The following is a 288,358-nucleotide window of genomic DNA, read 5'->3' on the forward strand; positions in this document are numbered from 1 at the left end:
GACCTTTGTTGGCAAAGTAATGTCTCTGCTTTTTAATATCCTGTCTAGGGTCTGGAAGATCCACTGGAGAAGGGATAGGCTACCCATGCCAGTATTCTTGGGCTTCTCTTGTGGCTCAGCTAGTAACGAATCTACCTGCAATGTGGGAGACCTGGGTTCAATCCCTGGGTTGGGAAGATCTCCTGGAGAAGGGAATGGCTACCTACTCCAGTATTCTGGCCTGAAGAAGGACAGAGTCTAGGGTAAAACATAGTTCATTAACATAGCTCAAAGAGTTGGACACGACTGAGCGACTGAACTGAACTGAACTGAAGACAAACATTTCCATGAGAAAAACACGTTGGTTAGCTCAAGGTTTGAGGAAAGTTACGTTCAGGTGGAACCAGGTGTCATTATGGCAACACAGAACTTTAAGAGAAACTTCTTTTTAAATTTGTATAGAAGGGGAAAAAATATAACACTAGTAGTTTCTTTCCTCCTGCTGCTTAAGAGAGAGATAAAAAATGTCTGACACTCACAGCCTGTTTCCTCCATTTGGAGACCCCTGGCCTTCCTGCCTGTTACCCTCTCAATACCTTGCTGCTTTCCATGATGGTGTGTGGACTCTTCCTCTCACCAGACCTCACAAGCAAGCCCAGGAATGTACCCTGTTTGACATACTATCTCCATTTCTCTTAACTTTAGCTCAGCCCCAACTCACCTGTCTTGCAGTTCCCTTCCCTGGAGTCATACTCTTGGCTAGATAGCTTAAAAAAATATTACGTATGCAGAAAATATTTCTCTTTTAGCAGAAGATATCTGACTTTCAGTATAGGCTTAACCCAAAGGAATGGTAGGGATTTCAGTGGCCACAGATGATGGGGGAATAGCTTACTCCCAGAAACTTCAGGAATCCCAAATCACACTCATTACCATTTGCCAAAGTGTGAAATCTACTTGTATCTTCAGGGAATTCTACTGAAGAACCATATATCAATCACAGGTATTTGTATTTTCAAAAATTATTTATTTATTTATGGCTCTCCTGGGTCTTCATTGCTGAGTGCAGGCTTTCTTTAGTTGCTGTGACCTGCTTCTCAGTGTAATGGCTTCTCTTGTTGTGGAGCATGGGCTCTAGAGATCATGAGCTTCAGTAATTGTGGTGCCCTGGGCCAGCTGCCCGGTGGCATATGGAATCCTCCTGGATCTGGAATTGAACCCATGTGCCTGCACTGCCAGGCGGACTCCCAACCACTGAACCACCAGGGAAGTCCCAGATATTTTCATTCTATTGTTCTAGACTCCGGCTGGGTGAGAGGTATATCACAAAGGTAAATAGAAGCTTAAGTTTCAGTAGAGCTACAGAATTTTTTTTAATCTTAAAGGATAGCTTTACAGATTTTTTTATTGTGGAAAAATATACAGAATACACAGAAAATTTATCATTTTAACCATTTTCAAGTGCAAAATTCAGTAGCATTAGGTATATTCACATTGTTGTGATAGTAGTTTTATCCACAATTAGTTATTTACTGGGAGCCATAAGTTTGTGTATACAAAAGTAAGTTATAGTTCACACCATGGAGAGCTTATCTGGTAGGGTTAACTTAACTGAACAAATAAACAAGATGTAAATTGGTCTAGAATGTTGAGTCAGTCTGTCTGCCTTCCTACATTCCTTCCTTTCCTCTCTCTCTTCCTTCCATTCCCACTCTGTTCCTGAAATGGTCTCAAGTGGATTATGAAACTACATACAATATAACAGGGTGAAGTAAATGAAAAACTTTTGGGGAACATAAGGGTAGGAAAGTGAGATGAAGCCATGGTAGTTCAGAAAATGTGTGCCTGGGAGTCCTATAAACATGTTAGATATAGACTTCAAAGTTTATTCTAACCCCCCAGAGTCAGTTTAGGAGAGGAATTTGATCCATTACAAGATTCACTGTATCCTGCCTGGGATAGCCAAATATAAACAGGTGCTCAAAAGCACACAGCTTTTCTTGTTACCGAGATCAGAGGAAAGTTCTCCCGTGGGTTGTAGTGGAGAGGATGTGTGTGGTATAATGAACCACATCCATCCGTACCATCTACACAGCAGTGAATTACTATAGACTTATTAATAATCTTCAATGCAGACTAACGGCATTCCCCAAATGGTGAGTTCAGTTTAAAAAAAAAAATAGCATGGTTTCTTTGTTTGGCTCTCTACTGACCTGGCCTAATAGAGGGATGGATTTTAGTGGGTCTATAGTGGACTGAGGTGTTGGTATGCATTGTCTTTAAGGTGGTCTCAGATAGCTGGGGCACCCAGGCACATGCCCAGGTTGAATGCTTGTACTTCAGCAACCATTTTTATTTACCTCAGGTGCCTTGCAGATGTGATCACAGTCCATGGGCCCATGACACGAGAAAAGTAGGGAAGTATTCTTTAAGGTTACTCTGGTTTGTGATGAGGAAGCCCCATCACCTATATCTAAGAGACTGCTGGGTTCTGAATATGTAAGTGGGAAGATCTAGTGCTGTGATGTGCTATTCCCAAAGAGGTATTAAACATAAACTAAAAGGAGAAGAACCAAATCACATGGCATTTTAGCTCAATGGACCAATCTATTTCTTCTCATCTTGAGTCTCAATAGAAGTGCTATCATGGTTTAAGTTCTTAGTCAGTTCAGTTCAGTCGCTCAGTCATGTCCAACTCTTTGTGACCCCGTGGACCGCAGCAGGCCAGGCTTCCCTGTCCGTCACCAACTCCCAGAGCTCACTCAAACTCATATCCATCGAGTCAGTGATGCATCCAACAATCTGACCCTCTGTCGTCCCCTTCTCCTCCCACCTTCAATCTTTCCCAGCATCAGGGTCTTTTCCAGTGAGTCAGTTCTTCCCATCAGGTGGCCAAAGTAATCGAGTTTCAGCTTCAACATCAGTCCTTCCAATGAATATTCAGGACTGATTTCCTTTAGGATGGACCAGTTTGATCTCCTTGCAGTCCAAGGGACTCTCAAGAGTCTTCTCCAATGCCACAGTTCAAAAGCATCAATTCTTCAGCACTCAGCTTACTTTATGGTCCAACTTTCACATCTGTACATGATTACTGGAAAAACCATAGCTTTCAAGAGATGGACCTTTGTCAGCAAAGTGATGTCTCTGCTTTTTAATATGCTGTCTAGGTTGGTCATAACTTTCCTTCCAAGGAGCAAGTGTCTTTTAATTTTATGGCTGCAGTCACCATCTGCAGTGATTCTGAAGCCTAAGAAAATAAAGTCTCTCACTGTTTCCATTGCTTCCTCATCTATTTGCCATGAAGTGATGGGACCAGATGCCATGATCTTAGTTTTCTGAATGTTGAGCTTTAAGCCAGCTTTTTCACTCTCCTCTTTCACTTTCATCAAGAGGCTTTTTAGTTCCTCTTCGCTTTCTGCCATAAGGGTGGTGTCACCTGCATATCTGAGGTTATTGATATTTCTCTCAGAAATCTTGATTCCAGCTTGTGCTGCATCCAGTGTGATATTTTGCATGATGTACTCTACATAGAAGTTAAATAAGCAGGGTGACAATATACAGCCTTGATGTACTCCTTTCCCAATTTGGAACCAGTCTATTGTTCCATGTCCAGTTCTGACTGTTGCTTCTTGACCTGCATACAAATTTCTCAGGAGGCAAGTAAAGTGGTCTGGTATTCCCATCTCTCTCAGAATTTTCCACAGTTTATTGTGATCCACACAGTCAAAGACTTTGGCATAGTCAATAAAGCAAAAGTTGATGTTTTTCTGGAACTCTCTTGTTACTTTGATCATCCAACAGATGTTGGCAATTCGATCTCTGGTTCCTCTGCCTATTCTAAATCCAGCTTGAACATCTGGAAGTTTACGGTTCACGTATTACTGAAGCCTGGCTTGGAGAATTTTTTGAACATTACTTTGCTAGCGTGTGAGATGAGTGCAATTGTGCCATAGTTTGAACATTCTTTGACATTGCCTTTCTTTGGGATTGGAATGAAAACTGACCTTTTCCAATCCTGTGGCCACTGCTGAGTTTTCCAAATTTGCTGGCATATTGAGTGCAGCAGTTTCACAGCATCATCTTTCAGGATTTGAAATAGCTCAACTGGAATTCCATCATCTCCACTAGCTTTGTTTGTAGTGATGCTTCCTAAGGCCCACTTGATTTCTCATTCCAGGATGTCTGGCTCTAGGTGAGTGATCACACCATCATGGTAATCTGGGTTATGAAGATCTTTTTGGTATTGTTCTTTTGTATATTCTTGCCACCTCTTCTTAATATCTTCTGCTTCTGTTAGGTCCATCCCATTTCTGTCCTTTATTGTGCTCATCTTTGCATGAAATGTTCCCGTGGTATCTCTAATTTTCTTGACGAGCTCTCTAGTCTTTCCCATTCTGTTGTTTTCCTCTATTTCTTTGCATTGATCATTGAGGAAGACTTTCTTATCTCTCCTAGCTATTGTTCAGAACTCTGCATTCAAATGAGTATATCTTTCCTTTTCTCCTTTGCCTTTAGCTTCTCTTCTTTTCTCAGCTATTTGTAAGGCCTCCTCAGGCAACCATTTTGCTTTTTTGCATTTCTTTTTCTTGGGGATGGTCTTAATCACTGCCTCTTGTACAATGCCAGGAACCTCTGTCCATAGTTCTTCAGGCACTATGTCTTTTAGAGCTAATCCCTTAAATCTATTTGTCACTCCCACTGTATAATTCTAAGGGATTTGATTTAGGTCATACAATAAACTGTGGAAAGTTCTGAGAGAGATGGAATACCAGACCACCTGACCTGCCTCTTGAGATATCTGTATGCAGGTCAGGAAGCAGTAGTTAGAACTGGACATGGAACAACAGACTGGTTCCAAATAGGAAATGGAGTACGTCAAGGCTGTATATTGTCACCCTGCTTATTTAATTTATATGCAGAGTACATCATGAGAAATGCTGGACTGGAAGAAACACAAGCTGGAATCAAGATTGCTAGGAGAAATATCAATAACCTCAGATATGCAGATGACACTACCCTTACGACAGAAAGTGAAGAGGAACTAAAAAGCCTCTTGATGAAAGTGAAAGAGGAGAGTGAAAAAATTGGCTTAAAGCTCAACATTCAGAAAACTAAGATCATGGCATCTGGTCCCATCACTTCATGGGAAATAGATGGGGAAACAGTGGAAACAGTGTCAGACTTTATTTTGGGGGGCTCCAAAATCACTGCAGATGGTGATTGTAGCCATGAAATTAAAAGACGCTTCCTCCTTGGAAGAAAAGTTATGACCAACCTAGATAGCATATTCAAAAGCAGAGACATTACTTTGCCGACTAAGGTCCGTCTAGTCAAGGCTATGGTTTTTCCAGTGGTCATGTATGGATGTGAGAGTTGGACTGTGAAGAAGGCTGAGTGCTGAAGAGTTGATGCTTTTGAACTGTGGTGTTGGAGAAGACTCTTGAGAGTCCCTTGGACTGCAAGGAGATCCAACCAGTCCATTCTGAAGGAGATCAGCCCTGGGATTTCTTTGGAAGGAATGATGCTAAAGCTGAAACTCCAGTACTTTGACCACCTCATGCGAAGAGTTGACTCTTTGGAAAAGACTCTGATACTGGGAGGGATTAGGGGCAGGAGGAGAAGGGGATGACAGAGGATGAGATGGCTGGATGGCATCACAGACTCGATGGACATGAGTCTGAGTGAACTCCGGGAGTTGGTGTGGACAGGGAGGCCTGGATTGCTGCAATTCATGGGGTCGCAAAGAGTCAGACACGACTGAGCAACTGAACTGAACTGAACTGAATGGTCTAGTGGTTTTCCATACTTTCTTCAATTTCAGTCTGAATTTGGCAATAAGGAGTTCATGATCTGAGCCCCAGTCAGCTCCCAGTCTTGTTTTTGCTGACTATATAGAGCTTCTCCATCTTTGACTGCAAAGGATATAATCAATCTGATTTCGGTATTGACTATCTGGTGATGTTCATGTGTAAAATTGTCTCTTGTGTTGCTGGAAGAGGGTGTTTGCTATGACCAGTGTGCTGGTCAAAACTCTGTTAGCCTTTGACCTGCTTAATTTTGTACTCCAAGGTCTAATTTGCCTGTTACTCCAGGTATGTCTTGACTTTGTACTTTTGCATTCTAGTCCCTCATAATGAAAAGGGCCACGGAGATTGAGCCAGAACTGTGTCTGAGTGTCTCCTGCAGAGGTACGGGTCAGCAGTGGCCTGTCATAGGGGCAGGGGCTCTGGGTGCGGCAGACCTGGGTAAGGCATAAGCCCCCTTGGAGGAGGTCGCCATTAACCCCACCATAGACCCGCCAGAACTTACACAGGACTGGGGAAACAGACTCTTGGAGGGCACAAACAGAACCCTGTGTGCACCAGGACCCAGGAGAAAGGAGCAGTGATACCACAAGAGACGGACCCAGACTTGCCCTTGAGTGTCCAGGAGTCTCTGGTGGAGGCGTGGGTCAATGGTGGCCTGCTGAAGGGTTGGGGCCACTGAGTGTGACAGTGTATGCCTGGGACCTTTTGAAGGAGGTCGCCATTATCTTCATTAACTCTACCACAGTTTGGCTTCAGGTCAAACAACAGGGAGGGAACACAATCCTGTCCTTCAACAGAAAATTGGATTAAAGATATCGGAACAAGACCCAGTTTTCCCCTCAGTCAGTCTCTCCCATCAGAAAGCTTCCATAAGCCTCTTATGCTTATCCATCTGAGGGCACACAGAATGAAAACCACAATCACAGAAAACTAATCAAACTGATCACATGGACCACAGCCTTGTCTAATTCAGTGAAACTATGAGCCACGCCATGTAGGGCCATCCAAGATGGACGAGTCATGGTGGAGAATTCTGACAAAATGGACCCACTGGAGAAGGGAATGGCAAACAAGTTCAGTATTCTTGCCTTGAGAACCCCATGAACAGTATGAAAAGGCAAAATGATAGGACACTGAAAGATGAACTCCCCAGGTCAGCAGGTGCCCAATATGCTACTGGAGATTAGTGAAGAAATAACTCCAGAAAGAATGAAGAGATGGAGCCAAAGCAAAAACAACACCCAGCTGTGGATGTGACTGGTGGTGGAAGTAAAGTCCGATGCTGTAAAGAGGAATATTGCATAGGAACCTGGAATGTTAGGTCCAGGAATCAAGGCAAATTGGAAGTGGTCAAACAGGAGATGCCAAGAGTGAACACTGACATTTTAGGAATCATTGAACTAAAATGGACTGGAATGGGTGAATTTAATTCAGATGACCATTATATCTACTACTGTGGGGAAGAATCCCTTAGAAGAAATGGAGTAGCCCTCATAGTAAACAAAAGAGTCTGAAATGCAGTACTTGGATTGCAGTTTCAAAAACGACAGAATGATATCTGTTCATTTCCAAGGCAAGCCATTTAATATCACAGTAATCCAAGTCTGTGCCCCAACCAGTAATGTTGAAGAAGTTGAAGTTGAATGGATCTATGAAGACCTACAAGACCTTCTAGAACTAACACCTATGGAACTGAAAGCTAAAGAAAAGTTTATGCCTCCAGAAAGTAATAGAGTTCAGCCAACCATGCCTGACATACCTATCCATAACACACAGGCCAAAGAAGTCTAACTTTGTAATAGGGCAAGAAGTATTTGAAATAGAACACTTGGTTAGCCAATAGATTTTTAATTTATGGACTTTAAAAAAATTAGATACCTTCTACTCTGGATTTAACTTAAGAGATTCACATCCACAGAGTTGATAAAGGCAAAACAAACAGTCAAAATTAGGGTCCACATTGACAGTGGTCCTTGAACACCTCTAGGGGGCAGAAGCTCATCCTGCAGAAGACCATGGTCAGTTTGTGCTTAGTAACTGCGTGAAAAATCCTGGCCTGGAGAGCAAGCATCCCAAGAATCTGATGGTGTTTAGGACATGCTACTCCCAAAATACGGCACCTCGGTGAACTGAGTATTTCAAATTGGAGGAATTTAAGGAATGGCAGGTGCAGGAAAGACTTTCTGATCTTCTCCTGAAGTGGGTCATAAAACCCTCCTGCGAGAGCTGCCCTCCACGCTTCAGCAAACCCAGCATAGAACCACTCTGGTTGAACCATTTTTTGGGTCTTCATTTTCTTATAAAGGTTCCCATGTCATGTAAAACTTCAATAAATTTGTCTGTTTTTCTCTTGTTAATCTGTCTTTTGTAATAGGGGTCCCTGCAGAAAACTTAGAAGCATAGAGAAAAAAGATATTTTTCCTCCCCTACAAATTATAACATGCAGATATTAGCTGTAATTTGTGATGCTGGAAGAGCAACCCTCCCAAATATGAGTTTGGACCTTTACTTCTAGGAACTTTCCTGCCATATTACAAATATGGCCCAGGCTACATACCTCCGGTTGATGGCTCTCTTTCCCATAGCCTTCTCCTCTGTTTGTCTCTCTGTCTCCTCTTCTGTCTCTTGTAAGGACATTTGTCCCTGGATTAAGGGCCTCCCCAGGTAGTCCAAGATGATTTTCTCTCAAGATCTTTAATTGTACCTGCAAAGACCCTTTTCTCAAATCCGATCACATTCCCAGGTTCTGGTTGGCTGTCTCTTTCAGAGGGCTTCCCAGGTGGCGCTAGTGGTAAAGAGCCCACCTGCCAATGCAAGAGATATAAGAGACAAGAACAAGTTCTATCCCTGGATTGGGAAGATCCCCTGGAGGAGGGGATGGCAACCCACTCCAGTATTGCCTGGAGAATCCCCTGGACAGAGAAGCCTGGCAGGCTATGGTCCATAGGGTCGCAAACAGTCAGATGTAACTGAAGTGACGGCACACACACATCTTTCAGAGGGACCACTATTCAACCCATCACAGCACCAGTTCATCCCCTAGACCTAGGCCTCCAAGTCAACACTGAGCAGTGTCTGTTGGTGCCTAAGCTGATCTCCAGGCTAAGACTCATTGGTTGCTTGGATTCAAGGGCAGCTCCCAGAGGCTGTTCTTCTGCCTCTCTCTGCAGTCCCTGCTGCGTGGAAGGGTCAGGGAGGCAAAGCACTGGGAGCAGCATAGCTCATCCTGTCTTCATTCCCAACAGAGGTTTTTCATGCTCAACTTCCTGCAATGCAGCGTAGAAAGGAAAGCTCCTTATGTCCCTGTTTTTCTAAAGATACTCATTTCTGCTATTATTCACAGCCTTGAAAATTTCTCTTTAGCTCTTATTTCTATGACTGTTTCTTTTAGAGGTTCCCCATGTTTATGTATGGGAAGAAATTAATTTGGTATCTCAGGCATTTTAGAATTTAATCCCAACTTTCCACTATTATTTCATTTCACATTGTTTATAAGCCCAGTTTCTTTTTGACTTTTCAGCATGATGATGATACTGGCTCTCCTTCTCCTCGATTCCTGGGTCATATTTTTTTCTGATATTGAAACTAACTCTTAAAGAATGAGATTGACTGTAATGTGCACTCACATCCATTTTTTTTTCCCAGAGGAAACTGCAATATCCGATGTCTTACTATGCAATATCAAGTGTTCCTTAAATTATTCTTTCAGGGGGCAGAAGAGGATGTGGAAATAAATTGTCAGCTCTTGACTGTGGACTGCCTGCATTTCCCTGGTCTCCAGAAACTGTCAGGGGTGGCTTGAAGGAGGGAGAGGAATCAAAACTAACTTCAGCCAACTTGGCCACTTGTGAGGCTCTCTGGAAAAATATTTGGGGAAGAAAAGCCTGGAATCATTGACTAACATGAAGTGTTTAGCATGTTCTGTGAATTTCACTCCTTCTGAGCGGTTCAGAACCCATATGTTAGATGACAGTAAAGCATCACTTTGATAATCTAATTTTGAAAGTTCCTGAAAGACTCTAACATCAGAATGTGGGGAAATTAGGAAGGGCATTGGAAATTTTTGAAAGTTTTGTCCATCATTTATTTCCACGCATTCCTGGTTCACATGGGTCTTCCCAGGTGGCACTAGTGGTAAAGAGCCAGCCTGCCAAGTGCTGGAGATGAAAGAGATGGGGGTTGGATCCCTGGGCTAGGAAGATCCCCTGGAGGAGGGCATGGCAACCCACTCCAGTATTCTTGCCTGGAGAATCCCATGGACAGAGGAGCCTGGCGGGCTACTGTTCACATTGTTGCAAAGACTTGGACAACGGGACTGAGGCCACTCAGCAGGCACCCAGGCACTGGTTCACTTGAGACTTGTTACTTTTATTTTACTTCTGGAAGATCATTGTTTCCTGGCATGAAGTCAGAGTCTCTGGGGCTAACACTGAGGAATCACAAAAGTAATGAAAATGCTTTTTAAAATTCACTTTTTAGAATTTTTATTAATATTTTTCAGAACCTTGTTTTTCAATAGGAGGGTGTGTTTATTTCATAATGAAAGTCCAGCTGACAAACCCTCAACTACTTTTCCTCCATACTGCTAAAAGGTAGTCAAATTCAGTTCCTATAACTAGAAAATCTTGTTTCTCTGAGCTTTTTTTCTTCAGACTTTGTCACTGAGAGAAAAGATTCAATCCCAGCCTATTGGATATCAAACTGTCTATGGCAGGACTGTAATGACTGGTCTTGAAAGAACATGCGTGTTTCAGACACTGTTGTTTCCAGAAAGTATACTGTGCTGAGTGTCAAGAGAATCTGAAAGAGCTATTCAATAAGGATATTTCATATTATGTTCAAGAAAAATCCTAGTTATTTTTACATTAAATAACTATAAATTTTTACATTTTTTAAATTCAAAACTAAGTTGCAAGTTTGATATCGACAGAGTTCAGAACTTGCTACCCCAGAACATGGCATGTTGATATGCTGAGTATTTTAAGCTGAAGGTGTATGAGATAAAGTCAGGAAGCAGAAGAGTCTGTTTGACCTCCTCTTGTGCTTCTCCCTCCTGTGAGACATGCCCTCCTCACACGAACATGCTCATCTGTAAGATGGAGAGAGAAAAATCCAAATAAAAAGGACTTAGTAAGTTTCCCCAGCTTATTACATGTAGCTCATACAGCCTTTGTCCTACCATAATTCTCTACAACTGTCCACTGTTGGCCTAATCTAGCCTGAAAACAGTCAGGTTTAACCATTTCTTTAATTCTTCATTTTTTGAGGAAGTCTCCCCTGTCACATAAAACTTACGTTAAATAAACTTGTATTCTTTTCTCTTGTTACCATGTCTTCATCAGTTTAACTTTCAGACTCAGCCAGGGACCCAAGGGAGTCAAGGAAAAGTTTTTCTTCTCCTATAATATCAAAGGTTAGTTCATGTTTTATTAAACAAATATTCGAGTTTATTGCCACCAGGATCAAGATAAATAATTTTTTATTTTCCTTTTTTTTTGAGTTAATGTTCTAGCTGAATCATTTCTCTAAGAGACAGTGTTTACTATCCTTGTTGTCTAACTTCATATTTTCACCCAGGAATTTTTACCACTTCCCTGAAGGCTGTTTTCTTTTTGTCCACACTTGGATAAATGATCATGGATCCACAGTCCAAAGTCACTCATTCACTTTCCTGTATATCTGTGAAGGGGTTGAATATTTTTGAAAACAGTATTTCTCATTTGAAAAAAAAAATTCTTCCCAGTGATTGTAAATCAGGTTTTGTTTACAAAGGTCATACCAGGAGCATAAATGCTATTAAAATTCTACCTCAGAAAATTAGAAACTTTCTCAATGAATTTCTTCCTCCTTAATCTGCTCACCTGATATGAAGAGCTGACTCACTGGAAAATACCCTGGTGCTGGGAAAGATTGGAGGCAGGAGGAGAAGGAGATGACAGAGGATGAGATGGTTGGATGGCATCGCCAACCTAACGGACATGAGTTCAAGTAAATCCAGGAGATGGTGAAGGACAGGGAAGCCTGGCATACTGTCGCAAAGTGTTGGACATAACTTAGTGACCAGACAACACTAATCTGCTCAGAGCCCGTTTATGTTTGGCTCAGACAAAAACAGCTACCTAATATTCCTTCTAGCCTTACAGAGTTTATACTCCAGGAGAGAATATGGCAATACAAGTACAACAAGATGTTAAATAGCAAGAGGTGTGATGAGAAACTAAACCAGGATAATAGAAGGATAAGACTCGGGTGAGGATGATCAAGGCAGGCCCTTCAGGGAGACAGCAGATGAGGTGAGACCTTAAGGACAAGCACATCCGACAGATGGACATGAGGGCCTCGTGGTAGGAACAGGTTTGGTCAATTGGAGAAAGAGACAGGATGTGGTAAGTGAGTGATGGGAGTAGAAAAACATGCGCTTGTAAAGCTTGGGAGGCTCCAGGTCTGGTGAGTCTTGAGAACTAGGCAAGGCAGTTGAGTTTTATTCTAACAGCTATTGGGAGAGAATAGAGGGATTTATGCAGAGAAATAACAGGATGTAATTTACATTTTAGAAGGATTTGGCTGCATTGAGTCTTAGCTGGCACGTGCGCTCTTTCACTCTGGCTTCTCTCTAGTTGGTGCCCTGGCTCTAGAGCTCCTGGGCTTAGGAGGTGCCCTGCAGCATGCGGGATCTTAATTCCCAGACCAGGGATCAAACTTGCATCCCTTGCATTGGACGGCAGACTCTTAACCACTGGACCGCCAGGGACAGCCTGTAATTTACATTTTTAAAAGATTTCTATAAGAGGGTTATAGAGAGAGATGGGAGAGCACTTGGATGGCAGTTTCCACAGCTGAGGCTAGAGAGGGAGGGGGCTTGGACTGGGGCGGCAGGAGCAGCTGTGTTGAGGGGTCAGATTCAGAACACGAGTCGTAGGATTTGACAAGACTTCCCGGTAGGGTGGTCGTGGATGCTGATGAAAGAACAAAATTGAGGATGTCTCTGGGGTGTTTGGCTTGAGTAACTGGGTAGATGATGGGCTAATGAGATGCACAAGACTGGAGGAGGAGCAGATTTGGGGAAAACTGAGTTCGGTTGTGGACAAGTTAGGGTGGAGAGTGTCAACCAAGAAATGCTGAAGGCTGCAAATAAGAAAAAGAGTTTGTTTGCTGCCTTAAGAATGGAAATTCAGGAGGCACTGATTTGAACAGTAAGTCAAAATTGTTCTGAGAAAAATAGGAAATCGTGGGGTTTATAAAGGCAACTGACAAAGACGTTCCAGAGACATTACACAGGTTATTTTTACAGAACTATGATTGGGGCAGGCACTCAGTCACTTGGAAGCAGACTGGTTGCTAAGCTGTGATTTCTAAAGAGTAAATATATTAAAAAAAAAAGTTCCAGAGGGCTTAGGAAGACCGAGTCAAAAGATTCTGTTGCGTCCAAAGTAGATGTAAGTTTCACATCCCTAATGGCCTCCTGGATTCATTCTAGATCCTTTGACATAAGTGACTCCATGTTGTTGTTAATCATTCCCAAGAAGCTCAGTGGACGCCCACGTGGAGACATGGGAGCAGGGAAGAAGAGATCTGGGTTGGGCCTACAAAAGTGAGTTGTTAGCATGAAGCTGGTGTTTAAAGCCATGTGAGTGAGTGCAGATAAAAAGGAGAAGCAAGCTAAAGGCAGAGCAGTGGGCAGCTCTAAGGAAAGGCTTTGTGGACAGAAAGGAGGATCCGGTGAAAGACGCCAAAAAGGAGTGGCCTGCGAGGTGCAGGGATGCCAGGCTAGTGTGGTCCACAAACTTAAAGTGAGAGAAGCACTTCAGGAAGAAGGGCATGGTAGGCTGTGTCAGGTCTCTGGAGAGGAGGGGGCAAGAGGGGTACAGATAAGATGTCCCCCTGGGAGAGGCGGGGGGACTGCTGCCTTGGCAGGTAGGATGCAGCCTTTGGAGGAGAAGTCAAGGACATTGCCCCTGATCTCATCTTTCCACCTCCAGGGTGAGCTAGTATTTCTTCTGTTTTTGTTTATTCTTTTCTTCAGACCAGTGTTGCTGTTGGGATTACACAGGGTGAATCTGCCTGTCACCCATGTCCATATCAAAGGAGAGTCATAAATACAGTTGGCATTGGTTTCTTAGGCTCACTGATTTCATCATTACAATGTAATCTATTCTTTATTTGGTTACAGAGTCACTTCATTCTTCCCCCACATGCTTCTTCTTACCGGATCCTTGTGAGTAGCTCCTCAAAGGCAGGATGAACTTGAACCCTTTTAAAGACAACTTGTTCAATGGGATCTTCCATCTTTGGAGTCAGGCACACCTGGGTTTGAATCCTGGCCTCATCACTTGCTTATTTTGTAAACTTGGCAGCTTTATACAATCCATGTGTGCCTCCATTAACACAACAGAAAACAGGGATACAGGGCTTCCCTGGCTCTCCAGTGGTTAAGACAGCGCTTCCACTGCAAGGGGTACAGGTTGGATCTCTGGTTGGGAAAGTGAAATACCACGTGCCACTCAGTGAGACCAAAAACAAAACAAAACAAAAAACTGGGACACACTTTACAACCCATCCACAGAGCTGTTTTGAGACCATTGCTACAATGCCCAGTGTTTAGCACACAGTAGAATAAATGATATCAGTTGTAGCTTCAGCACCATATAAATCTGTAATAGACTCAAATAAAATGCAATGGCTTTGCTAAACTTTTGAGTCAAGATGCTGCGAGATTAAAGATCTCTTTAGAAGGAGAGACCTTGAGATATGACACTTATCAGTGAGCTTCATCTTCCCCTTGACGATCTTGCACTAATTACTGTAGCTTCAACATTATTCCCCAAGTATTGGGACAGTCTCCATCCATTGTCAATATCAGAGGACTAGGGATTGATTTTATAAAGGGAGCAACAGGGTTTCCCTTACAGATGCAAATGAAAAAGCTGGGTTTCGCCTGTTTGGGGGCTTTCATTTGTCTAACTTTAAAAGGCATTCAGTGGAACCTTGTCCTAACCACAGCTCTAGCTGTATCCAGGAAGAAAGAACGTATTGTAACTACTTTGTTCTCAGGCATTGTCTCATTCTGAACCACATATGCTATGGGATGCTGGGCAAAATCAATGTCTTTGGTCTTATTATTAGCTGCCCTTGGGCTTACCAGAGAAATCTTGGAGGGCTGAGTTCACAGCTTTGCTAGAGATTCACAGCTGGAATAAGAAGTTCAAGCAAGGAACATGAAGAGGAATACATCCCTTTAATGTAAAAGTAGACGAGATGGAGTTGCAAAGAGAAGAGGAGAAAAGATTTTCAAATTTCCTTTCCTGGAGAAAACCACCATCTGAAGTTCGTAACAGGACATAATCTGAAAGCAAGTGGCTGAAAGGTGGTCTGGAGTTCCCACGTGGAGGTAGGTTTTGGAATCCCCTCTGGTGAGTTCAAATAGGAGCATTATCTGGAGCAATCCTGGACTCATACATAGAAGGTGACCTAGATTACTTCATTTAACCTAGATTCTCTTACCATGTCTTGAGTTGGCCTCCTTGTAGGCGCAAAGTTTTGCTGGCACCGCTTTGCCACATTGGCTGAACATGTGAGCTGAACTGTGTCTGTCAAAAATCCTGTCTACATCTGTCCATTTACTGCAAGTGGGTCAGTCAAGGGCAGAACCTGGGTTAGCGCAAAACATCTGACTTTAACTGGAACTTTCACTTAGTTAGATTCAGGGGACCTGAATTTATTGCCTTATTTTTTTATATTTCATTTCCAACATTAATACTTTTATTTGTTATTCTGTTCTTCTAAGGATAAAGTATGTAAGAAAAAAAAAAGCTTTTAGTTCCTTGTAATCAGGCTGCTGCTGCTGCTGCTGCTGCTAAGTCACTTCAGTCGTATCCAACTCTGTGCAACCCCATAGACGGCAGCCTACCAGGCTATTCCATCCATGGGATTTTCCAGGAAAGAGTACTGGAATGGGTTGCCATTGCCTTCTCTGTGTAATCAGGATAACAATGCATTATTTGTGATACATTATTATCTCCACATTATCTACTTGGTCATAACTTCCTCTCAAGAATGTTTCCTTGAGAACATTATGAATAAAAGAACAGTGTAAAAAATTTTTGTTTAATTCTGCTAGTGAAAATGCATTAAAGTAGCTAATAATCCCAATTGAAGAGAATAAGATTGACTCTGCAGGATGGATGGTATGAACCAACTCCACCAGCAGTAAAGCATTTCACAGTGTTTTGCTAATGTGGGGATCTTGATGTGTGGTGTTGACAGGTAAGGACATTAGAAAAAGATAATAATCTTTAATTTAAAAAAAAAAACATGATTTGATTTTAAAATCACTATTATTTAGGACCCAGAATATTTTCATTTAATGACTATGCAGTGTGATAAAAAAATCCAATTCTATTCTATTTAAAAAAAATCAAATATGCATACAGCCTAGACAGTATCTGAGATACTATCATTCCTGCTGTGTGGTTTTGTCCTTTTCTTAAACGATTTTGAAGGCAAAAGATCAAATACAATTGAATTCTGAAGTGAAGAAAACTATTTTCCTGAAATGCTCAAAGGAGGAATGCTCAGCAAGAATGAATTAGTGAAGCAGAAAGAACCAAGCTGAGTAGACGGTAGGAGGCGAGGACCCTGCAGTAAGTAACGCTGGATCAGCCACTTCAGGAGGAGCAGACAGAAATAGTAGGAGGCCCCAAACCAGAAACTGGCGCAATCACAGTAGAAATAGATGGGAATTACATTGTAGCCTGAACAAGAAGGGCTTCCCTTGTGGTGTTAATGGTAAAGAACCCACCTGCCAATGCAGGAGACTTAAGAGATGTGGGCTCGATCCCTGGGTCAGGGCGATCTGCTGGAGGAGGGCATGGCAACCCATTCCAGTAGTCTTGCCTGGAGAATCCCATAAACAGAGGAGCCTGGCGGGCTATAGTTCACAGGGGCACAAAGAGTCAGACACAACTGTATTGATTTAGCATGCACCTCATTCTAAAAAAGAAATTCTACTTTTTCATGATAATGTCAATAATAAAACTTGCATTAGTACATAAAAGTCTATTCTTTTACACTGTCAAGAAGCAAGGAAAGGAGACTGCATTACAAACAGAAGCAATTCATTCAACAGACCACAGAAGAAATAGCAGAGCGGTGTTTTCACTCTATTAACCCAGGAGTAGAGGGTGGTGGCCCCACAGAGCTCTGAGGGTTCTATAGAGACTCTGGTGCTTCAGGATAGGCAGGGGCAAATTTTGCTTCAAAAATTTTTAAATCTCCAGTTACCATGATTTCTTTTCAATAACTTTCAATTTCAATAACTTTCATTTCCCTACATCTTTGCCTCCCAGGGGCCACTGGACTGAGTGGTTTCAATAACTTTCATTTCCCTACATCTTTGCATCCCAGGGGCCACTGGACTGAGTGGTTTCTATTGTGCCAATAAGGAGGAAAATAGAAGCTCCTCCACCTCCAAGTCAAGTTGGTCTCCACTCAGCACAGCTAACTGTTTTCCCAAGGGTGGTGGCCTCACTAGTGACACTGACCTGCCACGGGTCTTTGGAGATTAGAGCAGTGGTAGCTAGTGGGTGTCTGGGAATAAGAAATCCCCCCATGGAAGCAGTGAGCTCTCAACTCTGGCATAGCTATTGCAGATGGTTTTGGGAGTCTCACTCACGGGCATAGTCAGTCCCAAGGAAGCCTTTTACACTTGTGTGTTGAATAGGAGTAGCAGAGGGAGAATTTCCTGTCTGTGTATTCGCCTGGATGGATTCAATCCAAAGAGCAAAGACAGTCAAGCTTGGGTATGCACTGGGTGCTTTTCCTTTCTTCTCCCTTTGGGACCCCACTTTCAGAGTTGGTTGGAAGTAGGAATCCTCCTAAGAATTATTTATCCAAGCTGCCTAACAAGCTGCCCAGCCTCTTAATGGGAAGGATTTGCACTGATCTCTGACCCTGGTCTCCGGTGGTCACAAAGCAGCCTCTTGAATGGAAGTACTGCACATTGTTGTTATCTACAGGATCGTGCCAGTGATGAACAAGGCTATAGCTTCTCCAGGCTAAGTGTCTTTTCTTCAACTAAATTATCTCCACCCTTAGGTGTCATAACGGGACTTGAGATTTTGAACGGAGTGATCGCCAATATTCTGGCTTGCTCTCAAGTTCTGTTGTCTAAGCTTGTGACTGAAATGAAAATGAACATCACAGTTGTTTGGAGGGTATAATTATGAATTGAAAATTGAATGCCAAGTGAAGTCTCAGTCTTCAACTAGGACACAAACTTCCTCACATTAAGTTGTCCTCTATTCCTGATGATTTTCCTTTTAATTAAAATGCAGCCTGATAGGCAGAATCATGGGGCCCATGAAGCAGTTATGTGATTCACTCAACCATTTATATGCATGTGTGACCTATTTAGCTTTTAAAATCCTATTCAGTGCCCAAAAAACAACATCAGAGAATTTAAACAAAAGCTCGCAGGGAGTCCCATAATGAGACTGTTGTGATTATTGCAGTGATTAGCCCATTTCCTCCCTCTTTAGTAATTTCATTTAGAAAAGTAGTCATTTTAAGAACAACTAGATTTTCTTTATTGCTTTTCTAGTTTACTGTGAAACTGGCAAGTGGCCAACCGTCTGTGAAACTGCAATCATTACTATTACTTAAAATTTATCAAACCTCTTGAGGTACTATGGAAGTAATTCTCCTTGCCTACAAAGACAAGGCCAAGAAAGGCAGGAATGAGACCTAACGTTGCACAAAAGCAGGCATCACCCCATGTTTCAATCTTTAAGCCCCATATCCCAGAAATGGAGTTTTTGGACACTGTGGAGGGAAATGTCGGGTGCAGGAGGCTTTCGAGCCGCTGCCAGGAGGTCATGCACACATTTATCTGCCATTCACCATTTCTTGAAATGATGGGTGTGTTGCCCTTGAAAGTAATTTACTTCTGAATAATTCGTATCCTTTAGCCTTGCATATTTCTCTCTTGTTCTTTTACGTTTTTATACACTGAGCAATGACAGTGGAGAAGATGTTCGGGAAATTACCACTGGAACTCCTCTTACTTCACTGCCCGTGGCCACAGATGTTTCCAAGGAAGGAGGCTGAACCGTAGGATGAGAACCTAGGCCAGGGCGGCCCCTCAGGAGTAAGAATCCAATAATGTTATCACCGCAGTAGGCAGGCGGTCATCCTGACGTTTTCCCTCAGACAGCGACATCTAGTGGCCGAGAGTCACAGCCATCCACAGTGCTGCCATAGTTCCCAGGGGCAGGGAGAGAACGGTGTATGCCTCTTACAGCCAGTGTAACCACACAGCCAGGTTCTTCTGCAACAGACTGGGTCTATGGACCCGTTGTCCAGGCATAATTATTAAAACTGCCTGCTTGATGTATTGGATAATGAATTACACAGCCTACTTACTGCCTGATTGTAGTGCTCTCATCTATTCACTGACAGGACACATTTTTAGCCAGTGTCATCACTGTGGGATAATGAGTTTGGGAAGATTACTTCCCATTGTGTAAAGTAATATTTATCGTTATCCATTCTGAAATTATCTTTCAAGCATTATGGGATGGTTCCCAGCTCTAATGCTGAAGCCTGGTGAGCAAGCTCATTTTCACGCTTTTGTAGATTTATCTCCACCAGGCCTTTGTATACCCAGATGGACGCCCCTAATTTTAGTCTATCCCCAGGGACCTCCTCCTTCTGATCATTAGTTTCCCTTGTTAATCAGGCTGCAGTGGTGTTTGGAGGAGACTCGCCTGGCTGTCTAAAAAGTGACACCCAATGCCTTGTCCTTTCAGGCACTAATGAAAGGCCATCTGGTAGGTATGGGGCTTTCCAACTGTATTATAATTTTTTTTGAATTAAACATTTCTGACCACATAGAGAATAAAGGGCAGAGACTGAGTAGGTGGCCCATAGTGAATCCTCTGTTAATGTTTGCAGGGAAAAAAAGAGAAGAAAAGAAATCAAAGTAAAAAGGAAGAGAAGAAAAAAAAGAACAGTGAACATAATTAAGAAGCAATGTTATGAATTCAAAGACACTATTTGCAAGGGAAAAATGAGCTTCACTGTGTGGTTTTTTATCCCAAAGTCAACCTGAAGGAACAGCCTAACGTTTTAAAGGTTTGTTAAAAAATTCAAAGGTGATTTAAGTGAATTTCATAATTTCTGCTTTTCCAGGAATAGGAATTTTTTTTAAAAAAGTACTTAACAGAAGTAGAAGGAAAAAGGGGAACATTTTGTAATACATATCTTACCCTTGTACTTTCTGTTTTTGATTTAGGAGTAAGATTCCATTAAAAAAAAAAGATGTATGAGAGATTTCCCTGTTTTGCATGGGGGACCTGAAAAGAGATTAGCTGGATCTGATTCCAGTCCCGCCTTACTGCAGATGTTACAATCTGTCTTTCTATGAAACATCAAGAGAAGGTAACACTTAACAGGTCCTATGCTGAATCTGCCATGTTTCTCTTTCCCTTCATGCTAATCATCACAAAAACCATTCAAGTACAGCCTGAACTTCCCTTTGTAAGAACTTCCAAGCATTTAGGAAACCAAGTTCCTTCTCTTAAGAAAATTATAATTCACTGGGAACACAATCTAAACATGAGATACATGTTTACTGTGTATACTATTTGGACTCTCATCATTTAGAATTGCTGGACATTTAGACATAGACTAGACTGAAGTTCAACTGTATTTCATCTTTGATCAAAGAATTTACTAAATAAAAATAAAGCATACTTTACAGCAAGAGTTATATTTCTCAAGGAAAAAGCTATTTTTAAACTGAGTCACATTGTTTTTGTTAAGCGCTGTTTTGTACTATACTATTTATAGAAGCAGATCACAATGGATCTCTACTTAAGAGTCCTTTATAAAGGCTGTATGCGACTGTTCCTTTTTTCCTGCAAAGTGAGTTTTTCTTTTAAAAAGATTTTAAATATCTAACTCGGACATACAGTCTTTCAGCTCATTTAATTTTTGAGATCTGATTATTCACGTAAATGACAAAAGTGTAAATTTATATACCACCATCTCTAAGTATTTAAGAGTTATTGGAAGACTACAGTTAGTGGTGGAGGAGGACATAGAAACCCAGTCCAGTATTCTTGCCTGGGAAATCCCATGGACAGAGGAGCCTAGCAGGCTACACAGTCCATGGGGTCACAAGAGTGGGACATGACTTAGGGACTAAACAACAACAACAGTTAGTGGAGAAGTAACCATGACAATACTGTGTAAGTTCAGAGCAGAAACATAAACAGGCCTGCTTTATAAATGTTGTGCTCTTTCTTTATGCCTGGCATTGTGCCGAAGGCAGCATACAAAGAACTTTCTACTTTATGAGAAACAGTTTCTTGAGGGTAAATTTATAATTGCCCTACATATGTTTTAAATGTGGGTTTAGAGGTTGTAGCTGCTGTCTCCTTCAGTACCCATCAAATAATTAATTTTGCAAATTACAAACGTGTTTAATTTGGCTTTTTGAAGCTACAGCTCTGAGACCAACTGTGCCCTTCCTAATTTGGAGATATTTTCTTTCTGATTTTTATTTTGACATGTACCCTGCTATCTACTTTCGTTGCTATTTCTAGCATCCCATGAGAGCTGCTTCCCCGGTTGTCATAGCGCAGACAAACACTCAAGAAAACCAAGAACTTGGTGCTTTCATAAAGCATTTATTTTTATTTGAAAACATTATACAGGCATTACATTGCCACAGCCAGTCCATAGGGGAGCATGCAAATATCAAAAATGGAGAGTTTGTTCAACTTATTGGTGTCAATTTCCTTTTTTGGTTCATATTTTCCATTTGCAGTGTTGGGATTAGTGTGCTTTGTTATTTATGTGGCTTGACAGTAGAATCCTACCCATGGGGTAAAAATCTGTACTGGTAGCTAGCTGGGGACTACTAAGTGGTTACAAATCAAAAACAAACCCCAAACGAACAATACTACACGCTTGTCAAAAGGTTAATAGCACAAGTTAGCAATATCTAAACTAAACATTGAAACATTTTCATGGGACACAGTGGTGCCAATTTTTCCATCGCTTGGTCTTCCTGGTTGTGTATTTCAGAGTGTGGAGCTGTGGGAAGGTGTGACCAAGGTGAGCGCTAGCCCCAGTGCAAGTTGTCATGGAGTAAGTGAGGACCACCACTTCTCTCGAGCGAGATTTAGGAGAGCTATGGTTTGCTTACCCAACCAAATTCTGTACAAATTGCTAAAGTCTCATTTGTGGAAGAGAGAGTTATGGTAGATTGAAAAGCTGAAATTCTTGCTGGTGTCTACTGAGGTTATGAAATTCCAGAAACTCAAACAGCTAGAGTTAATGATGTCCTACTCCCATTTCCTACCCCATTCCCAAAGGGTTGATGTCTTAACACAGAAGAAGAGTTGGTTTCTTGCTATTGTCTTTTTTTTTCCCCCAAAAGGTCAATCTGGAACTCCTGATTCATGGGATGAATCTCAAACAATTCGAGTATGTTATCAGCCGTTCTAAATGGAGAAGAACCAACACAGTGAGGCACCCCAGTGACATGAAAGTCTTGTGTACAAGAACATGGGATGATAAAGGGTATATAGTGAATTCACCTTAACATTCACACTTGGTTTCCATACAATTTGGAGTCAGTTAAAATATCCTAGGAAACAATTCACATGGCAACCTGTAGCCATCCATTGATTGCAAACCTTTTTGAAATTAAAAAAAAATTTGCATCCACTGAGTTGACTTGGAAATACTTTCATCCACTTATTTCTCTTAAGATTTTACTAGGTGTCTACAAATTAGTGTCATAAAAATGAACAAAAAAAGATGAAAATATTTGGCTGAAAATAAATACTAAAAATGCAATAAATCAAACAAATTATGCAAACCAAAGGAATGTAAACACAAAAATAAAACCACAGTCTTTAAAGGTCTTCAGATCTGAATGGACAAAATAGTCAGAGAAAGGTATTTAATTGGTTTGACAGGTAGCAGAGAGCAAACATTGGCAAAGTTCTTTTGATTTGATACAGCTTTAATGTTGATTTTTTTCACCAGAAATAAAACAGGTTTCTAAGTGGGCTGAATGGAGATGAGCATAAAATTTGCATATCAGGAAAGATAACTTGTCTGCTCCAACTCCAAGGCAGGACTACCTGTCCCCAGGGTAGAGGGCAGACAGAGGTGCCACAGGGGTGCTGACTGACAGAATGGGACACTTTTGCAGGTCTATTTAGGGATTGTTCAGGCTAGTATGGGAATCCTGACTAAGCTGCAATCTGTTCTCTACCTTACAGAGACTCCACTGGAGTTTTGCTTTGCTTACTTAACTTGAACTGATTTGAATTGCCGAAAGTTTCATAAACATTTGTTTTTCTTTTATAAATCCTGTAACTCTATCGAGGATCTTTCTGAAAGATACTGAAGCCAGCCAAACGTAAAGACTATTGCATGTACTGATAGGGAGAAAGAGAATCTACTGTAAATCACAGAGCTCTGTGGTGTTTCTCGATTTTCTGCGTTTGAAGGAAGAGCTATAAGGCGACAAAATTAGATTAGTGACATACCCCTCAAAGCCTTATCAGGACCCTGGAATATTCTCTGTATCCATAAGAATGCTGCTATAGAATGGATGCCAGATATGACCAAAAATGCCAGACTTTTCATTGCTGAGATTTTTACTACTACACAGTGGCTGTATCAGGTGAGTTGTCAGAGGCTGTGCCACAGCAGCACCCTGACTTTGTTGGGAGGCCAGACAACCAATGATATCCCACAGTCAAGATAATTTCCATGCCGGTATATTTCAAAAATGGTGTCACACAAAAGGGCAGAGGACCATGGCTTTTTCCAATGCCTTGATTATCTCCATATTATCACTAAAGAAATCTAGGGGGAAAAGGAAAATTAATTTTTTTTTTTTGGAAGAGGGAACATAGGAAGGGGCAGAAAGATTTTTTAAAAAAAGATATTACCCTAAGCACAAGTGATATTACTCTGGGGTTTCCCATAAGCCACAGAAATGGAACATTCCTTATCCTGTTATTACAGGGACTTGATTAGCAGAATCATGAGTTGCAACAGAAAGGCAATGGCCTGGAGTAATCCGAGGTTGAAATATAAAAAGGCTAAAATGTTTGTTTTATATCTATTCCTAGAATAGAGAATTATATGGTCAGTTGCCACTCCCCACAAGGGTCACAGCACGAAACACATATTGAGCAGGCGATCCAACAGGTAAGAGGGAACCATGAGCCCCCAGGTGCCTAGGATAAGGAAGCGTCGCAGGGTGGGGCTCCTGTGGCATGCAGCACTCAGAGAAGGTGCACAAAAATAAAGTGTGATTCTTAAAAAGTGACTTGCCATAGAAAAGTGGGAGTGATGCTAACTGCATGTGGGTCTGGCGAGAGTTCCCATCAGGAGTACAAAACCTCCTCCTGAAAGTCGCTATCATAACAGTAACCATAATCATACAAACAGTAATACTTGCTTTTGATTCAAACATTTTCACAGTAATTAATGTGGACGGGGGGTGGTGTGGGGGGTGTGTGTGTGTGTGACCAGGATACACCCTAGGTAGGCATTCCTCCAGGTGGATCAGAGCCTGCATCTCCAGGATGTTTAGCGTGTGCCTCTTACAGGCTTTCGGATTTGCTACCTTGCAGTCTACCTCTGTAAACCGCACCTAATAAATACCTTTCTCTATGTACAAAACGGAGATGACGGGCGGACACACAGCCGTGGAGGTGTCCTCAGTGGTCAGGGAGGGTGCCATCCTAGGCCAGGCGCACACGGGGCTCATCTTCGGTCTCCTGGCCCAGGCTGGTGTAGGTGACCGAGGGCTCCACCTGAGCTGTGGCTGGTAAGCCCACGACGGGTCCCGAAGGGTTGCGGAACTGCTTGTAAACCCGGGGGTCCTGGGCTATGTACGTGGAGGTGGACGAGTAGAGCACCAGCCCGAGGAGGATGGTGAAGAAAGACAGGAGATACAGTCCTGAAAACTGAACAACACAACAGCCAAGTCACTTAGCAGCCAGAGCCGAACTACGCACACAGGAGTGAGAGGGAGGGAGACAGAGCGGAGCTGTTTTCTCTCGTGACAGGCAGCTTGATGAGTCCACCAATGATCTTAATAGAAGATGAATGTTCTCTTCTACCCTGGCGTGGTCTTATTGATTCTCCTTATCTTTTTTCTTGATTCTGTGGCTAACACAGAGGAACATTTAGCTAATTGTCTCTAAAGCACCCAGCTGAGTTACCTGATGTGGGATAGCTAGTTAATCACGAATTGAAATACATCAAGTTAAAAGCAAAAAACTCTCCAGTATCACTCAATAAAGAGTTGGTTGGTTGTGGCTTCATTAAACACAGAAGAAATATAGATACACCACTTAAGGTTGTAATGAAGCCATAAACACCGAGTCCCTCACTGACACAGCTGCAGCAGGCACTTTGGTTTCACCTTAATCCAATTCAGACACTATTTGTCTTCTGAGTAGGAATTGTTATTGACTTTGGTAACTGTCTTTGCAAGATTAGATTATCCTTGGATAGAAAGAAATAGTATACCCTTTCATTCTTGCTCCACTAACCTAAAACCAAAACCAAACAGGAATGGATATATAGTGTTGTGTTTCTAAACTACTGCTTGACAACTCAGAATTTTGTGGGAAAAAAGAAAGAAAATATTGGTGTATAGAACTTCTCTGAGAATTTGCTTTTTTTTTTTTTTAAACTATACCTTCTGGGCTCTCTTGGGTAGTTATTCTGGAATTACTTGAGTAGTCAGTGGGAGAGAGGGAGGTAACACTATGAGCATTGCCCTGGTAACAACGTGAGTGTTGCCATTTCTGTTGTTTAGTCCTTCATTCACTCCTTCATTCATCCACTATGGCTTCTCTGTATCAAACATTCAACTATGTACTGAGGAAACAGAGATGAAAACATATTGACCTTACTCCCAAAGATTGAGTAGTCTCAGTGGAGAACCAGAGGTACAGATAGAAAAAAATAATACAGTGCACTTATGGCATGCTGATTCTCATTGTAGTTGATGGCAGCTGTCCTAGTCTTGACCACATCCTGCATCTGTTACCCAGTCCAAGCTCACTCTGCTCATTGCACTATAGGCTAATAAATCTGGGTGTTGAGATCTTGAGGCAAGGAATACAACTTTGGACAGCCAGCTGACCCAGAAGATGGCAGACTAATGGCTTGAAATAACCATCTTGTCAGGGCCAGGATGCCAGGTTCTTCTATGGATCAGAGATGGGGGAAGGTTAGATCACAAAGTAAAAATGACCATTTAATTCTTGCAAACGTCTCCTAGAATGGCAAGCCTCAGGCAGGGGGATGTGTGAGTTTCACTTTCTTACAGTCATTTCTCTGGTGGTACGAAATGGAATATCTGCTATTATATCAACAAACAAAGAGGCCACAGCTATCTGCAATTCCAGCTCTCCAAATGTGAACTTCTGAGCCACTCCAGTAAGCAGCAGATGAGGGGCGCCATTTCCCACACAAAGAACTCAGGAAAGTCACAGTCCTTCACAGGTGGGTAGGGTCAGGCTGTCTCCCTGTGAACCAAACAAAGGCATCCTAGCCCAAGGGCCAGGAGGAGGAGGGGCAGGCAGGGCTCCCTGAGGCAGGCCGTTAAGTATGCCTATAATAACAAAAGCAGCAAAATAAGAGTTAAAGTCACAGAAGCAGAGCCAGTATGGATTTAAAATTAACCCTTCCCAATTACACATCCATTTGGAAAAAAAGAATCAATTTGATTTTCCTTTTGGGGGGAGGGGTACCAATTACTTTATTTGAGGGAATGGTACTAAGGGAAGAACTTAAGTAGACATTTTGGTACAACTTATAGAAAAGGTGCAGTACAAATATGCATGTACTGCCTTGGTGATCAGGGACATCACCCCTGTGGCTATAGGAAGCCAGGCTGAGGAGGTTTGGCTTTCATTATCCCTGTTTCCCAGAGTGTGCTTGTCAAAGAGATACTCTGCCATGCCAGATTTGATTTTCCTATTTTATTTTTTTATGCTCATAGTCTAAAACAACCAGGCTTCCCCAGTGGCTCAGATGGTAAAGTATCTGCCCGAAATGCAGGAGACCCAGGTTTGATCCCTGGGTAGAGAAGATTCCCTGGAAAAGGGAAAGGCTACCCACTCCAGTATTCTTGCCTGGAGAATTCCATGGACAGAGGAGTCTGGTGGGCTATATAGTCTATGGGGTCACAAAGAATCAGACACTGCTGAGTGACTAATACTTTCACTTTACTAAAACTAGGAGGAACTGGTAAAAAAAAAAATTAATTGGAAGCTGGAAGAAAATAGGAAAAGGATCGAGAGAGTCTCTAAAGTTGCAATGTTATAATAAAGAGTTATAAGATGGCTGTGTGGTGTGTGTGCTCAGTTGTCTGACCCTTTGGGATCCCATGGACTGTGGCCTGCCAGGCTCCTCTGCCTATGGAATTTTCCAGGCAAGAATACTGGAGGGGGTTGCCATTTCCTACTCCAGGGGATTGTCCCGACTCAGAGATCGAACCTACATCTCTTGTGTCGCCTGCATTGGCAGGCGGATTCTTTACCAGTACCCCACAGTGTTCAATAATAGGAAAGGCAGTTTTGAAAATGGCAGATAGAAAAATTATTCGTGTGGCTAAAAGTCCTTGCTGTAATATTTTGTTGTTTACCTTACTCTCTCTCTCTTTTAGCACCAGCAAGGTAGTTAAGACTAAAGATCACTTTTTTATTTTCTTTCCAGAGCCCATATCACTGCCTTTAATTCCTTTATCGATCACAGTCATATGATAATACTTCTTCAGATGGCTTGTATACTGGATTCAGCTTATAACAGCTTCACTAAACTTGATTAATTCAGTTTTTCCCAATGAAAATAATTCTTTTCCTTTATGAATTTGTTTATAAAATAAGATGGTAGCAAAACAGTATGGAGGTCAAGAAGAAACAGAAACCATGGACTGGTTCCAAATTGGGAAAGGAGTCTATCAAGGCTGTGTATTGTCACCCTGATTATTTAACTTATATGCAGAGTACATCATGAGAAATGCTGGGCTGGATGAAGCTCAAGCTGGAATCAAGGTTGCCGAGAGAAGTATCAATAACCTCAGATATGCAGGTGACACCACACATATGGCAGAAAGTGAAGAGGAACTAAAGAGCCTCTTGATGATGGTGAAGAGGAGAGTGAAAAAGCTCGTTTAAAATTCAGCATTCAAAAAACTAAGACCATGACATCTGGTCCCACCACTTCATGGCAAACAGATGGGGAAACAATGCAAACACTGCCAGATTTTATTTCCTTGGATTCCAGAATCACTGTGATGGTGACTGCAGCCACGAAATTAAAAGATACTTGCTCTTTGGAAGAAAAGCTATGACAAACCTAGACAGCTATTAAATAGCAGAGATATTACTTTGTTGACAAAGGTTCATCTAGTCAAACCTACGGTTTTTCCAGTAGTATGCACAGATGTGAAAGTTGGACCATAAAGTAAGCTGAGTGCCAGAGAACTGATGCTTTTGAACTGTGGTGTAGGAGAAGACTCTTGAAAGTCCCTTGGACTGCAAGGAGATGCAACCAGTCAATCCTAAAGGAAATCAGTCCTGAATACTCATCGGAAGGACTGATGCTGAAGCTGAAGCTCCAATACTTTGGCCACCTGATGCGAAGAACTGACTCATTGGAAAAGACCCTGATGCTGGGAAAGACTGAAGGCAGGAGGAGAAGGGGATGACAGAGGATAAGATAGTTGGATGGAATCACCAACTCAAAGGACATGGGTTTGCGTAAGCTCTGGGAGTTGGTGATGGACAGGGAAGCCTGGTGTGCTGCAGTCCAGGGGGTTGCAAAGAGTTGGACACGACTGAGTGACTGAAGAGCTTCATCCTTTACTTGAAACTTTCCCTGATGTCTCAGAAGATAAAGAATCTGCTTGTAACGCAGGAGACCCAGGTTTGATCCCTGAGTTGGGAAGATCCCCTGGAGAAGGGAATGGCTACCAACTCTAGTATTCTTGCCTGGAGAATTCCATGGACAGAGGAGCCTGGTGGCCTACAGTCCATGGGATCACAGAGTCGGACACAACTGAATGACTAACATTTTCACTTCACTTTCAACAAATGAAATGAGCTTGTTCCTAACAGTAGCAACATTTCAAATATTTTGATACTGACTTTCATTTTCAAAAAACCTTCATGCATCTCCAGTTTCAAGGGAGGTTTTGGGTGTGAGGCTGCCTCTGTTGCAGCAGATGGAGGCAGAGAGATTAAGAATGGGGCTCTGAGATTAGAACTGCATTCTATCCACAAACCGGATTCAAATCCTAGCTCCTCTCCTCTCTGTTGTTTTGGCCAAGTTTCTTTCCAGGTCCAAGTTCCTTATCAGTACAGTGGGGATAATTGTACCTACTGTATAGAGTGGTTATAAGGATAAAATTGGGTAAAGCATGTGAAGCACTTGTCCTAGTGCCTACATCACAGTGAGGATTCAATCCACATTGACTCCATTGTAATCATCAATGACTGTATGTATCCATGTTACCATATTTTTATATAATCATTGAATAAGTTGCCTTTCTTTTATAGGCTCTTGACTACAGGACTGTGTCTTTCTTGACCAGTGTCTAGTACAGAGTCTGGCATAGTGTGAGTGTTGTGAGTCATGTCCGACTCTTTGTGACCCCATGGACTATAGCCCCAGGTTCCTCTGTTCATGGAATTCTCCAGGCAAGAATACTGGAGTGGGTTGCCATTTCCATATCTATTAAGTTTTATTTGCTCTTTGTTTACAGTTTGAATGAACTAATGCATTTATTTATTATTTATTATTTTGGTATTAAACATCTAAGTTGAGATTTAATAATCAAATGACTTTAATGGGCCTAAATCTATATGACTAGAAAACTACATGGTTTGAAAGCCATTTCAATGTACTTTTACAAATATATCGACTAGATTATGTGAGGAAGAGGACAATTTTTAAAGGAGGCATTCTTTTTATATTGACTAAAAGATGACAGGGGTGAGCAGATGGCAAGGGTGAGCAGAAAGGAACATGGGAAACCCTCAGAGAGCTATGCAGTAGGATATGAAGTGACCATGGGCTAAGGCTCTACTTTTACTGGATGTGTGTACCAACCTCCAAGAGGAGGTGGTTTTTCCTTCCTTCCTTGAGCATGAACGTCAAAAGATGTCTTTTACGATGTATGCTTCTTTGTAACATGGCTTTTACAAGGTTCCTGACGTCGGGCTCTGATTGTTTTTGTTCAATGACCCCACTTGGACCTATTAATGATCAGAACTAATTGTGATTTAATAGGTAATGAAAAACTAAAAGATTCTCTTAGCTCTTAAGGAGAGATATATGGTAGTTTTCTCTCCAAAAGCACAAAGATTCAACAGATAGAAACGATCACTTGTGAGAGGTAGAGGAAAGACCTGGAAAAGAACAGTTGTTGATGGGTTTCTTAGGAAAGTGGGGTTCAGGGGAATGAGACTTGCAGCTCTTGCAGCTATCTGAGAAAAAGGAAAGGTTTAGATTTAAATCCAATTTAGGTCTAACTTATAGAGGTGACTGTGGCTCAGATCATGAACTTCTTATTGCCAAATTCAGACTTAAATTGAAGAAAGTGGGGAAAACCACTGGACCATTCAGGCATGACCTAAATCAAATCCCTTATGATTATACAGTGGAAGTTAGAAATAGATTTAAGGGACTAGATCTGATAGACAGAGTGCCTCATGAACTATGGACCAAGGTTCGTGACATTGTATAGGAGATAGGGATCAAGGCCATCCCCAAGAAAAAGAAATGCAAAAAAGCAAAATGGCTGTCTGAGAAGGCCTTACAAATAGCTGTGAAAAGAAGAGATGTAAAAAGCAAAGGAGAAAAGGAAAAATACACCCATTGGAATGCAGAGTTCCAAAGAATAGCAAGGAGAGATAAGAAAGCCTTCCTCTGCGATCAGTGCAAAGAAATAGAGGAAAACAATAGAATGGGAAAGACTAGAGATTGCTTCAAGAAAATTAGAGATACCAAGGGAACATTTCATGCAAAGATGGGCTCAATAAAGGACAGGAATGGTCTGGACCTAACAGAAGCAGAAGATATTAAGAAGAGGTGGCAAGAATACACAGAAGAACTGTACAAAAAAGATCTTCATGACCCAGATAATCATGATAGTGTGATCACTCACCTAGTGTCAGACATCCTGGAATATGAAGTCAAGTGGGCCTTAGGAAGCATCACTACGAACAAAGCTAGTGGAGGTGATGGAATTCCAGTAGAGCTATTTCAAATCCTGAAAGATGATGTTGTGAAAGTGCTGCACTCAATATGCCAGCAAATTTGGAAAACTCAGCAGTGGCCACAAGACTGGAAAAGGTCAGTTTTCATTCCAATCCCAAAGAAATGCAATGCCAAAGAATGCTCAAACTACCACACAATTGCACTCATCTCACATGCTAGTAAAGTAATGCTCAAAATTCTCCAAGGCAGGCTTCAGCAATACATGAACCATGAACTTCCAGATGTTCAAGCTCGTTTTAGAAAAGGCAGAGGAACCAGAGATCAAATTGCCAACATCTGCTGGATCATGGAAAAAGCAAGTGTGTTCCAGAAAAACATCTATTTCTGCTTTATTGACTATGCCAAAGTCTTTGACTGTGTGGGTCACAATAAACTGTGGAAAATTCTGAAGGAGCTGGGAGTAACAGACCACCTGATCTGCCTCTTGAGAAAACTATATGCAGGTCAGGAAGCAACAGTTAGAACTGGACGTGGAACAACAGACTGGTATAAGGAGTACGTCAAGGCTGTATATTGTCACCCTGTTTATTTAACTTATATGCAGAGTAAATCATGAGAAGCGCTGGGCTGGAAGAAGCACAAGCTGGAATCAAGATTGCTGGGAGAAATATCAATAACCTCAGATATGCAGATGACACCACCCTTGTGGCAGAAAGTGAAGAAGAACTAAAGAGCCTCTTGATGAAAGTGAAAGAAGAGAGTGAAAAAGTTGGCTTAAAGCTCAACATTCAAAAAACTAAGATCATGGCATCCTGTCCCATCACTTCATGGGAAATAGATAGGGAAACAGTGGAAACAGTGGCTGAGTTTATTTTGGGGGGCTCCAAAATCACTGCAGATGGTGACTGCAGCCATGAAATTAAAAGACACTTACTCCTTGGAAGGAAAGTTATGACCAATCTAGACAGCATATTAAAAAGCAGAGACATTACTTTGCCAACAATGGTCCGTCTAGTCAAGGCTATGGTTTTTCCAGTAGTCATGTATGGATGTGAGAATTGGACTATAAAGAAAGCTGAGTGCCAAAGAATTGATGCTTTTGAACTGTGGTGTTGGAGAAGACTCTTGAGAGTCCCTTGGACTGCAAGGAGATCCAACCAGTCCAGCCTAAGGGAGATCAATCATGAATATTCATTGGAAGGACTGATGCTGAAGCTGAAACTCCAATACTGTGGCCATCTGTGGGAAGAGCTAACTCATTGGAAAAGACCCTGATGTTGGGAAAGATTGAGAGCAGGAGGAGAAGGGGATGACAGAGGATGAGATGGTTGGATGGCATCACCGATTCAATGGACATGAGTATGGGTAAACTCCTGGAGCTGATGATGGACAGGGAGGCCTTGCATGCTGCGATTCGTGGGGTTGCAAAGTTGGACACGACTGAGTGGCTGAGCTGAACTGTAGAACTGAGGAAGCTTAGTGAAAATACGAGTGGAAAGAGGGAGAAAATAAGGTCCAATTAGAAAGACAAAAGATATAGGAAAAGAAAGTTTCTCAATAGCTCAGAGGAAACAGGACTGAAAAACTTGGATCAGCTATCCCCCCATATAATTCTTTTCTATGTTCACTTAACTTGTATTTTTTCCCTCTTGGTCTCAGTTTGTGTATGTACACACACAACACATATACGTCAGAGCCACTGTGGCTGACCTGATAGGTCCTGCCTTGTGAACTTTTCTTAAAAAAATTTTTTTTACTTTAATTTATTTGAATGATATAAAATATTTAATTAAAACCACAAAAGGCAAAAAAGGAATGAAACATAAAAATAGGGACAAAAATCAAGGGCAAGGAATAGAAAATAGTAACAAACATGGCAGATAATAATTCAATTATATCAATAATCACTTTAAACATCAATGATCCAAATACATTCTGAACTTTTCTTGAGAGAAGCTGAGTAGCCTGAGAGAATAGCATCCCTGAAGGCTTCTCATGTATGGCAAATGAGCAAAGGACAACACTTCCCAGCCTCCTGTGGTTCCAAGGCTACATATGAAGAGTGGAGGAACGAAATACCACGTCAGTCAGTCAATTCAGTCGCTCAGTTGTGTCTGACTCTTTGCGACCCCATGGACTGCAGCACGCCAGGCTTCCCTGTCCATCATCAACTCCCAGAGTCTACTCAAACTCATGTCCATTGAGTCGATGATGCCATCCAACCTTCTCCTCTGTTGTCCCCTTCTCCTCCTGCCTTCAATCTTTCCCAGCATCAGGGTCTTTTCAGATGAGTCAATTCTTCGCACCAGGTGGCCAAAGTATTGCAGTTTTAGCTTCAACATCAGTCCTTCCAAAGAATATTCAGGATTGATTATCTTTAGGATGGAGCGGTTGGATCTCCTTGTAGTCCAAGGGACTCTCAAGAGTCTTCTCCAACACGACAGTTCAAAAGCATCAATTCTTTGGCACTCAGCTTTCTTTATAGTCCAATTCTCACATCCATACACGATTACTGGAAAAACCATAGCTTTGACTAGACGGACCATTGTTGGCAAAGTAATGTCTCTGCTTTTTAATATGCTGTCTAGATTGGTCATAACTTTTCTTCCAAGGAGCAAGTCTCTTTTAATTTCATGGCTGCAATCACCATCGGCAGAGGTTTTGGAGCCCCCCAAAATAAAGTCTATCACTGTTTCCATTATTTCCCCATCTATTTGCCATGAAGTGAGGGGACCAGATGCCATGATCTTAGTTTTCTGAATGTTGAGCTTTAAGCCAACTTTTTCTTTCTCCTCTTTCACTTTTATCAAGAGGCTCTTTAGTTCCTCTTCACTTTGTGCCACAAGGGTGGTGTCATCTGCATATCTGAGGTTATTGATATTTCTCCCAGCAATCTTGATTCCAGCTTAAGCTTTATCCAGCCTGGCAATTTGCATGATGTACTCTGCATAAGTTAAATAAGCAGGATGACAATATACAGCCTTGATGTACTCCTTTTCCAATTTGGAACCAGTCTGTTGTTCCATGTCCAGTTCTATCTATTGCTTCTTGACCTGCATACAGATTTATCAGGAGATAGGTCAGGTAGTCTGGTATTACCATTTCTTTAAGAATTTTCCACATTTTGTTGTGATCCACACAGTTAAAGGCTTTGGCATAGTCAATAAAGCAGAAATATGTGTTTTTCTGGAACTCTCTTGCTTTTTCGATGATCCAGCGGATGTTGGCAATTTGATCTCTGGTTCCTCTGCCTTTTCTAAATCAAGCTTGAACATCTGATCACGGTTCATGTACTGTTGAAGCCATGCTCAGAGAATTTTGAGCATTACTTCGCTAGCATGTGAGATGAGTGCAATTGTGTGGTAGTTTGAGCATTCATAGCTCAAGGACAGCATCACTGGTAAAACTTCAAAAGACAAGTTACCTTGACCAAACAAAGGGGCTCTATTGGATATGAGCCTGCCATGGAAACCTGAGAATGGGTAAGAGTTGAAACTGGTTTCTCAGCTGCGTAAGGAAGCTGCTCAGAAATGAATTCAAGGATATTTCTAGGTCTTAGACATGGTTTCTGACATGGAGGTATTTCAGGTACACAAAGAATATGTGGCCACAATAATCATATCCTCTCTAGTTCTTATTCGTCTTTTATTTTTTTAATTTTTATTTATTTATTTTTTTTAATTTATTTTTTTTACTTTACAATTCTGTATTGGTTTTGGCATACATTGACATGAATCCACCATGGGTGTACATGCATTCCCAAACATGAACCCCCCTTTATTCGTCTTTTAAAGAGATACAGATATAATCAAACTTTTCTACATTAAAAAATTTTTTTAATTGAATTTTTAAAAAGCTTTTTTTTTTTGGGCCACACCATGAAGCATGTGGAATTTTAGTTCCCTGACCAGGGATTGAACCCACATCACCTGCACTGGAAGCATGGAGCCTTAACCCCTGGACCACCAGGAAAGCCCCCACTTTCCACATTTTAAACTGTTAATTAGAAAATGCCTAGGATGGTAAAGTCTGGGAATCTGCAAATTTAGCAGTTGCTTTAGAAGTCAATGCAACCATGGGTAAATGGAATGATGGAGGTTACACAGACAGGCTGGCAAAGGTGAGGTTTAATAGCTGCAGGGAAGAATTTCTGCGTATGGAGACTGGCCTGGCATTTTCAGCAGCAAGTTATGCCTGGGAAGAATTAGACTTTTCATTAAATTTGTGAAACTGACCTGAATATTCTGCACATAAAGCACAGGCTCCTCTCCTTAGTACTACCACTCTCTGTGATATGAAATGCCTATATAAAGATAAAGCTACTGGTACATCTAATTGAGATTTCTAGACCAAAAAAAAAAAACCCAAAAAAACAAAAAACAAAATGAGCCCAATACTATTTCAAACAGAACCAGATTTCATAGTTTGGAGATCTAGGTACCAGGGTAGTTTAAAGATTCATCAGTGACAAAGTCGGGCAAAATACCAATCAAAAGAATGAATCATCATTTACGATAATGCTGCTGCCACGGAATTTTTAAGTCCCAATATTATGCATAGGTAAAATTGGGTTTAATAACTAAATTGCCTGAGGAGCTCAAGGTCTTGAGTCCCCACTTGACATACGGTTAGAAAGGTGGACCCTGAGGACCACAGCCAACCTGAGTATCCTGCGGCAGGAAGGAGAAGATGGAGTATCAATTACGACACGTCTCTTAGCAGCTGCGTGAATCTCAGGGGTCTGTAGACCCCACTTTGAACCTGGGAGTGGAATGGTAGGGAGAGAACCAGAGGCAGCTGGCCATTGCTGGGCAGGCTGCAAACTGTGTCCTCACGGGGATCCTGTGACAAAAGGCCCTGCCTGGTTCTGATCTATTGCTCCTGAGCCTGAGCCAGCTGCTATTCAGGGCAAGGAAACTAGACAGACCTGCCTCCACAGAAACGCCAACATAAGCACGCTGGTACTTGACCTCTTAATTTTGGCTCTGCCCTAGCCTAACAAGATCACTTTTATTATTATTAAGGGCACTAAAAACGCAGAAGTTCTGCTTCTGGGTTTACTGAGCTGGAAATAAACTGCCCACAAAGGCCTGAGCTTTTTCAAATTCTTTGGATCTGCTTCATTATTGCTTTATCTCCTACTCTTGTCTCCTTTTATTTCTCCTCTTTTCTTTTTTCTTCATTTTTTTAAAGAAAAAAAAGGGGGGGCTAAATTTCTCTGGCTACATTTTGCAATACCTCTTTATTCTGAGTCATAGCACAGAAAATATTAAATGTGGCATGGCTCACGACAGACACCAAAATTGGTTGTTTTTAGGGACTAAGAATACTGACCTCCAAGCCTGGTTCCACACGCTTTCTCCAATTGGGAGAAAAGAAATAACCCCAAATTCATGCTAATCTAATCAAGACAGAAAATAAGTTAATAAGTGCCTTAGTTAAAATGCCAAATGGTCTTTCAATCCATATCAGAAAACTAAGACATTACTAAGGTTTAAATATTTGGGAAACAAACTTACCCTCGAAGAATCTTATTGTTAAGAAGAGAAGCAGCAGCCAGGGCCCTTGCCTCTCTGTGGCCTGAGGCTGTCACTCATGTCAAGCCTATACCCCCACTGTAATCTGAGTTCAGTTTATGATGCCTTCTGTTTGGTTTGCAAAACCAATTCATTTGGCAGTGTAATCTGTGCAGCCAATCACATCTAAGGCCAATAAGGGTTCTTTTACACGCAAATCTCTTCCCCTGTGGGTAATTTCACACATGAGTACAGCAATAAGGAGCTAAAAATGGGTTCCTGCCACTATCTTTTATACACAAACAGACATTTTCACTTGGTTTGATGAAGTGATAGAAATCCTCGTTCACGGAGATTCTATTCTCTGCAGTCCAGCAAAAGAAGATCATCATAGCCAAGTTGGAAGTGGAATAAAAGGGGCAATAGTCTGTGGGTAATTGGACCATAAAAAAGGCTGAGCACCAAAGAAGTGATGCTTTCAAACTGTAATGCTGGAGAAGACTCTTGAGCCTCCCTTGGACAGCAAGGAGATCAACCAGTCAATCCTAAAGGAAATCAACCCTGAATATTCACTGAAGTTCCAATACTTCAGCCACCCGATGGAAAGAGCCAAGTCATTGAAAAAGACCCCGATTCTGGGAAAGACTGAAGGCAAAAGGAGAAGAGGGCAGCAGAGGATGAGATGGTTAGATAGCATCATCGACTCAGTGGACATGAATTTGAGCAAACTCTGGGGGATAGTGGAGGACAGGGGAGCCTGGTGTGCTACAGTCCATGGGGCTCACAAAGAATCGAACATGACTTAGGGACGGAAGAGCAACAAGGTTGTGGGAATGTTTAATTATAGGCTCAGTTACAACAAAGCCATCTGATGGCTCATTAGGTCATCCCACCAGGTAAAGAACCACAGGGTCAGCTGAGATACTTGCTGAAACAAGTGGAATACAGAATGGATATTGGAAGAAGGTAGTTCTAAGTTCCAGCTACAGTAATATGATCAGTTGCAGAAATAAGGACAGTAACTGTCATGAGTATTTACTCCTTATTTCATTTTAAATATGCTTGTCTGTGTGTGTGTGTCTGTATAAAATATTTTTGTTTTCTCCCTTCCCTTGTCCCCTTATCAGATAGGATGCATTGACCTTACATCTTAGTGTTTAACTAACAGAATGTCAAGGAGAAGAGCGAACACCCCCCAAGTTGTTTGCATCCTCTTCCAGGGAGAAGGTTACTGTGTTTTCAGTTGTGCACAGGCAAGTTGTGTCATGTTGGGCAAAAGTATGACTTCGTTATTGTCTTTATGTTGAGATTAAGTATGATTTAAGGAGATGTGTGTATATGGGTGCCAAGCTGAGAAGACATAGACTTGTGATAGTTAATTTTACATGTCAGCTTGGCTAAGCCATAGTATCTAGATATTGGTCAAACATCAGTCTAGATGTTGCCATGAAGATATTTTCTAGATGGAATTAACATTTAAATCAGTAGACACTGATTAAAGTAGATTAACCCCCATCATATGGATAGACTTCTTTCAGTCAGTTGATGTCTTGAGATAAAGGACTGAGGTCACTGAGGAAGTAGAAATTATATCTTTCGACTCAGCTTACACCACCAACTCTTCCCCAGGACTCCAGCCTGCCAGCCTGCTCTTCAGATTTCAAGCTTGCCAATCTCTACAACGGCATGTGCCACTTCCTTAAAATAAATCCATCTCTGTATCTCTCTAAATAGGAAGGTAGATAGATAGGAATATGTAGAGATAGAAGGATAGATACACAAACACACACAGACATCCTATTGGTTTGATTTCTCTGGAAAACCCTAATACAATTAACAATGCAAACATTTGTTATACTAAAGGTCTAGATGCTGACGTGAATTTTTATAACAATTTATTCCCAAGGTAAGTTTTCAAAATGGAGTGTTTAATGATATTTTCCAGGTAATATCAGGGGTCCCTGCTGGCTCAGCGATAAAGAATCCAGTTGTAATGCAAGAGATATGGGTTTGATTCCTGGGTCGGGAAGATCCCCTAGAGAAGGAAATGGCAACCCGCTCTACTATTCTCGCCTGGGAAACCCCATGGACAGAAGAGCCTGGTGGGTTACAATCCGGGGGGACACAAGAGTCAGACGTGACTTAGCAACTAAACCATCACTGCCATGCAATATCAAGTGGCAATTCACAGTATGAGCTCTAGAGTCAGAATGTAGGGGTTTGCATATCTGTTTGACACTTCCTTGCTATGGTCTTGGACAAGTTCTTTACTTCTCCACATCTCCGAGTTCTCATCAGTTAATGAAGGATAATAATAGTACCTCCCTGTTGTAAGCATTAAACTAAATACATATATAAAGCTTTTGGTGCAGTGCTTGGCACACAGCAAATGTTCAAAAAATGTCAGCTATATTGTTATCTTTACATCAGAGGGAGTAAGTGCTAAAGCAAAGATAGATATAAAAACCTTGAGTAACTCTTTCTGAAAAGTTCAACACGAATGAAGTTGAACTGCAAATGCATTTATAGAATTGGCAACTTAAAAGAAGAGTGTGACAATCAATCCATATGGAGAGAAGGCTTTTTTGGCAATGAAAATAATAACCCCCTGGCTTATAAGTTCAGTGTCTGGACTTATTTAAGTTTTCCCACAATGGTGATTACATTAGTCCTTATAAATTCCTATTCTGCTTTACCTTGTTTATTAATTGTGAGCAACTACTCCCCATTGACACAAATCATGTTTGAGCAGCCATGAGTATATGTAAGTTTAGCAGTTCACTTTACTTCCTCATTATGTTAAGCTTTGAAGTAGACCCCAAATTACATCCACATCCTAATCCCTGGAATCTGTGACTCTTAGTTACCCTACTTGGAGAAAGGGTCTTTGCAAATGTGTTTGAGGATTTTGAGATGATAGATTAGCCTGGGTGCTGTGGACTGAATTGTGCACCACCCCCCACCCCCAACAAATTAGTATATTGAAGCCATGACCCTCAATGTGTCTGTATTCCGAGATGGGGCCTCTATTAAGGTGAACAGTGAAAGTGAAAGTCACTCAGTCGTGTCTGACTCTTTGCAACCCCATGGACTATACTCTATGGAATTCTCCAGGCCAGAATACTGGAGCAGGTAGCCATTCCCTTCTCCAGCTCTATTAAGTTATTTAAGGCAATGGCACCCCGCTCCAGTACTCTTGCCTGGAAAATCCCATGGATGGAGGAGCCTGGTGGGCTGCAGTCCATGGGGTCACTAAGAGTCGGACACGACTGAGCGCCTTCACTTTCACTTTTCACTTTCCTGCACTGGAGAAGGAAATGGCAACCCACTCCAGTGTTCTTGCCTGGAGAATCCCAGGGACGGTGGAGCCTGGTGGGCTGCTGTCTATGGGGTCGCATAGAGTCGGACACGACTGAAGCGACTTAGCAGCAGCAGCAGCAACAGTCACAAAGAAGAATTAGCGTCCATATAAGAAGTGATCAGAGAACTCTCTCTGACTGCCCCTTACTCTTCCCATGTGTACACACAGAGGAAAGGCCATGTGAAGATGTGAGAAGGCAGTTGTCTGTAAGTCAGGAAGAGAGCCCTCACCAGAAACTGGACCCTGCTGGAGCCTGATCTGGGACTTTCAGCCTTCAAAACCGTGACAATAATTTTTCTGTTTTCTAAGGCACCCAGCCTGTGGTATTTTGTATGGTGGCTAAAGCACAGTAATACATACAAATTATTCAGGTGGGCCCTAAATACAATCACATGTATCTTACAAGAGGGAGCAGAGGGAGATTTCAGACTCACAGAGAAGAAGGGGATATGAAGACAGAGGAGAAAGAGATTTGAAGATGCTGGCCTTTAAGACTGGAGTGACAGAGCCACAGGCCAAGGAATGCTGGCAGCCAGAGAAGCTGGACAGGAACACATTCTCCCCTAGAGCCTCAAGTTGGAACATGGCTCTGCTGAACCTTAGTCTTGCCCTGGGGAAGCTGATTTTGAACATCGGGCCTCAGGACTGTGAGATAATAAATGTCTGTGTGTTTTAAGCCACTGAAGTTTGCAGTAATCTGTTATAGTAGTCCTATGAAACTAAGAGACTCACTAATTAATTATTCATTTAATAACTGAGCTTACCTGTGATCTGAGATCCTAATTATTGCCTCCGCATCCATCCATTCAAGAAATGCTTATTGAGTTCCTATTATGTGTCATGCTCTGGGAATGCAGTGACAAATACTATAAAATGGGTATCATTCTGTTTGGTTTCCAGTTTGTTGTGGGAGACAGATTAAAACTAAGTTGAAGGAATTAATCTGCAATACAACTTTGGGAAATACTGGTGTTGCTGCAGAAACTCATATATATTCTGGCTCCCCGACTTCCTCCTCGGAACAGTTTTCTCAGCATTTATCTGAGAGACTGTCTGCCAGACTTGAAGTCCTAAGAAAGTCTGCCAAATAAAATATAACTCTCAACTTTTAGGTTGTACCTTTTTTTTTTTTTTTCTCAACTGACAGAGCCATAGGACATAGGCATTCAGGAAAGTTATCACTTGATTTTTAAGTTGACCTTAGAGGTCAGGATGGCACCTACATTTTGCTCAAAATGTAATAAGAAAGAAGTATTAAATGGTATTCAGAAGAAGAGAGCATGGTCTGGTTGGTATTTTAAAAGAAACACCCTGGCTTCTGGTGGGCCATTAACTGTAGAGTATGTCAACTGAAAAAAAAGCACAACCTAAAAGTTAAGACTTATATTGATTTGGCAGACAAAACTGAGGACTGAAGCCTGGGATGCAGCTTCTCAGACTGCTCTAAGGGACTGCTCCAAAGAGGTAAGGCAGGAGTCAGACGCATAGGAGTGTGTGAAACAAAGACCAGGTTGTCAGAATATCAAAAGATTCCTATTAATTAAAGAAAAACAGACATCTCAAGCCAAGGAATTTAGCACTTTTCTATGAATGGGAAGATGCAAGAGTATGGGCTCACTGAAATCTGAGTCTCCTCAGGGTGCACCATCAGGAATGGCTGCTGAATTCCCTCAGGGCTCACTGCTGGGGTGGCTGTAAAGTGGGGGCTGTAAAGTGATGCCTGCAACTGCCTTTGCGGGTGTGGCAGGCAGCACGTTTCATTGAATAGAGGTATAAGGGGAAGCAGGAAGACCAAGAGGCTATTGAAATGGCCTAAGTGAGAAATGGTTGTATTCTGAACCAAGATGATGGCAGTGGAAACAGAAGGGAGTCTATTTTGGAGGAGGATGGGCAGAATTTGTTGATGGAGTAAAGTAAAAGAAAGCTGGGGAGTGAAGAAAGAAATTAAGAATCTCAGTTATTGAAGCTGACTGTTCTGAGAGTATGTGATTCTCTTCTAAGCATTTCTCATGGTACTTTTATTCCTCCTGTTGTCACATATCATCTTTTTAAACAGAGACGATTTACATCACATCTTCTATAGTGCAACTATACACCATGCAGTGTTGCAGGTATAATTTCTGCCAATATTTAACCTATAAAGTTATCTCATTTCTCCATTAGTCTATTTTCTCGCCACCTGAGAAGTGTTCTAAGAGGAGAACTATATTTAAGAAAGTATGCATGGGTGTGTGCAAAGTCACTTCAGTCATGTCAGACTCTCTGCGACCCTATGGACCGTAGACCGCCAGGCTCCTCTGTCCATGGGATTCTCCAGGCAAGAATACTGGAGTGGGTTGTCATGCCCTCCTCCAGGGGATCTTCCCAACCCAAGGGTCAAACATGCATTTCTTACATCTCCTGCATTGGCAGCTGGGTTCTTTACCACTAGCACTTCTTGGGAAGCTGTGGGAAACTATAATTCAAAACAATGCTAAATTAAGATTTATAGTTACCAAGCAAAGCTGAGGTCTACTTTCTCCAAAGTATTTTCACGTATATCATCTCATTTGATTTTCAGAAAACTAGTCCCTCAGAGAAGCATGGAGCTCCATGATGAATGACTTGGAGCTGAGGAAGCGGGAGGTGTGAGAAGGTTTAGTAGAGAAGCTAGGGCTCCATCTTGCAGTGACAGCTGACACAGTGCCCAGAGGCCTTGACATTCCACCAATTCTCTTCCCATCTAACTGCATCGCAATGGTTAACTGCACTGCAACATAAATCTTTCTGTTTCTTCCATTCCCTATATCCAAGCTTCTAGGGCAATCCATATCTCTTCCTTAATTCAACATATCTTAGAACAAGTTTAATAGATTATTGATGAATTTGAAAGCTATTCTTTCTCAATTCATAGAAATAAACAATCATCAAGAACTATCCCAGCTGCAGAAGGGGGAAACCCCTTGACAAAATGAAAAATGAACTTTCCTGCAACCGTGTTAGGCTTCCCTGATGGCTCAGTGCTAAAGAATTTGCCTGACAATGAAGGAGATGTGGGTTCAATCCCTGGGTTGGAAAGATTCCCTCAAGAAAGAAATGGCTACCCACTCCAGTATTCCTGCCTGGAAAATCCCATGGGCAGAGGAGCCTGGTGGGGTAAAGTCCATGGGGTCACAGAGAGTTGGACATGAGTGATCACACACACTATCAGAATTCCTCATTCTCTTCTCTCACTTGCGCCTGGTGGTGGCAGGAGAGGCAGAAAAATGAAATGAATTTATCATAAAGAATATCTTGATGTGGCAACTGTCAAGGAAGAAATCATTGTATGGTTTTAATGGCTAATCCATTTTTTTTCTAAATAAGGAGTTTGGTACTGTTGACTGAAAGAAAATGCACTGCCTATAAGTTGAGATTTATGTTTTATTTGGTGAATTTTCTGAGGATTTAAGCCCAAGAGACAGGCCCTCAGGCAGCTATTATAGGGAATGTTCTGGAAAAGTAAGGGAGCAACCAGTATATACAGGAATTTTGCAAAAACAAATTGGGTAAACATCAATAGATTTCTGCTAATTAAACAAAAAATAAACATCTCAGGTTAATAAATTTAATAAATACATAAAGCATTTATGTATGGGAAGATGCAAGAGTCTTGGGTCATTGAAATCATTTCTTTGACATGCTCATTAACTGTCTAGGGTCAGTATCCTGTTTTTCTCCATTCTGAATCCCCTTAAGGTGCATAGTCTTGACTACAATGGCTGATAGCTTGATGGCTGCAACATTCTTTGTTTACTGATAAGGCAGGTAACATTATTCATCCACAGAACCTGATAAACAGCTGCCACCTTCTCTTACATAGCCCTCAAAACTCACCTTTTAATTCCAAAACATCACTGAGAAGTATCAGCAATATGGAAGAATATTTGGTTATTTCATCATAAAATCATATAATTATTGTTACATTTTCCCAGAATTGCATAATACTTGAAATCCATAAAGTGCTTATAAAAAATGTGACAGACATTTAACACTTGTTCTTTTTCCCCCTTTTTAAAAAAAATTAATTTATTTTTTATTGAAGGAAAATTGCTTTACAGAATTTTGCTGTTTTCTGTCAAACCTCAAGATGAATCAGCCATGGGTATACATATATCCCCTCCCTTCTGAAGCTCCCTCCCATCTCCCTTCCCATCCCACCCCATTTTTCCCCTTTTAATTTAAACTTTGTACCTATTATTAGGCATGCATACACTACTGTATTTAAAATGAATAACCAACAAGGATCTACTGCATAGCACATGGACTCTGCTTGGATGGGAGGGGAGTTCAGGGGGAAATGGACACACGTGTATATATATATGGCTGAATTCCTTTGTTGTGCAGGTGAAACTATCACAGCATTGCTTGTTCATCGGCTATACCCCATTACTTTAATTTAAAAAATTTAAAGTAAATTAAAGTTTTTTAAAAATTAAGTTATCTAATGTCTTAAGACTTGCAAACAATGTGACCTTTGGGTTATGTTACTATTATATAGACATGTTTTAAAAAATAAAATCTAGAGGCATCCCCTAAACTTGACATCCATGAAGTGATATACTCATCTACATGTCTCTCTTAATATACAGTTTAGAGGGAGATGGTGAGAACTCACAAAGCTGTAACGAGATCTGTCACTTGGAAATGATCTTCTTTATTGTCAAGTTAACCTGTGCGTACACACAATGGTATCTTTTCTCTGGACTTGTGATTCTGGGAAAGTTAATTTTAATCTTACTGTTATTATCTGATCTTATTGTTTCTTCTGGGATCCACTGTATGCAGAAAATCAGTTTAGAACGTGCACCTTGTCTTCAAATGCTTTTGCTCATCCTTCTCTGTAAGCTATGGCTTTAATATCCTTCATCTTAACTCAGGTGCTGTTTAGCACTGGCAGTCCATTCATTTCTTTACGTAAAATGAAAACAATTAACCAATAAACTGAAGACCTCTCACTATATTGTACACAAGCCACAGATATCCTTAAAACAGAACTAACAGATGCACCCTTAGATGCCACCAAGAACTCAAATAGGAGGCAGACACTCCACCTACTCTAAAACTGCATGGAAATGATTACAATTAGCTTTGAAAACAAGTCCACAAAAAGTCCACTTGAAGTCCAAAAAAAAAAATCATAGCATTTTGTGTAGAGCTTTCATTTTATTAACAATGCGCTTGGCAGAGGAAATGGCTGTTTCCTGGTGCTCAAGATTAGGGAAAAGTTTGCAAGGACAGTTACAGTCTCTGCCAGGGTCAGTAAACTAATATATCTGGCAGTTGCCTTGTTTTGTAAATAAAGTTTTATTGGAAGACAGCCATGTCCACGGCAGAGTAGAGTAGTTGTGAAGACTGTCTGGCCCGCAAAGTCTAGGTATCTGTTACAGATCTGTTCTTTTATAGAACTGCTTGTGAACCCCTGTGGATGTAGACACACCAACAAATACACATACAGATACAAAAATACGGTATATGATGATGACGTCTCACAATTTTACTTTGGGTTGACTTGCAAGTAATACATCTGAATATTAGATACGATTTTTCTATAAACAGAATAAATTTCTTAGCAAATTTTCAACCCTTGATGTGAGTTCCATGCTTCTCATCTTCCACGAAAATATATGACAAATTATGGCATTGAACTGGTTTCTAATATCCATGTTCCCTAGGCAATCCATCAACTCAAAGAATGAATCAAAACTGTGACTCACTACTGTGGGATCTAAATGTTTAACTTTTCAGCTGGTGTCATCAACTTGAGATCTGAAGAGTCCAATCAGAAGCTTTTTGCTTCCTATGTGAACATTCCTAAATAACATTCAGTGTAGAAAACTGAAGTTTAACCTTTCACGTTTTTTGGTAGAAGTAAGCCTGCACGCACGTGCATGAAAAGTTGCTTCCGTCGTGTCCAACTCTTGGTGACCCTATGGACTGTAGCCTGCCAGGCTCCTCTGTCCATGGGATTCTCCAGGTAAGAATACTGAAGTGGGTTGCCAAGCCCTTCTCCAAGGGATCTTCCAGACCCAGGGATCAACCCGCATCTCTTGCATGTCCTGCATTGGCAGGCAGTTTCTTTACCACTAGTGCCACCTGGAAAGCCCAGAAGTAAGCCTATCATTGAATAAATAATTGCAAACACCTACCATGCCAGGCACTGAACCAGATATCAGGGTTGCAGCATAGAAGGAGATGTGCATAGCCCCTGTCACGGGGGCTTAGTACTCAGTTCTAACATAAGGTGGGACTTTCATTTAAAGTTGGGACTGGTTAGCGCACAAAGACAACACCAATACAATCCATAAAACACCAATACAATCCATAACTGCTGAGACTTCCAGAGCAATGGGAGACAGCTCTACTCCTGCTTAAAAGTGCCTGGTTCCATGAAACATCAAGAAGGAACCACATGTGACGCTAGTAGCCAAACTTTACAGTCAAGTTACACTGAGTTACAGTGCTAAAGGAGAAGGCCTGCAGAATGGTTTACAATGTATTTATTAAAGAAAAAAAACATAGTCTGAAATATATTTAAATAAGGAAGAAACTACATGTATGACTAGGTTAGTGTTTAGCAATGTAACGGTGAAGAGTTTTAATTATGTACAAAGAATGAAGTAAACAGAAACAGAGAAACCATTTAATTTGCTGTACCTGTTTGTCAATTAACACCGAGAATAAGCCACTTATTAATATCAACTTCTAATCAGTGTCTCATTGCAATTTTGTCTCATTTTTCAATAGCACTTTTGCAGTGACTATAGTCTCCCCTCTTTAAGGTACTTAACTACCATCTACTGGAAAATATTCCTCATAAATGGATAAATTGCACTGTGGGCAGCCTGGACAACCATGCATGCCAGCTTCCTAATATGAACAGTGATGAAACTGAGCCAAATAAGAGATTAATCAAGATAAGGAACTCAGAAAAGAACAGCTGGCATTTCAGAGACTGATGGTATAGCAAATGTAGTAGGTATGGAAATACTACATAGACAATATATTGATAGAAATTAGCTATTAAAATAATTACAATATAAAAACAGTAAACAGAAGTCAGGAAATAAAGAAAGGATAGCATGAATTATCTCTTATAGAGGAAAGTAAATAAAAACTCTCAAAACTTTAAGTATAGTCTTTTTTAAAAATCTCCCATCTATGGTAGCCCCTAAAGATGTGTAGAGTGATGTTTCAGCTTTAGTCAAGACAATGTCTGAGCCAATCTTTGTTCTTTATTTTAGCAAACTGATGCTCTGATTTCTGTGAACCCATCCATGAGAGATGGTTCCATACAGGTCTGCTGACAAAATTAGGTGTCTGAGAATGCAGGAGGGGCCATGGTATGCACCATGATGACAAACACACCCCACACATTCTCCTGGAAGACAGCTAGCTGGTTTTTCCTGGCTATGCTCCAGTCCAGCCACAAGCCTTTCCATTTGAAACTTCTGTATCACTATTAGCTCATTCCGTTCTTCCTTACAGCTTGTCCTGATGAGACGAGTTCAAAATATCTGCTTGTGATGTGGAGTTTATGAATAGATTCATGTAGCAGGAATTTTGACTTCTGGTTATATTTTTGGATCTCCCTCACAATTTATCCCCAACTTCTCTAATCCTTTCAATATTTCTGGTAAATGGAAATTGCTAATGTGCCAGAGACCGGCTACTTGCTCACTAAACCTCTTTTACTTTCTTCCCACACAGTTTGACTACATTTCCCAGCCTCCCTTGCAATAGAGTGTGGCCACATGACTGAGTTCTGGCCAATAGGATGAGGAGGAAGTGATGTAGCCCATAAAGTCTCTAGGCTATCTCACAGAGAGCCCTGAAGAGGACTGCAAGAGCCTGGCCCAGGAGCCTGCAAAGTTTTTCTTAAGGGGCCAGACAGTAAATATTTTAGGCTTGTGTCATACAGACCCTGTCACAACTCCTCAGTGCTACTGTTATAGGCCAAAAGCAGCCATGAATAACATACAAAGAAACAGTCATGGCTATAGTCCAATAAAATTATATTTACAAAAATGGGAGGCTGGCTCACAGTTCATAATAGTTTTTGATCCTTGCTCCAGAGGATGGCAGAGCCACAAGATGGAAGGAATCTGGGTTCCTGAATGGCTGCCTGGTGAGCACTCCCTCCCACCCATGAAAGCACTTACTCTAATTCAGCAATATAGAAACCTCGGGAGACACTATACTGAGTTTTCGAGCAGGGGGAAACCAAGTCTAAACATTCATTGCTCTCACTATTTGCTATTTCATGTGAAACACTTTGAGGCCTCAGTGATGCTGGTTTCTCCAATTCTTTACTCACCCGTCATAGTTTAAAAAAATACGAAGTCATTAAGGTTGCATCGGTTTTTAAATCTACCATTTATGATTGCATCAGGGATAATGAACTTAAAATTCACAGTCTTTTAAGATGCTGTTCTTACGAAAAGATATATAACTGGTCACATATGTGGGTATTTTTCTAAATAAGATGTGCAGTATTGCTTTATGCTTACTGGCTGCAATGGGCTGGCGCTGCCTGCCCCAGCTTTTCAAGTGCAGTTCCATTACTGAAATTGCTTACTGTCGCCAAGGATCAACAGGGTTGCTTGGCTGCAGATTCAGATCCATGGCAAATGAAAGATTCCACTCTTGATGCAATCTCTGCAAACTCTGGCACTGAAACTCAGATGTTAAGGATGCTTGAAATTGCTGGTCTATTCAAGTTTCAGTGGTTTGGAATCTCATCCTTTGTATTAATCCGCCTGGTGATTTTTTGGTGTTCTTGTCACCTTTATTTATAAATAAAGAGTTAAGAGCTGAAACAGTGCTTGGAGCATAGCAGGCATAGAATACATAAACATTTGCTGAATGAAGTTCTTTTAAACTTAGTGCATAACAATATATTATTAAATTAGCCCTACATTCAGAGTTATTAAACTTTTCGTGCCAAGTCTCCTATAACAACAACAACAAAACCAGTAAGAGAAACTGGCACATATTGGGGGGTAATTTTTAGTGGCTGACAGAGAGGGTCAGGTTGAATCAGGGAGCTTGACACCTGTCCTCATAGGATGTGATCTGGATTGCTTGAATAGACAGTCGACGATGTAAGAAACTTTTCTGATTATTGGTCAAAAATAACTCATGGCAATTACAAAAAATTAAGCTGGTTTAAAAATCAGACTAAAACATACCGATAAAGTTCTAAGTATGTTTGAAAATGAGACTAAAAATGTGTTTAAAATGTGGTTTAAAATGGACTAAAACATAAACTTCTAAATGTGACTTATAGGAATCACATTACCGAGAATAAAGTGGCCTTCTTGGACAAATGATTTTGAAAACTCTCCCTTTTTCAGTAGTGAATTTTTGGTGGTATAAACATCTTCCTGATGTAAGTGTGTAAGTTTTATGAAGCCCTTACCTTCCTAAAATATTACTCTTGTACTACAATCACCTATAGCTTCATGCTGCTCCATTTGGGGAACGAGGTAAGCCAATGGACTAAGTGGAATATTTTTAAAGGGGACTTAGACTTTACAGTGTTCATTTTTTTCTCTATTAGTTTTTTATTTATTTTGATAAAGCTACAAAAATAATCACCTCTTATGAAGTTACTCTCAAGTTTATCCATTACAGTAATTCTGTGGCAATATTAAGCCTTGATAAGGTAATAGCAAGATGAAGTGAAGTAAGCCATTTTCTGTTTTAAATATCAGGTAAAAGGGAATGTCCTGTATGTTCAATGCTGGCTACTTTTTTTCTTGAAGAAGGTTCAGTACATAATGGCATATCATGAAAGAATGATTGATATTTTATTTTAGTATTTGAATTCTTTTAATTTATGGGTATCATCTAAAAATTCTACTGTAGTGAAGGAATCAAGGAAGTCAGTTGAAAATGACTGATATAATATTTTTAAAAATTTTATGCATGAGACTGAGTTCTGCCTTTTCAGATAAGGAATAAGAGAAATCTCAAACAAAATTGTTTAAAGCTACATATCCAGTTATAAAATCTGACTGTTTAAGAGCAGCATCCTAAAAATGGAATGAGAGAGAGATTACTAATCCTGAACTATACTTTCACTCAGAGAAATACATCACCACTGGTCACCATTCAAAAATTATGTAATGCCTTCAAAGGCTCCCAAGGAAATCTAATCACCTTGAAGTTTGGAGAGAATAAATAACTGGATCAAAACACTTAAATAATAAAGAGAAACCATGAGTTAAATCTAGGCTCCTTTGGCTTTGCAGTCCAAGCTCATTTTGCCACACCAGACTGCTGAATTCATGCTTGACACAGCAGACACTGAAGTAATCTTCCCACCCAATTCATTTCCTCACCACCTGATACAGTGTTTTCTTTCTTAAAGTCACATATTAGCAGGCAACATAACTACTTTAAAAAGCAGCTGAGAAACTCAGCAAAGCACAGTGTGTATAGATAGGTGGAGGGTGGCTTCACTGCCCAGAATCGGCTTCTGAAGAGCACATTCTCATGTCCCAGGTGATCCAGCTTGAAGCCAATGTACCCTTATTTGTCTTGGGGTAAGTTACCAATGGGCTTCCTGTGGCAGGCAGAATAATGGACTCCCCAAAATGTTCACATCCTAATCCCTGAAAGCTGTGAATATATTACCTTACGTGGTAAAAGGGGCTTTGCATATGTGATGAAGTTAAGCATTTTGAGATGGTGACATTATTCTGGATTATCTGGGTGGGTCCAATATAATCACGTGAGTCCTTATAAGGGACACAGGAATGGCAGAGTCAGATCTGAAGATGCTTACAGTGCTGGATTTGAAGATGGAGGAAGGGGCCACGAGCCAAAGAATGCAGGTAACCTCCAGAAGCTGGAAAGGACAAGGAAACAGATTCTCCCCTAGGAACCACACAGCTCTGCTAACTCTTGATTTCAGCCTGGTGAGACTTCTGACCTTCACTGAAGTGAAAGTGTTAGTTGCTCAGCCATGTCTGGCTCTTTGTGACCACATGGACTGTAACCTGCCAGGCTCCTCTGTCCATAGAATTCTCCAGGCAAGAATACTGGAGTAGGTTGCCATTCCCTTCTCCAGGGGATCTTCCTGATCTAGGAATCAAATGCAGGTCTCCTGCACTGCAGAAAGATTCTTTACTGTCTGATCCACCAGGGAAGTCTGACCTCTAGTACTGTAAGGTAATAAATCTGTTGTTTTTAGCTACTAAGTACATGCTAATTTGTTACAGCCATCATAGGGATACTCCTTCAATTTCAAAAGTGTTTTTGTGTTCAGTAAATAAGGGGATAGAGTTCATAACTGGTCAAGCTTTGACCTTGAAAAGCTATGACACCATCAAGTTGAAAACTTCTCATGTGAATCTCTTCCTAGGTTTGGTTTTAGGGAATCTCTAAGGTCCAGCAGAGCTCATCTCTTGTAATTTGCAAGGACTGCTATGGATTTAGTGTTCTGGATTCCATAGTGTTGGTGTAATAAAGAAGAGAAACATGACCACTTCTCAAAAGTCTCGTAAAATTAGAGTCTGAAAGAGCTCTTTACCAGGTAGACAGCCTAATTCAGAATTAAGTCCTTTGCTTCCTGGAGATGTGGGGCTTTATTGCCCAGTCAGCACAAGAGGCAGAGAAGCTGCAGACAGTGGACTGGTGGGAGGGGAAGGGAATGGATTTTTTCCAAGGATGGAAAACAAGAAAAAAGCAAATAATCAATGTAGGGCAGGAGAGCTTCATTTAATTATTTAGTTCTGCCTGGGTAAGCAACATCTGTGAGCAAAAAGCCCTCCTCTCTCAACTGGTAGATATTTATAATCAGACAAGAGGTTGTTCAAAGACATCATGATGAGCTGAAAGAAGAAACTCTAACTGCAGACTGTAGTAAAACTAAATGAGATCCCAGAGGTCATGGGTTAATCGTCAGAACTGAAGAGTGAGTCCCCTCCACGGCAACCATCTCACATTCTTTTTTTTTTTTAATTGGAGGCTAATTACTTTACAATATTGTGGTGGTTTCTGCCATACAATGACACGAATCAGCCACGGGTGTACATGTGTTCCCCATCCTGAACCCCCCTACCACCCATCTCACATTCTCATCTCACTTCCTCCAGTGAGGGTAACTCCCAAGACAGTTTATTCCACTTTCAGATGACTAACTGTTAACAAGGTCTCTTCCTGTTTCACTATAATCTTATAACCTTCACCCTCTGGTCCTGGTGCCACTTGCTTGTAGCCACATACAGTAATTCTGAACAAGTGACTCTCAATTCTGGTCACACACCAGGATCAACTGTTGTTCAGTCACTCAGTCATGTCTAACTCTTTGTGACCCTATGGTCTGCAGCCCGCCAGGCTTTCCTGTCCTTCACTATCTCCCAGAGTTCGCTCAAACTCCTGTCCATGGAGTTGGTGATGTCATCCAACCATCTCAACTGGGGGGGGGTCTTAAAAAATCTAATGCCCAGGCTGCACTGCCAACTGCCAAAATATAGAATCAGTGAGTGGGATCCAAGCGTCGGTATTTAAAAAACTCTCCAGGTGATTCCAATGTGTAATCAAGGTTGAGGGGTACTACTTTAAGCTCTCTTCAACACTACACTCAGAGAAGGCAATGGCACCCACTCCGGCACTCTTGCCTGGAAAATCCCATGGACGAAGGGACATGGTAGGCCGCAGTCCATGGGGTCGCTAAGAGTCGGACATGACTGAGCGACTTCCCTTTCACTTTTCACTTTCATGCATTGGAGAAGGAAATGACAACCCACTCCAGTGTTCTTGTCTGGAGAATCCCAAGGACGGGGGAGCCTGGTGGGCTGCCGTCTATGGGGTCGCGCAGAGTCGGACACGACTGAGGCAACTTAGCAGCAGCAGCAGCAACACTACACTCTAAATAAAGACACCCTGAGCTGAAATGAATCTTCTCTTCCTTAGACTGTGACTTTCAATCATCTCCTTAGGGTAGATACTGTGAGGCAGCTGGCAGTCATCACTAAACCCTGGAGAGGAGTGGTATCCGAAACCACCTGGGAAGACTTGGTGGCTCAGAGGCCGCGGTGGGCTTGAATTGGTTCCTTTCGTGGTTTTGAAAGTATGTGTGTGTGTGTGTGCTAAGATGCTTCAGTTGTGTCTGACTCTTTGAGACCCTATGGACTGTAACCCAACAGGCTCCTCCGTCCATGGGATTCTCCAGGCAAGAATACTGGAGTGGGTTGTTATGCCCTCCTCCAGGGGATCTTCCCAACCCGGGGATGGAACCCACCTCTCTTAAGTCTTCTGCACTGGCAGGTGGGTTCTTTACCACTAGCACCACGTGGGAAGCCCCTTGAAAAGTATAACAGATAGATAAATTGGAATTCATCAATATTAAAAACTTTTGTGCTTCCAAGGACACTAACAAGAAAATGAAAAGATAACCACAGAGTGGAAGAAACATAAGCCCAGTAATTGTACTCCCGGGTGTTTATTTCAGAGAAATGAAAAGTTTGTTCACACAAGAAGTTGTACATGAGTGTTCAGGGCAGCTTTATATGTAATAGCCTCAAACAGAAAAAACCCAGAGTCTTTCACTGAGTCGGTGGTTAAATAAATTTTGGTATAACCATGCCATGGAATAGTACTCAGCAATAAAATAGAATGAGCTACTGATACAGATATCTGGATGAATCTTCAGATGATTATGCTGAAAAATTATGCTGTGAAAAGAGTCGATCCCCAAAGGTTACATACTGTATTATTCCATTTACATGCCATTCTCGAAGTGACAAATTTAGAGAAATGAAGAATAAATTAGTGGTTTCAAGGTGTTAATAAGATGAGTGAGCACTAAGTAGGTATGGTTATAAAAAGGCAATAAGGACACTTGGTAGGGATGGAAATGTTCTGTTGCTTAACTGGGTCAGTGTTAATAATATCCTGATACTATATCACAGTTTTGCAAGATGTTACCAATGAGTGAAACTAGATAAAGGGTAAATGGGAACTCTCGTATTATTTCTTAAAACTTGTAGATTCAAAATTGTGAATCTATAACTTTGTCTTGAAAGTTTGATTAAAAAGGAGTGAATTTTAAGAGAAAATGTTGAACCAATTGTGCCTTAAGGGAATTTATCTGTTAAACTGTAACCAAATACATGTGTATAGTGCAAAGCATTAAGAATTAAAAAACTTCTATGACTCCTCCAAATTGGTGAATCCAGGAATATCATTTTCAGATAATACAGGTTCCCTTCTGATGGCATGACGAGAGGTACTACACGACTTCCTCTTGCCCTGAGTTACTTCTCCTAAGTTAGCAGTAACATAAATGCCAAGTGGAGAAGATGGACGTTGAAGAATTAGAATTTACCTGGCTCATCAGCCTTCTCAGTTCCTGATGTCTGTTTATGTAGAGAGCCCCAGGTCTAAGCAAATGAGGTGAGGTGTGAGGAGTGACAGGCTCAAACAGGCACAAACACAGTTCAGGCACCCCTTTAGGTATTTGTTCTCACATTCAGAGAACATCAGCCTCACTGGCAGCAGACTCCCCCGGAAGACTGCCAGATGCTGATTCTGCGGCCCCGGGGCTGTGGACCCGGAATCTGCATTTCTAGCAGTTTCCCCTGGTGAAAGCAGACTTTCTGAGAGCTGCCATGAGGGACGCCGAGAGCTGAGCCGGATCTGGACTGCCCAAGAGCTGACCGCAGGCCTGCTTCGGTCATCTTCCTTTAAGGACGATGAAAGCGATTCTTCTAGTTCAAGAGTTGATAAAGAGGCTTACAGGAAGAAGTGCTGAGATTGGAACTCACGCTGAGGAATGTGGGTGCTTAGTTGTAGAGGAGAGAAGAAAAAAGGCAGCCACTGCGCTGTGCTGGTGAGATCCCGGCTTGGGGGGTGCTTGGGGGTGATTCTGAGGGAAAGGGGTCCTCCCAGCACTGTGGTGGGGAGCAGGAGGAGGAACATGCTGTGATTTTGCTTTTTACTCTTATGTGAGCCAGGGTGCACTCAGGACTTAGAGATTGCACGGTGCACAGAAAACGAATTACCAACAATGTATCAATGCTATCCAACAATACACAGTTTCTTGAAGCTGCCACTGTTGCCTCAAGGCTGGGCAGAAGGTTCCATGTAAAGCAGCGACTCAGCATTTTATCTCTATCTGCTGCCACGGCTGCTTTCTCCACCTCTCCTCTCCACCAGATCTGCTTCTGGTCCTCCCAGCTGCCAACCTTGTTGGTGACCTCCTTTCCACCTGTATCTGCTCTTCCTGGTCTGTTTCTTGGCTATGATTTGGCTTCAGTTCAGTTCAGTTCAGTCGCTCAGTCGTGTCCGACTCTTTGCGACCCCTTGAATCGCAGCACGCCAGGCCTCCCTGTCCATCACCAACTCCCGGAGTTCACTCAGACTCACACCCATCGAGTCCGTGATGCCATTCAGCCATCTCATCCTCTGTCGTCCCCTTCTCCTCCTGCCCCCAATCCCTCCCAGCATCAGAGTCTTTTCCAATGAGTCAACTCTTTGCATGAGGTGGCCAAAGTATTGGCTTAGCACGGTAATATTTCTGATGATTTGCTTCTGCTGTTTTGCCTCCGGACCTCTCAAGTATAAACTTGCTCCAGCTCAGCACCTAATTGAAGATGGCCTGCCAACTAAGATGCCCCCTCCGCTGGCCAACCCATGAGAAGACTATATTAACTACCCTGCCACTGATGCGGCACTTGGGTAGAAGTGGCCCTAGCAATGCCTCTCTCCTTCTGCCTCTCCTTTCCTTTTCCCTGTTCTAGTTTGGTCGTATGTGCTGGATGTCCCGTGCGTGCTTGCTAAGTCACTTCAGTCGTGTCCTAATCTTTTTGACCTGATGGACAGTAGCCCACCAGGCTCCTCTATCCATGGGATTCTTCAGGTACGAATACTGGAATAGGTTGCCATTTTCTTCCCCAGGGGATTTTCCCAACCCAGGGATCAAACCCAAGTTTCTTACGTCTCTTGCATTGGCAGGCAGGTTCTTTAAAACTAGCGCCACCTGGGAAGCCCTTGGATATCCCATACTTGTCCTTTTTCATACTTGTCATAATCCTCACTGACCAGTAATTGGACTAGTTAAGGAATGGCAAGTGGGTCTCTTCTCATATACCAATTCTAGTCAGTTGTTAATGAATCAGTTAGTATAGCATTTAAAAGACAGCATCTGATAGCCTAGCTCGGGAGACCATAACCAGTCAGTCATGCTTGTCTTGGTTGAGGATATGGGTAGAGTCTTACACTTGAAGAGACTGCCATCTTTGGACTAAATGATTTCTTCTTTCCTTTAGGGCTGATATATTAACTGCAACTGCTTCGTAGTATCTCTTTGCATTCCTTTACTGAAACCCTGGTCTTTTAATAAAGAAACTATTTTGAATGCATTAGCATTTTCCATTCATATTTACTATGAAAGTATATGCAAAATAGAAACTGCAGGAACTGTGTCTTTTCTCCAAAGAGAATACATTCCTCAGGTGCCTTTGGCAGAATCCATTTGGCAGTTATAGTTTGGGAACTGGATGTCTTCCAAGCTTTAGGTTGGAAAAGGGTGAACGATGTCAGAAAAACTGTCCCCCATTATTTGCAAGCCCTTCCCTCTATGGCTGTTTCTTATCTTTCATTATCAAATGTCATAGTTACTAGTCTCTCATAACAAAATGTTGCCTCTGTCTTATGTGAGTGAAAGTTGCTCAGTTGTGTCCAACTCTTTGCAACCCCATAGACTAGCCCAATAGGTTCCTCTGTCCGTGGAATTCTCTAGGCAAGAATATTGGAGTGGGTTGCCATTTCCTTCTCCAGGGGATCTTCCCAACCCAGGGATGGAATTCAGGTCTCCTGCATTGCAGGCAGCTTCCTTTCCATCTGAAACACTTGGAATGTGAACACCCAGGTCATGGGGGTCAGCACACAGAAGTGCAGTCCCTCTTGAAGCAAAACTGCAGAATTAGGGCAACTCCACTGCAGAGCATTCCTACCTATACGTGTTCTTTCCTACAGAGCATCATCTTCAGACAGGAGCACTGACTCAACTTACCTTGTAATGGAAGAGAAACAACCCGCAGAACAAGCTGTACAGATCTGCGGTGAGCAGGGAGAGGTTGACCGACGTGGCGCTGGTTTTCTTTATGACCACGGGCATGAAGCTGTAGAGACCAAACATGCAGGCGCTAAAGCCGACGTAGAGCAGTCCTGGAGGGAGAGGAAAGACAAGTGACATCATAGCCTCCTCCGGGGCCTCGGTGGAGCCACAGTGGGTGAAGGGAGGGGAACAGCACCCCCCCCCCCCGCCCCATTTCACTCTCACACAGGAGTTTTTCTTTCACTCTGTCAACAGATGTTTTTTATTGGGTAATACATAGCTAAAACATAAAATAAGAAGTGAAAACTTGCAATGTGGAACAAGATCTATATGCTTCTCACACACATCTGATGTTTCGCCTCTGCTGTGAAGGAGAGCGGCTACAATCAGAAATAGGGTCAAGGCTTCTGAATTCTATTTCTGGTTGTGCTGTAATTACTTTCTTGTACCCATGTCTTTTAAAACTTTTTCACTTCTTTTTGATTTGCAACATAGGAACAAAACTACTTGGCACCATGCATTGCTCACAACAATGAATAACTGCATAATCCTTAAAATGAAAGCGCTTACATGTCAGAGATGTGGACTAAGTCAGTACTGAACTAAAGTCCTAACTGTGATCTTGGATAGATCACTTCACATGAGCTGTCAGTTTCTTCCAGATTTCTGAATCCTGCTAAGCACTACTCCTGAAACCAGAGTCCTATTCCTCCATCACTTTTCCTAGCATATGTGGGCTCTCACACGTAGGCTCTGCTCTCTTATAAACAGGTGAATGCTTTGCAGGCCATCAAACAATTAAGTTTTGCAAAACAGAAAGATTTTTAAAATGCTCTTTTGCTACATGATTAGTCCCTCAAACTCTGAAATTCTCTAATTATAACTCAATACACAATTGTTAATACTAACCCCATAAGTACATAATTTTGTTCAGTCCAAAACAGAAGATTATGGCTAAATCTAGGGTTTGGTTCATCATTTCCTCGATGTTGATTCAACACAAATGCAGAAAAATTATGCTCATTTCTCTATAAAAGAATAAGGCAAAGAAAAAGCACAAGTGTTACAACTCAGTGGATCTTTGGGCATTTGTATATAATATTAAATAAAAGATCCAACCTATCCAAGGGAACCTTGATGACATGTCTGGCTTAGGCTGTAGGCAGATCACTTTCTTTGAATCCTGTGAATTTTGGAAGATTTCGCAGATACTGGACACCCAGTCCCTTTGACCATGAAGAACAGGGATCCCTCCAAAGAGAAATTTGGTTTTCCCATATGGAAAGTATTTAAGGTCATGAATTATTATTCTACATGTTTCTGATATTAAGTTTAAGGATAGCCATGTCATATCCATATAAAAATATTAAGTAAGCAAACTCAGTACAACAGCCCCCTCTAGTGTGGTGGAAATACCCTAAGAGGAAACTAGAATGATCACTTTTCCATTAAAAATTGTTCAGTAAATTATACAAGTCCTCTTGGGGAAATTCTGTCGCAGTCATGTCAGATGGCTTTTGACTCTCTGTCTGAAGCTTTAATTCCCTAAAATTGGTCAGTTTTCCTGTACTTGGGTTTCATGCTATTTATAATTCATTTTCCTTTTAAACAAGTTACTAAAAGGGCAGTATTAAATAACCTATGATTAATACATGAAAAGACATAAAAATTAATTCAATATTCCTGTAAGGAATCTGAGATGAACAGACTAGACTAGGGATAAGATACACCCTTAAATTAATCTCCTAAAAGTAATCAAACTTGATTAAACTATAGTCCAGGAACCAGCACTCACCCCCACCCCCTGCCCCACCACCACTTTTTCAAATTTAGATTATACATGACTGGGTTAGGAAGTTCAACAGTCCTACCCTCCCATCACCTGACCTAGTGTTGATATACTGTGAACTCTCACATGTGAGATCTGACGTTGTATATTCAATTATTCAACCATGTATTCAATGCGTACCTACTGTGTTCTAGGAACTCTGCTATGGGCTAGCATGCAATGGGAAAAAGGATAGACAAGAAAGTTAGAACTGATATTAGTGCTATGAAGCAAGAAAAGGGTTGCTTACGGGGAATTACAGGGGTACTGCTTTTGGAAAGGTGGAAGCAGCATTGACTTTAAATGCTGAAGGACTAGAAGGAGATGGCCAGGGGAAAAATAATTTAGGCAGGGAGACCTACAAAGGAAAAGACCCTAGTAGATTACAGGAGCTGCAAGAGGCCAGAATATCTGAGCAGGATGAACAGACTGAGGCAGTGATAAGAGAGGAGACTGGAAAATTAGGCAGGGGGTGGATTATGTGGGGCCTTGTAGGTCTTGGAAGGAAGTCGACATCTTATTCTAGTTGTAATGGGAAGCCATTGAGGAATTTGTAGCAGAAGGCTAACTTGTAGTCTGACCTACCTTTCTAAAAGATGGCTTTAGATATGCATGGAGAAGGGACTGAAGGAGAGAAGCTCAGAGGAAACCAGTGAAGAGTACAGGCTCTCAGTCCAGGCAAGAGATGCTGGTGGCTTTTGCTCGGAGTGGCAGTGGAGATGAAGGGCAGTGGCCAGTTTATGAAGGTTCAACATGCCCTGCTGGTAGACCGGATGTGTTGTGGTTGCTGTTTAGTTGCTAAGTTGTGTCTGGCTGTTTTGTGACCCCAAAGCCTGCCAGGCTCCTCTATCCATGGGACTTCCCAGAAAGAATACTGGCATGGGTTGCCGTTTCCTCCTCCAAGGGATCTTCCTGACTCAGAGATTGAACCCAAGTCTTCTGCATTGCATTGTATAGACTTGCAGGCAGACTCTTCACTGCTGAGCCACCGGGGTTGCCTAAAATCTTCCTACTCGATTTTACAACCTTTCAGAGTAGTTGTTCAGAACCATTTGTGTTCTCCCAAGACTTTCCTGGTGGTCCAGACTGGATGTATGTAGTGAGAAAAAGGACAGCATCAGAGATACCCATGGGTTCATGTCGTGGTGGTGGTTTGGTTGCTAAGTTGTATCCGACTCTTGTGACCCCATGGACTGTAGCTTGACAGGCTCCTCTGTCCATGGGATTCTCCAGGCAAGAATAACTGGAGTGGGTTGCCATTTCCTTCTGCAGGGGATCTTCTCGACCTGGGAATCGAACCTGGGTCTCCTGCATTGTAGGCAGATTCTTTACGAAGTGACCTACAATGGGTTCATGTGGATTCTGGCTAATTAGAAACTGACACTGAATTTTGACACCATTTACTGAGTTGCAGGGAACTGAGCAGGATGACCAGGTTTTCAGGGGAAATACAAAGCTCCATTTTGAACATGTTAAGTTTGAGATGCTTGTGCATCATCCAAAAAGATTTGTCTGGTAGGGAGTGGATTTATAATTGGTAGCTCAGAGAGAAGAGTGTGACTTTACAAGCAAACTCATGAGCCAAGGAGTGGAGGAAAACAGACAAACAGCAGAGTTCATTCTACTCACCAGGCTACCTTGAGATTCTCCAAGCTTAAATACTTAAACCTCCTAAACTTATTCTTTTAAAATGCAGAAATTAAATTTAGGGGGATGGGAATAAAATACAAACACCGTCACATTTACTCACTTTGCTGGGTCAACCAGCGTTCCTGGGCGTGGCTATCCAGTCAGCCAAATGAGCACAAGATTGACAGTGGGCATGTTGTGTTGCTGCAATTTGCTGATTTTTTGTTCTCAGATTAAAAATTAACTAGTTAATGGACATTAGAGATGCATCCAAAGGCCCAACTTGCTGTCCTTATGGGATTTTTCAAGCACTGAATTACTTTTGACTGATAAACACACGGTGGGTACAATAACTACATTTTCAGACAAAGTATATGTATGAGCATTTCTTTTTGGAAATGTTTTCTCTCTCGCTAAAGACAGGATTTGGTAATTCTTGTCCTCATATGCTAAAGAGATTTAAGCTAGAGAAACTGGGAAGAATACCATCAGCTAAGACTAAGTACTTGCTATGTGTCACATACGTTATGTACATTAATCTCCACAACAGTGTAACACCATTGCTATTGTTATTCTCTTTACACACGTGAGGAAATAGGCTCATTGAGTGTATCGGTTAATAAACACAATCCACAGCAGGTTCAACAGAGGAAATACAATATGGGGTACAAGTTATAAAGGAGTTTGAATGGGCACTGGGGAAAGATGGATGGTAAGACAACCCAGACATTAGCAATGGCAATAAATTATTCATATCCCTGGGGCCAGAGAGATCCAGGGAGGAGGCCATGTTATCAGAGGTCAGAAGTCAGGGAGGTCCAGCAAAGGTGTAATCAGAGGACACTCGGCCACTTCTAGAGATTTGACCTGAAACAGGGAGACACATCCTGGTTGCTTGTTTCCCCTCACCCTCCAGTCTCCTTCTACTGCCTCCCAGTGGCCAATCTGCTGCTGCTGCTGCTGCTAAGTCACTTCAGTGGTGTCTGACTCTGTGACCCCATAGACGGTAGCCCACCAGGCTCCCGCGTCCCTGGGATTCTCCAGGCAAGAACACTGGAGTGGGTTGCCATTTCCTTCTCCAATGCAGGAAAGTGAAAAGTGAAAGGGAAGACAGTCGTGTCCGACTCTCAGCGACCCCATGGACTGCAGCCCACCAGGCTCCTCCGTCTATGGGATTTTTCAGGCAAGAGTACTGGAGTGGGGTGCCATTGCCTTCTGCAAGTGGCCAATCTAGCTGAAGTCAATTAACATGCCAGCCTGGGAGGCACTGTTTGCGTGGGTCAGTCTCTGCAGTGCAGAGCAGAGTAAGGGTAAGAAACAAATCTGTGAGTAGACAGGCAAAAGACAAGCTTACAGAGGTCGAGTAGCTCACCTTCAGGTCACTCAGGCTGCCTGACTTTAAATTCTGAGTGCACACTACTAACCTATATTGCTTAATTATTATGAAGAGAAATAGGACTTGGATGAAGCATTCTATTTGACTGTAATGAGCATCTCATTTTATATGGGATATATACAGAATGCATTGTTATGTATGATATATCATGTGATATGGGATATATGTGTTTATTTGTAATGGATATTGTATATACACGTATATAGTATATGTCTGTGTTTGCTGCATATATTTTATCTCATCATTTTCTTTGGGATCCCACTGGTGTTCTATCACTTTCCTTTGACTAGACGAGATTTTTTAAAATATCATTTTTAATTCTTAAAAATAAAGGCGAGGTAAGATGATATCAGGACATATGTACTAAGGTGCCAGGCTGGGGGGCTGGCTCAGAGGGTGAAATTAGTCCCACCACAGGCAGTCATGAGCTCAGTGAAGCAACCTTAGTTCCCCAGCCTCCAGTTCAGCATCAGCAAAAAGAAAGGCCATACTATTCTTAATGATATTTAAGGTTTTTTCTGCTTTGTGGCCCCATTACTGCATCTTCAGGGAAAGGTCAAATCTCTTGTTCTGGCCTCCAGGACAAAATCAAAACCAAAGCAAACTTCGCCCATGGCAAGAAAAGTGAAGCCCCAGGGGCTTCCCTCGTAGCTCAGTCGGTAAAGAATCTGGCTGCAATGCAGGAATCTGCCTGCAGTGCAGGAGACCTGGGTTCAATTCTTGGGTCTGGAAGATCCCCTGGAGAAGGAAATGACAACCCACTCCAGTATTCTTGCCTGGAGAATCCCATGGACAGAGGAGTCGGGCAGGCTACAGTCCACGGGGTCACAAGAGTCAGACACGACTTAGCAACTAAACCACCACCAGCACCAGCACACCACAAATCAGTACTGGGTGACCCGTCTCTCATGTTCCCTTCCTTTGACAGTGGACTTGCACATCAGCTAACACTTGTCCTTCAACACAATGGCAAATGGGATAAAGGGAATGCTTAAGCTAATTCTTAGATTTCACATACGCCTGCTCCACTGGAGACCATGTTAGCTCTATAAGGTCCTACATTTCACTTGAGTTTCATGATTACATAACCAGCCCCAGGCTTTCTGTTCAGTAGAGTAAAATAAGGAAATAAAAACAAACAGCATCCAAGACTGTTATCTTCTTGCTTTTAATTACTCTTTGTATCTTGCAATTGGCCAATGTTATTAGAAAATATCAGAAGCTGTTAAAAAATGCTTTCCGAATCCAGAGAATATAAAACATATTTACTATCCCATTTGATCCACAGAACAAAAAATGTTTTTACTTTGGTAAAGTGGCAACCATAGGAGCTGTGCAAGAGACTGTGATGGGATCACTGGTTGGAGACAGAGTCTTGGATCTTGGTCTGTCAACTAAGGCACACTGATCAGAGCTTGGCACGCTAGGATGACTTCCTACGGCATGTGGGCAGGCCTTGATGGGAGGTCCATCCCCCTGGGTGTCTCGCTGCCTCCAGGGCCCATGAGTTGCAGTAGCCGCTATGCCATCGCCTGGCTTCCCAGAAAGAAACGTCAAAGCCAAGCCTGAACCCCGTGCCCTGCTTCCACTGTTTTCCCTTTTGTCTACATTTTTGTAAGTTGAGAGACAGCAAGACAAGCCCATCTCCTTGGCTTGCCATTCATGCATCCACTCATTTAAAAAAACACTTATTCATTAAACTTTGTGTGCCTAGAACTGAGCTAAGAACTAGAAGCTTGTAGTAGGTCAGGATGAGGTAGGAGGACAAAGATGACCCTTATCCACGCTTCAGAAAGAAAAGATGACTATTTGGTTCCTTTTCTAGACCATTTGAGACTCATTTCCAATCAGGAAAATTAAACAAATGGCTTTATAATGTGTTCCTTTTACACGGCCCTTCATCATCTTGGACCGCAGGGAATTGACATTTTCATGGCAATACGAGAGCTCAGTGTGCTCTGATGACACATTTAACTAACACTGAATTATAATAGAGCCTTGGTGGACATGCATATGACATCTGCATAATTGGAGGACAAATTATTTTTTATTAGTGCTACTACTATTAATATAAAATTAATTTATGCTCATGGACCTCTGCATGTGAAGTGTTACCAAGCACGGCTGACATTCTGGCTCTGAGACTTACAGAGGCCGTGAGGCTGTAACCTGCAGCTGGCTTCCCTTCTCAGCTGCCTTCCTCTCCTCCCTACAATCCCTTCTGTTTATTGACTTTCATTTAATTGTGTCATTTTACAGCAAAACTCGAGAGAAATTAAACGGCCGGACTGTGACAGACACAAGGGCTGGGGAGCCCTTGAAGTCACTAGAGAGAACCCCAGGGGAGTGGGGCATAGTTCTGAAGTGCCTGCTGTGTCTTCAGAGGGAATCTGTCAGCAGCAACTCAACCCTGGACGCTTCAGGGTCAGAGGCAGGTAAATGGTGCAGGGAGCTTTATGTCTCTGTTGTCCTTGTTCAGAGAAGCAGAATTTGACGGGAGCCATTCCCTTGTAGCTCAGTCGGTAAAGGATCTGCCTGTAATGCAGGAGACCTGAGTTGGTATTCCTGGGTCGGGAAGATTCCCTGGAGAAGGAAATGCCAACCCACTCCAGTATTCTTGCCTGGAGAATCCCCATGGACAGAGGAGCCTGGCGGGCTACAGTCCATGGGGTGGGAGAGTCAGACACGACTTAGCAACTAAACCACCACCACCATCACCGTTAGTTCTGTGAAAGCCCATGTAAGCTGGGGATGGCTCGAACAGTCTGCTTCGGAGTGGCGAACCACCTGTATTTTCACTTTCCATTTGCATTCATTGGGCACGCATTTTCCAAGCACCCCTCCATGCTCAGTGCTGGAACCCAAGTGTCTCGTTATAGACACTGAGGGGAGGTTTCAGAACTCCCTCCCTGGCATTTGAGGGTGGGAAATGTCAGTCCCTTCCAAGGCTTGCTAAGTGATCATTATCAGAGCATCACCTAAGATCTTAACTCTTTGTCCTAATTTTATTTTATTTTTTTATAAAAGAAAAGTGACTTTCGAAACAGGTGGCACATAGCTGCCCTGGATGACTGAAGGAGCTCAAAGCTGTCTGGTATTTTCCACTGAGTCCATTTGGAGATCAATTAACCATGTCTTTTGAGCAAACGCAACCTTCTGAAAAGGTTTTTATAGGTTCAGAATGCCCATCGCATTGTTTCCTTTTGTGCCTCTTTGTTCAGTTCAGTTCTTTTCCCCTTTAGGAAAGTGTCACTTTCTAATGATCACATCAGTTTTCTGTTTCTCAGCTAGAGCAAACTGCTGTCATTTGCGTCTCACCAGCACCTCGGGGCATTTTTCTTTCTGGTCTTTAACCTAAAAACACACGTCTGTGTCTACACTAATGGCATCTTGACGATGATAACGGGCTCAGTTAAGAAGCATTATGAATCATACAGTTCAGTTTCCTCTAGTGGGTGAGAGTCCCCAGATTGACAAGGGTGGTTTCATTTTCTCTTGTCCCCCTGCAGTCTAAGTCCTTTCCGGGTCGGTGCCTCACCACCACTCCAGTCACTCTCCAAAGGTTATTTTCCTGGTGTACTAAAAACAGCATCTCAGGCGAGCAAACCCCTTACCTATTTGCCAGTCCCAGGGCACCTTCAACAGCTCCTTGTGCTCCATTATGGCTCTGTGGATTGAAAGAAAGCAGAGCTGATGAGCAACGCGGCCTTCTTTTGTCGTCATTGTTGTTCACTAACCAGATTTACACAAATCGTGAAGCAATCAATTGAATTCCAAAAATAACTCTGGATCACACAGAGGCTAATTTCATTAGGTAGCTCAGCCCAAGACTGGTTCCCGCAGACCCACCACCATCCTTCTCAGCCAGTCTGCCTCCTAGCTTTCACTTCTCGCTCAGATGCTTTCTCAAAAGTACATGGTGAGGTTTGAAAATCTCTGGGCTTGCAGGTTTAATCAGTTTTCCGATTGAGCACTCTCCAGGGCCGTGTTTCTCAAACTTAAATGTACAAAAATACCACCTGGAAAGGGTGTTAAAAAAAGTTTCCTGGGAACTTCCCCGGGGGTCCAGTGGTTAAGAATCTGCCTTGTAATGCAAGGGATGCAAGTTCGATCCCTGGCCAGGGAATTAAGATCCCACATGCAACTGAGCCTGTGCACCACAAGGAAGACCCAAAGCAGCGAAAATTAAAATAAATAATAAGCCCCCCAAAATGTCTGAAAAAAAAAAAAAAACAGTTTCCTGGACCCCACCCCTCCAGAGGCTGACTCAGTAGATCAGAGTAGGGCCCATGGATGTGCATTTCTGACAAGTTCCCACGTGGTGCTAGTACTGCTGGCCAGAGAATTACACTCTGAGAACCACTGTTCTGAAAGAGGACCAGGAGGGGAGGTGGGCCCCCCACCTGTGTCACTTTGGTTTCACTGTGCCCTTAACGCAACCCATTGGCCAAACACACTCATACGCCTCTTCCATGAGTTGACAGCAGTGTCTCTGAAGGGCTCCATCAGTTTTCAGTCTATAACTGAAGCAAATGAGTGCTAGATCTCTGAAGATACTTTTTTTTTGGATTCAAGAATAATAATGCATAAAATGAGCCATCCATCTACAAAATATTGGTTACGAACAGTTGAACTAGGCAATTTCTTTTCCTCTTATGAAGCTGAAGTGCCAAATGTAGAAACTTTAAAATGCCATCACGTTTTCAAAATGAATCCCAAATAAATCTGTCTTAGAGAGTCTTCCCATCTCCTGGCCCTGTTTGCTGTGGAGTCCCCCACCTGTATTTCAGGACACTGAAATTTGGAGAATTCTTGAAAAGAACCTATTTGCAAAATGGATTGAGAGTGATGCCAAAAAAGCCTCCTTAAATACTTTCAGACACAGATGCAATGACAAAGAACATGCTTGTAGAAAGTGATGTGGTGAAAATCAGAATTACTTGCTTTGCAGATAGGATTTGCTGAAATTAGACAGGAAGATATACTATGCTTCTTTATCTCTTACATGAAGCTAAAATACAAGGCCTTTATTGATGAAAAATTAGGCTTTGCTTGACACTCATTCCATAGCAATTTCTGAGCCCTAGTCAGTGATGACATATACTCCAAGGCCAGAATTACTGAAAGCTCATTGTTTCTGACTTTTTGATCTCAGTGAATGCCTGAGTTCTATCTTGACCCATTTAAGGAAAACGGAAACACTATGTTTCTAAGAGATGAATTTTTGTTGTTGCTGCTGTTTTTTTCTTGGCTGAGCCACGAGGCTTGAGGGATCTTAATTCCCCAACCAGAGATTGAACACCGGCCATGGCAGGAATAGCCCTAACTACTGGACTGCCAGGAAATTCCCTAAGAAATGAATTTCAAATGTGGTTCACTCGTGCAAACCCACGAGCAATAAAAGGAAAATCATACAAGGACAAATTTAAACTCTAAGTTTTCCAGTTGTGGTTACTAGTAAAAGACTAGTATACTAGTTGTCACTAGTAAACAGAATGCTGCTTTTTGGAAGTGCATCAAATCATGGCATTTACACTTAGTTTTCCTATTTCTCTACTAATAAAACCTCATTGGCTGGTTTAGGAGAATCAATGTACTTTTAATGCTTTCTTATAAATTATTTTCAAAGTCCATTACATAAATTCACTAAAAATTCATTTAGTTTGGAAGAAACTTACTAATAAAGATACTGAGTTTTCAGATTTCATGTGGGAGGTTGGTGACAGGTTTCTAGCTCTGATTTTTACAAAATAAAGTGAGCAGCCATAACCTAAGTGAAAAACATTTAAAAAATAAGCTCTAAGAGTGTCAACTGCCTGAATTTCTTGTTACTTTTTACTCACAACTGAATTCCACTGAAAAATGCCCCGAAGAGTCCAATCATTCCCAGGAATTCCACTCGGCTCAGAGTTCGGATGATGTATTCTTCCCAGACGTTAGAGATACCATACAGTGTGGCTCCTCCTAAGACCAGGAGGTCCCCCACCAGCTTATTTTCCCCTAGGAATAGAAGAAGAAAAAGGAAGCTTTATTAAACCCTAAGAAGAATTCGGCCCCAGCAAAATCAGCTTCCTGTGCTTATTCTGAGGCTTCCCTGGTGGCTCAGACTGTAAAGAATCTGCCTGCAGTGAAGGAGGCCTGGGTTTGATCCCAGGGTTGAGAGGATCCCCTGGAGAAGGAAATAGCTACCCACTCCAATATTCTTGCCTGGAGAATTTATGGACAGAGGAGACTGGCTGTCTCAAAGAGTCACACACAACTGAGGAACTAACACACACGATTAGTCTATTCTGACATTTTTCTAGAAGTTCTGTATTTTGCCTACTGAATTAAGTCAAGTCTGTTTACGTGTGCTTCAGATATGTTGTGATGTAAAAAGGTTGCTATGTCTACCCAATAAGAAGTCTTCCCCAGCTAAGAAAGGGACTAGTTTCTTCTGGATTGTACTGTCTCGGAAGAGTCCCATGTCTTCTGTCCGTGGGTTGAAAAGTTCATAGTTTGAAATGGACTATGGGTTGAAATTTTCAACTCCCCTAAAGTAAGCAACAGAAGAGTGAAAATACATGTAATTCATTATCACATCAATATTTTTCTTCTTTCATAAAAAGTATCTATTTGTTCTAAATTCAATTTTAGCTGGTTTTGGTTTATGTCCAATCTCTCATAAATTATGTACCCAACTATTTCCTATAATTAGGCCAACTCTTTCTACTCCAGGAAGTGTGAAGTCAGGGAAGGAGAGTGGGAATCAGCAGCCGGAGGCCTCATAGGAAGCTTGTACCCAAATGGTCCCCAACTCTGACCTGTATACTTGGCTCATGGGCGCTCTGTAGACGTGAAGTTCTGGGGCAGAAGAGGTGCAAGCTGGGGAGGGGACTCTGTCCACTGAGATTCTAAGGGAGAGACTCACCCTAGAGTAGCCTTACATTCCCAGCTTAGCTGGAACAATCTAAAACTACAGAACCAGATTATCTCCGTATAGTTGGGAGCACTGCCCACGCTCCACAAAGAGGTTTCACATAAAATAATCTGGGCGGGGTTTGGGGAGAGATCTCAGGCCTCTGTGCTCCGGGGATATTTACTCCAGTTAGTGTCACTTTTTCTAAGACAAGTTCCGCTCCTAGTAAGGATCAGAGAGAGAGAAGATCGCCTGAAAGGCAGAGAGCTTGCTGGGGTCACTCTCAAGGGAACGGAGCTGAGAGTCTGGATCAGCAAGGGCTGGTAGCCCTCACTGGGTTCCTGGAGAGCAGATGACCCATTACGTGATGAGGTTCCAGGAACCTCAGGGCTGTGTCCTGGGTGTGTCTTCTTGGGAAATTAATGTTGCTGTTACAGAGTAACCCAACTAATCTCTTTTTTAAATTTAATTTTTTTTAAACATCCAAAACATTTTGTATTGGGGTAGAGCTGATTAACAATGTTGTGATAGATGTGGTGTGTATATATATATATACATATACACACATACATATACACACAATGGAGTATTACTCAGCCATTAAAAAGAATGAAATAAGGCCATTTGCAGCAACACTGATGGACCTAGAGACTGTCTACTGACTGGAGTAAGTCAGACAGAGGAGAAATATCATATGACATCCCTTATATGTGGAATCTAAAAATAAATGATACACATGAACTTACAAAACTGAATAACCTTTTTTATGTGTCAGCTAGAAAATCATGACAGAACTCATAATTTTAAGGAGTTCATTTGAGGAATAACTGGTAAAATAAAAAGCATACATTACTAAGATTATAAAATTATAATGAACATGATTCAGTCACTTTTCAATAAGGAGTCATTTCAGAATCTTGTGGTGACATGGGGCCATTATGAATCTCAATTATTGTTGTATTAGTGAAGTGTGGAAATGCTGCTTGGTAGAATTCTTGGTTAATGAAATTAATTTTATATGAATGAATTCAGGAAAGTTAAATTATAATGAAATATTTTAATAGAAATTAGAGAAACATCAGTCCAGTTTTTAAAAGTCTTAAAACAAGGCTGCACTGTTTCAATGAATAGTCCCACCAATCTTTTTCAAACTCCACATTTGTTTCATTATGGTCTATTCTGTTAAGCCTTTGACCATGTGGCATCTACTCCCCAGTACTTTGAGCTTTTCAGTCATAATTTTTGTTAACAATGATACAATGATGTGTAACTGCAAGTTCAGAAGTATTTCCTAAGTTATGGGGGACAAAATGATTAAATCCTATCTATTAATATTTTACCAGTAAATGTATTTATCAGTTTTTAAATCATTTGACAGTAGATACTTACACATAGAGCATGTGTGAAATTTTAGATGATTAAATATAATTGAACTAACTAGGACATGATTTTATCTAACCATATCATAAATGAAGTGTTTGATATAATACAATTTGTAGTTAACTGGAAATTACAACATGTCCTATTAATGCAATAGATATTTAACGTGGTTGAGTCAGTTTTTCTGAATGTTCACAGGGAAAATTATATGTAGCAAATGTGTCATTTATGGGGGAAACCACAATGAGTGATAATGTTTTGCAGATTTGGGGTAAACAGACACATTTGAAATTATGAGAAGTCCATTAAAGCCCATGCCTTCTTTGTCTCCTCTGAATTTCACACTCTTGTACCTGTGTGAGTTTGAGTAAGCTCCGGGAGTTGATGATGGACAGGGAAGCCTGGCATACTGCAGTCCATGGGGACGTAAAGAGTCGGACACGACTGAGTGACTGAACTGAACTGAACGGTACCTGTGTGTGGCCCTCACTGAATTCTGCTTCACGTCTGTTATTTGTTACCTTGCATGTCTTCCCTTCTCCCTGTTTTCTTCCATAATATGGTTGAAGGGTCTACTGTGACTTACTTGGTTTTATATTCTGTGTGGTTCCTAGCACAGATTCTGGCGCATTGTAAGTTCTCAATAAATGCTTGAATGAGTTGAGCTGACAGAAAAGGTCTTTCTTTTTCCACCCCATGGTAAAGACGTTGAGTGGCGACATCTTTCAGTTCAGGTAGACATGGATTCTAATTGCATCTCTATCACTTAATACTTGTTGAACATGGGCAAGCTATAGAGTCTTTCTGACTTGAGTTTCCTTATTTGAAAATGAGGTTATGGTGAGGATACCGTAAAATAATGTTGATAAGATTTTAAAATGCAAAATAATGTAAAATGCCTAGTATGGCATCTGGTACTTATTAAGTGTTCACTAAATGGTGGTTAAAAAGAGTGTATCAGTCATTCTCTTTGAATAACCACCTGTCAGTTTGGATTGGCTGTTTCTCATTTTGGATTGCTTCTTAGTTCTAAACAACCTACTCATACTTGCTTTGCAAGAATGGGTTTTCCTTATTAAAAGTTTTCATTAAGTACTAGGAACACTATTTTTGGAAGGATACTTGGGTCTGTGTAGTAGAGAGAGAAGAGGGAATGTTATTTAAAATCACTACTTACCATTAGTTCAAGAATGAGTGGTGAATTACAGATAGCATCACTGTCACAACGGATATGAATTTGAGCAAACTCCAGGAGACAGTGGAGGACAGAAGAGCCTGGCGTGCTGCAGTCCATGGGGCGGCAAACAGCTGGATATGACTTAGCGACTGAACAACAACATCGTATTCTAGAGTGTTGAAAGACTACTAAGAAATTTAGGAAAATGAAGCCATCTCACTGAACATTTTTGAGTTTTAAATGGAACCAACTGCTTTGTTTCTCTGAGACTCACTTGGCTTTAGCACAGAAAGTCCTACATCTGGGAAACACCTCTATTCTGGACAACCTGGGGCAGACATTCATTCTAATTTACTACAATTGAACAATAGTACAATTGAACAATTTTTTACAAGAGTCACAATTATGGAAAAATAAGTATTAAGTGGGGTAGCAGAAAGATTTCACATCCTACAACACAATTTTGTAGTGGTGTGCCCTTACACCAGTTTCTTATCTTCCCTGAGTCATGGTTTCTTTAACTGCAGCAGTGAGAATAAAAATACTTTCTTTGCCTAATTAGGAGGATAAAATAAGATGATGTATAGGAAAGTACTTGGCACCAATAAAACTATCACCTTCTAAAATTATGATTAATTATCTAATTCCTTGAAAATATTTTTTCTCTTGAAATAAATATAAAGTTATATTTGGTAATAAAGAAAAGTGTCATTACGTTATCTAACATCTTTGATAAGTGAACTATAAGATGCAATATAAATGTATTGTGATAGGAGATATTTTGAAGAGTAAGAAATACATTTTATGACAAGGATCAATTTTAATTGAGTTTTAATCTTAAATCTATTATTTTTCTAACCTTCCCTTTTATTATATATTCATACGTTTTCCAAGGAAAGTAGAAATATCATGGAGAAACCTCTTTGCCCTTATTACCAAATCATTTTTACACCCTCCAACACCTATCACTTTCTAAGAGCCACTTTCTCGCATGTCTTCCCCGCAGGCGTCAGTAAATGCAGAGCTGATCTCTTAGAGGAGGCTTGTGAGGCTAGAAGAAGGTGGCAAAGAATGAATGCACACTAGGCCCCCTGAGGTTCACTGACAAACTTGGGAAAGACATCTCCTTTGAGGTCAGCCTGGAGGCACCTGTAGTAGGTGATCAGTTCTTCCCAAGACAAGCATAGAACTGGAATGTGTTTTTGTTTCTGTCCCACTTTGTAGACCATTCCACAGGCTCCAAGGCAGTCTCCATGGCCAATATCAAGAGTTCTTGAGGACTGATCTACTGTATAGCACATAGACCTCTGCTCAGGGTTATGTGTCAGCCTGATGGGAGGGGAGTTTGGGGGAGAATGGATATATGTTTTATGTATGGCTGAGTCCCTTTGCTATTACAACATTGTTCATTGGTTATATCCCAATACAAAACTGAAGGTTTAAAAAATAAAAAGGTAACAGATCAAGTCAAGAAAAAAAAGTCCTTGAGGACAGAATTTTAAAAATCCCAAGCTAAGGAGAACCATGGACTAGCAATATAAAAAGGACTAAGTCAGTCATTCTCTTTTTCTGCAAAAAGCTATTGATAGAGTGACGACAATTTATATCGAGTTGAATGCCTGATCCAAGTTCTGGTGAGGGCTTGAAGGATTTTACAAAAGTTCTAGCCCTGGCTAATTAATGCAATGTAACCAGTTCTTACAGTTAGGGTAGCCAATGGAACATTTGTGATAGTGATGTGCACAAGGCTTATATTGTCTTCAAAACCAGTGTGTTATTGTCTCTTTTCAGAATATTTCATATGATAGCTTAAATTACTGCCCAATTTAATATTTTTAGAGACATAACATGTGTCCAATCATTGTTTTATAAAATGAGCCCTTGGATCCTAAATTTGGGCTTCCCTCAGAACATCATGCCGTATACTTGGGCACCATTATGTGAGCATGGATGGTATTCAACAATGATAAAATTCAATTTTGTTAAAACTGGCCCTTCATTTGTTACAACAGAAATGAAGCTATAGGCCTTAAACGGTCACACCAAAAGATAAAACACTGCTCCCGCGCATTTCATTCTTTTAAAAAATGACCACTTTAGAAAGACTCCCAAATGGACTTACTTTATTTTTCTTAAATAGTACTAGCACTCCTTTCCTACCACTTCATTTGAATAAATTTTTTTTTTTACAGGATTAGTGAATACAACCTAGTGAAATCAAATCAAGTCAGTTTAACATTGCGGCGTAAACGCTTAGATTTATTATGACAATTGTCTTCCTTGACTATGATGCAAAATGATGGCCAGGGTGAATGGGGAGGTTCAGCAGAACAAAATTTTCATAAATAAGAGCACCTGCTGCTTAGTCTGTGCTTACACAGTTCAAGCAAAGCTGAGAAAGGGTAATTCAATTGTGACTTTATGACAACTAGCCACGTTGTAGCAGACAAAAATACTGTTTCATTGGTTCAAAGAGATGATCTACATTGGGATCATGGTGGGAATAGAGCAAAACCTAGCCTTTTTGTGTAATACCTATCAATATCCCATGGAACACTGTTTCATAGAACAGAATCTGGGAAGAGCTGTGCATGTGTTTTTAGCACACCTGTTGTGGTGGGGACGGATGACGCTGTGTAAGCAGCATTTGGAAGGGGTAGAGACTCTCTTTCGCTCTGTGTTATACCTTCAGCTCCTAGTACTTTTTGCTGTGTGTTATACCTTCAGCTTCCAGCAATGCAGGAGAGGGAAGGAAGCCTGTTCTAGTCTCAGCTGTGTGACCTGGGGCAGCTCGCCTGGCTTCTCTGTGTCTTGGCAATTTTTGTGTCTTAAATATAGGGCTGCCAGACAAGGTCCCTTTCAGCCAAAAAATTCAATGGTGCAACTTAAAAACATCATTTCAGGTATTACCTATGACCTAGTCTCAGAGAGAAATGCCCCAATTTTAACTTTTTATCCTTAATTCCCTCGAGGAAAAGGCAATTCCAAACCGACAGAGCTGTACTTTTTATCCTGTTCCTGATGCTGACAAAGAAAATTGTTTTTGTTTTCCTGTCCCCTGAAACTTTCTGTAGCTTGAGGGATCAGGGTATATTTTAAAGAACTACACTGCTTTAAAAGTGATCCTCTAGAAAGCATTCTGGATCAGTGTTCCCCAGAAGAGCATAGCACTCTGATGAGTAAACATTGAAGCTTACCATGTAGGTCTACAAGGTAATTACGTGTGAAAGTGAAAGTGTTAGTCACTCAGTCGTGTTAGCTCTTTTCGAGTCCATGGACAGTACCTGGCAAGGCTCCTCTGTCCGTGGAATTCTCCAGGCAAGAATACAGGAGTTGGGTAGCCCTTCTCCAGGGGATCTTCCCAACCCAGGGATCGAGCCCAGGTCTCCTGTGTTTCAGGCAGATTCTTTACTGTCTGAGCCACACAGGGACTGCTACCCAAAGCCCTCCCCTCAAACAAACCAACAAAAAAGATTCATGAGGAGATTGAACTTGACTCTCCCTCATAAAAATATCGAGTATTCCTAATCTAGTCTTCAAAGTTTAAGTAACCATGTGTAGGCCTATACGACTAGCTTCACCCAGTGATTTGAAAGCTTGGTCTTTCTCTGACTTGGGAGAGAAGGCATAGGCAGCTGGGGGGTGGGGATGGTCCTGGGGGCTCAGGAATGGCCTGACCCACTGACACTGTCTCTAATAGCTGGTCTGGGGCAGGCAGCTTTAGCCTCCAGCACATGCTCCAAGTGGGCAGTGACTCCCAGCTTTAAACACAGTCTGAATGTTTCTGAATTTCTGTAGAATGGGCATGAAAGCTGCATTTTGCTCCCTTTATTCACTCAGGAAACATATCTGGAACACCTCCTATGAGCCACTCTCCTGGGTGTAAGGGAACAAACACGAGTAGGCCACAGACACCAGGGCGCCCAGGTTCCTGGTTCGCACCATGAGCCGCAAACGTCCCGTGTTTTGCCTTGGGCTCACCCACAAAGGCAAGTAACCTGGCGGACTGGAGACTCACCTGCTCCCTGGTGCCTGCCCACGAGCACGTCCGCACCCGCCATGCAGCCCATTCCCAGGATGCAGACAACGATGCCGATGAAATGCACAGCCTTGTACCGGATCAGCAGGAAGAACCAGGAGAGCAAGATCACCACTGGGATCACAAAGCAGTCCAGGAGCTACGGCAGGCAGGGAGGGAAACAACAGTGGGGAGTTCAGAGGGAAGCTCTCCATTCGACGCAAACTGTTGGGAAAATGACTTCTCTCGGCAGAGAGGACATTTTCCCTGAATCTGAGTTTTGGGGAAGACCCAGAACTGATGCAATTAAAACAGACTCTGAAACAAATGACATGAACTTTACTTAAACCCAAGCCTTGAAGAAAAGCAGAGAAGGCGAATCAATAAGTCAGGCTGGTGGTGGAGATCCTCCTGCCCCCATGGTGTCAGGGCAGCTCAGTTTTCATCTTCCTTAGCACCCAGGCTGACTCCTTGGAGACACTCAGACGTGGAGAGAATAGACGGAGCTGTTTTAGATGGTCCCAGAACTCTGGAAGCAGATGTGGGAATGGGAGGTGAAGGGGCAGTGGTCTTACACTAGTCTATAAACTATGAGGATCTAGACAGAAGTTGATTTTAATTTCTCTCGGAGCTTTCTCCCCACTACCAATAAAAATTACTTTAATCTGTTTTAATCTGTCACTCTTTATAGGAGAAAAAACCCTAAATATAAATACAAATATTAGTCTCAAAAGTTTACAAATACTTAAAAAATACTGTAAAAAAAGTAAAAAAGGAGAGAAAAGAAAGCAGAGTATTAAGAAATCTTTGATTTCATTTCTTATATATTTTGCACAAATAGTGAGATTCCACCTGACAAGGAAGCCCTAAGAGATGGTGGAGAGTTTGTCCCTGATCATGTAGTAAGAGAACCTGATGAAATGAGAAGACCCCTGTGTCGGGAGCCAAAAGACCTGAATTTGAGTACTAGATCCTTACTTCGAGCAGTACGACCTTGGGCAAACCACAAACTGAGGAAGCCTCAATTTCCTATTAGTATAAATGAAGACTATCTCTAAAGATCATTGTGAAGTTTGAAAATAACCCATGTGAAATCATTTTATAAATTCTGAGGGCCCCAATTCCAGTCTATGCCCTGCTTTCAAACACGATGCTCTGGACTCCATAGAACTGGTTGTCTCTACCACCTTCTGGTAAGATGCAATGACCACTGGACACTCCATGAGAGGCAGGGTCTCCGTTAGACTCATGGATGGCCCCCAGGACTCCAGACTCCATGTACTAAACAAGAAAAAATGAGGAACTGGTGATCCAGTCTCAGGGCCCAGTACAGCTCCTCTGCTAGAACCCTAAACAGGTCACCCTACCACCCAGTAGCTGGATCCAGGTCGGTGGTCAGTAACACCCCTTCCCTCTTACCGTCTACAGCCTGTGGATCACAAGCCAACAGTCCTTCCCTCTTACCGTCTACAGCCTGTGGATTGCCAAATTCTGCCAGCTCATTTTCTAAACAACCTCTCGAATCTACTCTCGCCACTTCTGCCGCGCAGACTGGACCAGCGTCCTCTCTCACCTGGAGCAAGACCTTCCTTCCTGCCTCAGGGTCTTCATTTGGGCAGCTCCTTCCTTCTGGAATGCTCAACCGATTCTTGAAGACCTACCTCCTTCTTCAGGCCCACACCTATATACTGCCTCCTCAAACAACCTCTAGGGTCCCCAGGCTAGGTCAGGTTCTAGTCAGTGATTACCTTGCATTCTATATCTCTCCTTTAAAGTGTCAATTATAATACTTCATAATTAATATGGAGTTATTGCCATAATGTCTGACTTCCCCACTAGTCTGGAGGTCTCTGAGAGCAGGACTACATTTCTAGCACGCAGGGTTCTGCTGGGCTCATGAGATGCATCCAATAATAGTTACTGAACAAATACATACAAGGATTTTTAATAATCAGTAACATCAAAATGGGGTCTCCAAGATTCCTTAAAGGCTGAAAAATGTTTGTATATTTCCTAAGCACCCCTGACCATCAGAACAGCTCTTTGGCACTGTTATACTCGGGATCCTCACCGTCCACAAAGGCTTCTGTGACCTGGACAGACCCCATGCTTCTCTGTGCTGCAGTCATCTCCTCTGCAGAATGGAGAAAGCATCAGAAGAGTAAGCTGTCCCTGAGGTTACTGGGAAATGTTACTACTGAGCTGCACCATGATGGACTAGGGGCTGAGCCCAGAGATCATATAACTCTGGGAGGGGATGAGTACAGGGATGAAAGCTGGTAGACTGGCACTCCAGCATACAGTCCCTCATTGCACAGTTAATTGTCAAGTTAATAATAACTACTTGATGTGATAAAATGCTCTTAAGGCAAGTTTTACGACTGGCCTCAAATACCATTTATTAGGAGATTTGAGTTTGCCAGTGAAAACCCTTCACTGGGCATAAAACAGTTGGTGTTTTGCTTTAAAAATTAGAAATGATTGACTCAACAGTTAAAATATCTAGCTGCATGCTCCACAACTGGGATTTCATTATCTGGCTGGAAGCCCTCAGTCAGTGAAGCTGAAGGCTTCCATGCTTGAACGATGGACAGCAAATCAGGCCACCATCCAGTCTTTGAGGAGGGCTCAAGTGAGCTTTTCTGGTTCTCAGTCTCATCAGAAATCCCAAAGCACTCGATTAGTCCTGGCATCTGTTCCCTTAATGAGCTGAGCTGAAAAATCTGTACTTGTGAGTGTCAGTTGGTCCTATGGGTAGGGAGGACTTTTAGAAAGAAGAGAAAATGAAAGAATATGACAGTACAAGCCAGGGTTTCTGGGACATTTCAGCTGGGAAACTTGGTGCCTAGCATACAGTAGGGATCAATAATGGGTGACTAATGAATGGGATGGATAGGCATTTGGTATCACTGACTGTCAGAAGGAACATTAGAGGTAACCCAGGCTGCTTCTGGCATTGGGAGTAAGACAGTTCTTCGTTTTGCAGGACAGCCCCATGCTCTCTGCAGGGCATTTAGCATCCCCGGGCTCTGTTTACTAAAAATGTTATTGCTCAGTCTCTCAGTCTTATCCAATTCTTTGTGACCCCATGGACTGGGGTCCATTCTTCCCTGTCCTTCACCATCTCCCAGAGTTTGCTCAAACTCATGCTCATTGAGTCAGTGATGCCACCCAACCATCTTATCCTCTGTCATCCCCTTTTCCTTCTGCCTTCAATCCTTCCCAGCATCAGGGTCTTTTCCAATGAGTCAGCTCTTCACATCAGGTGGCCAAAGTATTGGAGCTTCAGCTTCAGCATCAGTTCTTCTAATGAATATTCAGGGTTGATCTCCTTTAGGATTGACTGGTTTCATCTCCTGCAGTCCAAAGGACTCTCAACAGTCTTCTCCAACACCACAGTTTGAAAACATCAATTCTTTGGCACTTAGCCTTTTTTATGGTCCAGCTCTCACATCCATACATGACTACTGGAAAAACCACAGCTTTTACTATATGAACCTTTGTAGGCAAAGTAATGTCTCTGCCTCTTGCTATGCTGTCTAGGTTTGTCATTGCTTTTCTTCCAAGGAGCAAGGGTCTTTCAATTTCATGGCTTCAGTCACTGTCCACAGTGATTTTGGAGCCCAAGAAAATAAAATCTGTCATTGTTTCCATTGTCTTCCCATCTATGTGCCATGAAGTGATAGAACCAGATGCCATGATCTTAGTTTTCTGAATGTTGAATGATTCAGTTTTCTAAATGATTCTTAGTTTTCTGAATGAGTTTTAAGCCAGCTTTTTCACTCTCCTCTTTCACCTTCATCAAGAGGCTTTTTAATTCCTCTTCACTTTCTTTCATAAGGGTGGTGTCATTATGGCAGAAATGTTGAGCAGCTAGCTGCAATTTTGGTATTCTTGCAGGAGATGAGCACAGGTCTTTCTGCTCTGCCATCTTGATGATCATGGAAAAGTGTAGACCACTAAAAATAAGTGCTCCTAAAAAAAAACGTTCCTACCTGCCAATGCAGGAGACAAGAGAAGCAAGTTTGATCTCTGGGTGGCAGGGTTGACACATGGCAACCCACTGCAGTGTTCTTCCTGGAGAATCCCATGGACAGAGGAGCCTGGAGGGCTACAATCCATAGGGTCACAAAGAGTTGGACACGACTGAAGTGACTTAGCACACAGCACACATTTACAAGTGCCCCTCAGAGGCAGTACCTCCACAGTTTAGAATCACAGAATCCTTTATTTAAAAACAGGATTCAGATGTTTCAACAAGTGAAGTGACGTGCTCCAGGTCACTCAAACGGCTGATACCAGAGACAATCCTGTCCTGATTTTTTAAACCATATTTTTATGAAGGTCAGTGACAGAAATTGCTACAGGTGGGAGATCACACCACTGTTATCTGTAACTAGAGAGAGAGAAAAAGATACATTTGGGAGCTGCTGTTAGTAAACAGGCTATTATTTTTTAGCAATTTTTGTCTCCAACTTTTCCCCTGTGGCTTTATAGCATAAAACATACTGACAAAATAATTTTCCAATAGATTTCTGGTAGCTTAACTCCTTAGCAAAGTGGTTGTTAGAGTAATAATAGAAAGCAGCATTGTAACATATGCTCACAACTGGGACTGCTAGGGAAGAAAAAGAAGTGAAAAACTAGTAGATGTATCTTTATTTGCATACATTTCTATATCTGAAAGGAAATTATAAAATATCAATACCAAAAAATAAACAAATGAATACTATTTCATAACCATCTTACAACTCTGAAAAATCTCAAAAAAAGTGAATAACTTTAGAAAGAGAAGTTCATTACCTCTTAGATTTATATAGTATCATTCCCCTCTAAAGATATAAGCTAGTTTTGCTCTTCTATGTCAGTAATCCTTAAGTGATACCTGCCAGTGAGGTCTACAACCCCAAGTTATCTGATTCTATTGATGAGGTACTGAGGCACACCATGCTTAGTGGCTGAGACAAATTCTCTGAAGTCATTATGATAATACCAGGATTATTATTTGAGCTTGGTAGTCTTAACTATTTCCTTAGGATAGACTCCTGGCTGGAAACTACAGAGTTAAAGTTTGAGTTTCTTTTGTGGCTCAGATGATAAAGAATCTGCCTACAATGTAGGTGGTCTGTGTTTGAACCCTGGGTTGGAAAGATGCGCTGGAGAAGGGAATGGCTACCCACTCCAGTATTCTTGCCTGGAGAATTCCATGGACAGAGGAGCCCGGCGGGCTGCAGTCCATGGGATCACACAGAGTCTGACATGACTGATTGACGAACACACACACACAAAGTATACATTTTAGAAAACTATGGATGCATATTGCCTTTTCCCCCCCAGGGATTAGCAGCTACTTAAGCTTCCATGGTGGCTCAGACGGTAAAGTGTCTGCCTACAATGTGGGAGACCCAGGTTCAATTCCTGGGTCGGGAAGATCTCCCGAGAAGGCAATGGCAACCCACTCCAGTATTCTTGCCTGGAAAATCCCATGGATGGAGGAACCTGGTAGGCTACAGTCCATGGGGTCGCAAAGAGTTGGACACGAGTGAGCGACTTCACTTCAGTTCAGTTCAGCTGTTCAGTCATGTCTGACTCTTTGCGACCTCATGGACTGAAGCACGCCAGGCTTCCCTGTCCATCACCAACACTCGGAGTTTACTCAAACTCATATCCATCAAGTTGGTGATACCACCCAAATATCTCATCCTCTGTCATCCCCTTATCCTGCCTTCAATCTTTCCCAGCATCAGGGTCTTTTCCAGTGAGTCAGTTCTTCACATCAGGTAGCCAAAGTATTGGAGCTTCAGCTTCAGCATCAGTCCTTCCAATGAATATTCAGGACTGATTTCCTTTAGGATGGACTCCTTATTTGTTTTACTTACTGGTCCACTTACTACTTAGGAACTACTTACTACTTAGTAAGTACTTACTTGTCTACTTACTACTTAAGTGGCTACTTACTTGTCCACAATTAGCAGACAAATACAAACTAAGATGAAAGAATTGCTTTGCAAATTAAAAATAGGTATTCCCAGTTTGTACTTATAGATGTAAAAACTCAGCATGGCTTGTAACTTATCATCAAATTATGAGCCTTAAATATCTTCAGAAAAGCTGAGAATAGCATTACGTTTTCACTCTGATAAAATGTCTACGTTTAGAGGCTGTATTTTGGGTCTAAATTGCTCCATGTACTGTTTTCTCCTTTAATGTTGGATGCCTATGGTCATGTCTCCTCACCTTTGGATTCTATCTGGCAGAAAATAATAGCTTGATCCATGTGGAATGGTCATTTTTGTAGGTAAAAAAATGACAATTTCAATATTGGCAATTTCACATAGTTCACCTGGGATGCAAGGAAACAAGTAGAGATGAAAACCCCCACTGTATTAAATTTAGACTTGGATTACAGAAGCAGTGTTGCCTCCTATCTCCCACTCCAATTTTAATTTAGCCTAAAATTTCTTATGGGCTTCCCAGGTGGCTCAGTGTGTACAGAATCCACCTCCAATGCAGGAGACACAGGAGACTTGGGTTCAATCCTTGGGACAGGAAGATCCCCTGGAGGAGGGCCTGGCAATCCACTCTAGTATTCTTGCCTGAAGAATCCCAAGTACAGAGGAGTCTGGTGGGCTACAGTCCATGGGGATTGCAAAGAGTTGGACACGACTGAAGCGACTGAGCATGCATGCAAACTTTCTTAGGCAGATATCCTGGAGTAAAGGGTCCTCAAGTCCTGGACCCTGTCTCAGGGGTCCTGCCAGCAAAGAACAGTTGTTCAGCTCAGTTCACTTTGCTTCAGTCGCTCAGTTGTGTCCGATTCTTTGTGACTCCATGAATCACAACACACCAGGCCTCCCTGTCCATCACCAACTCCCGGAGTTCACTCAAACTCACGTCCATTGAGTCGGTGATGCCATCCAGCCATCTCATCCTCTGTCGTCCCCTTCTTCTCCTGCCCCCAATCCCTCCCAGCATCAGAGTCTTTTCCAATGAGTCAACTCTTTGCATGAGGTGGCCAAAGTATTGGAGTTTCAGCTTTAGAATCATTCCTTCCAAAGAAATCCCAGGGCTGATCTCCTTCAGAATGGACTGGTTGGATCTCCTTGCAGTCCAAGGGACTCTCAAGAGTCTTCTCCAACACCACAGTTCAGAAGCATCAATTCTTTGGCGCTCAGCTTTCTTCACAGTCTAACTGTCACATCCATACATGACCACTGGAAAAACCATAGCCTTGACTAGATGGACCTTAGTCGGCAAAGTAATGTCTCTGCTTTTGAATATGCTATCTAGGTTGGTCATAACTTTTCTTCCAAGGAGTAAGCGTCTTTTAATTTCATGGCTGGGCAATCACCATCTGCAGTGATTTTGGAGCCCCCCAAAATAGTCTGACACTGTTTCCACTGTTTCCCCAGTTGTTACCAATCCATAAAGCAGGCAAAAATGAAACAATTTGAAGACAGCCTTTTTCCTCCTTTTTGTTTACCTTTAAGGCATGACTGAAGCGAATTAGCAGAGAAAGCGGAGAGAGAGAAGGCATAACAACACCACCAAGTGGTAAAGTCCCCCACTGGATGCTCAATTAGCTATTTCCCATCTGGGCTGGAGCAAGAAGGAATGGGCAGAGAGGAAGAGATTTCTTCCAGTGTCCCAGCATTGGAAGGGAATGAATGTCTTCCCTGGCCTCCTGGGTGGTATGATAGGGAGAAGAGAAAAGTCCCTCGACATTCCTTCCCTACCACCACTTGGTTTGGGTGACATCTATCTTCAAAGAAAAGTTCTTGATTGAAAATCTACACATCATAGTATTAGGCGTAAAAATCTCTGGAAGAAGAAAATCAGAGTCTATACAAATAAGATAGCCAGTTAGTAATGGCTATCTTTGAATAGGATCACTGAGTCTTCATACACCCCTTCCCCCAAATTCTCTGTGGTTTCCAAATTTCCTCTCGTGTGCATATAGTACTTTCAAAATACATAAAACCACACTTGTTATGAGAGTGGAAGCAATCTACAAGAGTCAGATCAGTCTTTCTCCAAGGAAGCAAATGGTTTTAAAAAACAAAAAAATCATACACAAATGCCCCAATACCCAACTGCTCCCATTCCAGGAGAGCATAATGAGGAGGTGACCTCATCCCTCTTTCTAATTCTCTCCGCCCAAAAGAGACTCCTCCGCCCACCTTCAGCTCCTCATTAACGCTCCCCTCCGGCATGCACGGGGCTCCGGGCTCTGCACTTGGCCCGGCTGTCAGAGGCTAAACCTGAGGCAACTGGTAGGTGATTCCAGGAAAGAGAACACTTCCTCTCTCCCTGCCTCTGCTCCTAATTGGCAATCCTCCCATGTTTCTAAAAGTGATGTATATTATAAATTCATCTCCGGTGAGTAAAACTGAATCCTTAACAGGGAAGGATCTTAAAAAAGACAAACTTCAGTAACAGACACAACAAAAGTCCTCTTTTAGCTGACAGTCCAGCTGAAGAGAGTGGAATATAATTTGGGAAATGCACACTCACACGCAGTCAAGAACCATTTGATTCAGGGGCCTCGACATGCAGCCAGGCCACAAGCATTTGAAAACTCAAATACAGTTCCAGGGAGCAGTATTTTTCATCTGGAACAGACTTCTCTGGTAGATACCCTTGACCCCCTCCACCCACACCAGATTTTTTTCTTCCCAGGACTATTGTATTCATAACATCTCAACCCTCACTAACCCCCAAACTTAGGACTTAATGTTTAGGTTTTACTGCCTTAAAATGTCCATAATGAATGAAGCCATGTTTCCATCAAGTTTCCCAGGAGATCTCAATTAATAAAAAGTGTCATTATGATGACTATATGACAGTCGTTTCCCAGCAAATGTCCTATTTTCAGAATTTAGAAAGAGATTTTCACCAAACTATCTTTCTTGTTTCTATTGATAATGATTTCAGTATGTGAATTTTCTGTTTCTCTGTGTAATTCATCAGAACTTCCTACTTGTTAAAATATCTTATTTTACTTTTATGGCTTCAACTCTTAAAGACAAAAGAAAGACGCTACCATGCACTAAAAATCTAGGTGACCACTGGGGCATCTCTTTAGTTGTTCAGTCATAGTCCGATTCTTTGAGACTCCATGGACTGCAGCCTGTCAGGCTCCTCTGTCCATGGAATTCTTTAGGCAAGAATACAGGACTGGGCAGCCATCTCCCGGGGGTCTTCCCAACCTAGGGATCAGACCCGGGTCTCCTGCATTGCAGGCAGATTCCTTACTGTCTGAGCCACCAGGGAAGCCTGTATCTTCTGGTGGTCACCTAAAAATCTGGGACAAGCACCTAAAGATGCAGGTAATTAGGAAGACACGTGCTCTCTAGCTCTGCTGCATGGAAATCTTTCTTGGGTGAGAGTAGAGCTTTCCCACAGGAAAAACTCCCACAAGTGAGCATCACTAGAGCTTTAATCAGATTTAAAAACAAGCTCTGACTGTCACACTGGATTCTAAAAGCAGAAAGCAAGGAATTAACATTTCCTGAATGCCTACCATATACCATAGGTGCCAGGCCAGTTCTTCTTTTTCCCCATTTTACAGATGAGGAAACAGTGCTAAAGATAACAGGTAATTTACTTGAAGCCCCATAACAGAGTCAGAGCCCGAATGTGGTCCCAGGTCTGCCCTTCTCACACAGACTGAGCTTAAGCAGTCAAGATCTAGGTGCGGTGCTGTGCTTAGTCACTCAGTTGTGTCCGACTCTTGGTGACCCCACGGACTCTGTCCATGGAGATTCTCCAGGCAAGAATACTGGAGTGGGTTGCCATGCCCTCCTCCAGGGGATCGTCTCAACCCAGGGATCAAACCCAGGTCTCCTGCACTGCAGGCGGATTTTTTTTTTTTTTTTTTACCATCTGAGGCACCAGGGAAGCCCTCTAGGTGAAGTAGAAAGTACATAAGATCCAGTTCTTATAACAACAGTCTAGGCTGGCTCAGCCTCTACTCGATCGAGCGGGTTTGTATGTTCTCTCTTATATTGAGAGCACTCTAGGAGAGAGGCAGACTCCTAGAGGATGGAAAAAATAATCACTAGTTGTCTGCATTTTTCATACGAATGAAGGTGAAGGTATAAGAAAAGTGTATGAGAATCAGAATTGTTTCTTTGTAGTGATGGGTTTCTGATACTGTGTAGCTATCTTGAGTGCTTTTGGAGAAGTGCTTGCCTTAAGTCATTCAAGCACTATGAACTCCTATTTCTTATTTATGGAATTCATGAACATAAAAACATGAACAATAACATTAAAGAAAGTACACATTTCAAAGCACATATTGAAGGAAATGAATGTTTTCTGATAAAATATTAATTTCCCATTAATTTTGCATTACTTGTGATTCTTCCCAGCATTAAAACAGCAGGGAGAAACAATTTCAAAAGCTAGAGGAAAGAATCTTGTACCCTTGGGGGTCTATCTCTAGGTCTAATTCAACTATTCCAGGTTTTATTTAAAAAAAGGTGAACGTTACCTTATACTCGCCAGTGGGCTTCCCTGGTGGCTCAGACGGTAAAGAAGCTGCCTGCAATGCAGGAGACTCGGGTTTCATCCCTGGGTTGGGAAGATCCCCCTGGAGATGGGAATGGCTACCCACTCCAGTATTCTTGCCTGGAGAATTCCACCAGAGGAGCCTGGTGGGCTACAGTGGGCAGGTATTTATTTACTGCTTACTGCATGCTCAGCATTGCTACAGGTGCTGGGCATGACTGAAACACTATATGGAGATTCAAGCAGACAAATGTCAATAGATACACAGGTCTTTCCTCCAGTTCACGGCCAGTGTCTTCCCTTAAGGACTTGTCTGGCACTGAAGGAGACTCTGCCGTCTGTTCCTTAGGACCGTCCCTCCCTGCGTTCCTCTTGGGTCTCCATCCCGCCCGCGCTGCTGCCTGTTTTCCTTCACCATATAGACACGTCCCAGTCTCACCCTCAATGCCCAATTGCTCTGCAGCTATTTATCTTTCCCTCTTCACAGCCAGGATTCCTGAAAAATTAATCTACAGTCTGTTTCTTGTTTCTGGGCCCCATCCATTCCTCAAGCTGCATCGATACTGATGGCAGCTTTGCCATGATGACCAAAGGTTCACTGCAAGTTCACTTTGGACTAACCCTTTCTGCAGCATTTGGCGTTAACGACTGTGTCCTTGAGTCCCCTTCTTTCCTGTTTCTTTTTCCTCCTCCTTCTCTGGCACTTCCGTATGACTTCTTGTGGACTCATTTTATTCTTCTGTCCCTCGTGGTTGGTGTGTTTGAGGTTCAGTCCTTAGCTCTCCCATTTTCATTTTCTAGGTACCCTTTGGTTCTCACCCAACTCTGACTTCCTTTCCTGCCAAACCACTTGAGAAGAGTTGCATTCAGCCATGGTCTCCATCTCTTTGAAATCCATTCAACCCCGCAACTCAGGGCAGTCTGGGTTCTGTTCCCCAAACACCATCAAAGTTGCTCAAAAACATATCCCCTGTTTCTGGACCGGGCAGACATCGCAGTCCTTCCCTTACCCAGTCCCGCATCTGCCGTTCTCTCCTTCTGCTGTCTCTCACCTGCCACGCCTGCCTCCGCCTCCCATTTCATTTCCCATGCCTCCTGTGTTCCTGGTCTGTGGGCCCCTGGAGCTACTCTTCCCTTCTCAAATGCTATACTCTCAGGACTGTGTCACAGTGCCTCGTCTCAACTCTCCACATTTACCCTGCAAGATTTCACCTGTTTGTTCTGGCTTGAAAAGTCGTGTCTATGCTGGTGACTCCCAGATCTGCATCTCCAACCTGGATCCAGCTCTGCACTCCAGGGCCACGCAACCTCCTGATGATCAGGCGTGGAGGTACCAGGAACGCCTACCACTCAGCGCGGCTCACCCAGGTGCCCAGTCTGCTCCTCGCTCACCTGAGTCTTCCCTCGGTGAGTGGAACCACTAGGAACTTAGCATGTCTGGTGCTTAGGGGGTTGCTCCTTCCCTCTTGAGATAACAGTCCTGGCTTGCTTCCAGATCCTCCTCTTAGCATGCTGGTCCCTTCACAGCCTACTTTCTTCCATTTATACTCACTCCACTGGTGATCTAATCGGACCATGACTTTCAGCACCTTCTATAGGAAATGACTTCAGATCCATAATTCCAATCCCACCTCTCTCCTGAACCAGAGACATAAACCCAGTTGCCTCTACTGAACTCTGCTCGGATGCTCACAGGAAGCTCAGACCTGCACAGCCAGACAGAACCTTTGACTTTCTGATCCACATCAGCTAGTCTCCAGTCTTGTTCATCTCATCACATGACACAACCTAGCAGCTCAGGCCATCAATTAAAGCATCATTCTTCACTTTTCCTGTTCTCTCAGACTTTCCCCATGACTCTTCTTTCTCTCTCAAACTTTCCCCATTCCTCCATCTAAACATTTAGAAAATCCTAATGGGTTTGTCTTATCAATGCACCCGACTATCCCTAATCACCTCCACAGTTGGCAGTTGGCTTCAAGTCCCCATTACCCACCAACTTCCTTTCTTTTTTTTTTTTTTTTTGGCCACCTGCTTGACACAGAGGATCTTAGTTCCCAGACCAGAGATTGAACCCATATACCCTGCAGTGGAAGCTCAGTGTCAACCCCTGGACCAGGAGATTTCCCCTGCCCATCAGCTTTCAGTTGTGGTCTCCTGACTGTCTAACCAGATTGACTCTTCCTCCTATGTAATCAATCTTCCATGAGCAGCCATGACCACAGCAATCTCAAAATACAAATTAGTTCACGTCAATCCCCTGCTCTGAACATACTAATGATTTTCCTCAGAACAAAGTCAAACTCCTTTCCTTGACTTACACAGTCCTAGCATCTGGCCCCTCCCTCCTTCTCAGTGTCATCTCTCCCTATTATTAACCCCACTCACTCCTTCCATTTCTTAAACATGCATGCTTAGGACACTCACCCTTGTACTCTTCCCCCATATCTTTACATATCTCACTCCCCTGCATTCTGGTGGGAGAGAAAGAATAAAAACTAAGGGTGACTTGGCAGGGAAGCATCATGAGGGTAAGAGTCCTGTCTTCTTCATGCTGTATGTCTAGCCTCATGGAAAAGTATATCTAATACGTGCTGTGCTGTGCTAAGTTGCTTCAGTCGTGTCCGACCCTATGCGACCTTATGGACTGTACCCAACCAGCCTCCTCTGTCGATGGGATTCTCCAGGCAAGAATACTGGAGTGGGTTGCCATGCGTTCCCTCAGGGGATCTTCCCAACCTGGGCATTGAACCCAGGTCTCTTACATTTCTTGCATTGGCAGTTGGGTTCTTTACTACTAGTGCCACCTGGGAAGCCCCATACTTATAATATAGGCTCAATAAATATTTGCAAAATATTTGAGTGACTAAAACAGATTGATCCTTCTTTTCTACCCACACATTAAATAAGTCACCAAATCCTGTCTGTTTAGCTGCCTAGATATCTCTAGAATCTCTTGTCCTGGCCTGTCTGCCCCTTCCTCATTAGGACACGTGGCTCTTTCTAAACTGTTCATCTTGTCATGCCATTCCTACACTAGCAACATTCAAGGTTAAGCCCAAACTCTCTGATGTGGCTTATAAGTCCCTTTGTGATTTGTCACCAGTTACCCCTTCATTCTCTTCTTTGACTATGTCTTTCTTCAAAATGCCTTCCAACTAAGCCATTTTTGGTTCCTTAACATGCTATGGCCTTCTCATGTTTATTTCTCCTTGGCTCACTCAGTCTTCTTTCAGAGCTCAGACAATACTTCCTCCAGGAAGCTCTCTCTTCCTAAGTAGAGATCAGACACCTTCTTCAGGGTCTCCCGGAGAAAGAAATGGCAACACATTCCAGTATTCTCGCCTGGAGAATCCCATGGACAGAGGAGCCTGGTGGGCTCCAGTCCATGGGGTCGCCAAGAGTCGGACACGACTGAAGAGACTTAGCACAGCACATCAGGGTCTCCCACCGATCTCTGTATTATCAAATTGTACTTACCATGCTGAAACACAAACACCTTCCATAAGGAGAGGACTTCTCCCTTGCACTGTTACCTTCTGCAGCTGGGATGGTGCTTAGTATACAGTAGGGTCCCTTAAGTAGTTTGTTAATTCCTTCCAAAATATTTATGGAGCATCTTCCAGATGCCAGCTGCTATACTGGGAAATAAAAAATCTAGGTAATAAAGAAAATCCCCCCCCTGTGGGGTTTGTAATCTTGCGTAAGAAAGAGGCAAACGAGGAATATATATTGTATGTCGATAATAAGAACTACAGAGAAAAAGAAAACAGGGGAGGGAGTGTTGAATGGGGCAGGGTATTGCGATTTCTAACCAGTGGTCAGGGAAGAACTCACTGACACCTAAGCAAAGTCCAGAGGTGCTTATTCCATTTGCAGATAGTAAATGTTGAATGAATGGATAAATTGTGAGTGAATAATTTTGATTTATCTGAGCCACTTAGGGGAGATTTGTTGCCGCTGAGGTAAAGGGTACTGTCTAAAGCTGCGATTTGACCTGATTTCAGTCAAGAGGAGCTGCAGCTGCGCGTCCTGTGCAGTTGCTAGCTGCCTCATCATTTTCTGGCCCAGATGGGGTCTCAACTCCTAATCTGGTCACGGAGCCCCCTAACTTGACGGCCCCAGAAAATGCACACGCACACTCTGTCTTCCGGTTCAAGGGCTCTTGAATTGGAAATGGCCCCAGCCTTGAAAATAGAAACAAGAGGGAAGATGGGAAGAAAAGGGAAAAAATAAATCCTGCTATTTTCTCATATGTTGGTGTTTTTATGAATTTTCATTGTCTGAGTCTTAAAAAGTCTGACAGCTTTAAGACTGCACCCTTCAGTCTGAAAGTGGCTCACAGGATTTCACTGACTCATGATTTACGAACAAACACATCCCTCCAAATGCATTGCCAAAGGAAGCAGGCTATGTATGCTTTTCCTTTAAAGGCAAGGCCGTGCTCTCACTTTAACCATTATTACAGGTAAATTCTGTACAGTGATTGAGTCAAAATGAGAAGTTCTCTAAAAGCAAGCAGGGGAATATGCTCAGGTGCATCTATCTGTGGCAGACAGCACCAAAGTGCTCCTCTATGGAGCCCATCTAGGTGGCATTGGAAGCACTCTTTTCTCAAAGGGTGAAAACACCAACACAGATGGGCAAGAGAAGCCTGCTTCGGCTTCCATGCTCAGGTTCTTTTTGGAGAAAGCCCTGCAAAGTTCAACGCCTTCAAATATGCTTGGGAGTGGGAATGGGGGAGGAATTAATTATCTCCAACTGTATTTGTTTCCTGTTGCTGCTGTAACAAATGACCATACATGTAGTGGCTTAAAACAATACAAATTCATTATCTTACAGTTCTGGTGATGATATCCCTCTAATGATAGAAAGTGAAAAGGAACCAAAGAGTCTCCTGAAGGTGAAGGAGGAAAAAGCTGGCCTGAAACTCAACATTCAAAAAACTAAAATCATGGCATCTGATCCCATCACTTCATTTCAAATAGAAGCAGAAAAAGTGGGAACAGTGACAGATTTTATTTTCTTGGGCTCCAAAATCACTGAAGACAGTGACTGCAGTCATGAAATTAAAAGACGCTTGCTCCTTGGAAGGAAAGTTATGACAAACCTAGGCAATGGCAGCCCACTCCAGTAGTCTTGCCTGGAAAATCCCATGGGCGGAGGGGCCTGGAAGGCTGCAGTCCATGGGGTTGCTAAGAGTCGGACACGACTGAGCAACTTCACTTTCACTTTTCACTTTCATGCATTGGAGAAGGAGATGGCAACCCACTCCAGTGTTCTTGCCTGGAGAATCCCAGGGACGGGGGAGCCTGGTGGGCTGCCATCTATGGGGTCGCACAGAGTCGGACACGACTGAAGTGACTTAGTAGACAGCATATTAAAAAGCAGAGACATCACTTTTCTGACAAAGGTCCATATAGTCAAAGCTATATGACTACCAGTTTCTCTAGTAGTCATGTACGGATGTCAGAGTTGGACCATGAGGAAGGCTGAGCACCAAAGAATTGATGCCTTTGAACTGTAGTGCTGTGGTGAGTCTCTTGGACTGCCAGATCAAACTAGTCAATCCTCAAGGAAATTAACCCTGAATATTCACTGGAAGGACTAATGATGAAGCTAAAGCTCCAATCCTTGACCACTTGGTCAAAGAGCTGACTCACTGGAAAAGACCCTGATGTTGGGAAAGATTGAGGGCAGGGGAAGAAGGCGGGTGACAGAGGATGAGATGGCTGGACAGCATCACCAGCTCAACCAGCATGAATTTGAGCAAACTTTGGAAGACAGTGGAGGACAGGGGAGCCTGGCATGCTGTGGTCCATGGGGTCACAAAGAGTTGGACATGGAGACTGAACAACATAGTTCTGGAGATCAGAAATACTAAAACAAAGTCAATGCCTGGCTGGCGTTCTCTCTGGAGACACTAGAGCAGAATCCCTTTCCCTGCTTTTTTCCGGTCCTGGCTTCTGGTGGCTGCCTGCATTCCTCGGTTTGTGTCTCCTTCCTCCATCTTCAAAGCTAGGAGTGTAGCATCTTCAAATCTCTCTCACTCTTTGACTTTTGATTCCATTGTCACAACTCCTCGCATCCCTGACCTCTGCTCCTTTCTTCAAAGAACTTCTGTGATTACAATGGGGCCACTCAGGTAATTTGTAATAACCACATCATCTTAACTTCACTAATTTAATCACACCTGCAGAGTCCCCTTTGTGTTAAAACAGTGTAACATATTGTAAAGTAATGTATTTATGTATTACAGGGATTAGAACATCAATATCTTTGTGGGCCTTTATTCTGCCACTATACCAGCTATGTTCATGCATGATAAAAAGTGTGTTTTGAAAATAATGAGGATTTTTTTTTTAAGGAAAAGAAAATCGCTGCTTATTGAGGAGGGTGTGCAGTTGTTTACATACCTAATCTTCTTTAACGCACTGGAATTCATTCATCTGAACATGGTTGTCATTCAAGGTAGTCACTTTGAAGGTCATGGGTGTATTTTAATGAAGTTCTTATTGCTCAAGAACTTGTTTGAACTCTTTGAAATTGCCTTCAGAGCACTCACTGGCATATCCTTAATGGAAGCAACTGCTCATTCTTTGAGATCAAGATTTCTATTTTGGAAAGAAGTAAAATGCTAGATTAAGCTAGATAATACTTTCTAGACCCAAAAGGAGGATAAATTATAAAGAAACCTGCATAACTCAAGACTGGCTCTGAAGATTTTAAAAGAGAAATTATAACATATTTTGAACACTGACAGTCACATCAGAATAAGTATATAATAATAAAAGGTAAGCACTTTGAATACTGATTTGAATGTATAAAGTTTTGCTATTTAGTAGACTTTGTTTACATTGTATATAGTAAAATATCATTATGTTGAGGACAGTTTTATTTGAAAAGTAAAGAGAATTTTTATATAAACAGATGTTTCCAAAGAAACTATTTGGAGTTTGCTTACTCTTAACTCTCATGTTATGTTGCCTAATTATGGAAGCTATTTGTTACACACTAGCTCATTTTAAGTCTATTATCTTTCATATTGTGTTCTCTAATTAAATCCTTTATAGGCTATAGTATTGTGCTTTAAAATGATCCAAAACTAGATGATTGGTTTAAAAAAAATCCTCAAGTCCTGTGGCCAACCCAGGAAATCACTGACTTTCTCTTTCATCTTACTAATGATCTTTAAAATTTCAGGATCCACATATGAGAAAATGATCAGTGATGTTATTTATAGAATTTTGCTTCAAGCAAGTTGGGAAAGATGACTTAAAACTATGATTCTAAATTCTTATGAAAAAATTTCTTATCTATAAAAATCACTTAAAAGGCCAAATGAATACATTCAGCCAATGAACATACCCTAACTGGCAAGATCTTAAAGCATGACTAATTGGAACATTCTGACTTTAGAAAATTTAAAATTAGCTTGTATCAAGGCTTATAAGTCATAAATTTCGGAAGTAAGAAAATTTGAGTTTTAAAATTTTATTTATTTTGCCATTAGAAAACTTGTGTACAATGCTAAACTTTCTGTCTTTATCTTGGTTTCTGTCTTTCTCTGTGTTTACACACACACACACACACACACACACACATAAGTTCATTGTGAAGTTGCTCAGTCGTGCCCGACTCTTTGTGACCCTGTGGACTGTAGCCTACCAGGCTCCTCAGTCCACGGAATTTTCCAGGCAAGAGTACTGGAGTGGGTTGCCTAAAACTGCCCATTCGTACAATCATTTGCCCACAGTTCTACCAGGTGTATTCTGTAGACACCATTCACATTCAGAAGGTCTCAGGCCGCCAGTGGTTAACAGATGAACCACCGAGCATAAAGCAGCTTTGAGGGCAGCCAAGGCTGGACCTCCTGTATCTTCTCACCTGCCCTATTCATCCTCATCCACCGAATGTGCCAGGCTGGGCAGTCTGGCCACCAGCTCTGAAAAATATGAATATTTGCGTGGGGTGTAATACTGGACTGTTGGGCTTCCCTGGTGGCTCTGTGGTAAAGGGTTCACTTGCCAATGCAGAAGACGTGAGAAGATCTGGAGAAGGAAATGGCAACACACTCAAGTACTCTTGCCTTAAAAACCCCATGGACAGAAGAGCCTGGCGGGCTATAGTCCATGGGGTCACAAAGAGTCAGCACACGACTAAGGGGCCAACAGCAATATTCGACTATGGGGTGTTTCACTTTTCACAAACTCGGGATATGGAAAGAACACCCAAGGAGACAAATATGAGTTATTATTCACGGCACAAAATGATTTTTCAATTTACAAGAAATACCCCGTACATTTCCAAGTATGTTAAAAATATAAATTATTCATAGAAAGTTATTTGGAGGTTATTACTTCAGGAACATGTTCACTGCTGAAAAGGGGTACCATTGTACCATAGGAGAAATTTTTCTTGATTTTACATGTCAGGCAACAGCATTCCAGGGCTTTAAGGTTTGTTTATCCTCTGGTACTGTGAAAACATTCCAAATAGGATATTACCATATTTTCTTGTACAACTTCCCTTGATGTTTTCACTCTTGAACAGAGCAGGTTAGGAGAATTTTGTTTGTACCTAGCAGCAATCTCATTAATCTTCATGAGATTTCACTTCTACTGACTGGCAAATGGTCCCATCTGAGGTAACACAGTCATCAGTCAGTGGCAAAGCTAATTGGAATGTGGATTTCCACAAACTTCTTGTGTCTCAAGCAGGTTCTTTCCCCTAGATCGCTTTGCATGCAACTGTGAATTTTTTCATTGCTCTTCTTAAATTTGCTGTACAAGAGTGAGAGTGTAAGAGAGGATGGAGTGGTTTAGGCCACGTGTCTCTTTTTAATTCTTTTTTTCCTTAAACTGGATCAATGGACAGAATATGTGAAGTGAAAAATTTGGGAGTAAAAGGAGCTGGCATTTAATGAGCATCTACTACATTTTGGAGGCGTTGCTAAAGCAGGTGCATCACTGATTGGCTGACTGGCTGCCACATGGATCTCAGACAAGTCTGAGAATGTCAGAAGAACAGAGACAGGTCTATTTGTAGGAACGACAGAGGAAATTCACTGAGAAAGGTGCTAGAGTCTGCTTAGGAGATGATGGCAGGATCAGACAACTTCAGGTGTTATTATTTGTTGCATTATTTTTGCCTTAGAGCTGGTAGAGAAACATGTACTATAGGATGTTATATTTGCATACCCACAACTGCAGCAGGAGACTGGTTTTTAAAATTTTTTTTAAATTTATTTTTAATTGGAGGATAAATTGCTTTACAATGTTGTGTTGGTTTCCATCACACGACAGCATCAATAGTTGTAAGTACACATATATCCCCTCCCTCTGGAACCTCGATCCCCAAATAAGAGGGGAAACTCATGTTGAGAGAGAGAGAGCAAACACGTGAGGGCATTTCACTATTTTAGAATCCTCTACATAAGCCCGGGGAGCTGACAGTCATCAGGGAGTCAAGTTGCCTAGTTTTACTGGTAGATTCATGTTGTCAGTAAAGCCTACTGAAATGTGTCCTCCAGAGTCTTTTCTGAAAACCGGTGGATTCAGTCATTCCACCTCTGTAATCCCACAGTATTTTCTGTATAGATCCATTTTGCTGCCTTTCCTGTAATTTGTTTACAGATCTTTCTTCCAGTAAATGCTTTTTAACTGTGGTGTTGGAGAAGACTCGAGAGTCTCTTGGACTGCAAGGAGATCCAACCAGTCCATCCTAAAGGAGATTGGTCCTGGGTGTTCATTGCAAGGACTGATGTTGAGGCTGAAACTCCAATACTTTGGCCACCTGATGTGAAGAGCTGACTTATTGGAAAAGACTCTGATGTTGGGAAAGATTGAGGGCAGGAGGAGAAGGGGATGACAGAGGATGAGATGGTTGGATGGCATCACCGACTCAATGGACATGGGTTTGGGTAGACTCCAGGAGTTGGTGATGGACAGGGAGGCCTGGTGTGTTGCGGTTCATGGGGTCACAAAAAGACGGACACAACTGAGCAACTGAACTAAACTGAACTTCCAGCAAAATAGGATAACATTTTTTGGAAATTTACTTTTCCCTGTTAAATCATGCTCCATCCACCTTCTAACTATAAAACAGCCATGAGGAATTCAACAGCAGGTGATTATAGAACAGAGAGGTCACTGATGTAAATGGTGGCTCAGTGGCAAAGAACCCTCCTGCCAGTGCAGGAGACGCAAGAGACGTGGGTTTGATTCCTGGGTTGGGATGATCCCTTGGAGTAGGGAATGGCTACCCACCCCAGTATTCTTTTTTTGTAAATTAGTTTATTTATTTTAATTGCCACTCCAGTATTCTTACTTGGAAAATCCCATGGACAGAGGAGCCTGGCAGGCTACAGACCATGGGGTTGCAAAGAGTCCGACATGACTGAGCACACAGCATGCAGGAGGTCACTGCCAAGCTTTTAAACACAGAACAAATCCTCCTGATGCCTTTAGCAAGGAAGGGTCTAGAGAGTCAGGTGTGTGGAAGGAGAAGGGGTTCAAAATTCTATAATCTCTCTCCAACCTATCAAGAATCCATACTACCAACTCCACCAGCGTTTTCTCCAGAATGTGGAAGGTTGCTGTTTCCTCTCTTAGGGCTGAGCCAGGAGGGCAGGTATCCCAGAAGGAGGGTGTGAGATGAAGAAGTCCATGCTAGAGCAAATGAGGGAGGGAGCACTTGCCCTTCCCACCTGTGGACATGGCCAGAGGAAAAGAAATTGACGGAGGAGAAACGGGTGCTGAATCATCTGGGCCCCTCTCCAAACAGAAGGCCCAGCGGGGAGAGACAATGCTAGAAAGTTTGAAAGGAAGCTGAAAGAGAAGCATCAGTTTCCTTTAGGGCAGCACCACACCAACTTGAGGCCACATCGAGAATAAGGAGAGGTGGAATGTCATCGGTAGAAAACCCTGGCTCCCCAGCACCCTTCTCAACCCCTGTTTTGCCAGAAGTCAGAGTTCTCTGCAAAGAGGTGCAGGCTGGCTGACCTGGGGTGGAACAGGGGCTTCTATGTGGCAGGAACCACCATGGCTGGAGACCAGACACATTCACAGCCAGATACCTGGAGGTGCACAGCATCAGAGAGAATCAGGGGAGGCTCAAGAATGGGGGAGAGAGCAACAGAGGACAGCAGAAGTCCAGGCACAGAACTGAGCCACAGACCCACATCCAACCTAGCAAGTGCACACTCAACAACCGGCCAACTGCCCAAGGGTGGACCGCGGTCAAAGGACCAACGAGAGGCCAAAGGTCACCCTAGAGACCCACGTGCCTTCTCAGAAATGCATAAGGGAGAGAGGAATTCTAAAAGCCTGAGCGTTTGCCCAAAAGCAACTAAAATATCCAAACCAAGTTTTTAAACTGGAAGAAATTGGCAAGTCTTACATCTAAACAGAATTTTCCCTCCATCCACTGCTATTTAGCTACCTCGAGGATGCTTAGAGAAGGTTCACTATGAAGATTAGAGAACTTACCTGCCAATGCAGGAGATAAAAGAGACACGAGTTTGATCCCTGGGTCGGGAAGATCCCCTGGAGGAACAACAACAACCCACTCCAGTATTCTTACCTGGAGAATCCCATGGACAGAAGAGCCTGGCGGGCTACAGTGCATAGGGTCACAAAGAGCCGGACATGACTGAAGCGGATAGCACACAACGCGGGCACAATTACTTTGAACATCTAAGCAGAGCATGAGTGAATCTGCACCCACAACACTTGAGCTTCTTGAGAGCTAGGACAGTTTCGTCATCATCTTTACATCCCCAGAGCACAGAATAAATGCACTTCCTGATGATAAAACTATTAAAGGTGACTTGTGCAGCCTGGCCCCAAAGCTGGTCTTTAGAAATTAATCCTTTCATTCTTTAACCTTTTTATTCAAATATTTCATGGATTTTTGACATCTATATGTACATGATCTTGTGAAGAAGACAAAGATGAACTGTTTCCACATCTATTCAATACATTAGACCTTTTTTTCCAGCACTTATTGTATATCAGGTACACAGGTCTCACCTCAAGGACCTTACAGACTTAAAGGAGAAAGGAAATATAATATGTGAACAACTACCAAATAAAGGAGAAAGTGACAGTTACAATAAGGAAGATGAAGAAGTAGAGTCAAGAGAGGATCAAATGCATGTGTTACTGCGAGCCTGGCTGTTGTGGCATGAAGTGGGAGGAAGGGAGAGAGATGCTCTCCTTACTTGCCGATGGAATTACCTGAGGGCATCAGGGTACCAGCCCACTCGACCAGGGTCAGTGGAGGTGGAGTATGAAAGCTCCCTTCGTTAGAAGGTAGTTTGAAAGAACACTTTGAAAGACAGGTTTAGGGATGGACATCATATGGAACTAAAGACTGAAGGTAGTTTTAGCATGCCCTTCAATAATGTACAAGGGGCTCTCCCCAACATTAGGACAAAGGCTGATCAAAAACTGTGCCACAACCAATCAAATGTTTAGATTTAGACTGCTACATATTTAAGTTATTTTCACAATCATGAAAATAGGAAGTCCGGGTCTAAGAAATCTGAGAGTCAGAGTATCATGTTCCCTTTGGGGGGTAAGAATGTTGCTTTTGAATGCTTTGCCTTTAAATGCACTTTAAAATAGCTCTTGAATAGTCATTAAACTGCCATACTCCTGCATCGGGGACAGGTAGAAACAGTGAGGATAAAGAAGGAAATACAGTCTTAAAAGCTGGGCTCATAATCGTAAATTCAAGCCCACGGGACATGTTTCTAATATGCACAGGCGTGCTTTCTCTATGCTCATCCACGGAGGTGGAAATTCAGGTTGGCTACAGATAAAAAGTCTACTTAGTGACTTTCTCTCATGTGTCACAACTTCTTGTGACTATAGGACCACCGTTATATAAATCCCAGGGGTGACAAGTACCTCTCTCTTGTGTCTGCACTGAGATGAAGGCATATTTTTTCTACCATACTGCCACATTCCATTCTAATTGTTAACAAAGCTGTCTATCATCCCACGCTACGGCTCAGGTCTGATCAGTGTCTGTGTCCCCAGCATCTAGCCACAGTGTTGGCATTTTTTTTTATATATAAAGGAATCTGTTGCCAAGTCTATTCATTTGGCTTAACCTTTAGACTCCAGAGAGACATAAGAAGGTACCAACTACCCAGCCTCTCTATCATATACAGCTTAATTCTTAGCCTACTGAAAATTCACAAAGAGTGGACCTAGAAAGAACGGAGAGTTACAAAAAGCCATTGCTTCCGTAAAAAACTGTTGCATGAGTATAGTGTAGTATGTTGTGTATACAACACTTGTAGGTTGCATGTATATGCCTTGCACAATGAGTCCCAGGGTCAGTGCACGCTGACCAGTGTATCACACTGCACACTGGAGAAGCTGGCTTTCATTCTGTATTAACCTCTGCTAAGTACTCTTGCCTGGAGAATCCCATGGACGGAGGAGCCTGGAAGGCTACAGTCCATGGGGTCGCTGAGGGTAGGACATGACTGAGTGACTTTACTTTCACTTTCCACTTTCCTGCTTTGGAGAAGGAAATGGCAACCCACTCCAGTGTTCTTGCCTGGAGAATCCCAGGGATGGGGGAGCCTGGTGGGCTGCCATCTATGGGGTGGCACAGAGTTGGACACAACTGAAGCGACTTAGCAGCAGAAGCAGCAAAAACATACCCAAGGAGAGGATTGGGGCAGGAGGAAAATAATCAGGACTAGAAGGATTTCTTTCTTGTTCTTTGCTCTTGGAAAATTGCTTAAAAACAGGAAGAGCATGCACTGTGTGAAGGAAAGGTTGTGTCAGAGATGCAGCCTTCTCAGCATGGTTAGCAAGAGAAATGGAGATTGCTTCCCATGTGAGTTAATTTTAATTACCAAACTATCATGTTTGAGGAGACCTTCTTTTTTCTTATTTCACAGATATACTAGTTTCATCTGTTTGCATTTTAGTACTACATGGCTGAAGAAAGATGAATCATCTTTGGTGAGAAGTTGTAAAGCTGGTATTTCTACTGAAATGGTTCATATAGCACAGTTATAAAAATAGCACAGCTTTTAGAATTTATCCAAATGTCATTGCTAATCTGTCTCAAAGTCACAGACACAATCTATTCCTTCTCTACAAGTCAAGAGATACAAATCCACAAATGTGTCTTTAGACTAAAACCCTTATAAATCCAATATGATGGTGTTACCATTTCTCGTTTGACTTTCTAATAAAGAAAACAGCTCGATCTCTTCACTTTAATGTCCATCTTTCATCGTCTTTTTTCCTGAATAAATGTTATCTCTTGCCATTGTTAGCTTTCTTTATCTTCTTACTATGAAGGCAAAGTTAAAATTTTTTTTTCCCAAAAGATGTTTGACATTATTAGCCATTAGGGAACTGCAAATTAAAAGCACAATGAAGTATCACTGCATATCTCTTAGAATGACTAAAATAAAAAATAATGATAATATTAAATGCTGGTGAGGGCAGGGAGAATTGGACCTCTGATACACTGCTGGTATGAGTGTGAAAGGGTGCAGCCACTCTGGACGGTTGTTTAACTGTTTCTAAAACCAAATAGTCATTTCCCACATGATCCAGAAATTGAACTTTTGAGTACTTATCCCAGAGAAATGAGATCTTATATTAATATAAAACCTGCATATGAATGTCTTACTAGCTTTCAATGTAAAATCCCAAAGTTGGAAACAACTTATCAGTCCTTCAACAGGTGATGGTCAAGCAAACTCTGATATATTTATACCATGGAATACTACTCAAACAATGGATATAGACAATAATTCTGATGGACTTAAGGGCATTATAGATTGTTGGACCATAAAGAAGGCAGAGTGCCGAAGAATTGATGCTTTCAAACTGTAGTGCTGGAGAAGACTCTTGAGAGTCCCTCGGACAGCAAGGAGACCAAACCAGTGAATCCTAAAGGAAATCAACCCTGATACTCATTGGAAGGACTGATGCTAAAGCTGAAGTGTCTATACTTTGACCACCTGATGCAAAAAACTGACTCACTGGAAAAACAAACAAACAAATCCTGATGCTGGGAAAGACTGAAGGCAGGAGGAGGAGAGTGCGACAGATGAGATGGCTGGATGGCATCACTGATTCAATGGACACTAACTTGGGCAAGCTCTGGGAGATGGGGAGGGACATGAAAGCCTGGCGTGCTGCAGCCCATGGGGTCACAAAGAGTCAGACATGATGTAGTGACTGAACAACAACAGGGCACTATGCTTAGTGAAAAATGCCAATCTCCAAAGGTTAACAAACTAGAATCATGGCATCCAGTTCCATCATTTCATGGCAAATAAAGGAGAAAAAGTGGAAGCATAGATAGATTTTACTTTATTGGGCTCCAAAACCATTGCAGATGGTAACTGCAGCCATGAATTAAAAGATCTTGCTCCTTGGAAGGAAAGCTATGACAAACCTAGACAGTATACTAAAAAGTAAAGAGATCACTTTGCCGACAAAGGTCTGTATAGTCAAAACTACAGTTTTTCCAGTAGTCATGTAGGGATGTGAGAGTTGGATCATAAAGAAGGCTGAGAGCTGAAGAACTGATGCTTTCTAATTGTGGTGCTGGATAAAACTCTTAAGAGTCCCTCAGACTGCAAGGAGAGCAAACCAGTCAATTCTAAAGGAAATCAACCCTGAACATTCACTGGAAAGGAAAGACAGATGCTGAAGCTGAAGCTCCAATACTTTGACCACCTGATACAATTGAGCTGACTCAATGAAAAAGACTCTCCTGCTGGGAAAGATTGAGGGCAGGAGGAGAAGGGGGCAATAGAGGATGAGGTTGTTAGACAGCATCACTGACTTATTGCACATGAATCTGAGCAAACTCCAGGAGACAGTAAAGGACAGGGGAGCCTGGTGTGCTATGGTCCATTAGGGTCACAAAGAGTTGGGCATGACTTAGCAATTCAACAACGACAGCAAAAAGGTTCAATACCATATAATTTCATTCTATGCATATTCTCCAGTTCACAAAATCATATAGGTGGTGAACAGAGTAGTGGTCGCTAGGTAAAGAGACGAGGCTGGTGGAATGGGTATCAGTTCACAGGGGTTGCGTGAGGGATTTCCTTTGTGGTAATGGAACAGTTCTGTATCCTGACTGTGATAGTGGTTACACAGACCTACACGTGGATCAAACTGGGTACAACTACAGAGGAGCCTGGTGGGCTGCAGTCCATGGAGTCACAAAGAGTTGGACATGACTGAGTGACTAACACACACACACACACACACACACACACGAGTGAAGGAAAAGAGATGAAACCTGAATCAGGTCTGTAGTCTAGTTAACAGTACTGTACCAATGTCAGTATCCTGGTTTTGACATTATATGAAAGTCATACAAAATGTCACCATTGAGGAAAAGCTGTCTGAACAGTTCAAAGAATCCTATGCAGTTTTGCAGTTCCCTGTGAGTTTATAATCATTTCAGAAATATGTATTTTCCTCTCATGTTTCATGTATCAATTGCTTGTGATACTTAATCCTAAATTTGGTGGATGAACTGAAAGGGCAGGGGGATAAAACATGGAGAGGCTCTTCATCACTGTTTCTAAGCGAGTCAGAAGACAAAAGTATTTGGTGTTCTGCCAGCTAGTAATGAGGACTGTCCTGTAGAAGCAGAATTGCCTATAAAAATGGCGGTGGGGTCACATTCTATCATCTTTCCTCAGAAAATTTCATGGCTCTCTTACTTACAAAATTAAGCCAGACTCTTTATCCTGGCATTAAAGACCTCCTCTTGTATGACCCCAACGTTCCAGCTCTGTCTTCCTTTATTCCCTTGTGAGCACCCATTGCTTCAGTCTGTTCTCTGCACCACAGCCTAACTGCCTTTAAAACTCAAATGTGGCTTTCCACGGCACTTAGCTTATGGGCTCAAACCTTTGTGCTGGCTGTCAAGACTTGAGGAAGCTGGCCCCTGCCTCCCTCCCCAGCCCATTTTGTTTACCACTCTTTGCTTCAGTCTCTTCGCCCAGTCACAAGCCCGTGCTCACAACCTCATCCTCACCATGGTCCTTTCCCCCACAGAGCCTTGGGCATGCTGTCTTCTTTGCTTGGATCTCTTTCCCAGCTAATCTTCCACTTCTCTCACAAATCTCACTCCATCAGCAATCCCTTAGAAAAAAACCTCCCCAACTTTCCAGTTTAGGTCAGGCCATTCTGACAAATGTCCTTGTAGAACTGCGTTGCTTTCTTTTAAAACCTTTATCCCTGACTATAGTTAATAAAGCAGAAATAGATGTTTTTCTGGAACTCTCTTGCTTTTTCCATGATCCAGCAGATGTTGGCAATTTGATCTCTGGTTCCTCTGCCTCTTCTAAAACCAGCTTGAACATCAGGGAGTTCATGGTTCATGTATTGCTGAAGCCTGGCTTGGAGAATTTTGAGCATTACTTTACTAGTGGTGTGGTAGTTTGAGCATTCTTTGGCATTGCTTTTCTTTGGGATTGGAATGAAAACTGACCTTTTCCAGTCCTGTGGTCACTGCTGAGTTTTCCAAATTTGCTGGCATATTGAGTGCAGCACTTTCACAGCATCATCTTTTAGGATTTGAAATAGTTTAACTGGAATTCCATCACCTCCACTAGCTTTGTTCGTACTGATGCTTTCTAAGGCCCACTTGACTTCACATTCCAGGATGTCTGGCTCTAGGTGAGTGATCACATCATCGTGATTATCTTGCTCATGAAGATCTTTTTTGTACAGTTCTTCTGTGTATTCTTGCCATCTCTTCTTAATATCCTCTGCTTATGTTAGGTCCATATCATTTCTGTCCTTTATCAAGCCCATCTTTGCATGAAATGTTCCCTTGGTATCTCTAATTTTCTTGAAGAGATCTCTAGTCTTTCCCATTCTGTTCTTTTCCTCTATTTCTTTGCATTGATCACTGAAGAAGGCTTCCTTATCTCTTCTTGCTATTCTTTGGAACTCTGCATTCAGATGCTTTTATCTTTCCTTTTCTCCTTGGCTTTTCACTTCTCTTCTTTTCACAGCTATTTGTAAGTCTTCCCCAGACCGCCATTTTGCTTTTTGCATTTCTTTTCCATGGGGATGGTCTTGATCCCTGTCTCCTGTACAATGTCACGAACCTCTGTCCATAGTTCATCAGGCACTCTATCTATCAGATCTAGGCCCTTAAATCTATTTCTCACTTCCACTGTATAATCATAAGGGATTTAGGTCATACCTGAATGGTCTAGCAGTTTTCGCTACTTTCTTTAATTTCAGTCTGAATTTGGTAATAAGGAATTCATGATCTGAGCCACAGTCAGCTCCTGGTCTTGTTTTTGTTGACTGTACAGAGCTTCTCCATCTTTTGCTGCAAAGAATATAACCAATCTGATTTCGGTGTTGACCATCTGGTGATGTCCATGTGTAGAGTCTTCTCTTGTGTTGTTGGAAGAGGGTGTTTGCTATGACCAGTGCATTTTCTTGGCAAAACTCTGTTAGTCTTTGCCCTGCTTCATTCCGTATTCCAAGGCCAAATTTGCCTGTTACTCCAGGTGTTGCTTGACTTCCTACTTTTGCATTCCAGTCCCCTATAATGAAAAGGACATCTTTTTTGGGTGTTAGCTCTAAAAGGTCTTGTAGGTCTTAAGCAACAGTTAGAACTGGACATGGAACAACAGACTGGTTCTAAATAGGAAAAGGAGTATGTCAAGGCTGTATATTGTCACCCTGCTTATTTAACTTATATGCAGAGTATATCATGAGAAACACTGGACTGGAAGAAACAAGCTGGAATCAAGATTGCCGGGAGAAATATCAATTACCTCAGATATGCAGATGACACCACCCTTATGGCAGAAAGTGAAGAGGAGCTAAAAAGCCTCTTGATGAAAGTAAAAGAGGAGAGTGAAAAAGTTGGCTTAAAGCTCAAAGAAGATCATGGCATCCGGTCCCATCACTCCATGGGAAATAGATGGAGAAACAGTGGAAACAGTGTCAGACTTTATTTTTCTGGGCTCCAAAATCACTGCAGATGGTGATTGCAGCCATGAAATTAAAAGACGCTTACTCCTTGGAAGGAAAGTTATGACCAACCTAGATAGCATATTCAAAAGCAGAGACATTACTTTGCTGACTAAGGTCCGTCTAGTCAAGGCTATGGTTTTTCCTGTGGTCATGTATGGATGTGAGAGTTGGACTGTGAAGAAAGCTGAGTGCTTTTGAACTGTGGTGTTGGAGAAGACTCTTGAGAGTCCCTTGGACTGCAAAGAGATCCAACCAGTCCATTCTGAAGGAGATCAACCCTGGGGTTTCTTTGGAAGGAATGATGCTAAAGCTGAAACTCCAGTACTTTGGCCACCTCATGCAAAGAGTTGACCTATTGGAAAAGACTCTGATGCTGGGAGGGATTGGGGGCAGGAGGAGAAGGGGACGACCAAGGATGAGATGGCTGGATGGCATCACTGACTCAATGGACGCGAGTCTGAGTGAACTCCGGGAGTTGGTGATGGACAGGGAGGCCTGGCGTGCTGCGATTCATGGGGTCGCAAAGAGTCGGACACGACTGAGCAACTGAACTGAACCGATAATGATTTTGTTGCTGTTTAGTCGCTAAGGTGTCAAACTCTTTTGTGATACTATGGACTGTAGCCCGCCAGGCTTCTCTGTCCATGGGATTTTCCAGGCAAGAATACTGGAGTGGGTTGCCATTTCCTTCTCCAGGGGATCTTCCTAACCCAGGGATTGAACCCATGTCTCCTGCTTGGCAGCTGGAATCTTAACTGCTGAGACAATATATCCATTCACTTGGTTATTTGACCAAAAGCTGCCTTTCCCATTTCCTGGAAGCTCCATGAGAATACAGAAAGTATCTATTTTGTTCTTTTGCTCACAAGTGTTCCCCCGAAATACACTGACTTGAACACAGAAGTATTCAGTACTTATTTTTGAAGTGACCAAATGAATCAAACTGGTATAATTATTCTCCAATCATATTCCTCAGGTTTCCTGCCCCTAAGCTTTTGAAATACAAAACAACAGTACCAACATGGTTCCAAGAGCAAATGCCTTTTCTTTTGACCATTTATTATTATTTAATAGTTTTATTTTTTTTGTAGGAAGCAAAATGGTTCTAAAATTGTTAGATTTTACTTGCTTTTTCACTTTCCCCATCCCTTGTTCAGTAAGTTATAGTGAAGAAAAATGTATATAGGTAGCATTATTATTTTTCTGTCTTTCTGCAGAGTTAAACTTTTTATAGAATGCAGCATTAAATGGGGTGTGAGACAGTTAATTTGAGAGAGGTGTTGGATGGATCAATGGTTGTACATAACATGGGTTGAACAGAACACTTGAGGACAAGGGGAACATTGTTAAAGACCTTGTCACTGTTGACAAAAGGAAACTGCAAAAAACATTTGTATAAATCCCCACAGAACTTAAGCAACCAGTAATTGGTTGTGAATTTTCAATGCTTAACAAAAGAAAACAAAGGTCAACTGGATTTCCAAAGGGAGAGGTTTCCTTTTCATGCTCCCCAAGCCAAATTGTAAGTTTCCATTCCGCACTAATGGGCCCAGTTCCACCATGAAGCCAGTGTCCCTCTTTCTTATCCCACTATATATACCAATATAGACATTCCAGGGCCCTCCACATGTGGGTAGAGAATGGCTGGGAATTTCTGTGCCCCAAAACACTGGAAATCAATGCAATTTAATTAAGTTCTTTAAATAGTTTTGAGTGTCTATTATGTGCTGGGTTTCGTATGAGGTACTAGAGATTCAAAGGTGAAGAAGATATCCTTCTTGCTGTGAAAGAGCTCACAGCTTGGTGGAATAGGTGGAAACAGACAAACAGCATTCTTAGGTAAGTCAGACTATGAAGACAGAGCTTTAAAATGAAGGGCTGGGAGCGTACGAGAGACAGAGGGATGTGTTGTCATTGTGGGGCTTCTGGGGGTGGGTGGGACCTAGGCTGGGTTTGGAGCACTGTGGCTGTTTTCCCAGCACCCATCTACCTCACCTCTCCCTTAATGGGTAACAATAGTTCTTGTGGTATACTAAAATCAAAGAAGAAAGAGATGTCCAATAACATGTGAATTAAGAAAAATGAAAAGAACACAGATATAAAGTTTAATTTTTATACATTTGATTTCCTTCTCATTGCAAAATCTACAGACTAGTATTCAGATTCCCAAGTGACTAAACCGAAAGCAAACTACATCTATAAGATGATACGGAAGAAAAAAGAGCCGTGGTACCTGGATGCTGGTCAGAGTCGTGTACTGGTAAGCCTTGACCACCAGGTAGTTTGCTTCCAAGTCTATCAGTCCCAGGATCATGTATTTCCACCATCTTCGTCGTAAAATTGCCAGGAGGTTTTCTTCTCCTGCATTACAAAGTTGAAAAGAAATGGATTACGTTCTGAACACACTGAGAAACTATATTTAGAGGATGGTTGGATGGCATCACCGACTCAATGGATGTGAGTTTGAGCAAACTCTGGGAGGCAGTGAAGGACAGGGAAGCCTGGCATGCTGCAGCCCATGGGGTCGCAAGAGTTGGACATGACTTAGCAACTGAGCAACAAAAAAAGCAATATAGTAGTATATATATATTTTTGACCATACCTTATCGAACGTTTAATTAAACAAATACATGAGTGTGTCGTAGAATGTTTTTACTGTTTACTAGAATTTATGGTAGACTTCATGGTAGACTTCAGCCCTTCAAATTAGTGCCTATCCCAGAACAAGACAGGTTTTTAGTTCATGATGTGAACTAATTTTCTCATGAACATTTGAAAAAAAAAATTAGGTGAAGTAAAATGAAAAGGAAAAGTGTTCAGAAAGGCTGCATAAACACGTGAAATCCAAGTCATCCTAAATGTCTGGATTGTGGTAAACTAGACCAAAACAGAAAGAGGTGGTCAAGCGGAGAAAAGCCTGTGCTCCGCTGCAGATCTGTAGTCAGGCTCCAGGATGCTACGAGGCGGGCTTCCTCAGCTCTGAACCTTACATTCAGGTGGTGTGTGGGTGATGGGAAGACAGAGGAAGCTGGGGGACACTCATGGACGAAAAGAGTGCCATGGGCCTTGGCTTCAATACTGCCGGCAACTGCAGTCTTCACATCTTGCCTAAGCTGGTGGCGTCAAAACAGACTTTGAGCTGCTTCGTTCATCATCCTTATTCTTACATATTTCAAGCCTGAAACATAACTTTTCTTAAAGTAGGGCAACATGTTATTAATAGTTATAGCTTTCTGGGGCCAACTTGTGAGGTATTCTTAGAAGATGTGGAATACGCAAAAACCCTGAGTGAATGGTGTTTCTTGATATCCAAGAAACAATCTGACTATTTGGCCCACAGTATGCTTTCTCTTTGACTTCTTTGGTGTCTTACTGGTAGAAAATCTGCCTGGCAGTGCAGGAGATGCAGGTTCAATCCCTGGATTGGGAACACGCCCTGCAGAAGGAAATGACAACCTGCTCCTGTATTCTTACCTGGGACAGAGGAGCCTGGCAGGCTACAGTCCATGAGGCAGCAAAAGAGTTGGACGTGACCTAGCTAACTCAACAACAACAACATGCTTTCTCTTGCTTTTCCATGTGTGAACACCCCTACATGGACTATTCTTATGCCAGCCTTCAAATGAAGAAGCAGCCTAGACTCTATCACCAGGAAGCCTTCCTAGATCTCTCACTTTGATCTTCCAAGACTCAGTTGGGTTTCCTTGCTATGGGTTCCTTTAACAGTCTTTCTTATGCCACTGATACAGTATTATCTCCCTGTATGATAACAGTCTGTTTTCTTGACTCTGTTACTCATTAGATTATTAATAATTTGAAGACAGTGGCAGTGTCTCGGTCACCACTCTAGACCCAATCATGCATGCTGAGTAGTCAATAAATAATACAGTATCTATGAACACATTTCACCTTCAATAATCTCAGCAATGTTAACAATGAAATTGAAATTTTTAATTTTTAAAATATGTATACTATAAACATTCATGGTCCAGACAATGAACATTGTTTTCTAGTTAGAATGTAGACAACAGCTGACATAAATTAATTTGGTGACCATTTTACACATTAATACTCCATAGATAGGACATAAAAAGGTCAATGGCATATTGAACCACAAAGCTGCAATTTGAAGGTCACAAGTCATTGTCCCAGTTAATTTATACGATGAACAGAGAATTGCTAAACTCAGAGCACACCAGCCACATTTCAATACGTGACATTGAAAATCTAGGTCACGGCGCTGTTTGTTTCACCAATCAATACATATTCAAAGTGATAAAGATTCAAAGGGATGATTTGTTTCTTGCTGTTCTGTTGAAGAAGTTTGCAAGTAAAACACTAAACAAATGCTCCCAATTGTTTCATTTGAGCACCTGAAAATGTACAACATGCTTGCTTAGCAAAATTATCCAGGAAGTCAAGAAAGCACTTTTTATTTTTGGCTGAGCAAAAAATGCAACCCTTAAAAGGACTGCTTAGGGATTTATCTACATGACTGTCATTAACACTGATGAACAATAGGTCATTAAAATTCTTTCTAGAATAATGAAGATATATTCTTAACAGTCTTTGTGCCAAAGTGCTTTCTAAACCTCATGAAATGGGGCCATCCATAAAAACACTAGCACAATTGGTAATATGTTAACATTTTGAAGAAAAAGAATTTTAAAAAATTAACTAGGAGGAGTAACATAATCTATGGGTGGAAACTGTAGAATTATAATTTGGCATTTAAATGGCTTCTGTTATTATTTTATTATCAGCATGTTCAAATATAAATAAAAAGCACAGAGAATAATACGATAAGGTAATCTTCAACATGATTTAATCAGTGTTAAATGTTGCCATGTATGTTTCAGAATTTTTTTCTGACAGAGGAAATGCTGAAATGCTGAAACTGAAATCCCCTTTGTGCTCCTGCCAGATTCCCTTCCCTTCCCTCCTTTCCTAAATTTCCATCTTGATAGTGTTGGCGTATCCATCATGTTCATGTTTCCGTTATACATCTTCTACACGTGCATGCATTTCTTAAATAATTTTATGCGTTTAGTTTTGGCTGTGCTGGGTCTCGCTGCTGGTCAGACTTTCCTCTAGCTGCAGCGAGTTGGTGCCACTCTCCACTTGTGGTGCGTGGGCTTCTCACTGTGGCGGCTTCTCCAGTTGCGGCTCCCGGGCTTCAGAGAACAGGCTCAAGAGTTGCAGCGCACAGGCTTCGTTGCTCCACTGTGTGTGGGATCTTCCTGGACCAGGGATCCAACCTGTGTCTCCTGCACCGACAGCTGGATTCTTTACTGCTGAGCCTCCAGGAAAGCCCTGCATCTGTGTGTATTTAAGTGAAAGTTTATCGCATGTTCTCTACACGTCATCCTTCTAGGGTTCTTTATCTTTTTTAGTTTTTTTTTTAATTTTTATTTTTTTACTTTACAATACTGTATTGGTTTTGCCATACATTGACATGAATCCACCACAGGTGTACATGAGTTCCCAACCCTGAACCCCCCTCCCTCTAGGGTTCTTTAAACTCAACATTTTTCTAGAAATATATCCCTATCTTATATGTAGAGAATAAATGTAATATCTTTCAAATATATATATAATCATATATAATATATATGACATATATAAATCATATGTAACAATAATAGATATATAATCACATTTTATAAATATGCCACAATTTACCCAGTTTCCCACTGATAGACACCTAAGTTGCTTCCAATTTTTCTCTAAAGAACATCCTTGTACATGTGTATCTCTATAATTGGCTTAAGAGTTTAATTTTGTTTTCATTCTCTTTTTAAAGAAATGTGGAGTATGGAAGTGTACACAAATGTGTAAAACATAGTTAAAGGTACCCTCCTAATTAAGTAATGTAGCATTCTGGCAACCATGATTATGGCAATAATTGAGAATAGACAGAGAAATTATTAAACAGTCTCGGTCATGTGAGTCATACCTTATTTCACTAAGCATCAACAGAATGATCAATGTGGTTTTTTTTTTCATTTTTATAACAAATACTTAAATGATACTATGTATCAGCCAGTGTCTATGTGCTTTACAAATATTAATTTACTTAATCCTTACAATAACCCTGTATGGTAGGTATTTTTATTAACTTTATTTACAGATGACAAATCTGGGACCTGGAGGAGTTAAGTCATTTGCCAGAAAATTCACACAGATGAACCAGAATTTGAACTCATGACAATCTGGCATTAGGTTTCATACTCATTGGTACTGCACTATTTTGCCTCACTGGTTTGTAATTATGGCACTGTCCCCAGGAGTCATTCATTTCTCATTAAAGGAGCTGTCATGACTTTATCCAAACTCTCCTGCAGGGTGACCCGTGGCCAACTCCAGGGAAGTGCCCATCACCTTGAAGCCAACGTGCATGGTGCCCCCTGGCATTGCCGGTGCCCAGCGGCCCAGCCCTGGGTCCACCCCTGAAGCTGCTTTGGGATGCACACATGTCCCATCACCATCAGTTCAGTACCAAAATGTTGATGCCTCCCTGTCTAAATGCACAACAGTTTCCCTTGTGAAATGTAAAATAAGGCTTTAAATCAAACTGATGACTTAACAAAGTCTAATGATAAAAATTACTGTTACATGCTGTCCTGCTAGTTGAAGCCTCGGGCATAATAACAATGGTGGCACATCGAGTGGGGAGAGTGTGGCGGTGGTTAAGAAATGCTGAATGAAGGAAGAGGAAACCCCTGTGCAAAGAACTGCCACATTCACGGCAACGACTGGAAAACAGAAGCGTCTTGATTCATAGGACTCTTGCTCACCCCCAGTGGTGGTCTGAGCAGAGAATAAAAGGACTGCGAGACAGCACCCGAGGTGAATTCAGCAAAGGGAACAAGAAGCTTCATTATTCTCGGGGCTGCATTTTCATTAAGGGCTTTCATGGGTGGTGTGATCCAGCAAGGTGTTTTTCTGCAAGAACAGAACTCAGCACTCACTGCACAGAGGGTCCACAGCAAGAGTGAAGCCCCTGCACAGGGGGAGAGACCCCTGCTTGAATGAACCCCTCCTTGGCTCCCGGCTTGAAGCCATAATGCCATCTTCCTTTACCAGAACTCCAAGGGACGAGGTTAAATATTCATCAGTGAATTTGAAAAAAAGGAACAACTGATGATGGAAGTTTTAATTACTCACCTTTAAAAGCTGAAATTTAGTATTAGGATGTAGAATTCAGAACCATTCTCTTTTCTCAGAAAAGTGAACCAAGTAAATGTGCTGATAATAAGGAAATGGAAATGGTTCACAAAAAGAACTGTAACCAGCTGCACCTCATATTGTGAATCCGAGGGTAGGGATGGACTATAAAAAAGACAAATAATGAATATTTAAAATTGTTTTGTATAGTTTCATTCATTTTTATTATTAGAGCCAGAGAGTGAGATTAAGAAGAGCATAGAGGGCCATCCTTTACTGTTTTAGCTTAATAGCAAACAGACCTTGGTTTGGCCTCTGATGTACATTAGTAGTATAAGTTGGTTAATGGCTCTGAACCTTAATTCCTCTATTGTAAAATGGGGACTGTCACAAAAATTTAATAGGGCACTGTAGATTAAAAGCAGTATGAGTGTCATATTTAAGCTAATATTTAATGCCAGGTATGTGCACAAGATGAGCTAGCAAGTAATGGGGTCCTGGAATCCCTGAATCCTTGACCAGTCACACACCACACACGTGCTCAGCAAGTGTGATGGAGACTGCATGGAGGAAGCCCAGGAAACTGAACTCTCTTCATGTCTCATTAAGGCTTTGGCTGCACATCCTCTGTCTCTTACTCTTGTGATTGTGATGGGTCACACGGCACCCAGCATATGATGCCTGTTTGTCCAGACTAGAGGCAGGCTGAGGGCTGCGTCCTTGACCTTGATGCCTCTCCCCCAGGCCAGATCCTCGCTGTGGACCTCTGGATCTCACTACTTGATCTGGGAATGGAGGCCGTGTGAACATACCCTTCCCTTGAACTAGACCTGACTTTGTTTCCTGCGATGCTAGTCCGCCTTTCCAGGGTGGGGGTCTCTCAGGAGGTGCTTCCAAGGTGTTCCAAGGTGACCACATTGTCTGCCCGTGACAAGCAAAACATAGAAGAGGAAACCACACAAAAGGGTTCAAAGAAAGCCGAGAGGAGAAGAGACACGGCCTCAGTTCCCACTTAACTCTTTCCACGTCCCTCTCACTCAAGCTCCCACTTAGTCTGCATGTCCCAGGCTAAACGCTCTCTCCCGTGTGAAGCTTCCCCAGGTTCTCTGCTCCCTCCTCAGCACTTATTTCTCTTTTTCACATATCTTCAACTATGCCTAGCAGAGTAATTTAAACAAATTATTACTCAGTGTAAGATCTTGTCATCAAGGTAAGATATCTGAATAACACCCTTAAAATCTACTCAATCATCTGACTGTTTTTCAGAAATGCCTAACAAAGGTTTGGAAAAATATCTAAAAGCAACTAAAAATGAAACATAATCACATAAGGTTCTGGTGGCCATGACTTTAAAAGTCACACGTGTGTAAAAATGACTGTATACAGGATAGGTTTTTTAACAGTAAGTTTATTTTTTTCAAAGTTACCTTTTTGCATTGATGAGTAAAACAAAGTATTCTAGCTCTAGTTACAAACACAAACCTTTCTGATGCAAAAACATGTACACATGGTGATATGAAAATCTCACCTTCTCAACATGTATCTTTCTATGTATATTACCCTTTTAAACATGAAACAGAGCTCTTAAATCTTAGAAACCTTTTTTTTTCTATTTTTTGAAGCTGTCATCTTTTATGACGCTAAGATACACAATTTTATGTGGCATATATATACCCTGCTGCTGCTGCTAAGTTGCTTCAGTCGTGTCCGACTCTGTGCGACCCCATAGACGGCAGCCCACCAGGCTCCCTGATCCCTGGGATTCTCCAGGCAAGAACACTGGAGTGGGTTGCCATTTCCTTCTCCACTGCAGGAAAGTGAAAAGAGAAAGTGAAGTCGTTCAGTCGTGTCCAACTCTTTTCGACCCCATGGACTGTAGCCTACCAGGCTCCTCCGCCGTGGGATTTTCCAGGCAAGAGTACTGGAGTAGGTTGCCATTGCCTTCTCCTACATATATGCTACATCCTTTGAAATAGAAAACATTCCTGTGTTCTTGATATGTCATAGGAGAAAAAACACAATTGCTAACATTTTCTTCTTCATAATAATATAAGGCAGTATGAGTATGCCTTATATTGATAGTAAGCCTACATAGATTTTACCATAAAGGCTATTACAACAAATGGATAAACAAAGAGCTTTTCTGAAAGTTGCTGCTAAGTCGCTTCAGTCGTGTCCGACTCTGTGCGACCCCATAGACGGCAGCCCACCAGGCTCCCCCGTCCCTGGGATTCTCCAGGCAAGAACCCTGGAGTGGGTCACCATTTAGACATCTAAAACCACATACATGAAAAGTGCACACTGACTATTAAACTCTGTTGACTAAAATCTAGGTGTTACAAGTTGCTCTGCCTCTTAAGGAAGATAATGTGTGAGATCCAAACAACTCCCCCCCAAAGTCCATTCAGAATCGAAAAACTAGATACACATTTAGAGCATCCATTTAATATTCTTAGAACACACTGTAAAGAATACAACCACTTGCACAGCTACACACAGTCACTATTGATCACTGGAAGAGGAACCCGAAAATATTAAAGATGTTCAGTTGTTGTATGATCAAATACGAACCGGTACTATTGTCCCATGCTAGGGATATAGAAGGCTCTGGGTCACGCCTAGTGACTAGAGACTCACATCTAATGGGCTAGAGACTCTGCCAAATGGGCAGTCAATCATGCCTACATACTGGAGCTCCAATTAAAACCCAAACACAGAGGTTCCAGTGAGTTTCCATGATGGGCGAGATTTTGTCCATATTGTCACACACTGGTGCTGGATAAGTAACATGTCTTGACTCCATCGGCGGAAGACCACGGAAGCCCTGGACTTGGCACTTCTTTAGGACTCTGTCCCTTGGTTGATTCTAAATTGTATCCTTTTCCTGCAATAACTATAACCATGAATGTAACAGCCTTCAGGGAGTTCTGTGAGGCTTAGTGAATTTCTGAAACTGGCAGTGGTTTGGGGGACCACAGTTCCATCTGTGAACTTGCAATTAGCCTCAGGCGTGAGGGTGTTCTTGAGTGGACTCTAAACTTTCTCGTTTGGACTAAACTCTCACACTGGTGTGAGGTAAGCGTAGTGTTGAGGCCGTGCCTCTAAAACTTTGCACTAGGTTTTCCTCAAACACAACTAAAGTTGTCCCTCACTTGCTCAAGAACTCGAGTACAGTATTTGGCACTTCTCAACAAAACCAGAACCCAGAAGAACCCTTCAGGTATGAATTCAAATTAAAACAAATGTCCTTTCCAGGTGATTTTAAACAACGTATGTGATGAGTTGTGGTCTTGAAAAAGTATTACAACTTTGCACTTTCAATCTACATTTTCCATCATTATAAAGATATCACTTACAATGGGAAATACTGTTCATCAGCTCTAAATGGTTAATGATAGGCTGGCTGTGTGTATGGGGGTGGAGGGGAGGTAGTGGATGCTTTGACTTGAAATTATTTAAAGCAGTCATAATGCAATGACGGACGAATATAAATCTATTTTCCTGTGGTGAGTCTGCAGAGAGGAAAATGTATTTGTCCTTTTTAATGACAAGACTATTTTCCTTCTCTTCATCCCATTTTGTGAAAAGTGACCCTATTTGCCTTCTGAAGGTTTCCCGTAATGGGCTCTGATGCCTCCCGACATTAGCAGATGAATCTGTCAGCTCTGTGAATTTTGTTTTGAAGAAAGAGCTGTGTAGTGGCTAATGACAACGATGTGAGGGAGAGAGGCCAGAGCAGCCTTGCCTCCGGACTCCTGCCACTTGCTGAGCGTATTCAAAAGACAGCATGGCAGAAGGTGCCAGGCTGAACTCTTGAGAGCTGACCTTGAGCTCTGACATGAGAGCGTCTGTCATGGTGGACACGTAGGTTAGACCCAGCATGGGAAATCAGCAAGAGGGGCATCAGTGGGCCAGAAGCCTGGCTAAGCAGAAAGCTTGGCGGCCTCCCCTTTCCTGTTCGCACTCCCATCTCCCATCCCAAATGTCAAGCACAGATCTACCAAGGCCACTTCTGCTACCTGACATTTATTTTTCATTGAAAACCATTTGTCAGGACAAGGCCAGAGGCACCATATACTTACTGTCTCATTTAACTGCCATGCTCTATTCTAGGTTAAAAGCCTGGCATCAGAGAGACCTGTGTTAAAGTACTGACTCTGTCACTTAACAGGCTGTGTCACCTTGAGAAAGTTTACTCATTTACAAAATGGGAAGAACACTACTTAGTTGAAAGTGTTGCTGTACCAATTAAATGAGAAAATGTATGTAACGTTTCTGGCTTCCAGTAAATACTCGGTGAATGACAGTTTTGCTATTAACAGCCTTACGAAGAAGCTATTTTTCAGATCATGAAATCGGGTTTTGAAGAAGTTCAAGCAATTTGTCCACCAAAGTCTGTCCTGATTTTTACTGCAAAGCATTCACTATTCTAAGAAAGATGCTTTTTTTACAAGGTGTGTTTAATGCAACAAATCAGAAATGTTTTTTCATTTATATAATCTTTCTGAAATTAAGTTCAGTGAAAACAGGCAGTGTCTTCTGAGCAATGCAATAATGGTATGCAATGTATACTTTAAAAATACATAGAATACACATACATATATTTTGAAATATATTTCCATCTGAAAATATTGAAGAATATATTCATGGAATTAATGAATTTCCACTCTACTAACCTAATGGAAATGAGCACTATAGCACCCAGATTATCATCTTAAAAGTTTCCACCCAAAGAAATAATAATCTTGGAGAAATGATAGATTGCAGATCTGGGTCAGGAAATGTAATACAAGTCAAACCTGGAACATTTCCTTATACAGAAGAGCAAGGAAGCAATAAAAATTACTTGAGTTGTGTCAGAAGGACTCAGAGGCCAACTTGAAGTGTCTTTCATATAAAAATAATGGAAATGGATTGAAATACATCAGATACATTTAAATCCATGAGTTCATAAAGAATCCAAAAGCAACAGCAATAACAAGAATCACAACCAAACAAATTTTAAAAACTAACTGGTCACTATTGGAAGATAGTAGTAAACCAACTCTTTATTTTGAAGATTGGTAAAGGAAAAGAATCAAGTTTTCTGCTCAAGGATTCTTATATGAACAATGCCACTAGGTACCTAATATTTAGTAGATGAAGGGAGATTGTTCTTTATGGTATTACTCTAGCTAATGAAGAGGAAATAAGAGAATTAGAATACCATTATTTTTGTACTCTCTAATGAACTAATGGATATATGCCTTGAAGGTTAAGCTACTGGCATTTTAAAGAAAGAGGCAGTGAATGTTTTATGTACTTCCAGATAGAGGAACAAAACACTATCTATGGAAAAAAAAAAAGAAACCAAACCTGATCGAGTCTCAGGATTTAACTATACCAATTTCTCAAATATAGAGGTCACAAAAGTATGTGTTGACACTGCTATATTTAAAATGGATAACCAACAAGGCCTACTGTGTGCACATGGAACTCTGCTCAGTGTTATGCAGCAGCCTGGATGGGAAGGGAGTTTGGATACATGGATATGTCAGCTGAATCCCTTCACTGTTCACCTGAAACTATCACAACATTGTCAATCAGCTATACCCCAATACAAAACAAAAAGTTAAAAACATATGTGTTGAATTGCTCTAAGCTAAGCTAAGTCGCTTCATTGTGTCCGACTCTGTGTGACCCCGTAGACAGCAGCCCACCAGGCTCCCCCGTCCCTGGGATTCTCCAGGCAAGAACACTGGAGTGGGCTGCCATTTCCTTCTCCAATGCATGAAAGTGAAAAGTGAAAGTGAAGTCGCTCAGTCGTGTCAGACTCTTAGCGACCCCATGGACTACAGCCAGGCTCCTCTGTCCTGAATTGCACTAGAAAGATTCAATTAGCAAAAGTCCATATTGAAGGCGGGAGGAGAAGGGGGCGACAGAGGATGAGATGGCTGGATGGCATCACCAACTCAATGGACATGAGTTGAGTGAACTCCGGGAGTTGGTGATGGACAAGGAGGTCTGGTGTGCTGCAGTCCATGGAGTCGCAAAGAGTCAGACACGACTGAGCAAACTGAACTGAACTGAACTGAACTGATACTGTGGCATATACTGTAGGAGAGTTTCCTCAGTTTGGCTTGGAGGATGGCAGAAACAGCAGCAACTGAGAATGTGTCACAAATGCAGACTCTCAGGCCAACCTGGGACTCCGAATCAGCATTTGATCAATTGCCCAGGCAATCTGTATGCATCATAGTTTGAGAAGCAGTGACTGTGTGGGCCACATGATTCTCAAACAAATAAATTGCAATTAAAATGAAGTCTGTAGGTTAAAAGAACTCAAGAAAAATATCAACCACATGCAATTTGCAGACCTTATTTGCATCCTGATGCAAACAAATTGTATATCTATTATACCAGTAGAAATGTGAACACTGACAGGATATTTGGAATTACTGTTAATTTTAAATATGATCATGGTATCATGCTTATGTTATTTGTAAACCTTTATCTTTTAGAAACACACACTGAAATAGTTAGAGATGAACTGATATAGTATCTGAGATTTAATTTAAAATCATACAGGAAGTGGGAAGCGGCAGGAGTTAAGGATAAAATAAGCCTGAGTATGAGTTGAAATTTGTTGAAGCTGATATACTAGCTTACAGGTGTTCATTATACTATTCTGTCTACTTTCCTATACGTTTGAAAATTTTCATAGTAAGAAAGTTATAAAGAGAAGTTCCACTGTGAAGAGAGAGTTTAGCTGGTAGACGAGCACTGGCTGAATATCTGATTATCAACGGTGTCTGTGTGCCTGCAGCCCTTTAAAGCATGTTACTGGTGTAGTCTTATTCCCCTACAGTGTCTTTGAGTTGCAAGTGGTATTATCCTCTTTGACAGTCAGAGAATGCAGAAGTTGGAATTCTGTTTCTTTCATGTCCTCATTTCAGTCCTGGAGGTCGGGAAGAACACTTCGTGACTCACCCAGCTGAGGTTCTGACAAGCACTTAATAGCTTGTAGCTAAGCTTGTTCATTTCCCTGCATTCTGTATTTGTGGCAGTGACGCCCTTGTGCTAGTGGGCAAGATGTTCCCTGGCCTTGTTGCTTCCTTTACAGACCAAGTCTGTCTTGGTTTGGACCCCAAAAGCCCTCCTAGGGAATCTTTTGTTGGTGCAATGTAGCGTCTGTACCAACCACTGAACCTCTGTTAAGTTACAGATGGAGAAGTGTCTCAGGGTCGGGGGTGCTGTGTTGAAGCAGATAGATGCTGTAAAAGTGGAGCCCCCTGAGTGCAGTAACATCAGACACAATTTTAAGAGATGGCATGATCTGAATCGTGACTAACAAGAACCAGGAGAGGAAACAATGGCAAAAAATAATCGAATGTCCATACCAAGCAAAGCTTCCTGTGTTGTTTGGCAAACACATTCAAAGCCACAGATGTCAATCAGTTATTTCAGGTCACGGTGCAGGGAGGCTCCAGACTACGTCACCATCCTTAACCACAGACATAGGTCTGGAACAAGCCATTTGGCAGGGCTAAAATGTTTGGACGCCAAAAAACAAAACGGGATAGCCAGTGATTCAGTCATCGCTTCCGTCATGTCTGTGGCTTTGTGACCCCATGGACTGTAGCCTACCAGGTTCCTCAGTCCATGGGATTCTCCAGGCAAGAATACTGGAATGGGCTGCCATGCCCTCCTCCAGATCTTCCTGACCTAAGGATCAAACCTGAGTCTCCTGCATTGCAGGCAGATTCTTTACCACTGAGTCACCAGGGAAGCCCTCAGTCGTTTCTAAGATTATATAGATGTTTACTTCTTGATGAAATTGGATTTTTGCCATCTCTACCCCCTACATCCCTCCCCTCCAACGCCCCCCCGACCCCGGGGCCAGCTTTTCTAGTCTGACTCTTAACCTTGAGTGCACAGTAGAATCACTTAGGGAGCTTTTAAAATTGCCAGTTTCTGGGTTCTACCTCAGTAATTCTCCTCGCTCAGCAGGTCTGGGTAGGACCCAGGAATCTGCATTTTTAAATGCTTCCCAGGGACTTCAGTGCTGCTTGTCATTGATTCCATTACATGTTGGCAATCTTGATCTAAACTAATACATAAACTGACCTATTCTTCCCTGAGGCATTTAACCTCCTGGGCCGACTACCTGGTCAGCTAGTGACTAGAACCAACTAACAGGATGGCTCTCTGATGTCTGTTCTAAATCTATCGACATCACTGGAATGGAGGGGCTATTAATGGACACATGGAGCTTTGTCCTAAAACCTATCTTCTAAAAGAAAGAGCCCCAATCTCACCCACTTTGACTTTTCCTCTGAATTCTTACAGGCCTTATGCATAGTTCTATTGATTTGGGAACTTGTATCATTTCTCATATTTTTAAATTTTGCAAGTGTGTATTTTTCCTGTCCTGAGATAGTATTAAACTTAGGGAAAACAAAGCCTCCATTTTATACTTTTTTCTGCTACATACCTTATTGTCTGCTTGAACAAATATTTATTGACTTTCTATTACAAACCGATCCTGAAATATATATATTATAGAGCTATTCCATAGGACCTAAAACCTCTGTCTTGATTATCTTCTATTACATTTAGGATGACTTTAATTTCCCACAAATTTACTCATTTTTTTTATTGTGTGTCAACTATGGCACTAGTGAATCAGCTTGTATGCGCTGCCAATGTTAATAAAACCTAATAATCCAAGTTATACTTCTGAGGAAAAGGTCAATTTCACCATATAATATTTTTTACAAAACTCCACAGCAAATACAAACCCTAATGACGCCATACTAACTGTCTTGCTTGAAAACTGTTTCTGTTCTTGGATATGTGTCCATCCAGTGAATGTAAACCTCTGAGAGTTAAAAAGAATAGTGTCTGTGAATGTGTTCCAGAAATCACAGGCTATGCAATAGCTTTTAATACGGTGTTCCACTGGGACTTCCTAGGACACCAAGAAATAGTAAGAGCTTAAAAGTGAATAAAAGAACTCCTCAGATTTCCAACCAGTAGTCTGGATCTGAAGTAGGAAGCATAGGCTAAAATTAGCATCCCTGGTGTAAATCTGGAAGATAATTCACTCAAGTAGTCCCTATTCACTCAAGTAGTCCCATCAACCTTGCTTTCTTCACTTTTCAACTCTTGGATCATATTCAAGACCAAACGTGGCATCATCATCCTCCACACCCACCAAACCCAGTCTATTTTTAGATCTGACTTCAACTGATACAGAAACATCTTTCATGAAGGTTATGGGGGTTGTCTGAAGGCTGCCTGAAGGTTGTGGGTATTCACTGGGCTGAGACATGAAGATGTTAACACAGCTAACCCCTTCAGGGGAAACTTGACCGTGAACAGGCACAGTATCAAAGGGCATTTAGAGTGTTTCTTCCCACAGGTCTTCTGAGTGCACCAGGCCAGTAAGCACCCTTCCTCCATTCTCCTTACTTAACCATTTTGCTGAGAGGCTTCTGCCACTCTCATTTCCTCCTTGATAATGGAAACTTAGACCCACCCATAGACTGATATAACTGCACCCAAATCCCAAGACTAGCATTCTACTTGAGAATAAAACTTGGGCCATCTGTCCAGTCTGTGGACCTGCCGTCTGTACCCTGCCATCTGTCCTACAAGCTCCATCCAGGGCAGGAAAAACTAGGCTTTTCTCTTGTCATCTCCGTACTGCTCCAAGCATGAAGCTGACCTTAGCAAGTAAACAGATAAATAAATAATGCTTCAGGAAAGCAACAGAAAGAAAAATTTCCAAGATAGGGAGTTATTAAACTGACCTTGCAGTATCCTACCAGAGTTTAAATTAAGGTCCATTGTGATGTCACTGCTGTATTTTTGAACCTGAGGTCAGGAGTGGAAAAAGCAGATGGGCACAGTTTCAGCAAGGAATATTTCAAACGCTGAGTTAGGATGAGATGATTCTTTTTCAGTAATCATTTGTTTTTTTTTCCCTCTGTGTGGTAAAATATACATAAAATCGACCATTTTAACTGTTTTAAGTGTACAGTTCAGGGGCATGGAGTACATTCACATTGCTGTGTAACCATCACCACCACTCAGCTCCAGAACTTTTTCATTACCCCATTCTGAAACTCTACCCCTGTTTAACAGTGATTCCCCATCTCCCTCTTCCACTGGCCACTGGTAATCATTGTTCTATTTCCTGTCTTTATGGATTTGACTACTGAGGTTCCTCATATAAATAGAATCATATATTATTTGATCTTTTGTGCCTGGCTTATTTCATTCAGCAAAACATTTTCAAGGTTCACCCCTGTTGCAGTAATAGAAAGTACCTGAATTCCATGCCTTTTGAAGGCTGAGTAATATTTCATTATATGTATGTTCCACACTTTATCCATTCATCTGTCAGTGGACCCTTGGGTTGGGTCCACCTTTTGGCTATTGTGAATAATGCTGCTGTGAACACTGGTTACAAGTATATGCTCAAGTCCCTACTTTCAATTCTTTTGGATATATATGAAGAAGTGGAATTGAGGTAATGATTTTTTATAAATTCTTGACCCGTTAATCAAGTTATGTAATGAAGAAGCTACTACAGAGAACTCTTTTTGTGATTGTTTTGGCCCTTCTTTGTAGTCATCAACATTGGGTCTTTGAAATCACTGGGTCCTCAAGCCAGTTAGATTATCATTCAATTTTTATCACTTTGGAATCTAATTCCGTTTAAGAGCAATCTATGTGAATGAGGATAGGCATGAGAATGGGACTTACACATTATTAGATTCAAGTTCTATAGGAATCCTGGATAGCTGCTATTTGGGGATTAAACTAAAGTTCATATATAAAACCACTTCACTCTTTTTAAAATTTAAAATTTTGCAATCTTGTGAACCTATGAGATCATGACTATAATACAGTGATACTGTGTTAGTATTTCAAGCTCTTCAAATAAAGACCATAAGGAAATCAACCCTACATTGTAAGTATACAATTGACAGTGAATGAATAATCTTCATCAATTCTTATAACTTTCTTGTAAATAAACTACTATAGAAGCCTCTGACCCAATTAATTTCAACCATTTCCTGACTTTTAACTCTGCCAACATAAAATAATTAGAAAGCCCCCTATTTCTTTTCTTCAACATTTTTTTCTGGAGATACTTACCTTCTTCACCTCCCATAAAACTTCTTAGGAGTAAGAATGATAAGAGTTCTAAAGACTATGGGATCTAGAATAAGAACTGTGCATGCCAAACATCCAAAATCTCTGAATTCTTGAAATGAACAGTGTTTCTATCCCTATAGAAAAAAATTATGATATGAAACACACTTTAACATCTGTTACTTTTAAGTGACAACCAAATTTCTTTGATAGGTGAGTGAGGAATCAAAAGTCCTTGTTTCTAATTTAGAATACACCACGTTCACACTGCTATGATAATCAGGTTTTGCTGCTGCCTGTAATATTTGTCTAATATACTCTGAAATCCTGGAGCTTCTGACTGACAGAGTCATCACAAGCTAGAAAGTTGAAAAAAATCTCAGGCCATTCTGTTTAGGCCATTCTGAGTTAAAAATATTAACTGCATCACACAAAAATTTGGCTTATTAGGCAAATAAATCAAAACACCTCACCTCGCTCAGTCTATCAGATCATTTCTGCCACTTCCCATTATAGGAGAAGATCATCAGCCTGGTTGCTATTGTGGCAAGAATTCACACTAAAATACTCATGAGTTCCTCTACCCTTCTGGCCCACCATTGTCTTGGTGTATCTGTTGCCTAGCAACAAGACCATCTTATCTATGCAGGCAAATAAACTTTAATATATTAGTTGAAAGTATTTCTTGGTCTTTCTTTTTTTAAAACTTTCAAAAATACCCTTTTGTCACATACATTTTAAATTGTATCTTTTTTTTGACATATAAAACAACAAGGGAAGATTCACTGTGCAGTTTTCAAATCTATCCTGCTTTATCTACCTCAATACCTTACAGTCTGGCCAAATATAGAAATCCCCAAGGAACGGAACACATCTGAATACCAACGTATTGACAGCTTTTTGCCTGGCTTTTCAGTGACACCTGCCGCATAGTGCACCTTGCTTGAGTCAAGGACACCAGCGGCCAGACCCTGGAGGAACACCAAGCTTCTCCTTCGCCTCCCGATACTAGGGAAAATAGTATAAGTAAGCTCCCTGGGGAGAGATCTTTGGACACATTTTGTTCACCAAATACTGACGCTGTATCTTTCACTTAAAATTTCAAGAAAAGTGAGAGAGAAGGAACAAAAACTAAAGAACAAAAGTCACACAGTCATGAAAAGAATTAAGGATGTTATTGCTTCTGTTTGTGCTCCCCTCCCTCACTCCCCGTTTATACTTCTGTCCTCTTCTCTCTCTCTCTCTCTCTCTCACACACACACACGCACACACACACACACACACACACACACACAGGCAGTCTGCCATTTTTTGTCTCTCTGTAATTGCTTAGGGGTTCTTCCATCACATCGAACCTGGTTGCTCAGGGAAAAGGGAGCACAGACAAGGAGCAAAAGCATATGGAAAGCCATTGTATTAGCTGAGGGAACCAATTCAGGATCATCCTTCAAGGACAGGGCTCTTGCGAGTGTCATGTTTCAACCTTTACCTTCAGAGGTAGTAAGCTGTATATGCTGTGGATTCAAACTCCTTTTGATGCCCCAGAAGATTCATGCATATATGATGGAGTCAATATTTAAGACCTCAGTCAATGGACACACGTTGAGCTTCTACTGAAGGTACAGACCTTGCAGGACAGTCTGCCTTAACAGAACCCTTCAAATTCCTCTCCTCTCACCCAGAGCACATATCAATTCTCTTTGCTTTCACTGATGACTTTGACCTTTCTAATTAGCTCTATGAAAAACACAGACTGTATTTGGATTCTGCCCCTTCTTCCAAAACTCATCCACCATCCCCTTTCTAGTCAGGGCAGAGGCGTGATTCTTTGACTTCTGATAGACAGCTTTCAGCTTACTATTCTTCACCCTGCTTCCCCCACTGTTGGCATCTGCAACAATACTTTGTATGTTCCATCCGCTGTCGTTGTGTGGAAGGAAAATAAAAATGGAGTTGGTTTTGCCAAGAGAGCTCTCTAAATGGAGCTGAGAGGCCACTGCAGAAGTGTGACTTATGCACATCTTGTCCTGAATGGAATCTGACCTTTTGGTCACTTATTGTCCTAATGAAGGCATCCAGAACATCTGCCAGAAACTCAAGATACTTATCAGACCCTTATCCTAAAATAACTTGTGACAGCTGATATACCTATTTGAGTTCTTAACCTAAAATTACTCGTGAGAGTCTATCTACTTATCAGACCCTTATCTTAAAGCAATTTGGGACTGCCATGCATTACAGACAAATATTTCCTTTCTTGTATCAGAGTATAGCCTCATGGCTTTTGCCTTTAAAACAAATTTTTTGAAAATTTTTTGGTTAGGCCACGTGGCATGCAGGATCCTAATTTCCCAGCCAGGGATCGAACCTGTGCCCCCTGCAACTCAAGTGTAGAATCCTAACCATTGGGCCACGAGGGAAGTCTCACAGCTTTTGCCTTTTTAAGCCCCTGATTCTTTCTATTCCCCAGAGCACTTAGTTTTACCCTAATCCATGTCTCCCAAATGCAATTCTTCCCGAATAAACTCTTTCCCTATTTCCAGCTTTCTGTGTTTCTTGACACCTATTATATCAGCTTAAAGTTCCTGTGGCATCTGCAGTGGAGAGACACTCCAGATGATGGTTTTCCACTGGATTTCCAGCCCAAGTATGATCCAGTTTATCCACTTGGAATATCGATATTATAGAGAGATCCTGGGAAAGCATAAAAAATGATGATGTATAGTCATGCAGAAATGGATAGAAGACACTCTGAGTATAATTAGCAATTTTCCAGAAAATAGTGCAGAGCCAGACAAGGAGCTACTATGGAGGTCTCCACCTACATGTCTCACGCAGGCTTGACCTATGTACTGTGTAGCAGTGAAACACTCTCCAGGTAAAAAGTCTTTGTCTTATACTGGTATTCTTTACTTTACAATGAATGTGCTACCCAAAAAAGTCAGTGCAAAGAGATTTTTTTAAAATATCATCATGTTTTGTATCTCTGAGAAAGGGACCTAGAATGAATCACTTTAAAAAAAACGAATAATTCCTTTTTAAAGTGTCAATCACACTCTCATTTAATCTTTCATAAGTGGTGATTTTCTTGTTATGTTTTCATAGAGTGAAGCCTACCCACATGTAAGTTCATAACAACTGGAATAATTTCATATCAGGTGCCTATTGAAAATATCTCTACATTGAGGCATGCTAAGCCCATATGTACTGTTTACAAGAAGGACTTTTAAGTTCTAAAGCCACAAGATCCTTTTGAAAAGGACTAAGATCCTGATGCTGGGAAAGATTGAAGGTGGGAGGAGAAGGGGACAGCAGAGGATGAGATGGTTGGATGGCATCACCGACTCAATGGACATGTGTTTGAGTAGCCTCTGGGAGTTGGTGGTGGATAGGGAGGCCTGGCGTGCTGCAGTCCATGGGATCGCAAAGAGTCAAACATGACTGAATGACTGAACTGAACTGAACTGATGTCTTATATACCTTTGTTATTTCCTATTGTACCAAACATAGTATCTTATACATAGCAGTCAAGTAACACATATGTGATGAAAAATGAAGGAATGAATCAAGCATCTTGTGTCATAGATGGTAGTGGACATGAGAAGATTTTTGGTTTTGATAAAATAAAAATACAGAAGAACAGTTGGCAGCATCAACATTATCGATAATGAAAAAATGGTAATTTGTAACATTTTTCCAAAATACCTTCAAAACTATTTTAAGAACATAATGAAGTAAAAAGTAAAACATTCTATACAAAGTTGAAGTCTTCACTTTCCTTCACGCCCAACACTATATCTCCCATCCTCAGAAGGAAAAATAGGGAATTTATGAATTGCCTTCCAATCCATTTTTGTTTTTATACACATGTACATGCATATGTATACATATCCATAAATATCATAGTTTAGTAAGAGTTATATAAAATTTAGAATACTGGTATCATATTCTAGTTACTCTATATATCAATTTGCAACTTACTCATTTTCTATTCAACATTATATTTTTGAATTATCCATGTTTCATACAAATAAACCTGGGCATTTAAAAAAATCTGCTGAACAGCATGCTATATTTTATTTATTCATTCCCCTCATTCTTAGACTCACAGACTGTTTTCAACATTTGTTACTATAAATAGTGCTGCAATGAGCATGCATCTATGCCTGTGTCAGACTTCCCAGTTCCCAAGTTTACTGGTTCATGGAAAATGCATATTTTTTACATTCCTAGCTATAACCAAATAACTTCCAAAATGTACCAATTTATACTCCACTTACAGTGTACTAGAACTTTCCTTCCTCCCATCCTTGCCCATACGAACCACACACATCTCACATGCTCATCTCTCAACAGACAAGGAGGATAAGCTCTCATTAAATTTATGTTTTGTGATCCAGACAATGAAATTCAATAATCCTTAAATGATGGCTAATACAGTTTCCATAATTGTAACATGCTGTAGACTTGCTGATTTTAATATGGTGAGTTATTTTTTTTAATTTTAATTGGAGTATAGTTGATTTACAAGATTGTGTTACTTTCTGCTGTATGCAAAGTGAATCAGTTATATATATATATGCATACATCCACACTTTTTTAGATTCTTTTCCCATATAGGTCATTGCACAGTATTGAGTAGAGTTCCCTGCTATACTGTCCTTATTGTGCTAAGTCACTTCAGTTGTGTCCAATTCTTTGAGGTTCTATGGACTGTAGCCCACCAGGCTCCTCTGTCTATGGGATTCTCCAGGCAAGGATACTGGTTGGGTTGCCATGTCTGTTTCCAGGGAAGCTTCCTGACCCAGGGATCAGACCTGTGTCTCTTTCATCTCCTGCACTGGCAGGTGGGTTCTTTACCACTAGTCCCACCCGAGAAGCCCCAGGTCCTTATTAGTTAGTTAGGTTAGTGAAGTTACTGAGTTGTGTCTGACTCTTTTTGACCCCATGGACTGTAGCCTATCAGGCTCCTCCGTCCATGGGATTTTCCAGGCAAGAGTACTGGAATGGTTTGCCATTTCCTTCTCCAGAGGATCTTCCTGACCCAGAGATCGAACCCAGGTCTCCCGCATGGTAGGCAGACACTTTACCATCTGAGCCACCAGGGAAGTCTGAGCCACCAGGAAGTCCTTATTAGTTATCTATTTCATATACAGTAGTGTGTGTATGACAGTCCCCATCTGCCAGTTTCTCTCTTCCCTCCAACACAGTGGGTTCTAAGAAAGAGGTAAGTAATTCTTCACTGAGAGTTGAGACGTGATAACCTGAGCAGAACTGGAGTACATCCTTATGCATGGCTAAATTTTTAAAAAGATGTCCAGGTGCATCCAGGCTTGCCTTAATTTGGATTAGCCACATAATAATATTGCAGGGTATCCAATGTCTAAGTAGTTTCTTCAGTACTTACAGTTTTAACTTTTTATAGGTGAGGTCCCGGCTAGATATGAATTACTTCCCAATATAAATGGTTTTCGAACACTAGGAGATTTCCCATAGTCAGCTACACTATTTGTTTCTATAAGAAAACTAGATTAATTATTGTTCTAAATGGCTTAGAATAGTGCTCATATAAGAAGGTGGATGACTGCTAGCTATATGATTATTTCTGTAGCAAGATTTTTATAATTGAAAGCAAGAAACAGCTGTGATAGATGATAAGCAGAAAAGACAATTATTGGAAGGTTGAGGAATTGGGTTTGAAAAAATCAGGAACCAGGATTTTCTGGGACATCTCTAAAGACAGATAGTCTTTTAGGTTTCAATGGCTGAGACAAATCGAGACCAATTGTTTTAACAATATGCCCTACTCTACTCAAGATTTAAAGATCTGGGAGAAGATGAAACATTGACCTAGCTTATGTCCAGCTCTTGGTCAGAGGAAGACAGGGTGCCTTAAGTAAAGTTACACAAAAAATACATACATAGGAAAAGAGCTTATTTCTCTGGGAAAAAAAAAAAAGGCATAATCTAGCAGAAACAGAGGAGACTGGCACAAAATAGCAAATAGCTGCCACACGCAGTGGGGTGAACAAATATAGCTCTTTAAAGTCTACTATATGCCAAGAATGACCAACACAAACAGGGCACCATGATCCAGGAGACTCCCACAAAGCTGTTGAGCCTGCAGACTATAGCTTGAGTAGATCTATGTGGTTCTGCTACCTGCACACATCATGGCACAGCCAGCGGCCCCCCAAGTATCCAAAAGGATGTGTTGTAAACAAGCGAATCTTTAAAACTGAGTGCACTTATGCCTTGCTCTGCAATGCTTTCCTCCCATTAGACTTCCAATTCCTGCTACTGGTGTCAACAAAGTCTCAAGCCTCAGAATCATCTTTGATGTTTCCCTCTTTCTCAGCTTGTCATTTTGAATCCCTGCTCATTCTCTTTCTCTGCTTTCTCTTCAGCAATCACCAGCTCTCTAACCTCCTGTGCTGATTCAAGTTAATTCTTTTTATAGTTTCTCACCTAAACTATTATACTAGTCTCCGGCTGATCTCCCCAGCTCTCTTTCTGAACCACTTGGCTCCGCTATATACCAGCTCTAGATTTATCCTTCCTGAATACACTGAGAAAGGAGCAGGACAAGTCAAGGCAAGAGGGTGGTTTCATGTTGGGACAGAAAATGTCACGTGTCTACTGGCATTTACCTTTCCGGCTGCTCAATTTTCATAAATCCTTACATATCTTCTTGGCTTCCTTACATTTACATCCAAATAAAATTCACCCACTTTCCTCTCACAAAGGGAAACAACTAATGTCTCATCCAGCTAAAGTTTTTTCTCGAGTGCTGAAATCACTGTTGCCAGCATTAAACTTGGAATACACATTTGGTGGTGGTGGTTTAGTCCCTAAGTCGTGTCCGACTTTTGCGACCCCGTGGACTGTAGCCTGGCAGGCTCTTCTGTCCATGGGATTCTCCAGGCAAGAAGACGGAAGTGGGTTGCCACTTCCTTCTCCAGGGAATCTTCCCAACCCAGGAATCGAACCCGGGTCTCTTGCATTGCAGGCAGATTCTTTACTGACTGAGCTCCGTTAAATCTGAGTCAAAAATTCCAGAGCAACAAGCAACCTCTCAGTACCTCTTAAAGGCCTGGCAACCTTCCTCTGAATGAAAGCTGACTACCCCTAAAGCACTGACTTGCACCATGAGGGAGAGAGAATAGGAAAAACCACACAAGAGCCCTTATTTGAAAAAGTGAAGAATTTTCTGCTTTGGTATCCAGATACTTTTGTTCAATCAGTGTAGCCGGCTGCACTTCCGCCCTGGGAGGCACCTCTTGACCCTTGCCCTCCATAGTCCTCGGTTCTTCCCTTGGGGAGAAGAACAATGTTCATGTTGCTTATCCCTGCAGGGCTAGGAGCTTACCTAGTAGTAACAGGTCATCATTATAATAAATTCCTTGTCTGAACTTAGCCAGAACCGTGCACAGCTAGGTGGAAAGGAGTTTCTGTCCATTTTGCTCTGTGGCCACATGTGGGATGGACACACCAGGGAGGATTCTTCTGTGGTCTGTGTCTCGTGAGTAACCCCCTTCCTGGGACTGGTGGATGGCTGCAGGGTCAGACTGTCAAGAACTAGGGCAGCGTGAGATCCTTGCTTCTGTCGTCACGGTTGCAAACGGAATGTGGTATCTCCACCTCTTCCTCTTGTTTTTGTTGTGTCTTTTCACAACACACCTCAAAGCCCAAGGTCCCAGAAGACAATGTCCCACTGGCTTCATTTTGGTCATACATCCACTCTTTCCCTCAAGTAAGAAATGGGGTTTCCAGAGACTCACAAGGCCTGGATAGGAGGTGGAGGTACGACCTTCTGACAAAAGTTAGGCTTCTGCTGAAATAGAGTGAATGGATGCTGGTTGAGACCAAACAACAATGTTCACCCCAGAAGGCCTTACGATACATGCTTCTGGTTCTTTTATAATCTGTGGATGCCTCCGTATTGCATTCAGTGTAAGAAAATCAACAGTTAATACCCAAACCTGAGAAATCCAATTATTTAGGTAATGTATCAACTAAGTTCTCACACTCCTTTCCACCTAGCTGTGCACGGTTCTGGCTAAGGTCAGACAAGGAATTTATTATAATGATGACCTATCAATACCATGTAAGCTCCTAGCCCTGCAGGGATAAGCAACATGAACATTAAAATGCTATAGTCTGCAAAACCTGATCTTGGCACCACTTCTCCTCACAGTCCGTATGTTCTGGGTTGTTGTTCTTCAATTGATCAAATGTTAAGAACTGACATTTCATAACGATTTATGACAGTCACCTGCCTCTTTGGGGTCACATTTATTCATTCAGCAAATATTTATTGAGTGACTAATAAGACTGCACTACGCTCATGGTTCATTGCAGGCACACAATGACTATGTGATGGATTAATGACTGCAACGTGGGCAGTGTGAAATGAATTAGACTTAGGTCTTGCAAAAGATCTCATTTCACATTGCCCACATTGCAGGTATTAATTCATCAAAGAGTCATCTCTCTCTTCACATGTAATACCAGCGAATGCACAGCTGTAATACAGGTAGAGTTTGAAGGCTAAAACTGAGGTAGATTTCTTAATCACAAGCAGAGAAAAGGCTCATTGGATGATGGATAGTACCCAGGGCAGGGCTTCCCAGGTGGTGCAGTGGTAAAAAATACACCAATGCAGGAGACTCAAGAGATGCGGGTTCAGTCCCTGCATCAGGAAACTCCTTCAGAGCAGCAAATGGCAACCCACTTGAGTATTCTGGCCTGGAGAATTCCATGGACAGAGGAGCCTGGTGGGCTACAGTCCATGGGGTCGTCCAGGGAAATCAAGAGTGAAAAGATGTAGAAATAGACAATTAGGTCCTAACACATAATTTGAGCCAGGTCAAGCTATTCAATACATGAAGCCAGCACTACCCTTCAGTTTCTCCAGGCTTTTTAAAAAATTTCTTTTTGTTTTATTCAAGCAAATCAGAATGATTTATCACTAGTCATCACAAGGCTCCCAACTGGTAGGTATTCTAGACAAAGAATTTTCCTAGATCAGGTGTTAAAACCTTAACATGGAAAAATGTCTTTAATAGAAACTGAGGGACATGCACTATTCTAGTAAATCAGGTGGATAATTTTTAAGTAATAGTAATAATCACTAAGTAGATCTGAGTTTAATTGTAAGAGAAGCACTAATAACTTGGCAGGAAACTTGGGCCTGCCACTTTCTCCATTTTCAGCTAACCTGCTGTAGGTGGAAAAGCACATATTTGCATAATAAAATATGTTCCTTTTGTTCTTCCAACTAAATGTCTTGGAATGCCCTGCTATTGTTTCCACAGTTACATAGAAGAGAGGTAACTTCCTTTTTTTCATTAATCTTTATTGGCGTATAGCTGCTTCACAATGCTGTGTTGGTTTCTGCTGTAAAAGTGAATCAGCTATATGTTTACACATATCCTTTCATTTTCAGATTTTCTTCCCATTCAGGTCACCACAGGAAATAACTCACTTTTTACAGGCCACTGAAATGATCACTGCCATTACTAAGTTAATTTAGAAAAGCAAAAGTACAGATAAAACCTCAAAAAAAAAGGTTGATAATTGAAAAAAATACTAATCCCTGTTCGCCAGGGTAATAAAATTACCTTAAATTATCTCTAAAGAATTTATAAACTCAAACTTGTGGTGTTCCTGGTTCTATGAGAGTCCAGCAATGTCCTACCAATATGGTCATTCTGGGAATCTAAATACCTAATAAACCAACTATAAAGGTAAGGTTTACTACATCCACTTGTTAGAATATTTAACAGTTAGTAAATAAAAAACTTTTAGAAAGGCTTTGTAAAACAATGTAAAATGATAAAATATTAAATGTACAAAAATCAGGTGTGAAAATTGTAAACACAGTATGACTTCAATTATGTAAAATAAAAACACAAATACTTAAGTATAGAAAGGCTCTAAAAATGATGTCAAAATACTAACAGATATGTTTGTGATTGGCACAGTGGGTTAAAGTATTTCTGGTTAAAGTATTCTCCTAATTTTCTTTAATAAGCATGAATTGCTTTCATATTAAAAAGCACTTATTATTACATAAAAAACCTGTGTACTCCAAATAATAATAGGGTTACTTTAAAACAAATTTCTCTTCACAAGTTTGAACTCTGATAATTTTTAAAAGATTTATAAAGAAATCAGAGAATGATTTAATCTACCAATCAATAAATGTCTTGGTCAAAGGAAATTGCAAAGTCATTTGTCATTATTTTATGAGCATTCCTTATACTCTGGGGTAGGTTCTCATTTCATTATCCAGTGCTTCTGGATTAGAGAGAGAAAATTACTTTCCAAGGTCACACATGAGTGGAACATAAAGAACTGGAGACCTCATCACAATCTGGCAAAGTGGAGGGTATAGGGAGGTCATATAGGATGTGCTTAACTGTGCGCATGTGTGTGTGCACGTGTGCGAGCATGTGTGTGTGTGTGTGTGTGTATGTGTAAGCACATGTGCTCATCCCTCCCTTGATACCTTCATTTTCTTCTAAGGACTTTATTGTCCTTCTTTAGGGGACCTGGGCAGAAATCATCACCCTGATCCAGAAAGGCAAAAGTAAAGAATTGCTATTATCCCTTAAACCTAAGGGATTCCATTCATCCAGATGGCTAACTCTATTAAGTATTTAAATATCAGTGGTATTTATGTCTAACAATGGGGGGAGGGATTTCAATCAAGGGAATTTGAGATGATGGTTAGCAGGCAGTTTAGATGCAGGGGGTGAGGCAGGCTGTCAGGAGACATAGTTTCTTACCCCTGAAATCAGACTAGCTTTCCAATTTGGAAAACAAAGAACAGCTTCATTTTTCTTTAGTTACCTAGGAAGTTTCTGCTGACATTGTCTTTCAACTTTCTTTCTCTTTTGAACTTTACCTGTCTGTCCCCTGTGGGCCATCACCCCAACCCAAATTTCTACCCATATTAATGACCACCACTTGTCTTTGAGTAGAACAGTAAATTTCATGTGTATAGAGAAATGTAACCTTTGTGGTTTCTATACATGTATCTTTCCTAGTGGTCAGGTGGTAAAGAATCTGTGTGCAATGTGGGAGACCGAGGTTCAGTCCCTGGGCGAGGAAGATCCCCTGGAGAAGGGAATGGCTACCTACTCCAACAGTCTTGCCTGGAGAATTCCATGGACAGAGGAGCCTGGTGGGCTCCATAGGATTGCAAAGAGTTGTACACGACCAAGCAACTAACATTTTCACTTTTTTAACTTCATACAAGTATCTTAGATGCCTAGAACTCCAGGAATGGAGTGTAAATCATATTCAGCAGAAAATACCTAAGTCTTACAAGTCATTACATATGAATATTTTAAAAGAAATTACTGCTTAAAATCAGTCAACTAACCAGTCAATAAAATTCTGACTCATTTACTGATTTTAAATATGCCTTTTTATTCTAACATATAACTTAGGAATATTAATTTTGATGAACTGACCCAATCTTTTCTTCTACAAAAGGCGGCAAATGTTTCCTGAGGTTCCCTCAGAGGTCTGTGCTCACATTCCTTCGTCATATATTCCTCCTTCCTTTTACAGTATGTTTATGCTTAGACTTATCCTTTAGGTAAACACAGATCCAAGCATTTTTCTTACTTTACCCATTTATTTTACCTAAAGGATACTTCCTCTTACTTCTCTTCATTTCTCAATCAACAGTCTTATTTATTCGTGAAGGTGAGCATGTTGTTATATGAATTGCTTTAAATTTTTAAAAATTTTTTAAAGAAAATAAGACAAATTGTTCAGAATATCAGCTTCTCAGCTAAGTGCTAAGAGATTTGATAGGGAAAATAAACGTTTCTATGCAAAAGCTGTGATCCTGCCAGCTACAGTACAGATAATTCAGTTTGCCTCTTGGTCCCCTGAAAAGGATGGAAGATATTCGGTTTGTTCACCAGCCAGCCTCTGTGACATAAAGAGTGGGGATGTCCCACCTTTTCTGGCTCTGCATGATTGATTGCAAGATTCTCAAACATTGCTGGAATTTTTTTCTGTTTAAAAACATATAGAAATATAAGGTTAGAGTAGTCACATCATTCTTTGAGAATCCAGAAATGTTTTCTATAGCTTTGCTTAGAATGAGAATTCACAAATTCAAAATTTGATTTCATGTAAAAAGTTTTGTCTGTTGGTGATGCCCTCGCACTGGGATAAGCCACAGGTCATGGAAGCAAGCTGAGAGGATGGGTATGGTCCCTAAGTGGTTTCTACAAAATTGGTCCCTTATCAAAATTTTTTCTAAAGATGTTAACATAATGGCTGCAAGGATGACAAAAAAATTGTTGAAGGATAAAATGTGAAAGCCAAGTCATCCAATAGGCAGAGAAAGGAATCAAAGAGTCGTAGCTTTTTCTTTTTCATTGTAGTAAAAGTATTCTTGCCTGGAAAATTCCATGCAAAGAGGAGCCTGGTGAGCTACATGGAGTCACAAAGAGTCGGACATGACTGAGTGACTAACACACACACAAATACATGTAATATAATATTAACAATTTTAACCATTTGTAATTGTATGATTCATTGCATTAAATATATTTACAAGGTCGTGCAGCCACCTGCATGCTCTATACTCCAAACTTCGCCATCATCCCCAGCATAAACTCTGTATCCATTAAACAGCAACTCCTCATTCTCCCTGCCCCCAGCCCCTGGCAACTCCTATTCTGCTTTCTGCCTCTATGAATTTGCCTATTCTCGGTACCTCAGTATAAGTGGAATCATATAGTATGTGGCTTTTTATGTCTGGTTTGTTTCACTTAGCATAATGTTTCCAAGGTCCATCCGTGTTTTTGTATGTAGCATAATTTCATTTCTTATGGCTGAATAATATTCTATTGTGTATATATATATATATATATATATATACACGACACTTTGTTTATTCATCAGTTGATGGACACTTGACTTGTTTCTACTTTTGGTTCTTGTGGATAATGCTGCTGCTTTCAATTCTCTTGGATATATACCTCAGAAGTGGAATTGCTGAGTCATACAGTAGTTCGATGTTTAAATTCTGCAGGAACTGCTCAATTGTTTTCCACAGTGACTACACCATTTTACATTCCTATTAGCAATGCATGAGGATTCCCATTTACCTATATCCTTGACAACGCTTATTTTGTTTTCTGTTTGTTTTATCCCAGTAGATAAAATGTGATAACTAATTGAAGTTTTCATTTGCATTTTCCTAACAACCAATGGTATTCACTTTTTATGTACTTACTGACTGCTTATTTTCTTTAGAGAAATATTTATTCAAGTACTTTGCTCACTTCCAAATTGGATTTTTGTGTCATTTTTGTAGGTGGTTGCTTTTTAACGCGTTGCTGTACTTCTAGCCTACAGCATAGGCACCGTCTTCTATCTACCTGAAGCCACCCACTAGCTCACACCGTACTTTAGAAGTGCACACAGGTTTGCAATGCCCTATGGCCTTCCTTCCCAGCACTGTCCTGTCTTCATGGAAGCTGGGGAGCGCAGGGGCACTGCAGCAGGAAAGAAGGAACATCTTCGGGGGGGCCTGTATGTTGTAGGAGCCACAAAACCTGACAAAAGAAGTAGAGATGAGAGGCAAGCACCCTTTCACTCCACTGTGGCTCTCTTGCAACCAGGGTCATGTCATACTATTCATGGGGTCCATTGCTTTTTGGATCTTCTTGCCTTTTTTCCTTGGTTCTCAAGGAGCCTTAATTTTTAATGTGCCTAATCAGCAGGTGAATGGATGATGTGATGAAAAGTTTCTTCTCACTCTGGATTTCAAAAGTAGACAAAGGGGTTTGTGGTAGACTGTAGTAGGTTATTACAACGGTGGCCCCAGCATCATGCCTTCCTAGGAGCACATCCTTGCACAGTCCCATCCACACTAGCTGTGCAGCAGCAAGGGGGTCTGCCTGAGTCATTAGCAACCATGATGCAGGTAGAAGTTTGAATAGCACTTGTGCATTCGGGTTTGCTCTTTTCAGGCTGTGGTTGGAACCCTGAATTTGCCATGTGAACAAGCCCGAGTCCACCTACTGGAGAAACCACGGAGGGAAACAGAGGTGCTCCAACCAACAACCAGACATGTGAGTGGGACCATCTTAGATGGTCTAGCTTCTGTGGGGTCTTTGGGCACCTGCAGCCACATGGTCAAGCACAGGTGAGCCCAGCCCAAGTCACTACTAACCCACAGAATCATGAGCAACAGCAGAATCATTGTTTTAAGCCAAAGTTTTGAGATAGTTTCTTATTCAGGAATGCATAACTGGCACAGTCTTGCACTCACTATATTTAAAGAGTTACAAATCAATAAGAAATGGACAAAACTCCAAAGAAAAATGGACAAGGCTTGAATAGGCATTTCACACATTTCACAAAAAGATAAATGTAAACATACAAATAACCAATAAACATATGAAAAAGTGTTCAATTTTCATTATGCATCAGGGAAATGCAAATTAAAATGATACTGAGATCTTCAACAGAATGGCTAAACTCAAAAAGACAGAAATAATTAAGTGTTGGTGAAGATACAGAGAGACAGTGATTCACTTAGACTGCTGGTTTCCTGTGGCAGTGGAAATTGGCACGATTACTTGGGAAACCTGCCTGTCTGTATTTACTAAAAATGAATATATACATAGCTAAGGCTCTGGAATTTCTCTTGAGTATCTACCCACAGGTGCTATTATATGTTTAACAACTACCCTTCTGGGAACAATAAAAAGAACAAGAAATAAAAGCCCCAATTTGTAGCATTTGTTTATTTCCATCGTATAAATATTCTCATTGTGTGATTTTAAGCTACAGCCTGACATCGGTGAGCACAAAATGGGAACAAATGGGAACAACTGGCTTTGTAAGCTGGTACAAGCTAGTTCCAGAACACAATGTATATACTTAACAGAGAAATAGGTACAAGAAAGCTTATAGCAGCAAAATACCTGAATGCCCATGGACAGTGGAATAAATTGTGGTGAATCCACATTTTTCAATGGCTCAAAGAAGGAATGAACTACAACTATATACAACAAATATGAATGTATTTTATAAATATAATGTTGACTGAAAGCTGCTGCTGCTAAGTCACTTCAGTCGTGTCCGACTCTGTGTGACCCCATAGATGGCAGCCCACCAGGCTCTCCTGTTCCGGGGATTCTCCAGGCAAGAACACTGGAGTGGGTTGCCATTTCCTTCTCCAATGCATGAAAGTGAAAAGTGAAAGTGAAGTCGCTCAGTCGCGTCCGACCATTCGCGACCCCATGGACTGCAGCCTACCAGGCTCCCCCGTCCATGGGATTTTCCAGGCAAGAGTACTGGAGTGGGGTGCCATTGCCTTCTCCATGACTGAAAGCAGTCAGACATAAAAGAGTACAAATGTTAATGATTCCATTTACAGAAAGTTAAAAACCAGGTAAGATTACTTTATGTTGTTAGAAGTTAGGATTGTGGTTAACTTTGAGAAGAGGACAGAGACTAAGAAAGTTGTGGTTTGAGTGGGGCTTCTGCTCTGAAAAGTGGGTAATACTCTGTTTCTTCGCTTAGATGCTGATTACAGAGCTATGTAGTAAATTTGGAAAAATCCTTATAATTTACTGACTATTCTCTATGTATGTTATATGTCAACAAAGGATCAGAAAAGAAGAAAAAACCCTGCCCACTCAACAGATTCAATAGCTTCGTGATAAGTTTATTTACTAAGTAAGCCACCTCTGAAGGCACATCTAGACTCAAGCCTAAAAGCTCTTAAATAGTTCAAAAAAACAAAAATAGAAGTTTTTTAGTGGTCATGAAGGAGAAGGCAATGGCAACCCACTCCATTACTCTTGCCTGGAAAATCCCATGGACGGAGGAGCCTGGTAGGCTGTAGTCCATGGGGTCGCTGATCAGATACCACTGAGCGACTTCACTTTCACTTTTCCCTTTCATGCACTGGAGAAGGAAATGGCAACCCACTCCAGTGTTCTTGCCTGGAGAATCCCAGGGACGGGGGAGCCTGGTGGGCTGCCGTCTATGGGGTTGCGCAGAGTCGGACATGACTGAGGCGACTTAGCAGCAGCAGCAGTGGTCATGAATCCAGAGAAGACGCTTTATTTGCCCAGCTATTATAAGGCAGAGTGATGTTTCTGGAAGGAAAATTTGACCATCTCTGAATCCAAAGTAAGACACTTCCGGGACTTGCCAGTGCAATGACAGCAAAGCCTGCCATCTTTCCCCTGATCCAGGAGGCCTCCTGGATCTCGCACCTGCCTGTATCTGCCTCGGCGCCTGGTCCCACTGGTTCCCTGGCTTTCAATGCTGCAGAAGCACAGGTCTTCCATCAGTTCCTCAAGCCCACCCACCCACTCCCTGCCCTTCACCGCCTCACCTTCGTGTCTGCTGCTCCCTCTGCTGGGATCCTGTCCCCATGACTTGCTACTTCTTTCTCTCCCTCTCTTTCTTGCCTTTGGGCCATTTCAGTATCACTTCCTCAACACCTCTTTAAACCATCTTGTGTAAAACAGGCCCGCCATCACTATTAATCTCTATATGATATTCTTGTTTCTTTCGTTTATGGCACACACTACTCGTAGCAATTATCTTGATGACTTGTCTTCCTCACTGGTATATTATCTTCTATGAAGGCAGAGTCTTTGTCAGTACCATTCATGGCTATATTTCCTGAATGCCTGCACATTCGGTGTTGCAGAAATACCTATTTGCTACATAAATAAATGAAGTCAGGAGTGGCTCTAAATTAATTGGAAAGAAACCAGGTCAAAGTGGAACGCAGTAAACAAACAGCAGGTGCTCCCTTAATATGGTTTCCAAAGGACGATTTAGATTAGATGGGTACTCAGCTAGGAGTTGGAGAAGGAAATGGCACCCCACTCCAGTACCCTTGCCTGGAAAATCCCATGGACAGAGGAACCTGGTATGTTACAGTCCATGGGGTTGCACAGAGTCGGACACGACTGAGAGATTTCACTCACTTCACTCACTTCACTCACTCAGCTAGGAGTAACAGAGTTTGCAGTTATTTCTCCTCTAATGTCTCTTTGGGGACAGGCTTGCCTATAAGTCTTGGCAGTAAACAGATATGTCCCTCCCAAAGGCATGGTTCCTTTCCCTACACAGAGCAAGGTGTCCCTACAATAGCCTTGGACGGTTGTCTATTGCAAACAGAGACCTCACAGGGAGATGTTTAGAGGAGCCCTCCTGAAAGATGGGAGAATGTGAGAAAGGAAGGAGACCAGTACAAGCCACTTACAGAAGAGGCTGTGAGAATCTTCACTCTTGAAGCTCCTGCCTTGAGTTTTGGAGAGGCAGCTCCAAGGTCAGGCATTTCTCTGGCATTTGGTATTCATTCATACAGATGGCCCTTGATAGCAGCTAACACAGGAAAACACGACTGCTCAAATGGGCTGTGCTTCACTTAAGGGAACCACTACCCTGAATCCTGTGAATCTCAGAAAAGGATTGAGATTCTTCATCAGTAAGGTGGAAGAGTGAGTGGAGACATGGCCCAGCTTAGGAGTGAATAACAGGCATGAGCAAGAGAACTCCGAGCCCTGCTATGAAGTCTTGGCCATTGTGTCAGAGCAGCTGGGCTGACTTGTGCTGAACACAGTTTGCCAGAAATCAGTTATCCACAGGTAGGAACAATGGCCTCTCCTTCCTCAAGGAAGTTGGTTCAGACTTTTTACTTCCTTGGATATTTATGCACAATTTGTAATCTAAATCATTGGTTCCTCTACTTAGAACACTCTTTACCTACATTCTTTCATAGCTAGAACTTACCATTCAGGTCTCAGCTCAAATGTCATCTCCTCATCGAGGCCTCATTGAGGACTCAACCTATAGGAGCATTTCCAGTCTCACATAAGCTGCTCCATCACGCAAGCCTATCTAATGACCTTCATAACATCTGTTATAACATGAAATCCATCCATGTGATTTGTTTCTGCAGTTGTTTGTCCCCATTTATCAGATCATAAATTCCACAAGAACAAGAACTTTGTCATCATCATCACTTCAGTGTTTAAAACATTCTAAGAGCTCAATAAATTTATTCATTAAAATACTGGAGATTTAAAAAGTCATTCCATAATGTAAAATGATTTGGTCACTTTGGAAAAGTCTGACAGTTCTTCAAAAGATTACACATAAGTTACCAAATGACCCAGAATTCCACTCCTAGGTATATATCAAAGAGAAAAGAAAAACTTGAATATGGACATTTATAGCATAATTATTCAGAATACACAAAAAGTAGAAACAACCCAAATTTTTATCATCTGATGAAGAGATGAATAAAATATGATGTATCCATATAGTGGAATATCATTTGGCAATAAAAAGGAATAAAGTGCTGACATATACTACAAAATGGATGAAACTTTAGAATATGATCGGTGAAGAAGCCATTCACAAAGACCCATATTATATGATTCCATTTCTATAAAATGTTCAATAGACATGCCTATAGAGACAGAAAGAAAATTAGTATGTGTTTAGGGCTAGAGAAGTTGGCTGGAAGTGAGGAGTGATTGCTAATGGGTATAGGATTTCTTTTGGGGTGATGAAAATGTCCTAAAATTGACTATAGTGATGGCTGTAAACCACTCTGAGTATATACCAGAAACCACTGAACCATATACTTTGAGTGAATTGGATGATATATAGATTCTTGTGTCAAAAAGCTAGTATTAGAAGTCTATGTTTAATAAAAAATATTTAACAATAAAAAACTATCATAAAACCACTCAACCATACATGATACCTGAAAGTTTCGTTCATTCAATCTTCCAACATGTATTCATCAGCTGCTTTGCAGCAGGCTCATGGCAAAATGAGGGAGAGACACAGATCAACAACTATGATCTCTACTTTTAGGAACAAATAATCGACTGACTACTGTCTGTAGTTTTTTTGTGCCCACTGCCCACCTTATTTCTCATTCTGTAGGAGAAACCTGATTACAAACAATGAGGTGGAGGCTGCTATTTGTTGAGTAAAATCTGCATCTTCTTTTTCTCAGGCACACAACTAGATTACATTTCCTAGCTTCCCTTGCAGTTGGGTGACCCTTGTAACTAAGAGTTAGCTAACAGTTTGTAAGGCTAAGGAACAGATCTTGCAAGCCTGATACATCTTCTGCTTGCTCCCACAGGCATTTCCTCCCTTCCTCCAATGAAATGAAAATAAGCAAGCTGATCTTGGAAGCTACATGTTGCAAATGGCAAAGTCTTCACCAGCTTGAGCCCCGGAATGACTCTGCGGAGGCAAACTTCCCAAACTGACCTATAATTCACTCTTATGCTAGGAAGAAATGCGCCACTAACACTAAAGCAAAACCTAGTGTTACCCTAACAAACACACTGGGGTATAATAATACGAGAAATACTGTAGGCTGTGAGGCCCCTTTCAATCCTGTAAAAACTAGGCTTATCTCACATTGATAAGTGATCATTTTATCTAGCTTTCATTAGACATGTGTTATTGCCTTTATTGAGGAGGGCATGGCAACCCATGCCAGTATTCCCTCCTGGAGAATCTTCATGGACAGAGGAGCCTGGTGGGCTGCTGTCCATGGGATTGCACGAGTCGGACACGACTGAGCAACTAAGCACAGCACAGCACATTGTCATTATTACTTAACCCTGGTTTGGTTTTTTCCTGTTCCTTGAAACTCCTGCAACCAGGTACCTGCAGTGACGCTGGTACGGGAGAAGGTAGTTGTGGTTAAATACAGTGGTCCAGGCAGGTGATGCTAAAACATAAAGGCCAACAAACAAAACATCGTGGTGTTCATATGTAAATTATCTAGAAAACACTGGGTTGATCCCCGAGCAAAAGCATTGCCTCATCTAGCCTCCTCCATTTTCCCTCCTGATTTATTTTCCCAGTATACCTTTCATTTTTTCCTGCTTTTTGACTAACCTTGACAGTAATTTAAACTCGTTTCTGCTCATTTTATCATACTAGATGGTAAAAGACACTTTGGGATAGAGTCTAACTCAGGGATTGCAAATACACTTTGATATTTGTTCAAATAAGGCCACTTTAGGAAGGCCAAGTTGCCATGAAAATATCATCAACCATTTGAGAAAACAAGCAAACAGGGAAATGAACAAACAATAACAACTGTCCCAGTGTCTATTCATTTGTGGGAAAAATTGAAAATCATTTCCCATTATAATTCCTGCACTTACGCCAAGACCCAAATTCTTCCACCTGCACAGAAACAAGAGATTATAAAATTATGTAAACATGGGCAATTCTGCTTTTTGAATTACTTTTCCCACAGGCCACCAGGCGTTTACCTCTGTGTTCTAACCATTGAGGGCTTCCCAGGAGGCTCAGCGGTAAAGAATCCACCTGCAATGCAGAAGACGCAGGAGACACGGGTTCGATCTCTGGGTCGGGAAGGTCCCTTGGAGGAGGGCATGGCAACCCACTCTAGTATTCTTGCATGGGAGAATTGCATGGACGGAAGAGCCTGACGGGCTGAGGTCCAAGGGGTCACAAAGAGCCGGACACGACTGAAGCAATTTGCCACACACAACCATCAGAGGGTCAAGGGCAGAGGAGAAATAATCTGGGAGAGGAAAACACAGCCAGGGCAATTGGCACCAAGGTTCTAGCTCTGGACAGAGTGACCAGAGTCCCTGTGCCTGAAACTTCCCAACAATAGCTAAAGATTAAAAACAGCAGCCAGGGATAGCTTTAAACTAACACCAAAGAAGATGTCCAGAAAAAGCATGCGGGGAAATGAAAATTGATGCAGAAAATAGAGAAGATCATATCTGGTCCACACTCAAGGGTTTTGCTGCCACTCTGGAGCTCTTATTGTTCACGAGACTTTCAAAACAAAAGGTTGACAGTACTTGCCTGGCGGTCCAGTGGTTAAGACTCTGTGCTTCCGATGAAGGAGGCATGGGTTTGATCTCTGTCAGGGAACTAAGATCCTACAGGCTGCCCAGTGCAGGCAAAAAGTGAAAATTTAAAAACGAACAAACAAAATAGAAGGCTGTTGAAGCTACAGTTCCAGAGTGCTATGAAATAGACATTAGACGAGAAAGAGACAGGAGTCTGAAGGCGTGCGTTTATGAGGTTTTAAAAAGTCATGATCTCCATCACAAACTGAAGCTGAGTAAGTTTTCGTGTGATCTGGGGGACCTAGCACTCACCTACACTGCTGGTGGGAGTGTGAATCGTACAATCTTTCTAGAGGAAAATTTGGCACTATGTGTCAACCGCCTTAAAATACTAGCTGATTCTCCATTCCTTCAGTTGCAAACTCTGCCTTCTGATCTAGGTACTACATTTCTAGCAATTTATCCTAAATTTTAAAATGAAAGAAAAAAGGGTTTTCTTGTTGGAATTTTCACAGTTACTGTGTATTATCTGGAAAATATGACATAACAGTGTGATAGTAAGGAAACATTTAGAGATTTTGAAACTTACTAGGTGTTCTGTTTAGCTCTCTATCATTATCTGTGCTATTTAAGGGTGCTATTTCACAATTCTGGAGAGAAGTTCACATGTAGAAAAACAAATAGTAATGCAAATAATTCCTGTTTATAAAAATACAAATCGTGTCTGGTGGAAAACAACTGATTATTTCCCTGTGGATGCCAATCTTTTTTTTTTTTAAACCAGTTTTGCATCTATTTTAAATTTATTTCAGTATTCTTTATCTAACTCTAAACATCTGAGATAATTTGAGGTTTTTTAAAACTGGTTGTAATAACTTCCTGGTTCTTCATTAATTAATGAGATAAAATCTTTGACATACATTTGTTTTAAACTTGTATGGGAGTCATGATTTTACCCTTTTTAAAATGTACCCTTTACTATGGAGATTAGTTAAATGTGGAGATTATATGGTACATTCATATAATGGGATGCATCATAGCCTTAAAAGTTGTTGCTACAGAAGAACATTTGATACAGAAACAGCAAGGCAAGCTGCAGAACTAATGTACAGTATATAAGCACAGAACAAGAGTTCTTCTCATATAAAAATGTAAATATAAATATGTAAATATATATAGATGGGGTTCAGGACACGTTACCCCAAAATAAAAATTAAAAAACATTTTTAATTAAAAACAAAGAGGAGAAGGGGACAGCAGAGGATGAGATGGTTGGATTCCATCACCGATTCAAAGGACATGAGTTTGAGCAAACTGTGGGAGATGATAAGGGACAGGGAATCCTGGCGTGCTGCAGTTCATGGGGTCGCAAAGAGTCAGACATGACTTAGTCACTAAACAACAACCACCTCAAAATATGGCACCTTGGCATATTAAATATTTTAAGCTGATGGAGTTGAGAAAACAGCAGAAGCAGAAAGATATTTATGACACTCCCCTGCCCTCTTTCCTGGAAGCAGTCCTAAGACCCTCCTGTGACAGGTACCGGGACTGTACCCAGAGGAAAGGAGCCTCCTTAGCTCCAGGATGGAAGTGCTCAGAGAAGACTGAATATGTAGGTCTTGCTAAATCTCCCCTACTTCACCACACTTAGCTCCTATTCTTGCCCTGTAATATTTCTCCACAACCTTCCACTCTTCACCAAACCTAGAATAAAACCATTCAATTCAGTTGTTTCTTCAGGTCTTCATTTCTTTATGAAGGCTCATGGAAAACTTGTATTGCAAGTGAAAGTATTAGGCTTTCAGTCGTGTCCAACTCTTTGCAACCCCATGGACTATAGCCTACCAGGCTTCTCTGTCTATGGGATTCTCCAGGCAAGAATACTGGAGTGGGTTGCTGTGCTCTTCTCCAGGGGATCTTCCCAATCCAGGGATATAGAACCTGGGTCTCCTGCATTGCAGGCAGATTCTTTACCATCTGAGCCACAGATAAGCTCCAGAAACTTGTATTAAAGAAATCCACAGGCTTTTCTTCTGTTAATCTGTCTTTGTTAATTTAATTCCAGATCAACTGAGGGACCCTAAGAGGACTAAGGAAAAGTTTTTCTTTTCCTACTAAATATGTATATGTGTGTATAAACATAAATGTGACATACAGGTATATAGTTCAGTTCTGGGGTAATATACATTTTACACCAAAAAAGTGCATTTTAGAAAATGCAGTGGGATGGGCCAGAATATGTTTATCTAGTGCTGATTTATTTTCAGATTTAAAAACTCAATCCCTCCTGTGCACATTTGCTCGGACAGTCCAGGTTTCTGCCTGATGTTGCCATATGAATAACAAAGGCCCCTTTCATTCTTTAAACTGTCCCAGTTTGAAAGGAAAACAATTTATGGTAATTTTACTTCTGTGATATAAGATCACAAGATTTGAAGCATGTCATTCCTGACTGCAGGAAGTAAGAAGTATAAAGAGAAGTTCGAATATCTGCAAGCAATTTCATAATTCATCAGTTCAAAATCTGAATTTTACCTTATCCAAAAAGATATTCTTGCAAGAAACACATGATACTTGCCTTAACAGATTGCACAATTGAATTCCAAGTTGAGTTAATTGTCTGAATAAATGGGGCGAATGATCACAGAATTTCCTGCCATTTACATCTACTAACATTTACATTGGAGCAGAGAGTCCTCAAGTCCATTGAATATTTTAGCAGGAAAAGTGTTCCAGAAGAAAAAATACCTATGATATAAAAACTGCTCTTAATAAAAGAAAAATTTTTTTTCCTGTGTAAATTTTACATAACTGCAAACAACATATAGATTTTAGGACAGAGAAGAGACTTCAGATGTAAAGCAGCATTTATCTTGTCTGCACGGAGATTAGAGTGATGCCTTTACAAATCCACCCCCAACCCCATCTGAGGCTCTCCCAGCGGGGAACCAGCCATTTTAGAAAGTGAGCTTTTCAAATGTAAAGCAGGTTTTTTTTTTTCTTCCCTCTGAAAGGAGACAACTTAAAGTCTTAAAAATCCCACCCCGAATTGTTACAAGGCCATTTGTAAGGGCTGAGTACAGTCTGGACCTTAGGCCATGGTCTTAATTCTGGCTGAAGCCTTACCAGGCGGGAGATCGATTTTTATAAGCTCAGAGTTGTATATTTTCCAGAATCCTCTTTCACCATATTAATATTACAGTGGAATCAGATAGGGAAGCTTTTCCTTTATCTGAGAGATAGTGGAGTTGGTCTGATCCTCTGTGCTTTCTAAGCTAGATGGGGGAAACTTCATAATAAATAAAACCTCCTTTTGTTCATGTATTTTGTCATAAAGGCAGCACAAAGACTCCCTGAGTTTTTAAAAAAGAGAAATATTCTAACATTATTAATTTTTCATGTCGTTGGTTTCTAGACACTTGGAGAATCAAAGATACATCTTAGGTTATCTAATGAAAAAAACATGGAAGGAAGGGAGAGAGGCAGAGAGGGAAAAGAAGAAGTTTGAAAAGGAAAAGAAAAAAGCGGGGGCAAATAGCTGATTCAATCACTAAGCAAAATAACTAAGGCAGGCTGAGAAATTTTTTACACGCCACTGAGTTACCAGTGCTCCGAAAAACTGAAGGGATTTCAACCAGAAGCATAGTTTTTCTTGCTCTGTGATTTTCTGTGGCTGGACTTTAGTCAATGAAGACAGCTCAAAAGACAGCGGAAGCACAACAAATATAAAAGGAATTTTCATGAAGCAGAAGTGCCATCCCCAGGTAAGATTTAATCATTTTGTGGAAAGCCCAGCTGGGGTCCACAGTAGCAGATCAGATCTATCTCCCCTGAATCTGTGAGCCTGGGTCAAGTTCTAAGTGTTTCGGGAGCATCATGGCTCAAGTTAAGGACAGTTGCACATAATGAAGCAACTGAGCCAGTATTAAATGCTTTGGTAAGAGCTGATCATTCAATGACTTATGTGAATTAAATACTCTGTGTTGTGGTTCCAGAGGTGCTGGGCAATAGGAATTTATCCTGTTATCCCTGAAACAACTCCGTCTCTGGCCAACAGGGACTGATGTCAGCGCCTTCGCAGTGTGGGGCCAGCAGATGATTTATAGGCCAAGAGGGAGGAGAGTGTCTTGTTGCCTGTAACAAAGACGATTTTCAACTCTCTCAGTTGAGAAAATTCTACTTTCTGTCTCAGGCATCATGTAGATTAATACGCTTCCTAAAATTGCAATGACTCATTAGGCTCTGTGCTTGGAATGGGCGGCAAGCTTTGTTTGCACATCTCTCTTCAAGAGGGCCATTTCATCCCACAGCCTCCAGAGAAGTCCCTTCAGCCACCCACACACCAGACAACCAGAGGAAACCTGATTAGGGACTGTCAAAGAAAAAAACCCAAACAGAGCAAAGTGTAAACTCCTTTACGATTGAAGAAAGGCTTTCATGACCAAAAGGTGAACTAGTGCAGAAAGCATTCAACTTCTTTTGGTCTTTGGATCTTTTTCACAGTATATGCTCAGAGAACTGCCTTTATGAGTTGGTTACAGTTTTCAGGCCTCTTCCCCCCGCCCCTTACATTTGGTGGGAGGGGGTTTGGCATTAATTGGAACACCTGTCAGTCTCAACAAAGGTGGTGAAGAGAGAGAGACCTGGAAACAAACACAGGCCCTGAGAATGAGAGTGCTCCATCTCACAGAAAAGCAATTTCAGCCTTGGCTCTTCAGGGATGAAGAGAGAAGACAGGTAATGTTCACGTGTCTGCCTTGTACAGAGTGTTGGCACATAAATTATCTCATTTAACAGGTTTGACTCAGTGACAGAGAGCAGGGACCATGAGCAAATCCCAACTTGTGCACATCGGGGAAACATGAGATCTTTCCCAAAGACAGATGGGTGAGATGGAAAGAGAGAGACAGCTGGGCACAGTAATGTGACCAATAGGGAAAAAAAGGGGAAATGTTGAGAGGGAAATGAGATTCTAGGGAAAATATTTGCCCAGGCCACACCCAGCTTGAGAAGGTACCCAAAGCCCTGGGAAGCTGGGTTTGGTTCTGGTTGTCCAGGAAACTCATCATAAGTCCTCCGCAGTTCCACAGACAGGAAAAGTTGTATCTGGGGTGTGGGGAGAGCTCTCCAAGCTCACCAGTTCCCTGAGGATAGATCTCTGTGGCCATCTTTAGAGAATGTGGGCTGCCCGTCTCATCCACCTCTCCAGCCCTGGTACCTAGCTGGGCACCCGGCAAATTAAAGCAATTCAATACATGCTTATTGAATCAGTGCCACGAATAGTTGAGCATAACACTTACCTGCCATTTGAAAAATTGGGGCGTACTCTCTCACAATAAATTTACTCAATAGGAATAGCTAAAAAAGAAAACTGGAGACTGGGAAGAGGGAAAAAAGATGCAGTGACTTACATGGTATGCTAGGAATAAGTGGGTTTGCAAAGTGGTTTGGGGGCATTGGACAGGATAGAGGCTGAAGGAAGGTATATTTTGAGGCCATGGAATTGTACTCCTGAGAACTGTCCTGGATTTAAATGAGGGGTGTTGGTCTTTTATTTCCGTTCACATGTATGGTGTGCCCTTTTCTGTGCGGGGCTTGAGGCTACGACAGAAAAAACTCTTCTTTCTCCTCTCCTGGCACTCACATTCTAGATGTGAAGACTGACAAGATATATGCATCAAAAATAACTCTCTGCATAACCAGGATACAAGGTGGTGATGGTGAGGGCGTATGGTGTGTTAATGTGTGTTTTTGTGCGTTGTGTATATGTGAGGTGTGTGTGTGTGTGTGTTAGAAAAGGCATCCCTGGCCCTGGACAGGTTGGCTCCGGGAGGCCAAGGAGTCCCATGACTATGTCTTCTGTGTTATGTCCCCTCGAATGAGACCATTGACAATAAAACTTAAGCCTGTTGACTTTGTACATGGTGGGGAAATGGCAGAATGGTCATATAAACACATCAAATCTTTTTTTGAAGGAGGGAACAAAGCAGAGTTGAATAAAAATAATTTTTTTTTCCCCCGGCAGGGAGAAGGATTTGAATCTATTCATTTTAGACACGTACATCGAATCCTAACATGCAATAGACTCTGTGTCTGTTGTAAATGAATGAGAGACCCTCCTTGATATCCTAGAACTTGAAACTTACAAACTTAGACCAGGGCTCACAAACTCAAGTGCCCGCCGGCTGAGTAAAGGATGAGATGGGGGCCACCTGGAGGTGCCCGTCGTGTCGAGGTGTCGGGGGTGAGCCACAGCAGCTCACTTCCTTGGACTGTTGCTGTTGGCCATGCAGACCCACTGTTGCCAGTTTGTTACTTCTGTGTTAGACAATTTTAGTAAATCATTATTTCAAAAAGAATCATCAGGGTACTACCTGAAGCCCTAAAGGGGGTCCCCTACACTAGCTAGAGAAGGCCTCCCTGAAGCATCTACATCAAAGTTACCATATGCAGGAGAGAACTTCTTATATTATTTTCCTTTTCACGTTGACTTTTGTGGCTAGAATCCGTTTTGTGTTTTCCCTTCCCCCTCCTATTCCCTCCACTTATTCAAACTGAGAGTCGAGTTTCTGTTTCATTGCCTCAGAGAAAATATGACAGGGCCAATGCAGAATTAGCTTGCAAATCTTTCTGGCTTTTATTTTCCCAAAGCTTCATACCTTAGGAATAATTAGCAGATGAGGTAAAAGGAAGAAAAGATTTTCCAGTATATGCAGAACCTTGGATATCCACAGGACAAAATACGACTAATTTCATGCCCCAAGCGAGAAAGAAACACCTCCCAGAGTGGGAAGAGGTACGGAAAGGAAAGAAGAAACAATAATGGGCTTCAGAGCAGTAGGGATCCCGGCCCGGGATCTAGCTACTGCTGGTTCTTCTAGACAGAGGGGTCTGTAGACAGCTTAAAGGATATAGCTGAATCCCAAGTGCAAGGGGCCATGCAAACAAGTAACTCAGTGAAGACTACATCTCCTGGATACCCATGACCACAGAACCTCTGTACCATCCCTGACCGGGGAAAATATTTTGGAACCATGGCACAGCTCTAATGGGAGAAGAGAGCCCCAAGGGCAACTGAGGTGAGGTTTTCTTCCTCCTCATCAGTGGGCAGCTAAGGTTAACATAGAGTGAGTCACAAAGAGTGTGAAGATGCGTTATGTCCTCCAAATCTGAGGATGTGGCTTGAAATTGAAACCCCCTATAATTTTTGGTTATAGGCATCATACACTAATGTATCCATGTTTTCATATTAAGTCCTTTGGAACTCTTCTTTTTTAAAAATGCAGCTATGGAACATATTTTTCTTTTTTTGCCACTAGAGACAGTTCCTGCTGCTCCCTCCCTAAAAATTCAGCTGCAGGGTGTTCTTGTCCTTTGAGGGACTGATTCGCAGGAGGAGTGGAGCTGGGGCACTTGTCTTCTCAGCGTGAGGCCTCTGGATGCTGGTGAGAGAAGGCTTCACGTGGTGTATTATCCGCCTTTAACAGAGTCGTTAAGAAGGATTCCATGCTGTGGTGAAGCTCGGGCACGCCCCTGACTGCATTTCCAGAAAACCTGACCCATGCGTGGTAGGGCCAGGTACCGCATCATCTGGAAACACTTTTGAAAGTCACGTTCTTAATAAGTATTTTAGGACACAGGCTCAACAGGACTGCCACAGGCAAACCCTCCTGGACGGAGGCCCTCTCGCTGTATATGGTACATGCTATGTTGTGATCTGCTTTCTGAGCTTTGTCAGGAAAACATCACATCTGAAAAAATTACTAGAAACTTCTCTCTTCTACATGACCCAGAGGAATCTGAACCAATAATGAAGGTGAACCTTGTGCTGATGTGTGTGCAATTCCATAAGGTCTTTGCTGGAAGATTCACTCTCCCAAGATGGGTGTAAAGAGAGACAAATTTTTCTCTGTTCCTTGATACTGAAAGATTAGGGAAAAGAATGAGAGTTCAGAGAAGAGAGAATATTTTTATCTCTTGCTTATAAGAAAAACATAAAATAAATGATGAGAAAAATCACACAAAAGAAAAGAAACAGTAAAAGATCACAGTAGGAAGAAAGATGGATTTACAGTAATTTGCAAAACACTTCTATTAATTTTCAATTACTTGCAGAGTGGCTTGTAGACCATAGGCCTACAGAGCCCTGTTCTAGGAAGGCATCTCTAGAGAGTTTGGCTCTTCTTGAACTAACTAGATTGGGATTCTAGGTGACAAGAACTTGTTGGGAAGCACATGCTTTGGCTTCCAGGGACATATTTTAAAGTGGGTGTTTTTTGATAGCCACTGTTGTGTACCTGTCTCTACTCATAGTGTTATCATTTCACAGGATCCATCCAATTTTTCTCTAAAAAGCAATTTCCTCTTTCATGCAGGTCTTAGCACTAAGAAAAATTTTGCTCTGACACTGTCACCTCTGTCATCAATAATGGTTCTCAAATATCCGGGTGGACTTTAGCTCTAATCTTAACTTTGAAGAGTGGAATTTTAACTTAAATTGTGACCACAAAACACACAAACACATGCTACCCAATCATTTGCTATCTATCACTATCTGTCATTAGTTTTAAAGCACCTAATAAGCTTCAGAAAATAAAAGTCTTCACTGCTGGTGGTATTCAAGATATCTGGGGGAACCACAACTGATTGTAGCAACCTGAGCCATATAATTTCTCTTATTTTGAAACAGATTTTGAGACAGGTGTTTTAAGTTTGGGAGTCAGACCAAAGAGAAATCCTTCCATGGAAAACATTTCCCAAAAGCAAGAATGTGTTACGTCATTCAATTGAACAAAAGAACCATGAGAATCGCCTAAGTTTTACGCAAATGGTCTTTAAGGATTAAATTTGGTCACGAAAGAACAGAGCCAATAATAATAAATAACCAAATAATAATAATAAATAACCAAATTATTTTACCTTACAGGGCTTTGATAAGTATAAAAGTATAATTTTGCTTCAAATGTTTTTGTGCATATATTTATAAATGAAAATAATGTCATTTCATAACAATAAATAATATAGAATGTCTACATCCATTTACCTCTTAATTGTTTTCAAATTGCTTTTTTATGCTAGGATTTATTAATGCCTTGGGTTTATTTTGTACTCTACTGAATTTCTTAATCCCCCCAAAAGGATAAGGAAGGAGATAGCAAAGGATATGTAGAGAAAATAAAAAAATAGAAAACAAAGACAAAGAGAGTATCATCCAAGTCAAAAGTTGTTTCTTATAAAAAAAAATAGCAAACATATTTCACAATAATTCTTGATCTATCAGTTACTGAAAGCCACCTTAAAAATCTCCCACGTTGATGGATCAGTTTTTATCTTGTCTATTTTTAATCTATAATACTCAGTTCAGTTCAGTTCAGTCGCTCAGTCATGTCCAACTCTTTGTGACCCCATGAACTACAGCATGCCAGGCTTCCCTGTCCATCACCAACTCCTGGAGTCCACCCAAACCCATGTCCATTAAGTCGGTGATGCCATCCAACCATCTCATCCTCTGTCATCCCCTTCTCCTCCTGCCCTCAATCTTTCCCAGCACCAGAGTCTTTTCCAATGAGTCAGCTCTTCGCATCAGGTGGCCAAAGTATTGGAGTCTCAGCTTCAACATCAGTCCTTTCAATGAACACCCAGGACTGATCTCCTTTAGGATGGACTGGTTGGATCTCCTTGCGGTCCAAGGGACTCTCAAGAGTCTTCTCCAACACCACAGTTCAAAAGCATCAATTCTTCTGAATTTATTCTAGGTCTTTGGTCCTACAGTCCATATTTGCTGCATTCTAGGCTTTTACTTTTAAATGCATACAGATGACCCATTAAAACCCATTTTCTAAAATAGCCTCTAAACCACCAGGATGGTAAAGAACCTGCCTGCCAATGCAGAAGACATAAGAGACTTGCATTCGATCACTCAGTCGGGAAGATTCCCTGGAGGACGAAATGACCACCCAGTACAGTATCCTTTCCTGGAGAATATCATGGACAGAGGAGCACGTTGGGCTACAGTCAAGGAGTTGCAAAGAGTCAGACACAGCTGAAGTGACTTAGCATGCAGCAGGGGGGTAAACAGCACCAGTGTTTGTCCACTCAGCTGGGCTGCTGGCTGACAGCTGTGTCTGTCCTCTACAAATTCCCATAAGTTTCCTGTAAGGTCAATTACACTTAACAAAGAAGAAAAAGTGAAAGTGTTAGTCATCAGTCGTGTCTGAAAAGACTTAAAACACTGTAAATCATAATCTTAGAGGTGCTGTACTGGGAAAAATTTCCTAGAATATGTATCCTATGTCATGTTTAAAAATAAAAAAGAAAGAAAGAAAGAAATCTTAATGTGACCATTCTGAAAAGTATTCATTGTCTGGATTCCAATAACATAAAAAGACATGCAGGCCCACCTTGCCAAAATACACTAAATAGAAGATAGAAGACTAATTTATTTATAGGCTATAGAATTCTTGAGGGGTTTTCCAGGTGGCTCAGTGATAAAGAAACCACCTTCCAATGCAGGAGACACAGGAGACATGGGTTCAATCTCTGGGACAGGAAGATCCCCTGGAGAAGGAAATGGCAACCACCCCAATTTTCTTGCCTGGAAGATTCCATGGACAGAAGAGCCTGGTGGGCTACATCCATGGGGTCACAAAGAGTTGGACATGACTGAGCACGCACACGTAGAAGTCTTGAAGGTTAACCCATTCAACTATATCAATAGTAAAACTACCTCTTCACCTCCCCAAGGCTAGGACAGGCTCTGATTATAGCCCTGAACACTAGATATACATTTAGAGGGGAAGTATAGAGCTGCCTTTGTCTTGAAAACCTCTGAAATAAGCCTGGCTCCTGTCTGTTTCTCCTTAGTCCCCAGGTATGGAAGGGGTATAAATGAATTTAACAATCACAACAAAAAAAATTAGTTTAATCTCTGTCTAGAAAAGAGATGAAAATCCATTGAGTCACACATGTTCTGCATTGTAAAGTCTTCATTAAAATCTCTAGTAATGTGGAAGTAGTCTTTTTGTGGCTCCTCATAAAAATATCCGTAAGGGTTATTTTCAAAACTATTTTGCTATTTACCCAAGTTTAGTTTTAAGAGACTGAATTTCTGAACCACTATGGGCAAATCTGATTTTGTGTCAATCACAGACATGGGCTTTTAGAGCACAAATCTACTCACTGAGGTACTGAAAAATCCTGGAAACAAGATAAGAGAGTTATCTTTGGGATAAATGTTACATCTGTCTTGTGATTGTCTGGGTTTCTTTATCAGTCCTGTCGTCTCTTCTAGTCGACTGTGATTAGGATGGTGTCCTCAGTGAAGCTCAGTGCGGGGAATTTTCTTCGTTTCCAGGGTATAGTGGAATAAAAAGGTATCTGGTTTTATTTCATATGACTCTCCTTAAGCTACTTTTGATCCTTCTTTTATAAGCAAATGTTAGGTGATAGGCATCACAAGAAACCACATGCCAAAATTCACTTTCACTGTTAAAACAATAGTACTAAAAGTAAATTCTTGTAACTAAGATGGTCAGCTGAATTGCATACAAACATAAAAGGACATGAAAGCTTTTTTAAAAAATAGCTGTAGACACAATGAGGTACTATCTCATGCTGGTTAGAATGGCTGCTGTCAAAAAGCCTGCAAACAATAAATGCTGGAGAAGGTATGGAGAAAAGGGAATCCTCTTACACTGTTGGTGGGAATGCAAACTAGCACAGCCACTATAGAGAACAGTGTGGAGGTTCCTTAAAAAACTGGAAATAGAACTGCCATATGACCCAGCAATCCCACTGCTGGGCATACACACTGAGGAAACCAGAATTGAAAGAGACACATGTATCCCAATGTTCACTGCAGCACTGTTTATAACAGTCAGGACATGGAAGCAACCTAGATGTCCACTGTCAGACAAATGGATAAGAAAGCTGTGGTACATATACACAATGGAGTATTACTCAGCCATTAAAAAGAATACATTTGAATCAGTTCTAATGAGGTGGATGAAACTGGAGCCTATTACACAGAGTGAAGTAAATCAGAAAGAAAAACACCAATACAGTATATTTACGCATTTATATGGAATTTAGAAAGATGGTAATGATGACCCTATATGCGAGACAGCAAAAGAGCCAGAGATGTAAAGTACAGACTTTTGGACTCTGTGGGAGAAGGCAAGGATGAGACGATTTGAGAGAACAGCATTGAAATGTGTATATTACCATAGGTCAAACAGATGACTAGTCCAAGTTTGATGCCTGAAACAGGGCACTCAAAGCTGGTGCACTGAGACAATCCTGAGGGATGGGATGGGGAGGGAGGTGGGAAGGGGGTTCAGAATGGGGGACACATGTACATCCATGGCTGAGTCATGTCAACATATGGCAAAAACCAGCACAATATTGTAAAGTAATTAGCTTCCAATTAAAATAATTTTTTAAAAAAGTAGCTGTAGAAATGCAAGGTCAAAATATATCCTTCCGCACATGGGTCAACGGCTGGGCTGTAAAAACAGGGCGTTTTAACAAGAGAGGTGTGGAGGACATGAGGCAGAGCATTCCAGGTAGAGAATAGGAGTGGTTGGTAAGAGGGCAGAAGAGTTGAGATCCTCCAGAGGAGGGTCAAAAATTCACATCACCAGGTCTTAGGAGGTGTTGATGTTTAGTGGTGCAGACATCCTAGGGGGCGAAACAGAAGGGACTGGAAGTGGCGATGGGGATCTGGACCATTGTGGTTTTCATTTTAGGGGTTAATGGAGTTGCAAGGTTGGAAAAGTTACTGTTGTAGCAGTGGTAGCATCCATCCCTTACCAAAGTGAGCATGAGCGAGTTCAACGTCCACCCTGCCCAGGACTGCAAAAAAGGAGGTTTAACAGTGGGGCACGGGAAGTAAAGAAGTAAAGAGGAATCGGGACTGGCTTGATAGCACTTAATCAAGACATTGGGTTTCCCTCATAGCTCAGTGCTAAAGAATCCACTGCCAATGCAGGAGATGAGGGTTCCATCCCTGGGTCAGGAAGATTCCCTGGAGAAGGAAATGGAATCTGGTCCAGCATTCTTGCCTGAAGTATCCCATGGACAGAGGAGCTTGGTAGGCTACAGTCCTTGGGGTTGCAAAAGAGTCGGATACCACTTAGCAACAAAACAACACCAACAACACCTAAGACACTCTTCCGGTCAAAGGCCAGTGTGGTCTATGTACCCACTGCCCCTTAACATTCATGCAATGAAAAACCATTCCCAAGCAGGCAGAGACCATGGGTTCTCAGGGTTCATGGTAGATGCCAAAAAGACTTAGAATCTACAGTAACAAATTAAAAAGATCACTCTCTAGAGATGATCAGAGATTGGGAGTAGGTGGATGAAGAATTATTGTTGTTTAACAGGTACACAGGGCTTCTGTTTGAGATGAAAAGGTCTGGAAATAGTGATGGTGATGGCACAACAACTGAATGTACTTAATGCCACTGAATTATACACTTTAGAATGGTTAAAATGATAAACCTATGCTATATATTCTTCACCAAAATGAAAAGATCATTGTCTAGAGCAACGGAATGATTAATGAGGAAGATTCTAAAGTATGAATATTGATTATTGAAAAAAAGACTGAGAATTATCTGAAATCTATAAACAATCTGTCACAGATCAATGAGGACTTTAGAGGACAGTAAAAGAAGAGACTGGACTGGATTCGAACAGAGATCATTCGCTGTCAAAGGTTCAGGCATTTTCCCATTTAAACTCAAGAGGAAAATTCTTAAAGAAATTCCAATCATCCTTTTCATTTTGAGTTTCCACAATGGACCATACAACTATCCCATTCTCCAGCTATAAGGGGCATAGAAGGGCTTACCTCCTTTACTTTCTTAACCATTCAAGTAAGTTTTGATTTAACAGGAGAAATATAACAAAGTAAAATTTGCTTAAGACAGTGAAAGGATAGGGAGGCTTACTCAGAAAAGATGAACTTCTGTCAGTTATACTATATTTAACAGTATCTAATGTATAGCTTCCATTTTCAGGAATGATGGAGAGATCAAAGAGAATATGAAGGTATGCAATGAAAGCTTTGATAAGCATAGAAAAGAGGATCTATGAAGCAAGTTCTAAAATGTGTGCAGTAATCCTTAATCAAAGATGGAAAGGTTTTAGTGATTTAATATGACTTAAGGTGACTTTGAGGGATACAAGAGATAATTAGAAACAAGTGGGTTTATAACACAGTTGCAGAAATGCTGGTCAGGTATAAGGAAAAAAAGACTTTAGTTAAAAGTTATGGAAGTAGGTGCTTGGGAAAATTCTTTCCTACAATAAGGATATAGGCATATGTAAGAAAATAAATCACTTTTTCATTTGGCATTATTTAGGTGCAGTGAGCTTTGAGTACAAATGAGATCAAGTGCAGGTTAAAATTTTATTTAAAGTGTATTATTTAGAAAGAGGGAAGTGATTAGTGTCTTTTCACTCTGAAGAGCAGGGAAGTGGGTTTTTCTCTCTCAAAGGGAAAAGGAACACATGGAAGATGATACGAAATCAGAGTGGAGGAAGGTTAACTTTTGAGGAATTGGAGAGATTTAGTCTAGAGGAGAAAAATGTACAGGGAGTGTGTTTCAAATAGCTCAAGAAGAATTTAATATTCTGTTGCTGTTGTTCAGTTGCTAAGTCGTGTCTGACTCTTTGCGACCCCATGGACTGTAACACACCAGACCTCCCTGTCTGTTGCTATCTCCCGGAGTTTGCCCAAGTTCATGTCCATTGAGTTGGTGGTGATATCCAATTATCTCATCCTTTGCTGCCCTCTTCTCCTTTTGCCTTCAATCTTTCCCAGCAACAGGTTCTTTTCCAATGAGTCCCATGATATTCTTTCGGGCCACCCAAAATAGATTTCAGATATAAGAGATCAGTGAAAAAGAAACAGGTTTTGATTCACCTTAAGGAAGAAATTTAATGGTCAGAGCTACCCAAAGATGGGATGAATTTCCCTGAATATAATGAGCTCAAAATACTTAAGTATAAAAGAAGATGTGGTACATATAATGCTGTTGTCCAGTCACTGTCATTTCTGACTCTTTGTGACCCCAAGTACTGCAGCATGCCAGGTTCCCCGGTCCTCCACTATCTCCCGGAGTTTGCATGTATACAGTGGAATACTATTCAGCCATAAAAAGGAACGGGTTTAGGTCATTTAAGTGATGTCAATGGACCTAGAGTCTGTCGTTCAGAGTGAAGTACATCAGAAAGAGGAAAACAAAGATCATGCATATAAGGAATCTAGAAAAATGGTACTGATGAAACTATTTGCAAGGCAGGAATGGATGCAGAGGGAGAGAATGGGCTTGTGGCCACTGGGGGAGGGAGAGGGTGGGATGAACTGAAAGAGTGGCACGGACATGTATACACTACGGTGTGTAAAATGGATGGCTGGTGGGAAGCTGCTGCATAACACAGGGAGCTCAGCTCAGCGCTCTGTGATGGCCTCGCAGGGTGGGATGAGGGTGTGGGAGGCAGGCCTGCGAGGGAGGGGCTACACACATCGCTAATTCACTTTGTCATACAGCAGAAACTAACACAACATTGTAAAGCAATCATACTCTTGTAACATTTTTTTTTTAAATACTTAAGTATACTCTGAGTCCCTGGATATTGAAGAAGTAGAGATTCTACAGTTGGAGTAGGTGACTCTTAAAGTTATCCATCAACACTTTTTTGTCCTTTAACAGCTCTACAATGAAAATGGTGAAAGTGAAGCTGTTTCATGTCATCAAACTGGAAAACATCGGAGTAATGACACGTGGAGTTAACAGAGTAAACTTGGAAGGAGGAAACCACATCAAACTTTTGCTTTCTCTTATGACTCAGATAGGGCTTCCCAGGTGGTGCTAGTGGTAAAGAACTTGCCTGCCAATGCAGGAGACTTAAGACACTTGGGTTCTATCCCTGGGTTGAGAAGATCCCCTGGAGAAGGGCATGGCAATCTGCTCCAATATTCTTGCCTGGCAAATCCCATGGACAGAGGAGCCTGGCAGGCTACACATCCAGAGGGTCACAAAGAATCGTACAGAACTGAAGTGACTTCACATACACACACGCATAACTCAGATAATTACTTAAGTGTTGTCGTGGTAAACTCATTGGAAAATTTTGCTCTTTCTGATTTTTTTTTGAGTTAGAAACAAAGAAGATATTTTAAACTTGCACATTTAAAGTATTGAATTTCTTATTTTTATTGCCAGTGAGGATTTACTTTAATAAAGAAGGGTTGACAAGGATGCTTGCTATGACTTTTCCCAACTCGAGTCTAAAAAAGAAATCAAGGAAAGTGAGCCACATTGAGCTTTCCAACAGATCTTGTCTATCATTTCAGATTTGTCAATTTGAATCTGTGCTGTGCTAAGTCACTTCAGTCGTCTCTGACTCTTTGAGACTCTATGGACTATTGACCGCCAGGCTCCTCTGTCCATGAGATTCTCCTGGCAAGACTACCTGAGTGGATTGTCATTTTCTCCTCCAGGGGATCTTCCCAACCCAGGGACTGGACCTGAGTCTCTTATGTCTTCTGCACTGGCAGGCATGTTCTTTATCACTAGCACCACCTGGGAAGCCCAAATATGAGTCTGTAGGAGGTAAGAAATAAAGAGATTTTACTTTCCATACTTCTTACTGATTAAATTTCTATAATACATTCATTACTTTTACGATATAAATAAATTGCAAAAATTAAAACATTTAAAGTTTGGCATTGCCGATGATATATCCCCAAATACAATGAGGTAAAGGCAGAGCTGGTTCCAGGTTTGGCCCTGCTTCTTAATCAGTATATGCCTTTTATTTGCCTTCACTTTAAAAAGGTAAAGTGAAAAAGATATATAGACTTATAAGATAACAGGGTTTTTTTTCCCAGCACCTTAAAAAAATTGGTCCATTGCCTTCTTGCATCTATTGTTTCTAGCAAGAGATGTTTTTCCCTTTTTGTAACACATATTCTTTGTTTTGTCACTTTTAAGATTTTCTCTTTTCTCTGGTTGTCCACAGTTTGACTATGATATACCCAGGTGCAGCTTTCTTTGCCTGAGAAGGCGATGGCACCCCACTCCAGTACTCTTGCCTGGAGAATCCCATGGATGGAGGAGCCTGGTGGGCTGCAGTCCATGGGGCCGCGAAGAGTCGGACAGGACTGAGCGACTTCACTTTCACTTTTCCCTTTCATACACTGGAGAAGGAAATGGCACCCCACTTCAGTGTTCTTGCCTGGAGAATCCCCGGGACAGCGGAGTCTGGTGGGCTGCCGTCTATGGGGTTGCACAGAGTCGGACACGACTGAAGCGACTTAGCAGCAGCAGCAGCAGCTTTCTTTGCATTTATCCACTTGGGATTTCCTGAGCTTCTTTGATCTATTTGATGTCCTTCAGGAAACTTGAAAAGTTCTCAGCTATGATCTCTTCAAATGCTTCTTCTGCCCACTGTCTCTCTTCTCTTCTTCTGGAGTCCAATTACATGGATAGTGAATCATTTCATTTTGTCCTAGATAGTCTATTCTGTTTTTCTTTCTTTTTGTTTTCACTCATTTCCCCCTGTTCCAACTGCATATTGTGTACTCAGCTATGTTCAAGTTCCCAGATTCTTTCCTTCGCTGAATTCTACATTCTTCACTCCTTATGTTGATTTTTTAAAAATCTCTAGCATTCCTACTTGACTATTTTTAAAGTCGTTTCCTGGTCTCTGATGAAAATCTCTATATCTTCATGAAGTTGTTGACCTCTTCTACTAGATTTTTATCATAGTTATTATTAACTTCTTGTCTGATAATTCCAGTATCTGTGACATCACTTCATGTCACTTTTATGACATCTATGGGTCTGCTTCTATTGATTTTCTCTCTTGACCATGTGTCACATTTTTCTTGCTTCTTCACTTGTCTAGTAATTTTTTATTGTATCTGGACATTTGTATGAAAAAACAGTAAGGACTGAACTAAGTAATATTTACTTTCCAAAAGAGGATGTCCTTTTATGTCAGGCTACTTTTTAGGGGGTTGAGTCAATCTGACCAGTAGGAGTTGGCTTTCTCGTACCTTTAGCTTGACTTCGTTCACTGCTGACTTCAAAAGTTTGCAAGCAGGATCAATACTACTCTTCTTCAAGACTTGGGGTCTGAGCACAGGCGAGGTTTTAAAGCTCTCTGCACTTTGTAACCAAGCAACCAACTATCTGAACCATTAAAAATATATCTTTGCATTATAGCTCAGCAGACTATTGTTCAGGTCACTGGGGAATTCTCTTTGCTCTCCAGGTGTGTAATACACTTTCTGCATTACAGAAATTTCTCTCTGGAATGTCTCAGAGAGATTTCCCTCAGCTATCTTGCAGTGCCTCCAAGACCTACCTGGACGGTAAACGTATACAGTGCCTCAAGTTCGTTTCTCTCAGTCCACCTGCACTGTTCCCTCCAACTACAAAGGACAGCTGCTGTGCACGTGGGGAGGCGCCACACATCTCAGCTGGCATCTCTTTTAGCTCTCTTGCTCCACCCCACAGGCTCTGGATATTACATGCCCAGCACTAGGCACAGACCCATGACATACAGTTTGCAGGTGCACACAGATCTTCTCTGGCTCCTGTGTCCAAGAACCTCTGAGGTCCCTGAGAAATAAAATCTGTCACACCAGCTCACGTGTGGCTGGTAAAACCTAAAGTTTCGGCTGTCTTTTTCTTATCTCGCTGTGGATTCCTTCTCTTGTCATTCTGCCATGAATGAGAGAAGCCATGAGCTTTTTTCTCTTAAAAGGGGAATTTTCTGGAGTTTATACATTTAGGTCTCTTTTCTTTCATAGATTTCTGGTAAGTTCATAAAAACAGTGATGAGCGTGTGTGTCTGTGTTTGTATTATTGTTGCTGTTAGCAGAGTGACACTCATGGTCTTTTGTGACTTATTATGTGAAAAAAGCTGAGGGCCGAAGAATTGATGCTTTTGAACTGTGGTGTTGGAGAAGACTCTTGAGAGTCCCTTGGACTGCAAGGAGATCCAACCAGTCCATCCTAAAGGAGATCAGTCCTGGGTGTTCATTGGAAGGACTGATGCTAAATACTTTGGCCACTTCATGTGAAGAGTTGACTCATTGGAAAGGACTCTGATGCTGGGAGGGACTGGGGGCAGGAGGAGAAGGGGACGACAGAGGATGAGATGGCTGGATGGCATCATTGACTCGACGGACATGAGTTTGAGTGAACTCCGGGAGTTGGTGATGGACAGGGAGGCCTGGTGTGCTGCGATTCACGGGGTCGCAAAGAGTCGGACACGACTGAGCGACTGAACTGAACTGATATGCTAAATGGAAGTAGCTATTTACTTTTTGATAAGTTAATATCTTAAAGCCCCAGTTTCATTACCCATATAATGACCTAAATGAAGGTTACAAGGCCTATAGATGATGTAGTTATGTTACATATTCTCATTTCCTTTCTCTTTCCCCTTTGGGTGGCACTTGAAATCACCCAAGCATAGCTTGGTCATACAATCTAACAAACTCACTGTGCACTATTTTTTTCTTTCTCCTTCCTTGAAGTGTGCTATTCTCTATCAATGATTATCTACATTGGATGAACTGGCATTTTCCTTATTGCTTCAGAAAAATCTTACTCATCTTGGAATACAGTAGTTTTATTCAGAGCCAGGAGCAAATAAAAAGGTCAACCCTAAAAAAGTCACATTCAATTGAATACTGTCTCTTAAATATCAGCTAGATTGACATTTTAATGAATCTTGGAGTATATATATCAATATATATTAATAAACAATTTTTATTTTATCATCATCCCCATTTTTTTTCAGGGATGAAATCTAAGCCACAGAGATATTAAGTTGACCTGCTTAAGGAAGGAACATAACCCTAGTAGAGACCATCCTTGAATGTGATTTGACTGTCCTGAATCCCACAGCAGGTAACCAAACCATTCTGCTAATTTATACTAATTTGGGATTCCTGGAACCTACTTTCATGCCACATTCATTATTTTTTACAGAAGAGATAAGAAACATATATATAAACTCACTTCATTTTTTTTGGCTTAAACTTTAATTAAAATGCCACAAGAGTTAAGAGAACCCTATGTAAATGACACTGAGCTATAGAAACAGACAGCTTCTATTTGGTGATGGGCATATTCCTGCATTAACATTGGCTAAAATGTCTGTATTTCTCCGATCCATTCTTCCCAGACCTATTAACACCAGTAAACCTCCTCTGGAATCCAATATCCAAATGCTAGAAAATCCTCATGGGTTATCCCTCATACTCTGCTTTCGAAGCAAAAATAATCTTTTGTTATTTCAATGGAGATTTTGATTAAGGGCTTCCTGGTGGCTCAGAGGGTAAAGAATTTGCCCTCAATGCGGAGGCCTGGGTTCAATCCCTGGGTCAGGAAGATCCCCTGGAGCAGGGAATGGCTACCCAGTCCAGTATCCTTGCCTGGAAAATTCCATGGACAGAGGAGTCTGGCTGGCTATGGTCCACAGGGTCACAAAGAGTCGGACATGACCAAGCGACTAACACTTTCATTCTTTTCACTTCTCATTAAATCACAGCTAAAATGACTCAGTTTACATGATACCCTAAAGGCTTATTACTGATGTCATTTATGTGATCACAAGCTGTGTTTACAGCTATAAAGAAAGCTAGGCTTGAGTAGTATTAATAGCCCTACTAATTACATTACTATGAAAGGTTTATGGATGATATAAATTTCTGTATTATTACTCCAATGTGGTGGTGGCATTCTTCCAGAAGCAGGTATCACAGGGCCTGTTTTTTCTCCTTTCTTTGGAATAATTCAAGAGGAGATGAAAACAAGAAACTGAGTTAAAGACAGAAGGCAAGTAGTCCACTGGGACTTCCTCTTATACCAAGAACAGATTGTGGAGGGATCTTTACCACTTCATACTTTTATTCACAGCAGTGAAAGAGCCAAGTCCTAACCACTGGACCACCAGGGAATTCTTTGAGTTATATAATGCTGTGTGTGGAGCACAGTAGGAACCAGTTCTTTCTTTTGAAACTAGTGCCTAAAATATTGAGTTTATTTTTTTTTATATGAGGATCAGCATTTCCCACTCTAACGTCCAAGGCAACTTGGCTTGCACTTTAGAAGGCACCCTATTCAGTAAACAAAAGAATTAGTGATTATATCTCTGGCCTCCTTTCCTCAAGGAGATGGGCTAATTAGAAAGCAGAAATTGCAACACTGTAGTATCTTGATTTTGAGTCTCTTTGAATTCTTATTAAAAGACTGTATTTTGGTTCATAAAATGAAGATGGAAGAAAAAATGCTGATTTCAATGGATATAGAAAATAATCACCTTCTATTAACCAGTTCTTCCCCCAGTTGTTTTAAAACTTCTGATTTCAATTTAAAAAATCACACAAAAAACCAAGGGTTTACATGATTATCCTAAGCCTGGTTGACTGCTGCACTTTAGTTTAGCATAAATAAAATTTTAAGGGAGGGACGCATTGCTCAGTTGGTAAAGAATCTGCCTGCAATGCAGGAGACCTGGGTTCGATTCCTGGGTTGGGGAGATCCGCTGGAGAAGGAAATGGCAATCCACTCCAGTATTCTTGCCTGGAGAATCCCATGGACAGAGGATCCTGGTGGGCTGCAGTTCATGGCGTCACAAGAATTGGATGCGACTTAGTGCCTAAACCACCGCCACCACGACCGTGATGAAGAGGTGACAGAGACAGGCAGAGAGCTGTTCAGGGGTCGTGGCAGAGGTCCAGCTGAGAAGGGATGAGTGGCCAGGGGGTGGGGATGGAAAGAGGGCTCCTGAAGGAGTCTCGCCTGGTGTCTGGTGCCCAGGAAGTTCAAGAAATACTTGTGAAATTTAACTGAAGACAACTTGTACCAGTCAATGAAACTTCAACCCCAGAGATGACAGGACTTTTCTCAGTTGGTTGTTGGGTGTGTTTAAGCTTTAACCTTGGGAGCTGCGTAGATACACGTAGGATACTTGTGGTTGGAGATGCTTGCTAAGGGGGAATATTCTTTTCTGGTTTTCACATGAAGCCATGAATAAATAGATTTAAATCAGGGATTTGGGCACAAGAAATCTCATTCTCTGTTGCCCCCTTCTCCTTTTGCCTTCAATCTTTCCCAGCATCAGGGTCTTTTCCAATGAATCGGCTCTTTGCGTCAGGTGGCCAAAGTACTGGAGTTTCAGCTTCAGCATTGGTCCTTCCCATGAATATTCAGGGCTGATTTCCTATAGGATTGACTAGTTTGATCTCATTGTCCAAGGAACTCTCTGGAGTCTTCTCCAGCACCGTAATTCAAAAGCATCAATTCTTCAGCACTCAGCCTTCTTTATGGTCCAACTCTCACATGACAGTTGAATAGATGTAGTCAGGTCAGAGTGTTCTAAAAGTTTCTGTATAAAGTAATCATGGGCAGAACTAAAACTATAAACCTCTGTAGGCTGGGGAAAGTCCACTTCCTTGGTTTGTACACCCTGTTCATTCCTTCAGTTAAGAGGTACTGAGTATAGGAACTGACTATCACTGACTTTCCCGTCAGGAATCTAAATCAGTTAATGTATCTGATGCCAAAACAAGAGAAATCAGGGATTGAGACCTATTAGGTTTCCATGTAGTAAATAGCTTAGTTTTGAACAGTACTGAGGCTTCTGTATTTATGCCACTTATATAAGCTCTGCCTACACATCCTCTGTGAAAAAGAAGTTACCAAGTTCCTTAACTTTATTTTTAGAAGTCGAGTTCTTTGCTTGCTCCTGAATGATCTAACTTAGTTTCTTTTAGCCTGACAAAAGTTTAAAATCAATAGTTTGCTTAAAGCTGTGCTAAAATGGTGCAAGTTTAACACAGCACAGCTGGAAACTGCAACCTCAGTGAATGACATTCACTAAGCCCAAAGCTGAAATTGCTTGTAGGCATAGAACCTGCTGCTTTGAATTTGGTGAGGGCCCCCAGTCGTCTATTGAGTTTGTCTGCTGCGTGTTCTTCCTGCTGAAAGATGGCCGAGCAATGGCTCCAGGGTCCGTGATAGCCTTGCCACTTCTGAGCTGAAAAACGACACACTGGCGGCCACTTCTCTGGCTGTGTAGCCCTCAATTGCTTTGTGCTCTCTGGGTATTTTGCAATTCTTTTTCATCTTGTATTACTTTTATTTTTTCCGATCTCCACCCCAATTTTATTTTTCAACTTAGAAATAATATTCTTACCCTGTCAAAAAAATGGGAGTGACGTTCCTTTTAGTGAGCACATATGAGGAAAATTCTTTTCCCTGCAGTACTTCATTAGTAAGACTAAATCTCTGCTTACAGATTTCTCACTATGGTTTCCCTTGAAATGCCCTTAAAAGGGTTGTATTGCTCACTGATTATTCCACATAACTCACAGAGCTTTGGCATTTTTACTATAAAAGAGTGACCCAACTCACTCCCTGGGAATGCCTACTCTTGTAACGATAGGGTCTGCTGAAGCATGTACGGCCTTTGCTTTAAGAAGTGATTCCTTGATGGAAATTATCAGGGACAGAAATGCCATCTTCTCCTGGTTTTGGCCAAACCCCACTGTTATTTCCTCAACTTCTCTAGCCAGTATGTGCCTCGGTCAAACAGCCCAAATGGGAATGTAATTTTCTCAGCTGCTTTTTGCTTTGCTTTCTTTATATGCATTCAATTAGCTGCAGTTCACAGATGCATTCTATGTGTGTTATGGAAGAAAAAACATTGGAAAAAATGTAGTCAAGCTTGGTTTACAAATACTTGATCTTGATTGGTGTCCTTGTGCTCTGAGCCTTTTCTTGAACAAAGGATAGGTACTTGGAGTGGTTGGTTATACGCAGACATGGCATAAACATAATCTGGATCTTCTCTGTAGGGTCTGAATTTGTAATGACAGTCCTGCCTCAGTCCAATGAATGGGGAGGAGGATAATATTCTCCTCCCCACTCCCTCCAATTTGTCTATCATTTTTGACTGTGTGAGAAGGAAAGTGCTGGGTGAAAAAAGGAAACAGGAGAAGAGATAGGAAACACACAGGAAAACCAATGGAAGAGAAAAGGTGGGAAGTGATTCTATCCTGAGATTTCACAGGCATATTCAAAGCTCTAGAATAAAATATGCACTCATTTCTGGGGCAAGCATCTGCCAAGGGAATTGTCTTTTCAGCTCTTTCCTTTGGCAACCCTCCCACTCCTTCCAATCTCTCATAGTTTGGACCATTTGATTGCAGTTATGCCTCAGAGTGAAGCGGGGGCTCTGGCTCCTTCTAAGCCAGACTCTGGGTGTCCATGGTCTCTCTCAATGTGGCTTCCTCAAGCGGTAGGAGCCCTGCTCTACATGCTAGGGGAGGAGGATGTGGGCTCAAGCATTTTAGAATTAGTCCTGCCCCAGTGTAATAATTATATCAATGAATTCCCTCACTCACAATGGACACCATAGGGGTAAGAAAGTATCTAAAATGTCTTTCTTTTTGGATCCCTCTATGAATCATACCAGTGCCTGCTCTGACATCCAGTGACAAGTTAAGGATAACGTAAGTGGTGGGGATATGACTGATGAATTTCAGGGTCCTCATGATAGAACAGATTCAAATTAAGGGGTACATGTGTAAAATCCAACTTTCTGGGGAGGAAATTAGTCATTTATTAAGCAAATCTAATACCAGTGATGGCAGATTATATTCGTTGAATGCTTTCTCTATGTCTGACACTGTGCTAGAAATTTCCCACATATATGACCTCATTTGGTCCACACAGAAACTGAAAGCAGCTACTATTATTATCCCGACTTATGAAAGGAAGAAATACAATACAGGCAAGTTAAATCAGGATGACTCAGTGATTCTTGAATTTTGATTGAACTGAGAAACAGAAAAAGTCTAGATCATAATTGTCTAAAGTTAGAGTTAGATTTAGTGAACTTAAGTAATAATTTCTGAATATGATTCTTAAGGGGAGACTTTTTCTTAGACATGACTAATTAGGCAATTAAAGGTAAAAGAATGTAATATTCATGTTCTTTCATACAAGGAAGTGTCAAACAGTAAAAAAAAACTGGCAAAAATATAAACTCTGATCATTTTTTCCTCTTATTTAGAAGTCATTTTCTTTATGTTTTTCCTCTCATAGGTCACTGAAGGGGCCGAGTCACTCCAACTTGTAGTTAGAACCCACCATTTGCAAAAATCACATATAAATTTGGTGAGTTACATATTCTTCTTCCTGGTTCTCAAAAACTGAGAAGCGGAAACCAATGAAATCAGACACTCGAAAAATGCATGGACAGGGATCTCTGATCTAAAGATAATCAAAAGGCAATTCTACTCCTGGGAAAGAAAAAAGAAAAGTCCCGTTCATTGTTTTATTTTCTCCCCCCTGCAAATTTCCTGCAGCGGACTGCAATAGTGTCTGCAAGATGGCTAACCGCTGAGTCTTTGATTTAATGAAAACTTTGGGAAAGCAATTCAATTCACTGCAGGGACTGCTTTGTTCTTCCATTATGATTCTTTTTTAATGAGAAAGATGATTGTAAGGATAAACTCTATTCCGCTGAATTTTTACACTAATTACATACAAAGCACTATTTTGGCAGAAGGGGACTTATCTCCTTGAGGCAATATAGTTATCATCTTGTAACCACCCTTCAGTCTCCCACAAGAATGCTGGAGCTTCGTGCCAGGAATGAGTATCGCTCTGTGCCAGCTCGCAGCACGGAGAGATGAACGCTTAAAGATTTCCAGAATTAACAGTCAACACAGACTCTGGATAAAACAGGGAGACAATCCCTCCCTCCCAACTCATACACTGTTTGGAAGCGAAGAAGCAGAAGGGTATCTGTTAACGAAGTGTTTGGCATGAGGAATGAGGGAGGGCCTTGCATATGCATGTCATTTTCCTTCCATCTAGAAGTCCCTGATCGTGCTAAGTCATATTGAAAGTTCTGGCTAACATATCACTTTATTTGAGAGTCAGCCACTTTCACACAAATAGGACATGCACTCTTAGGTACTGTAAGTTTGATGAAGACTGTGGGAGACTTGATTCAGTGCAGACTGCCCCTGTAAGCACTGCATATGTATGAAATATATGTACTTTTACACTAGTTAATGGATTGTGAGCTTGATAAATAATAATTCGTGTCCCACTAGCAAGTTCTTCAGAGTAGGTACATTTTCTGGAGTAGGGGGGAAACTACTCATTCTTGCAGTCTAAAAGCGTGCCACAATGAAGGAGAACATTTTAATGGCCTTTCCTAATATCCATAAGTGAGGGAAAAGCTACCCACTGGGAACTCGAGCCCAGTGATATGCAATTTCATCATGGCAGCCATGGGGTGAGAGTAGGCGGTCAATTCTTTCTCTTTTTTTCCCCCACTTTGGTCAGGTATATTAAAGTATAATTTATATGTGATAAAATTCACTCCTTTTGGTGTATAATTTGAAGAGTTCTGACAAACATATATAGTCATGTAACCTCTAAGCAATCAAGACATATAGAACATTTCCATTGCCTCCAAAGTTCCCTTGTATCCCTTTGCAGTCAGTCATCCCCACCCCCTGGTTCCTCACTCCAGCAATCATTGATCTATTTCCCGATCTCATAGTTTTGCCTTTTCCAGAACTTTGCATTACTATGCATCCTGTAGTTATACAATGTATATGGTCCCATGTCTGCCTGCTTGCTCATAGCATAATACTTTTGAGATTAATACACATCATTGCATGTATCAATAACATTGTCCTACTATGGCAGAGTTATACTCTACTGTAGGAATTTACCACAGTTTTTATCTTTTCATGAGCTGATGAGCCCTTGGGTTGTTTACAGTTTTAGCTTATGAATAATAACTGCAGTGGACATTTGCACATAATATTTGTGGATATTATGTTTTCAGTTCTCTTGGAAGAACATGAGTGACGGGTCATATGTTAAGTGGGTATTTAACTTTATAAGAAAGCATCAAGCCATTTTCCAAACTGTCCGTATCACTTTGCATTTCCAGCAGCAGTATATGAGAGTTCCCACTGCTTCATATACTGAGGAGCCATTTTGCTAAAGCTGGATTTTTATTTTCTCCTGTGATCTTCATTATTTCCCAGCATGGTTTGCAGAGGAGCCCCCACCCATATCCCCTGCCCCACCTTCTCTTCTCCCTTCCCTATCAACATAAGTAAAATTCCCAGGGAGTATCCACTAAGGTTCATTTCAAAAGTCACTGAAGTACAGCCTTTCTACACTATGAGGGCTAAGATTCTGCAACATGTAAACATAAATACAACCTGCCAATGAAGAGAAATGGAGGTTTGCCAAGTAGTTTCCCACAAGGAAGGTGATTTAAGAGGCTCCAGTGAGTATTACCTCACTAGACTTAGGTAAGTGACAGTAATATTTCCCTCAGAACTCACAAGGTAGTTATAATTCAGTATGTACATTTGCCAAGTCCTTCCTTATCCAACTCTCTAAGAATCCCTTCTCCTCCGTGATTTAGTCAAAGTTACCCACAGAAGTGGAAACTGAACAAACCATGTATGAGCAGAACTCAGGCTTCTATATACAGATGGCCAAGAAGCACATGAAAAGATGCTTAACATATTTAATGTTTAATATCATGCTTAATATCACCTCACACTGGTCAGAATGGCCATCATCAAAAAGTCTACAAACAATAAATGCTGGAGAGGATGTGGAAAAAAGGGAACTTTCTTACACTGTTTGTGGGAATGTAAATTGATACAGCTACTATGGAGAACAGTATGTAGGTTCCTTAAAATACTAAAAATATACCTATCATAAGATCCAGCAACCCCACTCCTAGGCATATATCTAGAGAAAACCATAATTTGAAAAGATACATGCACCCCAATGTTTGTGGCAGCACTATTTACAATAGCCAGGACCTGGAAGCAATGAAAATGGCCATCAACAGAGGAATGGATAAAGAAGGTGTGGTGCATATAGACAATGGACTATTAGTCAGTCATAAGAAAGAGTAATGTCATTTACAGCAACATGGATGACTCTAGAGATTATCACACTAAGTAAGTCAGACAAAGACAAATATCATATGGTATCACTTACATGTAGAATCTAAAAAACAAAACAAAACAATACAATGAACTTATTCACAAAACCGGAGAAGGCAATGGCACCCCACTCCAGTACTCTTGCCTGGAAAATCCCATGGACGGAGGAGCCTGGTGGGCTGCAGTCCATGGGGCTGCTAAGAGTCGGACACGACTGAGTGACTTCACTTTCACTCTTCACTCTCATGTATTGGAGAAGGAAATGGCAACCCACTCCAGTGTTCTTGCCTGGAAAATCCCAGGGACGGGGGAGCCTGATGGGCTGCCGTCTATGGGGTGGCAGAGTCGGACACGACTGAAGCGACTTAGCAGCAGCATTCACAAAACAGAAACAGACTCACAAACTCTGAAAACAAATTTATGGTTACCGAAATGGAAACATGGGGGCAAGGATAAACTAGAAGGTTGGTATCAACAAATACATACAACTATATATAAAATAGATAATCAGCAAGGACCTACTGTATAGCACAGGGGACTCTACTCAATATTCTGTGATAACCTATATGGGAAAATAATCTGAAAATGAATGGATATATATATGTGTGTGAGGAGAAAGGGACAACAGAGGATGAGATGGTTGGATGGCATTCCTGACTCAATGGACATGGGTTTGAGTAAACTCTGGGAGTTGGTGATGGACAGAGGCCTGGCGTGCCTCACAAAGTCACTCAATCATGTCCACCGCTTTGTGACCCCATGGACTGAGGCACGCCAGGCCTCTGTCCATCACCAACTCCCGGAGTTTACTCAAACCCATGTCCATTGAGTCAGGAATGCCATCCAACCATCTCATTTTCTGTCGTCCCTTTCTCATCCTGCCCTCAATCTTTCCCAGGATCATGGTCTTTTGCAATGAGTCAGCTCTTTGCGTGAGGTGGCCAAAGTATAGGAATTTCAGCTTCAACATCAGTCCTTCCAATGAACACCCAGGACTGATGTCCTTTAGGATGGACTGGTTGGATCTCCTTGCAGTCCAAGGATTCTCAAGAGTCTTCTCCAACACCACAGTTCAAAAGCATCAATTCTTCGGCACTCAGCTTCCTTTATAGTCCAACTCTCACATCCATACACGACTACTGGAAAAACCATAGCCTTGACTGGACAGACCTTTGTTGACAAAGTAATGTCTCTGCTTTTGAATATGCTGTCTAGGTTGGTCATAACTTTTCTTCCAAGAAGCAAGAGTCTTTTAATTTCATGGCTGCAATCACCATCTGCAGTGTTTTTGGAGCCCCCCCAAATAAAGTCTGACACTGTTTCCATTGTTTCCCCATCTATTTGCCATGAAGTGATATATATCACAGTGCCATATAATGGAAACTAATACAACATTGTAAATCAACTATACTCTCATATAAAATAAAAATTTTAAAATAAGAATTCAGGCTTCTGCTCTGGGAAAATCCTGGATCCCACTTTACCTCTTTTTCCTGCTCTGTCTTGTGTCTTGGACTTCCTATGGTAAGCACCAAAGAAAATTCCAACAAAGGCAAGGGTCAAAGGTTCACGGCGGCAGAGCTTTACAAATAGATGTGGGGAGGTGACATCTTCAGGGGACTCCAGCGTCCGACATACTATGAAATGCTGGACACCTAAGTTCAACAGACATTGTTGGGGTTTCCATAGAGGCCTATATTATTTTGTATGAAGTTCTATGTTTCTTCTAATTAGACAGGTATTTTTAATTTTGCAACATTGGTAATTGAGAAATTAGCTTACGTAATTATAAGATATGTAGTGTTTCTGCAGGGAGCACATATGAGGCCTGTCTTACACTGGAAGAGGCAACTACCATCTTCCAGTTAGTGGAAAATGAGAATGGAACTAATTAGTGGAACTTCTGAGAATGTTCTTATAGGGACTAGACTACTGGGCCATGAGTTGCCTGTAGCTGTTGTGTATAGACAAGACTGTCATCTTTAAGTATTTCTCTCACCAGTCTGGCTACTTCAGTGCTTGTTGTTGCCCACTCGCTAAGTCCTACCTGACTCTGCGATTCTGTGGACTGTAGCACGCCAGGCCTTCTCTGTCCTCAACTGTCTCCTGGAGTCTGCTCAAATTCATGTCCATTGAGTCGGTGATGCTGTCTAACTATCTTATCCTCTGTTGCCCCTTTCTCCTTTTGCCTTCAATCTTTCCCAGCATCAGGGTCTTTTCTAATGAGTCACCAAATCAGTGCTCTGGAAGGAAGAAGAAGAGTGGGTAAGGGGACCAGGAGAGGGCGAGTGCTCCATAGGCCTGAGCCAAATTCAGTTCATCAGCCTCTCCACTGACAACTGAAATTAGAACCTAGACTTCCAGGATTTCTGTCTTACGGTATTTAGTGTTCAAACCAAGAGTACTTCTCTTGAAGAACATGGCATGAATTTACGTTTCTGTATTCTCTTTGGAAAAATTCAGACTACACACAGTGATATATTTGAGTGTGCTGTTAGTACTATTAGTAACTTGCTTCATTTTTCACACTCACACAAAGAAATATATAAAAGATTCAACAAATATTTTAATGTCTATGTAAGAATTTTCTAGAATTCATTCAATACTTATCAAACTGTTTCTAGCTGCAAGCTTGTCTCTTATTCAGAACTAGAAGAGCTTATAAAAACCAGTGAAAAAATCAGTGAAAAAGCAAAACTTGCAGAACCAGTCACCAGGAATATCTCTAATGATGCCCAATAGTGGCAAACTTTCTTCTCTTTCCAGGGTCTGTATCCAAAATGAAGCAGGCACTTCTGGTTCTATTCATGTTTTCATTACATATACCCATTCTTTCCCCATCATCATGACTTGAAGAGGAAACTAAGGGAAGAAAATGTTTTCTTTTCACCCTCGACATCCTGCTTTTGCCTCGCAATCCTTACCTCCCTCATCACTGAGCAGCTTGTTGCTTGGAAAACAAAAAGAAATTGGAGAGGAAAGAACTCAGAAAAATTGGCAGAAGAAAAGGAAGAAAAAATTATTGACTATTTAAAAATGTTATGCTTTATATAGATAACCAACAAGGACCTACCGTATAGCACACAGAACTCTGCTCAATGTTATATGACAGCATGATAGGAGAGGGGTTTGGCCGAGAATGGATAAATGTGTATGTATGGCTGAATCCCTTCACTGTTCACCTGAAACTATCATGGCATTCTTAATTGGTTACACCCCAACACAAAATGAAAAGTCTAAAAGCTGAAAAAAAAATTGTGTGGTTTATATATATTCAGAAGTTAAAAACTGCCAAGAGAAGAATCGTGGATATCTATTGTTTAAGAACTACTGAAAGTGATTCTGGGAGGAAGCAAGATTCGTATAATAATTGATAAAAGAAGCTTATGGAAAAAGTTTGATGACATAATTTTTCTTCAGAAGAAATGTATCTTATTTCAACTTTGTTTTAAAAGTTGGTCATGTTTCTAGCGTCTGCATCACAAATGCAAGAACTACATGGTCTTTAGTTGTTCAAATGTGTGTGTTTAGTTGCTAAGTTATGTCCAACTCTGTGACCCCATGGACTGTAGCTTGCCAGGCTGCTCCGTCCATGGGATTTCCCAGGCAAGCATACTGGAGTGGGTCGCTATTTCCTTCTCCAGGGGATCTTCCCCATCCAGGGGTTGAACTTGCGTCCCCTGCATTGGCAGGGAGATTCTTTTCTGCAGAACCACCAGGGAAGAAGTCCTTAGTTGTCCATAGTCTGCTTTTTGCGTTTTTCTGTTTCCTGATTTCAGCTAGTATTACATGGAATTTTAAGAAAAAAGGATACATGAGGAAGAGGCTTCAAATCCATAAGTTTTGGCAGCACTACACTTTCTTAGTCATTTACCTGTGAGATAATATACACATAGTTCTCTGCCCATGGTTCTTGGCATAGAGCTCCTCAAACCCTTGCAGTTTCCTAAGTGATAAGAGAACTAGTGGCCTTCCCTGGTAGCTCAGTTGGTAACAAATCCACCTGCAACACAGGTGACTGTGGTTCGATTCCTAGGTTGGGAAGATCCCCTGGAGAAGGGATAAGCTACCCACTTCAGTATTCTTGGGCTTCCCTGGTGGCTCAGCTGGTAAAGAATCCACCTGCGTTGAGGGAGACTTGGGTTTGATCCCTGGGTTGGGAAGATCCCCTGGAGGAGGGCATGGTAACCCACTCCAGTATTCTTGCCTGGAGAATCCCCATGGATACAAGAGTCTGGTCGGCTACAGTCCATGGGGGTTTGCAAAGAGTTGGACATGACAGCAATTAAACACAAATGCAAGAGCACCAGGAACGCACTTTATTCTATTTGGTCTTTGACTCTTGCTCCTACACAGAGCTCCTATATCCCTTACAATTTCCAGGGAGATAGGAACTTTTGTCTTCTAATGAGCTGACTCTTGGTGGGCTCCTGGATGGGGCTGGTCACCAGAAATACCAAGCTATGATTAGAAAACTGGACTCTTCAGCCCTGCCTTCCCATTTTCCAGAGAGAGGAGAGGGGCTGGAAATGAGGTTAATGATCATGTCTACCTATTGAAGCCTCCATAAAAATTCCAAAAGCAGTTTGGAGTATGCTGGGGTTGGTGAACATGTGACATGGAGGTTCTGAGACAGCTGTGCTAGAAGACACGCCCCCTTCCACATACCTTGCCCTACTCACTTCTTCCATCCAAAAATACATCATATCCTTTTGTAATAAACTAGTAAACATTCAGTAAGCTGTTTTCCTGAGTCCTGTGAGACGCTCTAGTAAATTAACTAAATCTAAGGAGGGTTGGTGGCAACTTCTGACCTATAGCAGGTAGGGCAGAAGCACCAGTAATAACTTCCATCCATCTCTCGCCAGAACTGTCAGAACTGAGTTATGTTGTAAGACACTCAGCTGGTGCCACAGAACTGCAGGGTGTGGGAAAGCCCCACACATCTGGTGTCAGAAGAACTATAGTGTGAGAGTAAAGGAGAAACACAAGAGGAAGAATACATTTTCCTTTACAGTTCGTAGAGCCCCACCTTGCCCATATAGCCTGTGTTTGGATTTCAGGCATTACTTCAATCAACGGGTATATTTTAATTGTCTGAGTAGCTTCCCCAAAGTGGTTACAGCTAACTAAGTAACAGTTATCTGAATTCTCAAATTTGATACCATCTTATTAGAACTAGTTTTTTGAAGTACATTTTTTTCTACAGTGCTGTATTAATGAGGCTCTTTATGATAAACGGCAAGATGTTTAAAAATTTTAGAACCATCTGGAATAAAAAAAAACAACCTAGCGCCAATAAAAGAAGGGCTAGCTTTAAAACCTGTTCTACAATACACAATTTTAGGAGGATTGTCTTTGTAGGAATCAATTTTTGGTTTTCTACAAATTTTGTAGAAATCAATTAATAACCAGGGGCAAATTCAAAGCTCTAGCTTGAACTGGAGTTACATTGAAACTTATACAACAGTCTTGTTGCTTCAGAGTCTTTGATCATAGGTTCAATGCAAATTTGATGAAAAGAATTCACTTCCACTTAGAAGTCAAATTTCTATAAGACTTTGTAATGACATGGCCCTTAATGCTCTTGAAAGGCTTCTTGCATTTATCACATTGTGTTTACATGTGACAATCATACATTTTATGATTAAAGTGATAAAGAAAGATGGTTAGTTCTTGAGTCTAACCCCTTGCTGTTATGTGGCCTAAGGTGGTATCAAATGAATAGAGTGGCCCTGCAGGATCAGTGACGTCTGTGCGGGAAGAATTGAGAAGGCTGCATCTTGTTCAACCCTAACCTGCAGACCTCCCAGGAGATTAGTCAGGGAGCACCGGGAATGGAGGAGGAAATGTGGCCAAGACAGTGGTTCCCTCACACACACCACACTTTCCACCCTCTCTTCTTTGCTCTGTTCATCCCCTCTCACATCTTGAGGTGCATAATAAAAGAGTTTATTATGTTGCTAGAACATAGCACTGAATCAGCCTATACAAAATTAATGTAATTACTATGTTGATTTCCAGATGTTAGCTTAATGCCAGTCTATTAAAACTTCTAAAGATGCAGCTTAAAACAAACAAACATTCTGAGTAAACACCCAAATGAAGACATGCCAGCAAGTTTAGTGATAATCTGAGGCCATGGCAGATATCTTTGGATATAGGGTATTTTAGAAGTTGATTCTCTTCATCATCAACCACAATGACAGAAAGTTCTCAGGTCCTTTTCAGTCTTTTTCTTCCAAAGAGCCTCTGAATTCCTTGCTGCTTCTAGCCCCTGGCCTCTTTTCAGTCATCCCTCTGTCCTGCCCCCATCCCCATCCACTCTAGGCACCACGTACAGCCATATCTTCTTGACTTCACAGCTGTGCATCACTGGACCTCTCACCCAGGGCTGGTTTCTTATCCAGGGTTTTGAAATTCAAAGGGAAAAACGCTCCTTTTGCTCAAACATGTCTCCCTCCCCTCTTTCTTCCTCCCCTGGACTCCACATGGGTGGGCAGGGTGGGCCATGAAGGTACCAGCCTGGCCTCAGAGGGACGCCTACTCTTCCTAGTTCTGTAGCCTACAGCAGGTTCCTGATGCCAGGGGAGCCTCCGATTTCTCATTGATAAATTTTCGGATAATAATTCCTCTTTCCTTGGTTTGAAGGAATAAAAGAGGTAATTCACATACATAGTGGCTGCTACTGCTGCTGCTGCTGCTAAGTCGCTTCAGTCGTGTCTGACTCTGTGCGACCCCAGAGACGGCAGCCCACCAGGCTTCCCCATCCCTGGGATTCTCCAAGCAAGAATACTGGAGTGGGTTGCCATTTCCTTTTCCTGGCACATCATAAAGTCTCAATAAAATGTATTATTATTAACTTTGGGCCTTTTTCTACAGTTAATTTTTTTTTAAGTTTTTCTGTCTCTACCTGTAACTGTGAAATTATTCTGTTTCTTAGAATGACTTACTTTTATTTTTTTCCCTGATGAGAGTTTTTGTTAAATCTCTGGGCTCCTGGAAAGCAAGAGTGACAAGAACCTGAAAACTAATAGCAGTTCATCATCGTATAGTCTAGAGCAAGGGATCCCCAGTCTCTGGGATCCAATGCCTGACAGTCTGAGGTGGAGTTGATGTGACAACAGAAATAAAGTGCACAATAAATGTAATGCACCTGAATCATCCCCAAACTATTCGCCCACTCTGGTCCATGGAAAAATTGTCTTCTATGAAACCGTTAGTCCCTGGTGCCAAAAGGTTGGGGACTGCTGGCAGACTGGTTCTAAAAGTCTCCAGAGAACACGAATTTACCACTTCCATGAGATTTTGTTGTTGTTGTTATATCAGAATGTTGCAAATTTGTTCTTCGATCTTACTATTTTTAATTATAATCTTTGTACTGGGCTAAAATAATTCTATCCTTTAATAATTCTAAATTATCATTCAAGTTTTCATTAAATTATTTTTAAGTTGAACTGCATAGCTCTCTCTTCTTGATATGATCAAATGATACATTCTTTGTATTGACAGTATCTCAGAAGTAAATTTCTAATTATACACCTCCTCCACTTCCTCATTTCCTGGAGTCCTTTTCTGGATTGAAGCAACTGTTTACATAATGCATTTGTAGCGTTCAAAATTACTGGCTTCCAAATCATACTGAGGAAATGTAGCTGAGACTCAGTGTCTTACTTAACTTTCATAGCCTGAAGTTTTGTTTGAAATTTTATTCTTTAATTATGTTTACCCATGTCAAATTTTGAAAAACAAACACCAATAACACCAATTTTTGAGAAGTAAATGAAATTAGCTTCTCCAATGCCTTAGACAATCCCAAGTTAAACTGGAAGTCAGTCCTAACTTGTTCATTTGTACTCTTCTTCTAAGATGAAATCTAGTCCTGGCCAAATCATTATAAATAAGCAATATTATTCTGGATGACAATCCAAATAAGGAAATGTAAAAATACAATGCTGAGATATGATTTGTGGCAAAGTTTCAAAAAAGTATGACTGTTAGGATTACTGTATATAGCTATTCATGTGTCTTGATTCATTATTAAGGTATATAATTATCTTCAAACCTATTATGGTTACTTTTCAATGCATATTTTATAGTCGATAGCAACATTATTGGCTATTTCTGGGCCATAGATAAGAGTGTTTATACAAGATTCAATGGTATAATCATGTGTCTCTGAAATATACCCTCCAGAGATATACTACAAGGATTTCAACTGCAACTGCCCTTTAATAAGTTTTTCCTGCCTCAAGTCTTGAAGGATTTGTTCCATTGCCTTAGCTATTTTAAGTTTAGACAGAACATCTCACATGACTGTGGTAGCTGTTTTTTCTTTCTTTTCCCCTTTGTTATTACTAGAGTTGTTTGTGTTTACTATTTTTATCTTCCTTTCCCATAGACATATATATATATATGTCTGCAATCCCCTTGGATTTCTCAGGGCTAGCAGGTATTAGGGACAGCTTCATCAGGACTGTTTCAGGTTCCAGGGAAGCTGTCTATTTAAATTCACTGAGGGGTACAAGAAATGCTAACAGGAATTCAAGTAGTAAGTAACTGTACTTTTTGGCCTACACATGCATTTCTTACTTCCCATTGAGTTCACATAATTCATGCTTCTTTGTAATTTATTCATTCATTTTGTTTGCTATATTATCACAAAACAGAACAGTGAAGTTTGGGGTTTTGGATTGTCTTGTGATGCTGTAAGTGAAAAAAGTTAATCTGGTCATAGTTCATCACTCTTGAAGATACTGGTAAAAGAGAAACGGGCTTGGCATGCTTACCTTGTCTGACAGCTAGTGTGGTGGTATAGACCAAGAAGAGAAGAATGTAATTGAGGAAACTCTGGAAGACTGGTGTATTGGCATGGAAATCTTCTGACAGGTACTTGCTGGTCAAGCTAATTCCACAAATAAGGAGGGATAACACCTGGCCTAGAGCCACAGAGATTAACATCTCCCTGAGAAATAAAGAGAAACATAGTAAAGATCAGCAGAAAGTCCAATAGAACAATCACTTAAAATTTACTGAGTACTCACGCCACTCACTAGGCTACATGCAATAAACAGTGATTCTTTTAATTCATCACAGCAATCCTACTGGGAAGGTGCAGTTATTACTGAGGTTGTGCAAAGGAAGGGGGCTTCCGGGTGGTGCTAGTGGTGAAGAATCTGCCAGCCAGTGCAGGAGACATACAAGACGCCAGTTGGATCCCTGGGTTGGGAAGATCCTGTGGAAGGGCACATTGCAACCCACTCCAGCATTCTTACCCTAAGAATCCCGTGGACACAAGAGCCTGGTGGGCTACAGTCCATTGGGTCGCAAAGAGTGAGACACGTCTAGAGCGACTTAGCAGGCATGCAGAGGAAGAAACCAAAGTGTCGAAGGGTTAAGGAATTTGCTTACAGTCACATAATTAGTGACAAAGTTGGGAGTTGAGACCAAATCTCTCCAAGTGGTCCTGGCTTCTTCCCAGGTACCCTAGAGCTCTAGGGGAAATTAACATTTTCCTGTTGCCACCATGGCATGAACAAATTGTTCAGAAACCTGAGAGAGAACCCAGATACCGACCAGGAGGGACCATATTCCAACCTTGTCCTAAGATTCTCATATCAAAAAGGGGAGACTCTTCTCTTTCACAGACTGAAATCTTGCCTCTAGGAACACTTAGAAGAAAGGGCTATACAAACCCCTGAAAATCTAGGAGAATCTCCTCTCCATTCCCAGATTTTGAATCTCAGTTTGCTCTAACGAACACTAATAAGCACTAGTCTCTGCTCTCCTCTGCTCAAGTCACAGTTGCTAATATATTACAACTCTTATTCATAGAGGAAATTTAGTAACTGAGGTGGTGTGGTAAGAGATTTCAAATTTTATAAATATTTTCCAGGGCATTTTTACAGGCACTGACCGTAAAGACTTCTGTAGTCGAGATTACCAGCAAGAGTCAAACAGTTCACTTTGCACACAAATAAAATGCTCATGTGGGCTCTGTGTCACATACACCTGTATCCTCTGCCACAAGACGAACCCCTGGCTTCAGCAAAGCAGGCTTCTGCTCTCGCCAAGAGTCTCACCTGACTTTCCAGGTTTATTTACTTAGAGAACAAGCAACATCAAATAAGCCAAGAGTCCTATTTCTACACAAAGAAGCACTAGGCAGAGCATCTGCAGCATTACGCGCTTCCTTCCCCATGGTGTATGTGAAGCCATCTTTCTGGAAGGGAGTCCCCTGCACAGGGTCCTGGGTAGATATCATTTTTTTGTGTTCCAATAAAACTTTATTTACCCAAACAGGTGGTGAGCAGATGTGACACATGGGCCAGAGTTTCCTGACCTGGTATATAGACTCCGGGCCTCAGCTGGGTAGATACCTTGGTGGTATCCTTTTAAAAAATGGCAAATCATCACTCATTCCATTTGCTTCCATGAGGAGGAAACAGTATGGTAAGGCGTGTGGGCTCATGAAAAAGAGTCTCCACGGATCAGCTTGAAATCTATTGGTAGAGGCTGCTGTGATAGATTGGTAGACCGCTCTGTCTCCAAGTCCTGGCCCTGACTCCTCAATTCAATCTTTATAAAGGAGTCAGAGATAATTTTAGACAGATAAGTTTAAAATGTCAGTCTTCAGTTTAAAATCCTCCCGTATAGATGATTCCCCATAGATGGCATCCTATAGCATACAGTGATCTATAAAGTATGTTACACTGTCTAAAAAGATGGCTGCCAACACTGCCTCACATCTTTCTACACTCAAGCTGCTCCTCCCAAGAGGAGGTGGGTTCTAATTTCCTTTTCAGGAAGCTGAGCTTGTCTTGTGACTTACTTTGACCAACAGAAAGTAGAGGGAGAGATGTCAAGTGACTTCTGGGGCTAAGTCTTAAGAAGCGCTGTGGCTTCCATTTTCTGCCCTCCTAGGATACAACTTCCACGTACAGAACCCCAAGTTAGAGCACTGAATACTGAGAGGCTGTGAGAAAAGGAAAAGAGAGACCCAGCCAACCCCTGCTGTCGCAGCTGAAGCACCAGACACGTGCATGAGGATTGTGGATCCTCTGGCCCCAGTGGAGTGGTGCCAACCTGCGTCACGTGGAGCAGAGATCAACCTCCCCCAGAGACTGCTGCCCAACTGGAGAACTGTGAGAAATAATCAGTGGTGGTGCTTTCAGAGCATGAAGTTTTGGGTGGTTTGTTAAGCAGCAGCAGCAGCTACTGAAACAAGGCCTTCGATGCCCCCTCTGCCCTCTACTCCCAGCACCTTGGAGCCCCGCCTCCTGCTTCCCCCGTTTTATTCCCCTGCAGAGCCAGAGCTCCAGCCCTACAGAGCTACTCGCACTTCAACAGTGAGTCATGGTCTTCTTCGTCAGCATGTCTTCTCACGTGTTATTATTTCCAGAGTGTTCATCCCAACTTGTCAGTCTGACTCTCACTCATCTTTCAAGATTTGGCCCACATGTTATGTTATCCCCTTTAAGGAGTATTCTCTGTCTTCTCTTTCCCTAGGATGTATCTTCTTTACTTCTGTATCATTGTTCTATAATGACTGTTTTCACTGGGAAGTTGGTACAATGCTCTTCACTCTGTCTACAGCTGGGCGATGCCATTCAAAGGAAATAGAAAATGAACACTTCAAAGACAGTAGGTACAACTAGGCAACACCGAATGGTTTTGTTGAAATGAAAGGATATTTTTTTTAAAAAGGCAGACGTAAAGAGAAGTACCAGAATCAACTCAAGAGTTTTTAAGCCAGCCTAAGAAGTGTGATATCCATTAACAAAAATCATGATAGGAGTACTTCCTTGATGGTCCAGCGGCTAAGACTCCACTCTCCCAATGCAGGGGGTCTGGGTTAGATCCCTGGTCAAGGAACTAGATCTCACATGCCACAGCTAAAGATTCCATATGCCACAGCTAAAGATCCTACATGCCACAGTGATGACAGAAGATTCCTCATGCCACAGCTAAGATCTGCTACAGGCAAATAAATGAATTTTTAAAAAATGATTTGCAAAAAATCATAATAAGGAGCTGTCTTTAGTGTAAAGATAGTAAACATTTTTTGGTATATTGAATTTGAGCTGCCAAATGAACTTCCAAATGATCCAGGAGTATTAGAATTCTGGGATCAGAGTTGAATAGGGAGGTCAACCAGGAGAAACATATGGAAGTTATACATATAAATGTGGTGGCTAAAGCACTAGAAATGGATGCTATTCCCATGGAAGGAAGGAGAGAAAATAGGAAGACCTAGGAAAATCCTTGGAGAATCCCCAGATTGGGCTTAGGGAAGAAACTAGAAACATATCATTGGAGTCAGAAGGTGGGATGGGGTGGGGGGCGGGAAGGAGGTTCAGAGAGAGGGGATTACATATACCTATGGCTGATTCTGGGCTGGAAGAAGCACAAGCTGGAATCAAGATTGCCAGGAGAAATATCAATAACCTCAGATATGCAGATGACACCACCTTTATGGCAGAAAGTGAAGAGGAACTAAAAAGCCTCTTGATAAAAGTGAAAGTGGAGAGTGAAAAAGTTGGCTTAAAGCTCAACATTCAGAAAACGAAGATCATGGCATCTGGTCCCATCGCTTCATGGCAAATAGATGGGGAAATAGTGGAAACAGTGTCAGACTGTTTTCTTTGGGCTCCAAAATCAGTGCAGATGGTGACTGTAGCCATGAAATTAAAAGATGCTTCCTCCTTGGAAGAAAAGTTATGACCAACTTGGATAGCATATTGAAAAGCAGAGACATTACTTTGCCAACAAAGGTCCGTCTAGTCAAGGCTATGGTTTTTCCAGTAGTCATGTATGTATGTGAGAGTTGGACTGTGAAGAAAGCTGAGTGCCGAAGTATTGATGCTTTTGAACTGTGGTGTTGGAGAAGACTCTTGAGAGTCCCTTGGACTGCAAGGAGATCCAACCAGTCCATTCTGAAGGAAACCAGCCCTGGGATTTCTTTGGAAGGAATGATGCTAAAGCTGAAACTCCAGTACTTTGGCCACCTCATGCAAAGAGTTGACTCATTGGAAAAGACTCTGATGCTGGGAGGGATTGGGGGCAGGAGGAGAAGGGGACGACAGAGGATGAGATGGCTGGATGGCATCACTGACTCGATGGACATGAGTCTGAGTGAACTCCAGGAGCTGGTGATGGACAGGGAGGCCTGGCGTGCTGCGATTCATGGGGTCACAAAGAGTCAGACACGACTGAGCGACTGAACAGACTGATTGACTGATGGCTGATTCATGTTGATATATGGCAGAAACCAATACAATATTGTAAGGCAATTGTCCCCTAGTTAAAAATAAATAAAAAGAATAAGCAGTTAGAAGTCTAAAGGGAAGACCATGATAGTTCTCGGTGTCAAGGAAACCAAGGGAATGGAGGTTTTTGTGGAAGAAACAGATGTGCTGTTGAATGTTGCTTAAAGGGCAGGATGAATGAGGACTGATAGGAGATGATTTGAAAGTCACCATCAGCCTTTGTAAACCACTTTTGAGAGAAGAATACCAGAGCAACAGGGGTATCATGGAAAAGAAGGGAACGGAAACCTTCACAGAAGCACTACTGGTAAAGACCTGCCTGCCAATGCAGGAGACGAAAGAAATACAGGTTCCATCGCTGGGTCAGGAAGATCCCCTGGAGGAGGGTATGGCAACCCACTCCAGTATTCTTGCCTGGAGAATCCCATAGACAGAGGAGCCTGGAGGGCTACAGTCCACAGGGTTGCAAAGAGGCAGACACGACTGAAGTGACACACACACACACACACACACACACACACACAGAGTTAGTGGTACTAACTGGACAGGAAGTGATGAGAAACAAAGGTGCTAACTTTGAAGAATTTTAAAGAATTCAAAGAATTATTTACAGAAGTTTGATCTAGTCACTACATAACATAAAATAACAAACAGTTAAAATAATAATGTTTAAAATTATTAAAAAATAATTTAGAGTGGATTCATGATTATCCTCCTCATTGGGTCATTCTTATTTGCATAATAACTTATATCTTAATATGAGCTGTAGGGGAGAGCTATAACTCATATACCAGGGAGTGGGTACTGGTGCTGTGTATGTCTACTAGAGGGTGCTGGGTATGGAGTGTGTCTCCTTGGGAAGAAGTCAACAACTACTGCTAGGACATGGTCATTCCTACACCTGCTTAAGTTACAACCATGGTATTTGAAACCTTGGCAATATCTTGAACAAATCAGGACATAAAAAAGACAGATTAATTACATAAGAGAATAAGATTTTAGACCTTCTAATGTGTATGTGCCAATACACTATAAAACAGCCTTCACATGCCATGCTCTATATATGCAAAGATGAATAAGACATAGTCCTTGTCACTGGGGAACTACTAAACCAAGATTTTGGAGCTTAGTCCCCAAGTAACTTACTATAAAATAGATGAAATAGAAATAACAATTCATATTTAATAAGTCCTTACTACATGCTAAGTCCTAGGTTTGGCATTTATACATGCTGTTTTATTTAATCCTCATAAGAACCTTATAAGGCAGATATTGTCATGGTTCCCTTTTAGAGATAAGTAAACTGATGCATACAGAGGTAAGCAGCCAGCCCAAGGTCACAGAGCTAGCAGGGGGCAGAGTTTGGATGGAAACTAAGTCGTATGATTCCAAATCCCAACTTCCTAACAACTATGCTACACCACCATTATGCTGCCCCCAAAATACTCTTTGCACAGAGCACAGTGCTAAACCTCAGTGGCTGGCTTCCAGAAATATTCTGGGGAAGGTGAAGATAAAATAAGTCAGCCCAAATGAGTGATGAAAGCTCTTCCACCAAAACATCTGTAATGTGTGCCTTTCAGCAGAGGTCAACACAAGCCAATTCTTGTTTCCTCAGCCAAACAAAACAGCAAATCTACTGTATTCAATTTCTCCTTTTAACTAGTGGCCATGCTGTTCAGGTGCTGCAGGTATGATTTGATAAAAACACAAATTATGGTTTTATCCATCATGCTAATCAATATGACTTGTGAAACAAGAAGGAAAGGAAGGGACCTTTTATCGGATTAGTTCACCAATCCCTTGAGGATTGGTGAAGGGAGCTCGATACTGTCACTATTGCAGTCTGCAAATCCATACTAGGTTACTAGAGACACCAAAGCAAAATAAATAGGCAAATAAATAAGGATACAAGTAAACCTAGATGCTGACGCTCTGCGAATTCCAATGCCCACCCCCTCCACTGCCCCTATCGTCTTCCTCTCGTGAAATTCTCTTTTGTTCTTTTGTAGCACAGAATGAATACCTCTGGGGATCTGTTTCTCAGAGTGTCTTCTTACCACTTTCTGTGATTTAGGATCTTTTCACTTCATTTACTGTCACCTTATCCCTCCTAACAATTTTCTCCCTGTACTAACCACTAGAGGAGATATGTGGTCCCTTCACCTAACTCCTCATAATCCTAAGGCACCAACTTCTCCAGAAAGCCTCCCCTTGGCCGCCCCTTGTCCACTAAGGCTGAGTTAAGTGTCTTTATCTATATATTCCTATCTCAACTTGTGCTTCCCATACTGTATAACTCATGAGCTCCTGAAAAAAAGGGAATGCATTCTAATCATTTTATATTCCTGGTTGCCTTGAGGACTGCTGAAAGGGAAGGAGATGTTGTTTAGTCACTCAGTTGTGTCCAGCTCTTTTGTGATCCCATGGACTGTAGCCCAGCAGGCTCCTCTGTGCATGGGGTTTTCCAGGTACAAGTACTGGAGTGGGTTGCCATTTCCTTCTCCAGGGGATCTTCCTGACCCAGGGATCGAACCCACATCTCCTGCTTTGGCAAGCAGATTCTTTACCACTGAGACATCTAGGGAAGCCCCAGGAAGGAGATAGATACTCAATAAATACAGAAGAATGAATGAACAAATTCACAAGTGAACAAATATCTGTAAATGAAAAGATCAGAAGAGTTGAAAGATGGCTGCTTATCTTATCTTGAAAAACTATTAGCTCCAAAAGACAAAAACACCTCGTTTTTACTGTATTCCATCTGCCAGTTAGACAGTGAGATTAATAAACTCTTTTCTGCACAAGCCTGGTAAGGTGTTATCTTGCAAAAATAATGCTAAATATGGTGTGGGGTGGAATTTTGCACTGGGGGTTGTTGGTTATTCATGTAGTTTATAGAATAGCACACCAGATGCATTCTAACATAGAATATAGAGTTCCTATAATTTTAGCAGCAGAAATGGAGAAGAGACTATGATACACATTTTCTCTTCTTTGTTTATACATTTAAAAGGACATCCTATCCACTTTAAATTCAGAATGACTAGACAATGAAAAATGCATGAGTCTCAGGAAAAACAGTGCTGTTGGAAGCTGAATACCTGTTATAATAGAGCTTGTATTCATAAAGACTAACATAAACCATTACCAACAGCACTCTGTTCTGTTAAAGAAATAGACATTGGAATCTTGTGAATAAACCTGTGTTTTACAAAGTTGATATTCAAAATAATAAGATTTAAAATAAAACATAAGTTGAATCTCATTTTCTTCCCTTAGAAGAATACATTACAGAATACATTCCTTTAAAAATGTATGAAAAATTTCAACAGAGTTACATAAAAATATTGCTTTGTAATTCTTCAGCATGAGAATGAAACAATTATGTCATCATTTTGAATGCGAGCACATCAATCTTTATGTAGCGACATCATCATTCTGTTAACTATTCCCAGGCAAATCATGTAAGATCTGAGTCAGCATATGAATTCAGATATACAAACATAAGAACACTTACACTGCCTTGATGAAACACAATACCATTTGACCATGGGAAGAATGTGTTCTACTATGTTCTTTGACAAGATTCCTGTTTTCAGAAGTTAGGACATTCATTTCTTGAAGCTCTTTGCTGAAAGGATTTATTCCTTTTGAGTATTAATTAGACTTTTATGTAAGGAGATTTTTAGGCAGGAAGCAAATACACATCTCCAGAGAATAACATTAACTGGTGTTTCTTTGACTCAGATTCTGCATTTGTGGAATTAAACCTATTCTCTGGTTCTGTCATGTCAGTTTTTTTGTTTTGTTTTGTTTTTGCTTTTTAGAAGAAACCAGGTAAGCACAAGCTGGAATCAAGATTGCAGGGAGAAATATCAATAACCTCAGATATGCAGAGAACACCTCCCTTATGGCAGAAAGTGAAGAACTAGAGAGCCTCTTGATGAAAGTGAAAGAGGAGAGTGAAAAAGCTGGTTTAAAACTCAACATTCAAAAAACTAAGATCATGGCATCTGGTCCCATCACTTCATGGCAAATAGATGGGGAAACAATGGAAACAGTGACAGACTTTATTTTCTTGGGCTCCAAAATCACTGCAGATGGTGATTGCAGCCATGAAATTAAAAGACGCTTGCTCCTTGGAAGAAAAGCTATGAAAAACCTAGACAGCATATTAAAAAGAGAGATGGTACTTTGCCGACAAAGGTCTGTAGTTAAACTTATGTTTTTTTCCAGTGGTCATGTATGGATGTGAGAGTTGGACCATAAAGAAAGCTGAACACCAAAGAATTGATGCTTTTGAACTGTGGTGTTGGAGAAGACTCTTGAGAGTCCCTTGGACTGCAAGGAGATCCAACCAGTCCATCCTAAAGGAGATCAGTCCTGGGTGTTCATTGGAAAGACTGATGCTGAAGCTGAAGTTCCAATATTTTGGCCACCTGATGTGAAGAACTGATTCATTGGAAAAGACACTGATGCTGGGAAAGATTGAAGGCAAGAGGAGAAGGGGACAACAGAGGATGAGATGGTTGGATGGCATCACTGACTCGATGGACTTGAGTTTGAGCAAGCTCCAGGAGTTGGTGATGGACAGGGAGACCTGGCATGCTGCAGTCCATGGGGTCACAGAGTTATGGATATGACTGAGCGACTGAACTGAACTGAACTGAAGTAAACCATAAGCCTCAGAAACGATCTTTCACTGAGTCCATGAGGTAGGAAGTATAGGAGACATCTGAAGCTTTAGTGAGAGACGTGCATGTGTATTAGACGTTGCATGTCTAGAGACGTGTGTAGATGAGTGAAGAGCACAAAACAGGAAATTGAAGCCCCTGGCTCTTGAGTTCCACTGATTAAGATCCATGATCTTGTGCATCTCCAACGATGGGCTTGGATTCCTCTGTGCAAAGTAGGGGTATTTTAACTGATGAGTGTGTGATATGACATGCATGTGTGTGCTTGTGGGCGTGCCAAGTCTCTTTAGCTGTGGTCGACTCTTTGTGACCCCATGGACTGTAGGCTGCCAGCCTCCTCTGTCCGTGGGATTCTCCAGGCAAGAATACTGGAGTGGGTTGCCATGCCCTTCTCAAGGGGATCTTCCTGACCCAGGGATTGAATCCATAGCCCTTATATCTCCTGCTTTGGCAGGTAGGTTGTTTTCTTACTAGTGTCATCTGGGAAGCCCTGAGACACTTATGTCCTCCTTCAAATCCTCTTGGTCTCATTATGTCCAAGGTCTCTCTCACTATCCTAGCTTCAGTGGTGGCTGCCAGGAAAGACTATGAATAAACAGCAACCAACACTGTTTCTGTGTGTCTTGTGCCTCCTACCCTGGAGATTCCAGGTTGACGCTGAGGGCCAGACCTTGTAGGGACCAATTTTGTGCCCACTTACCAGTGATTGGGAGGTGCCAGGGAATTACTGCACTTGAGCAAGAGAAAACTAAAGCACAGTGCTTTGTGAAAACCTAGAGAGGTGGGATGGGGTAAGAGGTGGGAGGGAGGTTTAAAAGGGAGGGATCATAATTATACCTATGGCTGATTCAAGTTGATGTATGGCAGAGACTAACACAGTATTGTAAAGCAATTATCCTTCAATAGAAATAAAAAAATTTTAAAATATGCTGAAAACTAAAGCGGACAGACAGATTCTCCTTTCTCCTCCCCTCCTCCCAGGCAGACCATTCCTAGAAGCAGTCACTTCTGCAAGTTCTCTGAAGATGGTCCTGGCTGACAAGGTGCTCTGTTAGGGACTCAATGCCCCAGTACAGCCTCTCTCTCCTTCCCCTCCTCACTCCTGCTCCCTGGATTGCAGTCCTTAATAAAGTAACAGCACTTAAACCTCTGCTTTCTGGGGAACTCAGGCTAAGATAATGAGCTTTACATTTCCTTCGACTTTGTAATTGTGACTTACTTGCAGAAGACGCTGATGTGTATGAAATTCGTATCTTCGATCTTAAAGTCTATTCCTTTCGTGTATTTGATTAAACTCTTTGGTAGCTGAGTTACCAGCCATGTTTACTTGTTGATTATGCACACACTCTGTGGGTTTGGGGATTAGCTGCAGAGAAACAGATGCGTCAATAGCATTTGTCAAGGCCTGCTGGGTACAGGTTATGAGAAAGGAATGCCTGGTCCCTGCCCCCAAAAGGCATAGAGGGGCATGGAGCACAAACAAATGAAACTATCTGAACAGAGAACATAAAAATACCTATGGACTCCAGTAAGTCTATATAAAACTGCTAGAAGTTATTGCAAATAAAAAATTGTCTTTAAAATTGGGCAAAGCAAATATGGAAAAAGTTTCAAGAAGAGCATAGTTTTGAGACTTTTTCTGAGGGGGGGGTTGTTTTAAATAATGGAAGAGGGGTACTTTTGGTATTTTAAACTTGGCATGCTATCTCAGGAAAAAAGAACACTGCTGTTTCAGAAGCTGCTACATCTAATCACTGGGCTGGCTGGTAAGAATTCTGATAATAGTAGAGATGGATTGAGAGAAGTAAGAAGCAGAGGAACCTAAAGTGTAAGGCAGAGTTTTAACTCAGTAAGAATTATTCTGTGGAATTTCTGAGCAAGGAATATGAAGCAAGCTCCTGTCATAACATTCCCAAATTTTTCTGCTCATTCCATTAGTCAGAACCAAATCCTGTTTATATTACAGTGGGAAAGTTTCAATGAGGAGAAAGGTTGGAAAGCCAGATGCTTCTGTAAGTTTAGCACTCTGAAACTCCATAGTTCCATGGTACATTCACCCCTGACCCAGTGTGATAGACCTATCTCAACTTTCATCTCAATACTGCAAAGCTGCAGGATTTTAATTTTTGCTTCTTCAAATCTTCAGCAGAGCTTTTTATGCACCTCTCAATACAGCTCAGTTGGTAAAGAATCCACCTGCAATGCAGGAGACCCTGGTTCGATTCCTAGGTCAGGAAGATCCCCTGGAGAAGGGATAGGCTACCCATTCCAGTATTCTTGGGCTTCCCTGGTGGCTCAACGGGTAGAGAATATGCCTGCAATGCAGGAAACCTGGTTTTGATCTCTGGGTTGGGAAGATCCCCTGGAGAAGGGAAAGGCTACCCACTTCAGTATTCTGGCTCGGAGAATTCCACGGATTACAGTCCATGAGGCCTCAAAGAGCTGGACACGACTGAGCAATTTTCACTTTCACTTTCAACATAATTTGCAGACTTGCTTTAGGTTTTTACCATCTTGTTCTTCTAGTGTAATACAGCCATCCTTACAGTAATAAAAAGAAGAGGAATTTCTCCAGACGTATAAGGATTTTGACCATTCATTCAGTTCAGTCGCTCAGTCGTGTCCGACTCTTTGCAACCCCATGAATCACAGCACGCCAGGCCTCCCTGTCCATCACCAACTCCCGGAGTTCACTCAGACTTACATCCATGGAGTCTGTGATGCCATCCCCCCATCTCATCCTCTGTCGTCCCCTTCTCCTCCTGCCCCCAATCCCTCCCAGCATCAGAGTCTTTTCCAATGCATCAACTCTTCGCATGAGGTGGCCAAAGTACTGGCGTTTCAGCTTCAGCATCATTCCTTCCAAAGAAATCCCAGGGCTGATCTCCTTTAGAATGGACTGGTTGGATCTCTTTGCAGTCCAAGGGGCTCTCAAGAGTCTTCTCCAACACCACAGTTCAAAAGCATCAATTCTTTGGCACTCAGCTTTCTTCACAGTCCAACTCTCACATCCATACATGACCACTGGAAAAACCATAGCCTTGACTAGATGGACCTTTGTTGGCAAAGTAGTATCTCTGCTTTTGAATATGCTATCCAGGTTGGTCATAACTTTTCTTCCAAGGAGTAAGCGTCTTTTAATTTCATGGCTGCAATCATCATCTGCAGTGATTTTGGAGCCCCCCAAAATACAGTCTGACACTGTTTCCACTGTTTCCCCATCTATTTCCCATGAAGTGATGGGACCAGATGCCATGATCTTCGTTTTCTGAATGTTGAGCTTTAAGCCAACTTTTTCACTCTCCTCTTTCACTTTCATCAACAGGCTTTTTAGTTCCTCTTCACTTTCTGCCATAAGGGTGGTGTCATCTGCATATCTGAGGTTATTGATATTTCTCCCAGCAATCTTGATTCCAGATTGTGCTTCTTCCAGCCCAGCATTTCTCATGATGTACTCTGCATAGAAGTTAAATAAGCAGGGTGACAATATAGCCTTGATGTACTCCTTTTCCTATTTGGAACCAGTCTGTTATTCCATGTCCAGTTCTAACTGTTGCTTCCTGACCTCCATACAGGTTTCTCAAGTAAGAAATACCAATTGAGGTGGATTAAATAATTATTATTACATTTAATGGCATTTTAAAAATGATGGGTGGTATGACACTTAACTTCCTTTCCTCCCCCTAAATTTGGAAAGGTTATTTTTATGTTATGGTTGCTTAATTTTTTAATTGCTTGCCAGCAATGTGTCAGGTAATATCTTAAGCCACACTGTATACTGAGAGCAAAGCCCATCCTTAATAAAAGTAGAAGAAATGCATATTTTTATTGTCTTATTGATAATCAAAAATTGTAGCTAATATTTTTGTTATATGTGATTCATTTCACTGTGTTTATTTTAGTTTGCCACATAGCTGATGGGGAAAGGTCAAATTAAGAATAAGAGAAATTTCAATTGAGCACCATTTTTGGTTATTTATGATACACTGTGACTCTGACTCTCAAATTTTATGTGGGAATCATTTATAAGTCAACAATCCTCTTTGGGGAGCTTTGTTCTTTTTTTTTTTTTCTTAAATTATTATTTTTTAAATTTATTTATTTTTTATTTTACTTTACAATTCTGTATTGGTTTTGCCATACATTGACATGAATAGTTAATACAACTGCTAATCCTTTAACTGCTAATCCTTTAATCAGACTCATATTAACTGGGTGAAGTCAGGGACTACCATGAGCCCCATCTGTCAGAAGAACATTCACTCCTCTACCAAAGAATCTAATATACCTTAAACCTTAAGGTGACCTTAAAAGTGTCAACCGTCCAAAGAAGCCAGTGACGAGAGACCACAGTTTGCATGATTCCACTTGTATGACTTGTCCAGAATTGGAAAATCTACAGACAGGTAGCAGATTACTTGTTGTCAAGGGTTAGGGGGGTGGGGAGATGGGAAGGTAATAATTAAAGGGTAGGGGGATTCTTTTCAAGATGATGAAATGTTCTAAAATTGACTGTGGTGTTAGTCACACACATCTGTCTACAAAATACTAATATTCTAAAAAAATTGAATTGTACAGTTTAAATAGATAAATTGTATGCTATGTGAATTATCTCTCAATAAAGCTGTTACTAAAAAGAATGAAAGAGAAAAAAGGAAGAGAGGAGGAAATAAAACAGATAAGGAAAAAGAGATAAAGGAAAGAAAAATAAAATTATACGAAGATAAAAAATGAAGCTGCAACCATCTAATGTACAAATTGAGAAACTCTACCAGGGTCAATTTGAATGTTAAAAATTAGTCAAGCTTAATTATTTTTCCCCCCACCAAATATAAATTAATGATGATATATTCTTCCTGGGCTCCAGGGGATCAATTTATATTTTCTTTTAGATGTGTATTATCACTTTGGAGACAATGGACTTAAAAGATGTTTTTAATCCTTAGCTTTTAAGGTAAAAACGTTTGTCATCTTCCTTCGGAGAACCTGTATGGTGTCACAAAATAGATGAAAAAAGTATATGTTTTGAAATGCAAAGTGTGCCTTAAAAGTATGTGCTTTTTAATATCATATAAAAAAAGTTTATGCTTTGAAATGAATTTGGATCTTGACTCTACACTAACCAGCTGGGACTCATTTTTTTCATATATAAAATAGGGATAATATTAATAATACATATCTCTCAGGACTATCATGAGAACCAACTGAGACAGTTGACATAAACTGCTTTCTATAGTACCTGGTTCATAAGAAATACTCAGAATAATAGCTCTTATTTTAGCACACTTTGTAAATACCAAACGTTCTTATTGATTACTTAAATCTATATGATTGCATTATGATACATTGAGAAAAAAAGTAGAGAAAGTATTGCTAACATGCATTCCATATTTATTTTTTCAAGTTCTGACTAATTAATTTATTCCTAAATATATAAATTTTAACGGATTACTGCTCTTCAGAAATTGGGGAGGGAGAGAAAACAAACAAGAGGGAACAGAAGAAAAAAAAAAAGAACAAAAAAGAATGAGGAATATTTAAGGAGTTTTACCTGACATGCCTACTATGAAACGAACAGATCTTAGTTTTAAACAGGAATTTCTGACTTGAATTCTTACACTTCCTAACATCTTGGAGAATAAGAAATAAATTTCTACATTTTTAGGCTAACTGGGTTGATGTCGTCTTTCTTAAAGGACTTTGACATTTTTCACTACAAAATGCTTTTAACCTTGCATTTTGAATTATGTTAGTGAACCCTGAGGCCAAATGGCAAACATTTAACTTTAAAAATTTATTGAATAAATAAAAACAAAGAAAGTACACAAGTGGACTGGTGACTCACTGTCTTTAAAAATAAAGACCCATGTCAAACTCCATTATTTTATCACATATTTACCAAATTTGTATGCATGAAGTGTAGTGTATTTGAAGGAAAGTAAATTGGGAAAATTAGATTCCACTAAGTGCTGAACTTCTTCATATACAATTAAAACCTGCTTGAAAAATGTATAATCAACTGAGATCATCAATTATGCCTTTTACTTGGAAGAACTTGCAGGGAACTCAGGATAAATAAATAGGGAAACCATGCCTCATTTTAGAAGACAAATATATCTGGCTTTTGCTTTAAAGTCATAAAAGGATTCTCTGAGTGGAGACTGGCTGACATTTTCCCACCTCATTCTTTGCATCAAAAGATGACTCCAATTGTCCCATCACAAGGATCTGACAACAATGCAGTAATTTCTTCTCAGTACTCCTGACATACTACCTTGGAAAACAACTAAAAATTACATCAAAATCCAATGTTCGCAACACGGGCTGGACAAAACTCATTCTAGAGAAAAAGGTCTTCTGCAAGAATGAACACTGGCTATTAACCATAATAAAATATTACTTATTTAAGAAATCTGACCTGTTGAAGTTTCTACTGTAGGGATAATTCTAATAAAAAAAAATTTCATTGCCACTTCTGCTTCAGGGTTAAAGAGGAAATGGCAATTAGAAGATCAGAAGGAAGGGATGTCCACAAATGGGAAATACCAAAAGGTTCTCAGCTGCCATTAAGATGGAAGAGGACAGAAGGACAGACTGGCGTGAGAGGTAGTACAGGGACCTCCTGAGGCCAGGCAATCGAAGGAGGATTTTTAAATTTTTAAGACTTGAGGTAGGAGTGGGGCTGGTGGAAAAAGAGAAAATAAGAGTATTAAACTGAGGAATTTGTACAAAGACAAGTTTGAGCTAAGTCACTTCAGTGATGTCTGACTCTTTGCAACCCTATGGACTCCAGCCCACAAGGTCCATGGGATTCTTCAGGCAAGAATACTGGAGTGGGTTATCTTTTCCTCCTCCAGGGAGTCTTCCTGACCCAAGGATTGAACCCTTGCCTCTTACGTCTTCAGCATTGGCAGGCAGGTTCTTTACTACTAGTGCCCCCTGGGAAAGCCATTCAAAGACAACTCAGGATGGTTTGTGAGGTACAGAATATTTCAACTTTTTAAAAGGTATCAAGACAAGCATTATGGTAAACACGTCAGGCCAAACAGAAATATCAGGCAGATTACAAGCCAATGGTGCCATATTGTTTATGTTCTGAGTGTTTTTATTCTCACTAAATTCATGTTCTATGTAACAGAGATCAGTTTATTCTTGTAAGCGGAGTGGCTGCTGAAGTGATGACTGAAAACCAGTCTCTGGCCCCCAAGGCGTGTTCTTTAAGAAAAAAGAGGAAAAGAAAAATGAAGGGCCACTTAGGTAAACACAAACTGTACACTCATCATTCTCCTCCTTGAGCTTCCTGAGAAATGCTGTTGAAGTCATGAGGTGTGCTCTGAGACAACCGACTTCATGAAATCCAGTCCCCAGAGTAGGAAAGGGTAGGGCGAGGTCCCTTCCTAACCTTCACCATGGCTTCAATCACGTCTGGCCCTTTTACAATGAGGACTTCTGGGGACACAGTCATTCAGTGTCTTGAACAGAAACCGTTTACCAACCACCTTTCCTTCCTTTTCAAGATTTAGGTAAATCCAGGCAATCTCAGATCTTTCACACATTTCACCTAGCTCGCTGTGTCACCTAGTAAAGCCTGCAGCGATGATTCTAAAGTATCCAAGAAACAGAGCACATCCTATAAGAATGCAGCAAAATGCCAAAGGAAACAATGCTGAGATACTGTCTTTCCAATTTTTTTTAAAAAGGGAATGCCTTCATTTATTTTTTTTTTTAAAGTTCCACTAACAGGGAAATTATGTAAAACTTCAAGAGCTAAAAACAAACATTCCAATTTTAATTCTAACTTTTTTTTGCTATAGGTATATTTCCTACTCCTCCCCCCAACCCCATTTCTTCCAGCGTAACTTCTTGAAACCACCTAATGCTCCTTAGATAAAAGCTTCTGGATTCCAAGGGACAGTGAAGGCTTGGAAAATATGCATCCTGGGAGCCCAATGTGTTTGGATATGCACGACAGCCTGAGACATATAGATAGAGAGACAGGTATGATATTTATATATAGACATGATAAGTCACCACAGTCGTGTCCAACTCTGCGATCCTATGGACTGTAGCCTGCCAGGCTCCCCTGTCCATGGGGTTTCCCAGGCAAGAATACTGGAGTGGGTTGCCACTTCCTCCTCCAGGGGATCGTCCCTGACCCAGGGATCAAACTTGCATTATTATGTCTCCTGCATTGGCAGGCGGATTCTTTGTCCCTAGCGCCACCTGGGATAAATGTGTGTATGTCCGTGTGTGTATACATATGTCCACTGAGGCTACTTAGGTTGTTTCCATATTGCGGCTATCATGAATAATGCATGATGAACACAGGAGTGCAGATTCATCTTTGAGATACTAGTCTCATTTCTTTTGAATATGTACTCAGTGTGGGTTTGCTGGATCATATTGTAGTTCTATTTTTAATTTCTTGAGGAGCCTCCATATTCTCATATGGTTTTCCAAAATGAAGGTACCAAGTTACATTCCTATCAACAGTGTACAAGAGTTTCCTTTTGTCTACATCCTTGCCAACACTTGTAATCTCTTATCTTTTTGATAATACACATTCAAACAGGTGTGAGGTGCTAGCTACCTCATTATGCTTTGATTTGCATTTCCTCCGCGATTAATAATGGTGAGCATGTTTTCATATGCTTACTGACCATTTACATGTCTTCTTCAGAAAAGTGTCTATTTGGGTCTTTTGGACATTGTTTTAAAATTGGTTTTCACTTTTGTTTACTATTGAGTTATATGAATTCCTTATATATTTTGGCTATTAATCCCCTTTACCAGATACACGATTTGCAAATGTTTTCTCCCATTCTGCAGATTGCATTTTTCATTTTGTTGACTGTTTCCTTTGTTGTGCAGAAGCTTTTTAGTGTGATGTAGTCCCACGTGTTTATTTTTGCTTCTGTTGCCTGTGCTTTTGGACTGACACCTTAAAGATTTGATAGTGACTGTGAAGGTGACTTGGATAGAATCTGAATATCACTTTTTTCCTTTATTGATCTATTTGTGTGTGTGTGTGTGTGTGTGTGTCTAAAGAAAAACAAGGGAGGGGCTAGAAAGGTCTCTGTTTCGGAAGTATAGTGAACTGATACATCAAGTACCTGTCTTCCCAGCGTACACGCTGCCAAAGAGATTAAATTCAAATGAGTTGCGTGTGGTATGCATAATGATGGACACATTTTGTTTCCCTTCGTGCTCCTGAGGACCAGTTAGTTTATGCATGAAATAGATTACTGTGGATAGGCTACTGCAGGGCTAAACAACTCCACTGCATCTTTAAAGTAAAAATAGCAAATAAAATGAATCAAGGTGCAACATCTACAATGATGTATGCATTCTGCTGAATTTAATTGAATTCTAATTAAATTACTTGGAGCAAGATAAATTAGATTATTTTTCAAGCACATTTTAGATAAACCTAATGAAGTTCTATGAGTAAGAAAGGCAGAATGGGCTTTGTTTAATGACTCAGTTGTTGATATATTCCCTTAGAAGGAATAAGAGGTCAGACTGACCTTGGATCCTTTATTTCTTGAGTAAGACAGATATTACATTAATTTCAGAAAGACTGGCTAAAAAGAGACTAGGGTTTACTTTATGTTGATAGTGAAATAATTTATTAAGGCATTTAGATATCTGGGTTTCCCCCTATATTTTTTCCTCTTAGCCTTTGAGTTCTCTGGCATAAGAACTATTGGGAAGGAAAACAAAGGACTAAACAGAGGGCTAAATTGTTTCTTGAATCCCCTGGAGTGGATTGTGTCAGGGGTAAAGAAGGCAGCCTGATAAAGATAGGAGGGCATAGAAGTATCAAGTTGAGGGAAGAATCCTCAAGGCTAGGGTTGATTCTACAAAGGAAGTGGATCCAGCGCTAGCCCCTGGGGAAGGGCCACTCTGTGGAGGGGAAGGGTGCAGACATCTGGGTGAACTGCCTCGGTTAAACCATTAAGGGAAGCTGTATCCCAGGAACCAGGGCTCCTAGACTGAACTGATTTTTGTGCCATAGTGGCATAAAACTCACAAAGCTTTGGGATTCCAAGGGACAGTGCAGGCTTGGACAATCTGCACTCGTAGGCCAGTGAATCCTGACAGGCATGAGAGCCTGAGTCATCCACGTGGCCCTAAAGGAATGGACGGGATTGTGAGCAGCGGGAGGCTAGGGTTTGGGGCGAATTGGGAATGAGAAAACGGAAGCCCTCCCCTAAATGGCTGGGATAATTTTCTTAGAGTCCAGAGTCAAGAAACCTGGAGTCAGATTTAATTTGTTTTGTGCAACTTTGTGGAAGAGAAGATCTCAATTTCTTCCACTCTTGGGAATCTTTACTTCCATTTTGGTTAGTTAAGAAGTCATTCAAAGCAAAGAACTTTGCTTCCCTAAAATGCCCTCTTTTCCTCCTTCTTTGGAAATGCTTGGAACTTATTTATGGGAAAAGATTATAGTTTCTTTAACTCTGGGAGACCGTGACAAGTAAAGTCTGAGAAGATGGGGAAGGGGCAGAAAAGAAAGGTTCATAAAACTAAAAGACACTTAAATTACATGCTCAAGGATGAATGAGGAGTAGACAGGATCATGTGTAATAATGGCTAGAAAAATAGAACTATTCATGTACAGTTACTAATTTTTCTAAAACAACATATAAAATTAAAGGAGAATGGGTTAAGAACCTGTGAATATTACCTAGCCATGCATGGATGGATATTCCTAATCTACATTCCAGCTCCATAGCCAATCTGAGGAAGGTGAGAAATGAAGCCCTCTGAAAAACAGAACACGATGGCTGCTGTGAAACATATTTCATAAAATGTTTTCTTATGGAGTGCAGTCTTCTGCACATTCCCAATGCTCTCGGAGCTGGATCAGGGAGAGAGATGAGAGGCACAAGTTTTCTCACTAACTCACCCTTTCATGTTTGGCACACAAACATTTGATTCAGTTGACAGTCTCAGAACACATCTGCAAGCATTTTCCCATTTGGTATTAATGGAAATCCCTGGAGTAGGAAATGGCAACCCACTCCAGTGTTCTTGCCTGGAAAAACCCCATGGACAGAGGAGCCTTGAGGGCTACAGTCCATGGGGTCGCAAAGAGTCAAACACGACTAAGCATGCACGCAGTTGTGGAAATATTTATTGAAAGTATATGAGTGGAAGCAGAACAAGACTCCTGAACCGCTTTGGGGGTTCCTAAGAACAAAAAGGGAAAGGGTCAAAGTAGACGGGCTAATGAGAGGAACAAGGCTCCATCCTCTACTAGTGCAAAAATTCCTTCAAGATACAAACACTGTGATTCAACTATAATAAAATTAGAAATTAGAAGGAAAAAATGTTTCATTCCCATCAAGGCATGCATGTTAGCACAGAGACCTAAAAGCCTCTAATAGAGACACTCAAATAGACCAGAGGGTATTTTATAATGAGCTTTCTTAAATGCTGCAGCACTCGATTCTATATCTACATCCCTTCAAAGATGAAACAAATACAGACATAGAACAGTGTGTTTAATGGGTTAGTAACTATAGATTACACACAAGACAAGGACAAGGAGACATCTGAATTCTTCACAGATATTCTCAGGAAAATGTAGACTATTGTGAATAACAGAATTATTAAAAAAAAAAAAAAACGAACAATGCCAACTTATAGCACAGCATAGCCAGCTAAGGGCAGGAAGTGGGCAAGAGATATGACATGCTCACAATATGGCACTGTGGGGAGACACTGTAAGAGAGATAGTCTTTACATGGTGGTGTTTATTTGTCAAAGCCAATTCCTGCATTCAACATGATGGCAATGACCTAAGGTCATTAGAAACCTTAGGTTTCTGGTCCTCTGTGTCCTGGTCTTCCCTAAAGCCCAGTGCATGGAGTGGGAACCCAGGCAGCCCGGTCTTTCACAGGACCACTGGCAGAAGTGAGGATCTGGCTTCTGGGCCCATGAGGAAGATTTAATTCACCTCCCAACTATGGGAGACAGGTGGTTGACACCTGATGCTGTTTTCCCTCTACAGAAATATTTCAAAGAGAATTAGTACAGCAGTTGTGTTAGAGAGAACGTTAATTTTGTACAGTGTATTTAGTTGTAGTGTCAGAAATTGCCCAAATGCGCTGTCCAAGCTCCAACTTCCCTTCACTCAATGGGCGGCAAAGATCTTCAGAGGGTTTAAAAGCCAGCAGGTGTTTAATCTGGGCATGAAGAGACAGATGCTGAAGTCCAACTGGACTATGAGCCAAGGGGAAGTTCCGCTGGCCTGCAGAGCAACTGAGCCAAATGAAGGGTTTGGGCAGGTCCCACACAACAACCAGCACAGATGGCTGGTACCAAACGCCTAAATATTTCAAAAGGTGGAGATTTCACATTGCTTCCATCCTCCCCTTTATTCCATATGCACCCTTCTGTTAAACAACATATACAATATTTCTGCTGTAGAAACATAATAGAGAGTTCAGGTAGCAATTGACATTTCTTGAATAGTATTTTAAAGAGAATGCTATGATTGACAGAGTTTATAAGCTGGAGAATAATTGTGAAGACTAGAAGGATTTTTAACTTTTCAGTTTATTATCATGTCAGTAATTAAGAGCCATACTTGAAATGAGGCTATTTTGAGTTTTAATGGCTCTCTGGTAAACTAGTATCCTGAGCACACTTATAGAATAAAGGCTGGGGTGTGGGGCAGGACACTGCTTAAAGTGCCTAGCATGGTCCATAGCTATATACATCACAGAGACACAGACGTAGAGTACAAACATATGTATACCAATGGGGAATGGTTGGAGAATGGGATGAATTGGGAGATTGGGATTGACATATACATACTATTGATGCTGCTGCTAAGTCACTTCAGTCATGTCCGACTCTGTGTGACCCCATAGACGGCAGCCTACCAGGCTCCGCCGTCCCTGGGATTCTCCAGGCAAGAACACTGGAGTGGGTTGCCGTTTCCTTCTTCAATATACATACTATTGATACCATGTATGAAATAGGTAACAATGAGAACCTACTGTATAGCCCAGGGAACTCAATGCTCTGTGGTGATCTAAATGGGAAGGAACTCCCGCCAAATGGGTAAATATGTGTATCAGTCAGTCAGTTCAGTTGCTCAGTCGTGTGCGACTCTTTGCAACCCCACGGACTGCAGCATACCAGGCCTCCCTGTCCATCACCAACTCCCGGAGTTTACTCAAACTCATGTCCATTGAGGCGGTGATGCCACCCAGCCATCTCATCCTCTGTCATCCCCTTCTCCTCCTGCCCCCAATCTTTCCCAGCATCAGGGTCTTTTCCAATGAGTCAGCTCCTTGCATCAGGTGGCCAAAGTACTGGAGTTTCAGCTTCAACATCAGTCCTTCCAACGAATATTCAGGACTGATCTCCTTTAGGATGGACTGGTTGGATCTCAAGGGACTCTCAAGAGTCTTCTCCAACACCACAGTTCAAAAGCATCAATTCTTCGGCGCTCAGCTTTCTTCACAGTCCAACTCTCACATCCATACATGACTACTGGAAAAACCATAGCCTTGACTAGACAGACCTTTGTTGGCAAAGTAATGTCTCTGCTTTTTAATATGTTATCTAGGTTGGTCATAACTTTCTTTCCAAGGAATAAGTGTCTTTTAATTTCATGGCTGCAGTCACCACCTGCAGTGATTTTGGAGCCCAAAAATATAAAGTCTGCCACTGTTACCCCATCTATTTGCCATGAAGTAATGGGACCAGATGCCATGATCTCAGTTTTCTGAATGTTGAGTTTTAAGCCAACTTTTTCACTCTTCTCTTTCACTTTCATCAGGAGGCTCTTTAGTTCTTCTTCTCTTATACACACACACACACACACACACACACACGGATGATATAGCTCATTCACTTTGCTATACAGCAGAAACGAATACAACATTGTTAAGCAACTTTTGGACTTCTCTAGTGACTCAGGCAGTAAAGAATCCACCTGCAATGCAGAAGACCTTGGTTTGATCCCTGGATCGGGTAGATTCCCTGGAGATGGGAATGGCTTCCCACTCCAGTATTCTTGCTGAAGAATTCCATGGACAGAGGAGCCTGGTGAGCTACAGTCCATGGGGTCACAAAGAATCAGACATGACTGAGCAATGAACACATGTACACACACAAGCAACTATACTCCAATAAAAATTAATTTTTAAAAAAGAGACACCTTTGTGAAGTAATGGGGACTTTTACTGTTTAAATGAAGAGGGGGGAAAAAAGCAATCTACATCATAGGAAAGGGGCACTGTTTCTTCATTAGACCATAGAGAGGTAACATTCTTGTCTTGATCTCTACCTACTTGAGCTTCTCCATCTACTGATTTAGCCTTTGTATATAGAACTTCCATTACAAAGTAAGTTTTTGGAAGTCAAGATTCAAATTTTAATCCCTGGCTGAAAAAAATGAAAGATAAAACTTGGAGATGCGGAAGAAAGACAAGCAGGAGAAGAAAGAGGAAGAGGGAGAAGAGGAAGGAAGAGGAGGAAGTAGAGCAGATCCTGATGTTACTTCTGCTGCATTATGGAGGGAAGCAACGGCAGGCTTCTAAAACTGCAGTTCTGAGCCGCTCTTCATGTGGGCATATCTTGGAGGGCATTTCTTTTGTATGTCATTAGATCTTTCCAGTCCCTGGCTGCATACCCCAAGAGATGCCTACCTCATAGGGTCACACTTGGGAAGCAGAGATAAATAGAATGTTACTGCCCACATCAAGTCATCTTGCTCTATGTCTCTGCTTCAAATTCATCTTGGGAAGGCTTTTTAACTTATAAGAAAAATAAACATGGCATAACTCTTTAAAAAAATTCACCTTGGGACTGTGTTTATTAAACTCTGTATCATGTGGCCTCATTCTGGGACTCAGCACTATTTACTGACCAGCCTTCATCAACCATCTGCTGCTGTGAGCAGCTCGCTTGCAGACCAACACGTTTCTCCTGGCTCTCATGCTCCCAAAATGCTGAATCAGAGCTGGAAACAGCCAACAACATTCCTAATCCCCCATCTCCAATTGGACTTGACAGATGATAAAGCAAGTGTCCCAAAGGCTGGGAGGAGAATTTCAGAGTGAGCAATGAGATAACACACTATAAAATGCAGCCAAACTATTTTTCTCTCTGAAGCAAAACCTTAATCCTTTCTAACGATGTATTCTTCTTTAAGGCTCAATGACCATCTTAAGCAGTTCACCTTTGAACATGCCATCAAAGGCTGTCTTCCTTTTTCTAGTGATGCAGTAATCTATTCCTCTTACTGATATACCTTTATTAACTTCAAATTTTATAAAGATTTGAACTTTTTTAAGATCATTTATTTATTTATGACTGTGTTGGGTCTCAATTGAAGCGTGCAGGCTTCTCTCTAGCTGAAGAGCACAGGCTCAGTTACTCTGAGGCATGTGGAATCCTAGCTTCCCGACCTAGGATGTAACCCATGTTCCCTGCATTGGAAGGTATACTTCCATCCAGTGGGCCACCAGGGAAATCCCAAGGATTGCATTTTTAAATGTGGGTTGTGCTTCATCTTCTATAGAAAGGAAATAGATAGATGAACACCCTCAAACACGTGGCACTTTGAGATTGCCGTGATGGTCTCAGAAACTCTTAGGAAACAGCTGTCAAGACATGTGAAAGGGGTGGACAGGTGTTAACCAGGAAGGCTCTCCGGGGACAGAAAGGCCAATGACTCAAAGATACACAGCCGTAGATTTTTCAGCAGGACCACGCTATGTAGCTCCTGGGCACTGAGAACCACAGCGACATGGTCCTAGTTCCAGAGACTGATAAGCGAGGTCAGAGCAGATGTGCGTAATCATTCTCTAGGAGTTACATGATCTACCAGTAAATTGAAGAATCCCTTATTTTTGACATTTAGAAAATATATAAGCATCAACAACACCAATAACAAAATAGTGTTCTAGATCTCTGCATTATAAGGAAAAGAGGGGAAAAAATCAAAATGCTTTTTCCTTGAGAGTTGAACACTGTTTTCTGTAAACTTAACTCCAAAATGGAAATCAAGAGAAAACATTCTCCTCTCTGGTAATTCGGCATGTTGAAATGCTTCTTTGCAGTAAAAATTGGTCTATTTTATTCTATCAGTATGATTAACCTTTCTATAAACTTGTTCTAGGTGGAAATTCTTTTTTTTCCTAGCCAGATATGTTGCCATTTACGCACCTAAATGCTTTAGTAAAAAGGAATGACATTTTTTAAGAACCTAAAAATAGTTCTGTCACTTAATTTTGAAAAAAAACCTTCTAAGTCAAGGCAAGAGTTTTCTGCTCATTCATTTCACTGAGAATGCATGCTTTTGCAGCTGGGTTTTACCTTTTTTTTTTTTTCTTTGCCATCAGGAGGTCTTGCCTACAAAGTTCTTTGGAACAGATCCTGCCCTCGGATCCAAGGGCAAATCACAGATTACTGGTTGTAGGAAAACATCATTTCAAGTGTAATGTAGAGATCTCTTGTTCAGATCAACCGTATTGCTCCTGGATCTGTCCTCTGCAGAGATTCAAGTCCGTTCTAGTCACGTGTGCGTGCGTGCTAAGTCACTTCAGTTGTAGTCAACTCTTTGCGACCCCATGGACAGGAGTCCGGCAGACTCCTCTGTCCATGGGATTCTCCAGGCAATAATATTGGCATTGGCTGCCATGCCCTCCTCCAGGGGATCTTCCTGACCCAGGGATCAAACCTGCAGCTCTTCCATTTTTTGCATTGGCAGGCAGGTTCTTCACCACCAGCACCACCTGTGAAGCCCCCATTCTAGTTATATCCAGATGCAAAACCCCCAAAGTGTATGGAGCTCTATGTCAACCTTCCTTCCCTCCACAGCAGGAACCCCCTTCAGTCCCACAGGCCACTCTCAGGCCTCTTTTCCCATCTCCATGCCTTCCTTTAGAAGCAGCATGGGCTCCTGTGTTGTCCTGACTGCTCAAGAAATTCTGCTAATCCTGTTGATGCCAAGGAGATAGTGAAGTAATATGCCACTTTTCTCCATTTCAAAACATGGTGATAAAGGGAGTAGGGCAAAACTCAATAAAAGGAATGGCATAATAGTAGGACTTGACAAATTAGTGGAAGACATGGTTGAGAGTTGGGGCTTTCTAGGTGGCTGAGTGGTAAAGAATCTACCTGCCAAATAGGAGATGTGGGTTCAATCCTTGGGTCAGGAAGATCTTCTGGACAAGGAAATGGCAACCCAGTCCAGTATTCTTGCCTGGGAAATCCCAAGGACAGAAGAGCCCAGCAGGCTACGATCCATGGAGTTGCAAAGAGTTGGACATGACTTAGTGAGTAAACAATAGCAAGGGTTGACGGTAGTCTTCCACATACTGCTCAATTCACATCCTCTGGGCAAATATCTTGGAGTCATCTATGTGTTACAAAATGAAAGAGAATTAAATGTCTCTACTCAATTATTCTTTACTGAAAGAAACAAGTCATTTTGGATATTTCTGTTCTTATACAGTGATAATAAAATTGCAATGCTAATTTTTAAGCACTTATTAAGCACTTACTATGTACCAGGCACTAATCACACAATAATCCCATAAGATAGGTAACTTCATTCTCTCCATTTTACAGGTGAAGAAACTGAGACGCAAAGTGGTTAAGTGCCTGCCCAGGATCACACAGCTATCAAGTGACAGAAATGTCATCCAAACAGTCAAATTCCAACTCCAGGATCCTTAGCCACAAACTATATGGCCATCCACAGACACATCACACAATTGCTCACCAACATATGTTACACTGCTTAACTGCATCTCTATCTTTTTTTAACTTCATTACTTTTCTTTTTAATATATTCTGCACCCACTAAGTCTTCCATGTTACGATTTTTAGATCACTCTATTCTGCTTATGATTCTTCAAATAACAACTTCCTAAGAGCAAGGCCCAACCTTTTGAATTATTTACTAAATCTGTTTATCTATTTTTTGAGATCCTTTACAAAATAGTATTCCTATAAAAGATGGATTATGTATATGACACTTAGAGAGTTTATGGAGTTTTCTTACAAGATTTAACTATATTTATGTGGTGTTACTTATTTCTAGAAAAGCTTATTTAAAAAAACAAAATCATTAGTTTTAGCATGATGATGAAATAATTCATCAGTAGGGTGATACACATTATTTATATCAGTATATAAATATACTGTAAATACTGATATTTTATATCAGTATTATATTTCCATGTGTGTAGTATATGATATCATAGCACAGAATATTAATATAACATAGCATAACTTCAACTGTCTTTGATTGCCAGAATGCAAAATTTAGTCACTGCATCAGTATGAGAAACTTTCTTCAACTTATACTCATGAAAGTAGAAAAGGTGAAAGCACCAGGTTTTAAAAAGGGGGCAAAACATGTCCTGCATTACTGACAGTTTTATATGTCAGATACAACTATATTCATATTCTTTGATGCTTTCAATAATCTATTTGAGAATGTATTATAAGGAAGTCATCCAAAAAGATGGATAAACTAGGCTTGTATCAGGATTATTATTCATAAAGACAAAAATTCAGAAATGACCTAAATGTTATTATAACTTAATGGTTCATTAAGTCACAGGGCATCAGTCTGATTGACTGGAAGGCAGTAGTTTTATACTATTGCCAAAAGATTACAGAGATATAAAAATGCTTAGAAAATAATGCCAAGTAAAAAACATTATAATAAAAATTGTTTAAAACTGCATAAAGTTATTTTGTGCATATCAGCAGAGTGATTTGCCTCTTTTTTTGCTTTCCTTATATGTTATGGATTTGATGGGATGATTTTAAAAATTCTTACTATTGAATATATCCTCCTCTATTAAGTTAATTGCAAAGTTACTCAAGATGCAGGAAAAAAATATTATTGATGAAAAATGTATGTGTTTGAGGAAAGCAAAATACTGGAGCAATCAGCACCTATGCCAGCAATGCCTAACCTCTGACTAATCAGCACCTATGCCAACGATGCCTAACCCTGACTTTAGTAGGACAGTGACATGTTCACACTCCTGACGTGATGGCAATGTTTGCTACCTTTCCATGATACACACTTTATGAAGTTTAAACAGAAGATTGTAAAGTAACCGGAAATAACTGCATGAAAAAATTCTTATAGAAAACATAAAATATCTATAAAATCTCTATATACTTTTCCCTTTCCTTTACTTGCTTTAGTTCTGTTACTTTTAATGATTTATGATCTCTGAGCCCCTTACTGTAGTCCACCTCAAATCCTTCCCGAATGTAACACAGTATAAATAGGTAAGAAATAATAATAACACTTCATGCATATAAAGTACTGGCCATTCTCTGCAGGTAAAATTGTACATAAAATTGAAAAAATAAACTTACTGCCTTAAGGAATATATCTTTTCACACTTTTCAACGTTTGGTATCACATAATGTGATTAGCCAAGTTTTGTGCCTTTGGTGTGAACCACCCAAAAAAGCTATGACCAACCTAGATAGCATATTAAAAAGCAGAGACATTATTTTGCCAACAAAGGTCCATCTAGTCAAAGCCATGGTTTTTCCAATAGTCATGTATGGATGTGAGAGCTGACTATAAAGAAAGCTGAGTGCCGAAGAATTGGTGGTTTTGAACTGTGGTGTTGGAGAAGACTCTTGAGAGTCCCATGGACTGCAAGGAGATCCAACCAGTCCATCCTAAAGGAGATCAGTCCTGAATATTCATCGGAATGACTGATTCTGAAGCTGAAACTCCAATACTTCGGCCACCTGATGCAAAGACCTGACTCATTGGAAAAGACCCTGATGCTGGGAAAGATTGAAGGCAGGAAGAGAAGGGGACAGCAGAGGATGAGATGGTTAGATGGCATCACCAACTCAATGGACATGAGTTTGAGCAAGCTTCAGGAGTTGGTGATGCATCTCACACTGGTCAGAATGGCTGCTATCAAAAAGTCTACAAACAATAAATGCTAGAAAGGGTGCGGAGCAAAGGGAACCCCCTTACATTGTTGGTGGGAATGCAAACTAGTACAGCCACTATGGAGAATAGTGTGGAGAGTCCTTAAACTGGAAATAGAACTGCCATACGACCCAGCAATCCCATTGCTGGGCATACACACCTAGGATATCAGAACTGAAAGAGACACATGTACCCGAGTGTTCATCTCAGCACTGTTTACAATAGTCACGACATGGAAGCAACCTAGATGTCCATTGGCAGATGAATGGATAAGAAAGCTGTGGTACATATACACAATGGAATATTACTCAGCTATTAAAAAGAGTGTATTTGAATCAGTTCTAATGAGGTGGATGAAACTGGAGCCTATTATACAGAGTGAAGTTAAGTCAGAAGGAAAAACATCAGTATAGTGTATTATTAATGCATATATATGGAATTTAGAAAGATGGTAACAATGACCCTATATACAAGACAGCAAAAGAGACATAGATGTAAAGGACAGACTTTTAGACTCTGTGGGAAAAGGCGAGGGTGGGATGATTTGAGAGAATAGCATTGAAACATGTATATTATCATATGTGAAATAGATCGCCAGTCCAGGTTTGATGCATTAGTCAGGGTGCTCAGGGCTGGTGCACTGGGATGACCCCGAGGGATGGGATAGGGAAGAAGGTGGGACCCACGGCTGATTCATGTTAATGTATAGCAAAACCACCACAATATTGTAAAGTAATTAGCCTCCAATTAAAAAGGAGTTAGTGATGGACAGGGAAGCCTGGCATGCTGTAGTCCATTGGGTTGCAAAGAGTCAGACCTGACTGAGTGGCTGAACTGAACTGAACTGAATACCCTGTTGTTGGATTAACGGTTTCTTAGAAAGGCTCAGCATTCTGTAATAAACCAGACTCTCCACTGGTTTCTGAGAAGGGAACCATCTTTATTTCACAGATGAAGAAGCTGAAGCACACATTTACTAAGAAGCCTGTCTAGACTAATAGTAAGAGCTAAAATTTATTGAAAGAATTCTATGTGACAGGCATTGCATAGAACTTTACAGGTACTGAGTTGCTTAATTTTCACAAACACCCACCGAGGAAGGTGCTACTGTTAAATTTCAGTATGCAGATGAAGAAGTCAATAAAGGGAGGTTATTATTTGCTGCAGATTCAAGGTAGGAAAATAAGTAGTTCAAATTGCTCATAACAGAATGCTTAAAAAGTTCTAGAATTATAAAGTGTTTTGTAAATATCATGTAATTTAGAAACCATAACCTACAGTATGTATAAGGGGATGGAGAGTTTGGAAAATTAATGGTGATACATCTAAGGCAACCTAGCAAGAAGAAATAAATTTAGGAAATTTACCTAATATTCTTCTATTAAGCAGAGAAATTTCCCAAACATCATACAACTCTTCTAGCTATAGATTCTGTCCCATATCATGCAGTATAGGATCCTATATTTACATGCATTATAGGTAAATCTTCTCTTAAATATGTAAAGATTGTTCCTTTGTCAGCACTGACTTAATAGCCATCATATTTATCATCAAAATTAAGGCAGGGACTTTCACTTCTCTAATTTAATTCTTTCCTATCTCTAATATCCCAGTTCCAGTCCATTTGCAGCAAATCCTATTAATCTGATTTCCAAAACATCTCTCAAGGCCACCCCTTATTCCCACCACCACATTCCCACCACCACAGCAAATACCCTGGTCCAAGCCACCAAACTTTCCTACCTACCTAGACTCTGGGAATGCCACCACTCTCCCTGCTCCCATCATCCTCACTCCACACTCTTCAACCTCTCTTTTTTCTTTGACATTTCTTTTCTCTCTCTCTCTCTTTTTATTGGAGGATAATTACTTTACATGGATGTGAGGGTTGGATCATAAAGAAGACAGAGTGCCGAAGAATTCGAGCTTTCAAACTGTGGTGCTGGAGAAGACTCTTAAGAGTCCCTTGGACTCCAAGGAGATCAAACCAGCCAATCCTAAAGGAAGTCAATCCTGAATATTCATTGGAAGGACTGATGCTGAAGTTGAAACTCCAATATGTTGGCCACCTGATGCAAAGAGCTGACTCACTAGAAAAGACTCTGATGCTAGAAAAAATTGAGGGCAAGAGGTGAAGGGGGCAACAGAGGATGAGATGGTTGGATGATATCACTGACTCAATGGACACGAGTTTGATCAAACTTCCGTAAACAGTGATGGACAGAGAAGTCTGGTGTGCTGCCTGCAGTTCATGGCATCACAAAGAGTTGGACATGACTTAGCGACTGAACAACGACAACAAGTGCTTTAGGATATTGTGTTGGCCTCTCCCATACATCAACATGAATCAGCCACAGGTAGACACACACCGCCTCCCTCCTAAACACCCCTCCCACCTCCCACCTCATCGCACCCTCTGGGTTGCCACAGAGCACCAGGCTTGCTATGTATTTTACATATGGTAATGTATATGTTTCCATGCTATTCTCTCAATTCATCCCAATTCATCTCTCAATTCATCTCAATACAGCTAAAGGAATCTTTACGAAATGCAAACCACAATATGTTAACCCTTACACTTAACAAGCCACTGATGCTCTGATTCCTCCTCCATTCTCACTCTGCTCCAGCCACTCTGGTCCCTGGATAGTGCCTCGGCCTTTACACATTTTTTCTATTCCTACTGCTCAGAACATGCTTCCACTCTTCTCAGCTTTCATAAACCAGCCCACGCAGCACCTCCTCAGAGAAGCCATTTTTCATCTCCTCCACCTAACCTGAGACTCTGTTTATTCTTCTTCTTTACCACCACTCCCACTGATTTCCTTTACAGCACTAATCAAAATCCATAATTATTTGACCTACTCATTTGCTCACTTATTCTTCATGTATCTTCCCAACTAGACTTGACTCTGTGAGGAAAGAGACTGGGCATCCGCTCTGCACACTGTATCCTGCCTGTCCAGTTCCTTGCCCCTTACATGGAGACTGTTAATAAACAGTGGATGAATGGATCAGTAACAATCTAGGGAAATACTGGGAAGGGAGCAATGAGTGTGCTAAGCAGGTATTGCTTCATCATTTTCATGAAATACCCGAAGTTAAAACACTGACATTCAAAGATTTTTTTTTTTTTAAGTAATCTAAAAAGACTCTGATGCTGGGAGGAATTGGGGGCAGGAGGAGAAGGGGATGACAGAGGATGAGATGGCTGGATGGCATCACTGACTCGATGGACGTGGGTCTGAGTGAACTCCGGGAGTTGGTGATAGACAGGGAGGCCTGGCATGCTGCGATTCATGGGGTTGCAAAGAGTTGGACACGACTGAGCGACTGAACTGAACTGAACTGAATGCAGCACTTATTATATGGCAGGCTCTTTTCTAAGTGCTTTGTATGAGTTTCTTCATCTAATCTTAACAGCAGTCCTCTAAGGTGAGTGTTATTTGTGTCCTTTTTTTTAATGGATGAGACACCAGGTCCAGAAAAGAGAGTCATTGCTCGTTAGTTAGTGAATGGAACATCAGGGCTATCATCTTTAAAGGCTTAATGACTAACTATTCGGCCTTTCAAGGTAAAACTCCGACTGTATACTGTCCTGAATTTATTTTCTTAAAATGTTCTGATCTCATATTATTTCTAACTCAGGCAGGGTTTCCATGGACAAATGCTAGCAAGAAATGTCTACTGCCCTAGGAATTAAGCCAAACAAGCTGGAAAAAAGAACAGAGATTATCCACATGGGCAGTAGCCCAAAAGCCACTCCAGGCCATGGAACTGTCAGTCTTTTTCCTTCACTGGGGTGACTGGCTGAGAGTTGCTGTAATAATATTAACAAGGTCAGGTATTCAATATGCCTTTTCTCCAAAATCTCATCAAAATCACAGATGTCATCTGGCTCAGCTTGCTCATCTCTGGTGCATTGGCAAACCCTTCCTCTTAGAAACACGGAAAAGTAGAACCAGCTTGGGGTTCCGTTTATGAGACTACTTCGTTTATGAGACTACTTGAGCACTGCATTAGTGGGCTATCATATTTTATGAATGCTAACAAAAGAGAGGAACTCTGGAGGAGCTCCTATGAAGCTTAATTCACACTGCCCAGGGAAGTCCATGAACACTCAAGTGAAAGTGAAGTAAAAGTCGCTCAGTCGTGTCCAACTCTTTGCGACCCCATGGACTGTAGTCCATGGAATTCTCCAGGCCAGAATACTGGAGTGGGTAGCTTTTCCCTTCTCTAGTGGATCTTCCCAACCCAGGGATCTAACCCAGGTCTTCCACATTACAGGCAGATTCTTTACCAGCTAAGCCACAAGAGAACATTCAAGAGATGCTCACAAATAAACGGGTCATTTGGAGTCTAGTTCTTACTCCACATAAAACCTTCTCAAGGACAAATCATTTGCTCATTTTCACCTTTTAGAAAAATGTCAGTGAATAACTATATATCATATGTAAACTTATTATATCTAGAGTAAGTACGACAAACAAATGAGCTTTTAAAACATTCAAATTATATATGTAACTGTATATATTTATAAATATATATGTAGACATATAAATACATACATATACACACTTATACATTAGGTATCTTTGCCCAAATAATGTGTAAAGTTAAGATAGCATGGAGGGAAAAACGCTACACTCCCTATAACAAGGGATTTTAGCTATTAGTTTTAATAAATTTCACTAATCAGAAACAAAACCCAAGTGCTTAATTCTGAAAATACCATTTTTTTCCATAAATAAATATGTTCTTTATTTTTGTTTTAACACACACACATGCCTGCAAGTATCTGCTTATATATCTGTATATCTGAAGACACAGAAATTTGTGCAAATACTTTCTTATACTTTCGAGATTCTAGAATATGGGAATATATATGAGAAGTTGAGCAGCAAGACACCCTTCCAGCATTTCTTTTGTCCATGGCTCCTGGTTGATCAAGTTTGGCTTCATTATAATTTACTATTCATTCATTCTGTTGCTGTCTATTTTGCACATGGTGAGGAATATTGAGTTGCAGAAAGAAAGAGGTCAGGCACCAAAGAGAATAGCATTTATTACTTTAAATTACAGTCATTTTTATAGTTAGGTTTTTAGTGGCACCCTGAGAATACATGGCATTTCTTATTGTGTGCTGAGACTAGATTTGAATAAATGCACTTGGGTGCTACCCAAGAGAAAGGGAGGAAAAGGCATGTAAATAAGGATGTGGGTCTTTCATTAGGTTTAGAATCTTCAAGCGGTCTGACAGGTGACCTTGGGATGTCACCCGAAGCAGATCAAGTCAGCCTGGACTTGGGCTCATTTACAACACAGAGGCCTGAGCCCTCAGATAAGGGGAAGGCAGTGCAGGATTTTGTGCTTCCTTCCAGTGTGGGTATAACTCTCAATATTTTATTTCTCTTCTCTTTGAGGAGAGATAGGGATATGCAGGTCTAATACCATAGAGGAGATTCTTGGACTGGAGAGTGCCGTTCAGAGAAAAAGAATGATTATCCCAGAACTTCCATGATTTTATCTTTTAAACCAAATCCAACAGATTTAACAGTTCTTGCCTTTGAGACTAGAGAGTAATTATACACTAATTTAAGACTGTGAGATCTCAAGAGATTGGGTGAGCGTAAGAATCACACGGTCCACCTCTTTCATTTTAGAGTTGAGGAAAATAAAACTCAGAGAGGCTAAGTGGATAATTCAAGGTCACAACTTGCTGGTGGCAAAGCCAAGTGTAGAGCCCAGATCCTCTGATTCTTAATCCAGATATCATTCCTTTATGTCTCCCAGAGTTCTTCGTCCCTGAGAAAATCAGAAATCCCCTAAGACTACAAATCTCTCAAGAGACAAATTCCACTCAAAATGCAGCTTTCTTCGGGTCTGTGATTTGGATTTCTGCTCAAGATGCATAAGTAAGGAAGTGTTAGTTGCTCAGTCATGTCCAACTCTTTGTCACTCCACAGACTGTAGCCTATCAGACTCTTCTATCCATGGGATTCTCCAGGAAAGAATACTGGAGTGGGTTGCTATGCCCTTCTCCAGGGAATCTTCCCAACTCAGGAATTTAACCCACATTTCAAGATCTCCTGCATTAGCAGGCGGGTTCTTTACCACTAGCGCCACCTGGGAAGCCCATTGCAGAGGCCAATTTGCTGTGTATAGAACGGATCAGTTACAACCACACCCCTTCCCAAGACAGTGGTAGGCTTGGCCAACCACTGCTTAACCTGAGCTGACTAAACAGGCCCCCAAAGGTCAGATTACAAAGGGTTCCTTAGTCCATCTAAAAGTAAATACTTCCAGAATCATCATTTTGACCCAGAGTTTCTAGAAACTTCACAAATGGAACAAAAGCGTACCTTCAGTTCAAGAAAGTTGTTCCAGAGAACGGCATGATGTTTTGACAATGATAGATCATTAAAGGCTGCAAGATGTCAATTCAGAAATGCTTTTCATTTTAAGCCTGACATTGTCATTCTGTTCAAGGAACACTAAGGGTTGCAAAGATCCCCTGAGTCCATTGGCATTTTCCAAAGCTTCAGCTCAAAAAACAGCAAGGCACAAAAGGATCTCACTTTTTAAAAGTGTACACAGGCAATTTCTTTCCTTGCCATTTATTAAATATCTTATCTGTTAGTGTAGAACCCATCTCCATGGTAACTGTAAAAAAATATGTAATTTGGTATTGAATTTCTAGAAATAGTTTTATAATACCCACTAAATATTTTACCTTGGATCATCAATTCTACCAAACAACGGTTAAGTGCTGAAGTTAAAGTTTAAGTTTTTTATTGAATTTGCCAGTTAATAAAGGCAAAAATGAGATTGTGTGTGTGTGTTTTCCTTTAAATCTTCTGAGTAATTGCCTTACACTCATTTTAACTGAACCTGGAGACATAGCCAGAAAAGTGTTTCTCTCAGCATTCTAACTTTAGTTTGCAGATAGATATTTATTATACAACATAAATGGAATATAAAACAAGCAAAAAAGGAGGGGGGGCTATTGAGAATAAATCTTATTCAAACTACCAATTACCCACCATCTCATCACTGAAAATGAAAGCTGACCTTTTTTCCAGCTCTTAGATGACTTTGGGGCTGCCAGCTAGCTGTCTAATTTCCTTCTCTCCTACTGGGGTCTCTGTTCCTATATAACTTCCTGCTTTTACCCCATAGCCTTGGACTCCCCAGCAGTTGACAAATGTTCCAAATTTTTCAATGCTCTTTCCTGTGCTGTAGTCATTGCTGAGCTTCTATTAGGTGTTGGGTATTTTTTTTTTTTAAGCCAGCTCTTAATTATTTGGACACCAATTAGCCAGAGACTGAATTAACTTGACTCTAGCGCTCTCTCTTTCTCTATTTCTTTTCTGCAGCCTGCCTTTTGGCCACAGCATGGCTTGTTAGTTCCTTCATGAGAGAATAAGGGGCAGGGGTAGGGTAGGTATAAAAGCCTGGAGACTCAAATAAGCTCATTTTGTCATTTGTTGGCAGCTCTGGTTAAAAGTTTGGCAAGGTAGTGTATTAAAGGCACACAATGAGTAAACTTGATCATGTATATCTCATTTACCCAGGCTCTTCCATTCCTCCCAGTGCTGGTGTTAAATTGGAAGCTGGCAGAACTGCACTTGATATCTTATATTATGGCAGTGAAAATAAAGTTTTTCTAACTTGGCAAAAGCTTGTTTCATGAGCAGCTTTACTTGGTACTGAGTTCTTTCCAATCAGCAAGCACAGGACAATCAGCCATTGAAATCAATCTACCAGGCACTTTGTCACAGGCTCCCCATTGGTGAGTTTCAATGGTACTAGCTGACAATGGAGTTTACGTTACTCTATTTCAAATTTTTTTTCTGAATTAAAAAAAGAAAAAAGAGATAAGGGTACTGGAGTAAAGATGCACTTATATATTAAACATGTAAAAATTCTGTGCTAAATTCAAGTAGAATAAATCATTATATCAGTATTTTGCCTCATTTGAGATATAAAAATAAAATTTCACTGGGCCACGAACTACCTTCTAAAAATAAAAGTAGACTTCATTTTTATCAGTTTCCCATTTTCTGAGGGCAACTTTAATTTGAAAGAAAATATAACTTTGAAATGGAGGAATCTTTTTCTTGAAGGATTTGATGACAACGTTGGATTCTGAAAGACAAGAACAGCTATTCAAACATAAAGTGTAAGAGGGACTTATTCTGAAATCCCTAGTTGTACTATTAGTAAATCACCTAGTAATTTTTACTTTACTGATATCTAAAAACCTGAGGATTGCATTCTCCCTTAAGTCTCCCACAGTGTGTCAGTGTGTCTAAGAGCCTTGCCCTCGACTGACAAAAAGACAAAAGGGAAAGAAGACGGGAGAGCATAGCAAAGATAAATCTAGACACAAAGAAGGACTTCATACCTTTGACGGGAATATTAAGCATCAGAATGTATCTCTAAGGAATGGCAAGACTAATGTCTTTGAAGACAAAATAATTTCTCATTTACACAAATAACTTAAATGTGATTCTGTGCAATGAGCAAGGAGAGGGTGGTTCACTGAACTCATCCTCAAGGAGGTGGTATCTATACAGTGGCAAGGAATCTGGCCAGACAGTGCTGGCTTTAAATCCTTGTTCTGCAACTTACTAGAGACGTCACCTTGATCAACACACATAATACTCACAGGCTTCAGTTCTCGCAACTGTAAAATGAGGGTCATGATGCCACACATGGTTTTGTGAATATTAAATTAGATCAGTATTAGTAAGGCCTTACCATGGTGTCTGTATCATCGTGTGTTTTCTAGAGGTAATAGTTAATTTTATTAAGGTCCCTTTCAACTTTCTAAAAATAGAATAGTGCCACAGATTCTAATTTATGCCTCTGAAGAGCTTCCCTGAATGCATAATAAGATAAAGCAGTGAATATCTCTGCATTAATGCTCATCACGGTCAGTCAGGGTGTATGATGTGTGTGTCTGTGCTCAGTCATGTCTGACTCTTTGCAATGCTATGGAATGTAGCATGGGAATATAGCTATGGAATATAACCTCCTTTATCCATGAGATTTTCCAGGCAAGAATACCAGAGTGGGTTGCCATGTCCTCCTTCGGGGGATCTTCCTGACCCAGGGGTAGAACCCACATCCCCTGCAGTTCCTGCAGTGCAGGCAGATTCTGTACCACTGCACCAAATCAGGGGATAGACATAAGAAATAGGTGCTAAAGCAAATCTTTTTTTGCCTAATTCTTGGCTTTTTGATAGCTCATAACATTAAACTTCTTTGTATTGTTATTACTTTCATCTATTTTTGAATTGGTGTTCTACTTTCAAAAAAGCTTTGAGATCACTTAAAATTTATATATATGTATATATATATTATATTTTTGACAAAACAAACATTTAAACACAGGGTTTAAAGGACAGCAGTTAAAAAAAAAAAAGAAAGAAAGGGTCATTATGCCAAGAATTAGAGATAATCATTGAGCTACTACAGCTAAGACTTAAGTTTAGGGAGCCCCCTGGTGGTCCAGTGGTTAAGTCTCCACTTTCCAAAAGCAACGGGTGTGGGTTCAATCCCTGGTCGAGGAACTAATGTCCCACACATTTCAGGGTGCAGCCGCAACTTAAAAAAATAAAGTGATTGTGCTATTTAAAAAATAAACTTAAAAAAAGACAAGTTTAATATTGAGATTTCTGGCAGCCGAACCAAAGGGCCTCTTTTATTGTTAAATTCTTAGAGTCTTAACAGAATTAATTCTGTCTGTGTCTCTTCAGTGTTGAATCTTGTGAGGATTTGTCAAGCCTTTCATGAGGCTTCAGCTCACCCGTCACTCTCCACCATCAACTTTTTCCCGTTCCTGTCTTTACTTTCAAAGTATAATGAAATAAGCATTTGAGACTGTGTCTGTTATTCTGATTTATCTCAAGAAAAGATGAAAACTGCTTGTATGCAGAAAACCTAATTCAACAAACTTACTTTTATAAGGTCTGAACTACGTGCAAAAAGGGGTTGGTAAACCATAGGATAATACGGCCAAATGTTTCTCTTCTAAATTTAAATCGATAGATATAAAGGGAGTTCCTTACTTTTGAGGGTATGGTAACTATGAGCATGAATATGTGAGGGAACTGTTGAACTGCTTTTAATACAAAGTAAGTTCTCAATTTCTTCTTGAATGAGTTAAATTTGGTTCTATATGAGGAGCAGGTGGTTGGCTGAAGAGAGGCTTAGAGAGGTGGTATTTGTACAAAAGCAAGCAGATTTTCAGGAATGATCCACATAGTGCAGGTTTCATAAGCCTGGTCTCGGCTGACTCTATTTGTAGCATCAGTGCTTGTCACCAGACATGAAAGGTTTTTTAAAAAAATTCTTTTTTGCTCTGGATACAATTCTTCACATTCTTGCGAATTTCCAAGTAGCTCATCAAATTGTGCCAACTGTCTACTCCATGCCAGGCACTGTGCACTGAGGGAGACCATCTGCATGCTTATCCCTGGCGTCAAGTTAGCCCAGAAGAAAGGAGGAGGTGCTCTGAAAGTCAGGGTATGTCAGATCCAACCTGAACCTGGTGGCTGGAGCAGCCCTTTGTGCTGTGGCCAAAACCTGCTCCTTTTTTATGCCACTTGTCTTTTCTGGTTTCCGTTTCAACAATTACCCTTTTCAGTATATAATCTTATTATTTTCACAAAGACTATCATAATTTTTGACCCCCTAATTTGTTTTATCTCTTTTATCTCCATCTTATTTACTAAGTTATTATGCTCAGCACGGCAAAATCTAAGTTATTTATGCGATTTGAATTAGATATCTACAAAAGATCAGCTACAGTGATCTGAATGTCCCTCAAAAAATGTGTGCTTGTTATTTCATCTTGAAAAAAACAAGCCCAATATTTTTCAGAGAAAATTTCTATTTCTTGGTAAACTGCCAAGATTATTGAGATTATGTTGGGTGGTTCTCATGGGTACCTCACAATATACACAATGGAGCTGAATAAATATTAAGTGGCAATGACTCCTTATTATGTAATAGATAGCATATATTGTATCATTTGCATTTCTAGATATTTATCTAATAGGAATGAAAACATGATGCACAAAAACATATATGAGAATGGCCATAAAAGCATTATTTATAATAGCAAAAAAGAAAACAACTTTAATCTCCCTCAAGTGTTAAGTAAATAAAAAAGTTGTTCTATCTCTATACCACAGAACAAAACTCTGCAATAAAGTAGTATGAGATATTAATACAACAATGTAGAAATCTTTAAATAATCTCTAAAATAAAAAAATATTGTCATTGTTAAATTATTTTACAACATCTGGTACATAAGCATTCTATTTTAAATCTTTAAAAAAGAATGCTTGTCCTATAATCCTTTTCTTCTAACATAAGGTTTAATGACCATGTAAACTCTCTGTGCTTTGAGATCTATCACCACATAGCTTTGAAATATCTCTCATTTCAATATGTCTAAAAATTTCCTTATGTTATTTTGGAGGAACTTCTATCCAAAAAAAGAATAGTTTAATATCTCTCAGCTCAAGAGGAACCCATGCCTGGATCCTGTAGCAAAAATAAATAAATAAATAAAAAAGCAAACCATATCTATCCCTGGAAGCTGCCATTTTCATCACAGGGTCTTGCATTCGCACCCTACCATGGGTATCAGTACATCACTGACGTACCCACCATTTGGCGCACCGTGCAGCCAACCTGGGAAAGGAGGCTCATTGGCTCCCAGCTCTGCTCCTTCCTGAAGTGAATTCTCCTGTTTATCCACCGGATTTGTTACTTCCTCCACATTAGAAGGCATTCACGAGAACTCAGAGACTCCTGAATTCTTTAAAACAGTTTTTTGAAGACAAATAATCCAGTTTAAAAATGGGCATAAAATTTGAACAGACACATCACAAGATATACGAATGGCCAAGAAAGGTATAAAAAGATGCTCTATATCACTAGTCATCAGAGGAATTCAAATTAAAGCCACAATGAAATCCCATTACACCTCTACTAGAGTGGCTCAAGTTATAATAACTGATGACACCAAGTGTTAATGACGATTCAGAGGAACTGGAATGCTCACAGGCTGCTGATATGAACACAAAATAGACACTATAGCCACTTTGAAAACTCTCATAAAGTTAAACAGACATCTCCCTGAGTAAAGTAGCAATTTGCATTTCTAGATATTTATCCAATAGGAATTAAAATGATGCACAAAAATGTATATGAGAATGTTCATAGCAGCATTCTTTATAACAGCAAAAAAAGAAAACTTTCAATTATCCTTCAATAAAAAATTAATTAGTTAAAAAAAGAAAACTTTAACCTCCCTCAAGTGATGAGTAAATAAAAAATTTGTTCTATATGTATACCACAGAACAATACTCAGCAATAAAGAAGTAAGATATTAATACATGGAACAACATGGATGAATGTCAAAAACATGCTAAGAGAAAGAAGTCAGACACAAGTTAAGAACTAACTGAATGACTTCATTTATGTGAAATTCTAGAAAAGGCAGAACTACGGCGACAGAGAGCAGATGGACAGGTATTTCCAGCTGGGGGATTTCAGGGGAGAATTTTCTGCAAAGGTACAAAGAATCTTTACGGTATGGAAACATTCTGTAGATTCATTCTGGTATCAAACTGTACATTAACACTGACTGATTTGTTGTATGTGAATAATAATGTAAAACTTTTAGACTGCTGTTTTGACTCATCCTATTTGTCAGAAACTGATAAAACTGACTCCAAGTTATTGACCCTTGTTACTAAGAAAATCAGCTCTGATAATCTCAGACACCCTCTTACTTCAGCACTGTTCCCTTGACATGGCCCATTCCTTTTCTTTTTTCCTTCTGCTTTCAGAATGCAGTTGCTGCAAAAATCCGTGTGTTATTCTCTTCTCTCTTTGATCTATGTCATAAGCAACAAGGACAGTGTTCTTGGAGAAGCAAGCTATTCCACAAAAAGGTGTATCCTCTCACTCAGGAAAATGTAGTAACAATTCTTTATAAGACTCTTTTTTGGAAATGTTTGTATTGATAAAGGTTATGATCTTTAGAATCAAATATATGCAAATAGGGGCCTCCCTGGTGGCTCAGTGGTAAAGAATCCACCAATGCAGGAGACGTGGGTTCAATTCCTGGTTGGGAAGACCCCTGGATAAGGAAATGGCAACCTACTCCAGGGTTCTTGCCTGGGAAATCTCATGGACAGAGGAGCCTGGTGGCCTACAGTCCATGCAGTCATGAAGAGCTGGATACGACTTAGCAACTGAACAACAACAACAACAACAACATCTGCTTTTTCACCAAAATCATGGGTCAAAAAATCTAGGCTGCCCAAGGAATGAGTTAGTGGTCACAGACCACTTGTGTGAACAACTTTGAGAAGTTGGTCACAAAGAGCAGAATGTAAAACTAAATGTTGCAGGGACTCAACAGGGTCAAGTGAGTACCTCACCTCCCTTTAAGAACATTATTGCAAACACAACAGGAAGCAAGCAAGTGGAAAAGGGGAAATTGAAGCGACAGAGAGAAAGGAAATGAGAGGATGTAGTGTAGGTCCTTGAACATGAAATAAAGTCACTGGATGGTTTCCATCTTTTCAGTAAAATGAGAGGCAAAGTCTTTTGAAAAGGCGGGGAAGAAAATGAGACTGAGAGTTTAAAGAAACATAGAGTGGAGAACAGATGAATGAGATGTTTGAACAGATACAAGTGTCAACATAAAATTAAACTATCTTGGATGGGTTGTCCATATGTCCTGTGTCTCTCCTGGTAGCTCCCATACAAAAAAAGCAGACAGCAGGCGATCTAGGTCTGAGAGTAAGGTTTAGTCCAGTCTTAGTGAAAAATCAAGGGAGGAAAGAGAATTTCAGCTCCAGAAAAGAGCAGCATTAATGTAGTAAACGCTAAAGACACAGTGAAGCTAGATGGTTTAATGGTGTGGGTAAAGCAGAAGATGCTTCGAGGGCTTGATAAAGAACAGAAAGGGAACAATCTCATCAATAACCCACATTTGATGGTATTTTACCAATGCTTTTTATAAACATGATTTTATTTAGTTGCTACAGTAACTCTGTTGCTACTGTTCACTTGCTCAGCCATGTCTGGCTCTTTGCGAAAGCATGGACTGCAGCACACCAGGCTTTCTGGTTCTTCACTATCTCCCGGCGTTTGCTCAAACTCATGTTCATCGAGTCCATACACTGTCTCCTAACTTTTAGATTAGGAAATTGATGAGGCTCTTCAGTAGGCTCCTAAGGAGGCTTAGAGACTCTCACGGCACCTAGGTCACCAGGCTCACATGATGAGGCCGGGATATGAAGCAGGTCTTCTAAACCAAACAATCCTTCTCTTTCTTTGAACTCTACTGTCCTTTCTGTGTGTAGAGCCCAGCGTGGGAGAGAGAAGCAGCAAGCGTCCTGTGACAGAGACTACCACGTTTCTTGCCACAGCCTCAGCACCCAGCAATATTCACCAGCACAGAGCAGAGATTCCATGAACACAAGTGAACTGAGTAATTTACAAGAAAAACTGTTCTGGAAAGCATCTTGAAAACCACAGAAATATAAATGAATTAACCACCTCAAGCCACTGTTCCCTTGTAAAACATAAATCATCACACTCAGGTTTTTTACCTCCACACTCTTCATTCTTTTCATTGGTTGCATTTTTTTAGTTGCACGGTTTGACACACACACCTTAAATTTTCTCTTTTTGCTTTTAAAATAATGAGTCTTCAGAACTATAACATATTAAAGCAATTTAGAATGGATTAATTTAATAATGTATTTATCTTTTCTACTTGTTAAGATGTTAAAGCACTATTTAAATACTATAAATTGCCAAGTCATTTTCATTTTGGTGTGTGTTGCTTACTCTATGAATCTCAGATGATTGTAAATATGACTTGAATCGTATTACAGTTATAGACATTATATTCCATCAATATGTATATAATGCCCCCAGAAGGAAGGCTTTATTTCTATACATGTCTTCAAGATTTTCATTAACTTCAAAGTTGCAAAATGTTGACCACACTTGTATTCATTTTATAATCCAGTGGTCTTCAAACTGGGCTATGTGTCCCCACAGAAACTGTACAAAGCTTTGCAAGTACAGTCGGTTTGAAGACAACCCATTTGCAGAATCAGCTTCCCTGTATATGCTCCTCAGTGGATCTGCCTAAGACCTATGATTGAATGTCAAGCAAAAGCCCCTTTCTCATCTCTTGTACAATCTTCTTTCTCCCAGTTTACAACAGAAATGAATACCTCTCACAAATCCTGCATTTCAGGATGGCCAAGGGAGACTTGGGGTATAAACAGAACTTGGGGACACTACCCAAAGGGACAGTTTGAAACACGGTGTCCTCCAAGTCTTTCATCAACACATCAGATCTCTCAGTTGCATGAATTTACTTCAAGGATGAAAAGAAAATTTCCATGTCTCTCCAACAGTTCAGCATTAAATAGTCAAATAAAGAGAAAGATATGGAAGGTAAGCTGATGCTTAATATTTGTTTTCCATTCAGACTTGAACAATAAACCTTTTACTTTTAAACATTTTTCATATTAACACTTTTATTGCATGCGTGCTGACTTGCTTCTATTGTGTCTGACTCTTTGCAACCCTATGGACTGTAGCCTGCCAGGCTCCTCTGTCCATGGGATTCTCCAGGCAAGAATATTGGAGTGGGTTGCCATGCCTTTCTCCAGGGGATCTTCCCAACCCAGGGATTGAACCTGTATCTCTTATGTTTTGGGGATTGGCAAGCAGATTCTTTATCACTAGCACCACCTGGTACACCTAACACTTTTATTACTTTAGCCAGATATTTCCTAGATATGATAAATCCATATTCATTTTTTACTTGGGTACAAGTCACCTTGCTCTGCATTTTGCCAACGAATTATTTGATCATTTATTTCTTATTATCATTTAAAAATTTATATTAAGTTAATAGAGTTATTTTGTGGTTAGGTGAAAATGTGAGAAGAAAACTTCAGAGGTTAAGTTAAGAATTACCTGGACTGTCTCAGGGTCAGACACCTAATGTGGTGCAGAGAGCGCCCCCCTACGGGCCTGTTTCAGTATCTGTTCAGTTCAGTTCAGTCTCTCAGTCGTGTCCGACTCTTTGCGACCCTATGAATCGCAGCACGCCAGGCCTTCCTGTCCATCACCATCTCCCGGAGTTCACTCAGACTCATGTCCATCGAGTCGATGATGCCATCCAGCCATCTCATCCTCTGTCGTCCCCTTCTCCTCCTGCCCCCAATCCCTCCCAGCATCAGAGTCTTTTCCAATGAGTCAACTCTTCTCATGAGGTGGCCAAAGTACTGGAGTTTCAGCTTCAGCATCATTCCTTCCAAAGAAATCCCAGGGTTGATCTCCTTCAGAATGGACTGGTTGGATCTCTTTGCAGTCCAAGGGACTCTCAAGAGTCTTCTCCAACACCACAGTTCAAAAGCATCAATTCTTCGGCACTCGGCCTTCTTCACAGTCCAACTCTCACATCCATACATGACCACAGGAAAAACCATAGCCTTGACTAGACGGACCTTAGTCGGTAAAGTAACGTCTCTGCTTTTGAATATACTATCTAGGCTGGTCATAACTTTTCTTCCAAGGAGTAAGCGTCTTTTAATTTCATGGCTGCAATCACCATCTGCAGTGATTTTGGAGCCCCAGAAAATAAAGTCTGACACTGTTTCCACTGTTTCCCCATCTATTTGCCATGAAGTGATGGGACCAGATGCCATGAGCTTCGTTTTCTGAATGTTGAGCTTTAAGCCAACTTTTTCGCCCTCCTCTTTCACTTTCATCAAGAGGCTTTTTAGCTCCTCTTCACTTTTTGCCATAAAGGTGGTGTCATCTGCATATCTGAGGTTATTGATATTTCTCCCAGCAATCTTGATTCCAGCTTGTGTTTCTTCCAGTCCAGCGTTTCTCATGATGTACTCTGCATAGAAGTTAAATAAGCAGGGTGACAATATATAGCCTTGGCGTACTCCTTTTCCTGTTTGGAACCAGTCTGTTGTTCCATGTCCAGTTCTAACTGTCCTGACCTGCATACAGATTTCTCGAGAGGCAGGTTAGGTGGTCTGGTATTCCCATCTCTTTCAGAATTTCCCACAGTTTATTGTGATCCACATAGTCAAAGGCTTTGGCATAGTCAATAAAGCAGAAATAGATGTTTTTCTGGAACTCTCTTGCTTTCTCCATGATCCAGCAGATGTTGGCAATTTGATCTCTGGTTCCTCTGCCTTTTCTAAAACCAGCTTGAACATCAGGGAGTTCACGGTTCACGTATTGCTGAAGCCTGGCTTGGAGAATTTTGAGCATTACTTTACTAGCATGTGAGATGAGTGCAATGGTGTGGTAGTTTGAGCATTCTTTGGCATTGCCTTTATTTGGAATTGGAATGAAAACTGACCTTTTCCAGTCCTGTGGCCACTGCTGAGTTTTCTAATGTTGCTGGCATATTGAGTGCAGCACTTTCACAGCATCATCTTTCAGGATTTGAAACAGCTCAACTGGAATTCCATCACCTCCACTAGCTTTGTTCATAGTGATGCTTTCTAAGGCCCTCTTGACTACACTTTCCAAGATGTCTGGCTCTAGATTAGTGATCACATTATCATGATTATCTGGGTCGTGAAGATCTTTTTTGCACAGTTCTTCCATGTATTCTTGCCACCTCTTCTTAATATCTTCTGCTTCTGTTAGGTCCATACCATTTTTGTCCTTTATTGAGCCCATCTTTGCATGAAATGTTCCCTTGGTATCTCTAATTTTCTTGAAGAGATCTCTAGTCTTTCCCATAGGTGGTGTGGCCCCAAAGAAAACAACTGATGTTAAATGTTGTGTGGATTGCAAAATACTATGAATAAAAGTATTTACATTCTCGAATAAATAGAAGAGACTAAGATGTGATCATTAAAACCACCGCTTTGTCCTTGATTCCTCTTTCACCTGACTTTTTTTCCCTATTGGTACTATTAATTTTCCTTCTACTTTCATTTGTCAATCAACATGTGCCAATTGCATGCCTGCTCTCTAGTCAGTGCACTTTCTTCCTCTCTAGCAACTTTAGAGACTTATCTTCCTCTACAAATCTTCCTTTTATCTCCTTTCCTGCAGGTAGGTGATGGCTAGCTTTGACACCCCAAGCATAAATCTTTCTTCCTAGGGCACTGCAACACACTCAGCAGTGTATAATTAGGGATACAGCTGCACCCAAGAGGCTCAGCTGGACGAGCCACAAGGTCTGAAACAAAGCTGTGTCTCTGAACACAATAAACAAATGACCTTGATGAAGATGCTTAGGTCAAGGCTAGTCTCTTCAATTGCATAGGAGGAGAAGGGGATGACAGGATAAGATGGTTGGAGGGCATCACCAACTTGATGGACATGAGTTTGAGCAAGTTCCAGGAGTTGGTGATGGACAGGGAAGCCTGGCGTGCTGCAGTTCATGGGGTCGCAAAGAGTTGGACACGACTGAGTGACTGAACCATTATTCCCCGGTGGCTCAGATGGCAAAACATCTGCCTGCAGTGAGGGAGACCCGGATTCAATCCCTGGATTGGGAAGATTCCCTGGAGGGGGAAATGTCAATCCATTCCGATATTCTCGCCTGGAGAATTCCATGGACAGAGGAGGCTGGTGAGCTCTACAGTCCATACGGTCGCAAAGAATCAGACATGACTGAGCGACTGATCCTTTCCTTCTTACATCTCTATTTCACGAAAGTGGTGATATCCTAGTGGTGCTTTTCTAAACAGTCAGTTTAGTCTTTCATGGTTAAAAATGTAATTCCATACAGCGGCACTGATAGTGTGCCGTAACTATATGGAAATGGACTTCTAGTTACGACCCATCTTTTGATTAGAGGACAGCAAAGCACCTGCCAGAAAACATAGCACACTATAAATACTATTAGTTCCTGTTTTATGTCAACGCAGAACTGTGCTGGCAATAAAATCAGCTGATTGATGCTCGTCATTATCTGAAGCAAGAGCAGAGAGAGTCCCTCGGAGAGAACTGTGAGTTTAAAAGTCAACTAATAACTGAAGGCATCTGTTTCGGAAGAATAGTCTGGATCCTAACTTAGAAGTCTCTAAAATAAACAACTTCTGTGCCAAGTGGCTTCCACATATTCTTGTTGTTAGATGTGCATGGCTATTAAATGCAGCAAATTATGTATTGCTTACACTACTCTACTTTTTAAAAAAGGCAATCATTGTTACACTGAATGAAGACAGTGGATATATTAAATAAACTATTTCCTCCCAACCCAGTGGTCATGATTCCAATTTGATACAACAGGATGGCCTGTTTCAATACCTGAATCATGTAAGCTATGGAATGGAAAGGAAAAGCTATGAGGGAAAGACTTCAACAGTTGATGTGAACGGAGTGAGACCATGAATCACTGGAAGAAAATTAGGAGGCCAGACATCTTTGAGGCAAACCTGAAGAATACAAGTAATGGCGATATTTAAGAAATATAAGAAATCAGGAGAAAATAAACATGGTAATTCACTTGTGGGCTAAAATACTCCAACAATACTGACTAAACGTAGGAAGCAAACCTGAAACATTATTGCGATGATGATGGAGTATTTATAGAGGGAAGGTAAGGTGTAATGGGTAAGTATTGGGCTCTGGAGTCCAACGCAGCCAAATTCAAGCCTCAACTTTGCCACTTAGCAGCCTTGGCTAAGTTCTGCAGCAGCTTCTCTGAGATATGGTTTCCCCATCAGAAGATCGGGGATGAAACTAGTACCTATGTCTTACAAAAACTAAATGATATAAGGTATATAAAAGGGCTTAATGTAAGTTAGCTAATAGTAGTGTTTTTGTGTCATTATTTGCAGTATTAGGTGTTACACTATGCTGAGTAGAAACAAGGAAACAAGTCATTGAACACTGCAAATACATCATTTAACAGATGACACTCGAACTAAAATATTAACAGTTACGGAATAGAAGAGCGAAAACATATTTTAAGTAAGTTAAAAAATTATACAATATGATTAAAGCTGTTAATAACCTGGGCTGAGTCACTAAGCCAAGTTATGACATCTCCCTTCCCATGTATCTTTAAAAGTAGCCCAGCTCTGGTGTTTCCGGCACAGTTCCTGAGTTCTCTCCTGTCAGAAAGTGAGAGGATGGATCTGCCAGTCTCTCAATGTTCCTTACAGGTTCTTTCCCTATTTCTTTTTCTTTGTGTGCGTGTGTGCACGCATTTGTCTCCATAAAGATATCCTGATGATCAGTGCATTTCTTCATAGGGATTTAGAAAGGTTTACATTGTTACATCTCAATAGAGGATTAGTTTTTTATGCCTCAGAATTACTATCTTCCTTCAATAAATAAATTGCTGACTATTTCCCATGTGTGGATTACTGGTATTCTATTTACCAAGACACTATCCTGTATGATTTATTCCTACTCTAAGACAAAGTAACTTAGAATAATTCCTCTTTCTAATACACATTTCTCTCAAATTATTTTAGATCAACTTTAGTTTTTGTTTTTTCCCCCAAGAAAGGTTTGTATATTCTCCCAGTTCTTACCTTCTACGTGTTAGATGTTGAAACCCTAATGAGATTTCATATCCAACTTAAGTGTGAGCCTGAGCGTTGTTTACTTAGAACATGGTATTTTCCTTTCAAAGTAGTGCAGAGAGAAAGTTTATGTATGAGCCTTGAACAGAATGCTGTCATACCTCTGACGCTAGAAAGAATAAAGACAAGCGTTGTTTAGGAAATATCCCTAGACGCATCAGTCAATGCTCTTGGAATTCTAAGAGCTGGCATTCCCACATTTCACTCCTGCTCACTTAGATTGTGGCTGAGGGCCTGGCACAGTCACCCACCTTTGGCCATCCAAATTTTTCCATATGCTCTGCATTTGTTTATATCATCCATTTCTCAACTGTGTAGGTAAACCTCTTTAATCCCATTACTTCAAATATTCAGACTTTATTACAAGGCTTTGCCTTACTTTTTCTTATCTGAATCTCATCTTTCCTCTGAAATGTGAGTCTCATCTTTTCTCTCTTGTGATACTCCTACAATGAGAAGTTATTCCTACATGTGAAGTTCCATCTTAAATTAATCCATTCCTTTGACATTCTTCTTCATTAACTTTCACTGAGTTTTCTCAGTTTCTCTGACTTGAAACTCTTATAATATACCCAGTTGAAATGCCTTCAAAGAAGCACAAGCTAAAGGACTTGAGAATGATTCAAAACAAAGAAAAGTAATAAGTATTACAATTTAATCTTACGAGAAGTTTAATTTTCCCAGCATGAGAAAATGATACATCCATAAAATATCACTGTATCACAAGAAGCTAAACTCATTTCTCTGTCTTCAGCTTGATAAAAAAATTTTAATAGAAAGTAGCTGATTGATAGTTTTCAGCGTGGGGAAAACACAGTAAGAATGGAATCCAAAACAATTCCCCAACCCACGCTCTCATAATAACATGGTGCAAAAACAGACAAGGTATTTTAGGGAGACAACTGCTCTTGAGAAAAGATTTTCAAGTAATTCCCTTTGCTTTAATCATATATCCAAAGTGTTTTTACATATGTACGTTAAAAAGCACCTGCAAGCAGGCTCCTAGCGCTTTTAGCCTTTTGGGGGGTCCTCACTATCCACTGGGAGCCTGGTGGGCTGCCGTCTATGGAGTCACACAGAGTTGGACACAACTGAAGCAACTTAGCAGCAGCAGCAGCAGCACCATCTACTATATATCATTGTTCTAACCACTAGACCATAGCAACAAGCAAGACAGGCTCCATCCCCATCCTCACTGAAGTTGCCATGTATTAGGGAAGCCAGGAATAAATGATAAGCAAATAACAGTAATGTCAGTTGATGACAAATGCTATAAAGAAAATGATGGAAAGTGATGTTGGTGGTGAAAAGGCATTTCTGTGGAGGCTGAAATGAAGAGAAGGACCAGGTGTAGCAGAGGGAACACACAGCTTGGTGGGTCCAAAGGGCTGGACACAGGGTAGTCAGTGAGTATGGAAAATGAGGCCAAGTGGTAGCAAATAAAATGTGAGAGGGAGGCATAGCCCCTCTGTCATAGAAAGGACTTTGAATTTTATTCTAGTTGCAATACGAATGTTTTCACAGAGTTTTCAACAGGGGGAGTGCTCTTGTAGTAAATAAGCTTATTTAAACTTTAAAACAATTAGTCTCCTTGTTAGTGTGTAAGGGTGGATTATAAGCAATCAAAAGAAACAACCAGTAAGACCAATTAGATAGCTCCCATGCCAGTACATGGAAGAGAGATGTAGCAGTGAAATTGAGCAGCGACCAGACTTAGCTCAACGCTGAATATAAAGCCAACAAGACTTGCTGATGGATTGCATGGCTGAGAAAGAAACCAAGGAACAAGGATGTCTGAGGACATTGCCATGAGCAACTGGGTAGATGGTGCTGCCATTGAGAAAAAGAAAAATGAGAGTACATCATTGGGTTGGTATGGTGAGAGAAATCAAGATTTCTCTTGAGTTTAAGTTCCTGTTGAAAGTAAAACACTGACTGCAGTGAGAGATCAAGGAGAACTGCTAGCTGTAATTTCTAGAGCAAACAGAAGGATAGTTTATAAAGCTTGGGTGGAGGGGCCATCGCTAGTTTTACAAAGGGTCTGCTCTCCTGTCCTACGGGAGGTGAGGGGGAGAGGATGCGTACCGAGTCATTGCTTTTCAGACTTGATAACATCAGTCTTATCAAGACCTAGTCGCTGGCTCATAGCTACTAATTTGTCCTTAAAGTACAAAGAAGCAGAGATAAGGTAACTGAGACTTGAGAAGACTGGAGATAATTTGAAATATTTATTGTGGCGTTTGGGAGAATGAATAGAAAAAGGAGGAGGTCTGTCAGGCAGCACTGTGTCTGTGAATAAGTAGTCACATTATCTACTCCATGTGTGATTCTTCTTTATCAGCACTGCACTGGTCAGAAATAGGCATGAACTAAGTATTAAAGTGTGCTCCTCTACAGTTCAATCTCTTATCTAATGAGTGATAATGAAAATACAGAGAAGGAAGGAAGTTAATGGTATCAGCTAGAGTCCTATTAGAAAAATAGACCTTTGAATCTAAGATAGTTAAAGTGAAGTGAAGTCACTCAGTCATGTCCGACTCTTTGCGACCCCATGGACTGTAGCCCACCAGGCTCCACTGTCCATGGGATTCTCCAGGCAAGAATACTGGAGTGGGTTGCCATTTCCTTCTCCAGGGGATCTTCCCGACCCAGGGATTGAACCCAGGTCTCCCGCATTGCAGGCAGACGCTTTAACCTCTGAGCCACCAGGGAAGCCCAAGGATGCTGTTAAAAGACACGTGGGCAATGAGTAAAGAGACCAGTGAACTGGAGGGAATAAAGAAGTGAAAAGAATGTCAAAGAATGGGCATAGTGTGAGCAGTGGAGCAAACAAACTAGAACAAGAGAAGGTTTCAGACAGAATGTAGAATGCCAGAGCTATTTATTTTGGAGATGGTGACACAAAGTCCATGGGTAGACATAGGGTGCATTTCTAAGATGATAGAAGGTCAAGGAGGAGGAGATACACAGGTGAAAGATTTGAAATCCATGTGGATACTGAAATCGCCCATTGAGGCCTTCCTGGAGATGGAGACTATGAAGCAATTACCCAAGTCTTCTATGGATGAGCAGGATTGGGGAGAAGAAAACAGCAAGAAAGGGGGCATCTGTGAACGGCATGTTCACAAGAGAAGGCGTTAGGTTATAGTTGGATGTAACCAAGCAAACAGAGACACTGATCTGCTGCCTTACCCCCAAGAACCACAGATGCAAAATAATACTCAGCTACCCTTTGAGAAAAGTGGTGTCCTCAAGAGAAAGCCAGGCAGAATGGAGGGGAGCCTTCCAGAACAGGTTGTGGAAATACAAGAGTAAAGGAGCAGCTCTGGGGGGTACAACAGAAGGACTCAAGAAAGGGAAGGAGCAAGGAGGCCCCGTCTAGGACAAGGATGCTTAGAACACCACAGTCATAGCGACTAGAGGGGCTAAACTTGGAGGGTAGCAGTCATTCTATGGGCTTAACACAGAGAAGACAGAACAGGTAGATTCAGTCTCAAGGATCTTTTTCCCTTGAAAGGGCACTAGGCAAATGGCTGGAGATCACTGGGGTTTGTGTTACATTGGTCCAAAGCTTTGAAGCTCCTGCCTTCAGGAGCTATAGTGAGACTTGGCAGAATGATATATTTTCTTTATTTTCAGTTCTTTATTCATTAAGAAAAATCATCTTAGTTAGGGCCCCATGATTTCTCCCTTCTACATATTTGCTTACAGTACAAAGTCTACAGGGGCTGAACTTGAGAAATGAACCATAAACAATGAAAACAATGTTACTAAAAGTTACAAAATTCCCCATAAGCGAAAGAAGAAAGTAGGTAACATTTACAGAGCCCTTATTGTGTATCTGATACTGTGCTTCATGCCTTACCGAAACTCATGAGAATTCTATGCTCCTGACCTTAGTATTTACATGTCATGGATGCCGTAAGGATCAGGGAGGTTAAGTAATCAGCCCAAGAGCTTAGAGCCGATAGATGGTGAAGCCAAGATCTGATCCTGGGCAGTCTTATTCTAGAGTACTATGCCACACAACCTCTGAACCATGCTAGACACACAATCTAACCTCTAAATATACCTTCAGTTCAGTTTAGTTCAGTTCATTTCAGTCGCTCAGTCGTGTCTGACTCTTTGCGACCCCATGAATCCCAGCACGCCAGGCCTCCCTGTTCATAACCAACTTCCGGAGTTCACTCAAACTCACATCCATTGAGTCGGTGATGCCATCCAGCCATCTCATCCTCTGTCGTCCCCTTCTCCTGCCCCAATCCCTCCCAGCATCAGAATCTTTTCCAGTGAGTCAACTCTTTGCATGAGGTGGCCAAAGTATTGGATTTTCAGCTTCAGCATCATTCCTTCCAAAGAAATCCCAGGGCTGATCTCCTTTAGAATGGACTGGTTGGATCTCCTTGCAGTCCAAGGGATTCTCAAGAGTCTTCCCCAACCCCATAGTTCAAAAACATCAATTCTTCGGCGCTCAGCTTTCTTCACAGTCCAACTCTCACATCCATACATGACCACAGGAAAAACCATAGCCTTGACTAGACGGACCTTTGTTGGCAAAGTAATATCTCTGCTTTTCAATATGCTGTCTAGGTTGGTCATAACTTTCCTTCCAAGGAGAAAGTGTCTTTTAATTTCATGGCTGCAGTCACCATCTGCAGTGATTTTGGAGCCCCCCAAAATAAATATACCTTGAAGTATTTAAATACAAGTACTTCAATAAGGTTGAAAAAAAGGGGGATTTCAAGACCTCCTACTCCAAAATATGGCACATTGACATATTTAATGTTTTATGCCAAAGAAGTTTGAGAAAACAGTAGAGAAAAGAAGGGCACTAACCCCCCACCCCAGCTACTTGCCCTTCTCCCTTTTAACAGGACATAAAACCCTCCTACTGTGAAGTGTCCTCCCTGTACCTAAAGGAAAGACACAGCCTCAAGATAAAGGGACTCCGAGAAGAACCCAACGAACAGGCCTTGCTCAGTTTCCCCAGTTGACCCCACTTACCTCACACCCTGCGGCTGATCATGCTGCTACACGACTGTGTGCGTGTGTGTGTTCAGTCGCTCAGTCATGTCCAGCTCTTTGCACCTCCACAGACTGTAGCCCGCCAGGCTCCTCTGCCCATGGAATTTTCCACTGGAGTGGGTGGCCATTTCCTCCTCCAGAGGATCTTCCCAACCCAGGGATCGAACCCATGTCTCTCGCGTCTCCTGCTTTGGCAGGTGGATTCTTTACCATTAGCACCAGCTGGGAAGCCCACATGACTGTTGACTCTTCATCAATCCAAGCACAGATATCTCAGGTCTGTTTCTTTCATTTCCTTGTGAGGATTCTGTGGCAGGTAGAACTTATATTAAATAAATGTGATGCTTCTCTCTTGTTAAGTTGAATTTGGAAATTCAAGGCAGGAAAAGACTCTTCTTGCCTTTGCTTAGCGGGTCCTTACAGAAGAAAGGAGAAAAGTCCAATATGATTCTGAACTGGCATGCATGGTGTTTAAAATGCTACCTGGCCAGGAAGGAATACGCAGTATTTCTTCCATGTGTTGACATTTTCAGAGTAAGTTTACTAGGAGGCATTTGCTGATAAAACTAGTCATCTACTTCGAACTCTGAGGCTTCTTAAAGTGGCATTATCGGTTAAAAATAACTTCTGGCAGAACTAAATGATGGAAAACGAAAATGTTCAGTGTAAAACGTTCAGTGTAAAAACCATTTCCAGGCTGCTGAAAAATCATTTGAGTTTGGACAAGCTTCACTTGTAAACAAAGCAAGCTTGGATGCGCTGGGACATGACCCCTCTCTTCAAAGACCCGCTCTCTCTTCCAGAAGGACAGGAAAGGGTAGAGAGGTGCCGCTCACAGCTCCAGATAAGCTGTCTCCCTTCCCAGAGACAGTTGACGCTTCCCTAAATAAGCCAGCACACACTTGGGATCATTTGGCACTCTGTGGCAACCCCCCTGCCATTTCTGGGGCAGCATGTTTGGCAAGGGGATTGAAAAGTGCTCCCTAAGGCTTCCCAGACCTGGGCATGGAGGGCAGCAGTCTAGGTGGGCACAATCTTGCGGGGGGCGGCTGCTCCGCCCACTTGACATGCAGACAGAATCAGCCTTCTGCTTGGGCAGCAGGCATCAGTGCAGGAGAGCCAAAGGGCATGCTGCCACCCAACAGATGAATGTTCTCAGCTGGACCTTACAACCCCGATACAGCAGGTCACTCAGTTGACGCTCATAAGATAAACTAGGCATTGTGATAGTGTGATTTATGATAAGAAATATGTATTTAGTCTCCATTCTCGATTCTCAGCACAGAGCTCCTGAATCCTTTGCAAGTTCCTAAGTGATAAGAACTACAGGGTTATGTAGCAACCCGGATGGGAGGGGAGTTTGGGGGAGAATAGATATATGTGTGTGTATGGCTGAGTTTGTTTCCTGTTCACCTGAAACTATCACAACATTGTTAATTGGCTATACTCTAATTATAAAATAAAGGTTAAAAAAAAAGGAACTAAAGGGGCACCTTTTGTTTCCAGCTCCTGAAATAGCTCCAGAGCAATAAAGGGGAAATGAGGGATTTTTGTATCCATAACTAGCCCCGTTCAACCACATCTGAGTTTATGTTAATGAGGTGACTTCTGAAAAGCCCTTAAGGATGGGGGCTGGCTGCCAGGTTGCCAGGGGAGCCAATCACATGATTAGAGAACTGGAAATTTCAGTCCCAACCCTGACCTCTGGGGAGGGGAGGGAGGTGGGACGATTGAGTTCCATCACCAATTGGCAATGATTTAATCAATCATGCCAGTGTTACAAAGCCTCCATAGAAAGTTCTAGAGAAAGGGGTTTGGAGAGCTTCAGGATTGCTGAATATATGGAGGTGCCGGGAGGGCGGAGCACACAGAGAAGGCAGAGATGCTCAAAAGCCGCTCCCCCACCCCTGACCTATGTATCTCTTCCATCCAGGTGTTCATCTCTATCTTTTACCATGTCTTTTTATAGTAAACTGGTAAATGTTCTGTGACCTTTTCTAGCACATTATCAAACCCAGTAAAGGGGCTGTAGGAACCCTGATTTATAGCTGGTTGGTAAGAAGTATAGGTGACCACTTGGAACTTGCAATTAGCATCTGAAGTCAGGCCCTTGTTGTGGGACAGAGATCGTAATGGAATTGAATCCCCCCAAAGCAAATTCCTTTGCTGAGTTCATGATTAACTTTTCTAACTTCATTCCCTTTCTTGCTCTGCCCCTTGGGATTGTGCAGTATTGCAGAAAAAAAAGGATGGAAACAGCAGGACCCTGTGGGGACCTCCCACTTATAAAAACTCCTCTGTGCCCCCCATTTCTTGTTTGTAGAAAAAAGCTTTAGTGTCCTAGGCCTTCCGTGAGTTCCAATGAGCAGACTCAACAGTTACTAATTAGGGAAGTGAGGGAATGCAGAAACAAAGGAAAAGCAGTTCAGCAAGAAAGGTAATGATAGATCAAATATATATATGTGTATATATATGTATACACTCAGTGATAAAGTAGAGTCCTAGTTCCTTCTCAAGCAATAGACATAATGCATATCTTTGAATTCTTTTGCAGATAAGAAATTTGTCTGCCAGGTAGGGGGTGGTGACTACATGCTGACCACAAGCACTTAGACCTCAGGCTGGTTGAAAGGAGAAGCTTAATGACTAAGATCCCAGAAACACCACCTTGTTACTGCACCACCATTCAATCAGAAGAAAGTCTACAAGCTGCAACCCTCACCCCAAAAGTTGCCTTTAAAAATCCTGCCCTGATAGCCAGTGAGTTGCCCGACCTCCTTGCCTGGCACCCTACAAATAAATGCTGTACTCTCTTTCACTACAGCCAGGTGTCAGGAGATTGGCTTTGCTGTGTCGCAGGCAAGCAGACTGCAGTTTGGCTTGGAAATATTAGTTTGTGGATCTGATGCTAACACAAGGGAGATAGTATAAGAACTGAGTTGAATTGTAGGACACCCAGCTGGTGTCACAGAATCAATCGCCTGATGTGTGGAAAACCTTTCCAGACATCAGGTGTCAGAAGTGTGGTAGCAGTATTTGAGTAAAGGAAAATACACATCTGTTTCTCTAAGATGTGCATCAACTTTTAAAGTCAATGATAATTTTTTTGGCTTTAATTTTGCATTAGAAATTCATTAACTTGATATTCAATGTATTCTTCTTAGGAGGGAGGCATCTACTGTGTTTCAGAAACTACAGATATGTTCTGTAAAACCACCTTTGGATATAGACCTAAAGATCATCTCAGTTTTACAGATGGGTAAATGGAGGTTCAGATCGGTAGAATAAACTGCCCTAGACTGTTGAGCACCGAACAGGGGTACAAATGTAGGTCTGGGCAGATACAGAAATCCATTTTCTTTTCACTACCCTGGCATCATAGCCAGCTGTGTTAAATGGGAGTTTTCTTCTGTGTCAAGACCTGCTCCTTTCGGGGAAACACTTCTTTTCCTGCCAAGCACTGGTTTTACCTCTGGCTGATGGGGACAGACATAGGGAGGGAAGAATTCAAAGAGGACAGGAGGCATTAAGCCTCAGATCCCACGGGTGAGTTCCTGAGGCACAGCAGTGGCTGCTTTCTCTTAATGCGAAGCAACTGATTTCAGCACCGCTTGTGCCATGCCGGAAAAGTTTCACTCAGCTTCCACTGACATTTCTAATCCTCACCCAGAGCTGTCACATTACAAACAGGCTGGCTGTAATTATTACAATATTAACCCATTCTTTTTTCTTAAAAAAAAAAAAAAAGAAAGGCGGAAAAAGAAAAAAATACTTGCTGTACATTGCTATTGGGTACCAATTTATGTTGCTTAACCCAGAAGCACTGGACCTAAAGGGAGGAGTTCAGTAGTTTAAAAGCTGCCATAGTGATCATGAAATCCCATCTCGCAGATGTCTAGTTAGCAAGTGAAGAATAAAGACAGCGGCGCTTCCCAGGTGGCGCTGGTGGTAAAGAACCGGCCGGCCGATGCTGCAGACATAAACAATGCGGGTTCAATTCCTGGGTTGGGAAGATCCCCTGGAGGAGGGAATAGCAACCCACTCCAGGATTCTTCCCTGGGGTTGGAGAATCCCCATGGATGGAGGAGCCTGGCGGGTTACCGTCCATGGGGTCACAAAGAGTTGGATGTGACAAGCGACTTAGCTCGTTCACTTGCTTGCCAGTGAGAAGCCCAATCAATCAAGGTTGCAAATGTCCAGGATACTCAGATGTGCATATTCAAGCAAAATTACACATTCCTTCACCTCTTCCTCCTTCCTAGTGGAAATCCTGATTCTATTCTTCAGATTTGATGGGCCTCAGTTTCCGAGAAAAGAGGGCTGAGCATAATAGGAAATTCCATGTTTTGAGTGAGCTATAAACATGTGTGTGATGTGCATATTTTTATAACAGCCAGCCCTTTAAAATAAAAGGCTGCATCCATGCATAACAGGCTTCCCTTCAGAGTTCACCCCTGCTTTTATTTATGTACCTCCTTACTATTTTCTCATCTGCTTGTTCTTATTTGTAGAGACAGACATTAATGGTGTACAGGCAGATTTTCATGGAAGATTGCCTCTTCTGATGTTTCACCCTCCCCTTCCCCCTTCCATCCCTCATTATTTTTCATTCTAGAGGTCTCTTGGAATCCCGAACAGCTCTCTCTCTCTCTCCCTATTATTTGCAAGTACCTCAGTACAGTCTTTAGTTCCTAGATATCCATTCTTTTCAAAGACAGACTTGGTTAACTCTGGCATTTTCTCATTTACATGTGAACCAACCCCAATTCACAAGCACTGTAATTTACATGTGGGGTGTATAAAAGCTTCACCACTGCGGAGTTCTGTGGCCCTCAATTCACACAGCAGACTCTCGCTGTCTTGCTAAGGAGTCTGTTTGGTTTGTCTGCGAGCAAGTTCACTGCAAATTGCTGCGGGGCTGTGGTACCAGCAGCCGCCGCTGCTTCGAGTTCTCTGGCTTTCTCCCAATTTAGACACTCTCTCCAGTGTTACTTTTTCTGACTTAGTGCTTATTTGCAGAAATTCCAGGAGAAAATTCTTCCCCTTTCTATGACAGCGAGACGACTGCCTGGCCCAGAAATAGTGCTGCTGACCTAAAAAAATGTCATAAAAGTCACATCGGAGCAGGCAGCCCCGTTCCACCACCTTGCTGGGCTCTGCTTCCATGTATTAAAGAATCTAGCTGCCCTTTGTCTCCAGTCCTGGGAGGCAATCTTTAAACCTTTGGAATTTCCCAAGTAAATGGGAGTGTGTTTGATATGCATGGTGGGTCCCTGGACCACACCTGAGAGTTTACGCTAAGGATGTGGTTCAAGCATGGAGCCTGGCCACACCAGAAAGACCAATCATGTCCAGGCTTTGAGCCCCTGATATCAGCACTAACTCCATGGAAGGGAGAGGGGTTCGAGACTGGGTTCAGCCAGTGGTTGGTGATTCAATCTGTCATGCCTGCATCAGGAAGCATCAATAACAACTAGGTGAGCTGCCAAGGTTGGTAGCGCTCTGAGTATTCTTACCCTTTGATAGGCGGAGGGAAACACGTCCCCAGAGATGATGGAAGCTTCTCATCTGAAAACCTCTTGGACTTCTCCTAAGGTGTCTCTTCTTTTGGCTGGTTCTAAGGTGTATGCTTTTGCTATAAAAATTTTAATCACTAGGTAGAGCACTTTCTTGAGTTCTGTGAGTCATTCCAGCAAATTAACAAGCCTGAGGGAGTTCATAGGGACCCCCACATCTGGAGCCAGTCTGAAGCGAAGGTGGCTGTGGGACCCCCTTAACTGGGCCAGGCTGGTGTCTGAAGTGAGAGCAGTCCTGTGGATGGAACGTTGTGCCCTTAACCTCGAGTTTGGCTAATTCTGGGTAGCTATCTCAGTGGTCTATTTGGTTCAAAACTTAGGAACCATTTTGTTAAGGTTCATGAAAGGCTTCAGCTTGGGTGATAAACACAAAATGGTCTGATATAATAGTTCAAAAAAAGCCCAGGCTTTTGCTTTGGTACAAATCCTGCCTCTGTTACTTATACCTTGAGTGACCTTGGGCGAGTTCTCTAAACCCCCTCTGCCTCAGGTACTTCATTTTATAAAAAGAGTGTAATCCTAACAACCTCTACTGTACTGGATTGCAGTGAGGATAAATGCGTTACGCATGCAAAACGCATCATGTTACTTATCACACTCAAACCAATGCACTGTTTTTTCTATTACAAATAACAAAGGAGCAAAAACATACCAATAGTGTTTTAGACATTTAACCAAAGGCTGTTTCCATTGCCATTCTGAGAACACAAGAGGGATAAGGATGGACACCTCTGTAATCCATCCAGGTGTGACCTGGAACCCTAGCTACGTCCACTACGGGCTGTACAAGGCGGGAACCCTCAGGGGCAGGTGGTACCGACAGTCTTGGGTCACGGCTGACCTGAGATTCGCCCTTGGTCACTAGGTCATTTCAGCCTGAGGGCACTGCCTCCAGTTCCCTGAGCAATCAAGTCCATGTATATGAGAGACTGCATGACAGCATTTCAGTTCCAAGAGCCAGCAGTCAGCACTAAGGGATTCTGGTGGTAGTTGAGGAAGAAGAGAGAGAGTGGTAGGCTGTCTCCTTGGTTATGTGCCTTCCCTATTTGACAGCTGTAGTATCTAAATCAGTAGTTCTCAAAACAGAGTCCCCAGCTAACAGCATGAGACCTCTCGTATCAGAAGAGACCAACAAGGCTTCCAAAAGAGTCTGCTGCTCAAGTTTGAGAACCACTGCTCTTAATGATTTTGTCGGAATATATGAGGTTGCCCTCAGATCGGAAAGGCTTGGCCTGTCTTAGTGGCACTGTGACCCTCATCACCATTTTGCTGAAATCTCTCCTCTAACCTCTAGGGGATACGGTTCTGCCCTCACACCATGAGCATAATTCCCTGTGACCTTCCCTTCATCTAACTTCTCTAGCAACATTGCATTTCCTGATGATGTTTTCTCCATGGCCCATATCACACCATCATCCATTATTCACAGGCAGTCCTAGAGGCTTGCACAAAGCAGGAACCCTGGAGAAGAAGCCAAGCCCATGCTGAGAAAATAAAGGAACCTGCGTGGGGGAGGGGGAAACACACCAAGAAGGGCATACCCCCTTCTTCTAGTCTTCATATATTTTATTAATGAAATATAAGAATACATATTGTCTTATTTGATTTCTTCTTTGCCCTGATTAGTAAAAATAAAATTCCATCTCTAATCATTTTACCCAAAGGCATATTATGAGTTACATTAGTTTAGTCATCAAATCGGGAATATATTGGAGAAGATACTGCCATTGGGGACTTCTATTCTTGAATGGAGAGCCATTCAAAGATGCTGCCTAAATAAAAAGAGGGGAGAATACAAAAATACACAATATGGGAGTTAGAGAAAGAAGCAAAAAGTCATTAGAAGTATAAAGAAAGGGAAGCTGATAGAAAAACAGTAGGTCTCCCTGTGTGGGGTGCGTTAGTGATCTTCACTTCCAGCGAACAGTACACGAGGCCTACTAGCTGGAGGAACTGGATTGCCAGTGGAAAAACTGGATGATGAAAAACGCACTGGTTCTAGCATCAGGAGACCTTGATTCTGATCTGGAAAAATGGGAGCAGTTGTTATCCGGGGGCAACTGGAGGCAGCTGTATGAATTTTAAAATCATCAAGACATAGCCTGAGCTTAGGTTTTCTTAACTTAGGCGAAGGATAATAGCCTTGTCAGGGACTTCCCAGCTGGTTCAGTGGTAAAGAATCCTCCTGCTATACAGGAGACATGGGTTCAGTCCCTGGATTGGGAAGATCCCCTGGAGAAGGAAATGGCAACCTGCTCCAGTATTCTTGCCCAGTAAGTCCCATAGACAGAGAAGCCTAGCTGGCTATACAGTCCATGGGGTTGCCAAAGAGTCGGACACGACTTAGTGACTAAAACAACAACAGCCTTACATACCTCATAATATTACTGTGAAGATCAAAAGTAGACATGGATATGATTTGCTTGGCAACTTCCTATTATGAAACAACAACATGAACCCCAGGAGCACAGAGATTTTTGACTGATTCATTTGTTGTATCCTCAGCATCTAGAATAGTGTTGGCACGTAACAGATTATAGATACTTATGGAATGAACTGAAGTACTCTTGTGATTAATGAAGGGTATTGGTATTAGTGTGAATTTTCCATTCACACTGTGAGGGCAGAGCACACAGGGGACAAAGAGCCATGGTAATCTTATTTTTAGAAAGGAGACACTGGTACTTGGAAATAAACCTATCTATAAATAGATGTGAGAACACCAGGAATTCCTAGACCACACGTATTCACTTAGCAAGACTGAAAACTTTATTCTAGAAGGTAACTGGTAATCGTGGGATGATTATTACCGACTTAAGGTCTATGCTGTTTTTAATGGAGAAGGCAATGGCACCCCACTCCAGTACTCTTGCCTGGAAAGTCCCATGGATGGAGGAGCCTGGTAGGCTGCAGTCCATTGGGTCGCTAAGAGTTGGACACATCTGCGTGACTTCACTTTCACTTTTCACTTTCATGCATTGAAGGAAATGGCAACCCACTCCAGTATTCTTGCCTGGAGAATCCCAGGGATGTGGGAGCCTGGTGGGCTGCCATCTATGGGGTCACACAGAGTCGGACACGACTGAAGCCACTTAGCAGCAGCAGCAGCAGCTGTTTTTAATGGATTAGTGTCCTTTGTTTAATCTGTACAAAGAATGACCCCTGGGGCATTATCAGCTGCTGCAGCTAGTATTAGCAATAAGATAATTCTCTAAATGAGATTTGAGATTGGATATTCTCTCCTGTACAAAGCAATCTTCACAGAAAAAATATCGCTGTCAGACTCAGCTCTGGCTGTGACCTCCGACATCCCGCTGGTGACGGCTGACATTTAGACCAAGATGGCTTCCATCGCCCTTGGGTCCAAAAGGAAACGAGGCAGAGATATATGCACACCCCTGGGATATAACTTATTGGAAACTTTCTAAAAGAGGAGAAAACACAAAGCCTTTAATGCTCTGGCTCGGGACAAGTGGAAATGGGGGGAAGATGTTTTAAAAGGAAGGGAAAGCCCCACTTGCCTCGGACCCCCCTTCTCTAATTAGAAGCCTGCCTTCCTCCCTTCCTCTCTCTCCTCCTTCATTCTGCCTCCTTCCCTTCCTTCCTTCTTCCTTCCCTCCATCTCTCCCTTCCTCCCTCTTTCCTTCCCTCCCTCCCTCCCTTCCACCCTTCCTTCTTTCCTTCCACCTTCCTTCATTCCACATTTACGAAGCTGTCCTGAAGGTAGTACAGTGTGGTCCAGGCATAGGATAAAAGGAAGCTGGGACGTATGAAGCCACTAAGGGATGTGGGGTCCAGTGAGGGAGAACAATATGAGTCAGCCTCAGAGTGTACCCTTATCCTGGGGCAACTGGAAGCAGTTGTATGAATTTTAAGAGAAGTGATAGCTTTGACTTTTAGAAGAAGCATCTGGGCTGCAGTGAAAAACACAGACGGAAGGGTAAAGAGAGGAAAAGGGGCCAGTTAACAATGAGGTGAGAGATTTCTGAGATCCTGAACTGAAAAGAAGATAAAGAGATCCAGCAATTGCAAAACAGGCGGGTTGACAAAACAGTATGACCAGTTCTGTGTAGAACAAAAGAGAGAGAGGGAGTATTCTGCTTGAGCACAGAAATACAGACATAGTAGAAAAAGAAGCAGAATGGAGGTAGGGGAGAATGATACCATGAACAGTAGAACATATTTCCCATCACGGTTCTGCATTTTCTAGTAACGTTACCACATGTCTACAGTTAAACGTTGAACAAATAAACAGTTGAAAAGGAAAGTGAGCGATGTATCTTCCTTAGTTCACTGAAAGTTTCTCAGTAGGAAAGTTCTAGAATGAAGAAAACTTGAGATGAAGTGTGATCCTGCATAGTCAACACTTAGGATTTTGAGAAACAACAAAGGCACATCTACTGTGCATTCTAAAGAGATTTTACAACAGTGCCTGGGTGACCAGGGGCTGTTCAGTGTGGAACCAGTCAAAGCTGAAGATCCAAGCACTTTGGAAACTCAGCCAAGAGAACTATGATTATTTATTTATAGCCTTGCCTTTTCCAAAAAAGAATTACAGTAGTTAAAAGAGGCACCATGTCTACAAAGACTTGTTTTACAAGTGGTTTTATTCCTTGCAATTTATATTCACTGCCTTCTGCCTTAACTAAAGAAACCTTATATATTCAGCTATAGGGTGTAAATTCTTAGACAAGATTTTAGGCTTACCTAAAAATATCTATGTCCATGGCGTTAGCATGTATTAGCATTTCATTATTTATTCAGTATTTACCAACTGCAAATCTCAGTCCTGAATCAGCAACTCTCTTCACTGAAGGAAGAGGTTGAGTCTGGGACAGAGAAAGCCCAGAGAAATAGGTTTTAGCAGCAATGGCCCAGTCTTTTGATTCAGTTCCTTCCTTTCCCCACTCCTGAGCGAGTACACTTGAGCATGCCTTTCCCATGGTCTACCATCTCATGTTTTCCTCTGTCAAAGTAAAATGAGCAACCTGGGGACCCGGGTCTAGGGTTTGGCACTGAACTGGTAATGATGAAGATCAGCTATGGAGCCATGAACTGTGTGTCTGTGACCTTCACCTGGTCCACAACTCCATTCCACACTCCTGGCCTTTCTACCTTTTCCTGCTTCTACTTCCTTCTTTCCTTCCTAGTTGCTTCTTTTTATATCCAACTCCATTTGCACCTCCATATCAGCCTTCTATCAGCTTTGTTTCTTCTTGAGCCCCTGGGAAACTTACTGGTCATATTTCCTTTGATGTTCCTTTTCCCTATGCCTCAAAGTTTTAGGCCCACTTTAGGCACTTATGAAACCTGCACACAGGGAGCTCAGCTTGGTGCTCTGTGATGACCTAGAGAGTTGGGAAGGGGAGGTGGGGTGGAAGGGAGATTCAAGAGGGAGGGGATATATGTATGCATATAGCTGATCGACTTCAGTGTACAGCAGAAGCTAACACAACACGGTAAAGCAACTATATTCTAATAAAAATCAAACAAATAAATATGGAAGAGTCAGATAAATAAATATGTATGAGTCAGATAAAAAGCAAAAAGCTGCACAGTACTTATTAATCACCAATCCCCATAGCTGTGTATCCAGGGACAAATGGGCAGAAGAAGACTAATAGCAAGTTTTTTAAAGCAAAACATTCATCAAATATGTTGTCCAATTTAATATGTACAATCATCCCATTGGCAGAATCTACCACCTCCATTTCACAGATAAAGAACATGAGACTTTGCCAATGTAATAATGTGTCCCTGTTTACACAGCTAACCTCTAACCCCTGCCCCCTCATCCTTTGTCCAAAACCATGCTCTTTCTTCATTGAGATATTCAGTGAACAAAACAAAGAGCATAAATTCAGATTAATGACAGATCTTTTGAGAGCATTAAGTGTTACGAAGTAACTGTACCCTATTTCCCTGAAAAAAGTTGCTTTCCTCTCTCTCCTTAAATTTTCAACACCACTTTCTCTGCCTTCTTCACTCTCAGCTGACGAACTTTGCTTCAGATTTTAATGAAAGCATTCTTGTAAGACCTGCGTGGCTTACTTATCATGTCCTTTACACACCTAAGTTACCTGGTCCTGTATATGTGGTCTTCCCTGGGCTTCCCTTGTAAAGGGAAAGAATCTACCTGCAATGCAGGAGACCTGGGTTCGATCCTGGGGTTGGGAAGATGCCCTGGAGAACAGAAAGGCTACCCACCCCAGTGTTCGGGCCTGGAGAATTCCATGAACTGTACAGTCCATGGACTTGCAAAGAGTAGGACATGCCTGAGCAACTTTCACTTCATTTCATGTCGTCTTCCCTAATGTTTGTATGGAAGGACATTCCCTGCTCTTCTCAATGACCAACTTTCCCTCCATGTCCTGGACACCATCTTCTCTCACTTACTAGATGATTTTGCTCTTGCGAATATCCCTACTCTCTGTTTTGCATCTTGATTTTCTCTCTTGATCATTCTCAACAGCACTGATTCAGGCTATAACTGCCACCTTAAAAACAGAACTGCAACGAAAGGCAACCCCTCCAAGCTATCACACGATTTCCCTCAAGTCCTCTAGAGGATACCCTCCATGCATCCACTGCAGCCTTTTGTCCCCACCTCTTTACTGAAAGTGCTATTGCAAGTTTAGCCGCAGCCTTTGTCTTGTCAAACACAGTAGTCAGTTACCAGTGTTCTACTGACTCATCTTCTTAGTACTTCATTCCCCTGGCTTCCAGGATACCATATTCTGCTGGTTTTCTCCTCCTTTACTGGATCCTCTTCCTGTGTACTCACTAAAGATTAATGGGCCTTAGGTTTTGTTTCTCAGATTTCTCCTCTATTTCACTCCCTTGGTAACTCACCAAGTGAGCCTTAATGACTGACCAGACATCATCACTTAGTTGGATAATAGGTATCTCACATTAACCAGTTGAAGACTAAATTCTGAATTTCTCCATCACTTCCACCTAAACCTGTTACTCATTTGGGTTAAAGACCCAACTGATTCATCCAGTTAAGACTAATCCACTCAATTGCTTAAGGGTGAAGAATTTAAGTCACAACCTGTCATCTTTTACTTCTTTTTCTTTTCTCATCTCCCAAATCCAATCCTCTACCAAGTTCCATCAGTTCCTCCTTCAAACCCAATTCCATCTCTAGCCACTTCTGACCAGCCTTCTCACTTGCACCCTAGTCCACTCCCCACCATCTCCTTTTGCCTGGACAACTGCAATTATCTCCTGTTCAGTCTTTCTCCTTCCATGTGTGCCCTCCAGAGACCATTCTCCACACAGTGGTCAGAGGGATGATTTTAGAAACCAATTCTGTCAATCCCATTCTTATTTAAAACTCTGTTTTTCCATAGAATTAAACCAAATTCCTCGTGATCTAGAAGGCAACACTTGATCTGGATTCTGCCAATTTTTCTTCTTCTTTTCACACTTCAGACTCCAGCCCCACGTGCCTTCTCAACAATCTTCAACTTTTCCAAGTCCATTCTTTCCTCAAGGTTTCACATATGCTATTCCTTCTTTGGCATGCAGATTTTCTTCCAGGTATGTATCCTATTGGCTCTTTATGTTTCATCATTGAAATTTCTGCTCAATTGTTATTTTTTTGGAGAGGCCTTTCCTGATATTTCATTTTAAACTAGTATCTTACCACTTCAGCTTTACTTCCAGCACAGCTTTTATTACTATGTGAATTTACATATAATCTTTATTTAATAAGTTACTGTCTGTTTCTTTCCACCAAGACATAAGCTCAACAAGGGCAGGGATTCCATCTCATCACCGCTGGATTCATCATAGGCATTCAAAACCCATTTGCTATGAGTAAATGACAATACTGTCCTAGAAGAATTGACTTGGAGCATTCTGGCCGGTTAAACAGGGGACACCATGAATTTTCATAATGCCAAGTGTTTCTAAAATTTATATACAACTTTGGGGTTAAAACATGCTAGCAGTTGTCCTAGAGAGATACAATCCCTGCCAGGATTTTAATAACTATCTGGATGTCTTTGAGTTCTAAACACCCACTCTCAGTCTCACATCAGAGTTAGTTCCTACTGCTCAAAGGCATGCAGAATTCAGACAGATTTTAAAGCATTCCAACTGATCAATCTGTTTCCAAGACATTACCAGCTGCTGCTTTAATCATTTATGGGACCATTACATCTTTTAGGCTTCAAGTCAAGAATTGAAGCATTGTTTTTTGTTTTGTGAAATTGGCTTATGGAAGAAGGACTTTCCTTCCCATTTTGCAAAGTCAAATTGCAGGCTGATGATTATCTGGAAGAGAACAATTAACCGAACAGTCTGTAATCCACAGATGCCCCCCTAGGATCTAAATCTAGGGTAGGAGAGTAGTCTTTCACTGGAATTACAGGCATGAAAACATGTCCACAAGTCTTCCAAGTGTCTGTCTTTGAACCAGTACTATTGCAAAAAAAAAAAAAAAATGTCAGGGAGCAGCTTGAGGCTTCTGCATGTATTATTGATTTTGTTTTTTCACTTACAGAATCTGCATTAGTTTAGTATTAATGCCACCCTCTTTTCCTGAGTGATATGCACATATAACATCACAAAAATGAGTAAAGGATATAGAAATTAATGGTAGTGTTTTATGGCAAGAAAGTACTTTGGCACTAATGAGTACCTAATGAGTAATGGCAAATGGGCCCCAAGATGGTGGCTCACTTATCTAAATGGTCAGCCCAGGCTCTTTTGCCTTTTTTAAGCTTTGGGTACACAATAGAATGAGCCTTCTCATGGCTGCTTTTTTGGAACTCCAGAGATGTATAAAGTAAAAAATCCTCAAGCAGCAACTACAGTGAGACTCCTCACAACAGAACTGTTGAATATCTCCATAACTCTGGCCCTCACCTCCAGTCCTTCCCATCTTAGTAAATGGCAACTCTGATCACTGAATGCTCAGACCAGTGTTCCGGGGACCCTTTCCCTTCTACCCCTTCTTTCCCACACCCCTGTCTCTAATCCATCAGCAGGTCCTTCAGTTCTCTCTTCTGGTCCTGGACAACCTTATTTCTTTCCTGGGTTTCAACAAGAGCTTATCAACCAATTTCTCTACTTCTACTCTGGCCCTCCAGTTGTGCAATATATGGTAGATCCATCTCTCTCTAACCCCCAGGGATGCTGCCAGTTCACAGGGTATCTTTACAAAAGCTGCAAAAAAAGGTGTCCCTCAGGGTGGATGAAACCGTACATATGCAGAGTTTGACAAATGTACAGTACTTTCATGCTAATTAGACAAAGCCTTCCTTTCTCTGGGTTAACATAGCTGCATGCCGGGATGCATGAATTGATGAGGCTTAATCAGACTGCTTTCAGCTGCATCATCCCTTTGGCTGATGTCTTTGCTCAGTGTACAACATGCACAACCAAACATAGTAGCTTTGCTCCTACTGCCAACACAAACATTATTCTCTTTCAAGACATTCTATTTATTTCCAGGATAAAATGTATTACAAGTGGTGCTCATTAATATTTTAATATGTAAAATGTGACTAGGTGAAACGCAGTGGGAAAAAGAGGCTAAGAGATAAACTAGGAGGAAAGTTGCCTAATTGCTAGATTCAACAATTCTTTCAAACGAGCTCTTTCCGAGACAGTACCTTTGTGACCGTGCTCTGATAGTAACTTGCACAACTGATGAGAGTAACCCTCTGTGGCCTGCCTTGCATTATCTACTGTTTATTGTAACAGGCGTCAGGAACATGTTACAAATGTTTATGGAACATTTATAAACCATTGCCCCTGTTTGCCAAGGAACTATATTTTAATATAAGTGACTAGAAAAGATGTTGATAAAAGAGTATGCCATCACTAATAATATAGCTGAAACTTGTGCTAGGAACAAACAGTGCTTTGGGAGTTCAGAAGGTGAGATCATCATGAAAAATTTATGAAAAGATATACATTTTAATTAGGCTAAATACTTCAAGCAGCCATTAAAAGTAACTATTAAGATAATCCAATGATTATTTTCTTCCTATCAATGATTTTTTATATAGTTCTTTTGAAAATATTTGTAACTATAAAATATAATTTTACAGTTTGTTGTTTTGAATGCTAGTCTAAATCTATAATAAAATTCAAACCAGTGTAATATTTGTTGAGTGGTTGCTGGGTACAAACCACATGCTTGGTGCTTTAGGGTGAATAAAGATGAATATGGTATCAGAATGTTTCTACCAGATCCTCATCATCCTATATGAGCAAGAAGCATGCCTGCTAAGTTGCTTCGGTCGTGTTTGACTCTTTGCAACCCTATGGACTCTAGCCTGCCGAGCTCCCTTGTCCACGGGAATCTCCAGGCAAGAATACTGGAACGGGTTTCCCTTCTCTTCTCCAGGGGATCTTCCCAACCCAGGGACCCACCCTGGGCCTTCTGCACTGCAAGCAGATTCTTTACCTCTGAGCCATCTGGGAAGCCCGTGAGCAAGAAGGACTAGCCGCAAATAACACTAACACAATAGAAAAGGTAAATAACTATAAATGTTACCATACAGACAGAAGACTATGGCAGCAGAGAGCAGGAAAACAGTGGGTGGTACCTGAGTTGAGCTTGATGGATAGGAGGATTTTGATAGATGTAATTAGGACAAAGGCATGTGTGCGTGCTCAGTCACTTCAGCTGTGTCTGGCTCTTTGCAACCCTATGGACTGTAGCCCGCCAGGCTCCTCTGTCCATGGGATTATCCAGGCAAGAATACTGGAGTGGGGTGCCATGCCCTCCTCCAGGGGATCTTCCCAACTAAGGGACTGAACATACATCTCCTGCGGCTCCTGCACTGCAAGCATATTCCTTACTGCTGAGCCAACAGGGAGGCCCTGAACCAAGGCACAGAAGGCATATGTTCAGGCTGCTTTCTAGGAAGGAAGGAAGAGGAGAGTTAAATGAACTCAGCCCTGAAACACTGGGCTGAGCCTTCTCAAAAGCAGATCAACAGAGATGAACTTGACATTCTGCTGACATTGCATCTATGAAAGGTAAACAGAAAGGCAAAATAACAACAAGAACAAACTAGTACCATAGACCTAATTCTCATCTGCTAGTGCCAACTAAAGTGAAGAAAGGCTTGTTAGGGGCTGAACTGCGTCTCCCCTGCCCTGCCAAAAATTGCTCAGTCGTGTCCAACTCTTTGCGACCTCATGGACTGTAGCCTACCAGGCTCCTCTGTCCATGGGATTTTCCAGGCAATAGTATGGGAATGGATTGCCATTTCTTCCTCCAGCGGATCTTCCCGACCCAGGGATCAAACCCAGGTCTCCCGCATTGCAGACAGACGCTTACCCTGAGCCACCAGGGAAGCCACTTTTAAATGCTAATCCCTAACCACTCAGCATGTGACTGAATTTGGATATTGGGTGCTTAACGAGGTAATGAAATTAAAATTAGTTCATTAGGGGGAGGAAAATCCAATCTAACTGGTGTTCTCCTAGGAGGAGAAAGTTTGGACATAGACGGTGACAGAGGGGAGACCAGGAGAAGACACGGGGAGAAGATGGCCATCTAAAAGCCAAGGAGAGAAGCTCCAGAAAAACAACCCTGTTAACTCCTTGATTTTGACTTCTAGCCTCCAGAACTATAAGACAATAAACTCCCATTGTTTAAGCACTCCTCAGTCTGCAGGACCTTGTTGTGGCAGCTCTAGCAAACTAATACAGAGCCCCAGCATCTCAGAGTTTCTGAGCATAGGGAGAAGGGAGGACAGCGAGACATGCAGACCAGGTGTTACAGACAGGCTTTTACAGACAGCAGTAAGTTCACAGTAGAGGCAGGCATGACGCACTTTCTAAGACTATACAGTTCTGTGAGCCTGATGAGGAAGAAGGGGAAGAGACAGCAAAGAAACTGCATGGGCAAGCTCTACCTTGCCACACCCCCCGCCCACCCCCAAGCCTGTATTTTACAAGATATGTACAAAATACACAGAGAAAGACATACAATCAAGGAAAGGTTTGTGACAGTGCAAACTAGTCAGAAATCTGAGAAAGACCAAAAGGAATTGAGGCATCTAAAAATAAAACAGGGGCTTCCCTGGTGGTCCAGAGGTTAAGAATCGCCTTCCAATGCAGGGGATGTGGGTTCGATTCCTGGTGGGGGAACTAAGATCCCATATGCCACAACAAAGAGCTTGAGGACGGCAAAATTCTGGGTGCTGCAACTAAGAGCCAACACAGTCAAAAATACATAAATAAATAACTCATTTGAAAAATAAATACATAAAAATAAAACATTAGAGCTGATGCCCCCACACTAAGGGAGGCTGGAGCCCAGGCTGGGCAGATGCTTTAGTGTGTCCAAATAGTAGCTGTACAGCAGCACTTTCCGTTCACCTCCCGCTGCAGTTTTTGTCAGTGAGGAGCTTCCATGGAAGAGACAGGAATGATTCTTGGTAAGACGAAACTGTCAAGGCAGGGAGGATGATGGAAGAGCACGTGCTGCTCTAGGACAGTGCAAGCATAAATCACATCTGGAGGCGACTGCAGATCTTGCCCATGGATGGCCAAACTGCTGACACTGACCTCTGAGAGAGGACAGAAAATGGAAGAGGAAGCCACGAAGGAGATGAGCATTTGCTGACCTAACTGTCACCGAAAAGGAAGAAAAAAGGGTCAGCAAACTATAAAATGAACAGTTTGACAGCAGTCTCCGAAGAAATTTCTCAGCTGGGTGGATTATGAGCATTTAAGAAGGGGAAATTTGATCTTTAGCAGAGATGTACCATAGAAAAAATTAAGAAGTGTAGAATTTCAGGACTGGAAAGATCCTTCAGGGTGACTTAGCCCCCAAGTCCATCAAATGCTTAAATTTCCACAAGTTTTGTGACTCAGCTTACATTTGAACACCTCCAGTGGTTAGAAACCCATTGCCTTTCAAGGTGACTCATTCACACAATCATGTTGGACATAATCATAGGAATTCATCCAGGGAAGTTATAAGATCAGTATATTAGTATTCAGCATGACATATTAGACAGCATAGTAAAAAGAATAGACATCACTTTGCTGACAAACGTCCATATAGTCAAAGCTATGGTTTTTCTAATAGTCACATACGGATGTGAGAGCTGGACCATAAAGAAGACTGAGTGCCAAAGAACTGATGCTTTCAAATTGCGGTGCTGGAGAGAACTCTTGGCAGTTGCTTGGACAGAAAGGAGATCAAATCAGTCAATCCTAAAGGAAATAAACCCTGAATAATCTTTGGAAGGACTGACGCTGAAGCTGAATCTCCAATACTTTGGCCACCTGATGTGAACAGCTGACTCATTGGAAAAGACTCTGATGCTGGGAAAGATTGAGAGCAGGAGGTGAAGGGGATTACAGAAGATGAGATGGTTGGATGGCATCACTGACTCAATGGACATGCGTTTGAGCAAGCTCCAGGAGATACTGAAGGATGGGATCCTGGAGTGCTACAGTCCATGGGGTGGCAAAGAGTCAGACACAACTTAGTGCCTAAACAACATCTTCTATAATAGAAGTTGTTATGTAATGAACGTGTCCCTCCAAAATCCTTATGTTGAAGCTTTAATCCTCAGTGAGAACGTGTTAAGAGGTGGGGACTTTGGAAGATAATTCATTAAGATGAAGTCATGAGGGTAGAGCCCCCAAGATGGAATTAGCTGTTTTATAATAAGAGGAAGAGACATCAGCGCTCCCTTGCCACCATGGGAGGATATAGCAAAAAGGCAGCTGTCTACAAGCCAAGAAGAAGGCTTTCATCAGAATATAAAGCACTCACAAGAAACTGTTGTGTTTAAATTATTCTGTATCTCTTTTGAAAAGAAAAGAGAAAATAAAGTACACATTAGAAAATACAGTAGGGATACAAGAAATTCAGAGAATGGCCTTGTATTGTTTAGAATCTTTTAGAAATGTCTGTAAATGTATATGTGTAAAACTGCAGCTAAAATAAGAATCAACATCTATGACACCTTTTAAAGTATCTATTACACCTAAATATAAAAAATTAAGTGTGGTTTTAGACAAGGCAGAGGCACCAGAGATCAAATTGCCAATATCCACTGGATCATCGAAAAAGCAAGAGAGTTCCAGAAAAACATCTATTTCTGCTTTATTGACTATGCCAAAGCCTTTGACTGTGTGGATCACAATAAACTGTGGAAAATTCTGAAAGAGATGGGAATCCCAGACCACCTGACCTGCCTCTTGAGAAACCTGTATGCAGGTCAGGAAGCAACAGTTAGAACTGGACACAGAACAACAGACTGGTTCCAAATAGGAAAAGAAGTACATCAAGGCTGTATATTGTCACCCTGCTTATTTAACTTATATGCAGAGTACATCATGAGAAACGCTGGGCTGGAAGAAGCACAAGCTGGAATCAAGATTGCCGGGAGAAATATCAATAACCTCAGATATGCAGATGACACCACCCTTATGGCAGAAAGTGAAGAGGAACTAAAAAGCCTCTTGATGAAAGTGAAAGAGGAGAGTGAAAAAGTTGGCTTAAAGCTCAACATTCAGAAAACAAAGATCATGGCATCTGGTCCCATCACTTCATGGCAAATAGATGGGGAAACAGTGGAAAACAGTGTCAGATTTTATTTTGGGGGGCTCCAAAATCACTGCAGATGGTGACTGCAGCCATGAAATTTAAACATGCTTAATCCTTGGAAGAAAAGTTATGACCAACCTAGATAGCATATTCAAAAGCAGAGACATTACTTTGCCAACAAAGGTCCGTTTAGTCAAGGCTATAGTTTTTCCAGTAGTCATGTATGGATGTGAGAGTTGGACTATGAAGAAAGCTGAGTGCCAAAGAATTGATGCTTTTGAACTGTGGTGCTGTAGAAGACTCTTGAGAGTCCCTTGGACTGCAAGGAGGTCCAACCAGTCCATTCTAAAGGAGATCGGTCCTGGGTGTTCTTTGGAAGGAATGATGCTAAAGCTGAAACTCCAGTACTTTGGCCACCTCATGTGGAGAACTGACTCATTGGAAAGGACTCTGATGCTGGGAGGGATTAGGGGCAGGAGGAGAAGGGGACGACCGAGGATGAGATGGCTGGATGGCATCACCGACTCAATGGACTTGAGTTTGAGTGAACTCCGGGAGTTGGTGATGGACAGGGAGGCCTGGCATGCTGCAATTCATGGGGTCGCAAAGAGTCGGACATGACTGAGAGACTGAACTGAATTGAAAATCACTGCAGATGGTGACTGCAGCCATGAAATTAAAAAGACACTTACTTCTTGGAAGGAAAGTTATGACCAACCTAGACACCATAGATATTATTTTGCCAACAAAGGTCCATCTAGTTAAGGCTATAGTTTTTCCAGTAGTCATGTATGATTGTGAGAGTTGGACTATAAAGAAAGCTGAGGACCAAAGAATTGATGTTTTTGAACTGTGGTGTTGGAGAAGACTCTTGAGAGTCCCATGGACTGCAAGGAGATCCAACCAGTTCATCCTAAAGGAGATCAGTCCTGGCTGTTTATTGGAAGGATTGATGTTAAAGCTGAAACTCCAATACTTTGGCCACCTGATGTGAAGAGCTGACACATTTGAGAAAAAACCCTGATGCTGGGGAAGATTGAAGGCAGGAGGAGAAGGGGATGACAGAGGATGAGATGATTGGATGACATCACCAGCTAGACAGACATGAGTATGGGTAAACTCCGGGAGTTGGTGATAGACAGGGAGGCCTGGCGTTCTGCGGTCCTTGGGGTCACAAAGAGTCAGACACAACTGAGCAACTGAACTGAACTGATGGAAAGCAATTAAGTTGGGAGAGTATGTATGATTTGTGTGGCTGGATTCTTTTATGTAATTTAAGAACTTTAAATTTATTCTAGTTTTTTTCTTTCATACAGTTACAGGTCAAGGAGAAAGGAAGAGAGGAAAGGACCTGGGATCAAGAAGTTGAGCTTTGAAGCCAGACATAACTGGGCTGGAATCCTGGTGCCAAAATTTATTAGCTGTGTGACCTGGGCAAGTTACTTAAACTGTCTAATACTCAGCTTCTTCAGATACACAATGGGGAAATCAAAGCATCTACAGTATCTGGCTGTTATAAGAATTAAATACATATATAAGGGGCACCTATAATACAGCTAGTGCTCAAAAGACATTATCATTATGCAACCACATGTGAAGAGACAGAAAATGGCCAAAGCTCTAAAGTCCATCCAAATAACCTCAGTGTAATTGGTGAAACCTTAAAACAGCACAGTGTTTGCATTAGTGAAGCTGAGAAAGATGCCTTTCATAATTTGAAGTGTCAATAATAACTGCCCTTAAAGGATGCTAATTAGTTATAGCTAAATTGCAAATTATTGTTGATCTGTGCCAGAAGCCAAACATATACTGCCAAGAACCAATCAAGATCAACCACAGAACATTTTTAAAGGGCACATCATATAACAGAGAACCAAATACTAAATTATTTTTTGACCTTGACTTCTTAACAGTGACACGAGAGCATCACTCCACTTAGTAATATGGATCCCCTTAATTATTTGCTTTTAATATCCAAGAGAAGTACTTCAGGGGTGATTTTAATGATTTTTGAATTGAAAATATTTTCCTCATTTCTTTTCTTATAAGCATCACTAAATAGATTTTGGAAAGCTGTGGGCAGCTCAAGTTCAAGGTCATATTCTCAACACAGGAACACATTTGCATGCAAATATTTTGCAATAGCAAAATCCTTATTACTTTACCTGTTAGGTTAGCCTGTTTATCTTGGAAAGGTTTATAAAGTGCCTTTTTGTGTATCCGTCTACACATTTGTATACTTCATCAACTCAGTTTGATAATATTAAATGTGGGAAAATTTGGTTTCCATTTCAGCCACACATCCTTCCCAATGGACCATTAAATACACATAACCTGAAAAGAAGCTTATTCTCCTTGCCCCAGGAGTGTCTGATGAGTGACTCCCCACAGACTACAAAGTTGAGCAAATTCTAGAGCTCAGGACAGACAAAGCAAAAGCATTCAGTTTGTTCTCTAGAGGACAGCTGTTGGCTTTTCTCTGCCCCCAATTTCTTTCCCCTTCCCTTCTTTGGGGAGTCAGTGTATTCCACTTTCAGGGTCCTGGGGGATATGCTGGTATCCCCAACTCCAAACGGGGATGTGTCACTGGCTGACCACTTGGCCACTCTCCTTCCCCGGGCCAGCAGGACAAATTCAGGGATGGGCCAACGATTCAGGCGAGGCCCTTCAGTGTTCTCCTGGAGATGTGAACTGTGGATACCGCAAGAGGGAGAGAGACACTCTTTCCTTTTGGATTACTTAGTGGAGTAAGCTTGAGACTGTCAGACTGTCCCTGTCATTTGTAAAGTGCTTGCTTGAGAATGAAGCTAACACAGAGAGAAAAACAGAGATGAAAGACAAAGAGAGTTTTTGACCTCCCCTATATGTAAAAACAAACAAACAAAAAACCTCCTTGCTGTTCGGAGTTGAGTTTCTGTTACTTGTAACCAAAAGACACCTGACCATAATTGTTTAAGAAAAGGCCAGACTTTACAGTTTTATCTTAATATTCAGTGCTTCTTTAATCTCCTAAATTCAAATTCTCCTCTTCTTTCATGGATAAACTCCAGGCCTTATTTGTTCCTATTGTGTTCTAAAACAGTTCCCCAAATTCTTCAAATTTCAGCAACTTCCATACTGGCATCTTATGATAAAGACATACATATAGTTTAAATAAGACATTTCCTAATGTCTTGAACAAGAACAAACTAAGCATTTTTCTTATCTGTACAGAATGGTTTAGATCAGGGAATCTCACATAGGACTGGCATATGAACCAGAAATATCTATTCTGTTTTTAAGAAAATTATGATAACCTAAAATGAAGATCATGGCATCTGGTCCCGTCACTTCATGGCAAATAGATGGGGAAACAGTGGAAACAGTGTCAGACTTTATTTTCTTGGGATCCAAAATCACAGAAGGTGGTGACTGCAGCCATGAAGTTAAAAGACGCTTACTCCTTGGAAGGAAAGTTATGACCAACCTAGACAGCATAGTCAAAAGCAGAGACATTACTTTGCCAACAAAGGTCCGTCTAGTCAAGGCTACGGTTTTTCCAGTGGTCATGTATGGATGTGAGAGCTGGACTGTGAAGAAAGCTGAGCGCCGAAGAATTGATGCTTTTGAACTGTGGTGTTGGAGAAGATTCTTGAGACTTGGACTGCAAGGAAATCCAACCAGTCCATCCTAAAGGAGATCAGACCTGGGTGTTCATTGGAAGGGCTGATGCTGAAGCTGAAACTCCAATACTTGGCCACCTCATGCCAAGAGTTGACTCACTGGAAAAGCCCCTGATGCTGGGAGGGATTGGAGGCAGGAAGAGAAGGGGACGACAGAGGATGAGATGGCTGGATGGCATCACCAACTCGATGGACACGAGTTTGGGTAAACTCCAGGAGTTGGTGATGGACAGGGAGGCCTGGTGTGCTGCGATTCATGGGGTCACAAAGAGTCAGACACGACTGAGCAACTGAACTGAACTGAACTGAAGACCCTACTGTCAATAAGCTATCTCTAGAGTTCAGAGATTGAGGTCCTGAAATGTATTTTTAAAAGCTTTGTGTTTCATATATAGCCGTGGCTTAAAAATCACCTGTAACTATTTTAGACAGGTACCTTCTTTAGAAAAGAAAAATGGATGAGGTCAATGAGTCCTAAATCCAGTTAATCATCAGTATCATGGTGACCTCTTTAAAAAAAAATAAATTCTTTATTTATTTTTTTTAATTTTTATTTTTACTTTATTTTGCTTTATAATACTGTATTGGTTTTGCCATACATTGACATGAATCAGTCACGGGTGTACATGAGTTCCCAATCCTGAACCCCCCTCCCACCCCATTTAAAAAATATATATATTCTTAAGATAAATTCATAGAGATTTCAATCTAATGGGTCTTTTAGAAACTTCTAATAGTGACCTGGGTGAATCTGATGACCATTCAGGTGTAAGAAGTATTGGATTAAATGACAGAACCCACATGAATCTGTGTTCACAGTCATTTCGCAGTCACAGAGCAAAGAGTCTCTGAAGGGATAACACAGGCTGAGAATCCCTGAGATCTGGAAGACTTTGGACTGACCAGCATGTATCTGTACAGTGACATGCTGAGCATGGATAAGCCATGCTAAAAGATGCAGCCAGGTCATGCCATCCACAAAACAAAAACAGGTCTGGTTGCCTTTGTTGTTGTTGTTCAGTCACTCAGTTGTGTCCAACTCTTTGCAACCCTACGAACTGCAACACACCAGGCTTCCTTGTCCTTTACTATCTCCTGGAGTTTGCTCAAACTCATGTCCATTGACCCAGTGATTCCATCCAACCATCTCATCCTCTGTTGTCCCCTTCTCCTCTTTCCTTCAATCTTTCCCAGCATCAGGGTCTTTTCCAATGGGTTGGCTCTTCACATCAGTTGGCCAAAGTATTGGAGCTTCAACTTCAGCATCAGTCCTGCCAATGAATATCCTGGGTTGATTTCCCTTAGGATTGACTGATTTATCTCCTTGCTGTCCAAGGGACTCTCAAGAGTCTTCTCCGGCACCATAATACTAAAGCATCAGTTGTTCAGTACTCAGCCTTCTTTATGGTCCAACTCACATCCATACATGACTACTGGATAAACCATAGCTTTGACTATATGAACCTTTGTCAGCAAAGTGATGTCTCTGCTTTATAATAAGCTAGTGGTCTTAAAGGAAATATAAGCTGAAAGCCAATAGAAGCTCACAACTGTAGGTTTCATCATTCCGGTCTTTTCTCTGTATGCATTCTTGTGCAGGCACACGTGTTGCTCTCACATCTCTACAAAGTGTGTCCTAAACATGAAATGCTACTTAGGTGAGAAATTAAGACTTTCTATTACTGAAAACTTCAGTAGCTCCCTGGACCAAATGGAAGTAAATCAGAGTAAAAGAAAAGATAGACAGAAGATTCTACCTGACTCTCTGAGCTTGTGAAATTAGCCTTGATGAAATGGTGGCACTGAAGGAAGACCTTGGTTTACCAACTTCTCATATCCAATGAATGAGCAAAAGGGGCTTGGCAGACGCTGGCAAAAATCAGTGGAATGGCACTGATGGGCTCTGAAGAACTGTTGATTCCTTCATTAACTTTTCTCTCCTCACTGACTGTTAACAGCCTTCCCTACCTTACTGCCTTACTCTCCAAGCTGAGGACAATGGAAATGTGGCCCAGGACAGCTCACTGTTTCCTAGCGAGGTGATGCATATTAGCTCTGCGGCCCCTAGGAACCCAAGCACATGAGGAAGGACTCCCACTGTCTTCCCAATCTCTATTTCAATCAATTCGGAAGAGCTCCTGCATATGCAACAAGCAGTTTCCTTTTATTTTGAACCTGACTTAGCCTCTAATAGCTCAATTAAGTTACATCAAAGCCATTAGCAATCAATAATCACACAAAACAGTAGTCTGAACTTACTTCTGTAGTTCTTTTTACCATGCTGCCAATTTATTTTTCTTTACCTCTATCATATTACTGTAAGATATATGTATTAAAACTTTAGCTAGGCTGTATTCTGATCTGACAATACTCACCATATCTGAAAACAGACCCTACATGCATATGCTGCTGCTGCTGCTGCTGAGTCGCTTCAGTCGTGTCCAACTCTGTACGACCCCATAGACGGCAGCCCACCAGGCTCCCCTGTCCCTGGGATTCTCCAGGCAAGAACACTGGAGTGCGGTGCCATTGCCTTCTCCGATGCATGAAAGTGAAAAGTGAAAGTGAAGTCGCTCAGTCGTGTCCAACTCTTTGCGACCCCATGGACTGCAGCCCACCAGGCTCCTCCATCCATGGGATTTTCCAGGCAAGACTACTGGAGTGGGGTGCCATTGCCTTCTCCAATGCATATGCTAATAAGCCATTTAAAGCCTCTCTCCAGAACTCAACAAGTCAAAGGTGATCCCACTGGCCCCACACCGCAGTATGACATCACCAAATCAGGACTGAGCTTGTAGGACATAGGAATAGAGCACAGGAGAGACACTGACCAGAAACTGGCCACATAAATGGCTAAGTAATGGTGACAGTAGTTTTGATACATTTCACTGACGTATTTTTTCCTACCCTGCCATTTCCCCATTTATTGAACAGACAGCACTTAGTATACTTCAGAATTCAGTCAATACCATAAAGAGGAAAGATGTTAGAGCACAGCTTTAAGTCTCAAGCTAAATTTTTGAATGTTCAGAATGATGCAACAGATTTGAAAGCCTGATTTTGTTGAAAAGAAGAGGCTTTCTAAATTCCAAAAGAGTTGCTTTACATATTAAAAGCTAAGTTTGAGATGTACACGCTTTACTGTAAGTCTTAACAAAGAAGGTCAGAGGATACGATGCAGGGAAAATTCTTGACAAGGAAAGGAAATAGAAAGTCCTCTGGTACTGAGGAACAAGACAAAGAGAGAAGGTGAAGATCAAGTGATGAGTGTGAGTGCCTAGGGTCACTTCCTCTCACAGCTGAAACCGCAAAGCAGAGAGGCTGGAAGGAACCACAGAGCATGGAAGTTGTCCCTTTATCCAGTGAATATTGTGCATCAGCAGTTAAGTCCAGCACCAGGGAAGACCAGAGAAAACCAGCCAGGCCCACAGACTTGAGGACAGTCTCCCAATGTCCTGCCTCCCTCGGTGAAGTATGGAGGAAGAAGGTGAAAGTTCTCAGATCTCCAAAATTTGGAGATACCCAAAATCACTAAGATAAAAAGTAGACCAATCTCCAGCAATTCCACTCCTGGGTATATACCTAAAATAACTGAAAGCAGGGACTTAAACAGATACTTATACACTCCTGTTCATAGTAGTATTCTTCACAAAACCTAAAATGCAGAAATAATTCAAATGTCTATCAACTGATGAATGGGTAAATAAAATGTGGCATACAGAAACAATGGATAATATTTAGCCAAAAATGAGATGAAATTCTGACACATGCCACAACTTGGCTGAACCCTGGAGATATCATGCTAAGCAAAATAAGCCAAACACAGGACAAATGTTATTTGATCTCACTTATATGAGGCACCTAGAATAGCAAATGCATAGAGACAGAAAGTAGAAGTTACTAGGATCCAGTGGGGAGAGGAGAATGGGAATAATTGTTTAAAAGGTGCAGAATTTATGTTTGAGATGGTGACAAAATTCTGGAAGTGAATAATGGGGACAGTTGCACAACACTGCAAGTGAACTCAATGCCATTGAACTGTAGATTTAAAAGTTGGTAAATTTTATATTATGTGTATTTTACTACTATAAAAAAAATTGTTAAGTGGACCCTTAGTGGCCTGGCCAAAAGACTAGCAGTTACACAGTGTTCAAAGGCCACGGCAGGGACAATAGATTTCAGTGGTGAATGCCCATAAGTCACGCCAACAAACCAGCCCCAAACACCCATGACTAGGGCTGCTCATTGTTCAGGCTGCTGAAGAGCATTTCCACGGAGGCCAGCGAAGACTCAAACGCCAGCACCAGGGCCAGAGGGACATTAGATGTTTCCCTATCAAGCTGCACCAGCTAAAAGGATACACAGGCTTCCTCCTGCACCCTGACGCCACCGTTGAGTTGAAGAAGTGCTTAAAGGAAGGGAAAAATGTGATAGAAAAAAGGGAAAGAGTCCTGACAGAGCTACTAAGCTCTGAATTAATTATTACCAAGTGACAAAGTTTTAACCAAGATTGTATTAACTGAAAAAAATCAGTGTAACCCACCACCAGAATAATAAAGCTTCATGGGACTTTATTATAAGATCAGTTTTATTATACGATCAGGTTTGTGATAAGATCAGTTGTATAAATTTATCTACCTATGTACTATCTATCTATCTATCTGTGTGAGCACCAGTCTCCTACAGAACCTGGTACATGAGGCCTGTGGTCCTCAGCCTGACATATCAATAGGGTACATATTGTTATTCTCTTCCTCCAATTTTCCAATGCATTCTTCTAAAAATTTTTACAATATTTTGTTGTTGTTCAGTCAGTCATGTCTGACTGACACTTTGTGACCCCATGAACTGCAGCACACCAGGCTTCCTTGTTGTTTACTATCTCCTGGAGCTTGCTAAAACTCATGTCCATTGAGTCGGTGATGCCATCCAACCATCTTGTATCTGTCATCCCCTTCTCCTCTTGCCTTCAATCTTTTCCAGCATCAGAGTTTTTTTAATGAGTCAGCTCTTTGCTTTAGGTGGCCAAAGTATTGGTGCTTCGGCTTCAGCATCAGTCCTTCCAATGAATATTCAGGATTGATTTCCTTTAGGACTGACTGGTTAGATCTCCTTGCAGTCCAAGGGACTCCCAAGAGTCTGTTTCAACACCACAGTTCAAAAGCATCAATTCTTCACCACTCAGCCTTCCAATTCTCACATTTATACATGACTACTGAAAAAACCATAGCTTTGACTATATGGAACTTTGTCAGCAAAGTAACACTACAATTTTAAACAACACAAATAAGACAGGTGAATCTGCTCCTGTTTCTGAATTGCTGCCCACAAATTCCACCCATTCTTCTTTTGTCCTCCAAGGATACTTTCCATCTCTTTGTTCCTTTACTACATTTAACTTCAGCCGTCCCTAGATTAGGACATACCTTTGGCCTACATTCTTCCTATTAACTTTGGATAGAAATACAGAAAGAATGAGTATTGGGTCTTTCTTTCATCCATGAATTTTAAAAGCACTCCACCAATTATGCCAGGCCTTTAAGGAGACATTACTGAAATGAGACACCATTTTAAAAAGAAGAAGAAAAAAAGAAAAAAAGTTTCTACTGCTTTAGTTTTCGCAGGACATCAATTAATGATAGACAACTGCCTTCTGACAATTTTTTTTTGAACCTCAAGAGGCAGAACTTAAACTGACTTGCAAGCTTAACCCTCTACTGAGAAAAACTTAGTGAGACAGAAAATTAAAACATGGCCCAGCTAGGTGAAAAATGGTGTAAGTAATACATTTATGACTGGATGTAAAGATCTTTATACTGTAATGTCTGGCTGTTTCAGAGCTTTCTGGGAATTCTCTCCCTCTACTACTAAATGTAGTTAATTTATTTCCCAGTCTGCTGATTCTGCCTGTCATAGGACTCTCCAGGGGTAGCTGTATGCTCTAAATTGCCTTCAATATGCTGACAAAGCTTCAAAATAAGACTGTCTTAAGTCCTCAATCCATTGTCCAGCATTTAGATTATATATTGCTTTGTTGAAGTTGAACACTTGTTATCACGTTCTACATTTACTATAAGTAAACTAAACATCCCCAGAGTTTTATAAGATCTTCTGCTGCTGCTGCTGCTGCTGCTGCTGCTGCTGCTAAGTCGCTTCAGTCGTGTCCGACTCCGTGCGACCCCATAGACAGCAGCCCACCAGGCTCCTCTGTTCCTGGGATTCTCCAGGCAAAAATACTGAAGTGATTTACAAGATCAATTAGACAAAAATATTTCTGTAAAAAACTTGATAGAATTTTATCCATTCCATTTCCAGCAGTGAATCTATAAACTTACTGAAATTCTCAAAGGGCATTGTGCTATCTCTCTTACAGACTAGTCAAACGTTATGTCTATTTTTAGGCTTGGCAAAGTGATATATTGGAAAATGGCAACGTGACAACAGAGTTCAAGAGTTCCGTGTGTCTCCTCTCTGTTCATGTGCTTTCCCGTCTATCTGTAACCTCAACCCACACAAATCTCCCTGCAGAGCCTTCCCAGGACAACGCTGCCCGAGCGTCCCGGCCCTGCGCACTCTACACTGAATGTTTTTGAGTGTCTGACTTGTTGGTACCATTGTCTGGTTGCAGTGAAGAAAATGTTAGCGTTTTATTTACAACCATTGAAAACTGGAAGATATCAGTTTTCCAAAGACTAATCCATCAGTAAGATTTCAATTTTGATTTTAAAAATAAAGCATTTGGAAACACTAACGTAGGTGAAGGAAGGAAAGGGGGCTTGAAGAATCATTCTAAAGTAAACATGATTGCACAAAAATAGGCAAGAAGGTTTCAGAAAGAGACAAGAGCTCATTCTATATATAATAAATATGGTAAAGCTTGTAAGCCTGTAGCAACAAAAACAGTATACCTATAGGAAGAGTATACCTAATTGTATATAATAACAGTACACAATAAAGTGTATGTGCTCAGTTGTGCCTGACTCTTTGCGACCCCATGGACTACAACCTGCCAGGCTTCTCTGTCCACGGGATTTTGAAGGCAAGAATATTAGAGTGGGTTGCCTACTTCCTTAGCTGCCTATTCCCTACTCCAGTAGGAACTTGCCTACTCCCTACTCCTACACCAAGGGATCTTTCTGATCCAGGGATCAAACCTGCGTCTCTTGGGTCTCCTACATTGGCAAGCAGGTTCTTTATCACTGTGCTACCTGGGAAGTGAATAGGAGGAATAAGGAATACATTTCCAAAACTGAACAATTTTCTTTAGAAAAGTTTCAGAACCAAAAGAAAAAGAAAAGCTATAGAGAAAGTAGTTGGAAGGTCCATTCATAAAACTTTTATTCCACTTACATGAATTTAATACACATGTTTTTAACAATTATTCTTGGATTATTCATAAAAATCTCAACAAAGACATTATTTTAAATTCACTGTGAGGATATGAATTATTTAGCAAACAGTGTTGGAAACAACTGGCAAAAGTTCTCACCTCACACCTTAGATTAAATTGCACCTTAGATTAAACTGCACACCTTAGTTCTTACTGCATTAAATATTTCAATGTAAAACCTGAGCATAAAAATACCATAAGAAAATACAGAAAACTACTTATATAATTTGGAAGTGGGAAACATTTTCTAACCATAACACAAAAAGTCAAATCTATAAAGCAGAAATCATAAACTGAAATAAGTAGAGGCCAGAGAGCATAAATGAGCAATTATCAGACTAGATAAAATCATTCTGCTTTTTTTTAAAAAAATTATATTCTCTTGCACATAAGAAAGTCATAAACATGTATGTATAACATATGTTTTTAAGTCTATATACATTTAAGAACCACAATCAACTCCAAACAGCAACCAGGTTATTTCCAAAAGTAAAGTGATAAGAGGTCAAAAATACTGTATTTGCATACCTCAACAACTAATGTGCAAACAAAAATACAGATGCAGTTTTAAATATTATATTAGTCAGGGGTTACTGCTATTTGTGAATCTAATTATAATATTTGTCCCCTTAATATTTGCATTAGGCTCCCAGTGCATCTTGGTTTGCAGTTATGAAATGTTTCTAGAAAAAAACTGGATGTGTGACCACAGAACCTGATGGACTAGTTTGTAATGCTAAAAAGGTGCCAATATAAAATTAATTACAGGTTTTCTTTCGGAAACAACACTAGTTTCCATTTATCATGTAGATTTAAGCCCTTATTGGATTGCTATTAATATACTATGACAATGAATGCAAAACCACTGGAGAAACTAAATCTTCTCTGAAGCATAATTAGAAGTGAGAAATGTTCTGAGTCCCAGGGTTTTATTTCCTGACCATTTATATTCTGACCAACATAAAAAAGATCCTGACTGCAGGTTCGAGAATTCAACTAATTCAACCAAACTCTTACAGATTCAACATTCTCACTAAATAAGTACCATGTTGTAAAACCGAACATGCCTCCTCATCATTCATTCAGAAGGCATACAGAGACAAGGGGCTACAAGAACGCTGTATAGGAAAGGAAAGCTTTGACACTTAGGTAGATCCTCTGCCCCACCCCACCTATCTACTTCTTAAATCTCAAAGTAACTGGATAATTAACAAATCACTCCTCTGTACTGTTGAACCACCAGAACATCAAATTTTGTTTCAATTATGAAGAAGATATGAATTGAGAAAAAGAGATTGCTGGATGACAAATTGTATCAGCTAAGTCAAGCTGATGATGCACTTTTGAGGAGGGCATGGCTGGGTACAGAGGTTTTTACAGAGCTGCTCCAACAGTCAGGCTAATTCAGTCAACTCTCCATCCTGTGAAAACGACTCTATTGAATTACACAACCTGAATGACCCTATTTCTTTCCCACAGGTAGGAATGGTATCTGTGCAAGCTTAAGATGATTGCAGTGAATTTGAAAGAAGCGTGACTGTCTTGCGTTTGCCTTAAGGCTGTACACACATCAGGGAACAGAAAGGATATACTTAGAGGCTGCAGTAAAAACAGGACTAGACCCAAGTTTCCCAACATAAGGTACAATGCTCCTTCTTTACTGCAAGGCATAATTATAAAAACATGCTACAATAAGTGAAAAAAAAATAAGATAGTCTATGAGGAAAAGCTAAAGCATGTGGATTTACATTATCAGCAGGAAACATTTTTCAATTTTGACAAGCAGCTCTTTCCTGAACTTGCTGACATCAGACCAATAAAATAGTGGGCCCTATTTCTTTCCTTAAATTTTAATATGATAAGTGATTTTTGTGTCATTTACATTATAAATCAATTTTTAATGTATGGACCAATTTGACAACAAAAGGTTAGTTTGTCTTACGTTAAATAAATCATTAGGTTGTAAATGGTGTTCTTAAAATACAACATAAGGCTGCAAGTAAAAATATACATTATTCATTATTTAAATAATAAGGCAGAGAATTCCTTTTTAATATTGACACTGAAAATAATACTAACATGTCTGTCCACATATATGATATAAATTTTGTTTCATGCATAAACCTCATTTTAATTTTAGGTTATATAGCTAAATATACTGAATTTTATAACTGATTTACTCATATCTAAATTTATGAAAAGCATTTTATTTATTCTTTGTTCCTTGCAATTTCATGGTAAAGTGAATAGATACTTTAACAATAAATAATAACAGTAAATAATCATTAAGTGCTGACTATGCACCAAGCATAATACTCAGCTCTTTGCAAGCATTATCTTATTTTAATCATTATCACCCTATGAGGTGGTTGTTATAAGTACACTCAATTTAAAGATAGGCAACTGAACTTTGGTGAGTTTCAACACTTTCAAAGGTCATTCAGCTAGTAAAATCTAACCTGTCTGACTACAAAGGCAGAATTCTTAAACTCTAGGGTACATTTTAGTCTTTTCCATAGAGAATAAGGGCTTCCCAGGTGGCTCAGTGGTAAAAAAAAAATCCTCCTGCCCCTGCAGGAGATGCAGGTTTGATCCCTAGAGTAAAAAATGGCAGCCCACTCCAGCAGTCTTGCCTGGGAAATCCCATGGACAAAGGAGCCCGGCAGACTACAGTCCACAGGTTAGCAAAGAGTCAGATAGGACTGAGCGGCTGAGCACACACACACACACACACACACACATAGAGAATAAAATTCAAGCTGCAATTAAGTGTTTCTATTTCATATCTCCATCTCCTCTGAGCCACTGTCTATCAATGTGCTCTCCTCACCTTAAGTCAGTGGTTCACAGATATTAGCAAAAATCCTCCTGAGAATCTAATCAGAAACAGAGCCTAAGACTTTGTGTTAAACATGAAGACTTGACCAATGCAGCAAAAATCAGAGAGAAGCAACCCTGATTAAGGCTGAAAGATGGTGGGATAAGGAAAAGGAAAAAAAAAATCTTAATAGAATGTCTGACGTGATGAAACTTTTGTGAAAGAAAGGTAAAGATACCATAATAGGGCAAGAAATAAAGAAAAGCAATTAGAAACTCCAAGAAAGCAAGAGATTATACAGACAGGCAATGTTATCATAGTACACTACTGTGTGGGCAGTATTTACAAATATTGCTTGCTATTGTGACCAACAGCCATAGTGTAAGCAGTAATAATCAATTTTTTTAAACAGAAAGTAATATGACTATATTGAGCAGCTGGGAGATGGAAGATGAGTTAGTATATAAAAATCTAAGTCTTTGTCTACCATAACAAGAAGTTAGCAGATGTTTAAATTTTTCTTAAAAGAAAACAGCAAAGGGAAAAGGCAATTTATTTAGAGAAATTGAAGTAAGTATCAGAAGAAACAGTTATAGCAGTTTAAAAGAAATTACTTGGGAAGCAGGACTGAGTGTCGGTGGTGAAGTGGGATTCTGATGCAATAGGATGCAATTATAAAAATCTGAGGGCTTCCCTTGTGGCTCAGTGGCAAAGAATCCACCTGCCAATGCAGGAGACACGGGTTGATCTCTGATCCAGGAAGATCCCACATTCATTGCTGTGGAGCAGTGAAGTCCGTGCACCACATCTATTGAACCTGGGCTCTATAGCCCAGGCCCCACATCTACTGAGCCCATGTGATGTAACCACTGAAGACCAAGCACCGTACAGCCTGTGCTTGGAAACAAGGGAACCCACCGCTGTGAGAAGCCTCTGCACTACAACTAGAGGGTAGCCCCCACTCTCCAAAACTAGAGAACAGCCCGTGCAGCAGTGAAGACCCAGCACAGTCAAAAAATAAAATAAGTACAGAAGTATTTTTTCAAAATTTTGATACTATTCAATTTTTAAAATATGTATATACATGTGTGTAGGTAGGCATGTGCATGGACACCCTTTTCTCATGAGACTTGACTAGTTGCTGTGTTTAACTCCTATCCAAGAGTATAGGGCTGACTGTCATTGATTAAAGTAGATTCCAGCTCCCTGATGCAAGATTTATGTTCTCATACCTACTCTGCCACAGAAGAAACATAAATGCCAGTTGGAAGTAAAACTCATTTGATAAGATTTAGTGTAGGCTGCCTTTTCTCTGAAATTTGTCCTTACCTCTCTCTGAAGAGAGAAGTGTTTTTTTTTTTTAATCCTATTTTAGATTTCCTTAGCTTTCACTGCATAATTTATAATGCATCAATTAAGTTGTTCTTAATTAAATGAACATTCTTGCATAAATGATCTCATTTTGAGTAAGCAGCTAAATATGGGAAATCTCTGTTTTTTCAGACATATAAGTGCTTTACATTGGGTACAATGTACTTTCTCCATCATTCAGAACTAGTAAATAAGTATAATTATTTCTGCTGCAAAGAATAGTTTAATAGCTAGCTAGATATTAGCTAGAGAAGCCAACAATGAGACTGGCTAATCATTGCTATGACAATCTTTTGCTTTATTTTCATATGTATCTCATAAAACTGTCAAAGTTGAGTGGCAAGCTGGAACTTGGAGAAAATGAGTCTTACTAGCCCAGGTGGTTTTAGTAGAAAGGGAATGTTAATAGAAAACATCTTATCTCTTTGGACCTGATCCTAAATACATTCCAAGGGGAAGGGGGCTGACAAAAAAGGTATTAAATAAGACATCTCATTCCTCTCTCTCTCCCTTTCTTCTTCTTCCATGACCCCTATCTGATTCCATGGAACATGAGTTTGAGCAAGCTCCCAGAGTTGATGATGGACAGGGAAGCCTGGTATACTGCAGTCCATGGGGTCACAAAGAGTCAGACACAACTGAGCAACTGAACTGACTGATTGACTGATCCCTTCCCCTCCCCTCCTCCTCTTCCTCTTCTTTCTCTTCCCTTTTTTCTCCTCCTCCTCCTCTTCCAAGGATATACTGATCTTCAGGTGAAGAGCCACAAAAACTTTCATAATGTCCTTGGCCATTCTTAAGATGGAATCTGAGGATGTTGTCAAGACTAGGTTTGACATGTCTTACAAGGCAATTTTAAGGTAACTGTGACACGATGGGGAAATTATCAAAAACACAAGTGAGATCAAAGGGAGAGTTGCGTATGATGCAAGTGAGATGGCTAATTAATATCCACAAGTATTAAATGGCCTCAAGTATATATGATAAGTGACCACAAGTAAATACAAGTACTTTATGTACATGTACTTGAAATCATGACTAAAAACCTTGTCAAAGGGAAACTATTTTATAACATCCTTGAATCCTCTTAACTAGAGTAAGTCCCCTACATATGAACCTTCAAGATTCAAACTTACAAAGCTGCATACGTTCGTTCACATGTCCAGTCATGTAAGTTAGTTCACGTGTCTGGAATATATTGTCACATGCATGCATCCACTACAGTACAGTATCATTATTTCAAGCCCAGGATGTCTGGAAGTAAGCGCAGACACATCAGTGATGTAGCTGGTACTGCTAAAGAACCGAAGCGATTCATGACACAGGAAACATCAAGGGAATTTTCTTTATTTGAGGAGGCGCTGTTAGTAAGTGAGGCATGGGGCCTGAACGTAGGATGGTACATGAAAGCTGAAGCAGCCATTCACGAATGGACAAGTGAAGGCATGTTCTCATCTTTGAAAGCTCACAACTTACAGGTTCGCATGTTAGGGGACTTGGACTTCCCCAGTGACTCGGCTGTAAAGAATCTGCCTGCAATGCAGGAGACCTGGGGAGGTAATGGCAGCCCACTCCAGTATTCTTGCCTGGAGAATCTCATGGACTGAGGAGCCTGGCGGGCTATTGTCCGTAGGGTCGCAAAGAGTCAGACATGACTGAAGTGACTGAGTCTATATACACATGTAGGGGACTTACTGTATTGGCTGAGCTGCACTCTCATTTGGAGCCTAAACTAGGGAGAAACTATTTCCAAGCTCACTTAAGTTGTGGGCAGAGTTCATTTTCTTGTGATGTGTCGCCGAGGACACTGGCTTCTTACTGACTACCAGCTGGAGCTTGCCTTCGGGTGCCAGAAGCCACCTGCGGTTCCCTGCCACTTATAGTTCAAGCAGTGATAAAAGAGGAAATTTTGTCTTTGTCCTTTAGATGTTCTGTTGACATCAAATAATGGAGATTTTCTTTTTGAAGAGGCTGTGAATCTATATTTCAACTGAGTTGCCTAGTCATTAAATGGTTTAAATATTATAAATAAGCCAAATCCCAATGTTATAAAAATATTACTTTCAAAGTCTGTAACACTCTGGATAAGATTCTCCAGGCTGTTTGTTAAAAGTGCACTTTCTAGGGTTCCACTCCATCCCACCCACGTTTCTTATTTAGTAAGTCTTCATGTTTAACAAGCACACCAGCTGAATCTAATTCAGATAATCTAAGGATCACACTTTAGCAACCACTACTCCATAGTACATAAAGAAAAATAAACACATCTAGGTTTAAATGTCTTATTTTTGATAAGAAACAAAATCTTCTAACAAAGATAGAAAATTACCTACAAGAGGAAAAAAATCCTTCAGTTACATTAGTGATGTTTCATCTACTTCCAAAATCAGGCAAAAATGAATAGCTCAAATTAATAACATGATTTGACAAGTCAAAGATATTCTATGATGATAAATCACTATCTAATATTTATTATTATGAATTATAACAATAAAATTCCACTAAATTTAATTAGCTAAAAAATGTCAACCAGTTTTATGTAAATCTTCCAATAAGGAATCAGTTCAATCTTTTCTTTGCTCAATAGCAATACTTTTATTTTTAAAATTTTCTATTTCCTATTCAGAATGCCTTTTTGTTGTGAGTAGGGCCTAACTGAAGAAACACAGTGCAGCATAAATCTGACAATCACTAAACATCAATGGCCCCCAAAACCCTACAAAATCACGTTTAAAATTAATCCAGCTCTGTCTTTGAGTATCTCTTAATTTTTGTAGAAGACAGATTATAGATTTTGGAATATAAATTCATGTTTAGTTTACTATCTTGTACTGAAATATCTGAAAGCAAGATTTTTTTTTCTGCTCTGCTTACCCGGGAATCTCTGTGATACATTTAGTGGATACAGCACTAACCTAAAAGCTAGACACACAGCTTCGATTTCTTTGTATCCCATTATCAGTCTCTAGTGAAGGATCATGCAATAATTTAGGATTCTTCCCCATGGTAAATCCAGCTAATTCAGGTAATATGGTGACCTTCCTCTCACTTCCACCCCAAATTGAATTAGCTGTGTGATTGTTCCCAAATACACCGATCAGCGGTGGAACCTTTCATTCGGTTTCCTGTGCTTTGAGTTATTCAATTCAGCACATCTAGATCAAGTAGCCAATAAGTACTGAGGGGGATGGAAAATATATAGAAGATAGCACCCCTTAGCAACCAGGAAGAGAGAAAAGACATGACAACAGATAAGCAATACGTATGTGGGATAATGTAGAAAGTGGTAAATTCTCAGAGCCATTACAAAATGTAGAAAACAAGCTCAGAATCTGGCTTTGTCATTTTTCATAAAAGACTGGGTCTGAAATTTCTAGGCACTCTAGGGATCTGACAAAATTCAAGGAGACCTGAGTCTTGCTAACAGAAGCATTCACTATGCACTCATTCGGTCAGCCAAAGCCCAGCTCAGGCCACTCACATTTGTCTTTGACTTGCCCTCCTGTCACCGGCACAATGGATGAGGGCTGTTTGACTGCCAGTTGCCCATGTATATGGGGACCCTAGACAACTCTAGGTGTGGTGGCTTCAGCAGATGTGCTGTGGTTTTGAATGTATCGACTACTATCTATGTCAGGCTATGATGCAAAAGTAACCCCCCAATTCTACAAGAGCCATTAAATTAAAATGATCAAAACCTGTAAAGAAGCTATTGAGTGTGCTTCCTCCAGCCTTGGCAGACATTTTCTTTACATGATTTAATCATGTCACTTTGGTGTATTATTACAAAAATTAATTAATTATTTATTATTAAAAAGTGACACTTTTTTAAAAAAGAAGTTGATATTGAGTTTTCAATAAAGTTATTCCAAAATCATCCCAAGTTTCTTTTTAGGTATTTGTTGAATACATCATCTGATCTCAGAGTGGAATCAAAAATACTGGACGCATGAGACCACTGGATGAAATAGTAAAAGATAAATGTTATGTGCATCAGTCACTTACAATAGCTGCTGCTGCTGCTGCTGCTGCTGCTAAGTCACTTCAGTCGTGTCCGACTCTGTGGGGCCCCATAGACGGCAGCCCACCAGGCTCCCCCGTCCCTGGGATTCTCCTGGCAAGAACACTGGAGTGGGTTGCCATTGCCTTCTCCAGTGCATGAAAGTGAAAAGTGAAAGTGAAGTCACTCAGTCGTGTCTGACTCTTAGTGACCCCATGGACTGCAGCCCACCAGGCTCCTTCGCCCATGGGATTTTCCAGGCAAGAGTACTGGAGTGGGTTGCCTTTGCCTTCTCCATTACAATAGCTAATCCTCAGTAATTATTTTGAGGAGAAGGAAGAATGACTTCACTGAGTGAGAATGCTGCAGGCAGCAGTACACAAAGCTTGGATATAGAGGGGTGAGGTGGTTGTGGGTGTGGTGAAGGATGGCTTTTGACCCATTTCTGAATTTCAGAAACAATCAGCCTTTTATACAGTGAATAACTGAAAACAATGTCAATAAAAATACAGAGAAAAAAATGCACACATATTTACATAATTTCCTTTAGGAACACTTTGTCTGTTTGTCTGGTTCTGGATCCTTAACTATAGAATAATCCCAAAGGGGAATCTTGAAAGGCAGTGAACTGGTGTGAGGATGGTAGCATTCACAGAAAGGAAAGAAATGAAATCTTTCTGCTAATTAAAATTTTCTCTCCTCTGTTTTCAAAATCTTCTATAATGGAGTAATAAACTTTACTCCACTGAAAATTTACAGTAGAAAAAATTTTAGAATATTTCTGTGGACATCTGATGACAAACTAAATATGAAAAATGTATGGGAAACTATAAGATAAAATTTATGGGAAGTTTCACCCAAAACAGATTCTGTTTCCTCCACTCCTGATTACAGACTGTAGCTCTCCAATCTTTTGGTGACTATGTGACAACATGACATTGAAATTTAGCTGCTTTTTAACTTATAATAGCCAAGACATGGAAGCAACCCTCCAAGATGGACATGGAAGTGTCCATCAACAGATGAATGAATAAAGAAGGTGTGGTGTGTGTATATGCATCTCTGTGTGTGCACATGCACATATAGGAATATTACTCGGCCATGAAAAAGAGTGAAATAATGCTATTTGCAGCAACATAAAGGGACCTAGAGAATATGATATTGCTTATATGTGGAATCTTGAAAAAATGATACAAATGACTTTATTTTCAAAACAGAAGTAGACTCACAGATATAGAAAACAAACATGGTTGCCAGAGGGAAAGATGGAGGGAGGGATAAATTAGGAGTTAGGATTAAAATACACACACTACCACATATAAAATAGATGACCAGAAAGGACTTATTATATAGCAGAGGGCACTATACTCAATATCTTGTAATGACCTATAATGAAAAAGAATCTAAAAAAGAAATGTATATTCATATATATATATATATATATATATATATATAGTCTGTGTGTATGTGTATGCATAAGGATCATTTTGCTCTTCACCTGAAACTAACAAAACATTGTAGATCAACTATATTTCAATAAAATTTTGAAAAATTATCTGTTTTTTTTCTACAACATAAACATGAGAGACAGGAGAATTATATGACTTCCATACCCCCAAAATCCATGCATTAAAAGATAAAATGCTTTTTAAAAACACCCTAAAGCCCCTAAAAATTATTACATTTTGCTGTAATTCTTTAATTAAGGAAAGTATCAAACAATATTGATGCAGTGAAACTTTAGGAGTCGGCAGGGGTTTTTTCTCACTTCTTATCAATTATTTGACACCATAAACAATCAATAACTTTATTAATTAAAATCAGAACACCTTTTATGTGACTTTTATGGGGCGAAGTTTTTCTTTCAGTATATTTTCATTTAGAACTGCTGTTTTGCATAAAAATCATAATATTCATGTTTAAAATATATTTTTAATTTTCAAAAATCTCATTTGATTTTCCTATTAGATAAAGAGTTCAAGGGCTCTATTATCAGTTTTTAAAGGACATATTTTGCTTAGCTTAATGCAGTCAGTTGAGTATTTTGTTAGGCCAGTAAACTTGAAATAGAGACAAATAGCAGGTATCACACAATTTCATTTAAATTTGTTTCTTTTTTAGGTTTCATTCTGAGTATATGTGACCTCAGGAAATAACAGCCAATCAGCCCTCTGTTAACAATGACAAGAGATTTGGTTTCTTATAACTTTAAAGGTTTTTTAACTGAAGTTTGGGCATGTTTTTGAAGTGACAAATTCTGCAGACATTTAATCATTGGTAGGAAGCTCAGTCTTCAAAAAACACTCTTAGTCGTACAGATGGATTCTTTATTTCTAGTTACTTTTTCTAAAAATAAGAAAAGATTATGTATTTATTGGAAAATTATGAAGAGAAGTCCTAAGTCATTCATACTATTGAATAATAACATAAAAGACATAACAAATACACATATGCTGCTGCTGGTAAGTTGCTTCAGTCATGTCCGACTCTGCGACCCGTAGACGGCAGCCTACCTACCAGACTCCCCTGTCCCTGGGATTCTCCAGGCAAGAACACTGGAGTGGGTTTCCATTTACTTTGCCAATGCATGAAAGTGAAGTCGCTCAGTCGTGTCCAACTCTTAGTGACCCATGGACTGCAGCCCACCAGGCTCCTCCGTCCATGGGAGTTTCCCGGCAAGAGTACTGGAGTGGGTTGCCATTGCCTTCTCCGAAATACATATATATATAAATGTAATTATGTGTGTGTATGTATATAATATGTCTATGTCTGCATCTTTATCTTTATATCTATACATAATTGGTCTTAGGACAATCATCAAGCATTCAGTTTTTCAATGATGGCATTTGTTTAAAGCTATCAAGTATGGTATCTTTACGATTTCTTCTTGATCTGGAATTCAGAAAAAGAAGCAAAACCCATCAAGAAAAAGCAATTTTAGAAGGATAAAAATTGGGGCCAAACAGGTTGTACAATCTATTTCCTCTAAAAATAACCAACAGAAGGTCTGGCAGCCTGTCTTAGTTAGCAGCAGCTTCCCTTCATTAAATCTAATTGCTATGCTGTGACCATTTCAATTGATGGATACCAAAAGCAATGTCAAGTCCATGATGGTGGCCTCCAGCCTCTTTAGGGAGTAGATTTGGTCCATCTTGCTCCTTTTTTATGTTCTCCTTAGTATTGGAAGGCAGCTGAGATTATTAACGCCTGTCCATTCTGTTACCATCACTTGGCCTCAACTTGTCGATAAGTTTATCAAGAAGCCTTGCAGTATATCTGGAATTGTGAAATGCAAATAATTTTACTAGAGAGAGAGAGAAGAAGAAAAGTGAATGAATGAACAAAGGAACGAGTGAGCGGCAGAACTATGGTGCCTGAGGTTGTGCTTAAGGACCACACTGCACTGTTTCAGCCTGGCTCAATCTCTTATTCTCTGTTCAACAATGGACAAGCCACTTAATTCAGTGTCCATGTCTGTAAAATGTGGAACAGAGGAGCACCTGTCTTCTTCTTGTGAAAAGTAGATGAGTTAATCCATGTTAGTTGTTGTCTCTGTTTTACTGAAAATCTTCAATTCAAGCTTGCAAAATTATACAGTAATTACTAAATTACTAAATTTAGTAATTTAGTCTTTTTGTGATGTATTCATATGTTCACCTGTTTCATATTGTCTCATTTTAAGCCTCTTTTGCTTATGAAAGTTGACAAAATTTTATAAAGTGAGTCAAATGCTTAAGGTTTCTAAATATTTCAAGTAAATTTAAATAATAAATAACATTAGCCACTGCAAAGTAACAAGCACAATAGGAATGTGGATATTCTTTGTGTAGTGGTAGAGGGACAGTTTTAAAATCATTTACAAAATATATTATCATTGAAGTTATTTAAAAGAAAACAACAACATCAGATATAGACTTGGATTTATATTCCCTAAAAATAGAAAATATTTTATACATGATTAAATTCATTTATTAAGAGCCTGTCTACATGTATGCTGTGTTGAAGCAAAATACTTTATGTGTTAAAGTGTTATAATAATATTTATCATTGATCAAGTGCCTACTATGGGGCAGGCACTTTACATTTGGCATTTTATCAATCCTCACAATAACCCAATGGCACAGACACTATTCCCTGTTTACAGACACAGAGAGGTTAAATCATACAGCTGCTAAGAAGGAGAGAACATGTGTAAGCTCAAGTTTAAAGTACTTGTTTTTCTTTGTTATGTTATTTGGCTTTTATCCTTATAATTTAAGATATTTCTCTCTAACCAGATATCATTATCTAGTCTTATATAATTATATGCTTACCTCCCCTTTCAAATGTAAAGTATTTAAGAGTATAAACAATGTTTTTAATATGCAGCCCTAATGCTTATTTTCTAAACCTTATGGTACGCAGTACAATGTTTTTTTTTCTTCCATCTCTCTAAACATGATATCCTTAGCAGGCATGCATGCATGCTCAGTCACTTCAATCGTGTCTGACTCTGCGACCCTGTGGACTGTATCCTGCCAGGCTCCTCTGTCCATGGGATTCTCCAGGCAAGAATACTGGAGTGGGTTGCCATGCCCTCCTCCAAGGGATCTTCCCAATTCAGGGACTGAACCTGGATCTCCTGCATTGCAGGCAGATTCTTTACTGCTGAGCCACTGGAGAAGCTGATACCCTGACTAGTAACATACCGATATCCTTAGACTGGCAGTGCATCTTTCAATCACTGGCCCCTGTGACTGTCATAGAGGCTGTCTGCATATGCTGGGTTTCTTCCTCTGGTATGGGGTAGAATTTTGTCACCCTTGGCTTGCTCAAAAGCAGTGTGCCCACAGTGGAAATGATGATTGTAAAGTCAGCACATGACTCTCCATATTCTTTTTCCCCCTGCCTCAGCACTTGTGAAATCATGGGTGAAGACGACACCACCGCACCTGGGTTTCTGAGTAATTATGGTGCCAATGTGTAATGGACACGTTGAGGGAGCAGGATCCAAACGTGGTTATTGTGAGCCACTGAGAATTTTGGAGTTGAATGTTAACACAGCAGAAACTGGTTTGTGCTGACTGATACAGCATCTTAGAATCTCATCAAAAAGGTATTTACCTTAAGATTCCAATTTAACATAGAAGAGAATAAAGGATAGAAAATTTACAATAGTCTTTCATAAGTATTTTCAGTGTGAGAGTCCACAGAATTAGCCTTCATCTTCCTTAGGTTGTATTCTTCATCCATTTCCCCGTTTTGTGCCACTGAGGCATAAGCATGCGGGTGAGGTTGGGAAGACACTATGGACATTATACAGAAGCCATTCTCCTAAATAACACGATCTACTATTTTTGTTGTTGTTGTAAGTGAATCCAAGGTTGACAAAAGTCCCAGCTAAGGTATATTCTCTATTCTGTTGCAGTGAGTATGACCAGTAACTCAAGTGCATGGAATGCATTTTTCCTGGACTCAGTGATTAAATATTGTGGTGTATGCCTTCTCACATCCTGAGTAACTAATTAAATTATATTCTTATAACTATGAATTGCAATAAATCATCTCACCAAGGTTAATTTCGTGATGTCTTTCATTATCAGAAGAATATTTTTAAATCCCCACAAGTAATTTCAGTGAGAAATGAAATATTTTGTTATATCTTGAAAAGGTGATGAATAGCTTTTGGTATTGACAGTGAATTTCTCCAGATTCTATATTCTGAAGTTGAGGTTTTCATTATATTTTCATTGTACTGAATATAAATGAAAGCTGATCTTATTATAGAAAAAGAATTGTGTTCTATTTTAAGAACTGTTCTTGTAATTTCAATTTATTGCAACATCAGAGGCCAACAGGAAAACAGCAAAGTAAAGGTTTATTAGAAAGAAAAATATGATTATCAAGACAAACAGCACTTCTAATAAGTTGACTATTTCAAGCTTCTTAGAGATCTCACAATAAAAGTTGCTTTGCAAAGTCCTAATACCTTGATGAATAATGTATTCTCTAAAAGAATACTTTCAACTTTATTTATACATTCCCCACCTTGTTTCACAAAAATCTCAAGGTGGCCTGCAGGGATGTATCCAGAGCAATGGGATTTAAAAAAAAGAAATGAAGAAATGGGGGTCTATGAAATACAAATATATGAAAATAAGACAAGAATCAGACTAGCTGACAAGTTAAAACAATAATTTATAAGATGCACAGGCCCTTGTAATAAGCTACTTTATATATATCACGATTTAACAAGTCACCAGCTTCTAAACAACTGAAATTCACACCTCAGATGTCTCTTCCTCCTGTGGTGCACAGTTGTCTCCATGTCTCAGATTTTCCTGTGAAGAGTCAGTAACTTGTTTTACCAACACAGTGTACTAGACACAACAACCAGACCTCTTCCTCTCTTGATTATTCCCAGAACCTTCAGGATTGAGATTTTTCCAGCATTCTACTTCCACCATAGCAACCTCTCACCACGTTTCAAAACCTCATTTAACAAAACATGGCTTTTTGGCAAGTTAATAGCACATTAAATGAAGAAGAGGAATTTTTTTCTTTTTACTATACTTTGTTAGATGGTTAGTTACAACTTCACCTTCCAGCCTTACAACTCATCGGCTAGAATCCCACACTGTACAGCATTCTCCTTAGAATTCCATAGCATCCCCTCCTCCTGCTAGGGGTGATCAAAATCACTGCTGTCGTCAGAAGGATCCTCTAGGATTGGCACCTGTGATTTTATCCAGGTAGGATCTCATGTCCATGTGGTCCCACCACCATCTAATCTTACTATCAAAGCCCACTTTAAAGAACTTGAATGGTAAGTTACAAACATCTCTAACATGACATGGTACAACAATGCTGTAAATACTAATCAGACTAATTCAGTGCCTAATTTTATTTGCTCCTGCTAAATGGCTCATGCGATATGGCAACCTTAAAGGCAGCCTTCTCATACACTCTGGAGTTTACATTTACACAGGGCAGAGGTGATCACTCCCAAATGCAATTATCTCTTTATCACCAAATCTATATGTGGAAGAAAAAAATCAGGACCAGCACACTTTGCACCTTTAACTTCTTACCACCCTGATTTGCTTGTTCTTTTTAAACAGCTATGACCAACAAGGTAAAAAGATTAAAGTTGTCCTACTTGTCAGTGCTGCCAAACAAGTTTTATAAACAAAACAAGGAAAAGCACTCCTTTTATTTTTGTTTTCCATTTCTCAAATGCAAAACTGAAACAATATAAAAACCAATTCTCTACTACCCTAGGGCATTAATCATCAAGACAGTGATCATCAAGCTCAAGGAAATTCCCATAAAAGCCTTTGTATAAATACAAACCATTTTTTTCTTCCACACTTGAACACACATACTCTTCTTAGGTTCACTGAACTAGAATACAAGGTATCAACTTCACCATTGATTATGATAGAGTTGCCTGTGGTTATTGTCTGCCTGAGAATGCAACCAGATTTGAGTTGCAAAACTGACCTCTATCAAGCCTTTATAGATTGATATAGTGTTGGCTGAATATTCATAGATTCAAAGCACCATCCAGAATATGAAAGAGAACTGCCTCCCTCTGGGAATTTATGATCTATTGAACTAAAATATGAAAATGACTTCTTTTATGTTTTCTTAATCTGAAATATTAAATAGAAGCTATGAGACTAGCACAGCTTTTCAGATGTATATCAACATATCCATACTGAGTCAGGATTTATTTCTTAAGAGAAACAGTATTAATTTTTCATGAAAGAAGAAGGATGTTATAGCTAAAAGGATTTAAAATGAACAAAACTGTTTAAGAATGCCACAAAAAGAAAATTATATTAAGCAAAAGACATTTTAATAATAAAATAAACCCAAAATAATTTTGCATGTTAGAGATAACATGTATAATATTAGTACTACCTAACAGAGGATGAGATGGCTGGATGGCATCACTGACTCGATGGACCTGAGTTTAAGTGAACTCCGGGAGATGGTGATGGACAGGGAGGCCTGGTGTGCTGCGATTCATGAGGTTACAAAGAGTCGGACATGACTGAGCAACTGAACTGAACTGAACATTGTCTGAGCTGACGGAAAATCCTTAATACCTTGTTGCCCAACAAGAGGTAGCGGTCAACCCCAGGCCCACTCTTGAAAGTGTTCTTAAGCCAGCACCTTAGGAATTTCTCCAGACCCCACCTGCACTGGAGGTTCCTGGTAATCTTGTCCTGTTTTGATGAAAATCAGAAATCTGAGGTTTCCCCTCATACTAGCCTCTACTCCAGTATTCTTGCCTGGGAAATCCCATGGATTGAGGGAACCAGGCAGGCTACAGTCCATGGGATCACAAGAGTTGGCCATGACTTAGTGACTAAACCACCACCACCACCACCCAGGTCCCATCCTTCAGATCAGCCCCTCAGTTCCATCTGGGCTTTTGGTTCCATCTGGTCTAGTTTCCTGGCCTCCCCTGCCTCCTTACTCTGCAAATTTCATAGAGCAGAGGTAACCCACGCCTTGCCCTTAAGCTCCTTCCCATGTAGAAAGAGACTCTAGACAGAAATGACAAGGCTTGAATAACTGAGGACACATTCAGAAGATTAAGACCCATTTTGAGATATTTAATCTCAAGGACAATCCCAAGGATGAGGTTGCTGAGGAGGAGCTAAGTCATTCCAGAGAAACGTCATACGGATTCTCCTTTTTCTGGAAGCCACCAAAGTGGTTTCTCATAGGTGTGCCTCTGGCCCTGACTTCTGACTATGAACCAAAGTCTAGCCTGTCATGGAGGCAAAGGCAAACTTGACCCTTGTTTGGGACCAACCCTCGGCCCACTTAGTTTGGTCACAGGTGTTGGTCAATGACCAAGGTACTGCTCCCTCCAGGGGCCTTCTTATCCAAGCACGTTTTTTGGCCCAAGTCTCATCCATCACTTACCTCTAACTTTGCTTCACAAACTACATTTCTGGCTCCAACACTGGATGATAGGATGCTTTACCACCCAGCCTCAAGGCAACATTTCCAAGAATAACTTATTGGATTGAAGATGTCTCCCAGCATTTTACAAGATAACCGAGCATTATCACGATTCATGCTGTTATTGCCAATTTAATTTGAAAAATATAAAAAAACCTTAGTCACTTTAAAAATAGATCCCTTCCTAAATGACAGTTCCTCTTAGAGTACACATGAGAGGCCAACAGCAATGACTTTCAGAGGCATTCAATATCAAAGAGACTTTTCTTCCAAATGTTCCCTATCCTATCAAAACCAGGTTCCTTAAATCAAAAGCTGACTACATAAAAAAGTTACCAACAATGAAAAACAATGCTTGTATTATAAATATTTAATCAATGAAGCCATTGATAAACCAACCAGAATTACATTACGATGCTTCATGACTCATTGTTTAAACACAACAGCCTCAAGAATACAAAATTTAAAGTAGAATCTAGTAGCAAACATACATTCAAACACCAATAAAGTAACATCTACTAATATTCCAAACTAGATGTTAACATCCAAACACTCTTTAAATACCCAGACATATTCATCAATTGATTGAGAAGAACGGAAGACTGACTCACGGCTAACCCAGCAGTGGGCTTCTCGCATACAGTTGGAAAAATGGAGCATGCCAGCATGTCAAACCTGCTACCCATCAGTTCTAACAGATTAGGGTGAATCAGTGTCAGAGAGGAAATGAGGTGCCAGGTAATGTGAAATATCACCAGGGGAAACAACTCCCGCAAAGGTCTACATCATCTCTGATGCCAAGATGGCATGAAAAAAAGAATGCAAGCCTCTGAAAAATGATCGCCTCTCTCTAATCTCAGGATGTAATTGTGCCAAAAAGAGGGAATTATATTCCCAGATGCAAAACAATCTTTGTTATCCCTAAGTAAAACATTTCAATCACACAGTCAAAAAGATTCTTTAAAGGATTCTGAAATTGTAGTATGATATGCAAGTAAGGCAGTATCCTTTTTATTTCTGTTCACACAATGGACAGACACTTATTGCAGAGAACTCTATCACCAGGCTGTCTTCCCCCGGCCACATAAATTCTGTTCCCAGGGCTCCCTCTCTCTGAATGCCTCATTGTCTAGAAAGTGCTTTTTCTGCCCCCAAAGCCTTGCTTATTGCCTACCAATTGGAAAAAGTTATGATGACAGCCAGAAAGAAATCAAGACTCCAAAAGAGAACTCAAGGCATGAAAGTCAAGTCTCCAAAGATAAGGAAGGAGAAACGTTCAACAAACACAGGGAGTCATTCTCAGTCTTACTAATTATCAAATAAATTTACATTAAAATAACAATCGTGTACTGTTGAGCATATATTAAAATAAGAAAAAAGGAAAATTCTCAGTGCTATCAATGTGGCATAACACAGAAATATAATGCTGTAAAAATAATGAGGTATTAACTAGATTTTACTATTTTAGAATGTTATATGGTATTGTATACCCAGAATCATAAAAGTGTTTTTATACTTTAACCCAGTAATTAGAGAACTTATCCTAAAAAACTCTCAATCATAAAAATAATACTTGCATGAAGATGTTTATTACACATTCCTCCGTTCTTCTCCTGAGTTCAGTAAATCATTACTTTTATGACCATTGCTTTAAGTTCTTTATCACGTAGGTTGCTTCTCTCCATTTCATTTAGTTCCTTTTCTGAGGTCTTGTCTTGTTCTTTCGATTGGAACATATCCCTATGTTTCCTTGTCTTGACTAATTTTGTTTCTATGCTACAGGAGACGGGGGTTCGATCCCTGGGTTGGGAAGATCCCCTGGAGGAGGGCACGGCAACCCACTCCGGTATTCTTGTCTGGAGAATTCCGTGGACAAAGGACCCTGGCGGGCTACAGTCCATAGGGTCCCAAACAGTCGAACACGAATGAGTGACTAACACACATGCACACAGCTATATCAGGTCTCTCTCCTCATCTTGAAGAAATGGTCTTATTAAGAGATGCCCTGTGGGGCTCAAAAGCACAGTCCTGCCTGGCCACCAGAGCCAGGAGCTCAGAGGCTGTCCCCTCTGTGGGCTGTGTGCACCCTGCTCTTAGGGCAGGACTGCAGCTGCCGTGGGGCACGGGTGGACAGAGCTTAGCTCCACTGGCAGTGAGACCCAGTTCAGGGGAGCTAACAGGTTAGATGGAGAATTCCAAATTGGTGCCCAACAGCAACAATACTGGCAAGGTAGCCTGAGATGACATAACTGCCTCCTGCCAGTGTCTCAGTCCCCAGGGAAGCATCTCACCTGGTTCCTGCCCCTCCAGCAGACACTTCAAAGTTAATATGTGGGTCTCCTTCATTTATGGTCTGCACACTTCTTGATCTGGTGCTTTTGCACTGATTTGGGGGACTAGTGAGTCTGTGCATGAGCCCTTTGAGAAGAGGATTTCTGTTCTCTGCAGTTCTATAGTTTTCCTGGTCATATGTCCCATTGGTTTTCAAAGGCAGGTGTTTGAGGGGGGCTCATCTTTCCTGAGCAGGATCCAGGTGTTGGGAGTGCCTACTGCGGAGCTCAAATCCCTTACTCTTCAGGGAAAAGATCTGTATCTTTGTGGTTTCTCCCAGTTGTGGCTAACCACAGCTGGAGTGTGCTTTTTTCTTCCCTCGTAGTGGCCATATTCCTGCCTTTCCTGCATGACTTGATGCTGTCCAGGTTCTTTTCATCTAGTTTTCAGATGGAATTATTCCACATGTAGTGGCAGATTTATTGTGTCTGTGGGAGGAGGTGAGTTCAGGGTTTTCCAATGTTGTTGTCTTGAACTGTCTCATGCATGCCTGCATGTTCATGCACGCTAAGTTGCTTCACTCGTGTCCAACTCTTTGGGACCCAATGGGACCCACCAGGCTCTTCTGTCCATGGGATTCTCCGGGCAAGAATACCAGAGTGGGTTGCCCTGCCCTTCTCCAGGGGATCTTCTTGACCCAGAGATCAAACCTACGTCTCCCGAGTCTCCTGCACTGGCAGGTGGGTTCTTTACCACTACCTGGGAAGCTCTCTCTCTGATAGTAATTATTTTTGTGCACCATTGATTTAGACAAGGTGCTTTGAGAAAAGGACAAACATTCTTTTTGAACATAACAGAGTTTATGGAAAAGATTATCTCATCTAAATGTTCTCCTCCCTATAAATACAAAATAGGAAAGAAATTCCTTTATTTTCTGAAAAAGATGTTAGTTGATATTCTGTACTAACCCAGGATAAACTAGTTTCTCATAAAATTCTAATTCTTGTGCCTGCCTCATATAATAAAAAGAACAGTAATATTCAAATTCTTGGGTTTTTCATAACTATTCTCTTAAATAAGAAAAAACAATATATAGAAATAACTATAGACATTAATGTATTTAATTGATGATAAACTTTTCCCTTAAACTTTATCTTTGTTTTTCTCACTGGTCAGATATGGAAGTGATTTGAAAAGGAGATAATACTTGATAATGCTAGCTAATAACTTACATTAAATTCTCTACTGGTTTCCACTTATCTAGAAACATATTTTTCAGACTTCTTTTAAATTTGCTCCTCAAGTACTTCCCACCTATAACTAACTTTGTTTTGGAGCATCCTTGTTCAATGACCCAGAGAGATGTTGTGGGGAGGGGGGTGGGAGGGGGGTTCATGTTTGGGAACGCATGTACACCTGTGGTGGATTCATGTCAATCTATGCCAAAACCAATACAGAATTGTAAAGTAAAAATTAAAAATAAATAAATAAATTTATAAAAAAAAAAAAAATAGTAACTAGATATTGAATTTATTCACAGAGCAGAAACTGAGGTAAAGTCTTAGAGGTAGTAATAGTTCAGACGCAGAGATTTTGTTTCACTGCCTCAGCCTATTAGCATTTAGGGAATTCTGTTTTCTTTTTCTAAGTTAAATTCTATTTTTTATTCTTTTCTATTTTAAATTCTGTTTTAATTCTTTTAATGGTTTGAAATTGTGTGTGAACAGCATCTGGGGGAGGTAAAGTTGCATCTTGTACCATGGATTATTTACAGGTAGTGTTTAGCACCAAATGTCTTTCATATTTACCAAATGGTGAGGGACAGAGGGAGGTAGTTGCACGTCATCTCTCCAAGCATCATATCTAGACTTGGGAAGGCTTGCTCTACTAGACAAATGGCCTCAGGCAGTGTGTGAAACTGGACTTCCCAGATGACTCAGCAGTAAAGAATCTGCCTGTCAATGCAGGAGACACATGGGAGGCCTGGGCTCTATCTCTGGGTCAGGAAGGTCCCCTGGAGGAGGAAAAGGCAACCCGCTTCAGTATTCTTCCTTGGAG

The 288,358-nt window shown here is 41.0% G+C and overlaps 1 protein-coding gene across 1 annotated transcript; it reads right to left on the minus strand.

The window, feature by feature from the left end:
• Window positions 1-21,455: 21,455 nt before the first annotated feature.
• SLC35F1 (solute carrier family 35 member F1) lies at window positions 21,456-181,082 on the minus strand. The gene is made up of 7 exons (XM_040238418.1): window positions 180,910-181,082; window positions 107,115-107,242; window positions 75,354-75,513; window positions 67,724-67,880; window positions 65,495-65,547; window positions 56,983-57,137; window positions 21,456-24,787 (listed from the first exon to the last, which is right to left on the minus strand). Exons 1-7 carry the CDS (start codon window positions 181,079-181,081, stop codon window positions 24,563-24,565), a joined length of 1,050 nt encoding a protein of 349 aa, XP_040094352.1. The 5' UTR covers window position 181,082; the 3' UTR covers window positions 21,456-24,562.
• Window positions 181,083-288,358: the final 107,276 nt, after the last annotated feature.

Source organism: Oryx dammah, unplaced genomic scaffold, assembly GCF_014754425.2.
Source record: "Oryx dammah isolate SB20612 unplaced genomic scaffold, SCBI_Odam_1.1 HiC_scaffold_4, whole genome shotgun sequence".
Lineage (NCBI taxonomy): Eukaryota > Metazoa > Chordata > Mammalia > Artiodactyla > Bovidae > Oryx > Oryx dammah.

What these genes read in the sequence shown, in the direction of transcription:
- SLC35F1 (XM_040238418.1), bottom strand. Translation starts at nt 181,081, where the DNA reads ATGTTAATCTCTGTGGCTCTAGGCCAGGTGTTATCCCTCCTTATTTGT. An exon ending in GGGCAGGCACCAGGGAGCAG is followed by an intron (nt 67,881 to 75,353) that starts GTGAGTCTCCAG and finishes TTCTATTCCTAG; the next exon opens with GGGAAAATAAGCTGGTGGGG. An exon ending in TGTTTCTCTTCCATTACAAG is followed by an intron (nt 24,788 to 56,982) that starts GTAAGTTGAGTC and finishes TGTGTTGTTCAG; the next exon opens with TTTTCAGGACTGTATCTCCT.